Source organism: Drosophila sechellia, chromosome 2L (genome assembly GCF_004382195.2).
Source record: "Drosophila sechellia strain sech25 chromosome 2L, ASM438219v1, whole genome shotgun sequence".
Lineage (NCBI taxonomy): Eukaryota > Metazoa > Arthropoda > Insecta > Diptera > Drosophilidae > Drosophila > Drosophila sechellia.
The window spans coordinates 20,627,273-20,892,959 of record NC_045949.1 but is presented as its reverse complement, the minus strand read 5'-3'; the positions used below and the strand labels follow the sequence as shown (position 1 = coordinate 20,892,959).

General features: G+C 40.5%; 43 protein-coding genes, 1 long non-coding RNA gene, 2 other non-coding genes and 1 pseudogene across 97 annotated transcripts; 24 read left to right on the top strand and 23 right to left on the bottom strand.

The window, feature by feature from the left end:
- Positions 1-3,737: 3,737 nt before the first annotated feature.
- On the bottom strand, positions 3,738-13,264 carry LOC6618271 (activating transcription factor of chaperone). Of its 3 annotated transcripts, none has more exons than XM_032716473.1 (5): positions 12,817-13,264; positions 11,921-12,211; positions 11,755-11,865; positions 4,847-5,139; positions 3,738-4,781 (listed from the first exon to the last, which is right to left on the bottom strand). In XM_032716473.1, the coding sequence occupies exons 2-5, from the start codon at positions 12,087-12,089 to the stop codon at positions 4,209-4,211; spliced, it is 1,146 nt and encodes a 381-aa protein (XP_032572364.1). In that variant the 5' UTR covers positions 12,090-12,211; positions 12,817-13,264; the 3' UTR covers positions 3,738-4,208. The 3 variants fall into 3 exon arrangements, with proteins under 3 accessions (XP_032572364.1, XP_032572371.1, XP_032572379.1); XM_032716480.1 differs by having other exon boundaries at positions 4,850-5,139; XM_032716488.1 differs by lacking the exons at positions 11,755-11,865; positions 11,921-12,211; positions 12,817-13,264 and adding an exon at positions 8,801-9,049.
- Positions 13,265-13,871: 607 nt separating this feature from the next.
- On the top strand, positions 13,872-37,520 carry LOC6618269. Of its 2 annotated transcripts, XM_002042506.2 has the most exons (11): positions 13,872-15,460; positions 18,897-19,003; positions 21,896-21,969; positions 26,359-26,475; positions 33,905-34,034; positions 34,098-34,184; positions 34,242-35,597; positions 35,657-36,257; positions 36,321-36,444; positions 37,025-37,154; positions 37,214-37,520. In XM_002042506.2, exons 1-11 carry the CDS (start codon positions 14,970-14,972, stop codon positions 37,345-37,347), a joined length of 3,351 nt encoding a protein of 1,116 aa, XP_002042542.1. In that variant the 5' UTR covers positions 13,872-14,969; the 3' UTR covers positions 37,348-37,520. The 2 variants fall into 2 exon arrangements, with proteins under 2 accessions (XP_002042542.1, XP_032572304.1); XM_032716413.1 differs by lacking the exon at positions 26,359-26,475.
- On the bottom strand, positions 26,474-31,941 carry LOC6618270 (gustatory and pheromone receptor 39a). Of its 2 annotated transcripts, none has more exons than XM_002042507.2 (4): positions 31,002-31,941; positions 26,818-26,880; positions 26,630-26,719; positions 26,474-26,570 (listed from the first exon to the last, which is right to left on the bottom strand). In XM_002042507.2, the coding sequence occupies exons 1-4, from the start codon at positions 31,905-31,907 to the stop codon at positions 26,484-26,486; spliced, it is 1,146 nt and encodes a 381-aa protein (XP_002042543.1). In that variant the 5' UTR covers positions 31,908-31,941; the 3' UTR covers positions 26,474-26,483. The 2 variants fall into 2 exon arrangements, with proteins under 2 accessions (XP_002042543.1, XP_032572388.1); XM_032716497.1 differs by lacking the exon at positions 31,002-31,941 and adding an exon at positions 26,976-27,857.
- Positions 28,646-29,569, bottom strand: LOC116800203 (gustatory and pheromone receptor 39a). Its single transcript, XM_032713928.1, has one exon. It carries the CDS (start codon positions 29,567-29,569, stop codon positions 28,646-28,648), a length of 924 nt encoding a protein of 307 aa, XP_032569819.1.
- LOC116800612 (gustatory and pheromone receptor 39a-like) lies at positions 31,975-33,079 on the bottom strand. The gene is given in 2 exon segments (XM_032716504.1): positions 31,975-33,013; positions 33,015-33,079. Coding segments are annotated over 2 exon segments (870 nt in total). The 3' UTR covers positions 31,975-32,208.
- A 1,533-nt stretch (positions 37,521-39,053) lies between the features above and the next one.
- Positions 39,054-40,766, top strand: LOC6618264 (annotated as a pseudogene).
- A 210-nt stretch (positions 40,767-40,976) lies between these two features.
- LOC6618268 (protein FAM102A) lies at positions 40,977-58,560 on the bottom strand. Of its 9 annotated transcripts, none has more exons than XM_032716419.1 (11): positions 58,342-58,560; positions 57,731-57,867; positions 50,077-50,479; positions 49,708-50,019; positions 49,419-49,648; positions 48,278-48,555; positions 48,128-48,210; positions 44,989-46,221; positions 42,978-43,541; positions 42,137-42,342; positions 40,977-42,078 (listed from the first exon to the last, which is right to left on the bottom strand). In XM_032716419.1, exons 3-11 carry the CDS (start codon positions 50,250-50,252, stop codon positions 41,960-41,962), a joined length of 3,201 nt encoding a protein of 1,066 aa, XP_032572310.1. In that variant the 5' UTR covers positions 50,253-50,479; positions 57,731-57,867; positions 58,342-58,560; the 3' UTR covers positions 40,977-41,959. The 9 variants fall into 9 exon arrangements, with proteins under 9 accessions (XP_032572310.1, XP_032572327.1, XP_032572331.1 ...); XM_032716436.1 differs by having other exon boundaries at positions 44,989-46,212; XM_032716440.1 differs by having other exon boundaries at positions 44,989-46,188.
- A 642-nt stretch (positions 58,561-59,202) lies between these two features.
- LOC6618267 (ATP synthase mitochondrial F1 complex assembly factor 2) lies at positions 59,203-60,762 on the bottom strand. The gene is made up of 4 exons (XM_002042504.2): positions 60,479-60,762; positions 60,089-60,396; positions 59,851-60,031; positions 59,203-59,790 (listed from the first exon to the last, which is right to left on the bottom strand). The coding sequence occupies exons 1-4, from the start codon at positions 60,576-60,578 to the stop codon at positions 59,540-59,542; spliced, it is 840 nt and encodes a 279-aa protein (XP_002042540.1). The 5' UTR covers positions 60,579-60,762; the 3' UTR covers positions 59,203-59,539.
- Positions 60,763-66,848: 6,086 nt separating this feature from the next.
- LOC6618266 (nuclear hormone receptor FTZ-F1 beta) lies at positions 66,849-93,882 on the bottom strand. 2 transcript variants are annotated; one of them, XM_032715377.1, is made up of 9 exons: positions 93,779-93,882; positions 92,605-92,880; positions 73,418-73,543; positions 71,263-73,021; positions 70,756-71,046; positions 70,545-70,694; positions 69,406-69,508; positions 69,197-69,351; positions 66,849-68,712 (listed from the first exon to the last, which is right to left on the bottom strand). In XM_032715377.1, the coding sequence occupies exons 4-9, from the start codon at positions 72,904-72,906 to the stop codon at positions 68,629-68,631; spliced, it is 2,427 nt and encodes an 808-aa protein (XP_032571268.1). In that variant the 5' UTR covers positions 72,907-73,021; positions 73,418-73,543; positions 92,605-92,880; positions 93,779-93,882; the 3' UTR covers positions 66,849-68,628. The 2 variants fall into 2 exon arrangements, with proteins under 2 accessions (XP_032571268.1, XP_002042539.1); XM_002042503.2 differs by lacking the exon at positions 73,418-73,543.
- LOC116800436 lies at positions 79,192-80,527 on the top strand. Its single transcript, XR_004361383.1, has 3 exons — positions 79,192-79,376; positions 79,575-79,735; positions 79,856-80,527. It is a non-coding gene; the product is annotated as an uncharacterized LOC116800436 (long non-coding RNA).
- Positions 93,883-97,608: 3,726 nt separating the features above from the next.
- Positions 97,609-98,872, top strand: LOC116802107 (extensin). Its single transcript, XM_032725274.1, has 2 exons — positions 97,609-97,718; positions 97,836-98,872. The coding sequence occupies exons 1-2, from the start codon at positions 97,716-97,718 to the stop codon at positions 98,715-98,717; spliced, it is 885 nt and encodes a 294-aa protein (XP_032581165.1). The 5' UTR covers positions 97,609-97,715; the 3' UTR covers positions 98,718-98,872.
- Positions 98,873-100,045: 1,173 nt separating this feature from the next.
- On the bottom strand, positions 100,046-110,498 carry LOC6618263 (ankyrin repeat domain-containing protein 11). Its single transcript, XM_032725220.1, has 8 exons — positions 110,021-110,498; positions 109,151-109,332; positions 108,641-109,090; positions 105,364-108,576; positions 103,273-104,980; positions 101,584-103,159; positions 101,427-101,530; positions 100,046-101,021 (listed from the first exon to the last, which is right to left on the bottom strand). The coding sequence occupies exons 1-8, from the start codon at positions 110,253-110,255 to the stop codon at positions 100,531-100,533; spliced, it is 7,959 nt and encodes a 2,652-aa protein (XP_032581111.1). The 5' UTR covers positions 110,256-110,498; the 3' UTR covers positions 100,046-100,530.
- Positions 110,499-111,126: 628 nt separating this feature from the next.
- On the top strand, positions 111,127-123,359 carry LOC6618261 (WD repeat domain phosphoinositide-interacting protein 2). The gene is made up of 4 exons (XM_002042499.2): positions 111,127-111,420; positions 121,234-121,964; positions 122,260-122,805; positions 122,862-123,359. Exons 1-4 carry the CDS (start codon positions 111,383-111,385, stop codon positions 122,960-122,962), a joined length of 1,416 nt encoding a protein of 471 aa, XP_002042535.1. The 5' UTR covers positions 111,127-111,382; the 3' UTR covers positions 122,963-123,359.
- LOC116801012 lies at positions 111,427-115,659 on the top strand. Its single transcript, XM_032718154.1, has one exon. It carries the CDS (start codon positions 113,228-113,230, stop codon positions 115,340-115,342), a length of 2,115 nt encoding a protein of 704 aa, XP_032574045.1. The 5' UTR covers positions 111,427-113,227; the 3' UTR covers positions 115,343-115,659.
- On the top strand, positions 116,794-116,933 carry LOC6618262. Its single transcript, XR_048708.2, has one exon. It is a non-coding gene; the product is annotated as a U4 spliceosomal RNA (small nuclear RNA).
- Positions 123,360-123,493: 134 nt separating the features above from the next.
- LOC6618260 (glutamate receptor ionotropic, kainate 2) lies at positions 123,494-129,472 on the bottom strand. Of its 3 annotated transcripts, none has more exons than XM_032718139.1 (12): positions 129,251-129,472; positions 129,032-129,178; positions 128,813-128,875; positions 128,551-128,754; positions 128,286-128,497; positions 127,886-128,227; positions 126,650-127,081; positions 126,070-126,428; positions 125,585-126,015; positions 125,006-125,274; positions 124,545-124,901; positions 123,494-123,977 (listed from the first exon to the last, which is right to left on the bottom strand). In XM_032718139.1, the coding sequence occupies exons 1-12, from the start codon at positions 129,330-129,332 to the stop codon at positions 123,792-123,794; spliced, it is 3,084 nt and encodes a 1,027-aa protein (XP_032574030.1). In that variant the 5' UTR covers positions 129,333-129,472; the 3' UTR covers positions 123,494-123,791. The 3 variants fall into 3 exon arrangements, with proteins under 3 accessions (XP_032574030.1, XP_032574037.1, XP_002042534.1); XM_032718146.1 differs by having other exon boundaries at positions 123,873-123,955; XM_002042498.2 differs by lacking the exon at positions 123,494-123,977 and having other exon boundaries at positions 124,268-124,901.
- Positions 129,473-134,731: 5,259 nt separating this feature from the next.
- LOC6621701 (transforming growth factor beta-1-induced transcript 1 protein) lies at positions 134,732-136,027 on the top strand. Of its 2 annotated transcripts, none has more exons than XM_032727552.1 (2): positions 134,732-135,069; positions 135,309-136,027. In XM_032727552.1, exon 2 carries the CDS (start codon positions 135,329-135,331, stop codon positions 135,863-135,865), a length of 537 nt encoding a protein of 178 aa, XP_032583443.1. In that variant the 5' UTR covers positions 134,732-135,069; positions 135,309-135,328; the 3' UTR covers positions 135,866-136,027. The 2 variants fall into 2 exon arrangements, with proteins under 2 accessions (XP_032583443.1, XP_032583442.1); XM_032727551.1 differs by having other exon boundaries at positions 135,306-136,027.
- A 1,693-nt stretch (positions 136,028-137,720) lies between these two features.
- On the top strand, positions 137,721-138,865 carry LOC116801202 (transforming growth factor beta-1-induced transcript 1 protein-like). Of its 2 annotated transcripts, none has more exons than XM_032719321.1 (2): positions 137,721-137,907; positions 138,144-138,865. In XM_032719321.1, the coding sequence occupies exon 2, from the start codon at positions 138,167-138,169 to the stop codon at positions 138,701-138,703; it is 537 nt and encodes a 178-aa protein (XP_032575212.1). In that variant the 5' UTR covers positions 137,721-137,907; positions 138,144-138,166; the 3' UTR covers positions 138,704-138,865. The 2 variants fall into 2 exon arrangements, with proteins under 2 accessions (XP_032575212.1, XP_032575218.1); XM_032719327.1 differs by having other exon boundaries at positions 137,827-137,907; positions 138,147-138,865.
- A 176-nt stretch (positions 138,866-139,041) lies between these two features.
- On the top strand, positions 139,042-155,181 carry LOC6618258. Of its 2 annotated transcripts, XM_002042496.2 has the most exons (8): positions 139,042-139,420; positions 142,584-142,700; positions 142,763-142,837; positions 149,056-149,828; positions 151,397-151,562; positions 151,647-153,358; positions 153,414-153,554; positions 153,613-155,181. In XM_002042496.2, exons 3-8 carry the CDS (start codon positions 142,771-142,773, stop codon positions 154,459-154,461), a joined length of 3,708 nt encoding a protein of 1,235 aa, XP_002042532.1. In that variant the 5' UTR covers positions 139,042-139,420; positions 142,584-142,700; positions 142,763-142,770; the 3' UTR covers positions 154,462-155,181. The 2 variants fall into 2 exon arrangements, with proteins under 2 accessions (XP_002042532.1, XP_032575201.1); XM_032719310.1 differs by lacking the exon at positions 139,042-139,420 and adding an exon at positions 140,724-140,738 and having other exon boundaries at positions 142,584-142,837.
- LOC6618257 (protein MCM10 homolog) lies at positions 154,898-157,675 on the bottom strand. The gene is made up of 2 exons (XM_002042495.2): positions 156,407-157,675; positions 154,898-156,346 (listed from the first exon to the last, which is right to left on the bottom strand). Exons 1-2 carry the CDS (start codon positions 157,569-157,571, stop codon positions 155,190-155,192), a joined length of 2,322 nt encoding a protein of 773 aa, XP_002042531.1. The 5' UTR covers positions 157,572-157,675; the 3' UTR covers positions 154,898-155,189.
- A 300-nt stretch (positions 157,676-157,975) lies between these two features.
- On the top strand, positions 157,976-163,367 carry LOC6618256 (GMP synthase [glutamine-hydrolyzing]). Its single transcript, XM_032715829.1, has 10 exons — positions 157,976-158,323; positions 160,054-160,161; positions 160,223-160,527; positions 160,783-161,083; positions 161,149-161,245; positions 161,336-161,705; positions 161,779-161,971; positions 162,031-162,432; positions 162,488-162,679; positions 162,737-163,367. The coding sequence occupies exons 2-10, from the start codon at positions 160,072-160,074 to the stop codon at positions 162,836-162,838; spliced, it is 2,052 nt and encodes a 683-aa protein (XP_032571720.1). The 5' UTR covers positions 157,976-158,323; positions 160,054-160,071; the 3' UTR covers positions 162,839-163,367.
- On the top strand, positions 160,556-160,692 carry LOC116800239. The gene has a single exon (XR_004361215.1).
- Positions 163,368-163,469: 102 nt separating the features above from the next.
- LOC6618255 lies at positions 163,470-164,576 on the bottom strand. Its single transcript, XM_002042493.2, has 2 exons — positions 163,890-164,576; positions 163,470-163,831 (listed from the first exon to the last, which is right to left on the bottom strand). The coding sequence occupies exons 1-2, from the start codon at positions 164,442-164,444 to the stop codon at positions 163,595-163,597; spliced, it is 792 nt and encodes a 263-aa protein (XP_002042529.2). The 5' UTR covers positions 164,445-164,576; the 3' UTR covers positions 163,470-163,594.
- A 281-nt stretch (positions 164,577-164,857) lies between these two features.
- On the bottom strand, positions 164,858-169,154 carry LOC6618254 (probable aconitate hydratase, mitochondrial). The gene is made up of 4 exons (XM_002042492.2): positions 169,002-169,154; positions 165,927-167,564; positions 165,357-165,860; positions 164,858-165,295 (listed from the first exon to the last, which is right to left on the bottom strand). Exons 1-4 carry the CDS (start codon positions 169,032-169,034, stop codon positions 165,107-165,109), a joined length of 2,364 nt encoding a protein of 787 aa, XP_002042528.1. The 5' UTR covers positions 169,035-169,154; the 3' UTR covers positions 164,858-165,106.
- A 545-nt stretch (positions 169,155-169,699) lies between these two features.
- Positions 169,700-171,504, top strand: LOC6618253 (phospholipase D3). The gene is made up of 2 exons (XM_002042491.2): positions 169,700-171,037; positions 171,094-171,504. The coding sequence occupies exons 1-2, from the start codon at positions 169,826-169,828 to the stop codon at positions 171,361-171,363; spliced, it is 1,482 nt and encodes a 493-aa protein (XP_002042527.1). The 5' UTR covers positions 169,700-169,825; the 3' UTR covers positions 171,364-171,504.
- LOC6618252 (NADH dehydrogenase [ubiquinone] 1 alpha subcomplex assembly factor 2) lies at positions 171,477-172,026 on the top strand. The gene has a single exon (XM_002042490.2). It carries the CDS (start codon positions 171,502-171,504, stop codon positions 171,952-171,954), a length of 453 nt encoding a protein of 150 aa, XP_002042526.1. The 5' UTR covers positions 171,477-171,501; the 3' UTR covers positions 171,955-172,026.
- On the bottom strand, positions 171,922-174,436 carry LOC6618251 (nucleolar complex protein 2 homolog). Its single transcript, XM_002042489.2, has 2 exons — positions 173,356-174,436; positions 171,922-173,285 (listed from the first exon to the last, which is right to left on the bottom strand). The coding sequence occupies exons 1-2, from the start codon at positions 174,373-174,375 to the stop codon at positions 172,011-172,013; spliced, it is 2,295 nt and encodes a 764-aa protein (XP_002042525.1). The 5' UTR covers positions 174,376-174,436; the 3' UTR covers positions 171,922-172,010.
- A 402-nt stretch (positions 174,437-174,838) lies between these two features.
- Positions 174,839-177,281, top strand: LOC6618250 (exonuclease mut-7 homolog). Its single transcript, XM_002042488.2, has 3 exons — positions 174,839-175,690; positions 175,746-176,725; positions 176,784-177,281. The coding sequence occupies exons 1-3, from the start codon at positions 174,921-174,923 to the stop codon at positions 176,909-176,911; spliced, it is 1,878 nt and encodes a 625-aa protein (XP_002042524.1). The 5' UTR covers positions 174,839-174,920; the 3' UTR covers positions 176,912-177,281.
- Positions 177,128-179,077, bottom strand: LOC6618249 (phospholipase D3). The gene is made up of 3 exons (XM_002042487.2): positions 178,993-179,077; positions 178,723-178,929; positions 177,128-178,661 (listed from the first exon to the last, which is right to left on the bottom strand). The coding sequence occupies exons 2-3, from the start codon at positions 178,909-178,911 to the stop codon at positions 177,366-177,368; spliced, it is 1,485 nt and encodes a 494-aa protein (XP_002042523.1). The 5' UTR covers positions 178,912-178,929; positions 178,993-179,077; the 3' UTR covers positions 177,128-177,365.
- A 168-nt stretch (positions 179,078-179,245) lies between these two features.
- Positions 179,246-180,447, top strand: LOC6618248 (ubiquinone biosynthesis O-methyltransferase, mitochondrial). Its single transcript, XM_002042486.2, has 4 exons — positions 179,246-179,354; positions 179,409-179,585; positions 179,645-180,177; positions 180,260-180,447. The coding sequence occupies exons 1-4, from the start codon at positions 179,263-179,265 to the stop codon at positions 180,388-180,390; spliced, it is 933 nt and encodes a 310-aa protein (XP_002042522.2). The 5' UTR covers positions 179,246-179,262; the 3' UTR covers positions 180,391-180,447.
- LOC6618247 (M-phase phosphoprotein 6) lies at positions 180,382-181,064 on the bottom strand. Its single transcript, XM_002042485.2, has one exon. It carries the CDS (start codon positions 180,934-180,936, stop codon positions 180,448-180,450), a length of 489 nt encoding a protein of 162 aa, XP_002042521.1. The 5' UTR covers positions 180,937-181,064; the 3' UTR covers positions 180,382-180,447.
- A 640-nt stretch (positions 181,065-181,704) lies between these two features.
- Positions 181,705-183,637, top strand: LOC6618246 (transcription factor E2F2). The gene is made up of 5 exons (XM_002042484.2): positions 181,705-182,193; positions 182,256-182,365; positions 182,560-182,818; positions 182,939-183,278; positions 183,346-183,637. The coding sequence occupies exons 1-5, from the start codon at positions 181,897-181,899 to the stop codon at positions 183,447-183,449; spliced, it is 1,110 nt and encodes a 369-aa protein (XP_002042520.1). The 5' UTR covers positions 181,705-181,896; the 3' UTR covers positions 183,450-183,637.
- A 7,952-nt stretch (positions 183,638-191,589) lies between these two features.
- On the top strand, positions 191,590-195,013 carry LOC6618245 (protein deadlock). Of its 2 annotated transcripts, XM_032718679.1 has the most exons (3): positions 191,590-191,799; positions 191,864-193,051; positions 193,106-195,013. In XM_032718679.1, the coding sequence occupies exons 1-3, from the start codon at positions 191,638-191,640 to the stop codon at positions 194,846-194,848; spliced, it is 3,093 nt and encodes a 1,030-aa protein (XP_032574570.1). In that variant the 5' UTR covers positions 191,590-191,637; the 3' UTR covers positions 194,849-195,013. The 2 variants fall into 2 exon arrangements, with proteins under 2 accessions (XP_032574570.1, XP_032574567.1); XM_032718676.1 differs by having other exon boundaries at positions 191,864-195,013.
- Positions 195,005-196,973, bottom strand: LOC6618243 (probable ATP-dependent RNA helicase DDX47). Of its 2 annotated transcripts, XM_032718688.1 has the most exons (4): positions 196,941-196,973; positions 196,687-196,880; positions 196,368-196,626; positions 195,005-196,178 (listed from the first exon to the last, which is right to left on the bottom strand). In XM_032718688.1, the coding sequence occupies exon 4, from the start codon at positions 196,135-196,137 to the stop codon at positions 195,088-195,090; it is 1,050 nt and encodes a 349-aa protein (XP_032574579.1). In that variant the 5' UTR covers positions 196,138-196,178; positions 196,368-196,626; positions 196,687-196,880; positions 196,941-196,973; the 3' UTR covers positions 195,005-195,087. The 2 variants fall into 2 exon arrangements, with proteins under 2 accessions (XP_032574579.1, XP_002042518.1); XM_002042482.2 differs by having other exon boundaries at positions 196,687-196,970.
- An 807-nt stretch (positions 196,974-197,780) lies between these two features.
- Positions 197,781-205,848, top strand: LOC6618242 (intersectin-2). Of its 4 annotated transcripts, none has more exons than XM_032727410.1 (12): positions 197,781-197,876; positions 198,103-198,490; positions 198,563-198,946; positions 199,116-199,555; positions 199,634-199,907; positions 199,968-200,115; positions 200,182-200,448; positions 200,521-201,411; positions 201,774-202,022; positions 202,105-202,378; positions 202,446-202,619; positions 205,479-205,848. In XM_032727410.1, exons 2-12 carry the CDS (start codon positions 198,327-198,329, stop codon positions 205,805-205,807), a joined length of 3,594 nt encoding a protein of 1,197 aa, XP_032583301.1. In that variant the 5' UTR covers positions 197,781-197,876; positions 198,103-198,326; the 3' UTR covers positions 205,808-205,848. The 4 variants fall into 4 exon arrangements, with proteins under 4 accessions (XP_032583301.1, XP_032583299.1, XP_032583300.1 ...); XM_032727408.1 differs by lacking the exon at positions 205,479-205,848 and adding an exon at positions 203,027-204,842 and having other exon boundaries at positions 197,782-197,876; XM_002042481.2 differs by lacking the exon at positions 205,479-205,848 and having other exon boundaries at positions 197,783-197,876; positions 202,446-202,958.
- A 1,033-nt stretch (positions 205,849-206,881) lies between these two features.
- On the bottom strand, positions 206,882-226,066 carry LOC6618240 (sodium/hydrogen exchanger 3). 26 transcript variants are annotated; one of them, XR_004363657.1, is made up of 22 exons: positions 225,647-226,066; positions 224,221-224,443; positions 222,561-222,824; positions 220,566-220,765; positions 220,342-220,462; positions 220,107-220,245; positions 219,825-220,042; positions 219,470-219,762; positions 219,283-219,408; positions 218,747-218,934; positions 218,155-218,293; positions 217,620-217,634; positions 216,341-216,397; positions 216,160-216,246; positions 216,012-216,093; positions 215,088-215,210; positions 214,159-214,374; positions 212,561-212,773; positions 211,537-211,879; positions 210,229-210,498; positions 209,044-209,268; positions 208,382-208,470 (listed from the first exon to the last, which is right to left on the bottom strand). XR_004363657.1 is itself a non-coding variant. In XM_032727385.1 (21 exons), exons 1-21 carry the CDS (start codon positions 226,049-226,051, stop codon positions 207,978-207,980), a joined length of 4,215 nt encoding a protein of 1,404 aa, XP_032583276.1. In that variant the 5' UTR covers positions 226,052-226,066; the 3' UTR covers positions 206,882-207,977. The 26 variants fall into 26 exon arrangements, 23 of the variants coding, with proteins under 23 accessions (XP_032583276.1, XP_032583282.1, XP_032583279.1 ...); XM_032727385.1 differs by lacking the exon at positions 209,044-209,268 and having other exon boundaries at positions 206,882-208,470; XM_032727391.1 differs by lacking the exon at positions 209,044-209,268 and having other exon boundaries at positions 206,882-208,470; positions 214,159-214,338.
- A 9,237-nt stretch (positions 226,067-235,303) lies between these two features.
- Positions 235,304-235,493, bottom strand: LOC116803567. Its single transcript, XM_032727411.1, has one exon. It carries the CDS (start codon positions 235,457-235,459, stop codon positions 235,331-235,333), a length of 129 nt encoding a protein of 42 aa, XP_032583302.1. The 5' UTR covers positions 235,460-235,493; the 3' UTR covers positions 235,304-235,330.
- A 425-nt stretch (positions 235,494-235,918) lies between these two features.
- On the bottom strand, positions 235,919-237,392 carry LOC6618239 (malectin-A). Its single transcript, XM_002042478.2, has one exon. The coding sequence runs from the start codon at positions 237,217-237,219 to the stop codon at positions 236,173-236,175; it is 1,047 nt and encodes a 348-aa protein (XP_002042514.2). The 5' UTR covers positions 237,220-237,392; the 3' UTR covers positions 235,919-236,172.
- Positions 237,393-237,631: 239 nt separating this feature from the next.
- On the top strand, positions 237,632-245,115 carry LOC6618237 (WD repeat-containing protein 75). Its single transcript, XM_002042476.2, has 8 exons — positions 237,632-237,700; positions 237,762-237,907; positions 237,971-238,354; positions 238,490-239,144; positions 239,209-239,387; positions 239,451-240,625; positions 240,689-241,053; positions 244,664-245,115. Exons 2-8 carry the CDS (start codon positions 237,816-237,818, stop codon positions 245,021-245,023), a joined length of 3,210 nt encoding a protein of 1,069 aa, XP_002042512.1. The 5' UTR covers positions 237,632-237,700; positions 237,762-237,815; the 3' UTR covers positions 245,024-245,115.
- Positions 241,166-243,231, bottom strand: LOC6618238. Its single transcript, XM_002042477.2, has 2 exons — positions 242,860-243,231; positions 241,166-241,517 (listed from the first exon to the last, which is right to left on the bottom strand). Exons 1-2 carry the CDS (start codon positions 242,947-242,949, stop codon positions 241,374-241,376), a joined length of 234 nt encoding a protein of 77 aa, XP_002042513.1. The 5' UTR covers positions 242,950-243,231; the 3' UTR covers positions 241,166-241,373.
- A 74-nt stretch (positions 245,116-245,189) lies between the features above and the next one.
- LOC6618236 lies at positions 245,190-248,992 on the bottom strand. Of its 2 annotated transcripts, none has more exons than XM_032717631.1 (3): positions 248,722-248,992; positions 245,424-245,652; positions 245,190-245,358 (listed from the first exon to the last, which is right to left on the bottom strand). In XM_032717631.1, coding segments are annotated over exons 1-3 (324 nt in total). In that variant the 5' UTR covers positions 248,724-248,992; the 3' UTR covers positions 245,190-245,265. The 2 variants fall into 2 exon arrangements, with proteins under 2 accessions (XP_032573522.1, XP_002042511.2); XM_002042475.2 differs by lacking the exon at positions 248,722-248,992 and adding an exon at positions 245,746-245,910.
- An 87-nt stretch (positions 248,993-249,079) lies between these two features.
- On the bottom strand, positions 249,080-250,469 carry LOC6618235. Its single transcript, XM_002042474.2, has one exon. It carries the CDS (start codon positions 250,460-250,462, stop codon positions 249,200-249,202), a length of 1,263 nt encoding a protein of 420 aa, XP_002042510.1. The 5' UTR covers positions 250,463-250,469; the 3' UTR covers positions 249,080-249,199.
- Positions 250,470-251,265: 796 nt separating this feature from the next.
- Positions 251,266-253,197, top strand: LOC6618234 (sodium channel protein Nach). The gene is made up of 7 exons (XM_002042473.2): positions 251,266-251,461; positions 251,523-251,649; positions 251,713-251,997; positions 252,060-252,147; positions 252,285-252,370; positions 252,434-252,915; positions 252,973-253,197. Exons 1-7 carry the CDS (start codon positions 251,299-251,301, stop codon positions 253,122-253,124), a joined length of 1,383 nt encoding a protein of 460 aa, XP_002042509.1. The 5' UTR covers positions 251,266-251,298; the 3' UTR covers positions 253,125-253,197.
- A 275-nt stretch (positions 253,198-253,472) lies between these two features.
- LOC6618233 lies at positions 253,473-255,413 on the top strand. Of its 2 annotated transcripts, XM_002042472.2 has the most exons (3): positions 253,473-253,775; positions 254,215-254,353; positions 254,416-255,413. In XM_002042472.2, the coding sequence occupies exons 1-3, from the start codon at positions 253,626-253,628 to the stop codon at positions 255,294-255,296; spliced, it is 1,170 nt and encodes a 389-aa protein (XP_002042508.1). In that variant the 5' UTR covers positions 253,473-253,625; the 3' UTR covers positions 255,297-255,413. The 2 variants fall into 2 exon arrangements, with proteins under 2 accessions (XP_002042508.1, XP_032583577.1); XM_032727686.1 differs by lacking the exon at positions 253,473-253,775 and having other exon boundaries at positions 254,285-254,357.
- A 269-nt stretch (positions 255,414-255,682) lies between these two features.
- On the top strand, positions 255,683-257,319 carry LOC6618232. Its single transcript, XM_002042471.2, has 3 exons — positions 255,683-256,067; positions 256,122-256,396; positions 256,451-257,319. The coding sequence occupies exons 1-3, from the start codon at positions 255,716-255,718 to the stop codon at positions 257,102-257,104; spliced, it is 1,281 nt and encodes a 426-aa protein (XP_002042507.1). The 5' UTR covers positions 255,683-255,715; the 3' UTR covers positions 257,105-257,319.
- A 106-nt stretch (positions 257,320-257,425) lies between these two features.
- Positions 257,426-259,013, top strand: LOC6618231. The gene is given in 4 exon segments (XM_032723618.1): positions 257,426-257,821; positions 257,882-258,150; positions 258,210-258,594; positions 258,597-259,013. Coding segments are annotated over 4 exon segments (1,200 nt in total). The 5' UTR covers positions 257,426-257,505; the 3' UTR covers positions 258,827-259,013.
- LOC6618230 lies at positions 258,910-264,509 on the bottom strand. Of its 2 annotated transcripts, none has more exons than XM_032723589.1 (9): positions 264,188-264,509; positions 262,468-262,613; positions 262,215-262,409; positions 261,831-261,922; positions 261,608-261,745; positions 260,860-261,014; positions 260,017-260,683; positions 259,829-259,927; positions 258,910-259,773 (listed from the first exon to the last, which is right to left on the bottom strand). In XM_032723589.1, exons 1-9 carry the CDS (start codon positions 264,199-264,201, stop codon positions 259,222-259,224), a joined length of 2,058 nt encoding a protein of 685 aa, XP_032579480.1. In that variant the 5' UTR covers positions 264,202-264,509; the 3' UTR covers positions 258,910-259,221. The 2 variants fall into 2 exon arrangements, with proteins under 2 accessions (XP_032579480.1, XP_032579486.1); XM_032723595.1 differs by lacking the exon at positions 264,188-264,509 and adding an exon at positions 263,891-263,964.
- Between the last annotated feature and the right edge of the window lie 1,178 nt (positions 264,510-265,687).

Sequence of the window (265,687 nt, the reverse complement as noted above, 5' to 3'; positions counted from 1 at the left end):
GTTCGTGCAACCTCTTTCTGTTGGAAACGGTCCCTCTCAACTACGTTTTGTGGTTCGGCTCATCTGCATGGCAAATTGAAAATTGCGCTCATTTATTTCATTATAGCAAACGTTTTTGTCTTGTCCCATTCAAATAGCCGTGAAATTGCATTTGATTTTGTCTGTGATAAGTTGAAAGAAGCCAGAAAAGCCATAAAAATCGTTGCATTATTGATATCGAATTTCTGTTTAAAGCTATTTGGCTGAACAGAGTTTCAGTTTCATGCTATACATTCATTCTTTAATTATTTGTTTTTGAAACTTGGATTTCAAGAGTTTACAGATATTTTAAATAAACATTATACTACATTTGTTAAAATTTATTTATTCCTATAAAGTAAATATATTTTGAATCAGGATAAAAAGCCATAAAAAAAAGAACATTTCAGACATATGTACATATTTCCATAGAATTGCCAAAAAATGTTGGCCTTGCCCAAAGTAACAATGTTACAATAACAATGTATGTAAAAGCAACCACTGACTCAGTATCTAATAGTAATCTAATACACTCGACTATAGCGTTCTCTCTTGTTTGTGCGGATATATTAGCTGTGCCTTGGGGCCAATCCTAAACACCTACCGGTTTCTGCAAATGGAAATGAACAATTTAATGTAATAGGAAGTATTTTACAACGCAATTGAATATTTCTACATCTTAACCTTACATTGCCACCCTTCTGCTTTCCCATTTCATTTAGTTTAGTTTACACTGCATTAGTAAAACAATTGGATTTAAATGACCCGCATTTTGATCGCAGAGCAACCCGCTCAACTTCAGTTTCATATTTTATTTTACTTTATTTTTATGGTCGTAAGCTAAAAGCTGAAAATGAAACTTGGAAATGCGTGAAAACTGGGTAAGCTAAATGTGTGTGCGGGTTGCGATAAGAAGGTACAGTAATTTTTTCCCACTCAATGCGATTAGATAAGGCCATAGAAAATTTAGGAGAAGGAAAATCAGCAAATGGATGGGCGTCATAAAATTAGCTTGTAATGAAACTTGTTACTGCTGGAGGCATACATAGACTAGAAAAAGAGTACAGTAAATCAAAAATGATTTTGAGCGCTTAACAACAATACGTACGGTATACGTAATATTTTGTCCAAAAGTGATGATATTATAATTCATATTTTGAAAACATAGAAAGACATTCCGGACAATTCCGAGACCTGGCCATCTCTAGAAGATCTAGCAGATTTCTAGAAAGTCTAGGTGGGTAGAATCCCATAAAGGACCTCGTAAATATAAAGCTTAAACAAGGCGATGTGTGATATTATAATACATAGAATTCCACAAGCGGATTTGTTGCTTTAAAAGACTTAGGTTCGGAAGAAACACTTCTTAAATTTCGGTCCATCTGCTCGCTCTGTAATTATGTTGCTCCACGCTGAGATAAGCCACATTGCTTACATGTGCATTTTGCGGTAATTATATAAAAGATTGCTCTCAGTATTTCTCTTATAGTTTTCCTCTGATCCCCTTAGCTTTGGCGGTAATTGAATTCATTCTAATGGACACCACCTAATGCGGTTATCTCGCTTGGATAATACTTCATATAAATATTAAAATGTGTTCCTCACATAATCTCATTAACATTCGACACGGGAGGAGAAGACTCACCCACCCCCCACCCCCCATCGAAAACCCCACCCCCCATCGAAAACCCCCCCCCCCCCCCCCCTCATTATAATTTTGTTAAATGTTATGTAAAGTGAGCGCCATGTCTCCATCCCAAATCAGCACTTTCTCTACGGCGCCTCATTGTCGGCTCTTCGGTCCTTGGAGGGTTGTCCACTGGCTTTCGTTTAGAATGACGTTTTGACTTTTAATTGTGTTTTAAAGTGTTGCGACCGCCCTTTGAGCCAGGCGGTTGAATTTCGCCTGCACTTGGGTCACTTTCAGGCCATTGGTTTTTGATTTAGCTCGGCTGTTGGGTCATTTGATGCCTAATTAAATTTAACGATGACGTTGACTTCTTCCTCTACTAGCCTCTCGACTTCTATATTGATTTGTGGCGGCGGGCGGTGTTATTTTACATTATCGATGTCAATTCGATTTCGAAATAGTGCAAATAGAAGGAAGTGTTCTAAAATTGGAAACGAATGCAGAAAAGAAATTCTCGCCAGAACTAAATTTTATTTATGTAGGTAGGTCACAATTAGCATTAAATTACTTAATACTTGATACTTAATACCATGAAACCTCCAAAACTCCACCACAAACATACAATTAAGTTTTTTTATTCAAGCGTATTTACTTTCCTTTTCGAGAAAAAGTACTGCGATATTGTTAGGGAATTCAAAATTAAAAAAGGAAAATAATTGTATATTTCGGATAACCATAACTCAAGAAATTATCCCATTCATATGTTAAATTGCTGACATCTCTACTAATGCATTTTGTTTACCAACCGACCTTTTATCATATAAGTTCGAAAAATAAATCGTTTAAGGTTAAAAATTATTACCAATATCAAGGATAATTGGTAGGCGATTTCTAGAGCAGCACTGGCAGCAGCATAACTCATCCAACCACCATCTCAACCCTAATGCTTAAATTCTCGTTGCTCTGGCACTTAAGGGGAGTGTGTTAAAAGGATTCTGCAGCAGGACGGCAGCTAATAACAGGATTAACACAAAGCAGGAAAATTGAATTTTATGCCAATATACTTAACCATGCGCTTAAAGAGTCATTCGGCTCGTAGATTGAAGAATCGAACGAAACTCGATGGCATGACAGGAGGAGGGGGATGACTTTGGCGACGAGCAAACACAAAGTCCCAAACGTAATTTTCACGAATTCATTGAACTGCGTGAGTGTGAAAAATAACAATTTAGATAAATATTGCGCCGGCGACCTCTATCGGCGTCGTGGCTGCCTTGTCATACACGGCGGGAGTCAGCATCGGCGACAACACAGCTTAGACCTCACCGGCTTAGGCGACGCCGTTGAAGGCGAGCTCTAACGGAGAGCACATCGACCGTTGACACAGAAATCATATTAATATAAATTAACGATGTGGAAAATTTAGTTTAGTAGTGAAAACCAAAGAAAAAGCGGCAGTCAGCGACGCCAAGTCAGTTGTACGGCTCACGTCGCCGGCTCATCAGTCAAAATGTCCAGGCAAGAAAATCCCAAAGCGACCCATGACGATTCCCATATCCCAACCCCAATCCCAATCTCAGCAGTGAGGGATTGTTTTGGTATCTTACTTTTCTTTTTCTAGCCCCTGGTGTAACAATTTTATCCGTATTAATCTCTATCTGCATATATTTCCAGTTCTTCAATTAATTGGTCTTCATAATTTTAATGCACTTTATAAAGTACGTGGGACGCGGAATTGGTGATAACATTCGCATCATATTCATCGACATAATCATAATCCGATTACAACTACGGCATTCAGGAGATGCATACGGCGGGGTACCAACATATTGAAGTACCCATACAAGCTAACCAGAAGAAGAGAAGAGACTCTGTCCTTCGAGCGGATTGGATTTTACAATCTTAGATTGAAAATTAATTAGTGAAAGTTTCTGCTAGGGGGTGGTTGCCTTTGGTTACTAATTAAAAATAATACAAATAATAAGTTTATCAACACTTTTTTCATGCTACTACTGAATGTTGATTTATAAATTTTTCAAGGATAACTTACCGTTAATTTTATATGAATAAAATGTCATGACTCTTAATATATCTTTTAAAAACCCTTTTGATTTATTACTGATCAATGTTGAATAAGAATAAAAATAATTGAAAAGTTAAAATAAATTTACATCTTTAGGGATGCTACCAGATTAAAAATATGTTTTTTTAAAATAGCACAGCAGCCGCAACACTGTCCGATTTGCAGAAAAATAAATCAAGGAGCTTTTCAATTAAAGTGTTTTACAATGGACCGTGCTGCTTTGGATATAGGATCGCCTTTAGTCACCACTGGCAACAAATATTTCCGAATTCAGAGACTCGTCATTAGTGCCAAAAATGTAGGACAAAGGACAGGCTGCGTACTCTGGTGATTTGTAGATTTTGGGCAACCCGGAGATTGTTATTGATAGTATTACATTGAAACATTATGATGATGATTAGTGTATGGAAGAGGCTTAGGTTTGATTATAACAATAACTTTGCAAACGACCATAAAATTGATTTCAAAGAACAGAGCCTAGCGCTTGCGTTCTTGGTAGAACTCTCGGATTAGCTGGCGCAGATAACGCATTTCGTTGCGACGCTCCTGCAGAGTGCGACGAAGCTGCTCGTTTTCTTTAGACAGCACATGCTCCTCGCCCAGCACATTCTCCATTTCAAGTTTCTTTTTCTGGCGATATCGTGTGGCAGCGTTCTTGTTTTGCTCCTTTTTCCTGATCTTTCGATCCTCTACACCTCGCCCGTAAGTGCGAGTGCGCTTTTTTGGCTGGGACGCAGACTGCTCGATAGGTGTGTGAGCTGGCGAGGAGGAGCTGCTGATAAGCTGTGGAACCCAGTCCTCGTCGGCGTCGGCGATGCTGCTGCACACACCGCTTTCTGTGCTTCTGCTGTCTAAAGATGAAGACGCCTGAGACTCGCAGTCCTCGTTGAACTGCTGCCAGTTCGTGGAGAACTCGAGCTCCTTAGCACGCATATTGACGATATCATCGACCAGTTGGTTCTCGCGGGCAATTTCGCTGCCGCCTACCCAGTTGTTAAAGTTAAAGGTCGTGGCAGAAACTGCGTTTGTAACATCAGGAGTATAGCATTGCTGCAATATTTGAAGGTTTATTAAGAACACATATAAGTACAATGCACACTCATATTATGACTTACCACCTTTTGCTCGGCCTTTACGAGCACGGGTTTTGGCAGTGCATCGACCGTCTGTTTGTAACTTTCGAATTGAGGGGGAGACTGCGGCGGCGTTAATTGCTGTAGAACAAGTGATGGACCATCATTGAGCTGGTAATCGGCGGCAGAAAGAAGCGAAGCAGCGTCTGAAGATGCAGCGAATTGTACTTTGTTTTCGGGTACTGTGACCTGAGTTATAACATTGATGTTGGGCTGATAACTGTTACTCTCATAATCGATGCAGTTCAACGTTGCCTTTTGGTCCAAAAGACATTCTAATGGAAGAAAAAAATTTAAATTTTAACACTGAAATTCAAATATATATGTAAATTCATTTTGAATATATATAAAGGGGCAAAATGTCACCATGACAATTAAAAATGGTGAATTCATTTTTAGTTTGTCGCTTGTTTTGCCTGTTTGTATTGTCACGCCAAGTCACGAAAGTAATTCTAGACCATAGATATTCAGTTGATAACTCGTCGGGAATTAGGGTTTCCTTTTTCACTTTTTAATGAAATAAAAATCAAAAACTATCTTCATCCAATTTAAAAAAAATTATATTTATTGACTTATTTAAAAAATACAATGAGCTTCGAATATGCTACTGATATTTACTGAGTTATTTTAAGCATCTATTATACTATTTAACTTAAGGGAGCTTTCCAGTGTAACAGCCCGAAAAATCGCTGTTTTTCGCAATTTTTTTTTTTTAAGAAAAAATAATCTAATCAGTCTGGTTTTTTTTTTGTATATTAATTGGGTATTGAAGAATAAAAAACAATTTTTTAAAGATCGATTTATTTATTAATTAATATCTATAAAAATGATGAAACAATTGTTGCAGAAAATGCACTAGGATGTGGTGTCCACGTTGGGGGTCACAATTTTGATGTGAAACAAAAAACACAAAAAGATTATTGATCGGTATATAATTGGCTTTCATGCTATGGAGGCTATTTTTTTTTGTTTCAATTTTTTTGCTAAAATGGTGCCGGTTTGAAGAAAAAGTATCGATTATATCCTTTTTATTTTAGGAGGTTTTTTTACAAAAAAATAGGAAGATGTCAAAAAAAAAAGCTTCCATAGCACAATAAACAATGACGTTAAGAATATTGTGTAAAAAATTCAACTCAATAGCTTTAAAACTCTGCCGTCCAAGTCCGACACCGTTTTGAAAAATGCTATTTCGAGAAAAACGATTATTGATCGGTATATAATTGGCTTTCATGCTATGGAGGCTATTTTTTTTGTTTCAATTTTTTTTGCTAAAATGGTGCCGGTTTGAAGAAAAAGTATCGATTATATCCTTTTTTTTTTAGGAGTTTTTTTTACAAAAAAATAGGAAGATGTCAAAAAAAAAAGCTTCCATAGCACAATAAACAATGACGTTAAGAATATTGTGTAAAAAATTCAACTCAATAGCTTTAAAACTCTGCCATCCAAGTCCGACACCGTTTTGAAAAATGCTATTTCGAGAAAAACGCGTTCAAAGTTTCAAGTGAGGAAATTGTAGGTAAATCGTTTACTTACGGTCAATCAGCGATGCCGAAATAATAACCGAAATAATCTGAATTTCGGCATGAAAATGTCAGGGAATATTCGGAAGAGTGTATACTATTCGATAAAACAAAAAATAAAAACGATTTTTTGAAAATTTCACACTGGAAAGCTCCCTTAAATTAACTTCAAGTATAGGGTATAAATTTCATTGTTAACAATGAAATCTTTGTTTCATCAAATAGGCCAAATATCGATAGATATTGCGGAATAAAATTAGAAAAAAAAATTAAAAATGGTTCAACAGCAAGGGCGTGACCGGTTTGGCGGCTGTAGGGCGTTAGAGTGGGCGGGTCAAAAGTTTTTTTTGGCAAATCGATAGAAGTTTACAAGACTTATAAATATGTGAAAAATATCAAGACAGTTTTCAAAAGTGTGGTCGTGGCAACATGGGTCAACAAACTTGAACTGCGTCTATGTCTCTAGAATCTGTATTCTGAATCTCAACCTAGCTTTTATAGTTCCTGAGATCTCGACGTTCATACGGACAGATCTAGAATATACATATATACTTTATATGGTCGGTAACGCATCCTTCTGCCAGTTACATACTTTTCAACGAATCTAGTATACCCTTTTACTCTACGATTATTTATTTTATAAAAACGAGTATAAATATTTATATATATGCAAGTATTTTATGTGTGTAATTTATAAAGACGTAGACGTCGCTATTACTTTTCCATCAACAGATATACTATATTAAAAATATATATTCATACAGAATTTCTCAAAAAAATGTTTCGCAACTTCATAAGCAACCTAATACTACTGTGTTTTATAAAAGTGAATTTTGTTTGTCTACATTTTTGCACTCTCAATTGATACATATGTATTTCCATTAAAACGAAGGACAACGAATACTCGTATCTCGTTCAGAACTTTAGTAAACATTTACATATTGATTGTGGCATATTTTTCTCGGTATACGATTGGTTTGCTGTTGTTTTCAATTTGCTTTTATTAAAGAACGACGGAGATATTTTATACTGAACAAAGTTCGACGACATCAGTTTAATTATTTGTTACAAATGCAATCACAATTCAAATAAAAAAAGTAATTCCTCGCAGAAAAATCACATGGGAGTGCAACCTTCTAAAAGCATAGTTGCAACACCTGCTTGGCTTCTAAAAGCTGACCCAGCGACACCTTGGGCTTGAGTTTGCCTAAGCATTCGTCTCCCCCAAGATCAGTTCTACATTAGCATAACAAGTTTCGTACCGATCGATATATACATACATATATGTTCAATCTCCTCGCAAGCACCTGCGTTTGAATTCGTTAAATTCAGAGCAACTGTAACTACGGTTTTTAATTTACATAAAAATGCGACTAAACCGTAGATGTTACCATGCCTAGCACTGGATAATGCTATATAAAACACAATATTGTGTTGTGCAATAACAACAAGGAAGTGTAAACATTTCATTTGATAGCTTTAATGAATTTTAAGAAAGAAAGGAGCAGATTAACTTTCCTATTTTGATTCTTCTCTCTCTTTTATGAGTCAAAACATCTACCTAACATCTTTATAATATAAAAAAGTACATACTTCTTATCAGTATTTAAATATTTAAATATTAGAAATTCTATTATGATATACACTTTAAACTGCAAGTTAATAAATGATTAGCTTTAAATTTTACATGATTATATATAAAAGGGACGAAAAAATCTTTTGAGAGCATTTTCATTATATATTATCTATAATTAGATTTTAACTTTTGCCTCCATGTGAAATAAATTAATTATTTAGTTTTCCTTCATTTCCAACAACAAAAAAAATGAAAAAGCTCTATATGCATATATGAAGAAAACAATGTACCATTTGCATTATCAAATAAAACGACAGAGACAACTATATTAACAAAATCATGCGGGAAATAAATATGATTATACATACATATTTATATTAAATGAGAGCATGATTAGCGAAAACCTTGAAGCAAGACTGACTTTATAGGCAAATAAGTGTGCACTCGCCTATAAACACATTGTAAGAGATGAAACCAAGAAAGTTTATGTAAAAAGTTTATTGTATATCAATTTTTTTACAAGTTGTAATGTCATACGGGCTTAAAACTTGTATATCCTAAACTTTATGAATGTGTTCCATAATCTGATATACTGCTCCAGCTACAGCCAATGGCTACCAAAACATCAATAACAACTTGCTACCCAATTCCAGTCACTGTATGCAAACGAATTTTTTAAATATTGAATTTGGACTTAATAATAAGAAAGGAATTTCGAAGAAGTATAAAGTCCACAGGATCGATACAAAACAAACGTAACAAGCTGGCAGACTTGATTAGCGTACTCAAAGTTAATTTTTTGTCTTGCAATTACGTATAACATAGCACCCTTTTACTTACCATATGCTTGCATAAATATATATGTGCTCATTTTTGCGGCAGCAGTGAATCGTTTTGTCGAATATAAAGTGTTGTCCCACAAGTTTTTATTAAAAAAAAAATGTAAGCAATAAATGAGAATAAATGAGTAGACTGACCTAAACCTAACAATAATCGAGTTCTAAACAAAATGTTACAATAGCTATTTAAAAGGAGAATTCCTTATATTATGAAGATAGAAAAATATTAATATTAAATATTAATCAAATTTCCAAATGAAAGTAAGGAATCACAGAATCAAATTAGAAAGTACAAATAAAAAGCTGGAAGACGGGTATAAGTTCAGCAAATTTTCTTATTAAATAAAAAACAAAAACGGTACACAAAACAAAGCGCGTGGTAAAACGTATGTGAAAAGTATTAAAAGTTTTAAATTGCATGAAGGGATTTGAGTTATTGCTTTTTATTGTGCATCTGTTCTTCGGTTGCTGGATTTCTGTCCGTAGGATACAGCTGCTGCCGCAAAATGGTCGGCGTAGTTGAAAATCTGAAGTTCCTGCTTAGCGTCGTTTAACCAACTTTTGCGAGTTTATCACAATTTCACGGTTCCACATGTAACGGTATCCACAGTGTGGTATCATGCTAACAAAGTCCTTGGTGCCCGCACTCGAACTTTCAGGTGATCGCGATTGTCCCGTGGGTCGGCAGATTTTCCGAGGTCCGGCTACATATAGTTTCCAATCGATAATCGCCTTTAGTGGAATCTAGCCGTTTTGTCTTCCCCTGTGGCTTAAGTTAGAAGTGCGAATGGCTCTCGCTGGCAACTCACTTCACAAATTTGGAAAGCGCTATCCGCTTTAATGCGTAATGCAAAGATTCTGCACTTTATTTTTAACGACACACCAGATTTCCTTATATAAGTTATTTAACACATTTTTTATAATGTTTTTATTTTTGATTGGCTTTTTAGCGTTTATAAAACGCAAAGACCTGTGGTTACTGCCTCTCTTCTTATTTGTTATTGTATCGTTTTATTTTAACCCGTTTTCTTTGTGTTAGCGAGTCAATACGTGTCCAAGACGTGAAATGCGGGGCGGCAATCAAAGTTAAGGCCGAGATTCAATCCGAGTGCTCGCGTCTGAGTAGCGATTTGTACTGAGTACCGACTACAAGCCGCGCATGGTTTTTGCTCGGCTAACTAGCGGGCAAGAGCGAGTGAACGCCATTGGCAGCGGAGCTCAGAGAGCGCCCTGCATTAAGATCAATCTGTTCGTTTATTTCGAGCCCGAGATGCTATCAGCTGAGACAAGTGGACAGTCACAATCTGAGCCAACGGACTCTGCACAGTGGTGCAAATTTAGGTTATTTGTTTTATTGATCTGTAGCTGAACAAAAATTAAAATAGCTGTCCTGTTTCACACAGGAAATTTCAGATAACTTAAATTTGTAATTAATATTAAAATTTAACCACAGCCTTGCTCAGCACCTTCAGTTCTTCAAAAATTGAATTTCTAAATTATATAGGTTTTCTATACAGTATTATCAACACCTTCAATAATCAAGTCTCTGCGTAGGTTGCTCTTAATTTTAGGAGAAATAAAGATTATGTTACTGAAAAAAAATTTTTTAAAATTAAAACTCCGCTTTCCATAAAACAAACTATGTAATATACTGAAATCAAATAGTATTAGCAGAATCGTGCGTATATGTATATATGTACACTATACATGCTTGAGATGTTAATAGGAGTAATCTCCCAACATATTGATATAACCAACATGTCTTCTCATGTCACAGGGTTAACCACAATACTTATTTCATCTCCTTTTATATAAAATGTATTTATAAAATCTACCCAAGTGAGCCTTAGTGACAGTTTCAAAACGGGAGGCACGTCTTCCGTAAAAATTTACATTTCAAACAAAGAAGCTTCCTGATCTCCTTAAAAATACCAAAATTATGATGGTCATGATGTCAAATGGTTCATTGATCGCAGATACTTAATATATTTCACTAAAAAAACATACACTATAAGATTAAGGGAAGAGAATGGATCGAGTTGCTACCTTAAAAAGCACACAACCCAGCTGTTATCTATTGAATTCTTAATGTATTAACCGAACGTCAGCAAAGAGTCCAGAGAGATTACTACAGAGAGAAGCGGAGAAGAGAGAAAAGTCCCGCCGTTCACTCGCTTAACGCGTGATCAAGTACGAAAAAAACCGATCACAACCGATTTCATTGCTCTCGCTCGATCTGAGTCTTTGTTGTTGCCTGGAAATTAGCCATTACAGCGCTTGCTTGGGGCCAACGTTGATAAACAATAATAAAATGCACGGTGAAAACAATAATACAAAAACAAGCTTATGCTCAATCTAAAGAGTACCAGTAAAATACGCTAACGAAAACAAAGCAAACTTAAAACCGGTTCCTCAACTTTACCTGTTGGAATTTTAGGTTCAAAACCATTTGATGTGCGAGACCCTAATGACTCAAACAATGAAATTCACTTGATCTATACTAATGATTAAGAAGAGCTGTAGGAACATTTTTTTTCGTCTCATATTTTGCAATTTAAAAACAAGAAAAAAAGTATGTACAACAAAAAAAAATGTAATTTAAGCAAATGTTGAGTTTTAATATGTATATAAATATCGTTTTTTCGGGAATTTCGCAGACGTTAAAAGCTCCTGCGAATATCTAAATATTTTATTTTTAGTGATAGGTGTATTTATTTAAGATATTTGTATTAAATTGAAAACTCAATTTATTAAAAACTTCTAATATAACGAATGATACGGACAATTTAAGCTGCTCAAATATTTTTGGAATATCAATAATAAGAACTCTAAGAGGTATTTCTTATGGGCGAAGGTGGAATAACTTCCCGCAAATCGATTTATCTGCATTTTGCGCACAGTTAGTCACAAGAACACGTTTCATACCAAAAAGTAAGCACACTAAAATATACCTACCTTCATCTTTCAGGTCAAAGATCTCCACAACCATCTCTTCATCGCTAAGTAACTCGAGAGAGGCTGCTTCATTCAGGGTCATAGCCTCATCATCGCCAATAAGAATAATGCCTTAAATTAAAATCCTTAAAAATCCCTTCAAAAAAAGCTTCTAGGCACCACAAACCATTTGCAAAGTTATCGTCATACAGCCACTCCGTATCGCTTGAGTCAGTAAGCGGAAACAGATCGGAGCCCAAAACCGATGTTGGGGATTGTGGCTCCATCTTGAGGTCCCAGTACAGCTCCTTGGGCAACTGCAAGCTCTCCATGGTTTGGTGAAATGATGCGTCCATATTCAGAGTTCAAATCAGGGGTCAAAGATATATTTTGTTTTGAAAGTATGAAATCCGGTCCGAAGAATGAGAATGTTTGTTTTCGCGCTGTGTTTTGTTGTTGTGAAGATGCCATGATGGCGCTGAGAATTAAAGAAACGAATTAATTATTATTAATTGGTTCACTGCACAGCCTACAGCTATTCATTGACTTATCCCGAGTCATGGTGATAACGAATAGTCGCTACTCTTTTTAAAAACAATTTTTGAGCATTTTACTGTACCTGTTATTTTCCAATTACACTCAATTCGTTGAAAAAGAAATGCCTTTTCAACATACAACCGTACAACCACCAAAAAAGTTGAGATAATGTTTAACATTTTAAGTAAATCTAGAATGCAAAGATGGAGCTGCAATCGTGCAGCCGATTTAGACAGCTCTGTCATGAGCTGTGTTCGCTTGGGGTAGTCCTTACTGTGGTGAGTCATCTCATTTTCGCACGTGCAGGCGACTTGCAACGCGCTTTACTCAACTTCAGTCGGAGATTGCGTCAGCCAATTTCTTTACCTTTAGCAGGTGGCATGCCCCACTGAGTTTTGATTTGCCACGTTAGCACGGTCAATAGAGAATGCATACAAGGCAGTGCCACCAACACACGTGCAGCAACAATGAATGTGCAACGCAAAGTGCGGTAGTGTGCGTGCGAAATTGCGAAACTATCGAGAGTTTAGCTTGGTGCATACTCACTTTTGATTTTTATACGTTTCCATTTTGTTGTGTTTGGGCACCTCGGTGCTGGTTGTTTTTGCTTGCGCGCAAACTATAGAGCCATCTTTACGTTAATATAAATGCCGAAAACGTGGAAGAAAATAAAAATTTGACCTTTTTGCGTTTCATTTGGAACGATAATGAGTGTTGGAATCAGTGTTACCAGATCGGGAAATGCCTTCCGCTACTTTCTACTAAATAATCCACCACTTTTTCACTCGCATTCAAAGTACACAAAATCATTCGTAAAATATTATTAAATGTCTACATAAAAATTTAGAACTGAAAAGCATTTGTTTAAGGCCTTCTAACAGTACAAATGAAAAAATTCCCTGAGTGTATATTATTTAATTTAGGCTCGAGAAAAGTATTTAAGCAGAAGAACATGGGAGTAAAAAACCCTTTAGTCTGCTGATCGAGAATTAGGCAGACAGCATTACTTTGTAACAAGGTGTATAGTTGAATACTTACTATTCAATTTAATGCGTAACTAATGTATATCGATAGTTTTTTTTGCTGCGTGTTCACTAATTTTATTCTGGGTATTTCTCCAACTAATTACTTAAGCACAACAATGTTTAAAAAACACATTACAAATACTCAATAATATATATATATTCCAGTTTTCCTTATTAGTCTGAACGCATTAACTTTTTATTGATGCGGTTTCAAGGGGCTGTCGGAATAAGGTATAATAGCATTCGCATAAAACAAGGGTCACCCCATTGGAAATAATCACGGGAAATAGCCGTCCTAAATGCATTGTTTTGCTATTTCGGAGCAGAAAACATATGACCTGGTACTTCGTCTTCACACACTTAACGTTTGGGGTGATCATGCTCATTATTGCGCTTTTCGGCTCACAGCTTACAGCCATTTTTAGGAAGATGGTGCTGTTTATCAGAGTCGCCAAATGCTTGACAACCCTGATTTGATGGCGAGGGCTCGCTACCCGCAATAAGTTAATGTGTGCTAAATTGTAATTAAACTACGTAGCAGCTTTGTATTGCGCGTGTGTGCGTGGTATTGGTAGTCCGTCGTGCCTGCTAACTGCTCGTGTTTCTGCTTTAGGGGGCAGCTGCAGTTGTACCACAATCGCAGTGCGCGTGTGTATGAGTGTATATATGAGTGGGAACGGAAAAAGGAAAAATCCAAAGACAGCGCTGAGCCAGAGGTCAAAAGTGCAAACACAGAACTGCTTGTGGAGTGCATACAATGGATGGCAAGGCCGAATGCCAGGAGTCAAATCGACTAAGCTCCATATAGTTATAGTGGAAAGGGGGAGAACATTTCTGCCTGGTATCTGCGCATATAGAAGAACATGTCTATACATATATATGTACGTTTTCCTTGCTGATAAGCAGCTCGAGTGAGGTAGAGAGAGAGATTGCGCGTCAGCTGTTCATTGTTTTGGATGTGTGCGGCGCAGGTTATGTGCGTTTCGCAGCTTCGTTCTCCGATCAGTTACGTTTGTGGAATGAAACCGCTCGTTCTGCCCGCTTCGTTTGCCCTCCATCATATCCGCGTGTGTTTGCGAGTAGTTTGAGGGCTTCACTATCAAGATGATAAAAGCGTCCACTGACGTCTCGTTCTGACGTCCGTATCCCCAGCCAACCCCGCGCGCGATTGTGTGTGTGCGAATATTGTTATTATTGTGCTGTGTGACGCATATAACGGCAAAATCGGGGCGTGTTTGCCATTAGAGAATCTTCAATCGGACAGGTGTCGATGACGGAAAGCTGAAGGTGTCGGGCATTGTAAACAAATCAAAATCTTAAAACCGTGCTATGTCTCTTTCAAATAATCGCTTATGTTACTAATTTAGATAATAGAATGACAAGGACACACAGGACAAGATCTATAGAGAATTAATAAATGTGCTAATCGCGAGGCAAGATAAAACATATTTTTTTGATCAAGTTTCTGCGAACGTTTACATATTTTGGAACGATGGAAAAACCCCATCCAAATTAAAAAAAAAGTCAGCGCCAGCTATTAAAAACCATTGCTACGCAAGACACATTAAAAAACCATTAAATGTGCCCTCGCCATATCGACATAATCATCAACCGCCAAACTTTTTAGGTCAACAGTAAACTATTTGCATAGGCATCCCCTGGCACCTGTTGAAAATGATGCTGAATAAACACAAGGGATTCCAACGTACAAGCCAAATGTTTCCCCACCAGCTGCCGCAGCTGCATCAGCAGCCTTATCTGCAACAGTCTCTGTCCCAGAACTTCCAGCAATTGCAGTACGCAACGGGAGCAGGTGCTTCGGCGTCAGGGTCCGCAGAGGCTACTGCAGACCTGCTCAAAGCGGAGCGGGAGTCCATCCACTCCGGTCAGTTTATGGTCTCGCACTTCGAGGCAGAGGAGGCGCAGGACGACCTCGAGGATGACGGCGAGGTGAAGATGCTGGACCCTGAGGACCCCGGTCTGGGCAAGCCGGGCGAGCCAACCAACACATGTCGTGACGTGCAGCTGTACGTACCCCAGACAGTGGCCCACTTCAGCGCCATGGACCAGGAGGGCGACGAGAGCAGCATGAGCATGGTGACCTCCCACCTGGAGATAGAGACCTCGCTCACCAAACTCTTCAAGTGCATGAATCTGGCCTATAGGTGAGTTGACCACGAGACCACAACCAAACACCGGGGCACCAAAAAACTATGAAATGTAGTTTCCCGCTTGTTCACGCGTTTCGAGCGTGATAACGCTCAACTGGCCAACGAAAATCCAGCAACCGAAAAAGCTTGGACCGCTTCGGTCCCATAATCGCGGCACATGTTGAGACGTGACGTCGCTGCTCGGGTTACTTTGGCCCCACATTGCCTCAATCGCTCCTCAACCTCTGCAACCGCGTATACCCCTCTTTCTGGGTGGTACTTCTCCCATTTCTGCAAACGACAGCGCAATCATAATGAAAATATTAAAGTAATGCCAAAGCGATATCAGAATGATTTTAAAGCACTTAATTTTGCAAAATAATATGCAAATTTCTTACAACATATTATTATCTGAGAGGACCTTATCAACTAAACATCTGAATTGTGAAGCTATTATTTTTTTGTTGCTTGCTTATTGTAAATATCTAGGAATTCCGATTTCTTGCATTTACACTACCATGTGATTTTATTGTTGTTTTAAGTGATGTGGTGGTGCCACTTACCAGGAGAGTGTGCGATCTCCTGGTGCGCTTTAGCGATTTCAATCCGATTGAAAAACGTGTTGATATTTTTTCGCATTTTAATTAGTCTTGTAAATTTCTATCGATTCGAAAAAAAATTGTTTTCCACGACCACTCTAACGCCCTAAAACCGCCCAAAACTGCCACGCCCACATTTTTGAATAATTTTTAGATTTTTTTTATAATTTTATTATCGCTTAAATTTCTATCGATTTTTTCCACGCCCACTGCCCACCGCCCACATTTTTGAACACTTTTTAAATTTTTTCTTATTTAATTCCCCAATATCTACCGATATCCCAGAAAAAATTATGAAATTTCGCGTTCGCATTTACACTGAGTTACATCGGGGAAACCGACTATAGCATTCTCTCTTGTTTATTTTACTTGTTGCTGATTTTTTTTTGAAGCGACTCTACCTATTTCTTATAAAATTTAAAGTTTTGTTTCTCTTAAAATTCCATGATTATTAATGCAGCATATACAAGTTATAAAGAAAGAAAAATAGTAATTTTTCCAAATTCGGGACAATTAATCTATACAAAACTAAAATATAAGAAAATGTATTTTTGCGACTTTTTGAAAAACCCGCAAGTTTAGGGAGAAAACCGTAACATTTATACTGCTTTAGCCTACCCTTTGAACACGTGAAGCTTGAGACTTTGTTGTATGTTGTTGGAAAGGCATTTCTATCTTAGCTATCTTTGCTTTGTGCTTTTCTGATAAGACTCGATCAAACATAAACACTTTGATGAGGAAAAAACAAGTGACGAACAAGATCTCTGATTTGCACTTTTGTTACGAAAAATATTTTCCACTTCACTTCATAAAAACCTAAAAGCAACATTTTCCATTAGCCGTACTACATTCCTTTAAAATTATGTATCAGCAGGTAGATGAAAGCTTGTATTTCCTATAAAGTATATATGTATATTCTTGATGAGGGTTACCAGTGGAAAACTTTGACGACTTTTTTCATTTTAGTTGTCTTGACAATTTCTACTGATATGCCAAAGACATTTTGTCTTCTATATACACAAGAAATAAAACAAGACAGAGTCGAGTTCTACAGCTCAAAGAAGCTGGGTTCGAAAAATCAAATTTTTGAAATTTAAAAACTGGAATCGTTTGCCCACCAATTATTTTTTTGTCCAGTTTTTGAGATATGAATTTTCGAAAAAGTTAGAAAATTTTCGAAAATCAAAAATTTCACTTTTTTCAATTTTTTTTTTTAAATCGCAATAACATCGTTTGCCCACCCTTTAAAATTTGGAAAAAATTTATACTTTATAAAATATAAAACTTTCAAGTTTACCTCGGTATACTCAGTAAATAAAACGTTTGACCATCTATTAAAACGAAATATTATCAACAAAAAACGTTTGCCCAACCATTAGTATTAGTTTTTATCGTTTGCCCACCCTTAAAAAAAACTTTAAGCAAAATTCTTTTTTGTTTGCACACACTTAAAAAATAAACAATTCCGTTTGCCCACCTCTTTAAAATAAAAATTTTCAATTAAAAACGTTTACCCACCCTTTAAAAATAAATTATTTTGTTTGCCCATCCTTTAAAATTAGATTTTAAAGTTTGCCCACCCTTTAAAATTAGTTTTTAATTGAAAATATTTATTTTAAAGAGGTAGGCTAACAAAAAAAACTTTGTTTAAACGATGGGCAAAGGAAATTATTTATTTTTAAGACTGCGCGAAAGAAAAAAACTAATTTTGAAGGATGGACAAAAGTTAAAATCTAATCTTGGGCAAATGTGGACAAACGAGGGCAAACAATTATTGCGATTTAAAAAAAAATTTGAAAAAAGTAAAATTTTTGATTTTAGAAAATTTTGGAACTTTTTCGAAAATTCATATCTTAAAAAATGGACGTGGGCAAAAAATGGGCAAGCGACTCCAGCTTTTAAATTTCAAAAATTCGATTTTTCCGAACCCAGCTTTTTTGAGCTAAAAATTTAAACCATTACAGGCTGGTGGAAATTACATGACCCACAGAAAAACATATTGTTATAAATACGCATTGGATGATTTTTCTTTTGTTTCATTTCATTTGATAGTTTTTTATCTCGTCAAGACGTTTGATCAGATAGTCGAAAGAAACTTTTTTTGTACACAGCCATCTAGTTTCAATGGCATAGCAGCTATGGTGGGACAAAATGTAAATATTTAAAGGTTTTTAAAATTTTTGTTTAATAATATCACTTTAACTGGAACTTTTAACTGTTATAATTTCACAAATTTTTCCCGTGTAGTATAGGACTTTCGTTACCATAGTAGTCGCCCCTACGTGGACTGCCGTCCACGTTATTTACCTTATATATATCTTTATGGGGACAAACACATTTTTAAAGATCTGATTTAAATACATATAATACCATATGAAAGGGTTTTAAAAATTAATATTTATATTAAAATATTTATCGAAAATGTTCGATACAAATTTCACAGTTTTTATGTATTTCATATTATATTGCTCCATTTAAACCAAAATTGTTAAAAAATAATTTTGAAAAAACCACAATCGGAATAAATTATGTCTATAATTCCTTAAAATAGCTTGATAACAATTTAACTAGAAACTAGGAATTTCTTCCTAAATTAATATGCTATTATTTATTTAATAGGTGTTTTTGTTAAAACCGATACAAATGTATACACAGAAGCGTGTATATTTTAAAAAGATTGCAAACGGCTTAGGGCTGAGGTTCAGCCTATTTTTATAACGCAATCTCCGCATTGATTTGTTTTGTAACTGATAGTATAGATAGAAAATTTTCCATGTTATAAAGTATTTTATTTAATTTTTAATTTATATATATTTAACTTTATTGAACACAAATTAACTTTTAATTTACAGTCAAAAACTTACCTCGCCCAAATGGAATCATTTCAAAGGAGTGCGACTTCGGTGGAAGGACAAAATTCGCCTAAACAATGTCATCTGGCGTTGCTGGCACATGCAGTGTAAGTAATATAACAAGCCCTTTTAATAGTATGATCGAACTGCAAGCAACATCATACCCAAATAAATGATTTAATTAAGAGAACATTTGGCGAGGGTTTCCCAAATACCTAATAAAAATGTGGGAGTAGTTGTCGTTGCCTTGTGATAAGGAGATGATAAGGCTCCCAACTATTTGTTTGTTACGGCACATGAGATTGTATCTCACAGAATTTTTCAGATGTTATTATCATTGTGTGGGCACGGCATTGGTAAAATATTCCAAACAAGTAAACTAATGTTATGAGCATCTTCTTGAAAAGCGCTACACGTGCAAAAGCCTCATGAACAAAAAAAATCTGAGTGAATCAGAGAGCCAGAGGCCTCCATAAGCTTTAAAAGCACAAGTTACCTTCTCATCCGCTCTCGCTTTTGAAGCTGCTGGTCGGCCAATAGTTGTCAGCTTGTTTGGGGCAGATTCTAGGCATGATCCCCGTTTAGCTGGCTGGACGGGATACTGGATGAATTAGCGTTGCCAGGCGGGCATCGCCGACTCCTCAGTCGCCTTCGCCACTTCGGGTTCTTATCATGGTCTGGTCGGCTGTGCCGCTGGCCCTTATCATAGTCTGGACCCTAGCCGATTGTCATTTCATTTCTGTTCTCTGCTAACTTTTGTTTTTGATGGGGTGTAATTAAAAGCTAAACATATGATTTCGGCGCTGCTAGACTTCACTGACCACCGGCTCTATCGTCTAGACAGCCTCGGAGTTTCCCGCGCACTTCAGCCGCAGTTTCAAGTATTGATTGATTAGCACTTTTAAAAAGCAGAAGTAAATGACATAAAGCATAAGTCAGGCAAACAGCGAATCGGGTTGATTATGCATTTAGCTTGACAGCTAGTGGACCGACAGTCTGCTGATACTATTTCCAAAATTTTCCGTTACATCATCTCTGCGAGTGGGAGGCCGGCAGCCCTGTGTTACAAAGCCATCGTGAGGGCAGTGATTATCTCTTCGGCCTTCTAGATGTCGGCGACAACGGATCGGCGACAAAGGCAAATGGAATTTTTTTTGCTTATTTATAGGTAGACACTACAACCGTCTCATCAGCAAATATCATTTTGTCTTTTAATTAGTACTATAATTTTTGTTATTATCTAAGTTCATATATACCATTCGTAAATACCTCATATGTGAAGGTCCTGGAAAGATAATGGAAGCAAATAATCTGTTGCGATTCCATATTTATAATTTTACTTGTGCGTTCTTTTGTTGCGTTAATCGTGACTAAACAATGTTTTAAATGAATACACACGAATTTCGGTAGAGATCTATTAATTCACAAAATTAGTCTTCCGGATTTTCGATGTGGCAAACGAAATCTAGGTATTTCCGAATAAAATTCTGTAGTCTAAAGGTCTTGTCTTAAGGAGGATAACCAGTTTGAAAAGCCGGAAATCCAGTGTTTTTATGAGGTCTTTTTAGAAAAAAAGAATATTAGAAGAATATTTCGAATTCGTTTCAAAAAATAGCATAGTTTTTAGTTTTTTTTCGCCTTTCTAAAGTACTTTGTGAAATTTCACCCAAAAGGTTCAAATTCTTAATCCTTTAAAAAAAAACAAAAGGGGATGCTATAGTCGAGATCCCCGACTATCAGATACCCGTTACTCAGCTAGTGTGAATGCAAAAGCGAAAATTCTTCATAAAATAAGAAAAAAATTTAAAAATTGTTCCAAAGTGTGGACGTGACCGGTTCGGCGGTTAGAGTTTTTTGCAAATCGATAAAAATTTACAGGACTACAAAAATTATGTAAAAATATCGAAAAATGGTTCATAAATATGTGCGTGGCGGTTTTGTGCGGTTGTTGGGCGTTAGAGTGGGTGCGGACAAAATTATTTTGCAAATGGATATAAGATTTACAAGACTTATAAAAATGTGAAAAAATATTAAATATCGTTAAAGTGGGCTTTAGAGGGGCCGTGGCAACATGGGTCGTAGGGAATACCAGATTCGTTGAAAAGTATGTAACAGGCAGAAGGAAGCGTTACCGACCATATAAAGTATATATATTCTTGATCAGGATCAATAGCCGAATCCATCTAGCCATGTCCGTCTGTCCGTATGAACTTCGAGACCTCAAAAACTATAAAAGCTAGAAGGTTGAGATTCAGCATACAGATTCTAGAGACATAAACGCAACGATACTTTTTCATAATTTTATTAGTCGCTTAAATTTACATTAGTTTGCCAAAACACTTTTTGCCACGCCCACTTTAACGCCCTTAGTCCACCAAACCACATTTTATTCCCCAATATCTATCGATATCCCAGAAATATGATATTTCGCGTTCGCATTCACACTAGCTGAGTAACGGGTATCTGATAGTCTGTGGACTCGACTATAGCATTCCTTCTTGTTTTGTTTTTTAATTCAAAATACGCTAACAAAGTGAAATAGACAAGTTTTATAAAAATAAAAGAAATCTGTTGTTAAATCTGAAAATATCAGAACAGTCACTGACATTTTTATTCTTTATTTATTTCAAAAATTTTGTTTTCAGCCTTATTACTATTTAGACTCAGTTTTTTAAAATCAATTTTTTTATTTCATCTTATTCAACACGTTAGCGTTTACAAATTCTGAATGTTTCTTCTGCTGATACAAAGGCTCTAGGGTATTTGTTGTGTCCATATGCCTAAAGACTTAAAGTAAAAATTAAGAGCAGCTTGCTTTTTTAGGCACTTGTTAGCTACGTCAGAGCTTTCCAGATAGGTGTTAGGAAGAACCACTGGTAATAAGGACACGTGTTTCTGACACATTTTGTCATCTCTGGGGAACTCACTATCTCTATCTTATCACGCCGTTTTTATGTTTTCCATACTAAACCGTGTTTGTGTGTTTTCCATTTTTGCAGTCATACAAAAGCGCAGAACCCCGGTGTGTCAATTTGCGTCGCCGCTGGACGTTGATATACATAGTAATCCTCAAGTAAGTACCTGTAGATTTGGGTATAGCCAACTGGCATCCTTTTATATAATTTGGCCACGAACATAGTGTCGTAATAAGTTCTGGGAAATTATTTGACGTTCACAGTATTTTCTGCGATTCCATTAAAACTTTTTATTTTATAATAATTTAATAATAATAGTATTAAGAACTCAACATTGCTCTTATCACAAAATTTAAGTTTTATTATAGTGTGAAAAGACGAAATCTTTTCTTTAAGAATATTTGTACACAGTTGTACATCGAATTTGTAGAACGACAATTGATAAATGTTTAAAATCTTGTTTAAATAAATGTGTAGGGGTTAACGCGAGCGTAGCAAAATTCTTAAGAAAATAGCAAAGCCTTGGCGTCATTAGAAACTTCATAATTTCAACGTTTTATTATTTAAAATAGTTATCGAATCAAAGCATTTATATGTACAGCCGGACGGACATTACCATATCGACCTGGCTGGTGATCTTGATCAAGAATACAAAAACTTTATACGTTCGGAAACGTTTCTTTCTTGGGAACAGGATGAACTAGAAGGTTTATTTTGTAACGCCTTAAACTTACACTCCCAAACTTAGCATTTTTGTTTATTTTGTTGTATTGCCAATTTCTACCGTTGAAACGATGTGCACCAGCAATTGAACAAATTACTTCATTTTTTAGACTTTCTTTACCTGACTAACAGGTATCTGTGTGTAGTAGCTTGTGAAGACTTCTGCTTGATGATACTTTTGTTGATGATACATGTTAGGTAATACTGTATTTATACCCTTTATTAAAACAATTAAAAGGTATACCAGATTGGCTGATAAATATAATAGAGGTAGATGAATGCTTCCAGTCCTATAAAGTATATTTGTATATTCTTATGTATATTCAGGATAACTACCCAAGTCATTTTGCCCATGTTCGTTGGTCCGTCCGTCTGCTGACAGTATAAACAGAAAAATAAAAGCTAACAAGTTTATATAAGGTATGCAGTGGTAACGCTATCACTGTCCAAAGTCCTAAAAAAAATTTAACAAATATCTGCTAGTTCTTATGCTATCTCCAAAACCTCGACGTTCATACGGACAAGCGGATATCGACTTGGCTAGTGATCCTGATCAAGACGAAGCACGTGCACTTTATACAAATCTATCGGTGGTCTAGTTAATCTAATAGACATTTTATAGTATAATAATAATAAACTTCATTTTTAATACTCTTAGAAGGAAAAGTCATTTTATGATTTAAATGTGTATAATAATGGAACTTAATCTTTAACAGATAAAAGCCAGACATTTGTAACACATTCTTCAATGAACACAATGAACACAATGTAAACTTACAAGATTAATAAAATGAGAAAAAATTTAAAAATTGTTCAAAAGTGTGGTCGTGACCGACTTAGCAGATTTAAGGCGTTAGAGTGGGTGTGGCAAAACGTTTCTTTGAAAATCGATAGCAAATCGAAGACTAATAAAAAAGTGAAAAAATATCAACGGTTTGTGCGGTTTGTGTGCGTTAGAGTGAGCGTGGCAACATGGGTCAACAAACTTGCGCTGCGTCTTTGTGTCTTGAATCTGTATGGTGAATCTCAACCTAGCTTTTATAGTTCCTGAGATCTCGAAGTTCATACGGACAGGCGGACATGGCTACACGGCTATTGATCCTGATCAAGAATATATAGTCGGAAACGCTTCCTTCTGCCTGTTACATACTTTTCAACGAATCTAGTATACCCTTGTAAAATTCTGTTGGTTTCCAAGTCAAGTGGCAACATGTATATATATATATATGAATGTACATGTATATATTTAATATTGTCAGCACCAGCCATTTCTTACGTCGTTTTACTACTTTACTACTACTACTTTAAATGCCTTTGATCAGTTCATTTCGGACCATCGATGCGCATCATAAACGTGGAATTCCTTGTGAAATGTGGCGCACGCCTGGATTGATATCGACAAAACACTACTTTTCGCGGCTACTACATTCCGCGGCTACTATATTCTGCGGCTACACAGCACCACCTCTCCAAAAAGCACTGACCGGTAGGTGTCTCACGCTGCTGGAAAAACGGCATCACTCGATTGCGGCGTGATCGTCGACGCCATTAAATACCAGGGTTTGATAGAGCTTGGACCCCATGAATTGCCGTGGGTCTACCGACTACTTTCCGGCGTATTCTCTCTTGCGACAAGTGATAAGAGCAGTGGGACTTTTTGCAGTGTTATTTTTAGCCGTCATGAACTTTTTGGAGGGGGGCATTTTTATTTGTAAACTGAGATTGAGCATAAGGACCAGAATGTATAAACATTTTTGTTGTTATCGTTTGCCTATTTTCCCTTAAATTTTCATAATGATACTTGATTTTTATTTCAATAATTGTTTGTATTACCAACCATAACAAGAGAAAACACTAGAACCAACTTTCGCGACTATCAGATACCCGTTTCTCAGAAAGTTGGAGTGCGAGTGAGAAATTTCGAAATTCTCTTAGATAATCGATAGAATTTGGCCAGGCAAATAAAAGGATGAAAAAAATCGAAACATGTTTTAAAAGAGTAGACGTAGCAGTGTTGGTCGCTTAGTGGGGTATTCAGAAACAAGGAACAAGAAGAATGATAATATGAAAAATATTGAGAAATGTGAACTGTTTGTGTTCGCTCCATTTTTCAAAAGTATATGTTTTGGGTGGTTAGTGGGTGATACAGTGGTCATGGCAACATGTGCGACTTATGAGATACTAGAATCTTCATGTCTAATCCCAACTTTTATAGTTTCCGAGATCTCGGCGTTCATACGGGCAGACGGACGGACATGCAAACATAGCCAGATCGACCCTGATATTGATCCTGATTAATAATATATATACTTTATAGGTCCGGAAACGCTTCGCTCCAGCAATTGCATACTGGCATGAGAAACTATTGTGGTATCAGCATGTTTTAATCCCAACGTTCTATAGTTTCAGATATTTTGACAGTCACACTTACAGTTAGACGGACGGATACAGACACTTGTCCAGACCGACCCTGCTAGTGATCAAAAATAATATGCTTATGGGGTCGAAACTCTTTCTTATACCTGCAAGTATCGGGTAGGAAAACTTCTTAATGAGGTAACGGAGATTAAAGAAAATTTGAATTTTTCATCTCGGACCATTTCTGGTATTAAATAGTAACATTAATAAAAAGGCATAACAAAAAAAATAAGCAAGTATAATTGTACGTTTTTGCTAGATATATTAGATATTTTGCAGTAAAGGCTCCGAATCGACACTAGTTATATTATTTTCAGTTTTTACACAACGTAAACATTTTACTTTAAAATTTAATACTAATACATAATATTTTAAATAACAGATTATGGACTTGAAGACCCCAAAGTCTCATTTAAGTAAGCTTGTTTGATTTTAGAATACCTTGACAACAGGAATATTTTTTTAGATATTGTTTTTATTTCAACAAAAACGTTTTATACGAATTGCATTTTTTATATTGTAGTAGACATTTCTAAAATTAAAACTTATCTTAAGCAATAGACTGGCTAGTTTTAGTAAATTTCTGCATTTTTAAGTAAATGTAAGAATTGTAATTAGTATTTTTTATTCTAGCTGAAAAAATAAATACATATGATTTCATAATTTAAAGGGCTACAAGGAAAGAATTTTGGTAGTTATTTAAAAAAACTCGGAAATGTACGTAAGAACTTAATTTGCTTAGTTATAATTTTTTGAAAAATTCTCTTACACGACATACATACATATATAGAAATTAAACGCGGAAAAGCAATCTTTTTTGCCCCTGTTCTGTTCTGTTTTGTTATAAAGATATAAATAATCGTAATATCAATAAAATAAATGACGAGCTTATAAAATAAAAACGAGAACGATGATCGTAACAGATTTTCTATTCTTTATACATAGTCGCACACACGCTCCTCGTCATTGCGTGGATTACTGTTCACAGCAACAATAAAAGTTCGTGTGTGGACTTTTCTAAAGATATTGATTTTTATAATTTTGGTTATTATAAAGGTCTGAAAATGTAACTGTTTAAGATGTTAGGTAGCGTGAATCTCTTATTGGGGTTATTCGGCAAATTTGTTGCTTGTTAGTTAGTTCTTGGGTTTTGCGAAAAAGTTTTTTACAAAACGTGCGTGGGTATAATATTTAAGGATGTATAATTAAGTTTTTTAAATGTTCACGATTACATTATAGATCTGAGCGTGTGCCTAGCAATTTAAATGGGTTTTACAAAGTTTCTCATATATTGTGCAATTCGCTAATTAAGTTAAGATACCTCTGAAAATATATTGGGTAATTAATTTGAATTTGCCGTGTTTCTTTTCTCATCGCGCTTTTTCTTTCTGTTATGAACCACGCAGACTGTTGTTCTTGAAGGCAAATACTGGAAACGGCACTCAGCTGTTATAAAAGCCGAATACAGGAAATGGCGCAGGAACTATAGGTCGAAGGCTACGGGCTGTTTAACATATGATTCGGTAAGTGATCAAAATTTATTAATAGACTTTGTGGAATTTTCCATCTCCTTGAATTGGACCAAAATAACCATATACGTGAAGATTGCAGTAAATAGCTATATCAATATGGAAACTTGACTATCAACGTTTGCTTTAGATGTACAAAATGTATTACCTTAAACAAAGTGCTTTTATCCAACGCGAAAAATCCATAAGCGGTTAAAATGGGCTGCTGTCGAAGGTTCTTGAGTAAGAATTTTTCAATCTGGAAAAAGAATAATTTAGTTTTTACCTAACAGTGATTATTATTATATTCGCAAACATTGTACCACTTAAAGCAAATTTAAAACAGAATCCACTTACCATTCTATCCAACCCAGTTCCGGTTCGAGGTACTTTTGTCAGGATCTTTGCTGTTTTATTTGCCTACAAAAAATGGTGTAAGGCAGATGTGAATGTTTTCATTAAATAATTGATCTTTAAAATTTAATTTTTGACCTTGTTTCCCACAAATAACTCACTTCCTCTGAAATGCCATCAGTTCGTAACATGAAAACCAACATAATCATCCACGGAGTATCCCAAGTGGAGGAGGTCAAAAGCATGATCAAGCATTCGTCAGGGCGAAATTTTCCCTCTAAAACGGTACTGATTAAGAAGAACGGCCCCGAAGGTGCCATCAGGAGCACCAGGGCTACAATGGGCAGCATAAGTAAGCCGAAGCACTCGTTTAGTTCGCCGCCGCCCACTTGCAGGATCTGCTGCCTGCCTCGAAGACCAGAGGCCTGACAAAGCTGTTGGTTGTGGTGAATCAAGCCCGCGGTCATTACTTGCTTAAGACTAACAAAGAACATCAGCAGAAGGCATAGAACCAAAAAGGCGTAGATATAAACCAACATACAAAGGGCCAGTGGAAGTGTGACCAGTCCAGCGCGAGCGTAGCCGTGGAGATAGTTGCCGAAGCAGAGGATCGTGAGCATGCCGTAAAGTATTATGTTGTGCAGAAACTGTTGGTCTGTGCAACTGCTAACACAGCGTCTGTTAAGACGCAATATATGTTGAACCAAATCCCTGTACCTATGCCGCCTTACATACAAGATCACATAAACCAAGAAAAGCACCAAACAAGTGCTGCGAAATATGACGGCATCATAAAAATTTCCCGTCTGGTTGTAAATGGCTAAGTGGAATCGATTCGGCTGTAGAAGGGCAAAGATAAAGCTAGCCGTTGTAGAAACTAAAATACAGCCAGCATAAACGAAGGCATAGCGCTCGCTTCCGGACGTGGCCATTAGTTGACAGTGGTCGGAATCGAAATGCCAGCACACCATGCCCATGACGTGAAGAAGACGGAGATAGATACGTAGGTCCCGGCAGACTTTTGACATTATGCAGTTGATGGGTCACTGCGAACTAACAAATTTACTGAATATGTATCCAATTTCATTATTGATTTACACGATATGACACTGTCAGTATGTTCACGGTAATTGATTAGTTTTTCTGTGTAGCCGGGGAATTAATTTAATTGCTCCCCCACCTTTTGGAGGTCCTGCTTTTAATACACGTACAAAAGTATTGTTGCCCTTTTGCTTTAATCCTTAAAACTTGTTGAGTGATAGATATTTTGTTGAAAAATATGTAGCCAGCGTTTCCTACCGTATGTACATATGAATATTCTTGATCAGGATCACTAGCCGAGTCGATCTGGACATGTCCGCCAGTATAAACGTCGAGATTTCACAAGCGGTCCAAAAGCATACTTCAAATGTTTTTAGATCTTATTTAGTTTTCTTCTTAGACTTGTAAATTTGTATTCATATGTCTAAAAGTTCTCGCCAAAACCAGTAACTCACAGACTTTTGAAAACTTGTTTGATTTGTTTTTGATTTTATTTGTTTTCCTTCGATATGACAAAAATTTGTTGAAATTTCTCTGCGTCTCTGGGATCTGCATGCTTAGCCTCAACTTTCTAGGTTTTATAAGATTTCAACGATACATACAGACGGACATGGCCAGATCGACGCGGCTACGGATCCTGATCAAGAATATGTATATACATTATATGCTTCCTTCTAACTGGTACATACTTTTCAACGAATGTAGTATACCCTTTTACTCTACAAGTAACATGTATAAAAACTAATGTTAGTTTAGAAACAAACCACTATGCTACTTACTTTAAAGGGTATTACACACATTTACCAACCTCCTTCTGTACATCATTCCTGCCCATTGAAAAAACCAGCAAAACTATCCATGGCAGGCTCCAAAGTATGGCAGTTAACGACATTAAGGTAAACTGCCAATTCTGACGAAATCGTCCTTCAAATATGGTAGATACCAAATAGAACGGCCCAAAAGGGGTGATTAGCAGAATTAATCCGGTTACGAGTAATAGTAACAAACCGAAACAATGATTGATCTCGATATAGCTTAGCCATATTACTTGGTTGTATTTGCAAAAGTTGTAATATAATTCGCGACTCTCCTTGCATGATTTAAAATTTATAAGAACTACTTGGTTATAGTACTTTAAAATCGAAAGTAATATTTGTTGAATGCAGGCAAACAGGACCAGCACCTGTCCGAGGAAGAGGTACGAAAACCCGTACTGAAGCAGATAAATGGTAATTGTGGTCAAGCGAACACCTGCTGTCCAGTAGCCATAAGCATAGTTCAGCATACAAATGATTAGTAAGGATAAATGTGTATAATAATAAAAAGCAAATGTTTCTTCTTTTCTGTGACTCCCAGAGATGTGGTTAAAACGTAGAATGGACTGTAAGAGGGTGACGAATCGAAAACGTTGTATATAGAGCTGTATGTAAATCAGCATTGTTACCACGGAACAGGACCTGATGTTGATTAGGGCATAGCAGTTGCCCGTGCTGTTGTGTTTTCCCATTATAAAGTGACTGGGATAGTAAGTGCTGTAGATGATCAAGCTGCACGTAATTCCCACTACACCTATCAAATACAGAGAGGCACTGCGCTCCTCAGAAGCGTTTTCCCGTACTAAGCACTTATTAAAGTCGATAGTGAACCGCAGGACTCCAAGCCATCTTAAGGTTCGCAACTGAACCCTCAACTCTTCAAACGCGTTGCGCGTCATTTGGTCTGCGTCAATCAACTAATCACTAAATTCTAAAGCAGATTCATTTATTGTGCTTTCACAAAAATATGTCAATAGAAGCACTTTAGGGACATGGTCTAGTAGACCGTTGCTTACCCACAGTCGAGTTCTTGCATAGGATAAAAAGCCCCTAATGGATTAAGTTTGGGTACTTAAATATGCAGTAAGCGTATCAATATTAGTTTTTCTCTTTCATGTACTCGAACGAATTGTTAAATTAATATGATAATTTTTTACAAAAACACTTAAAGCAAAATTAGCATTTGATTTTGAAACAATTTGGGTCAATTTAAGAAAATTGTATATACGAATATATATTATATAGTATAGTATATAGTATATATATTAAGTATTAATTTTTAATCAAACAGTTATCACTTTGATAGATAGATGATAGGTTGATTTTCTTTCCAATCATATAACCGTTACTAAGTTAAAGAAGTGTGAGGCATAAAACTAGAAAAGAGGGTGTTTCCTATATCGGTAACGATTGGATACCCACAAATTTCGAAATTATTTTCGCACATCGATAGAATATTGCAATCGTTGGCCGTAACAGTTTTAGGTGGGTTATGTTAGGCTGGCCATTGTAAACTGAACTTTATATGTTTTATGGTTCCTATGTTGTAGTTCTCTATGTTCATACGGACGGAAAGTCGGACATGGCCAGAGTCAGTGATGAGTGGGTCAGTTATTAAATTATCCAGTTACTAAAGTGGACAGCTCTCTATATATCATGGTTGTATGTAAGTAGGAGGTTGGCCGCTATACGGCTAGAGTGGCCAAACGTCTTGATCTGGAGAAAACTGGTGAGAAACACATGGCTGTCGTACACTGCATAAATTCGGGCATAATCGGTGACGTGGCGATTCCCCAGATCTTTTCTATTATGATACAGAAGAAGAGATGTTAGAGATGATAGTCTGGAACGGCGCAAAAAGAAGTACATATGGATTAGACCCACCGTCAGGTAGGCTGTGCCATAATTGGCCACAGAATGCGTATTTCCCATTTGGTCGTAAATGGCAAGCTTGTATTCTCCAGGCTTCATGAAGGCATGGGCGGGTGCTGCTACTGACAGAACAATTATTTCATCTGTTTTAGTTGTATGCCAAACATTGCCGCTTACACGCTTATGTCGAATGCATAATAAACCAAGGAACCTAAACGTGAAAATAAACACTCACAACTCGGCGCCGAGTGGCATGATGAAAAGTTACAGCGCGACTAACAGCCCGCTACACATCTACTTCGACCTTATTAACTAATTAATATTAATAGAGGTATACTAAGATAGCATCTAAGCATGTGTAGTTCTGAGTCAATATTAAAAAATTAAAATTCTTAGATATTAAATCATTGCCCAAATATTTACACCAGCTATAATAAGATCGAATTAATTTAAACTTACCTGAATTGTAACACGGTTACTCATGAAGCTAGCGGCGCACGTCATAAAAGTTGGCGAAAGCCACACTACGTTTGTTATCAATTTTACAATGATTGATTTGTTAGTCTGAATAACCATAGTCAAATAAATTACTCCAGTTACATCAAGCGAGGCAAACATCCAAGACAGCCAGGCTATAAACCCGTAGACAAGACTGATCTCATCATTGCAGAGCAGCATCAGGCGATCGTGCATCTCCAGGCATACACGTAAACGCAGACGATTAGGGCTAGTCATTTTGAGGTCTGCCGATTTATCTATTATCGCGTTAATCTGCGACTGATTCCAGCCAAGCACCAGGCGTACAATATGCACCATGCAAAAATATGTGCCCATTGTAAAGCTAGTAACCAGATATCGTAAAGGAAATCCCAAAGAGGTAATGACAAAGAGTCGAGAAGCATCCGTCAGCCATTCGAATATACACGTCTTAATAAAGTTAGCCATGTAGAGAACATTGGTTGCAATAATTACCCAAAGCAGACGTTTGGGGAGGAGCAGCCGAAAATTTGCCAATTGATTCCTTCGATAAAACTCTATTTGCCTGACAATTCGCAGGTGTGGGGCTTGCAGCCAGATAAGCCACGCATTCTGGACAACCAGAATACCAAGGGCAATTACCATTACAAGACGGTCGAAGTGGTTTCCAGTCGTGGTAAGCTCGCTTTTGAAGCACCTACGCCAATATATGACCATGACGGACATACCACCAACTAAGTAGGCTTGCAAGGCAAAGTGAACTACGTAACAGAGAACGCTGCGCCGCAGCCGGAACTTATTTTTAGTGGGACTATAATCAATGCAGAATATCCCTAGATATCGGCAAAGGCGGTAATAAGCACAGAGTTCACACGGTTGGAAGTTCATTTTGAATGTTGATAAACTGAGTTGAACTGCTATTTTTGTGGTTGACTTCCAAAAACCAATTCTTGTGCAAACACCTCGTACCTAAAGTATTTGGGCATCTAAGTACAAACGAATTGTGCGATGGCCTGTTGATAATGATTAATTTCCATAAACTGCGTAACATAAATACTTTAAGGGAGATAGAACTTCTAAACTTTTTAATACCAAAACCGATCACATGAACATAATTTATTGCTAACGAAAGTGTAATACCAATTTCGATAAAGGAAAAATATATAAGTATCACTTCGTCGTTACACATTCACATGTTTTTATTAAAAGGACGGTCAAGCGTTAACATAGGTAGGATGAGATAGAAGAGCATCGGTGCCAACCAACAGAAAATGAGAACTAGGTCATTGCTTGAATGAAACCACTCGAGGTTGCTGATGTAAAATATTAATATACACTGCATGACTTGGTAAATAAAGAGAAATAGTACAACTCCACCATAAACGGCTATCAGTTCTCTTTGACCCAACAGTAGGATTTCATCGTGGGTTCTCAAACAGCCGGCTACTCCAGCCATTGAGATGGTGGGTGTGGACACAAAGTGTTCCAGTTGCTTAACCTGGACTTGAAGCAGATTTTTCAAGACCAACACCATGCCGGTATAACAGGTGAATTGAAAGTTGGCCAAAACGCACCTAGATACAAATCCTATCAAAGTCAGGACACGGCTGATCTGCATAGTTGTCAACCAATTTATGCCAAAATGCGTCACCATTGCCCCATAGATAAGGCACACTAATAGTCAGATACGGTATAACCAACTGAACTGTGGAACTGCATAAGGCTTAAAGTGCAAAAGTTCTACCACCTGCGAAAGTCGTTGAAGCAGGTTCGCTTGTGATTTCTGCTGCGAGCGGAGCCAAAGATTGGCTAGCAATTGAGTGACCGAGGTGGTTAGTATCACTGCATTGTCAAAGATGTTGCCAGTCTGGGATTTTGTATCCATGTAGTAAAGTGATTCGGCCAGAGCGGCCATAAAAACCCCAACGATCAGAATTTGAGTCGCAGTTGAAGACCAAGTACTATGGAGCCAGTAAATATGCAGCGATTCTGAAGTTTGTAAGGCCCAAGTAGCGCTGATAGTGCAGGAAAAACAGAAGCTTTCGATTTCTTGTGCCCATTCGTGCTCTTTGTCATGTTTCACTGAACTAACTAACGAATCATAAAATTATCGAACCGAGTGTATTTCAATTACGTTAATTGCCAGGTTGTTTGAATCTTTTCGTAGATAATGATGATTGCTTTTTTGCTACAGTTTGTATAATGGGTCCTTTACGTAGGAAAGACTACAATTACAATCAAAAGACTTTACTTCTTCCTTTTTTGAATATCTCTGTCTCCCTCGCACTCTAGTTAAGTAAGGAATATAGATTTTCCAATAAAAATTTCATGTTCTTAAGCTATATACATAAATGTCCAACCAATATTTATTATACCCGTTACCCGTTACAAAAGGGTATACTAGATTCGTTGAAACAGCCAGAACGAAGCTTTTCATATATAGTATATATATGTATATAAGTATATAGTATATATACTTATATACATACTATATATGTATATAGTATATATACATATATATATTCTTGATCAGTATCAATAGCCGAGCCGATCTAGCCATGTCCGTCTCTCCGTCTATATGAACGTTGAGATCTTAGAAACTATAAAACTCCAACGCCCACAAACCGCACAAAACTGCCACGCCATCACTTTTGAATTATTTTTAAATTTGTTCTCATTTTTTTTTTCCAATATCTATCAATATGACAGAAAAATGATGAAAAAGTCGGGGAACTCGACTAAAACTTTCTCTCTTCTTTTATTTTCTTCTATTCCACAGTGTACTATATACGAAATTAAGAATATTTAGTCGAATTCTCACATCGACGGCTGCCTATCCTAAAAAAGTTAAGTTACGAAGTTCACTTAAATTATTCTACTTACAGAAAAGCGAATTGGACTTTTTGGAATGGTCGCCTTTGAACGATAGGAATTTAATGCCAGACGATTGGACCACAGACACCTTATTCTCGGCTATAAACGTTCCATTCCCATTTCCAGATTCGAGGGAAATTGGTGCGTATTATTAAAAAAAAACTACTGTTACATCGCCAAAGCTTAATGCTAATTATTTCATAGCACGCGGCGCGGGCATCGCGGACTTTATACAGCCCAGTCTTGGTCCCTTGCAACCGAATTTAGATGACATCGACATTAGCTTTTCAGGTATGAAGAGTCGTTAATTTTTCTAAATAGATGAAACACTCCAACATTGTTTTACAGACTTGATTCCAACCACACGCTTGCCTCCAGTTCCAGAAGAGGGGACCGACGCTGAAATGCTCAAGAACGACGAATATTGCCTGTCAGCGATTGTCGGGGCTCCTCATACGCTGTATTGCAATGATAGCATAATGGATGTGGTAAACAGCAGTAACAATGGCGCTCTAAATGTGGATGCTAGCATGCTTGAGCTTAACACGCCCATAAATAACGTGTCGTACAGTGAGGTGGAGCAACGATTTTCTGTTGCACGACAGGTGCAGCAATCCAACAATGATTCTCAGCTTCTCGGGGACCCGGGATCAATGTCAGGACGGATACACGGAGGGAAGCATTTTGGAACTGCTAGTGCAAACGAGAACAGCAGCAATAGGTGTGTTATAAACGGTCGCGTGGCCAAGAGCACTCAGCGGCCATTCCGACGCGAGCCCCACAATTACGACAAGGCCCAGCCCACAATGCACCAGACGAACCTGTATCAGCAAATGCTGGCCGAACAACAGAAGAACCAGCAGCAGCAACACGTGTTAGTGTCTTCTTTTCAGGCTTCCCAACAACAGCAGCTGCCTCAACAGCAACCCTTTTCGGCCCAGGCAACAAACGCCTTTAATAATCAGAGTTTTATTAGCAATTACGCAGATAACTATCAGCATCAGCAGCAACTCAACGTCAAGGCAGAGCCTCTTCATGCCGATGTGCTGTCATTACTAAACGACAATGCATACAATTCTATTGGCTTCAAGCCCTATCCGCAATTTAAGAAGTCCGCCTCGACGGGAACTTTTCTTAATGTCCCCAGACAGACGCAGCAGCAGCCAAGTTATCTGCAGCAAGAGCCCCCGCAAATGCAACAGTCCCTTCCCGTAGGCATGGCAAATCAACAACTGTTGCAGCTTACGCGTCAGCAGCAGGTTAGCAATACACAGCAACAGCAGCACCAAACCACAGTGGCTTGCTTGTTGCAGCAGCAGCAGCACCAGCAGCAAAACCATCAGCAACAGCAACTACAAACTGCTGTCAGCTCAGCCACATGGGTTTCGCCCAATACCATTTTACCTAAAGAAATCTATCGCTCCAACAGCTTACCACTGAATGTTTCCCTTAATAAACTACCCGATGGTCGCCAGCTGCATCATGAGCAGCCCTTCGCAGTGCCCAAGTATCACTCCAAGGGCAAGTCAAGGGTGCGGAGTAATTCGATGCACCAGCAACACACTTCAGTGGTGTCTGCTGCTGGAGCTGGAAGTTCTTCATTAAGCGCACATAGTTGCAGCAACCTGCTGGTCACTCAGCAAATGCAGCAGGCAACCAGCGATCCCATGCTAAACAGCACCCTGGCTCAACTGCTCACTTCGAGTAAGTTTTTTTGTTTTGTATTCTCCGAACAAATGGTGCTAAGATATTTACAATTTTAGATTCACGCCTACAAACAGCAGTGGCGAACAGTTCGTCATCAAATTCATCTTCCGTCAGTGCCATAGCCACCACTAACAGCAACAATGCTCCTCCGGTTCATTACGCTAACGTCACATCGCCGTTGTCGGTTCCGGTGCCAACACATCAACACTCACCAAAAAAGTCCGCCTCCTTGCCTATGGCTATCAACTCTGCATTGCACAGTCCCCCTATAGGAAGTAAAATACACGGTTTTGGGCTGGCCACAGCTAACATGGGCAGTAATAGCTTGAGTTTGTCACCGGAATCGCCGTTCCACGAGTCACAGGATTCTCCATTGTCTCCTACAACCAGCCTTAAATTTCAGCCGCGAGACACGCAGCGTCGTGCTGGCCATATCCACGCCGAGCAGAAGCGGCGTTATAACATAAAGAATGGATTTGACACTCTGCACGCGCTCATACCACAGCTTCAGCAAAATCCCAACGCCAAGTTAAGTAAGGCGGCCATGCTACAAAAGGGAGCAGACCACGTAAAGCAACTGCGACAGGAGCGCAATGTTTTAAAGGATAAAATTGAAGCTTTGCGCTTGGAGCGAGACGAGCTAAACAATTCGCTGACGTGAGCTTGTCCCAAGACAACCATACCCTCTAACAAATAAAGATATATTTTTTTCTTAATTAGGCACCTTCACTCAATTTTGCCAGCTAATGGAGCGCCTGTAACGAGGCAGGGTACAGAACATGTTCGGCAGCTCTACGACATTTATGTACGATACAATACAATGAACGACTGGAAGTTTTGGATTGTAAGTAGAACAAGATAAAACGTTATAGTCCCCTATAGACCATAGTCGCAACATAGCGGCGGTTACGTTTATTCCTAACGACTTTTTCACATTATTTACCGTGGTTAATACCAAATATCTTATTTTATTACATTTTAATCTAATGGTGTGCCTTTGACTATTTTTAAGGCTTTGATAAATGTTGTCTGTAGAAAAAATCATTTGGGCGAATAAAATTAATTCATTTTGTATACGCTATAGTGAGCGTTCCAAATTTTTGGTATATCAATAATAATTAACAAGACAAATATTAATTCAAAACATTGTTGGAGTTACAAATTTAGGCGTTGTTTTCCCGTTAAAGTGACGAAGAAAATAACAACTTACGATCGCACACTAAATTAGAAAATTCTAATAACAAATTTTGTGGCGAAGAATAATATGTGTTTAATAGCTTGGGGATCCAATGATGTTATTGTCTTAACAACTAGAAAATGTATTTTGTATTTTTTGGACTCTTTAAAACTAAATAAAATATTAATATAATATCATTTTTAAAGTTTAATTACGGTCTTATCAATCATTCATTGTTGTTTTTTAGTTGGGTCTCATTCTGGAACCTTTGCTTGCCTCTTACACGTCAACAGTCTCAAGTGCTAGTCTTGATGAGCTACGCCGGACCGCTTTCCTCTGGGTTGATCAGCACTGTTCCCTTATTGATCTTCGTCCAGGTATCAATTAATGTTTTACTCAAACTTTGGTATATTAATAATTTGTATCATACTTTTAGCTGTTACAAATAAATTAAAGTATCTATCTATGCATACGGATATTGTATCGGAGCCACCAAGTACATTGCAAGAGGAGGTGGCCAAAGCCCTCCAGAATTCAAGTGGCCAGCATCCAAATCTACACGGCCCCTAACGATTGATGCTGATGTCCGTGATATGAATTTATTTAATTCAATCTTTATTTTAACAAATAATTTCTGCAAACTGCTCAGCACTAATTGTACAAAATGCCTAATAAGCATATTTTTATACAAGAAATGGGCAGCCGACAACCAATAAATATAATAAACTAACGATTTTACAAAATTTTTCGTTGGTGCATTTCTTCAAATGGGCATTGCTTGAAAATTGTAAATAACTTCCTATTTTGAAAGTTGTGAAACTTTTTTCATGACGGCGACCAAACACAAATAGCTGTCACGTTCACAACTTGACTGTAAGAGAAATTGAAAATTTTTCCTCTGATGATCGAGAAACTCATCTTAGTGCACTTTCTTCTGGACCTTTTAATTTGTTTAGAGCCTTGATTTGGCCATTACGAATGAACAACAGCCACTGCAGATCAGGGAGGTCGTGTGATTTCAAAAGCTTTGCTTGCTTATTATCAAAAAATAGAAACGTCTAGATATCTGGAATTAGGTACAAGAGCTAGAAGAATTAGGCAAGCAGATCTTAGCGAAGCTTAGGCTGTACAAGTTTGATTGCCGCGCTGATAAATCGCAAAATCTGTCACGCTAAGAATTTTAAAAAAATATTTAGCTTTTATCAACTGTTTTATACCAAACCCGGTCGCTGGGAAAATGCGGATTGGTACATCAGAAACGACGCCCTTGCCATATGCAATCCACATTGCCTCTGTCAGAGAACAGATCAACCACTCCTATACAACGAACGCTTCACATATAACCAACGTCGTGATCTCAGGTACTATAAAGCTAGAAGGTTGAGATTCAGCTTACAGATTCTAGAGACAAAGACGCAGTGCAAGTTTGTTGACCCATGTTGCCACGCCCACAAGCCGCAGAAAACTGCCACGCCCACACTTTTATAAAATGTGTTGACATTTTTTCACACTGTCGTGTAAATTTCTATCGATTTGCCAAAATTCTATTTACCACGGCCACTAAACCGCCCAAAGCAGCTACGCCTACATTTTGAATTTGTTTATTTTCTTTTTGTGTTGTAAATTTCCATCGATTTGCCCACTCGAACTCGCACAAAACACATAAAACTGCCGGCCCACACTTTTCAAAAATGTCTTGACCTTTTTTTGTTTTATTTTTAGTCTTGCTAGTTTATATCGCAGTGCCAAGAAATTCCCCCATTTAATTCCTTCTAATGCCAACAAACCGCTTACAACTGTCACGCCCAAGAGTCATTTTCTCCACTTGTCAAACAAATTTTAAAAATTCATGTTCGCACTCTCACTAGTTAGTTATAGTAATATAGTAATAGTAATAGTTATATGATAGGCGGGAGACTCGACTACAGCGAGTTCCCCCTTGTTTTATATTATAATTTGCAATGCACTCTCATTAACTGAGATTTTATAGTTAAGAATTTCAACTTTAACTTTCTCTCTGTTTGAACTTATGAATAAGAGAAATAATTCGAGCCATAAATTAGTTGTACATCTAACGTACTCTATTGGTAGAAAATACAGGGTTCACAATTTGTGTATTCTTCGGTTTTTTATAAGAGAGCAAATTGTAATATGAGAGCAAAATCTTGAATAATGCAATTGTATTAGTCGAACAGATAGCGACGAACAATCAATTAAGCTGATGCATACATAAAGTCACTCTGGAAAATAGATAGATGCATTTGTGGTCAGACAATCTTTACGATAACATGGCTATCGCTGTATTTGTATTTTTTTGTGCCGCTCTGGCTGTTGGATCTGTTGTTCTGCTCCCCTTGATCGTCAGCGGTGGATGGCTGCTTGCATTACTAGCCGTTTGGTTGTGGCAACGGAGACATTTCCGCATCTGGCGATGTTTAGGCGTCCCCTACCTTCCGGCAGCTCCATTCGTGGGAAATGTGTGGAACCTTTTGTGTGGAGACTGCTGCTTCGGTGATCAATTTCGAGAGCTATATGAGAGTAAAGAAGCTGCCGGCCGCGCCTTTGTAGGAATCCACGTGCTGCACAACCATGCACTACTTCTCCGAGATCCGGCTCTGATAAAGCGCATTTTGGTCGAAGACTTCGCTCAATTCTCGAGCCGCTTTGAGACCACAGATGCGATACGAGATACAATGGGCTCCCAAAACCTATTCTTTACCAAATATGAGACTTGGCGGGAGACGCATAAGATCTTTGCGCCCTTCTTTGCTGTAGGAAAGGTGCGTCAAATGTATGGACTTCTGGAAAAAATTGGACAGAATCTCGAGGCTCATATGGAGAAAATACTAAATGGCGCAGACAGCGTTGAACTGGAGGTTAAACAATTGTGTGCTCTCTTCACAACGGACATTATTGCAACATTGGCTTTTGGCATTGAGGCGAAAAGTTTGCAGAATCCAGAGGCAGAGTTTCGTAGAATGTGTGTTAAAGTGAACGACCCAAGGCCAAAGCGCTTGTTACACCTATTTACAATGTTCTTTTTTCCGCGACTGTCGCAAAGGCTCGCACTCATCTTTATTCAGAAGAGTACGAACTTTTCATGCGCAAGTCTATGAATTACGTCCTTGCTCAACGCGCAGAAATGAAGAGAAACGCCACGATTTGATTGATATATTTTTGCAGTTGCAGCGTACAGAAACTGCGGAAAACATAATCCATCGACCAGACTTCTTCGTAGCACAGGCTGCTTTTTTGATTTTGGCTGGCTTTGATACCTCGTCTTCCACAATAACTTTTGCCCTGTACGAACTGGCAAAAAATCCGACTATTCAACATCGATTGCGGGCGGAGCTCCGGGCTGCACTTCAGTCTAACCATGACCACCAACTTAGCTATGACACCGTAACCGGATTGGTATACCTACGGCAGGTGGTGGAAGAAGTTTTAAGACTATATCCGCCTACGGCTTTCCTAGACCGATGCTGCAATGATCTTTCATCGTGGAACTGTGGATCGTCTTCCGTCTTCAAATTGCGTGCAGGTACCCGGTCTACATATCAGTATTGGGAATTCATCGAAATGCACAGGTAAAAGGTTATCAGACACGTGTTTGGCAGTTTATTTTATAATTTTCAGAATCTTTGACTGGCCAAACCCCGAAATCTTTGACCCAGGTCGTTTCTCACCCGAACAACGTCAACAGCATCATCCCATGACCTATTTGCCCTTCGGTGCAGGACCAAGAGGCTGCATTGGGACACTACTTGGCCAATTGGAGATAAGAGTTGGACTGTTGCACACTCTTAAACACTTTCAGGTGGAACTCTGCGAAAGGACTTTGCCGGAAATGAGGTTCGATCCCAAAGCCTTTGTTCTTACTGCTCATAATGGGACCTTTCTTCGTTTTGTTAGGAATTCTCTTTGAATTAAATGTTTCTTATACTTTAATCTGTATTGATGTTTATTAGTAATTAAATTTTTAAATTTTATATTGGTTTTTTTTTTCAGTGAACAAAAGCAATTTGAGCAATTTTTGCTGGCAATTTCATTAAATGTTTCTTAAAAAATTTGAAAATTTTTACCATTTTTAAAGTGTTTTGAAAGAGTTTCACATATTTAAAAATTTGAAATTGATCGCCTACACTAGCATGTCTGTTTTAATAATCAATAGCGTTTGCCCAACTCTAAACATTTGACAGTTATAAATCATGTATGTGTCCATTTTTATTTTCCTGTTTTGTGGCATATACAATTTAAATACACTTATATGGAGCTATTTAAGTTCTCCCCTTACAAATTGTTAAAAAATAACTACATCATTTTACACAAAAATTTTTAACATAAACATTAGGTGATAACTTATTGTATTTTTTGTGTTCCCATCTAACAGCTTTTTCTATAGATTTAAAAGTATTGTTTAAAAGAAACATTTTTACATTAAAACTTCCGGAAGCTTTAAAAAATAATTAAGACAACTAAAATACCAGTTAGACATCTACAACAATTTTGACTTTAAATATTGATTAATGATTGTGTATATGTTCAAAAGAAAAATGAATATAATGGGCTGAATTGGTAAAACTAATTAGGCTTATTTAGTTTTTGATTGCGCTATAATATTTCGATGACTATTACAATTCGGTGTTTTAATTTTGAAGCTTTTTGTTTAGCATGACATTTGCGTTATTTATTCTATTAACTTTTTAATATATTTATAAATGCTGGAAAAATTGATGAAAGCAAAACAAAAAATTATATATTCGAAAATAAAATTTAAACCTTTTCTCATTTATCGTATCCATTGCGATTAATTTATAATGCAAATATAATGTGCAGCATTATGAATTTCATTTTTGGTTTTCCTAATTGTTAACGGTTGTTTACCTAATTCACAACACTTGCAAATACAACTAGACAAGTTATGCCTGTTAACAAATCTATAATATACATGCGTATTTTTCTATAAACATATATATGTGTAATTAACTAATTACATTCATAGCAGTGTAGTTCCGACAAACATTTTATATACTCTTATATAGCTTATTTGCATTCTCACATTTGTTTGCGAGTAAACATGTTTGTATTACCTAAACTATTTCGTTTAGTTCAATACTCCATTTTAATTGATCAATAAGTCTTCTAATTAATTTTAAAAAGGAGTTGTGAGTCTCGGATACTACTATCTTCTATCCTGCATTACCACCTGCTTTAGGGCGCCTGCTCGTACGCTTGATTTAACCTCGTGTCCGCCCAGGGAGGCGGTTCCATCGCGAGCGATGTACAGTTGAAGGCCTGAGGCTAAGAAAAATAATATTGTAATTATATACCCATTAATAAAAAGCATCAAGGTACGTACTTTCTGCGGATTCCTCCAGCTGATCAAGTTTAGTATCCTTTAAAATCTCATCAATTAATGAGTCTGGATTGACCCGTGTCTCTTCCACTCGGTCGGAAACACGTGGCCCGTCATCGAGCGCGCCCTTTTTGCGCTTCTCACCGCTGCTTTTCGTCCGATCTAGAGATCCCGTATCACTAATAACTAACGAACCGGAGCTGGGATTCCTGAAGGAACAAAATGAGAATAATCAATTTCGTTGATAGAAATTAGTATATATATGAAATTATTTAAATAATAATGAAATTAATTTTAATTGTAAATAAGAAATTATTAATATTTGCGCGATTAACAACGCAACAAAAGCACAGGCAATATTTTGGCAAAGAATACAACGTTTGCACACTTTTTCGTTGTACCATGCCAATTAAACACGGACCTCTTAATAATTGCATGATTATGCTTATGCAGGGCTTGTGCAAAATCTTTAAATGGTATTAAATTGATAAGATCTATAACAGATTGATTAATTTTTATAAAAACCATAAACATTTTTATTTGCCTGACAAATTTTTCTAAAAAGAAGATAAAAACAATCTATTTCCGTAACAATTTCCGTAACAAGCAGTTATTCTGAACATCTTGATATTTATTTTTTTGGAGTGGTTTACAAATGAAAAATAGCTTTTATGGTACTAGAAATACAGCTCAAACTACCTGCTCTCCGACAAAATAGTTCAAAATTTTAAAACGAAAAATATTTTTGCAGAACACAGAAGCTGTCTAAAGCATGACATTACAACTTAAAAGCGCAAAGTACGAGGGTGAACATATAAAAATTAGAAACATAAAATGAACCCACATCATTGTGATGCTTGGGCGGCGAATGATTTGGGTGGTGGCTAGAGGTGATAGTGTTGCTCCCGAAACGGACATAGTAGTTGCCGACGCCAATGCAGAAGCCTCTGCTGCAGCTGCCGACGTGGAAAGAAGAAGTGAGGCAGCCGACGGATTAGAACGAATACTACAAGCGTCTGTCGGACTGGCGGCCATTGAGCTAATGGCATCGCCTGACATGACGTTGCCCAACCGGGGGTTGCTTCCATGACCGTTGGGCGATCCCACTGTCATCTGCTGTTGATGGTTTGCCGAGTCTACTGTATCCTGTCCATTGCCTGCGTTACACTGGAAGGTAATGACTGCCCCACTGCTGCTGCTGTTGCTGCCATTTGAAGAAGAGGCCGAATGGTTTGAGTGTATACTGGCCAAAGTTCCACAAGGTGATAAATTGGATCCAATAAAAGTGTTAGTTCCTGCAGCACAAGGTTGCTGCTGTCTATTGGTGCTGACAGCACCCATGTTGCTGTTCTGGCCTGCAGTAGTGATATTGCCATCAAAGAGTCGACGAGGAACTCCACTGAAGTTTCTGAATGAACGCGTCCATAAATGCGAATATTTGTTTTAGACATAGAACATTACGGCCATATTATAAAAGCACGTGTAACTAATTAAAGCGGTTAACAATTAACAAAACAATAGAGTAAAAATATAAATGAAATCAAACAAACAAATAATATTTTACTCATAGTGTAACTCCTCTTAAATGAAGCGAATAAGCTTAGCGAATGCGTTTTCCGTAACATAAGAGATTTGCAGGGGCAATTGGGTTATCATGTATGTATTTACTATGTATATACATATATATAATGAATATAATATATATAACTAGAGTCCAGTTTTTCCAATAAATACCCATTACTAAGCAAGTAGGAAGGCGACTGTTTCCTGCAGTGGCCCTCTGACTTCAGTAATGTAATAAATTGATAGAAATTAGCAGAACAAGTATTAATAATAAAGAAATTGTGGATGTGATTTTCTTTCGAAACTTAGGAGGTTGAGTCCGGTTTTTTAAACCCCTTACTAGGTAGGTAATAATAATTAATTAGTTATAATAATTAATAATAGTAATAAAAAATATTTTTCAAGCGTTTTTTCCTGTATAAAGAATATATATTCATGATCGGGAAATGCATCTGAACATGTTTGTTTGTACGTTCTTCTGTCTTCTGAACGTAGCACATGTTTTCAACGCCCATATTATTTTAAAGCAAAACCGCGACCATAATATCAGTGTCAGTGTCTAATTTTACCTAATTTTTAATGCATCTACATTACCAAGTTTTCTAATTGCTACATAATTCTTGTTGTGTTTACTTATATATTAATCCTCCGGTTTTAGTTTTGAAAGAATGTTTCTATTGTTTCCAAATATCTTCCTAAGCGACTATGAATTTCGTTTGTAAATTATGGCTTGCTCGAGCGAAATATGTTGCAGAAATAATGTTTGGTGGTGATAAAAACTGAATTAATTCATTTTTGAGACCTGTGATTGTTTATAATAGCTTAATTATTATGTAATACATAATTAGAACGCCTTGATACGATGATTAATATGGTGATTAAAGTGAAACAGTCAGTGACAAATGAAATACTGTACAACCTTCTTTGCAATAGAACTGTTTTAAAAAACGTACAACTATTTTTAAATGTAAAAAACAATTTAACAAAAGCCCAAAATAATTAGTGCAAATTTAAACAAAACAGAAGTAAAACAATCATCTATCGAAAAAAAACCAGTGAGTAAGCGAAAATGATATCGGCATTTTGGGGTAGTGGACCAATACCAGGAGACCAATGGCAATTCCTAGACTAGGTCCCGAAAACGAAGTCTTAGACTAAACATTTATAAAACAGTTTAACAGTAACGGATAAATTTTAAAAAGTAACGAGTAATGCTCTTGTTTATAGACTAAATTATAGTAGTTTTTAATAGAATTTACTGCATGAAGTTTTGATATTTTAACGCGACGCACCTCATTAGCTCATAGGCAGCACTTGTGGAATGTGGTCGCACGGCGAAGAAATCCTGAGTAGCCAGAGGCGTCGAAGAGCTGCCTTGTTGTATGTTGCGCCGATAAGCTCTCTGAAAGGGGGTACGCGACATAAAGGACACTGAGCTGTTAAACGGCTCCGACGGAGAGTCCACGGCATCGTAGGTAAGGAGACGATTGACATAGCTGCTGCCCAGCACCGTCTTCTCCGCGGACTGGACTAGTCGCGAAAAATTAGGCTTCCGCTCGGTGGTTGGAGTGAGGAACGGGTCAGGCTCAATGCGGTCGCTTACAATGTCCTGTATGGTACCCATTGATCGCATCTTTTGAATGGGATAGTGCATCGATTGTGGACTGTCATTGCCGTCCTGCCCGATGAACTTGGCGTTACCGACTTTTATGTGATGATGATTCTGATGACTCAAATGCTTTACGTACATCTTCGTCGCCGACCCGTTTGATGTGCTGGAGTTCTTCCGTAATTGATGGTGCTGTTGAAAGCGCATTCGCTCCTGAAGCGACTGTTCGTGCATACGCTGAAACTCTTCGCGCACAGACTGCTCTGCATAATGGTCAAAACAGAGGTTGTTTAGCGACTTCATCTTTGGGATCTGCGCATGCTCAGCCAGTTGCTTTAGACGGCGCGGTGAATTTCGGTCCAGTTCTATAGAAGCCTTGTGAAACTCCATCTCCAGAATAGAGAGATTCTCCATCGACTTAATCTTGGCTACACGGGGAGTATGAAAGTTTTCCTCTAGGCCAGAATCATTGTCGCCCGATTCGTTGTTAAGAGACTCATCAGTGTCGCTCGACTCTTCGCTGTCATAATATTGGGTGTTGTGGGATGGAGATCCGGCACTGCGATATGTAGAGCTGGGAGTACCACTACAGCCAGCTCCCATCGGTTGAAAGAGAGGAGCTGCAAGTTCTGCCATTGGAGTACGGAAGTCCTCAAAGGCCAACTTTTGAGAGTTGGTCATGGTGGCGTTTGGAGTCTGGTAGAGCTGTTCATCGCTAGCGTATTCAACAGTGGTGCTGAGACTGAGATGAGTATGAACACGGTGGCTTTTGGCTACTACCACTGGCAAGCTGTTACATTGTTGAAGCTCATCTCCCTTTTGACCGTTCTGTCGGCTACGTGGTATATTCAATTTCATGGCATTAATTGCTCTCTGATTGAGTCTATTAAATAGAGAAACGGATTTTCTAAAGCGACTATATTGTTTGTTATATATTTCGAACGCAGGCAGTCGGTTATGGAAATTGTATTTAAAGATGTAATTTTTGGTTGGTTAGTTGGCCATTTACCCCAGTTTATATATAAAACATAATGTTAATTAAAAAAGAAAGATAGAAATTATTAAGAAATCAGAATTAGTATATATAACGTAAGTATAAAATATAAGTAAAATTAAACGGAACAAAAATAAAAAGTTCTGTAAGACCATGTGATGAAATAAACAAAAACCAATATGTTAGGTGTTAAGTATTAATGAAACCTGCTTAGGCTTGATCAAGCAACAGGTTTTGAATAATACTAAAAACTGTACTACATTTAGAAGCTGTAGGAATTAAAATAAATAAATACGCTTAAATAAGCGTACTACATTTTTTTTCAAATTTCTTGGTCTTGAAAAGGACAATAGTCCAAGCAAGAATTGAACTTAACAAACAAAAAACTTACTGCCAAAACGGACCCGAAAACGAAAAGGATTTTACCACCCGTCCATACAAAGGTTACATTTAAAATGTGCCTTCTGTAAATAAATTAACCCTAATGTCTTTGCCTTAGCAGAGTCTAGTCAACAAACAGCTGGGGCATGTGCCTGCATGCCAGAAAATAATAACATAATAACAAAAGTGAAATTGTCCAATTTCTGCACTTCTTTTTTGTATTAATATAGATTAGATAATTACGAAAACTATTATACCGAAAAAAGTTGATTTTAATAATAACCAAATTGTGTTTGATTAAATGCTTACAATTTGATTAAACTAGATTCTTTTTTTACCGTAGTTACTATAAGATACATTCAAACACTGAGTCTGTTGCATAACCCTTAAAAAAAGGGTTTCCCTTTAGGCCTGAATAAAAGTAGCTAATAGTATGTTCTTAGCTAAAGTATCTTAAATGACATAGAACTTAATATAGTTAATAGATATTTATCTCTGTGAAATCTAAGCAAAATATATTAGCCAGTAAAATATAATGTATAGATATATACATAGACGAAAAATAAAATAGTTTAGGAATATAGCATTTTCATTTTCACGCTCCAACGTGGAGTTATGCCATCCAGGTGTGGGGAACTGCCGCCAAATACCAGCTTAATTGGCTCCGTGTGGTCCAGTCGAGAGCTGCACGTCACGCATCTGGGCTCCCCTGGTACGTGACGAACATAGTCATCGAAAGAGGTCTGAAAGTTAGCCTTCTTGGGGATCAGATTAATTTCCACAGCAGCCGTTATGCCGACAGGCTTATGGCCCACCCGAACCAACTAGCAACTATCCTAGCTGATCCCATCTCCCTCCGAAGACTGAAGAGGGTACACCCCAGCGATCTCCTTACCCGGAGGATAACATAAAATATTACATTTTCTTTTGTACTTTATAATTAAGATACCACTTGGTCTCATTTATCTTTATCACACATTAGGTTAAGTTCAGAGGAATTACTGAACGATTCCTTTTGAAACCTTAATAAATAGAATAGATCAATAAAAAAAAAAAGCATTTTCAAATACAATAAACACAGGAATGGAGACTTATCTATAAGAAACTCTATACTTAAGTATTTTTCTATTTAGTAAATCAATTATATTTTTAGTACAGAATGCAATGTTCAAACTATTCCAGTAAGGACTGACTTGCCTCATATGATATTAATTTATTTCAGTGTTCTTGCGTTAGGTAGAGGTTTTAGACACAATTAAAATATGCTTTTATATAAAGCCTTAGCATATATAGTACTTGCTGAGTTTTAAGCATTGTTTTATAAGAAATGATATAAAGATATCGATTTTTTGAATCTATGGTAAAATATGTCAGTAATAACACAAGAAAAATGTTTAAAGCTTTTTACAGAATATAAGCGCGTTTTAAAATTGTCTTGTCGACTTACCTAGCATGTCCCGAATCACCCTCAGAACTTTGCCTTGAGTGTTGACTGTGCGAAAAACTACTGTAACCCGAACCTTTTGACATCTATTTCGGAAAACATTAACAGAACATTACGTATTTGTCAAGTCAAGTGATTCAGCCCTATACTCACTTGACTAGTATTACTGGAATTTCTTGAATGACCCATTTCTATGAGGGTGGCGTTGCCGGCGCCAGAGAATCCGATAGCCCCTACTGTTGTCCCGTAATTGTTGCTGCCAATGATTCCCAGTTGCGGTAGCGGCTGGGTCACAGGACTAATAGGATTAGCTATGATGACTGAGGCATGCTGCTGGAGATTATCCGTAGTCAACGTTATCCCCGATTCCGAGGACTCCGACAAGCCGGAGTCTGTCACAATAGTTGCTATCAAAGCCTGGTTGTCGATATCTGTAGGTATTGCAGAAGAAAAATTCCGGTTAAACTGTTTCTCTGTTCCGATTAAACACTTTAAAATTTTAGCGATAGCGTATATGCTTATTTGTGGGTGAACAAAACTTTCGTTTTTACAGCCTAGTGCCTCTTATAGCTGTGCATCTAATGACAAACTGCACCAGGAAACAACACGAAGGCGACTACAATATATATACGATATAATGAAAATTTCAACCAAAATCAAATGAGATTGCTTTTAGTCAAGTTCACGAAATAGCAGATAGCCGCTATTCAGCTACATTCAGTTGAATGAGAAATTTTATCACTTTCTGCAATATCGGGAGATTTTTGGAAACATTAAAATGGAAAAAAAATGTACAACCAATTTTCAAAGTGTGGAAGTGACTGTTTTGAGCGGGTGTTAGAGTGGGAGTAGCAAAATTTCGAAATAAAATTACAAAGCGCAAGTCTCTGAAATCTGCATGCTTAATCTTTTTATAGTTCATAAGAACCAGTTATACTGATATAGGTATTAGAATATATACTATATTTGATATATACTTTACAGGGACGGAAACGTAACTCTTTCAAGACTAAATAAATTAAATATTTTATGTCTTTTACAGAGATAAAAACGTTATGTGCGACGTGTGACTAATACACACTGCTCATCGAATCTAGTAGTACAATACATGGAAAATGATGTAAATGGGCTGTATTGTTATTACTTTTAGAGGAAAATGGTATACTAGATGCTTTATGATGCGTATATAAATTATGCTATGCTATAAATTAGCATCACTATTTAAAAGATTGTCATCCAGATGTTAACTATGTTCTACGATAAACCAAAAGCCTGATTTATAACTAATACTTACCCTCCTCCTTTGTGGTGGAAACGGGTCGCGTTCCGGGTAACGACTGATTACCGGGGATGCCGCCCAAAGTGACTCCACTACCGCCCAAGGAAACGGATGCGCCACCGCTTCCGCTTCCTATACTGGGCAATGCGGTAGCCGTCGGAATTTGCAGACCTACTCCAGTGGCTGCATTTGAAAAGTCATCCATTGAAGGCTTGCTCTGCTTGCTCTTTAGATTTGGCGTGGGTCTGTAGAGGTATATGCTTTATTATAACAAATTTTGAAGGTTTGAAAAGGGATTCCTTACGCTTTGAACAGAATGTCACCGCTAAGCATATGCATCTTAATGCTCACTCGCAACATCGAATTGTCTAGGCGGTGTCTTGAGTCATAGCCCTCCAGGAGAAACCGACGGGAGGTGAGGCCGGCGCCAGCGAATTCGGCCAGATTGAGGTCGATAAAACCAAGCTTATAGTAACTTCGTCCTCCCTTCATTTCTTTGCGTATTGATATACGCAGGTGGCAAGGATCTAAAACGCCGGTTGAGGCATTAGCGCTCATCTTGCACGGAAACTCAAAGCTGCGGTTCCATTCTACTCGATGGTTGCGCACTTCCTCGCTGGGCAAAAGCATTTAATATAACTGAACCATTTCTATGAATCTAATGATATCTCACCGACTACTGTACTCCTGAAAAGAACCTCCATCCAGCAACCGTATCTTTGCGAACAGCACCTCATTGACCAGGGCCACCTCTACTAAATCCTGCAATTGCACTTCAACATTGAACTTGTACTTTTTCTTTTTCATCATAAAGGCCATGCCAGGGGCGCTAGGCCCAAGAAGTGTCATTAATTTCTGTCCAACAACGTAAGTTCTTTCGCCTTCCTACCACAAAATGAATGTAGAGCTCTCAGCGGTTGTGCAAAACCGCCTCAACTTAGCCTTTGAATCAGTTGATTGACGGTTTTAGAATTTTTAGTTTATCCGTTTTTTTTGAGCTGGTTCCTTAGCTATTGCTTTCATTGTCGACTTTGTCTCCGAGCAGTAAATTGTGTTTGGGGCCTGTTTTGTCAACTCTTTAAGTAAATAAAAACAAAGATTAGAAAGTTTATTAGCCACAAATACGTTTTTGACCTTAAATTGAAAAATTAGTCAATTTACTAACACTTGAATGGCAAATGTCGGCTATAACCGACCCCAAGATAAGCATTCTTGTTAAATTTTTATCTGACAAATATACATACGCTCCTAACCTAATTGTATAGTCATATATATAGGCGATGGACAAAAATATTTACATAAAATGCATTTCGAAACAACGCATTTTAAAATTCGATTTATTATTTCTCAAAAATTTACGGAAACATCTTAGCCTACACTCATTTCTATATATTTATAGCCTTTACTCCACGCGTACAAACTTTTTAAAAATGTTTTGATATTTTTTCATATTTTATAAGACTTGTAAATTTCTATCGATTTGGAAAAAAAAAGTGTTTTGCCCCCACCAACTGCCACTCCCACTCTTATGAAAAATGTTTGTAACTTTTTCCATATTTTTATTAGTCTCGATTTAATAAAAAAAAGTCACGGGTCATTATATTCCCCAATTTCTAACAATTTGGTAAAAAACTAGCTGAGTAACGGGTATCTGACAGTCGGGGAACTCGACTATAGCATTCTCTCTTGTTTTATCAACATTTCTCAACAGTAATAAAATTATTCTTAAATATTTTTCCAATAACATTTGGAAATTTTATGCTGTATTCAGTATTTTTTTTAGCTCTTTGTCAGCAATTTTTTTGTGTCAACATCAGTTATGACAGTTTTATGGCCATTTATCGTAGAGCTCGATTCGAGAGAAGGTAAACGCGATATAGAAAAGAGCACAGTAACGAAGAAATAAATATAATATAAAAGAGTTTATAATAAATATAAATATTAGTAATATTGTTTTTTGTATATAGTAATTATGTATTAAAAAATTTGAATTCATTGCTTTAAGAGCGGCAGAGAGAAAGATTACGGATAATAAGATAAAGTATATTATAGTCGGAACATAATACTTAGTAAGAGTCATGCAATGATTTAAGATTAGGGGTATGTAGTTTCTAGTGAATCTACTTGGAACCGAGAAGTTTTGCCGACCAACATGGGGGATTTGTGAAGATTCCAGAGATAAGGTAAACAGTTTCAGCAGAGGCTTGCACAAGCCTTCCGCAATGAATCTGAGCACAAAGTCGGGATTCCGTCGGGACCTGGCGATAGACACGCTAAAGATCGTAAAGCAGTGACCTTTCGTTTAGAGTGGGACCAACTATTAGATTCGACTTTGATACCTCGTAAGATTATGGCTGTTCGGGATGAGGTAACGTAGAATATGTTGTTTGAAGAAACTTGGCTATTGCCTGATCCGATGTTACCGTAGTGTTTTCAAAAAATAGCAAAGAAGGGTAAGAAATTGGTTTTCGCTTAGTTTTAACGAAATTATAAAGCTGTTTCGGATCCTGTGCGAACTTGAACTTACAACGGTTCAAATAGCTCTTGTAACACTGAGAATTAAGCACGGTAAAAGTTAAACGAGCACTTTATTATTTAGAAAGGAAATACTGAGACCCGCTATTTTGAAATTTTGTAGTCAGTCTGGATTTTACATTTCTTAGGTGTGTAAACTCTTTGCAAAGAGTTTTTGCGGTTATTTTTTAGCTCCGATAGGTGGCGTAGAAGCGGGCGAACATGATTTTATCGACTCGGTTTTGATACTAATCAAAGTAAGTACTGATTAGGACTGAAGTCCCTCTGCTAGGGTACAGTATAGTGGTGATGATGGGTCAGTTAAGTTCGGTTTTGGGCATTGCAATATTAAAAACAAATCTGCATTAATTAGGCGTGTCTAGAATTTTAAGAGAGAGGTAGACAAACATGGCTTGATCGATTCCTTAAGGTTTCTGGATTTAAGATGAATTGAAGTTTGTAATGTATTGATCTTGGCGTGCCGAGGAATATATAAATATCAATAGTCAACTATGTAAAAATCCCTATCGAGTCAAAAAGTACTAGCTGTAAACGTTTACTTCTGTTATTATACCCTTTACTCGTAGAGTAAACGGGTATACTAGATTCGTCGAAAAGTATGTAACAGGAAGAAGGATGAGTTTCCGACTATATGAAGAATATAAATTCTTGATCAAGATCAATAGCGGAGTCGAACTGAACATGTACCCCTGTCCGTATCCGAATCCGTCCGTATAGATGAAGAGCATTATGATATTTTTTCATTTTTTTATTAGTCTTGTAAGATTCTATCGATGTGCAAAAAAAAATTTGCCACCAAATTGCCGAAAATGCCCACAGACCGCCCAAAACTGCCACGCCCACTCTATTAAAATGTATTTAATTTTTTCTCATTTTTTTCCCCAATATCTATCGATATTCCAGAAAAATGATGAGCTTCCCATATTCACTAGCTGAGTAAAGGGTATTTGATAGGATATTTGGTAGTCGGGGAACTAGACTATATCAGTTTCTCTTATTTGTGTATAAGATAATGTTGAAGATTGACTAATTCTCTATCCACAACAAATAGTCCCAATGTACTTCTTGGTCTTGGTCCCGTATACAAGAATCGTTGAAGAGAATTATCTAGCTAAAGGTAACAGTAAACCTAGTTTAGATCGCATCTTGAAGGTACTTTTCTATTTTAAACTTTACTTTTCGAAAAAAAATTTACTACACCTAATGTATAACTATTTAAAATCCGGTGTGCTAAGCACGGAAAGTTAAGATAATAAAATTCCCTTTGTAAATGTCACAAGCCAGAAAAATTTGAAAAAATTAATATTTAAAAAATAGTGTTATCGATATCTGTTGCACTTAAAACACTTAGTCAGCTCTTCCAAGAAGGTGTTTATATGATCCTGTGTACCCACTAAAGATAAGATAAGGCAACCAATTAGCGCAAACAGCTTGAAATCAAACAATGATAATAAAAAATTAATAATAACAACCAGACTAACCGCTTCTATTGTATAGAGAACCCCGCTTTCAGTCGAATGTCAAAACATATTATTGATAAAGAGGAAAACGACACAAATTATTTACACATTTCGAGTAAGCCAGAGGCTCAGACTGATCTGACAAACTTTATCGGCGTTGGCTTTTATAAATGGACAATCGTAGTTCACATATGCCAAACTGGAAACAATTAAGAGAGTAGATATGTGATTGCCGCGCTTACGCTGTGCTAAAAAAAATGTCTCCTCTCATGGGGACCAACATAATAGATTTTTAACGGTGCCAATATATTGCCCTTTAATAAAAAGCAAGAGACTAATGCTATAGTCGAGTTCCTCGACTATCAGGTACCCGTTATTCAGCTAGTGTGAATGCGAACGAGTAATTTCATCATTTTTCTGGGACATAGATAGAAATTGGGGAATAAAATGAGAAAAAAATTTTTAAATTGTTCCAAAGTGTGGTCGTGACCGGTTTGGCGCTTTGAGCGTTTTAGTGGCCGTGGCAACATAGGTTGCCCCGTGTGTGTTGCGTCTATGTCTCTAGAATCTGTATGCTGAATCTCAATCTCTAGATTTTATAGTTACTGAGATATCCACGTTCATACGGACAGACGGATATAGACAGATCGACTTGGTTATTGATCCTGATCAAGAATATATACACTTTATACGATCGGAAACGCTTCCTTCTGCCTGTTACATACTTTTCAACGAATATAGTATACCTTTTTACTCTACGAGTATCGGATAAAAATATCAAGACAGTCATGGCCATATCGACTCGACTATTGATCTTGATTAAAAATATATAGGGTCGGAAATGTTTTATTTATTAAATAGAATAAACAAGAACGAATGATATAGTCGAGTTCTCCGACCCATTACTCAGCTAGTGCAAGTGCGAATGCGAAATTTCATAATTTTCATAATATCGATAGAGATTGTTAAATAAAATTACAAAAAAATTTACAAATTGTTCAAAAATGTGGTCGTGGCAGTTTTGGGTGGTTTTCGGACGGCAAAATATTAATATGAATATTGTTGAAGATTATTAAAAAATTATATATTATACATAATAGTATATATGTATGTACATATCTTAATATAGATATTTTTAACATATTCAAAAACCTTTGCTAAAGCATTGCGAAAATAAGAATATTCCTCTTTATTAACACCTTAACCCGTCCCAAAGACACTAGTGATTCCTGTAAGCGAGCTGTCTGCAGGTAAATGAATGCATGTTACAAGCTTCTGTCCTCCAACACGATGATCCACCATTATCTGGTTGAACCCACTTTGGCGCGTAGACGTGTCACGACGGCCAAACAAACTAAACTAAAATGCTGTTGAAACATCACAGAGTTATAGAAAATCAATAAACTTGTGTTTTCGAGATAGCCGTTGTTTTAATGTGTGATTTGGGGTGTAATCTCCTCTGTGTCCTCTGAGACAGTGACTTGTTTTGCCTTAGGCAGCGCAAAGCCAGACATTAAATCAAGCATTCATACGGAAGTCGAAAACACTTTTCCACATGATAGAAAAAGAGGATGCAAATGGCTTTGAAGCGATCATAATTTGCGACGACTACCAAATCTGCTTTTGGTAACGACTGTAAAGGGACGAAAGGAATGCATATAATATGAATATTGGGAGTATGTAGGTATTTTGAGTAGGCTGAATATCAATTGAAAAGTAATAAGCAAAATAGTATTAAAAACAGATCGAACGCTCAAATTTCTCGACTATAAGATACCCGTTAATTAGCTAGTGGAAGAGAAGGGAAAAATACCTACATTTATTTGGCAGATCCACCGAAGCTGGGACGTAATATACAAAAAAAAAACATTTTCAAAAGTGTAAAGTAATTTAGTGCGGTTTGTGGGCGTCAGAAAAGGAGTGAACAAAATATTGTTGGTATACTGATAGAAATTGGTAAAAATTTAAACATTTTTCTAGTGTGTGCGTTGCAGTTTTTGGCGGTTTAAGGGCGTTAGGGTAGGCGCCGAAATATCTTAAACAAACTTTCACAACATAATTGGTATCGAATAATATATCGAATATCATTTGCGTGTAGGTTAACGAATAGCTAAAGGATTGGCTGTAAGTTTCCGTGAGGCTTTTTTGTGGAAATTAACGTTATGGCAACAGAAGGAAGTTCGAGTCCGTTTATGTTTTTATAAAGATAGCCTAATAATAGGACTAGAAAAATTTTGAACATTGACATTTAAAACTTTTTGCTTGCTAGGTTTTAAAAAGATCTTTCGACATCAATATACACGTCTACTGAGGAAGAATATATTTATAGGGTCGGAAAGGCCTTTATGGAAGAGTGGAAGAAAGTGTCGTGCAAGCCAAGAAATTTTATCTAAGTTCGATTATGTCATTTGCAACTTTGAAAAAAAAGTTGTGAACTTGAATTTCACAAACACAAATAGATAAGAATTTACCAAACCGACATTTAACTCGGTAATCGTTGTCGGACTGGTTCGACAAGTTCTGAAGTGTAACTCTGTCTATATTTTTAGGGTATGGTGAGGAACCCTACCAAGCCATACAATTTCAATTACCCAAAGTGTTTAATATCTGCCTTTTATTAAAAAGTTAACAACAAAGGAGGCTTAGAGGCTTTTTGACAGGAAAAAGCTTATATATACTTGCAATTACTGAATAACACAAGAACGAATGATATAGTCGAGTTCTCCGATTATCAGATACCCATTACTCAGCTAGTGCAAGTGCGAACGCGAAATTTCATAATTTTTTGTTTAAAAATGTGTCAGTTTTGGGCGGTTTTAGGACGTTAGAGTGGGAGTCGCCAAAAATTTGTTGGCAAATAAATAGAAAGAAATAGAAAAATTATTAAAAGTATTACACAAATTTACAGAAAAAATAAGCGTTGCAGTTAAGAACGGTTTTAGGGCGTGCCAAAAATTTTTTTTTTTGCAAAACGATAGAAATTTACAAGACCAATAAAAATATAAAAAAATATCAATTCATTTTCTAAAAGTGTGGGCGCGGCAGGTTTGTGCCGTTTGTGCTTCTTTGTTTCTACAATCTTTATGCTGAATCTCGACCTTCTATGCTATTTGTCCTGAGCAAGAATATATATACTTTATATAGTTTTAAGTATATTTATAATGTATTGACAGCCTCTATTCTGCTCTGTTTTTTTTTAGTTATATTAGTTTTTAGTTATATTTCAAAGGGCACATGCATTCCATTTTTTGTAGTTAGTAAAGCACAGAAAGCCGAAACTGTAGAACTTTCCCTGTTTCTCGTTATGGACCCACATGGATGTGAAAAAATTTGAATCTAATTGAGTACATCCTCATTACAGAAGCAGACGAAGTCAGATCTGAACGAGCAATTCAGGGTTGCCCTATCCCGTTTAACCTCATTGGTGCTGATTTGATTTGATTATTGCAAGCATTTATCACACCTCACACTTCATTGCGAAACTGAAATTCCAAAGCCCGGCAATTTATATGCCAAACCAACGGTGGGTGACCAAATATTGAAGCAAAGTTTAAACCGTGACCTTTCGTTCATTCTATATCAGACGTCCACTATTATGATTATATTTTTTAATTGCCACGAAAATAAATTAAGAACCTTTTTTGGGGGGCGAGGTCTAAAAACATTTTTAAGCTCTGCCGTCACTGCAATCTGCATGCCCAATCTGCAAACTCAAACTTTTTTTATCCCTTTAGTTTCCAAGATTTTGAAATTCATACGGATAGAAAAAAAAGCCGCAATATCATTCGAGTAAATTACAAAGTATAATTTACTTATAAGGGGCGCTTTTTAAAAAATAAATCATAAATTGTATTAATTCACTAAAATTTATATAAAAAATTAAGCCAGCAAATATAGAAACAAATCAGTATAAAACACAATTAGCCTAGACCAACATAAAATTAAAGTAAAGAATAGTAGCTTCAACAAGCCGGAGCTTATATACCCTTTCAGTATTTTGATATTAAAGATAGAACAGCTTCATCCAGATTTCAATTTAAAACCAAAATTATATACTGTCAAAAACTGGTGTATACCGAAAAAAAAGATATATTAAATAGTTCTGATCAGGAATATGTATACTTTATATGGTCGCAAATGACCGCCTAAAATCAATATACTCTCTGCTAGGGAATAAAAACAAAGAACAAAAGAAGTCAGTGCGTATACGTGTACGTGTGAACACACATACATATGTATACCAAATTCAATCGAAATTCGGTTTAATGGAGGGAACACTGTAAGCCTTGTAAATAAATAAAAATACAATACAATTATCCCAATCGGACTTACCTCTTAGTTGAATTCCGCACAGTGAGCTTAAATGTGGGCGTCAACGCTAACGTTGCAAACAGCTGATTATACGGCGGAGACACATCCGAAATAATATTTGAAACACGCCATTTACACTTACCGCACAAAATACGGAGCTTCGATGTGAAAAACAGAAACAACACATTAAAATCGAACAAGGTGGTAGCACAAACACAACAGCAGCAGAACACCAATACAACTGCTCCCGAAGGGCGTCGAACGTGATGCTGCAGTTGTTTGTGCTTTGAAAAAATCTACATTTGTTGTCGTCCTCGGTGCTGGGATTTCACAATTATTAAAATGCAACTTAGCAACTAGGGACCAACAAGATTATTTTATTCACACGCACGCTTTTGTTGATGTAGTCAATGGTTTATTCACACCGAGGTTTATGGATTATTCACCGAGAAAAGCGAAAAGGGAGGGTTCAAATGATGAATATCCCCAGCACAACGATACAGATTTGTTTTCAGGTCTACAAATCGCATTTTGCGAATCTCGTTCGTTTGAAACAAAGCGACTAGGAAATTGTATGCCTCACTGCTTTGGCAACACTTTTTTTTACATTTTTCTAGTGAAAAGGCACTCACAAACGCACACCAGCACAAACATTGGCACCACCACGCACTCGAACGACGCTGCTTACCAAACGCACCAACAATAATATCAACTGCCTTTGCTTGCGTTTGTTTTCGTGCAAACATAACTTTCCTCGGATTTACTAGCGAAAAATGTAGTTTTGCACTTCATTAATTTTCAACAGAATACCACCGATGATGCGCCACCCACGTCCGAACCAGTGTGACCACAGTGTACAGTAGGACTGCACCGTAACTATTTTAAAATACCAAGCTAGTATTTATCAGAATATACCACAACTACTAAAAAAAATTGCTTAATTATTTTTATTATTTGAGACTTCTTTGAAGCGCTTATTACACTGTAGCACTTAATTTTTTCTTAGCTAAAGCTAAATAAATGCCCATGTATTGCAAAGGGGTTTCGAAAATGGGCTAGAACCCCGGTGTCAAGAAGCAAACAAACTAAACCTTAAATTAAAATTAAATAAATTAAATATTTCTAAAATTTAGTAATCTCATTCAAATTTTCAACGAAAATGTTACATATATCTTATACATTTGTACATGTTTAGTTCCCAAAGACTTAATTTATTTCCTTGTGAACTTTCTGACGCTACATTTTTCACTACCTCCACGTATTTCACTACAAGAGTCCTTGTGGCTTACTAATTAGAATCAGAACTAAAATTCAGTTGTGTTGTAAGAGACGTCATAAGAATATATTACTTTTGTAAAGTATTATAATATAATATTTCACTGGATTTTGATTTAAAAAAATGAACATTTAAAAACTTAATTTGTTAACAAATACCTAGTTGAATACCCCAACTACTTTTGCGAATAGACTGCTACCCCAGATAGATAAGAGTGTTAGAGGCGTGAATATCAACTTTATAAATTATACAGTTCAGAGATCCCGAATATCATTTGTCAGACGTCCGATAATTTATACACACATGGACATAATAGGTACATATACAGCGTTCTTGGACATGATAGATGGATCCAACCACGTTGCTTATTTTTTTGTTTTGTTATACTATGAAACCGGTAAGAGCTAAAAAAAAAGGGGGATGACCTGCCCTTGATAAGTTTGAAGCTAGGCGCGATTTATATACATCAATTATTATGTCCTATGTATTAGGAGACCCACGTGCTGTCATAATCCCGTGGTAGTCAACTAATATGTTGCACAAGTATTTTTCTTTTAAAGAATTATCTTTTGCTTAACAAGGTTTTCCGAACAGTTAAGATGTATGAAGAGCACGGCAGCCGCCAGACGTGCTTGCAACTCCTGTTGGTTTAAGTCATGTGCCCACTCCACGCGACCCCAAAACTTAAGCTGGTATTCTTCCTCTAGACGCGCCAGGGCAACAGCCTTCTCCACGGTAAGCATCTGCTCGATGACGGCGCAGGCAAGGACAATCGACTTCAAAGTGTCCACAGCGAAAATGAAGCCTGGAGGAAGAGATATTTAATAGACGTTGAACTCCAGGCTCTAGTCATGGTTTGCGTTACCATGCAGCGTTTCCAAACTGTAGGACTGAAAATGCTTTGCGATATTCATTTTATCTCGCTCGCTGACCTGAGGCGGCGTTATGTTCATGGTCTTCTGCAGGTTTGTGTCGTAGCGCTGGTTGAACCAGGCGATTACCGGGTCCCATTCGTTCACCTGTAGGTCCTGCAGGTCCTTTTCGTCCTGCAAAAGATATACATCTGTGGAATGTGCACTCCAACTCTCATTTGATTCACTCACGTCGTACTGGAAGAGCACCGTGTCTGTGCCGATGAAGTTGAGCAGGTAGTTGACCATGTCCAACTTGGAGAGGTGATTGGGATTGTCAATGGCCGTGAAGCAGAGCGCAGATAAGTGCATGCGGGAACGCTCGATGTTTTCCTTCTGGGCGTCGAACTCAGTGGCTACAGCAATAGCCAGGGGTTCGCTGCGGACGATGAAGGGTGTGCCCTTGGGCGTTTTCAGTTTCCGGTGATCCAACACCACTTCATAGCCGCTGTCGCCGCTCAGTACGGAAGTCTTCTTGTAGAACCGCTTGGGTGGAGAGGCTGCAGCAGAAAAACCGCCCGTCGATCGCCGGCATGTTATGAAATGGCTACGCACGTTTTTATTTTGGCTACCGCGGCTTACCATAGTGGCGCACAGTGAAACTGCTAGCGGCTCCCTTACACTGGCTAAAGTTGGTCAACCGGAGAGCTCGGATAGCGCTAACTATATGCTTTCCGTTCATTTTTAGAGTTTGTCTGCCTGATTCTTTATCAGCTATTTAACAGCAGAGTTATGTTTTCAGTGTGGCTGTAGTACTTTTTCCACAAATCTCAATAAATCAGTCGTAGGTACTGTTTACGTTTCTGTGCCATTTATAGCTTCTAGTCGAGTTAGCTTTTTACACTTGGGTCTCTTTTAGCGATTACAGATGTTACTACACACAGTAATTACACATGGGGTATTTTTAAATAACTTGAATGCATCGTCATATTTTTTGTTCTTATTGTTGTTCTTAGTAATTTCTGACTATTGTATATGACCCTTGTATATGTTTAGCCCCATCATATTTTTGGCACGTCGATAAAATGTGCAAGACAAATGATAAAATCAAAACATTTTTCAAAACTGTAGCCGTGAACGTAGTGGGCGTAAGAATGGTTGCTTAAGCTTTTTCTAACCATCTAAACAGATTCCTTCATAAGAAAATTATTTAAAGTTTTTATTTAAGCCCTTATTTTTGGGCAGATGTTCTTAAGTTGTGAAATAAAAATTTGCAAATGGATTAATTCGTATCATTATGAAATATAAGTATCAGGCTTCATTATTTTGCACTACTAATGTGGGATGTATAGATTATACATACTTCAACCCTTTGCCAGTAGATTCACAGATACATATGTAGATGCCGTCTAAAGCAGACCCAAATTAGAGTAATTTAAAGTATTACCAGTGTTGCAGTTGGAGTCGATGTCTTTATAGATACATATCACGAGATGTCTATGTTTTTGGTTGGAGCACCTTTGAAAACCTGGTGGGTGAATCGCCGTTTGAGTTATTCCCGATTTGCCAAGAGATTACTCTTGAATGGCCTGGTAAAATGCTTCAATTGTACTGACGAGCTTGGCAGCTGCAACTGAGGCAACTAAAATGTATTTATTTTGACCATTTTGAGCGGCACTGCCAAAAGAAAAAGGAGAGTTCGTAACGTTCGGTTGTAACTAAAAATCTCTATCCACCATTAAATTATAAGCTCATGGCCTTTATATTACCAATACAATAAAAGAAAATAATTTGTAACCGATATCATATGTACATAGCGTGCCTACATCAACATCGAGGAAAACGAGGACAATAATAGCACCATAAAAACTAAAAACAGTTTAGGTCTTGACTGTCAGATTTTTTTTTTTCAATGGCACGGGTCCCACGCCCAACCGACTGACGATAGACGCGATATAGAAAAGAGAACAGAAAAGAGGAAATGATAAAAATAACTGTAATAAATATTAGTGTTAGTAGGATCGAAGACACTAGAATATTTTCTAGTATATTCTAGTGTCTTTGGTAGGATCTTATTATGTATAAAAAAAGTTACAATTAATTGCTTCAAGAGCGGCAGAGAGTCAATATTACAGATAATAGGACAAAGTATATTATAGTAAGAACATAATACTCTGTAATGGTCATGCAAATCATAGTTAGATCTACAATGATTTAAGATAAGGGGTATATAGTTTCTAGTGAATCTACTCGGAACAGAGTAGTTAAGCCGACGAACCAAGTCGGGACTCTCAACTTCACCATGAATAAGCTTACAAATAAAGACTGTTCCAAGCATCGTTATCCGGTTAGCTGGGGAAGGTAAATTAATTAAAAGTAGTCTACTGGAATAAGGAGGTAATATACATCCCTATTTAGGCGCTGCAAGGCAAAGAGTAAAAAGTTTTTTGGACCGATTCAATGCGGTCCGAGTGGACTACGTATTGTGGACTCCAAACAGGTGATTCAAACTCAAGAATCGGACGGACTAGCGAAATAAATAAGGTTTTAGTCAAGTAAGGATCATAAAATTCCTTAGACCACCTTTTTATAAAACCAAGCACACCCCTGGCCTTATTGACAATAGTCGAAAGTCAGAAAGTCAGAAAGTTTACGGCCCAGAAGAATCCCAAGATCATCAACCCGTGTTATTCTGTCCAAAGGGCACCCACGTAGAGTGTAAGTCGTGCGTCATAACTGTACAATTGCACCCTTTTAAGTTTAATACGTTATAACGGCACCATATTTTAAATCTGTCTAGATCGGATTGTAAGTCCAAATAACGCGAAAGGTCCTTGTGCTGGAGGCATAACTTAACATCGTCTGCGTGCATAAGTACACGCGAATGTTTTATTACTAAGGGGAGGTCATTAATAAATAAGGTAAAAAGAAGCGGGCAAAGCTGGATCCCTTTTGTGACACCGGATGTGACTCGGAGAATATAAGACAGAGAATTTTTATAGAGGACCTGTTGCGTCCTGCCATTCAGATAGCTTAAAATCAAATTTAGAAGATCAACAGGGAAACCTAATAGATCAAGTTTGCTTACTAAGGTAATGATTAACAGAGTCAAATGCTTTACTAAGGTCAGTGTACATATGTAGATGACAGCTGTTTGAAGATTATTTTTGAAACCCTGTATTACAAAAAAAGTTAGCTCCAAGAGGTTAGTGGTTGTTGATCTACGTTTCATAAAACTGTGCTGACACGGTGAATTGATTGATCTACAAAGGTTCAAAAAGTTTTGGGATAGCCGACAATTTAGAGATTCCTCTGTATTTGCTTGCATCCAGTTTGCTGCCTTTTTTATGAAGAGGAATCACAAAGGACTCCTTCCATATATGAGGGAACTGTAAAGATTCCAGAGATAAGGTAAACAGTTTCAGTAGAGGCTTGCACAAGGCTTCCGCACTGAATCTGAGCACACAGCCAGGGATTCCGTCGGGACCTGGCGAATAGACAAGTTTTATACGCTGAAGATCGACATAAATACCGCTTAAGAGTATGGCTGTTCGGAATGAGGTACCGTAGAATATGTTATTTGAAAAAACTTGGCGAATAGATCGGCTATTGCCTGATCCGATCTTACCGTAGTGTTTTCAAAAAATAGCGAAGAAGTGTAAGAAATTGGTTTTCGCTTAGTGTTAACGAAATTATAAAGCTGTTTCGGATCCTGTGCGAACTTGAACTTACAACGGTTTAAATAATTCATGTAGCACTGAGCATTAAGCACGGTAAATTTTAACCGAGCGCTTAAATATTTAGAAAGGATGGACTGAGAACCGGTATTTTTAAATTTTGTATAAAGTCTGAACTTTAAATTTCTTAGGTGTGTCAACTCTTTATTAAACCAAGAAGGTTAAGATATTGACGGGTACATCGAAACACAAGAGTCAAAAAATGATATAATTGCGGTATAAAACATATTAATGGCATCCGTCATTATGTTGCAGGAGTAAAAATTAAAGACCGACTCGAGGGTAGATCCAACCGCAATTAAGACTCCACTTCCCCGTCTGGAGGGACGGTCATACCAAAGACACTAGAATAATTATTATTATTATACCCGTTACTCGTACAGTAAAAGGCTATACTAGATTCGTTGAAAAGTATGTGACAGGCAGAAGGAAGCGTTTCCGACCATATAAAGTGTACATATTCTTGATCAGGATCAATAGCCGAGTCGATCTGACACTATCCGTCTGTCTGTCCGTCCGTCTGTTTGTATGACTGTCGAGATCTCAGGAACTATAAAAGGTAGAAGTTCAGATTAAGCATATAGATTCTACAGAATCAGCGCAAAATTGTTGACCCATACTGCCACGCTCACCATTACGCTCACAATCCGCTCAAAATTGCCGCGACCACTCTTTCACAAAATATTTTGATATTTTTTCATATTCTTATTAGTCTTGTTAATTTCTATCGATTTCCCAAAAATATTTTTCCACGCCCACTCTAACGACCACAAACCTGCCAAAACTATCTCGCCCACACTTTTGCAAAATGTTGTGATATTTGTTCATACTTTTATTAGTCTGTAAAGTGCTATCTCTCTGCCAAAAAACTTTTTGCCACGCCCATAAGCCGCACGAGCGCCCACACCTTTGACAATTTTTTTAATTTTTTCTTATTTCTCCATTTTTTCTTCTTATATATCCATATCCCAGAAAAATTATGAAATTTTGCGGTCGCATTTCCACTAGCTGATGTCGACATAGCATTCTCTCTTGTTTTATATTAAAAAACGAAATAATGATTACTTTTCTGCTATTTTAAAATCATTTTTCATCTGTTCTATGGTTTTTTTTTTTAAAAGGGAACTAATTCTATTTATTAAGGTTTCAAAAGGAATCGTTCAGTAATTCCTCTGAACATAACCTAATGTGTGATAAAGATAAATGAGACCAAGTGGTATCTTAATTATAAAGTACAAAAGAAAGAAAAATCAAGTCTAGCTATCAATTACTTAAAATGTAATGTGTTATATTATCCTCCGGGTAAGGAGATCGCTGGGGTGTACCCTCTTTAGTCTTCGGAGGGAGATGGGATCAGCTAGGAAAGTTGCTAGTCGGTTCGGGTGGGCCATAAGCCTGTCGGCATAACGGCTGCTGTGGAAATTAATCTGATCCCCAAGAAGGGTAACTTTCAGATCTCTTTCGATGACCATGTTCGTCACGTACCAGGGGAGCCTAGATGCGTGACGTGCAGCTCTCGACTGGACAACACGGAGCCTATTAAGCTGGGATTTGGCGGCAGTTCCCCACACCTGGATGGCATAACTCCACGTTGGAGCGAGAATGGCTTTGATTAAAAGAGCCTTAGAGCTCATTTGAAGTTTGCTGGAGTGGAAGAGCCAGTCGAGCTTTTTTAGCTTCGCCATTGACTTAGATTTGACCGACGTGATGTGGGCCCTCCAGGTCAGTCTCCGATCTAGATGAACTCCTAGGTAGCAGTGCGATCTAGCATTGGTGATAGGGCTTCCATCGAAGGTAGTTCTATGGTAAAGTCTTTAGCTTTTGATCAAGTTAATACGTGCATTTTTGTACCCGTTACTCGTAGAGTAGAAGGGTATACCAGATTCGTTAAAAAGTATGTAAGAATGAAGAGTTTCCGACCATATGAAATATGTGTATTCTTGATTATAATTAATAAATGAGCCGATTTCGACCTGTCCGCCTGTTTGACTGTCCGTATAAACGCCCGTATATAAGTTAAGAGGTTGAGAGGGGTTGTTAAAGGTAAAAGGTTGAGTAAGGGTAAAATGTTACTACGATCAGGAAACGTTGTCCTTATCGCATTCTCAGAACCTTTTCCGATCTAGATGCAGACGATTGTTGCTGCTCCCTAACTCATTTAAAGTAGAGACGACTTCATCCACACCTGCACCAGAAGAGAGCAATATTTTATCGAATTGCAGATTCGCTAGTCATCAGGAAAGCACGGTTCGGAATGAATACTCGAGGAATTCTTATGAGGAAATTGCAAAATGTAATTTTGACGGTATTGATCAAAGCGCTTTGAAAACAAGGGGCTCAGAAGATATAGATTCTAAGTACTTTTGCATGTGAAAGTTCCAGCTGCTCCCATTCTTCGAACGGTGGTTCCATGGCCTTAAGTTTACATCACTGGCTATCATGTGAATCTTGTGCGTCGGCTTTCCCGGAATATATTTCTCAGTGTCCCGATCTATGCTGTGTTTACCCGCTCCAGAGCCAAACCGTTTATATGGCGGATTATCGACCGATTTTATGTTTTAACAACGAGGTTACTCAAGTTGCCCACTCTAAAGCCCACAAGCATCCCAAAACTTTTGAAAAATGTATTTATTTTTATTAGTCTTATAAATTTCTGTAGATTTGACAAACATTTTTTTGCCACGCCCACTTTAACGCCCTAACCTAACCGCACCAAACTGCCACGCCCACACACTTGCAAAATGTTTAGATTTTTATTCGTTTTATTATTTTTCTTGCCAATTTTAATCAGTATACCAGAATACTGTGGCCACGTCCTTCTTTGCCCTACAAAACGCCCAAAACGCCACGCCCACACTTTTAGACAATTTTTAAATTTTTTTAATTTTATTCCCCAAAATCCCAAAATAAATTTGAAATTTTGGGATCGCATCTAGTGTGAATGCGATTAATAACGGTTCGACTATAGCTTTCTCTCTTGTTTTTAATTAATATTCCGCCATTTTTTATCAATTTATAATTGAGATATTACGTTCTCAAAAGTCTGGTTAGACCGAATAGGAAGAAACATTAAAAATTATCTCCGGCCGACCTCCCGTTAGTCATTTCTACGAAAACGAGAATTGAGGCTTAAAAGCTATCTGAAAAATTCTTCTTTTAAAGACGGGCATATCCAGATCGAGTCCGCTGTTAGAAACATTTCCTTTTATCTGTTTTTAAAGAATCTGGTATACCCTTAAGTTTAGTGATTAACGGGCATAAATAATGAAACAATATTGATTTTTCGCATTTTTATTACAAAATATTGCATGGACAATTTAATTCAATTGTATATCAATTATTGTTGAATTTTACTTATTAAATTTATTAAAAAGGAAAATGGAGTTTTAAATTTAATAAATGATGAATTTGTACGTAGCTAGAGCAAACATCACACTAAAGGAAAACTGTTTCACATTAAATATTGCGCTATTGGTTTATTCATTTACTTTAACTATTTAAGCAATGCACCAGAGGAAAAATTGAGTCACTTTGTGTATTCATACAGAATTACAAATTATAAATAGTTTCCGTGTGCTTTGCTTAGTAAAAAAAATATTTTTGATTTCAGTGGTCTTAATCAGTTAACTATGGTAAATGTATCGAAATTTATTTTAGCGCTTTATTTATAAATTAACATTTAACTAATTTCATTTATACTTATGGTTTACATTAACGGACAGAAGCGGTGTACGGTAGAAGAACACGATCAATATGAACTGAGATCCTCATGTTTCATAGATACAAATGATAAAGGAAAGTAAAGAATCAAATTTTTAATACAAAATCGGATGGAGAATTCTATTATATAGAAAGTTTAACAGAAAATGATTTTTAAACTGAAAGTGTTAGCAAAGCATATCCATAAACGATGTGTTGAAAATATGTTCCGACAACATATTTTTATTCATTAATTTGTCTTTTAATCTTTCTTTGAATACGAGTTTAGTATTTTGGAATTTTTTATTGCGTGTAATTTTTCTGGTGGGACAGGCATTTTTATAGTACGTACTCACATATAGACATATGCATACACATGCAAAGGACATATCAAACTAACTAGGCTATAAGCAAAAAGTATTCATGTTATAATGTTTTGTGTATTCAGGTGTTTTAAATCCTGTTGCAGGATTTTCTTCAGCTATTTAAGTCAGTGTTACATAATAATCATAAAATTCGTAATAATAAGGAAGAAATTAATACAAATTTAAAACTCCAATATAAAATTATACATTTAATTGATGTATGTAGTTGTGGTTTTTTATGCAACAAACAGCATAACTGGAATAGTCTTAGCCAACCAGTGATGGCGATTTCGAGTGGTCTTTTGCTTTATAATAGTTTGCAGACATATCTCGCTGAATATTCATGTATGTAGACATGTGTGAAATTGCACTAAAACTAAACGCTACAACATTTAAACATTGGATACATTCATTCGTCTTCTAGTAATGAATATATAGATATATTATCAAAAATTTTAGTAGCTCTTCCTCAACCCAATTCAGCTTTTTATTTAAAATACATTAAATATTTTCTTATATAAGAAAATATTATAATGGTGCTACCTGTTGTAACTAAATTTTCTTCTCTGCCTTTGTGATTTTTATTTTTCCCCTTCTATAATAGTAAAAGTAATTTTTAAATAAATTTGTTTAGTCTTTTCATTTTCCATGTGTGCTTTAGTTAACACTATACATACGTCAAATATGTATAAATAGCAAAATCAATATATACTTTTTTTACTGAAACTTTAGCCGACAACAACAGCGATCTGTGGCTCTGCACATGGCTCATATCAAAATATATATTGGTGTAAAAATTTGGCAATCTTGCTCTTGGATTTAATCTCGACCAGTGGGCCTGATGTGACTGCTATCGTGGCTTTGGTTTTTAGGCACATGATTTCAGAACTTACAATAAGGATCTTATCTCTAGAATATATATATATCTAATACTAAATATGTAAAACTTGTTTTGCCAATGGTAAAAGATTTCCGTCTTAGTTATCAATTGTCAATGCTCTCCGCGCAAAAGCTCCATTAGCAAATTGAAATCAGCTCCATCGCGAGTCTTGATCGTCAACATCTCCTTGCCAAGCTGTTGAAAATCATATTATAAGTCATCTGGTAATAATATTTGCATATTACTATGGACGGCAGTCCACATAGTGACGAATCGACTACTATATAATACATATAAAAAATATTTAAAAGTTCTAGTTAAAAAAGAGCTTTGATTGACCCCTCATTTGTTGAAATCCGATTCTCCGTTCAATATATATGTTTTTTAAACAAGATTTTGGGAAATTTTTTAAAATGAGCATTTTTGTCGTTTTATATTTCTGTCTATTTGTCTATGTGAAATCCTGATAACTGACATTATCTACAACTTATTCGGAACGCTTTAATAGAAAATAAGAGGGTAGGTACGAGTACATATTTTGATAGAGCGAGAATGAGTACATTATAGATACTGTATTTTCTTAGTTGAATAGAAAATCGGTCTAAAAACTTTTGTATGTTGATCTCGTAACAGGCATTGGGTTTGGATATGTACATCTCGATCCACACTCAATACTCACCTGGCACGTTCGCTGCAAATCAGGGATGCGTAGCAAAAGCTCCCCAAACTTTGACGGCGTGTCGGGATAATGTGCCAGTGTGTAAGCTTGCAAGCTCTGTAATGCTTTTTCCTGACACTCGCGCACCTTTACCGCCTCCTGTAACTCTGTCGTATCTAAGATGGCAAATATTTTTGGTTAACTAAACTAGTAATATATTTATATTTTACCTGACTGCAACAGCACAATAACTTTCATGGCAACATATTCGTAGCGATCAACGCGCAATCGCCTTAGGTGATCTGTTAGGTTGAGCATCCGTTCAATGCAAGTCTGAATCAAATACAGTGGGGTTAGGGCTTAAAGATACATTTCTAAACCGGTTACTCGTAGACTAAAAGGTTATACCAGATTCGTTGAAATGTATGTAACAGGTTGAAGGAAGCGTTTCCGACCATATAAAGTATATATATTCTTGATCAGGACCAATAGCCGAGTCAATCAGGCCATGCCCGTCTGCCCGTCTTAGGAAGTATAGAAGCTAAAAGGTTGAAATTAAGCATACAGATTCTAGAGACATTCCATAAACCAGAGTCTAGTTTTCGGGCCCATGTTGCCACGCCCACTCCAACGCCCACAAACCGCATAAATTTGTTTTAATTTTATTATTTCTTATCCCAATTTCTACCGATATTTCTAAAAATATTAATATTTTTCGTTTACACTTCCAGCTGAGTAACGGCTATCTGATAGTCAGGGAACTCGACTGTAGCATTCTCTATTGTTTAAACTTGATTCGTATAAGAAGAATTCGTATAAGAAGACATTTCAAATCCATTGAAAAAATATAACATATAAGAGAAAGGACTTCTAACCCTTTAACGTACAAATATATATAAATCAAGCCGAGTCGATCTGGCCATGTCCGCGATTTGCGTTTTGTGGGTACTAGAGTGGTAGTGGCCAAACTTTGACTTATCGAAAAAAAAATGCATGAAATATAGAAAGATGAAAAAATGAATCACCAAATTTTTCAGAAGTGTGAAAGTAAACGTTTTGGGCGGTAATCTTCTGAAGCAAATATGTGTTGTGTTTGCGTTACTAAATTCTGCATGCTTAATCTTAATCATGGGGTCGCGAGCGCTGCCTGATACCTGTTAAATATTTTTCAACCAATCTATTAAATCGTTTTACTGCGCATGTAATATAAATAAGTATATGTATAAAAAGTTATAAAAATTAATTTATTTTTTATCTAGTTGAGTAAAAATGTTATATCAATTAAATAGGTATATCCGACCTAAATTTTATCTGACAGTTTTTGTCAACGCATAAACAAGTTATGTATTCAAAGTTCGCATAAACTTACCTGCAAGCCATTTGATTTGGCCTGCGATAGGGTTATCTTCCTGCCTTGTGACATTTTAATCTCTCCAGGAGTATCAATTGATCTAAAACAGCAGGAGAAGAGCAACAGCTCGCACCACGAGTTAATGAGCAAGCAGATTTGGTCATCGATCTGGAATGTTAGGCATGGTGGTTAACAAAACTTGATGGATCTGAAATTAAGTCATACGAACCGAAATGTTCTTAAAAAGCGGCAAGCTCTTGCACCATTTGACGATCTTATAAAGACGGTGATCAGCCACGTTGCAGAGATGAGCGATTAGATCAGGATTGGCATTCTCGCCATTGGACGAGAGACCAGCACTAGCCAGTAGTGGATTGGTAAGTTGTGCATGGGCGCCTGAGGATGTGGCTGACGATGACGACGAAGAAGACCTGCCAGAGTCGAATGCGGACAATGGTTGGTTGATGCGGGCCAGCTCTGCATCGGTATACTGCCACAGATGCTCTACATCCATGATTTCCTGAATGGGTCGAGAAAAAATTGAAAATATGGACTAATAGAATTTGGTGCACGAATAAATTTCTTGTTAAAATATTTCCTTATTCACAATAATTGTTTCTGTTATTGTGTTAGCTTTAAAAAATGTCAACTTGTAGAGCACCCCATATATAATAAGTTTAATAATTAAATAAAAAACAATGTATTTTGTATTTGCACCGGTGCAAGTTTGTATTACCTGCAGTAGTGGTGGTACGCTTCCCGTTCGGAGGCTTTGCTTGCCCGTCTCCCCCATCTCTTCCGACTTGACCGATGTTTCTCCCAAATTAGGGCTGGCTGGAAGAGAGGAAGAGCAGGGAATGGGTACACCACCAAAGCCATTTAGTTGATGTAGTCGCTGGTGCGGTTGCTGCTGACTTGCCACTGCTGCTGCGGCGGCAGCTGCTGCCGCTTGATCAGGACTAAGCAGCGGACTGAGCATTGAGTTGGGCAGCGTGTAGGAGCACTGGTATGTGGAGCGGCCGCCACGGGTTCGATCCTCCCGAATCGCTTCTAGTTTCATTCCCTTCTGCAGACACTTCTCGAAGCGGCAGGCGGGACATTTCTTGCGCGTGGAGATGCTGACCTGACATGGTCCACCACGGACGCACACGTAGTTCTTGCGGTTTTGCACGGTGCGCTTGAAGAAGCCCTTGCAAGACTCGCAGGAGAAAATCCCGTAATGAAATCCGCTGATCTTGTCACCGCAGATGGGGCAGGGCGAGTTGATCAACTGCTGACGTGATATGCCCGCCGGAGATGCGGGGTGCGAAGATCCTAAGCCCACTGTATCCAGATTGCTAGAGTCCATACTCAGGTTCTGCGCCTCCTGCACACTGGACGACGCAGTGGATGCGGCTTCCACCTTCATCTGGCGGTAAAGACCATGGTGGTTCCCATAGAGCGTGCCGGCGGGTGGGGCATGACGCGCTTGAATGGGCGAGTGCGTGGGACTGAATTCGGAGCTATAGCTGTAGCAGCTACTGTGCGAGGCGTCGCTGTTGTTGCGGCTCAGAGACGGAGTGTAGGGGGCGTGGCGCGACGTCAGAGGCGACTGCGAGGGGGAGCTGTGCGTGTAGACGGAATGTATGGCGGAGTCGGGACTGGGATTCGTGGGCAGTGGTAGGTGGCCTCCACTGCTGGACTTGCTACGTGCAGCCAGTAGTGGCGAATTGTCTCCCAGAGGCGGTTCGAACTTGAGATTGATCGGATCACTTTGAGTCGGGGCCAATTTTAATTTTGTGGCAGCGTGATGTTGTGTGTTGGACTGGGGGTAACACTTTCCTTGAATCTGCATCTCGCCTGCAATGTTCTCTAGCTCGGTTTTTATCGGTTGTAGTGCGCAGTAGGGTTGTGGGGGTGCAACAGCAGGGACCGCCTCACTCTTAATTGTGGGCTCCATTTCCATCAGCTCTTCGCCCCCGTTGACCTCAGTATCGCTCAGCTCGCCCTCCCAGGACATTGGACGAGGACCATTTTTGTCCGCCGCCGTCCTTCGCCGAACCTTCAAGTTCCCAATACTCGCCAGCTCCTCCTCCGAGTCGGACTCCCTATGATTTGATTGTCCACTGAGTGGAATGCGCAAGCTACCGTGAACGTAGTTAGCAATAACCGGCACCATGTTTCCGTTGGGTGACGGTAGTTCGTCTAGTTCGCACTTGATGTTTGTCACGGACACGTTGTGCCGGGAGCCAGTGGCTCCGGCTCCTCCGGCGGAGCTTCCCAAAGTGGTCGTCGTAGTCGCGACTGTGGTGTTGCACATGTTGACCGGTATTTGATAGCCGCTGCTTCCTCCAATAGGACCACTTTGCTGCTCCGCTTTGATGCTGGACATGTTTGGCATCTTGTTTAATTACCGATTTCTTATATTTTATTTATTTATCAAAGACTATTTCTCAGTTGTGCAATTTGTAAAAGTTTGAGAGGTGTCGTTGATGCAGTTCCATTGTGTCGTAAAACTTGAAAAATCAAACGAATTGTAAAAGGTATATTAACTTTCAATCATCGATAAGTAGTTGTAGGGGAAAGAGATAAATTAAAAGCTAAAATGGGTGGCTATTTATAATTTAGTGTGCCATTTTTAATAAAGCATATTAAAAAAATATAATTCAAAAGACCTTAATACCCATTGTTTGGCGAAAAAAGCTTACAGTAAACATTATTAGGCCTCTCAAGATCATTAAAATAGCTATAGGTAGAATGTTATAGTCTAGTTTTTCGATTAAGTTAGTCAGGATTAATGTGTTAATTAGGGCCTAATACTTGGTTGGATAACCTTTGTTACCCAGCACAGCCTTACACCCAAGCGGCATGGAGTCCACCAGGTCCTAGCAACTTTTGGGAGGAATTTTTACCATGCATCCTTCACAACTTCCCAAAGCTGAGCCTTAGACGTTTGGGAGTTTATCGTCACATATTGTTTAATGCCCCCCTACAGGTTTTCCATAGGGTTTAAATCGGAAGATTGTGCTGATTGTAATCTGGGATCGAAAAAGACAGAAGAGATTGACAAAAAAAAAATAGAAAATTATGAATTGTTCATTAAAAGAAAACTGCCGGAGTGTAACAGACAACTAGACCGATTTATTTCCAAACATACTAAGTGGATGGCGTCTAAGATAATAATTCTTGTTATGGAAGACGCCGAAACTTATCTTACCAAAATGCAGGAGGAAGATTAAAAAGGAAACTGGCATCCAATCTGGCAAGTGAAATTGATCACAGCACAAATCTTTTGATTCATGCATCAACTGTTTTTGCTAGAAAAGAATGCGGGAGGGACGTTGCCTTTGTTATTAAAGAAACATTACAAACACCAGAATTTCCAAGCGGATCGATGCAAATTCAATGGCAAAAACCAACTCCTCTTTCACCAGATGAAGCTTTAGCTTATCTCCTGGAAAACACGTTGACAAAACATCAATATATAAGCACCAGGCTTTTAAATAAAAGCCATAACAACGACATATATCCGCCCTGTAGTGAAGTGATCGAAGCAAAATTACAGTGCCGACCATAGGGTGTAGAAGTAATAGAAAATACTGCTCAAGTGCTATTGCAAAATCTCTTGGATCATACAGCGCTAAGATTAATTAAGTTGCAATCTGATGTTTTCAAGCAATTTCCAGATATCTTTAAAATCAAATTCATTTGCAGATACGAATTTGATGGGACAACTGGTCATAGTGCTTAAAAGCAGAAATTTGAATCTGAAGCACTTGGCACACCAATTTCTGATCAATCTTTATTTGTAACTTCTGTCATACCCATACAAATTATAGAATCGTTTAATCGGCATATCTGAATTAATAGAGCACCGCTATTCCGTCTATTCGATTTTGCAGGCCTCTAAAAATTGAGTTGATAAAGGATGATGCACAAAAATCAGTTAGATAATCAAATTAATATTCTTACGCCATTCACTTATATGTACATAAATGTGATGAAACTCGTGACATAGAAGTTACCTATGAAATGCATATGACACTTATAGATGAAAAGTCCTAAACGTTTGCACCAAAAGTAAAAGTTTTACAATTTGGGGTAAGTCCACTACATGCTTGGATCCGAGATAAAAAAGTGGCATATAAAAGGAGATTTCAAGGTTAAAATGAGTATCCGAAAAAAAAAATATCCATGAGGAACTGTGGAGAGAAATTGGCCTTCGAGTAAGCATGCCGCAGCAGAATGGCAGCGGCAATAGCAATGATGGTAATACGACAAGAAGAGCTTTCGCAAGTACCAAATTCTCGTCGATAACCAACTTCAACGAAAATCTTTTGAAAAAGTTCTACATTATTTTAATAGCAATATGGTACAACTATTTTATTTATTCCGACAAATTCCTTTCTTTTTGCGATATAACTTTTCAATTATATATGCAAACATATCCATGGTATCCTATGTCACCAACGATCCATAAAGTACTGGTCCAGGTTTGATTTTGTTGTAACGAACTATGCATCGATCTTTTATATTTGTGGTTTTACGTATAACACCACGGTTTCCGGGCTTTCATTCATATTTAATGGCATTGGATACCACTTTGGTGTTCATTCAAGGTTTTTTGAATATCTTTAAATGTTTTTCATTCCTTTTTTAGCTTAAGAAAATACATTTTTTTTCTCCTGGGAGCATTGTTGTCCTCTACCCTATAAAATTAAATTTTTTTTTAAATCATTGCCCTTTTAAATATACGAATTAACTTAACCAAAATCACTTTTTAGAAAATATTGATAATTTCGGGACTTTACGTTTACGGTTCTAATGAACAGTCCAAATATTGTGAATTTGCTCAAGAATGTAAAGAAAGAAGGTAACATGCCTGTTACTCGTAGAGTATGTAACAGAGAATGTAACAGGCAGAAGGAAGCGTTTCCGACTATGTAAAGTATATATATTCTTGATCAGGATCAATAGCAGAGTCGATCTAGCCATGTCCGTCTGTACGTATTAACGTCAAAATCTCAGGAACTATAAAAGCTAGATGGTTGAGGATACATACATATTCTAGAGACACAGACGCAGCGCAAGTTCGTTGACTCATTTTGACACGCCAACTCTAACGCCCACAAACCGCCCAACACTGCCTCGCACACAAAGTAGAAAAAAAATGTATTATTATATTTGTCGCATTACGAATGTATTTTGACCACTGTACGTGTCTGTCATATTATTAGCATGGTTTGACCACTGTGCTTGCAAGACGCAGCTGCGCAATGAGTTTGGTATATCGTGAGGACATTCATAGAATTTGACTACAACGTAGAATATGACTGGCGCCAAAGTACCGTTACGAGTGAGGCGACGGCGTTGTCGCGCTGTCGCCAAGTGTAGTCCAGCTAGCGTGTGTAAAGGATAGATCGATGCGTAGAAAATACGATCAGTTGCATACAGTTACAAGTTGATTTGTCAACATGGAAGATCAGGCGCAAGAAAATGCCAACGCTGCGACATCAGAAGTGGGATCTGCTTGCCTACAAATATCACCGATGCATACCTGGCAGCTTTACAAGTGCAAAACAACAACCTAGTGGAGATCATCAAAAATATGCAGACACCAAAGGCATCGGCAACTGATGAAAAGGGAAAACATATAACTCTCCCAAAGTTTCATCCTGAGGGAGCTGGTGCAGATGCCTCAGCTTGGTGTACAACAGTGGATCTCATTTTGCTGATAAAATACCCGAAGGTAGCAGCCTGATGATAACTTTAAGTAAGGCGCTAGAGGGAAGTGCATCACAATGGCTGTCCCAAATATGCTTTGCTGGCACCACATGGCCACAATTTAAAGAACTCTTCGTTCAACGCTTCGTTGGCATCGAAACGTCTGCTGCCACACTGATGAAAATTTTGAGCGGGCGACCAAAGTCTGGAGAAAGTTACACCGAATATGGAAGCCGAATCGTCACCTTACTTATGTCCACATTTAAATCTATTGATCTGGAGGAAATTGCGGTCGTGCTCGGCAGAGGTCACAAAATCAAGGAAGAAGTCACAACGGAAGTTCAACGCAAGGATCAAAAGACCGATTAACAGTCAAATGTTTCAAATGCGACGAGCTTGGGCACTTCGCATCCGCCTGTCCAAAAGGACGATCACGGGAAACGATCAAGTAACCGAGAAACGTGTTGACATCTGTACTGTAGCTCCATCATCAGGAATAGTAAGAAGTTCAACCGGTGAGTCCGTTCCATACTATTTTTGATTCTATATTGAAAGAGGGATTACCGGATGTGTTCATGGAAGGATGAATTAGTGGTGTTGTGCTTATGAGTGGTATAGGTAACTGCTTCGTTACATGCACGATGCAAATTCTAGCTACGTAAAGATTTGTAATTTTAATTTTATAAATAAAAAAGATTCAATATAAGAAAAAAGATTCAATGTAGGCGACCATGTCTTGCTCAAGAGTGAAGAGCGGCATCAAACAAAGCTAAACTCAAGGTTTGGGGGCCATATGTAATGGCGGAAAAGCTTGATGGCGACCGATATGTGTTGAGATCTTTGACAAGCAAGAGAACGTATAGTAGGCCCACGAATAGTTATGGTCGATGCCTGTTGAGGTAGACGCAGACCAATGCGAGAGATCGCCGACTGAGGCACTCGTAGAGACCATAGACTCTGAGTTAATTATTCACAAGGCTACAACTATGAGGGTCCGGAGGGACCATGACGCATGAGGATGCGTGAGATCGTTGCAAGGAGTGCAGCAAGAGCCTGACAGTGTGACAAATTAGAGACAAAACAGAGAGAATGGTAAGGTAAAGAATGAAAAAAAGAAAGAAGTGTGGCAAGAGATACGATTACTGTTTGATCAAACGAAATGAAGTCATAAAATGTAAATTGCTAAGAAAAGTTTGAGCAAGGCAAGGGATGCCGATATGTTATTTGATAAAAATGTTTCGGATATTGATGAAATATTACGTTGAGTTAAAGATTGAAATAATGAAGTGAAGTTGAGAAATATAAGGAAAGCAACGAGAGGGCGACGTGAATTAGTCTGGTTTGAACGATCGAAGGGACAACACGCAGGAGACTTGCTGTGCTAATCAATATGGAGCGATCCTGTTACATAAAATTGACAATAAACCTCATGTTGTTGAGTATTACAGGACGTAAATTTGTAGTATATACTGACTGTAATTATTTAAAGGCCAGCCGCACAAAACTAGGTTTAACACCGAGGGTGCATAGATGGTGGGCGTTTTTACAGGCATTTGATTTCGAAGTAGAGTATAGAAAAGGCGAGCGAATGGCGCATGTGGATTTTCTCTCTCGAAATCCAGTGCTTGAACGACAGAAAGGTATGAATAAGATTTCAGAGTTACGAATCAATTTGACCGAGGTATCTGATAACTGGTTGGTTTCAAAACAACAGCGAGATACTAAGATACAAGATATAATTGTAAAGTTAAAGAATAATGAGTTACGTTATTATGCATCTTGGATGGGAAAAGACGCTGGACAAAGTCTATTGTTATTATCGGTTCGAAAATATGTCTAAATGTGTGCGTGGATTCGTAGAAGATTGCATTACATGTAAAGTTTCTAAGCCACTAGCTAAACAGGCTAAAAAGTGCAGGCTGGGCTGCATCCTATTCCTAAAATAGAAGCCGAGTCTAGTCAGAGATCATGGCAGGATGCGTTGGCTGAAGAGCAGCTAGCAATGAATGGCACGATTAATCGTGTGACTAAGTTTAGCCCTTTGGAATTATTGATTGGTAAAGAAGCTCGACCTTTTGGCTTGTTGCCGCTAAACGAAAATAACGATGATGAGGTAGAAATAGAAAATTTGAAAAAGGAGGCTAAAAAGAACATGAAAGCTCAAGCAGAATACGATAAAGATGAGTTATGTAAAGACAGGGGCAGCACGATAGGAGTTGTGTCTGTTGCCCAATAGAGAAACTGAAGACCGCACCATAGCAGAAGAGACTTGTTATGGCGGGGGTCGTTTTTGTAAAAGGAACTACACAAAATATAAGTTCAGTTTGTGTAAACGGAACTACACAAAATATAAGTTCAGTTTGTGTAAAAGGAACTACACAAAATATAAGTTCAGTATGTGTAAAAGGAACTACACAAAATATAAGTTAATTATGTGTAAAAGGAACTACAATAAAGATAAGTTTATTATGTGTAAAAGGAACTACACAAAAGATAAGTTAATTATTTGTAAAAGGAACTACAAAATTTGGTTTATTTAAAAGATTAAGAGAAAAATGTGTTAAAGGAATTACACGAATGGTATGATTTATTAAATTTAAATTATGTTACGATAATTTTAAATTTTTAATCTTATTTGAATCAGAAATAGATTGAATGGAAATAATTCTATGAAATATCCAGAGAGTCTTTGAATCCTGAAGTATTATCACTTATGTGGTAGATTTATGACAACACACGAGGACGTGTATTATGTCAGGAAGGCCGTGTCGCATTACGAATGTATTTTGACCACTGTACGTGTCTGTCATATTATTAGCATGGTTTGACCACTGTGCTTGCAAGACGCAGCTGCGCAATGAGTTTGGTATATCGTGAGGACATTCATAGAATTTGACTACAACGTAGAATATGACTGGCGCCAAAGTACCGTTACGAGTGAGGCGACGGCGTTGTCGCGCTGTCGCCAAGTGTAGTCCAGCTAGCGTGTGTAAAGGATAGATCGATGCGTAGAAAATACGATCAGTTGCATACAGACGATCGCGCACGCCGGTTGGAATTCGCTTCACTCAAAAAGTTGATTTGTCAACATGGAAGATCAGGCGCAAGAAAATGCCAACGCTGCGACATATTTATTTAATTCTATCGGTATACCAAAAACCCTTTGGCCACGTTTCTTCTCAAACCTACAAAACGGTCACGGCCACACTTTTAAATAATTTTTAAATTTTGTCCCATTTCACTCCATAATTTCTATCGATACCAGAAACATTTTGAAATTTCGCGTTCGCATTCCCAGTAGCTGATTAACGAATTAACCATTCTCTCTTGTTTAATAATAAATAGTCTAGGTTGTTAGTATTTCGGCTACTTCTCAAAACCTAAAGCGCCTAGCAACAAAAAGAAAGGCCGATAATGGAATGTTGAGAGCCCCGACAACAATAAGGTTAATGCCACCTACTGCCACCCTTTCTAGCGATCTTTGCCGACCATATAATGACACTTCGGTAAGTTGGGTTCACTCACGAGCCGCCCTAAAAGAACCGCTCATAAACGTATGAGCATGTGGGGTTTTTGGTTCATTTAGTTCTTATCAGCCCTACTAGTTCCCTTTTGCTCGCTTGCAGCTCTCCATCTCTCTTCTTCCTTGTCTATCTGTCTCGCTCTGCGCATATACAGCAGCTTAAGAAATATATACAAATCTTCGACAATGGCCAACAACGAAAAATGTCATCGACCCGCGTCGATGGAGCGGCGAAGCAATGGAGCAATCGGCCAAGCGAAAGAGTCACATGGTAGATGGGATAAAATTATAATAAATTTAAGGTACAATAACCCACCGACAAGCAGTAGTGACCCCGGATTTTTGTGATAAATGTAGTATTTACAATTATATTATATAAAATAAAACCTGAGGTTACTTTGATTAGAGAGAATACTGCAAATAGGATAGCGAGTAAGATAGGCATGCATAAGTGCCTTATAACTTCTTAATTACAATGGCTTGATAGCTTTGGTCACTGATCAAAAATATACACAACGTAGCTTTTACATAGTACATAGCTTTCAACGAATGGAATGAAGCTGCACAGAAAAAACTAAATTGTACTTGATTAAAGTAAGTGCGTACTAATTCAACAAGATCTGAGCTTAAGGTGACTATTAAGTCTCATAAATTTTGTACTCAAACAAACCATCACATCAGAGATGTTAAAGTGCACTGAATGCTTGGTAACTTAATAAACGGTGTAGTGTGTTCCAGGAACCAATTCTAATAAATCAAAATACTAAAATATATTCTTTCCCCTCGCTAAAATTGTTTAGCGAAGACAAAAACCCACGCACTGCACAAAGACAAAATCGAGATAGCGACAGAGAGGGACATTAAAAAAAAGACCGCTGGGGAAGAGAGAGTGAACGAGTAAAAAGCGACGCGCAGAATAAGCAAAGGACGACCTTCAAATAATGTTGAATTTTGTACGCAAACGACCTTGCACAAACCAACAACAACCATAGCGACGACGGCGGCGGCGAAGCAAACCACGAAGAAGAAGACGCAGCACCGAAGTCAGCTCCACACACACCCGCGAGAGACACACATACACAAAGTAAAACGTACACATGCGCTGCCGGCACACAAAAGATGGGGCAGACAGAGAAGAGAGATGGCGAGAGAGCGCTTAGCGCTCGCTATCTTTTTTTGGGGTTTAAGAAAGAACAGAAATACTCTTGATGATGTATGTATACATGTGCGAAATTGGCAGAAAATAAAATAAGCAAAATTGTCTTTCCATATACATGCATATGTTTGTATATGCATACAAATATGATTAAAGAAAGAGGAATAAGATTGACTCTCAGCTAAAGTTGCGTGGGAGCGCCGCAAAGGAGCTTCGCCAGGGGACGGGAAAGGTGCAGGCAAAGGGTGAGCGGTCAGCACTCGCTTTATGCTGATTTTCGTACTCTGTCTTTCAGGAACTACTCGTGCATATGTATGTACACACATTCGTCAATACTCATGATGATGGCCCGACAAATGCAGCCAACCATGGTTTCGATAATGGCTTCTCTTTTCGGCCTCTCGGTTTCCGGTTTTTACCCTTGTCCCTCTCGTAGTTGTATCCCGAGGATAGAACTGTACCCATACAGATGGGGCCTCGTTGTTGTTGCTCACGAATTAAGAGCACCATCGGGCGGAAGTGTTGTTACACTTGGAGCTTGTTGTTCATGCAGCGGTACCGATTGATGGAACCCAAATATAATTGAGCGATTCCTGGTGTAGCATTGGGTCTTGCACAGGAGAAAATGACTTTAAAAGCCATGCGACCGCATGTACATAAGTGCATGCACGTATTGGAAGAAAAGATGCATTTTTATTGACCAATATTGCACGCCCATCTACATATAACACTAAGACCAAATTCCAAAAAAAGCCGCGGAGCCATAAAAATTGACGAAAGATCTATGATTCACTACATCAATCGTAGTATCTTGCTGAGCTATGTACATAAAGCTTAGTAACCAGTACGGCATTCCAGAACTCAGGAATTCGAGCTCAGTAAAACCCGCCCACAACGTTCGTTGTTTGTTGTTTATTGATTTTTTTTTCAGGGTCTGACTTTGACAGCACGTCGAAAGCAACTTCAACTCCGCGGATAACTCCTCATAGCGTTGTGCTAAAAGGGGTTGACCTTGGGTTTTTTTTTTTTTTTTGTATTCTTTTTGTGTTTGCGGAAATGTGTTCCCTCAAAATTAAAATGGCGTACTCATCGGACCTCTTCTGAGTTTGTGTTTTGTGTGGGGGGAAGTTCATGTCAATAATATCCATGACATTGACATGCTTTGTGGAGCACAAGCTTCGGGGGTAGGACTTCTCGTTTATTTTCTCCCTTACAACTTCGGTCCTCTTCAGTGGGGGTGGTTAATGTCCTTGTGGGCGTCGGATTTTGCCCACTAAATGGGAAGTTGGTTTTAATTATGCGTAACATAAAAGCGGTAAGCACGGCGACTGGGGTTGGTGGGTTGTTGTAATGGAGGACAACGACACCCTACATAAATAGGGAGAGCATCGGAAGTGGCCAGATTCTGTCGATGGCTTATAACCTAATTTATTGCTTAACTTTAAGTTAGCTTGTGGGGAAAAGCAAGTTTACTAATTCGTGCCAACCGATTCGATGTAAAAAAGTTCAGTTCGTTATTTAAGGAGGTCGAAAAGAAATACGCCTTTGAAAATCGAATGATACCGTATTATTAGTATAATCATATTAGATATATTAAAAATCAATTATCTAAGTAAAATCAATTATCACAAAGCTGCCGAAAATATCTGGTGCAGCTGCAGTAAGAATTACCTCCTAGGATATATGTGCTGCTCGGACACACTGAGCTGTCACAGATACAGATACGGTTACACGCACCTTTCGCCAATTGACAAAATAGAGCCAGGCTTAGTCTATGATTATGGCTTAGAAACAAACCAATATCTGGTTTGCTTAAGACCAGGTATATGTATTTATATGGGCACAACAATGGCAATGAGGCAACATTTTGCGAGTTTAACGGGCTTTTGATTAATCACCGCGACTGGGTTTGTAAAGGGGCCAAGACAAGGCGAACGCCGGCAAGTCATTAGCATAATGTGCATCAGAAGTTGGCTTGCGGAAAATGGCAAAAAAAATTGCAAAATTGTGCTGTAAGAGCCAACAGGTTAGACATGACACAGAAGTACGCTGTAGGGCAACTGAACGCCTTACATTTTCAATGCACAATTAAATAGGGTAGCGTATAAATACAGTGTTGCTTCAATTTCAGTTGCAAGGATGCATATTCACGTTTTACACAAATAATTCAACTCTCTGAGCCAAGTATGACTGAAACCAAAACCTTTTTATCTGCTAGTAAGGGGTACAGCGTTATAAGTTCTCAAAGTAAAAATACATTCGCAAACAACTAAAGTAACTTGGTTTTCAACAGGTGCGTTTCTCATCAGAGATCAATATGGCCACTGTTGCCTTGTAATAGCTAAAATTTTAAAAATGGCGTACAAAGTATATAAAAAACCGGTACCAATGCAACAATACCACTGAAACCAATTTTTTAGAAAAGTGAAAAGTAAGTATTAAAGAAGAAATAACGTAGTGTTCCTTTCAATGGACTTTGAAGTGTTGACTTTTAACTAATCGACATTGGAGAAGAATAAGTACATAAAATTTATATTTTCACGATATCCAACGAAGAAGTCATCGGTTTGTTAGTGAAAAATCTTCCCTATGATTGGCTTAAATAATTACAATGGCAGTTAATTATATTCCCAGTGTACTTTGCAAGTAGTTCAAAAACGCAGTGAGCAAAGCGATCAAGTTTGGGCGCCTAGTACAGGAAACCAGAAGATAACTTTGTCAACGATGCGCCGTGAATAGCAACCAGCGCCTGACCAACCTAACGACCTAGACGTATTCACACATAGTGTCTGGAAGCCCGCACCTCCAGCATGACTCCACCTCATTGCGGAGGTGTCCTGAGGGATTCGGATAGCCGTAAAGGCAGGTATCTGTCGTCCGCGTAGCAATTACAGTTTACCGTTCGACAAGCAGGAAGCGTTATGCATTCACATTTGTATTATTTTTTGATTTATCATTAGTGTTTATTTGCATTGTTAGGAGTGGTGCACATTTTCCCCGCTTTCCGCATGCAGAGGATTTTTGCACATCCATTTTCCGTCATCTGCGGCTTTATCAGTACTGAGACCTTCACTGAATCGCCATAATAGAGCTCCGCACACTATCAGTATCAATAAAAGATAACTGAAACTGGAGTGAGAAATCGTATTTCTCACGAAAGTTTATTTATAGAACTTGCCTTAGTATTTTTGTTAACTTGTTTGCAGCTGTCGACGCTGTTTCGACAAAATTAAGCTCGTTGCGAATAGTGTGAATAGATACGGGCATTTTATCAAAAGTAGGCCGGCAAATCAGATTACGCTTACGGACCGATATCATCCAGCAGAGCTCTTAGTCGGCGCTAATCCCCTTCCTGGGTTAATTAGTTTTTTAAACATAAGCCCGACTCGATCAGAAGTGACCGCTGCATACCGCTGACTTACGTTGCTACAACGTAAAATTAAAATGTGGTATCTGTAAGCGTATTTAAATAATATATTAAATTATGAATTTGTTTCAAAATATATGGGCTTCGCCGCCATGGCGCATGCTGCCACAATTATTGGCAGAAGTTTTTTATTTGCGTTTATTTATTTAAGATCTGTCCGAGTGGACCATAACTAAATGGTTTGGCGGGTGACATTGACATAAGGAGATACTACATGTATTTGGGGGCGGTATTTTAATTTATTGGTTATTGTTGTGGTATATAAAGGGGGAGTTTCCTCATTAGACGTCTGCTGGTTTGGTTGTTGTCTATTAGGTTTATTGGCGAGGTGATTGGGGTGGTTCTCGATCCTTTTCAAGTATCTCTCGCTGAGCCTGGAGACTTCGTCAGCGACTGATGGGCTTCCAAGTTCTTTGAGTATTGCTGTTTTCGTGGTGGGGATGCGCGTTTGAGTCAATTCTCAAGCACCTGTTCAGGAACCGCTGTATTCTGAGGAGGTTTGACTGGCTAGTGGTAGAAGTGACGGATCAATTTTTTCTACATATGCGCAAATATCCTAATGCCTTATGTGTGCGGTGAAGCAAACATATTTCTTCAGACAATTGATTATTATATGATTATTATATTGATTATATTTCAAAATTTTTATTTAGACGGCATTTAAACTTATCCTAGCCAGTTGTCCTACAAAGCATTCAATATTTCAGCGAAACATTGAACAGGCTTTGAAAAGCTTGAAGGCCCGAGTCTGCTGATGCATCGTCTACCGCCAGGTAAAGAAAACATTTCTTGCGTGCTTGCTCGTGGAACAGCAGCGACACTCCCTAAAGACCGCCCACCGGCACCGTGACGCACAGAATACGTGTCGCACGTTGACTTCTTTTACTTTTCTAAGCCCCAACACCAGCTACCAACTACTTTGGGCTTGTCTTGAGTTTGCCTCTCTCCTCATTTTAGTAGTTGGCCTGCTGAGCCCTCGGAACTCGTTTCACCAGATGTTGTTGCTGCTGGGTGGGCATTGCAGTTGCCACTGGCTGAGAATCTGAATACGACTTTGCTGGAGCGGCTGCGTGCGTTTAATTAATATCGAAAGCCAGATCGACGAAGCATACTTATGTACATACATATGTATTTACGTACGCAAGGCCAGCCAAAATAAAAAATAACACAGATACTGCTGAATACAGAATTCCGCAACACTGGCATGTTGTTGTGGGACAAGGTGGTTGCGATTCGTCGTTGGTGCTGAGCTACACTCCACTCTGCAGGCGTGTTGGAACTCAACCGCCGAGTAACCAACTAGTTTGCGCCTATTGAGCTTAAGCCAAGTTTCCAGGCTGTTTTTGGCAGTATGCAATTTATGGTGTTTCTATGCAGTAAACGACAAACCGTAACGACTTCTTGTCACTTAACCATTATAGTGGGATCAAAGATAGCGTCATTCAAATTATAATAACAATAACATTAACATTACTATAAAACAGTAAAAAATTACTCACAACCATCGTTTCAGTTACAATAATGTAATAATAATTAGAGATGACAAAATTAATATATGTACACATTTATCTCGCAGTTTTCTGGGACTTTTTTGCACGTTAAAAGATAATACACAACGTGGAGTTGAAGAAAATAAATCTCTATTCGATATGATTTTAAAAATTTAATGTATGTATATCATGTATATATATATATGTATATCATTAATTTAAATGCACAGTGAGAGACAACGAATCCCGAATATTTTTGATTCACTTCATATTATTGCAATTTAAGCTTAAGGACTAACATTGTATGGCTACAAAACTACATGATTGGAATAAGGGAGCTCCTCTCGGCCGTTGAAGTCTCTATCACTGCATTCCAAACTTGTGATCAAAATTTTAAGTTTGCCCAATTCTCAAGATGCAAGGTTTGAAGATTGACACAAATCGTTTACAATAATTCTTCCATCCATTAATAATTTATTGGTATCGAAAAGTCCCGTTAAACCATTCGCATTGGCCCTGTGCTCTGGCTCCCCTCCTCGCTTTTTCTCCCATTGCCTCTGCCCTTTATCTCTCACTCTCTCGGTCGGCTAGACTCAGTTTGTCAACAGCAGCATGCGCGTACCTCCCCATCTTCTGCTCCTTCTTTAGCTGCAGTGGTATGTGTGTGTGTGCATGCGCTTCTAACCCCTCTTACAGTTCTTCTTTCTTCCCTATTACATTTTCGGGCAAGGTCATCGCGAGATAAAGTCAACGGCCGCCAATGACCCTTCTCTCTCTGTCTTCTATCTCTCCGCTGACAAGGCTACGAATCAAAGAAGTTGGAAGGGGGCGGAGGAAGGTGGGTAAGCAAAGGCAGTCAGCATGACGTGTTTTTACTGTTCTTAGTGGCTCCGGCTCTCTCGAATTTCAACTTCGTGCCTTCCGCTTCTTCCTCACATTTGCTTTTATTTGAGTTTGAGTTCTTACGTCTTGGCAACAAGTCGTCGTGCTACTTCTTCTCTTGCTAAGGTTTGAACGTGTTTGGTCTTTCCTTTGTTTGCTTCATTTGACTCTTATTGCCCCATCTTCTCTTCTTCATTATGTGCCTCGTCTCTTCTTCTTGATGTCTTGTTTTCCCCGCATACAATGATCTCTTTCTGCCTGTTTTCGAGCTTCTTTGTTATTTTTGTTAGATGTTCTTTATCGCGAAGTTTAGTTAGTTCCGAATTCAGTTAAATTATAATGTGGAACCGCTGGGATATCGATCTTGTAGAAACAACAAATTGGTTCCTCGAAGACCATAAAGGCATACCAAACTTACAGGAGTCGTCAAAAGTTTTTCGAAAAATATAATTAGAGTATATTTAACATCCCGTAAAACAGCTTACACGTCTTTAAACAAATATTCCCTAGAACTATATGTACATCTGTATGTACATATGTACATACGCATGTGTTTACCTAATGGCATGAAATCATTGACTATTAACACATTTAAAGGTGATTTAAAAGGGTTTGGAATTTCGATAGGTTTAATAATATAATTAACTTTAATTTAAGAGGGCCTATTGGAACCTGCGTTTTAAACACCAAACGTGTAACTTTTATACGGGCCGGCGAACGGACATAGGCACATCGTCTCTGCTATTCGGAAAAACTGTCTTCCTTTTTTCAACGAATCTCTAGTTTACCTATTTTCCATTAAAATTATTTCCCATTTACGACCCTGCGACACGGATTACTTACGAAATACGTACAATGATGAAATTTTAATTTACATACATATGTATGTATTTTATGTTGCTGTGTTCATGTTCATGACTCCGACCAAGCTGTATTTTGAACAGCACTTTTTATATTGAAAACATTTAAGCACTTATTGATAATATTGTCCAATAAAATAAACACCAGTTTATGAACAGCAAAGAACGTTCATATACCTGTTAATCTGCAATCGACAACGGTAGTTTTTTAAGGCTTCGGCTATCGCACACTTTCGAATGTATAATTTCCGTGATAATTTCTTCTGTAAACATTCTAGCACTCATACGGACAGACAGGACCGGATCAAATCGGATAGTGATTTTGATCAAGAAATTTTTGATTATGATTAGAAATTTTTAAAAATAAAAAGAAACAAAACCTTTAAAACAAAGTGTGTGGTGTGACAGTTTTTACCATTATTCGCCCCAATGCTTTCAAACTAACTCGTACTCGCTTCAAGACTCTTCATGCGGAATATTAGCTTCCCCCAAAAAAACGTATGGCTTTAATATCACTCGATACTCTGAATGCGGGACTTGAAAAATGCCCAGTACCTTTAAAAATAACTAAAAAGAAAGGTACAAAGAGATGAAACACGTTTTTGCGAGGAACCATTGATGGTAAGGCAGAAGTAAGTGGATCAAATCAAAAACCACAACAGAGAGGACTGAAGAAAATGCAAAGCAAACGAGGGCCAACTAAAGATACTGTGAAAATTGCTGGAAAAGATTTATATTCTACAAGTCCAATAATTAATTTGTTACTTATAATTAATATTTGGCCAAGATATTGCATACAAGAAACTTTCTGTATAACCAATTAGTGTAGATACACTTAATCGCATAGTCAAAATCCCAAATTGTAGGTAGCCCAGGCGTCTTCAGCTGATGGACGGCGGTAATATTTAAGTGGTTAGTCATCAGACAGAAGTATTTAGAGAAGCAAAATAACGCAGAAAAAGGAATGGAGAAGATCCCCAGATAGGTTCAATGTTTCCTTAGACCCGGATGAGACTGCCTCTAAGTCGCATTCGAATAGATTTTTAACAAATTTTAGTGTCTGGTTTTTTGCGTACTCGCGGAAGAAACTTTCAAGCTGTCTTGCCAGTCAAGAAGCCTAGCTTGAAGCTGAAAATCGAGTTTGAGTGAAATCCAAGATAAGGGGCTTTCAAAGACGCTTGTCTGTAGCCATACGCCAATCAATTTTTATCGTTCTGCCTTAATTTAATGGGATTTTTATCGATTTCTCGTTTTCAAACCAAAGTCGAGTCGAGACTGATACCAACAGAAAAGTCAGGCAGCTTCTTTTTATTCATTAAGTTATTCTCTATTCTTTGCATAAATAAACTCTGCTAATGGTCATAAATTTCGGCTGACCAGGCCTTTATGATGTTGAACCCCTTTTGCGATGCTCCCAAGGATATATTAGGTGACCTTCAGTGGTATAAATGAATAAAAATGATTTTTTTTTATATTTTGTAGACTCTACGCCCAGCAATTGAATTGACCGACGATTCAAAGGTGTTGATCATTTAAATTACATAGTCTTCAGCGACTATAGGAAAGTCAAAAATTGAGTGCCAATCTTTATTACTCGTAGAGGAAAAGGGTATTCAAGGTTCTTTGAAAAGTATGTAACAGGCATAACAATGCGTTTTCGACCATATAAAGTATATACATAAATATTTTCTTGATCAGGGTCAATCCGAATCGAACTGGCCATGTCCGTCTGTCCGAATGAACGCCTTAATCTCAGAACCTAAAAAAAAAAAAAAATAGAATGTTGAGATTAAACTTGCAGCTTTCAGAGACATAGACGCAGCGCAAGTTGATTTTCAAATATTTTCACGCTCACTCTAACGCCCACAAACCGCTAAAAATTGACACGACCACACTTAGAAAACGTTTTGAATTTTCTTCTTTCAATTGTTTGAGTTGTCCATTTCTATCGGTATTCCAATAAACTAGAGCCAAGCTTCTTCTTACACCTACACAACGGTCACTCAATTTGTTATTTTAACCCAGAAAAATTAGGAGTACCAGGTATCTGATCATAGTCAGGGAACTCGATTATAGCATTTCCTTTGTTTTTTGTAAATGTTTAATTACATTTTTTTTTTAATATCATGAAATCTCATGTCTATACATTTTTGAATAATAGAATTAAGAGGAGACGTTTGAGAGTCAAGAGCAAAGGTGGAATTTCCATTTCTTTCGCAATCCTTTTAGCTGAGTATATATATATGAGGTATATGATATTCGATTCGATGATGGGTCTTTTTGTTAAGTTAATTTATTTCAGAATCGAAATTGTTGTTTGTGCCATTCGTGCTTGGTAAAGGCAAATTTAAAATTCGAAAATTACGAAAAAATTCGGACAAATAATACAATTTTCCTGATATTCTTATCCAAGGCTAAACAAATTCTATATAATACAGCGTAATATGATTGATAAGCAATTTAAAACTTATCAACGAGGTAACATTCCTTTTCGGTTGGCTACAAAAGTTCAACAGCAGTCCGAAAATGCTGCCAATAGTTGCACAATCTTCAACAACAGTGGGTTGCTGCAAATGCAACCGCAGCAGCAGCAACATTTAGGCAACATGTTTCTCGGCTTTTTTCTAAGCCCCGCTTCACCTTCCACCGTCTGCTGAAAAGTGGCGAGTAAAGACAAGAAATCGGCCAAAGTGATCATGTTTATATAGACACGTATGTATAGACAAACCAAAAACGACAAAGGCTGCATACACACGACGGCTTGCGAACCAATGGCTGCACAGTTGTAGCAATCGGAAAAGTTGCCAGTTGCAAAAATCAAACAAAATGGCACAATTGAAACGAGAGGGCAACAGCAACGACAGGCAACTGCAGCAAATGGCTAAAAGCAGCAAGTAAAAACAAATGCATCCAGCCACCCCCGTCTCACTGCCCGCAGTTAATTATGGAGCTTATTATCAAGATACTTCAATAAGGCCACTTTCGGGAGGTCCATTAGGTTTTGATAGTAATACTAGTATGTTTTTATTACCCATTCATATTTCACTCGAGACATCACAAAGATAGAAACCTTTAAATGCACTTTCACACTTAAACCTTGGACTACTTCTATAGCTTACTGTAAGGATAAGAAAGACTTTTATCTTAGCTCTCAGAGCACATGGGGATACATACATACATAAGTAAGCATGTCTGATGTTAAAGTTTAACAAAAAAAAAGTGCCGCTAATAATTATTAAAATTGTAAATTGTAATATTCTCTCCGGTTTAGAAAGAGTGGAATGCATATATTTTTATAATCTTTTTTCCTCGGAGTTCTTGGCGAGGTTACAACAAGGGAAACCTGCTGCCATGTTTTTGTACCTTTCAGTTGTATTTTTTACCGTAGACAATGGAACAAAGCAAACCAGTTCTCGCTACTTTCGCAGTTTGCTTGCTAGAATAAGAGAACAATTATGGTGAGGAGGTCAATGCTGCAATTGTTAACTGCTAATTAGCAGCCAGAGTCAAAGCCTGGGAGATAGACAGCATGTATCAATTTATGTATTGCAAGTGGGTGGTGCGCTGTCGAGGGAGAGGCCCGGATGGCCGGAGTGGGTATCGAGGCGGTTGGAACACCCGAACTCATATTCGAAAACCGGTTAACAGCTGGCAGCCAACTGACGAAAGAATGGCTTTGACGATATTCTTAAAAACAAGTCAAAGACTTTACGAGTCTCAGATATTAAGGCGTATGGGTTGGGTTAATATGAATATGTGCATGCACGAAAACAGTCGCCAGAAGTACTTTTTTTTTTTTTTGCAGAATTGGAGACCAGGCTTACCACTCAAGCCTGATAATTTATTGCCTTCTTCCACTCATTGCGTTTGTACGCATGGGCAAATCGCTAAATCAGTTGCCAGCCCTTGTAACCGCATCTCGGCGGCAGAATCGTCCGCCTTCAGCCAGAGTTATGACCCCGAAAGCTGTAAATTAACCTTTGAGGCCGCGAACATTTAAAAGGAGTTCAAAAACATAAACCAGCGTCCGTAGTGGATAATCCGGAGCCAATCAACTTCCAAACTCGCGGTCAACCTTCGGACAGACTGAATCCCAGCTTACAAAATAAAAAGAGTTGAACGGTAAGAAGGCACGGTAAGAACGGCTGATAGACACAAAAACCGCAAGCGACGCAGTCAAAATAATAATGAGCCCGACATTTAAAATGGTTTATGAGACAGCCCCTTCTGCGGCTCCTCGAAAGCAGAAGACTTGGCCCAGCCGCAGCCTCATCAGCAGCGTTGTCAGCCGTAGAATTGGCGATTCTTCGATTTTTCTGGGTCAATCACCACGCGAAAGCAGAAAGAGCTGAAGACTGGGCCCAAGAAATGTGTAGAAGAGCTAGAGTTCAAAACGTGTCTTGGCCGTACTATTCAGACATGCATTGCCTACCAACCCTCCGATTCTCCCAGATCGAGACCGTCTCTGTTCTCCACTTCTTCGAGTCGTTGTCGAAACAATTTCCGGCGGCTGCACCGAGAAAAATATAACAATAAGTCCGTTGATCCGAAATACAAGCGAGTCTATACAGAGTCAATTCGGGAAGCTTAAAGTTTTCTAGAACCGAACATAGCACATGTTTAATTAAATCCTTTATGGCATCCTTTTTGCGCTTTCAGAGCTAGTAGACCTAAATGTCAAAATAATGAGCCGGCCAAGTTCAGGGCATAAAGCCTCTGCCACATGAAAGTAGTTCAAGTGCTCAACGACCCCGTTACATTTCACTGCTTATGAATTGGAAGTGGCCCGGATTGCCAACTTTGACTCTGTATTAGCGGGTTAGGAATATTAAGCGCTTAAATTGGGCGCCTTGATATACATAATTCTTGGATCTTTGAATTTAAAGCACAAAGGAATATTAAAGCACTTAAAAAAATGTTAATTTTCACAGCCCTTATATTGCCCAGTTTTCACAAGTTTTCTTTTGAAATCACATCAAATTATATCATGAGCAATTATGGGAACATTTTGTTTTTAAGAAAAGGAGATTATCTTACCATTTAAAAATAAGTAAAAGTATTCCAATTGTCCCTTTCTCAGTCTATCAAGATTGTTGTGTATTTCCGTTGCTGTGTTGATAAGATTTGTCACCCAAAAGCCAGTTGGGATTTCACGTTGTACTCGTTTTGTTCGACTCACATTCTAGTCACATTTTCATAAAGAATTTGTTTAATTTGTTTGCGTATAACATTTCTTGTGCAATATGTGCCCGACTGGAAGCCACTCAATGCCAATCGAGGAAAAAATTGCACGACAAATATCGGATTTTTCACCTGTGAATTAATAACGGTAAATTACTCATCCAGCGGTGCGGCGGGAGCACTTGTATGGGTTAACAAGCGAGCAAGCAAGGCAGCGAATTGACAATAAAATAAACAAAATGCAGCCGCGAAAAATCGACGAAACTTGTTGAAGCTGAAAACGCGGAAACTGTTGCAAGCGAATCGAAACCAGAAAAACTTTTCTGCACACTCTGCCCAATCAGAACCAACACTCGCTCTCCTCTCCCACACACACAACCCCAGCACTCTACACGCACAGGTTCTGCTCTTGCACTTGCCCCTTTCTACTGCTTTCTTTGAGTCTTGGGTTTTATTTTATACGACTGCGGCGCTCTTGTTTCGTTTTCCTCACCTTTCGTAGAGTTTATTGACATTTTCAGTGTTCGCTTTGTGCGCTGCTTTCTTCGTGCGCAATCTCTTTTTTTCTCTCGCCAGTCTGTTCGCTCTTTCTCTCTTTCCCTTTCTTCTCCCCGCTCACAACACTTGCTTTTTTGTTTACAATGGAACGCTCGCACACACACACTGGTATTAGGGCCTCTCACGCGCACACAGTATAACCTTCAATTTTAACCTTAACCTTTGCCGGAATTAGCATTTGCTTTGGTTCTCTGCTGCAGCTTTAAATCCCAATCAATGCCTTTGCACTGCTGGTGTCGTTAAAAATCCACATTCACCTCGACGCCTTTTTCACACACCCATACACGCAGCCACGAACGACCTTTGCGGTGTGAGCGAGACAACCCGCCACAAAAAACTCCACTGCTGCTCTCGTTCACCCGTGCTGACGGCGAAATGGTTTTCAAATTAAGTACATACATATGTTCTAATCACTTATTCACGGATTTAACTACACTTGCCACTGTCGGCGCTACCACTCTTTTTCACTCACAGCATGAACGGTGTTTTCCGCTCGAATCCGATTCCACAACCTCTCGAGCGATCACACGACGCAACACAGTCCCGCTCGCGATGAAATAGCAAAATGTTTGTTTTGTTAGTGGCGCTCTCGGTCTGTTAGCGAGCGTTGCCACCTTTCGGCGAGCTGTTGGTGGACACTGCCACTTTACGAGCAAAGGTCTGATAGCGGGACGAAATACGTCAAGGCAGCGACGGTGGGTTACTAGGAAATTTGGAACGGTGGTCTTAAGACGTACTGGTCTTTTATATTTTATTTGTTTTTAAATTGTCGCCTTTTTACTAATAAACTAATTTAACCATCCTGATAATCCGAAGTGAGGTCAAATAAGAAGTTTGACAACAAATGTTCATCAAGGGAAAATACGCCGACACTATTCGAGTTTTTTGTATTCGTTAACCGGGAAAGAAAACTTTAAATTCGTTCGCACTTTATCGATAGTTTATTGCTATTGTGAGTCCACTTTGTAAGTTAATTTATTACAGACTGATAAACGATTGACTTTTGTTAGTGGTTTAAATCTATAATAGTAGTTAGTTCATTGTATTTGAAATTACTCGACAATTTATAATTTAGATGGCTTCCAGGAAATAACTAACTACCATATTCTTCAAAAAGTGTTTTTAAATTTTTCTATAAATAAATAAGAACTGTATTAATTATGTAAATAATGTTAATCAGAATACAGTATAAACACACATTAATAAGACGCAAATTAGGAAATACCTTTGTCTCAGATTGATTTTCCAAACGGGACACGTTTGGTAATATCAAATCCTTATATTCTAGACGAAACACGCTAGTCAACACATAAAGCTAAGTGTTTTTATAACCGTTACTCGTACAGTAAACGGTTTTACTAGATTCGTTGAAAAGTCTGTAATAGAGAGAAGGAAGCGTTTCCGACCATATTAGGTATATATATTCTTGATCAGGATCAATACCTGAGTCGAACTGGACTTGTCCGTCTGTCCATATGAGCGTCGAAATCTCAGGATACAGATTCTAGAGACATAGACGCAGCGCATGTTTCCACGCCCACGCCACAAACCGCCCGAGACTGTTTTGATATTTTTACCAATTATTATTAGTCTTGTAAGTTTCTATCGATGGATAAATTGATAATAATTAGCGAGTAACTCGACTGGACCATCTTTCCAGATTTGCTAGATAATGTATGTATGTATGTACTGTCAAGGAAAAGTCGATACTTGGTCCCTGCAGGGACCAGATCCAGGGATCTCGGCGCTTATACGGACAGACGGATATAGCCAAATCGACTCGGCTAAAAAATAATATATTTATTATATTATATGAATTATATTTATTATATGAATTGTAACGTTAAGATCTGCGAGTAACAGGTATAATAAACGATTTCTTAAATATCGTCAGACATGTGTGTATATTTTCAACATATATTTCGAAACATTTTAAATTAGTTTGTAATGTTATTTTATCAAGGCTTGTCTGTAGTGTACACTGCGACACATTCCATTATTACTGATGTCTAGATATTCATACATATGTATACGGAGTGGTTGCACAATCAGAGGCAATAAGATATTGAAGCAATTTCAAGTGACATAATGCTATTTAGAATGTATGGTTTCAACGCTTAATAAAATAATATAATATAATCGTTAAAATACAATGGATTTGACCACGTCGTTTTCATGGCTGTGTATCACCACCAATAAAGACATTAATAGACGACCCTAAAAGCTTCCATTTAAGCTTAGCTTTAGTTTTCGGTAGATACAACTAATTAGTGTCTGAGATATCGAGCTTTGGTCGGCCACTGCATTTACATTATTTATTGCGCAATATTTAAATTGATAAATTGCGCATATATGCTAATCCTAAGTCTGCAATCCATATGTTATATTGTATTTTCACGCATTTTCAGATAAACAAAACATTCTCGGGTCGGATCGACTGCGATCCAAATTGGCATATGTTTGCCATGCATAATATGTATATTTTCCATTTATATTTCTTTGAATGTGGTTGGTTAGCTAATTGGTTAATTAAGTATCGACGAAAATACATTTTTGTGCAAGCCAATCTAAGCCATGTTTCTCACATCTCACATCGAATCGTGGTTGCTGTGTGAATTTATTTAACTTGGAATTATTAAAACGGATTACGCCTGTTTTATTAACCATCTGCGGCTCCTCCTTTTTCAGCAAAAAAAAAAAATATGACACTGGTGGTTTAAAGTAGGCTATGCAAATTCGCGATGCCTCATGAATGGGTTTCGCTTAAGTGACAGATGCTTTCAGATGCAGCATTTGTTCATTGGAAATTAAACCATATACGGGTCTGCGATTAGTAATATATCAATAAGCAAAGCGTCGGGTGAGGGTCGAACGCAAGCGAAAAATGTTTACAAAAGTTTTTAAATATTTTTGGAACGTTGTCTTTGCGTACGTGTTTCAAAACGTTACGTACGTTTAAGTATATGGGCATCTTTCTGAGCACAGTTATCAATAAAAATGTAGGAATCGCATTTTCGTAACTTTATGGGACAATAGCTGTTAAACGCTCTAGAGGCTGTATACAAGACCAATCACAGTGCCGAAAAGTGTTGTCTCACGCTTGGGCAAAAAGTGGAAATGCGATTCAGATAATGCCCATTCAGATTCAGCTCCAGCTTGGGTGGTTTACACTCGACCCATAAGTGGGGTAAGCCCCATTCAATATTCAAAATAATTACCCCACACATACGTATGTATATAGGTGTGTGTCCGTATTTACAAGTTTTCTGAGGCTAACGGCGAGCTGGTAATCCTTGAGCGCTTGGTCGAGCATGTAGTTTGGTCATTAGCACCGGCTAATAGTTAAACAAACTGATTTCCGCTAACTGCACCGGCGAACGCATATCAGTTGACCTTTGACATTAGCCGGCGGAGGCCCTTTAATCGCTGCGTGGCCAGCTGCCTCGCATGCAAATGAGTGTTGGCGTGTCCCGTGGCCGCTCGTCGGCGGAGTCTCGCGGCCAAGCTGCCCTATTGACATTGCCAAACCCGTCCAAATCCCCCGATATCAACGTCGTCTGCTGGCGAACTGTCACGGTCTTAACCCCGCGCTGGGCACTCAAAAATTGCATCGAAGACTGCCCGGCAGTTGGTCTACTCGTAGTTGGTCTATGCTTGTATTGGGGGATTGGGTTATTTTTAGTGATATTTCAGTTTACTATAGTAGCTTGAACAGTTTTCCAATATATCGAAAACTCTCCTTGTTTTTCTATATATCTGGGTGTGGTTTCTTTGTTAGAGCTGTCAGTTGTATAGGGTGTAGTGTGTGTATATATTAGTGTAGCTCCATATGAATGCTTGGTCCAAATAATTAAGAAATTACAGATCTCAACTTTCGCTTTAAGTAGAACTGAATGTAGTTTAATTAAATAACGACTTAATGATGTATTAAACAAGGCGACACTGGCTTACTTACAAATGAGGGGGAAATATCTCTACTTTTGTTCTTGAATATTATAATTTAATTTGGAGTTTTTTTCTGAAATTGTCCCTTAACCATATTCAAAACTGGAAAATTAACGTCCGTTAATGGTTGTATACGTAAAATCGGAGGGAAAATTAAAATAAAGAAATATATCTTCGTTTCGTTTTGATCGCCCAACACCCGCCTCTGGGTTAATGATCACTGCTCTGCTCTCTTCATAACTGTCTACCTTTTCTTCGACTAGAAGAAGCGTCAGGCGAACACTGAAGACGCGAAGACCGGTATCCAGCAATATTTAGGGACCAGGCCAAGTTAAGCATGGCTTTTGCTATAAAAGTGCGGGCCCATCTGCAGTTGGACATCATTCAGCTTGAGCGTCTTGCGTCAAGAGCTTGCCAAAGCAAATCCAACGAACTTTAAAAGCCCAACCAACAAATCAACAACAATGGTGAGTAAACTGACAACTGGTCACAGTTGGCCTTGCTCAACCGCTTGCCTTGGTCAGCAGTAAAGATGTCGCGGATCCCGATCGCTCACTTGACCCTTAAATTTCCGCTTATTTTAGAAACTATTCGTCTTCGCTGTGTGCGCCATCGCCTTGGCCTACGCCGATGTTTCCCACCTTAACCTGGGCAGTGGTTACAGCTACAACAAGCCCACGCCGACCTTCAACATCCCCTCGGCTCCAGCTCCGGCTTATCTGCCACCCGTTCAGGAGGTGATCTCCGCGCCGGCTCCAGCTCCTGTGTACTCTGCTCCTGCTTACTCCGCTCCAGCCCCAGCCCCAGTCTACTCCGCTCCGGTACCCGCGCCTGTTTCGGAGTATCTGCCTCCTGTTCAAGACATTCCAGCTCCAGCCCCCGTTTATTCTGCTCCGGCTGTAGCTCCAGTTTACTCTGCTCCTGCGCCAGCTCCTGAGTACTTGCCTCCCGTCCAGGACATTCCAGCACCGGCTCCAGCTCCCGTTTACTCCGCTCCTGCGCCAGCTCCTGTTTACTCTGCTCCTGCTCCAGCTCCAGCTCCAGTTTACTCGGCTCCCGCACCAGCACCCGTTTCGGAGTATCTGCCTCCTGTTCAGGACATCCCTGCTCCCGCCCCAGTTTATTATGCTCCTGCACCAGCTCCGGTCTACTCTGCTCCTGCGCCCGCTCCAGTTTACTCTGCTCCTGCGCCAGCTCCTGAGTATTTACCTCCCGTCCAGGACATTCCGGCTCCTGCGCCCGCTCCAGTTTACTCAGCTCCTGCTCCAGCTCCAGTTTACTCTGCTCCTGCTCCAGCTCCAGCTCCAGTTTACTCGGCTCCTGCTCCAGCTCCAGCTCCAGTTTACTCGGCTCCTGCTCCCGCATCAGCTTACTCTGCTCCTGCTCCAGCTCCAGTTTACTCAGCCCCAGCTCCCGTGGAGTCGGGCTACCAGTACAACGTGCCTGCCAAGCGTTTCCGCTTCTAAATGGACATAAGATGGATCCTAAAGAACGCCACAGACATTGGAGTGGTGACAGCTTGTTAAATTAACAAGTACCGTCGCCCATTGTTGTTGAATATTTGTTGTTACGCAAAGTTCCCGTTGAGATTTTAGCTAATAAAAAAATTATAAAACATAAATGTAAGTTCTCTGCAAATTGAAATGGTTTGATTGGACGTAGGGGTCCAGTGTTTAGTGGTTTCGCTGCCCCTTTCATATACGAGTATTTAAATTTAGCGCCATAAAGCATTCAGAGAAGCGATCTGCTGGTTTACGGTAGCGTTGACCGAGCGGTTTGAACAACAGGGCGGTTATAGAAAGATGACCCGAGGTGTAGGCCATAACTGCGTTGGCAAGTTTTCGCTAAGAGCTGTCGTTAACGCTACTCAACGAATAAATTGAGAGAAATCTGAAAAAAGTGGCACAGTTTCAGTTAAAATAAAAATCTTTTTGAAGCGAATACGATTTTCTACTTATATAAATGGCTTAGGAAGAAAGTCGATTTAAATGGTAGTCTTATTATAAAAAATTAACACTTTTGAGTTAAGCCCGTTGTATGAAGACTAAAATATCATATTTAATACTTTGTAGTTATGTTATTTCGATATTCAAATTTCGATTGTTCCGTTATGCAAAATTCAAATGTTTCCCCTTATTAATATTGATATGCAGTCATACAAATGGTTAGTTTTTGTGAATTGGTGAAAGTGGCTCTCTCGAAATTCACGCAGTTTACAAAACATTTTTTGACCAGAAGAAATTAAAAATGTTCGAGATGCTTTCCCGCTTAATCTGGCGGTTTTTTTCGCAGGGAAATATAACTCCTCTAATTTATGTCGAGCTATTTAAGCCAGATAAAGATCCTTAAGGACAAAATGGACAGTATTGCCCCAAATTTTTAATAAGAATGCAAACAGGCCACAGCTCCAATTGTGTATATTTTAACTTGCACACCTTCACCGCTCTCTCTCTCCAGGATCACTTAATTTTACTTTCACGCAGTCTTGCTTTGCTATATTAAATTTTTTTTGGCATATCGAATGGGAAAGCGCCATTTTAACCAATGATAACCTTCGTTGGGCGCTGTTAAAAATGTATTCTTTTTTAATTAATTTCATTAAAAGGCAAAAGAAAACATAGATTTTCGTATACTTTCCAATAATAATAAATAGTTTTATTGTGAACATTACGTTTTCTCCCTTTTTTGATTTTAGTACCATCTTAACGTTATAATAGATACGCAAGTCAATCTTTTTAAGTATGCACTGCATAACTGGTTTACTTACATCATTTTGTAATTAACTCAATCTATATATTTTTTGACTATATATTTATGATCATAAGTTTATCTTATATTCGTATAATAATAATGGTATGTATAATTAATAACTTACTTTTATTGCGTTAGGGCTAAAATCATATAGAGCTAAATTAAAATACTAGAAGTAGTTGATGCTTGATTTAGCTAAACTGTAACAGCACATAAAGGGAACTAAGTTAAATACAACATAGAAAGCCGATGGGAGTGACGTTAGCAATCAAACATACAAAGTTACAGTGCTGTATCGATTTATAAAAAACAACTGATCGCCAAAAGCGGATTTAAAAGAATCTTTGGAAATCTTTTTAAAGAATTCGGATCAGTTTGGTTCGTTTATGTTTTATTCAAGTTTAAACACAAATCTTATATTGGTAAAGTATTGCCAAGATTAATTTCTAGCCTTAAAGTAAAATTGTTTTTTAACTATACAAGCCGATCGATATATACAAATTTCAATAATGCGCCTGCCGGCGTTTGTTATGTGTCATAATCATCCTGTTGCGAGCTAAAGTAGCTTACCAACCCACTGAACTCTCCCACGACTGCTGTTCCCGTTGCGGATGGCGGAGCTCTCGTGTCATGAGCTGATCCTGAGTCTTCCTCGGCTATGGGTGCCGGTGACCTGGCAGGTTCTGCCGGACCCGATACCTCGGCCACTACAGCGTTCGGTGACTTCCTGATGGGATACGCCTCTAGAGTAGTTAGCTTTTTGCTGGTTATCACAGAAGCCATTGGTGGCTTGTGGCTGCTGGTTTCGCTGGTTATTGTGGGTGGCGGGGCTGCAGCGGGTGGTGGACCTGAAGACTGTGTCGGAGTAGGTTGAGGAGTTTTTCCATGCGTCAGAGTGGAAACCGAGTGATTCGTTGGCGTCAGGGTGTGCGGGGCACTTACGATCACCGAACTTGTCGCTGCGTGGGCAGATGGTGTGGACAGCGGCGGGGGATAATAGCCATATGGGGAATATCCACCTGTAACATATAAAGTTAAATAATCATCAAATCACATTAAACATAACCCTATTAAATAATAAAATATAAAACGGTTACTCAAAATCATCTTAAAATGTATTGCTGGTAAAATCAAATGTAATTTAATTTTCAAATATAATACCATCTATTGAATACATTTGGATTAGCTTGTTTTGTTTATTCAATTAGCCTTTTCCTTCGGTGATTATTAGGAACAATATTTAACAAACACCATTTTGAAAAATATGTTTATTTGACATGGCATTCGAAGATACATAGATCTAATTTAATTCTTAAGCACAGGAGAAGAATGTGGTGCAGTGTTCTTTAAAAACATTTAATACCATTTTCTAAAACTTCTCTTAAATAAACATTCAAAAGAAAAACCAAATTATATTTGCTTACGTGGTCCGGTAACGTAGTCCACAGCTCCAGGGCGCATACCTCCAGTTCCTGGAGCTCCACCAAGACGAGGCGAATAGTTTGGATTGCCGTAAATGGGCGGCGCTCTATAAGAAACACGGGTGTTGAATGGGAACTGTTGAGTACATTAGTAGTTTACCTGTAGGGATTCAAGTGGGGAGATGCATGTCGCGCTGGAGGCGGGCCGGAATTAAAGATTCCTCCCATTGGGGACCCAGAGGGGCCACCGTGGTGCTCGGCTCCGTGAAGGTAACCCGGCCTGGAATTCGACGTAGTACTGGGCGTGGAAGTTGGTGGTCCAGATCCGCGAAGTGGCGGCGGTGGTCCGTAGGTGGGTCGTAGGGATGCGTGAGGCGGAGGCAATCCAGCTGGCATTTGCGGTCGCAAAAGGTGTCTGGGAGGTCCTGACGTCGAAGAAGGAGAACGGGAGCCTGGGACAGCGGGAATGGGTTGCTGGTTAGCTACTTGGCCATAGAATCGGGCCAGTTCCGCACTGCTTGGATATACACCACCGGGCGGTCCATGACTTCGTCCATGGGCCGGAGGAAGGTGCGACGGCATCCGGGTAATCACAGAGGCTTGGGAAGCAGGAGCGCTAGGGGCAGCATCATCGTGCGGCTTAAAGAGCGGTTGAGCCTTCTCCTTATCCGAGGGGGCCGATCCCGGTGTAGTTGAGGTAGCAGCTGTAACAGCGGCCGCCGTTTGTTGCTTCTGCAACTGATCCCTTAGAGGTGTAACCTTTTTTCGTCGACCCCTTGGTTTCGGATCAGGCGCTGGGTTACCCGAAGCTGTCTCGAATGGACGCGCTGTAGCAGAAGCGACCGCCGATTGCATAAGATGGGCAGCCGCCGCCGCAGCCGAAGGCATAGACATGACCAGAGGCAGGTGTTGTGTAGAATTAGGACCGGATCCGTAATTACCACATCCGAGCGGCTGACCAAGAGGAGCGGATAAGGCATTTTGCAGGAGATGCATGGCCTGTGGTGGGGGGACAGTCTGCGAAAGGTGTCTTTGAAGCATGGGATGCATACCGTGAGCTGCGTGAGGAGGAACCAGAGATGCGGGAGAATGAGACGGGCCGGCGGAGATTGGGAACTGGTGGCGCAGTAGCGGCGGATGCATGGTGGGCATGGGAAGGCGCTTTCGGTGTGGTTCCTGCAAGCCAGATGTACTGGGCGCGGAATTTTGAGCTGGACTCTCAGGTATCACCCTGCTAGTTTGCTTTGTCTTGGAAGGCGTAGTGCGCAGAACCTCCTCTGCTCCAGGAAGCTCACGAGCTGCCACTGCCGCGCTGAACTGTTCTTCCTCCTCCACCATTCGAGCAATCGCGTCCTCCATGTCCTCGGGCAAGTCGTCGGGCAGCTCAGCGTCGTCAAGCTCCGACTCGTCCACATCATCTAGATCTCCAATGGTCTCTCCTTTGCGTTGCAGGTAATCGATGTCCAACACCTTGGCCTGCCGAATCACTGAGAGCGGCACCGTGGAAAGCGAATCACTGCCTGCTGCCTTGCCAGGTGTGCGCTTCTCCGATGCAGTGACACCAGATTTTAGGGGCGTGAGACGTGGTGTAGCAGCAATCTTCGCACCCTCTGCATTTTTCTCTGCGAGCATACGCTTTATCTCCTCCTGCCGCTGGATGAATTTTTGACGCTCCTCAGGTGGCGTATCCGGCCGATGCACGCCAGGTTTAATGCCGCCGTCAGAGCTGTCGTCGTCTACGTAAAGAGTTGAAAAATTAAATCAAATGGCAAATGTTTTTATAATTACTTCTATTGTGTAAAAATATTTATCAAAATGATAGCTAGAAACTATTTAAATTATTGCTTACCGTCCTCAATGTAGGCGTATCGGCGACCACGGGTGCGAGTGCGATCGTCGGAAGCGGCGCCGTCCTCTTCTTCAGAGGACATCGGTTTTTTCTTTTTGGCCTTGCCTTTTCCTTTACCCTTGCCTGGTAGGGTTGAAGATGCGGATGGCTTAAGAGGCTGAGAGCGAGGTTGTTTGCCTGAACCTTTGCCCGACAAAGGTGCACCCGCTTCATCTTCATCGTCATCGTCATCATCCTCTCCCAAATCGCTCTCGCTTATGTCGTCGTCAGAGTATTCCAAGCGCTTGACCTTTTTCCCAGCCTGGGTGGCTAGCTTCTTTAGCTTGGGTGACTTTCTGGCGATGCCACCCGACGAATTCGACTTCTTCGCGGCCACCGTCTTCTTTTTTTTAGAAGAAGGATTCCAGGCACCATCCTCGCTCTCAGAAGTGGTGTCGTCACACAAATCGGCGCTGTCCACGTTATCGGACAACTCATTATCATCGTCATCTTCCGTTTCCGTTTCTGTATAGTCAGAATCGTCTTTCTTTTTTTTTGACTTTGTAATCCGTCGCTTCTGATCTTCGTCTTCGCTTTCGTCGCTCTCTTCAACAACAAACTTTCTATCCTTGCGCCTTTCACGTGCCGCTCTCCTGGCGGCCTTTCTTTGCTTTTTCCCTCGACCGGGACGCCTGTATACCTCCAAGCTTGAGTCTGAGTCTCCGGATGCGGACTGTGAGGTATCTTCATCCGAGTAACTGGACGTTTTAAAATCCTCATCGCTGCCATTATCTTCCTCGCTGCTAACGTCCAGGGTGGTCAGTTTTCGAGCCTTCTTTTTGGCAGGAGGTTGCTTAAACTTGTTGCTACGTTTGAGGGGTACTTCGTCTTCTGACGATGACGGACTACTGCCGCTAGATTTTGATTTATGTTTCTCCTTCTCACCGTCTTCCTTATTCTCCACTTCACCCTCCGTAGGCAGATCATCGCGTCGTGCCTTTTCCTTATCCGCCTCAATAATGGTGGATATGTCTTTGCCTCGGCCCAGATTTCCTGCTCCGGCAACCTCATCCATCTCCTTTTTTAAAGCAGAATTGATGAGGTCGTCATACTCGTTAAGCCGATAGCTCACGTTGATCTGTCGCCGCTTACGCAACTTGTATATGGGTTCATCGTCCGAGTCAGAAAAGCTAGTGCTATTGTCGCTACTTGACTCAGATCCAGATCCGGATCTAGAGCCACTGCGTAACGATTTACCATGGCTGGAGTCAGATTCGTTTCCACGACGGCGCCTGGTGCCTCGCTTGGCAGCTCTCCTATTAATGCGTCCATCTCCTCGACGCCGCTTTACCTTTTCAACCTTGCCGACCGACATATCATCCCTATCGTCTTCGTCCTCTTCCTTTTCGCTCTTGAAGTTTTCGTCCTTCGCCGCCAGCGTGGCCGCCTCTAGCTCCTGACGCTCTCGCTCGGCTTGCTCTTCAGCCAAGATCCGTTCCTGTTGCTTTTGAGCTACCAATGTGTCGTATTGCTCCAGCTGTCTCTCCAGGGCAGCTATGAGCTGCTCCTGCTGACAAGGAGGACAGTGCCAATCGCCCTCAGGAATGTAGAAGAGCACTGGTGAGAGGCAGGAGCAGTGGTACCCTTTGTTACAGGTAGGCGTGTCGCAGAGCAAAATCCACTCCGGATGGTCAGACTTGCCGCACTTCTGACAAGCTTCCTCCGCATCCTCATATAAAATAAATAAGCATGAATGTTACTGCATTGTGATTTTAGTGACCACTTAAGATAGAGCGCAGATTCTGGATAAGCATTAAAAGGCTAGTCGGAAGATCGATTTCAGCGTAGCGCACGAAATGGTATGGTTTATGTTATTAAAATTATAAATTCGTAAAAAAAAATAGAATACCTACTATTAATACAAAAAATCTAAAAAAAAAAAAAAACAAGGGACAACAACAATGCAAGGAATATATCAAGAAATATTTTCTTCTATTTTGAATAAGACATTCAGCACGTGGAAGCTAACAAAATCAATTGTGTATGATTTCTAATTTTTAACATTTAATAATTTTTTTTAACATTAATAACATTAACATTTTTAATATTTACCTCCTCTAGGTCATCGGCATTCTCCTTCCGTACGGTGCGCGCTCTTTTCATTGGTACCACTTGAGACTCATCTTCAAGCTCCGATTCTGGCGAAAATTCGTGATCGGACCGGAAGAGTGGCGAACCGGGATCCGTTTCATAGTGCGGTGGCTCCTCCTCTTCCTCCTCGCTTTCCGGCTGTTCTTCTGAATCAGAAGACCAGCCATCCTTGCCAGGACACTTTTTTTTCTTCTTATTACGGGCCTCTTCCTCCGCCTCGCTGGCCTCGGATTCTGATTCTTCTCCTGATGGCTCTAGCACAGTAGGATCTGCTTCCTTCTCGGCTTTTTTCTTTTTCTTAAGCTCCTGTTTCATGGAACGTAGAGCAACCTCCTCTTGCTTTCGTCTTTCAGCTTCCTCTTTGATCTTCTGCTGGGCAATGCGCCTAGATTGGCGCACAGGCGTCTCCGAGTCGTTGCTCTCAATGATATTTGTAGTATCCACCTCACGCTTCTTTCTCGGCCCACGTCCACGACCCACCTTTGGCTTTGGCTCCTCGTTGGGCTTTTCTTTGATGGGTTTCTCCTCTGGTTTTTTCCTATTTTCTGGTATTTCTGGGGCTGGATCGTCTTTAGCTTCAGATTTTATTTTGCCTGCAATTTTCTCATCATCTTCGGATTCCTGCTTAAGCTCAGCATTGACCTCTGGCTGCATTTTATCCCTGGCCCCACCTCGAGTCCTTTTTGGCTGAGGAAGCTCGGAGTGAATGACAGCAGCTCCACCTCTGCGACCAGAACGACGGGCACATCCCTCCGGTACAGGCGATTGGTCTTTAACTGAAGGTAATGAATCTTTGACAGACATAGCAAGTGGATCCTCGACTTCCTCCTGTATGTCCTGCTCGTTATTGCGCTTCAACTTCTCGCTTACGGCTGACGGAGCCACTTCAGTAGGGGAGGATTCCTTGGAAAACGCTTCATTCGCATCCTCACTGCTACGACGCTTGCGATGACGCTCGTCTGCTTGACAAATTACGTTAGAAGCTGGAATTGCAGGCACGAGTGTCTCACTGTTTGTTCGTTTTCTTGGTATGGGCTCTTCTTCACTGTCCTCCTGTCGTAGTTGAGTTAGGAGATTTTTCTTTAGGGGCTTGGTTATCGGTGTTTTTTTTTGCGAACTTAAGGAGCTGATGGGCGGGGTAGCTTCTCTAGTTTGCTGGATCCGTTGCTTTGGCTTTTCCATTACTTTTCCAGTTGTCTTTTCAGGCAAATCTATGTCTATACTTTTCTTTAACTTTCTTTCAATAATTTCCTCCAGAGTGGGCTTTGTTTTAGTGTGAGGAGCTATACACTTGCGGCGAATACGCGCATCGTCTTCTCCGCTGGACGAAGTAGTTTCTTCTAACTGCGTTTTTTGAGACTCCACTTTTCGTCTGGACTCCGCGTTAGCGGTCTTCGGTCTCATTTTAATGCGCTTACCGCCCACATCCAAATCGTCCAGGGTAGGATCGTCATCTTGCTGTTCCTCTTCTTGCACTTCGCTTTCGGAGGTGGAATTTCGTAGAGCGGACTGAGAGTCATTAAGACGCCGCTTGCGATTTAATAACGTAGACGGTTTAGATATTTCCTCACCAGCACCACTCGTCCTTGATTTACCGTCAACCTCTCTGGACTTTCCATTGTCTTCGAAATGTAAGCTTTGGGATGTACTTGCACCTATGGCTTGCATTTTTTCCGAAATCCTATGTTCTGCAGATGGCGAAATATTAATTTCAAGACATGTTGTATTCGTTTCGCTTCTTGAAATATCTTTAGGTGAATCATCTTGAATCAATGTTTCATTAACCCCTTCTGCCATATCAATTTTATTCATAATAATACATTTATCATTGCTTTTTCCTGCATAAGGGTCAATCAAACATTTTGATTTTGCTGTTTCATCTTCCCCATCCGTTGAAGAAGATTTAGCGCTCGTTGCCGTTTCCTGTTCTGATTTCATTTGAGAATCATTAGGTACAGGGCTTTGTGCTTCACACGATAGTTTCTCATTAGATGCAGTATCCAAGCCTCTTTTCGAAATTTGCTGATGATTTCTTAACAGTTTATCCTCAGCTGTAACGCTTTCCAGGACGCATTCTTCTGTTACTGGTTCCTTTGTTTTTTTTAGTTCAGCTGGAATTAAATGCTGATCCTGAGTCTGAATGGAGGAGTTATCGCTTTCATTTGTATTATTTTGTAAGACTGAAACTTCATTTGTCCTATTCTTCACTCCTTCTTCTATTGCCTCACTTTCGGTACGACCTTTAGAGATTTCCTCATTCTTTTCGATCACGCTTATGGTACTATCCTGTATATTCCTTTTAGCCACTAGTTCGGATTCCTTTTTTTTTATTTGATCGTCTGAGATTATATTCACTTTAGCTTCTTGGCATATGTTAGTCTCTTCTAATGTAGCTGCACCCGCAGATGCTGTGTCTTCACTATCTCCCAGAGTTTTTGTGAGTTCGCTACCATTTCTAGGCGGTGTGTTTTCTATGCACTTTTCGCTTTCACCATTTGTTTTCTCCTCGCTCAAGCTGTCAAAAATGCTGCGTTTTACCTCCGGTTTTGATGTTTGCTTCATGGGACTTAGCTTAAGACATCCGGGCTCACCAAAAAAGAACGTGGCCTTTGGTTCCGATGTGTGCGTTGACGTTTCCTCCACGGAAGCTTCGTTTTTACCGTTCCCCACGAGACAGTCGGTCCCCCACCCTTGACCAATCACATGGAGCATTGGATCTGCAATGGCTTCCCCGATCTCCAAGTCATCCCCATAATCAAGGTTGCCAATGAAATTATAAGGGATGGCTTCACAGTCAAGTCCTGATCCTTGGCCTTGCACCACTATCGTTGGATCCTCTATAGGCTCTCCAGTATCTTCCTCATCGTCATCCTCCTCGATATCCGCCGCCGCACTATCGACATCTTCCTCTTCCTCACCCTCATCCAATTCAGAATCCTCCTCGTCCTCTTCTTCCTCATCCTCTTCTCCGGACTCTTCTTCAATTTCATCGTTAGTACTTTCGTAGCGACTTGGCTTTTTGATTCGCTTTGTATCAAGCAGTGTGGGACGGTGCTTCTTCTGCTGTTCCTCCTGGGAGGCTGTGGGGCTGCTGTCTACGTCTTCGATAGAACGTTTTTTGGTTGGGGCCGGCGATGCGCTACTCGAAAGTTTGGCCTGGCTAATAAGCAGTGGCTGAAAGACCGAGAAGGAAATCTTATCTAAAAATGCAAAGCTCCTTGCTTAAATCTGTACACACCTTAACTTTTTTAGACTTTTGATCCTCTTGATCGGGAGAGCGTAGTTTAATCTTTAGATTGGGTACAGTTTTTACGGGCTCATCTCCCACTTCCTCTTCATCCTCTTCTTCTTTCTGTTCGGGGGGCGGTGGTTTGGGAGGGCAACTGTTGCTGCTGCTGGTGTCCTCATCGGCCTCACCAATGTCCTTCGAAGGAAGTACCACCTCATTTCCGCGCAGCCTTGAAATGAGATTTACAAACTCGTCCCGGTTCGTGGCAACCACCTGCCAAATTTCCTCGTCTAGATGCTCCTGGTAGATCCGAAGATTACAGTGGGCATCCTGAGTCAGCCAGTAGGCATGTCCCAACCGGTCCCTTCCAATTGGCTCCGAGCGTAAGGTATCGGCATTCAATGTGAGTATGTGGGCCCGAAACTTGGCATTGCGTTCGAACTGACTTTCGAGAAGTTCCTGTACGGGAAAGATGCTCTTTAGCACGGTTTACCGTGTGGTATGAAATTCGCCACTCACTCGAAATATTCGCAGTTTAACCTTCAGGCTGGAATTCTTATATCCAAAACGTTCGATTTCCCAGGCATCTTGCACAGAGTAACCGAAGCAGAATTTGCTGAGGGCTGACTCCCAACTCTTTTCGTGAACCGTCTTACGGGTTTTACGGAGCAGCTTTATGTGCAAGTCCCTTAGCTCAGGAACTGCAAAGATGAGTTAAAATTAAATATTAATAAATGTTCTGCGAAAAGGCACAAAGTGATAGCGGAATAGAAATTAATTGTGGGTGAATTATGAGGGCCAATAAAATAAATGCAATCGCGTTTGCTGTAGTGCACAATTTTTTTGTCTGCTGTTGCATACGCGAAAACATACAAAACGTCGTAACGTCGCATGTACGTCGCATAACTTTTTTAAACAAATATATTTTCAGGTTCCTTTCCACTCGGGACCTTAAATATTGCCAAATGCAGGTGTATATTTAAAAAATAACACAACTTTTATTGTTCTCCTCTCCTCAGCCAGTGCGAAAAACGAAATAAAATTCCTATCTCTGAAAAAAGAAATAAAAGTAAGTCTTCGACCAAAGCAAATGTGGGAAATATTTACGTCTCTCCCAGATTTGTTTTGTATATTGCGCTTGTGTTGAGATGAAAACAAATCGTTCTCTCTTCCATTGAGCAATGGAATCTTTCTCTCTCACGAGCCAAGCACGCTCTCCGGAGCGGAGCATTGGCAAACCTCTCAAGCAGACAGACCTATTCGAAAACACTACATCCGTAGTTTCCACCGCCTCTTGCCCCGCGATAATTGAACCTGACATAACTTACTTAATTTGGCAAAAACTGCCTAAACCCTGCTCTCTTGCTACCGCCACCCACACCATCTCACCTTCGTTGTTGTTTGTCAACCACTCCTGGAGATGCTTGAAATTGGGCAGGCTAAGGCCCAGGTCCTTGGCGAATTTCTGCAGGAAGGCACAAATGACCGCAAAGTCCGGATCATTGGCACATGTGTGCAGCGTGGAGGTCAGGGCGTCGTCGTCCTTGCACTCCTCCGATATGGAGTCCGTCGGAAGCGAGATCGGATTGGTGGGCGCCGCAGCCGCAGCTGAGGACGCCGCCATTTTTCATGAGTCCCCGAGAACGAGCGAAAATTTTCGGGTGCTGTATACTACTCTGGCAAAACCTCAAAACAGGCACTGCAAACACGAGTCATTTGTCCAAGAATCAAGCTCTTTGGTTGCGCGGCACTGCGAGACTTCGAGGGTGCATATTTCTAGCCGCGAGACAGCTCTTGTACGGGGTAAACTCCTATTTTAAAGCAAGCGAAAAGGCTTTATTTTCTGTTATGGGTTTCAGTGTGGCCGCGCAGTCACTTTTCGACAATACTGCATATTGCTCCCATGTAATTGAAGCGAGTTGGCAGTCGTCGCACTGGGGAACTAGTTTCTAGTATACTTTGCGTATGTATTTATTACATCGACGATCAATATAAGTTTATAGGAACAAAAGGTGTATAGTTTTAGCGTATATCGAGTGCGAATCAATTAACCTAAATGTTTGGTTAAAGCAGGGAAGTCCACTATGGGAAATGCATTTTTGGTAAGACAAAAGATCCTTATCAGAAGCTGAACACGTCCACTGCTTGGTTCCGATTTGATAAAAAATTTGACGCAACACTAAGAATATTGTAAAAACTTATTGGAAAAAAACTATTTACATCTTACATCTTATTTTTAAAGGAAATGAAAAACATATACACACTAGACATATATATGTATACACTAAACACTTCTAATTGTGTAAAATATTGGTCAATTGATTTTTTTCCATTACAGATATTGCGGAGATTGTCCATTTCAATTTTCAAAAACACATTTTCCGTTACACAAATGTTTTAACGGTATATTTGGTATTTGGTGAACACGGCTGGTTCAGTTCCCGGACCCAGTTCCAATGAGCAAGTGATTTATGCATGTGTGTGTGTTTGTGTAGGGGGAATTTGTTGATAGATAGAACGACAAAAACAGTCGCAGCAAAAAAACAAAGACGACGCAAACCAATCGAATTTAGTTTTCAGTATCAAGTAAAATCATTTCGCTGTGCTCATCTGCCATCGTCGATCAATATCTTGTGTACTCAAACGACGAGACTCTGCAAGTGGATACAGCCGTATAAAAAGCATCTAAAGGCCAGTGAAAGTGTAACGATATAAAAGATACAATCACCAAAGCACAAAGCTTTAGCAGCAATGACCACATATCAAATGAACTTCAACCAGGACTTTACGTAAGTAGCGACATCTGCGCTAAAATCCTTAAATCCAGGAAGGTCACCAAATCGAAAAGTGGCAAAAAATTGAGTGGCAAAAATCGACAAATGACACGGGTAAACAAGGCAAAAACAGCTGCTGTGGGGATGGTGGGCGGGGATCGTTAGTGTGTCTGTGGGTAAGCGTGAAGTGGCGTCATTTTTCGTGTCGTGTGTGTGTGTAGTTTATTAGAACATGCAAACAAGCAGTTCCAATTACAATGACATGCATTCATCTAATATTTAGGAATGCCTTTCCCGTTACGGGAGGGGGCTGGGAACCGAACTTGGTACACCAGCCGTAGCCGATGGCTACTGTGCGGGACACCAACACTCGCACAATTGGCGCACAATCAATTGTTTATGCGCAACAGCTGATGTCGCGAACTGAGGAACAAATGAAAGTGCACAGCAATAAGGATGAAATTAAATGACAAGAAACAAAGGGGTCACTCTGGCGGGAGCGCACTGTAACTAGCAACGCAGCCTTTACTCTCGATCCTAATTAACCAGTTTCGCTATTGCACGGTACGTTGATGTCATTCAAGAACAGTGTGAGGGAAAAAGTGCGAGCAAGCCTTATAAAGAAACGCAAACATAAACGCAACGCAACGCAAACATTTGTGGTGAAAATCTAATGAAAATAATACAATCTGAAAAATTCGTCATAGCTCGAAAGACAGACAAAGAAAGGCAAAAGAGAGATTTCTAATCAGCAACAAATCAAGCACGGGTGAATGTACGCGAAAACGCAAATCAAACAATTTGCGTGGGGCTTTTCCTATGCTATTTTGTAGTTTTTTTAAACAAAAAAAGTCTAAGTCAAAGCCTAAAGTCCATCAGTAAAGGACAAATTAAAATTGTAATCAGCAATATTCCGAAATTTTTTATTTTCCTTTGTAATTACTACCTGTAACTGTAAATTGCTGTTAGCTGGCTAGAAACTTCCATTGTACGTACAGATTTTAGGTAATATATATGCGAATTTTGTTCAAAATAATTAAAGCCTTCGTCATAGGACGAAGATCAGGCATTTAAAGATATATTGTTTAAGACTGGGTCTTTGTTTGTGGTGAGATAAGGTTTGATTTTGTGTGTGTAATCGAGGTTCTTGAGTTTGTCGTTATTTATTTGATAACCAGCGCAATTGCTCATCAGCTTTAATTTTAATGCAAACGACCGTAAGTGCACTTTTGCCTGATCAGTAAATTTATTTTCGATGCCCCGTGTAGGAGAATGACAACGTTTATTTTTCTTAAACACTGCGTTTGTTTACTAACAACGCGAACACAAAAACAACTCAGCGAGTAACAACAAGCAAGAGACCTGAATGCGGTATCGCATAACAAGGGGCCTAGTAACCTTGGGCCCATTTTAGCATCGTTACGCCTTTGGCGGGAACTAGTTTGTGTTCCAAGAGAACTAATAGTCAGAAATAGCAACAACACGTGTTGCGCTCACTGATCACATTGCTGTGGTAGTCTTATCGCATGGAGCGTGCGCTCCAAGCCAACTATGTGCCAAAAATCAATCGCAATAATTGGCAGAGCTCAGCTTGCGAAGACACAAAACCGGTTTTAAATGTGGCGCTAAAAATTCGGGCCACCAGCAATTTCAAACTAGGACTGCGAACATCTGGCAGCCTCGCCATGTTTGCGAGTATGGGCACACTGGAAAATGCGGCACTGCTGACATTGAAAAGGCGAGAATTAAACGATAATTGATTGCAGTTTGAAATAGGAGCGAGAGAGTGCATGGGTAAAAATCAATACAGGGAGAAGCACCGATGGAGCAGCGCGCCAACTTCCTGGCTCTGACCCTCCTGGACGCCCTGGAGGACGAGAACGAGGCGGATATAATGTCGATGCTGGAGAGGAACAGCATAAATGCTGGCATCGTGCCCTGCGATCGAGGACTGGCTCCCTTGCACTACGTGTGCGGCATGCGAAACGGGGGACTGGCCCAGCGAATCCTGGAGCGGTTTCTCGAGTGTCCCGACCTCGACGTGAATGCCCTGTGCGACGGCCAAACCACGGCGCTGCACATCGCTAGCATTTATGGGCGGACAGAACTGGTTAGGATGCTGCTGGAGCGCGGAGCTCGCGCAGACCTGGCTGATGAGGATAATAAGCTGCCAGTTCACTACGCCATTGAGGAGTGCCACTTCGAAGTGCTGCAGCTGCTCCGGGATCACATCTTCCTCGAGAGGCAGAACCATAAGAAGCAGCAACAGCGAGTCCAGGTGGTCAACGCTCTAACACCCAATCAGCCGAGGTACAATCACGATGTAACTTCCCCGTACTACATTAATATCACTCACAGACGGCATCGACCGCAGCCGAAGTTTCCGGAGCCAACGGAGGTGGAGTGCACCGACATTCCGGTCCTGCCGGATGGGGAGTCTGTGAACCTGTTTGCCCTCACTGAAGCTCATCTTACCCAACTCATCCATAGCCAACGGCAGCACCAGCCGGAGGATCCTTATCAGCCAAAGCGGCGAACTCTTATTGAAAGCTGGCGCGAGAAAGTGGAACGCTCGCGCGCCCGCCAGTCCCTGTTCCACCAGTATGATGAGCATGTGGAAGCGCTGGTGGATGATGCTATTAGTCAGGAGGATTTCAACTATAAGGAGCACCTGCAGAAGAAGCTCAGAGTCGAGAACAATCCGAAAAATCTGACAGAGGATGCTCCAACCTCGGGTCGTCAGGTGTTCGAGATGCTAGTGGAGCGGGTCTCTCAGGCTGTCGTTGTGGACCCGGAACCCGAGCACAGTTTTTTTACAGCTCAGGGCGACGAGGAGGACTTGACGGAGAGCTCAGCACGCCAGGATGAGTACTTTCTGCAAATCAAGGAGGCCTACGTTCACACCGACGACGAGAACGGATTAGTTTTCTACGAGGCGAAATACCTACAGAACAGGGACAGGCGGGAACCAGTCGTGCAAACTCCCAAAGAGAGGAAGCACGATTTGGAAAGCTCCGTGAGCACTAATTATACCCTGCCATTAGACTACGAAACGGACGCCCTGCGCCGGGAGTTGACACAGCTAGGTGCTCCGGTGGGTCCCATTACCAAAACAACTAAGCGGCTGTACATCAAGCAGCTAATCAAATACAGGCGCAATACGGAGGCGCTGCTGGCCGCCCAAAAGCACGCCCAGGAGGCGCAGATCCGATACTCGGTAGAGCTTCATCGCACCCTGCGGTCGCCAGAGGACTTTGCGAGGATCAATGATTACTTGCCGCATGAAGCAACCTCTGCAGCGCATTTCGCAAAGTGTGGGGTGACAAAAAAGAACATGCGAGAGGGGCACCTTAAACAGAGCTTCATCTACATGTTGATCGATCCACGCATTTCTCGGAATTTGCCTGGGGAGAGCGCTTTTCTCGAAAAGTTCGGGGTTTGGCAGCGTTTTCTGGACTCAATTTTTTACATAGGCAAGGGCAAATCTTCGCGACCGTACGCTCACCTTTACGATGCCATGCGGCAGCACACACGCCTTCACCAGAAGCGCGAAAAGGATAAGACAAATAGGGAACGCGGAGGCGGATTCCGCACCCTACAGCCAGATGTTTTCCGCTCCCCGCCACCGGGTGATGGTAAGATGGGAAGCCGTAAGCTGGAGCGCATCCTAGACATTTGGCAACATGGCAGTGGAGTCGTTTGTCTGCATGTCTTTCACAACATCTTGCCAATTGATGCATACACACGCGAAGCGTCCATAATAGACGCTCTGGGCTTGAATCACCTTACCAATATAAAGCGCGGCGACTACTATGGGCCAGCTCAGTCTTGGACCATGAAACAGAAAAAACAGCTGGGAATAGCGCTGCTTTTCAAGGCCATGCACATCTATCTGGCGGAGGGAGAATCCCAGTTGTCGCCAAGCGACCTCCTCTGAGAACGGGAATAAAATGTGGTGTCGAAAAAATATTTACAATTAGTACAAAGTGGAACGGCGCATCTCGAATATTCAAAGATTGATCTCAAGATTAATTACATTTAGAAAATGGACAGAATAAAAAAATTGGGAAAAAAATAATATGTTTGAATTCAAGCCAACAGTTTACAAATTTAATTCCATCTGGTCCATTAGCGGTAGCATTTTAAATGATTTACAAACTATTATTATATTAATTTTTAGTCAAATAGTTATGCAATTTGGAAAGGTATATTGTACACAGATTAATCCCAAATAATAAAATACATTCATTCAAAGACACGTTTTATTTATGTACTTACGAATTTCTAAAACATTTTTGTATTCATTTACTTAACATAAAGCCGATAGGGTCAAAAATTAGTTTTTTAATTAGTTTCCCGGAGGACTAATTAACAACAAACATTAGTATTGTCTCCTTAGTTTCACCAAATTATAAATCAACACTGAAATGTATTAATATTTCGAGTTGAATAAGATTAAAAATTGTCTTGAAAGAAGGCGTAAAGCGTAAATCGCTTCAATAATAGCGTCCAAGACAACATTGGGTCTATAAAGTTACACACATATTATGGACAGGTACAAAGAAAGTAGGTGAACATGCTTGCTTCAAAACTACTAATGAATTAAATCAATATGGTAATATTATAAGATATTATATATACTTTATCTGTTCGCAGACGCTTATATCCACTTGTTGCATACTCTTGTAGTAGTATACCACTCTACGAGTAACTTGTATAACTAGAACGCGAAATCAAATGGGTTTGCAATGTTTTTCCCTCTCCCTGAGGCGGAATATGTATGTGGAGCGAAATTTTTTGACCAAATATAATTGGGGAACGTCTCAAGAATACGCTAAAAGATTAAATTCTTATTTTATGTTCCTAATGTTAATCAGGAACTAAAACTATATTGAAGTCATTAAAAGCTTTATTTAAATTATATTCCATTATTTCATAATTTTTTAAAGTTTAAATAGAACATACCCTTCTAATTAACATAACACAAATTAGTGTTATTTAGGTCTATTCTCCACACGAAAATATTATATTTTGTATATATTTTTAAAAATATTTTAAACAATAAATTGTTTTTTCTAAAACAATCAATTTCGGTACAAGCAACAATTAAAATCAAAGTCTTCTCCGACCAAAAGTACTTCGTGTACTTTGTTTGGGCAACGGCTACTGCGGGAAACCCACCCTCTAAGAGCCTCCCCAAGATGCCTGCATCGGCGCAGCCTTATCAAATGTATCGAAAGTAACAGAACTATGGAGCCCGAGCCCAAAAGCATGCTGCATCGTTTGGCAGAGTGCTAATTCGTTGCTTTTGCCTGCGTGTGCGCATATAATTCCCAACTGCTTCTGGCAGCGCTGGCATGGTATAGAGTCAAATGGCAGGGCTTAGTTATCTTTGCGCAGTGGCAATACCGTAACCAATGAAGTCCTCCTGAGGTGCGGTTATTGCTAGTTGAAAACTTTAACCAATACCCCGCCATGGGGACGTGAAATACCGTCCACTACGGCAATTTTTGGAAGCCCGAGAGGGCTAATTAAATAATTAATATGTCGGTTGTCTTTGAATATATTATTTAAATTTCGTTAGCATTTTAGTCGTAAAATGGGTGGAAATTAGCATGAACCTTATGTTTATACTTCTGTTCTGTCTTGAGAGAGTCTTATTCGGATGCAAAAAAATGGTGTGCAAAGAAGCATTTGTAAAGGTTAAAAAGCAAATACAAAAACCCTTACAAAGAGAAATAGGGTAAACCAAATCGTTATAAATGTACAGTTAATAGAACTGTCAGCAGAACAGAAGCAGTCAGTGTTCATAAAAGTGGCAGTACTTGGGACCTGCGAGTTTAAGATAAAAAATTTATATGACATACAGTTTTAATGGTCATTTTTTTTTATAATATCATTAGATATTTAATTTTAAACAATTCAACAAATGTTTTATTTCTTCAATAGTTTTGAAAATATAGATTAAAACAACATAAATGGCAGAAATTCTGGTGTTCACTGAAATAACAGTGCTTGACTTATAACGAACTTAGTTTTTCTTTTTAATGTGTTAATTAGGGCCTAACACTTGGTTGGATAGCCTTTGTTATCCAACGTAGCCCTACACCCACGCGGCATGGAGTCCACCAGGTCCTGGCAACGTTTGGGGGAATTTTTGACCATGCATCCTGTACAACTTGCCAAATCTGAGCCTTAGACGTTTTTTTTTTTTTTTTTTTTTTTTTTCGCACGAGTCGCACGGCCACACCTCCCGCCCAACCGACCGAGGGGCGCTGTCGTACGGCTCGATTCGCGAGAAGATATAGACGCGATATAAAAAATAGAATAGGAACGAGGAAATGAATATAATGTGGAATAACTATGTTAAATATTAGTGTTAGTAGGATCTAATTATGTAATAGAAAAGATAAAATCGATTGCTTTAATAGCGGCAGAGAGTCAAGATTACAGATAATAGGATAAAGTCTATTATAGTCAGAACATAAAACTCTGTAAGGGTCATGCAACTCATAATTAGATCTACAATGATTTAAGATAAGGGGTATATAGTTTCTAGTGACTCTACTTGGAACCGAGAAGTTAAGCCGACTAATCAAGTCGGGACTCTCAACATCCCCACGAATAAGCTTACAAATAAAGACTGTTCCAAGCATAGTTCTACGGTTAGCTAGGGATGGTAAATTAATTAAAAGTAGTCTACTGGAATAAGGAGGTAATAGGTAATATGTGGTTTGCATCCCAATTTAGGCGCCGCAAGGCAAAAAGTAAGAAGTTTTTTTGGACCGATTCAATGCGGTCCGAGAAGACTGCGTATTGTGGACTCCAAACAGGTGATCCGTACTCGAGAATCGGACGGACTAACGAAATAAATAAGGTTTTAGTCAAGTAAGGGTCTTCAAATTTCTTAGACCACCTTTTTATAAAACCAAGCACACCCCTGGCCTTATTGACAATAGACGAAATATGGTCAGAAAATTTTAGTTTTGGGTCCAGAAGAACACCAAGATCATCAACTCGTGTTATTCTGTCCAGAGAGCACCCACTTAGAGTGTAAGTCGTGCGTATTGGGTTGGCACGACAAAAGGTCATAACTTTACAGTTGGAGCCATTTAAGTCTAATATGTTATCACGGCACCATATTTGAAATCGGTCTAGATCGGATTGTAAGTCCAAATGGCAAGGAGTGTCCTTGTACTGGAGGCATAATTTAACATCGTCTGCGTACATAAGTACACGCGAATGTTTTATTATTAAGGGGAGGTCGTTAATGAATAAGGTAAAAAGAAGCGGACCAAGATGGCTCCCTTGTGGAACACCGGATGTGACTCGCAGAATAGAAGATAAGGAATTTTTAAAGAGAACTTGTTGTGTCCTGCCATTCAGATAGCTTGAAATCCAATTTAGAAGATCAACAGGGAAACCTATAAGATCAAGTTTTTTTATTAGAAGGTAATGATTAACAGAGTCAAATATTTTACTAAAATCAGTGTAGATGACATATGTTTGAAGATTATTTTTGAAACCCTCTATTACGAAAGAAGTTAGCTCCAAGAGGTTAGTGGTTGTAGATCTGCGTTTCATAAAACCGTGTTAACACGGTGATATGATTGATCTACAAAGGTGCTGCAAATGCAATTACAGGAATCGTCCAAAAGTAACTCCTCCGACGCGAGGGTAGATCTAACCGCAATTAAGACTCCACCTCCCCGTCTGGAGGGACGGTCAAACCTATATATAGTGTACATACCTGGGAAGACTTCGGAGTTAAGTATCTCCGGCTTTAACCAAGACTCTGTGAGCACTATAATATGGGATGCAAATGAAAGACTATCACAATACAATTTGATTAATTTGCTACGCAAGCCTCTAACATTTTGATAGGAGATAGTAAGTTTTGTAGTTAGTTTTTTGAAGAGGAAGAAGATGAAGAGGCGGATGGTGCAGTGGTCTGGCCAAGTGAGGGAAGTTTAATTCCCACGGGCACCTTTTTCTTATTTTTGATCTTAGCTTCAAACTCTTTTACCACCATACTATCCGGCCAAAAATCACCCGAACATATGGTCGAAAAGAGCTCGTTTGGGACAGTTATCTTGAAAGATGATATGTCCCTAGCATAAGAGAAGTTAAATTTTTCCACATTTATATTATCGGCTTTTGTTTTGTCTTGTATATAAGACGATACATCCGACGATGTTTGATCAGGGGAAAGCCGAGAAACAAAAATTTGTTTCGTTAGTGGAACCACCGCGAGGGGTTTTGGTGCTGCAGATTGTATTTCTGAAGCGCCAACTTGTGCCGGTAGTCCGGACTCAATGTTCCGTTGTGGTGGTAAACTAATCGAGACAGGTGGAATCACTGGTTGAGAAACCAGTGCAGACAATTCGGAATTTTTAGCAATCACAGGGTGGGGTCCATCCACAGCTGATTGATCGGATTGCTCCGAATCTTTTTTAGCTGCCGATCTTAGCAGCATATGTGGATTTGGTGCGATTGACAGCTGATCAGTTGTGGAGTCCTGTTGGTAATTTGCCCGTGGTTGCGGGGCCTTAGGCAGCCTACTACCAGCGGCTTTTTTGCGCTTTGGAGATTCATCTAATAGCTTAAGGCCATTAAACTGTGAATTAAGCGCGGAAAGAATATCATCGGCTCGACGAAAACTATCTCTAGCTACGCCAAAACTGTTGATCAGTTCTTTCAAGCCACCTTTAGTTTGGCGCATAAACGATTTCAACTCGTTCGCAACCACAAGGCAAGCATCACAACAGTAATTTAGATTTTTACCCTTTGCTAGGTCATCACTTGTACGGCCATTAAAACCAGCGCACTTAGTATGCACCATTCTATCACATAGCCAACAAGTCATTTTTGGCTGTTCAGGTTTTATAACCTGGCAACAATTTTTATAAAAGCAGACAACATTTACGGTTTCCATGTTTAACTGAAATCAGACCACTGTGCGTGCACGAAAACACAAGACCAAAACTTTCAAGCGAGCTGTTAAAAGAACCGCACGAGAGCAGTCTGCACGCTGAGAAATTTAGATTTTGTGTGGGAGATCGAAAAGTGCAGTTTATGTGCATGCAAAAAAACAACACCAAACACCACTGCGAACAACGCACAAAAAGGGAGAGTAAACAAAACAAAGAGACGAAAAATGCAAACTACTTTGTATATTTGTTTTAACTACTGCACAAATCACAAAAGAATCACTCGCGAAGCGAACGGATCTTTAATAATTATGTTTAGATATATAATTATTAAAGAAAATTATTTAAAAACCACGGCTGGTTTGACAAATACAAAAAAAAACCGGGGAGCAAAAAAAAACACGACCGTTCGCTTTGAAAGCTAATAGACGATAATGACGTTAGAGAGTTCTTCGACACATATTGTTATTTTACATATTTAGGGGCATATTCTATTCAGCATATGACAGTAAAACATCAAAAAATTTATCTACATATGCGTTTTGGTGTATAATACCATATATCATGCGTTACGGTCATATGCCACGTGTTATTCGCTGATTCCCAAGTTCAGCTCAGCCTTTATGTCCCTAAACGGGATTTTTTTTTCGTATCTACACATTCCATTTTACAAAAATAAGTGGAATAAAAAGTCGATTCCGAAAAGGGGCATGGAAAAATACCTTTGTATTTCTTAGTTTCCCTCGCACTGCTATTTAGTATTTATTAAAAACAACTGATAGTCGAGAGTTTTCATCCTAGGAAAAACATGAAAAATGAAATGCTATGCAATTTCTCAAATGCAGTACTTCATTTGCCGTATTAGTAACTTTTATTGGTGTTCTGTGTATTCCAACAGTTCCCTGTCCGTGCTGAGTCCCACAGGTCTACGCCTTTTCTCGATTTCTAGCCAGGACAGGGTGGAGGAGATATTCGCCAAGGACAACACGGAGCAAATACGAATCGTGGAGCGCCTGTTCAACAGCTCACTAGTAGTGCTGGTCACCGCCCAGAAGCCCAACTGCCTGAAGATGCTTCACTTTAAGAAGAAGCAGGACATCTGCAACTGCTTTTACCCGTCGGAGATCCTCTGCGTTCGCATGAATCGCCAACGCCTGATCGTCTGTCTGGCGGAGAGCATACACATCCACGACATCCGCGACATGAAGATCCTGCACTCCATCGAAAACATCGCGCCCAACGAGCAGGGTCTGTGCGCCCTCTCCCTCAACTCGCACCTGGCCTTCCCCGTCTGCCAAACGAGCGGCGAGCTGCGCATCTTTAACGCCAGCAAGCTGCGCACGGGTATGACCATCAGGGCGCATGACACGTCCCTCTCAGCTCTTGCTTTCTCGCCCAGCGGAGCTCTGCTGGCCACCGCCTCCGAGCGCGGGACCGTCATCCGGGTTTTTTGTGTGAAGAATGGCCAGCGGTTGCAGGAATTCCGGAGAGGCGTCAGCTGTGTCCGCATTGCCTCACTGGTCTTCTCTGCCAGTGGAGACTTCCTATGCGCCTCCTCCAACACGGAGACCGTCCACGTTTTCAAGATTGACACGCAGGCAGTGGAGACGGTTGAGCTGAAAGCGATAGGTGAGTATATTGACCAAGAATTACCTTTGTTGCTCTAATGTTTTGATTGTCGATAATTTTGCGACAGTAAAATGCAACTTTGTAAAGTAAAGACAACTCTCTCATTAACCGAATCACCGAAAACATAACAACATTATTCATTGAAGACCACTTAACAATGTTATATTTTTCAACAACCAACAAATCTGAAAGTTGTTCAAGATGAGTTATTGTTTCTTATACATCTGCGGGTAGCAAAGCAATATTATTTATTATAATTATTTTCATATAATACAATGTTGCGTTTTTATTGTAGCTGATGTAGCTGCCAAGTCTGAAAATTCTGCCAAGGAAGCTGCGGCATCCCCAGCAGCAGAGGAGAGCAGTAGACCTGTCGCTACCTGGGGCGGAATGTTTTCCAAGGCTGTGTCATCGTTGCTGCTGCCCACGCAAGTCAGCGAAGTATTGGCTCAGGACCGATCCTTCGCTACGGTTCAGCTGGCGCAGGGCGGCCTAAAGCACATCTGTGCCCTGACCCGTGTTCAGAAGGAGCCACGTCTGCTGATTGCGTGCGAGGACGGATTCCTGTACGTGCACGAGTTTCCTGCAGATCGGGGTGGTTCCTGCAAGCTGCTGTCTGTCCACGACTTGCGCGGAGCCCTGGAGGATGTAATAGAGCTTGAGCTGAGCGAAAGCGTTCAAGGGTCGCAGACAAAGCCTTCGAATCCTTTAACTGTGACGCAGCCCTCGCTAACGATGCTAAAGAGCTGTGCGGCTAGTGTGCTCATCGAGAATCCGGATCCGATGCAAGACAACAGCTATGCAAGCATCCTGAAAGGTGACCAGGCAGATGCAATGTCTGGTGAGCAAAAATGTATATTTTTTTAATAAGTTTTTCTAACTAGGCCTCATTCGTAGATTCTGCCAAGTTTCGCAAGCTTTGCGATGCCATCGACACTCCAACAAAGCTCTATGATGAGCGACAATTTCCTCCAGTGGCAATTACCGCTAAGGATTGACCACGTAACCGTAACATCAAGGATATGGTCAGAGTTAATAGACAGCAGAATTATTAGCAACATTAGTTAATTCACCTTTACCAAGTCGCCCCATACAATCGTTATATCTACCGAAATTTCCTATATGAAGCGAAAATACTCGTTTGAAAAGTATTTTATTTTATATAAAATATATAAAGCATCTCTTAAAATGTGCACGATGTACATATGTATGTATATAAAAGAATAACACAAAAATTTAGATATTCTTATTGTGTTAATTTATTTTTGCCCTAATGTTCAACATTATTAAACCTTAGGCACTAAATCAAACTATGTATTCTTTAGAAACGTAGGTATAAGTGTATAGAATTACATAATAAAATTGTGCGGCAGAAGCTCAAAAAGAAAAAAAAAACAAATGATGTACCTTAAAACATATTAAACTAGCTTTGCAATAAATTAACAGAGGTGTGCAAAAATATTATATTATAATTATTAATTAATAAGCAAATAATATTTTACATAATTATATTGGTAAAAAAGTTAAAAATTAAATATATTTTAAACAGGACAACAATAACTTCGAAATTATCAGTATAATGGAATTATTCATGTACGTAAATAAAATAAACAAAAAAAAAAAAATGAAAACCAAAAAATATTTTAAAAGTTAAAAAAAACCTAAAGGCAAAATAAAAATATTTAAAATCAAACAAATAATAAAAGCTTCACCGTTTTGTAATGTTTTTAAACACATTTGATTTTTTTAGGTATATAGGAAAGCACTTATCGGTATACATATTTGTGTTTATTAAACAAACTTCTAGAACTTATACGAATCTAGCGATCAACCATAGAATTGGGACATGAAGAGCTTTGGAAATAGTATAATTTTGAACTGCGTTTTTATATAGGGCTTATCCTTGATCAGGCCCACTAGCCAAGTTAATCTAGCCATGTCCGGCTGTCTGTCCGTCCGTATGGATGAGGATATTTCGGGAACTAAAAGAGCTGAAAAGCAAAGATTAGAAGCCTACATTTTACTGAAGCTGAAGAAGTGAAAGCTTGTTTTAAATAATGGTGTCGCCCACAAACAGAAAATTCTGTCGAATTTTGATATATGCTTTGATATTGAAATTGTAGCGTGCGGTGCCGAATCCCGAAAAATAAATAGTTTAGCAAAAAGAGTGATTATGACACTAGTTTCATTAAAAATATATATTGCTTCTATGCGTATTCGGGGCAAATAATTTGTTTCATTTATGTTATACTTTGTGATCGCATTTCAGGCAGAGTAATTTAAAGCATAACATGGTGAATAGCTTCCGCTTTTAATTGGTACCGTTTATTTTGTCAATATTCGGTGGCGACACAAAAGAATTTCTTAATTGAGCGAATTTAAATTTATACATCAAGTATCTAAGAATTTCAACAAAAGTACGCTCTGAAACAATTCTTAATCCGAGGGTAAAATTCTTTTACAAAATTATTACTCAGGAGGCGAGGGATTCCCATCATGCTCCTGATCGGGTTGATGATGGTGATGATGATGGCGATGATGATGATGATGGTGGTGCCGATGTGGTAGATGTGTTTCTACCTCTGGTATCAATTCGAGATCTCCATCAGAAGTTGGAACAGCATCGATTTGTGTTGACTTGTCCAGTTTCCAGCCTATCTCTGGAGGTGGAGTGACTGTCGTCTGTGACTTTAGTGAGAACATGGACCCGATTTTCTTTAGTTTGCTGTGGACTGAAGCTTCTACGTCCTGATATCCTGAGCTTTTAAGACTTTTCATTGACAATCCCTGCGACTTGAAAGAATGCTTGGAGCGGCTCGACGAGGAACTGGACGAAGTTGAGCTTCCAGACCCAGAACTTGTATGTACAGGTTTAGTGGTTATCCATATTCTAGCCGCAAACAAAGCCTCTGATTTAAAAGCCTCCTTAAGCGAGATCTACAAATAAGTAAAAGAGTTCTATTGAATTTGTCCCAAAGTAAAATTAATCATTTCAGCATAGTAGAATAAAAAACCGGTACAAAAATTTTAATATCAATTACCTTTTCTTCAATTGCTACCGATTTCACGTTCCAGAGAAACTCCGTACATCCTAGAACCATTGCTGCAAACAAGCCGAGACCCAGCACCAGAAAGACTCCACCCACGTTTTCCAATCCAAGCTCGGGCGTGTCTCCTCCATCTTCGTCGCTCTTTTCGCAGTTCCCGCCGCCGTGCATCTCCTTCCACCACTTTCGCTTTAGTTCCGCCAGCTGACCAAGCTCGCCCAACTTCAGCACTGCCGCACTGATCTGTTTGCGATACGGAGAATCTGAAAGAAACTATTAGATCTTGGGCAACATTTGGAATAAAAGATTAGAGGATTGGAACAGCAGCTCAGTACAATCACGGAGCGAACTTGCAATCTTTAGGGACCCATCTATGCCTAAAAAGGGCAAGGTGCCATCAGGCTTCCGGACTTGTGTAACTTGGCAAGCAGAGGAGCTGCTTTGGGGGCTTTCAGGTTAAAGGTTAAAATGTCTAAAATGTCCTATCCAAGATCCCAAGTAATTTAATGAGAAATTTACATAGATGGAAAATTAATTTATCTTAAAAGTATATTAGCATATTAGACCACTTACTAAAGGGCATTGCTATGCCATAGCTCTTGTAGTCTAGCCAGCCACCGATCTGCACCAGGTCGCACTTTCGCTCCACATTGTACTCCAATGTGGTAGACTCCATTAAAAAGGCGTATAGATTCTTGCCTTTTTGTACCCTCTCGACGCCCTCGTCGTTGGTTTTTGTGAAAACTGAAGGACTGGCGCTTTCCATGGCGGTCCACATCTTCTGGTAAGTGCTAAAGTTTGAGTCCCGAAAGAATCCCATTGTGGAACCACCAGCCATAGCCCCGTATTTAATTTTACTTTGTGCAGCCAGATCCTCGGCACTGTTTATGGAGTTCGCCTGCCGAGAATTGGTTAGAAAGGCAGCCAGATTAGCAGTGTAGGAATTCAGCATCATTAGTGCGAAGAACCACCACATTCCTGTGACCAACCTTGTTGAGGCAGCCCTGGAAAATAATTGATCTGTAACACAAAATAATTTCCATATAATACCTTCTTACTTCGGCAGTATGTCACAGCCTTGCCCCATCAATGAGCCTATCGAGAGCCATGTAGTGTTCATAATCGACCATATGTTCTCCACTTCTTCGGGTTCCTTGCAAGGATGAGGGTTTTCCCAGTCGTCGGGCGCCATGCGAGCCAATGCAAACAAAAGAAGGGAGATGAAGAGATATGCGGAGCCCATGTAGATCCACACATCCAAGGAGAATGGAGATAAAAACGAAAACAAGTCAGTGGGTGGTGTGGGAGGCTTCGAAAACAGTATGCTGATTCCTAGGGTCATGAATGGAGGTGTAAAGTCAACTGCCTGACGTCGGGATGATGTCATTGTCAAATCGCAGATTCCAAGGTCAGCATTCTAAAAGGAAAACAAGAGATATCACTATATCCTGGCAAAAAACAAAATCAAAACGTAAAAATGTTGTGCGGACAGCGTTTTGCAGTCTGTGGTCATTACAGTGAACGTGGACAAAGCCAATGATAAAAAAAAATCAAAATGCGAACGCTAGATCGACTCGGCTTGTGTTACTGAGCTATATATTAATATAATCCCTGTTACTTCACTATTATTTAACATACCCCATCAATCAGTTGCCTCACTATGCCATCCCAGGTCTGGGTCACCTTGTTTAGAGCGCCGTACTTGCCGTCGGGGGACATTCGGAATTCGAACTTAAAGTTCAGCATTTTGGCAATTTCGTTGATTAGGTCTATAGAGTATCCCTCGTAACGGGAATTTCCCGTCAGGACTTCACCTTCCTGGGGCTCTCGAAGCGTAAGGAATGGGGCTCCCAGGCGTGAGGATACAATAAATGTTTTGTTCGACAGCTTCTGTCCAACTCTCTTCTCGCTCTCTTCGTCGTCATTAAGCACATCCAATCCGTTCACTGGATCCCAAGTGGCTAAGTCCAAAAAGCCATCAGAGTTTAACTCCATAAAACGCAGGGTGAAAAAGCTTCTTTGTCCATTCTCATTAAAGTCAATTCGTCCCGTCGAAGTCTCCTCGGACCGCTATGAAAATCTCTTGATAATAAGTTATGATATAAAGCTTCACAAGCTAAGAAAACAAGAGAGAAAGCTAAAGTCGAGTTGCCCGACTATCAGATACCCGTTACTCAGTTAGTTGAAGCTAGTGGAGTAGAACGAAGAATTCCAACGTCATGGCAAATCGATAAAAATTGGGAAAAAGTAATAAAATTATATGAAAACAATTTTTCAAAAGTAAGGGGGTGCCAGTTTTTGGGTGATAGAATACCAAAATGTGTTTGGTATTCTGATAGAATTTGGCAAGAAAAATAATAAAACGAAAAAATTAAAACATTTCTCATAAGTGTGGGCGTGGCAGTTTTGTGCGGTTTCTGAGCGTTAGTGTGGACGTGGGCATATCAGTAAATAAACTTTCTCTGTGTATACGGCTCTAAAACATGCATACTTTATCTCAACTAGCTTTATAGTTCCTGAGATCACGACGTTCATACTGACAGACGGACATGTCTAGATCGACTAGGCTATTAACCCTGATAAAGAATATATATCTTTACAGCGTCGGAAACTCTCCCTTAACCTGTAACATACTTTTCATCGAATCTAGAATATCCTTTCATCGTACAAGTAACGGTTAATAATGCTTCCAAAGCGTTGACCTATGTATCTTAGCTATGTATTTTGCGCTTTAGAGACATGTGAGAGCTTATATAGCTCTACCTCCTTAAACACGGTACCGTGGTACCAGGTCGCCAGAATATTTGGATCGTTTGAATAATTTTGGTTTGTTTTTTGTCTTTAAGAAAAATATAAATTTTCAAAAGATCTTACCGCCTTTATGAACTCAATAATGCGTTTACCAAATGGCCACGGTTTTTTTCGCCTACATTCTAGATCGGGAGCGGTGAGCTCCTCGAAGATTCCGAGTTCGGTAAGTCCTTTAGAAAAGAGCCAAACGGCGTCATTGAGCAGAATCATTTGGGACTTCACTCTATTTGGGTCGACTTTAAAGTAGCGTCCCTCCCGTTTTTCGCGTTCTTCCCAGTCGTGCACTACATTTTTCACGTGAAAGTCGGATGGATCCATTAGTCGAACCGTAGTTATGTTGGCCTCGACCCCGGAAAGTTCACCGAAATCGATGGAATGGGTGTCTAGGAGCGGTATAAAAACGCTCTTAAGGTATAAAACGGCGTTAAGTATTAACACTTTTGCTCATTTGTAAAATACGAACCTGATACTCGCCCAACATTTTCAGCTCATTGGCCTGTTGCAATATTTTTAATAGATTGTCGGGGGCACAATGTAGGATGAGGCAGTTATCGGTGGAGAGTTTGATTTCCTTTAAAAAAGGCCGGTGGTCGTCATCCGGCCCCAGTTGTTTTACTGTGGTTGGATTGCTGCTGGGCTCACCGACTTGCAAAATATCCTGAAGTTGTTGAAGCTCTAAGTGGTCAGAAAAATTAGAATCTCTTCCACGATCCTCGTTTAGAAGTTACCCTTGTCAGTCTCATAGACAACTGTAAAGCTACGCCAGGCAAAGCTCTGCACAATCTCCGCCAACCCCTGGGACAACAAGAGGTTATCGGGATGAACATTGAGGGTCATTGTAGAGTGTTCTCGATCAGGGATGGATTCATTGGGTATCCAGTCATATACTATGTGCGGAATATCGAGTGTGTCGCATATTGAGGCAATTATGTCTGCATTAGGGAAGGCGCATTACATCAACTTTAATATTTTGAATTTCTTAATACTCACCTGAACTGCTGCCTGTGCTGGGTCCAAAAATGGCGATTACTCCTTGCGAAATTAAATTGCACACTAAAAATGTGTGATGTGTGTGATGTATTAATAGAATCAACAGTTTGTCATTTTTATAAAAGAGCACAAACTCGTTGCCGTTTTTTGAAAATCGCAAGCAGCTAGATCTAATTAAACGGCAATGATGAGTACCCTCTAACTGCCCTCAAGACTTACCCATTTTTTCCATGATGAAACTGTCATCGGTGTTAGCATACACCACAATTGGAACCAACTCTACGTTCCGCTCCAATATGTTTGCACGGTCCACCGCTGTTCGGAATGCGATTTCCGACTCATCTTTGTCTGATGTGAAGATGCTACCTGCAGAAGAGGCAAACTGTACCGATCCGGGTCCCATGAGGTCGAGACTGTGACCTAGTTGGAAACACTTACCCACCATAAACTGACTTCTGTCAATGCCTGCGAGGACTGGCAGCGCGATCAGAAGAAAGTGAGTGAGGAATAGGAAAAACATTATGCGCGCTATAGCTTCAAGATATCCATGGAATTAAACTGGCCAAAAGGTTGCTGTGCTGATGATGTAAAGCCGAAAAAGACAAATTTGTGCCCACTATCAACTGTGATGCTCGAGGCCTGCAATGCAAATGCAATGAGTAATAGCCGACATAGAAACCAGAACGGAAGCAGAACTGTGCTAAATTTAAAGGCGTGCGAGATTCAGAGATCCCAAGAGAGTGCCCCATGCAGTTTGTTTTGCTCTGTGCATTCTAAACAACATCAATCGTGTTGAGAGGAACCGAGAAAAGTGTTTTATACGCACTTAAAGCGGTGCCCACGTCTTGCCACAATGCACACTTATACCTGTTACTCGTAGACTGAAAGGGTATACTAGATTCGTTGAAAAGTACGTAATAGGTAAAAGTACGCGTTTCCGGCTCTACACATTCTTGATCGGGAGCACACCTAGACAAAGCGCATATACAAATGCTATATGCTATTTGCTATAGCTACTTTAACGCTTGCAAGCATACAAGCCTAAACTTCCACGCCCAAAATTTGGAAATATATTTTCACTTTTTTTCTATCTTATGCCAACATCTTTAAAATTCTCCCTCGCTCGATATCTGACAGTCGAGGAACCTGCCGTTTTCTCCTGAATATGTAACCGAAGATATGGAGTAACACATTGCGAACCCTCTTTTTATATGTATGTTATATGTAGTATATTTATACCTCGGTAAATAACTGTGTATAAATAATTTCAATGATCAATGAACTCAAATCCCATTTGGCCAATTGACTTTTAATGGTGCTGCGGTCCTGGCCCAAATCAAAGTTCAATGCGCCCTGTGTCTCGTACATGTATCCTGTGTCCTGTATGTTCCCCGGATGCATAATTAAATCGTCGCTTAATTGATTGCGACTCCGTTTCTGTCATTTGACCTGCTCCTCCTCTTGTTATTCGGCCAAACAGTAAAAAAACACTTACTTATTTCCGGTTTAAGCTTTATACATACATGCATATATACTTTTATACATTTTCGATTTTGATTTATATTCAAACAAAAATACATTAGCTATGAGGTAATAGGAACTCAAAGGTGTGAGCTTTAAGACGAACTATACGTCCTATAACCAATACTATATAGTTGTCTCACTTAAATATGTATGTACACATGTACATACGTATGTTTTTTTTAATTCATTTATTACACATTTAACAATGAACATAATTAATTTGGAGGGAAAATCCAGAACCTTCTGCGGTATGGCTGTATGTTTGTAGGTGTATATGTATGTAAGTATCGCTGCAGCGAACAGAAAACTTTTTAAGTCTATTTTTGGTAAAAAAAATATATTTGTGTTTTAATTGAAGGCAATTTTTGTAAATATTCCTACGTTTCTGCGTGTGCCCTAATTTTGTAAATCAATTAAAGTTCTTGGTCATCTGCGGTTAGCACCGACATATGCCCTCTGCACGTATCAAATGTACATATGTACAGATATGTACATAAATATGCAAGAGACGTCTCTGTTTCGAATCCTTCTTGGGAAAACCAAAATAAGATGCAAAACAAACAGGAATGACATACATACATACAACAAGTATTGTAACATATAATTTTCGCCTACATGAGTATCAACACACCCAACCATTGCACTATGGCCCAGAATTCGTTTTTTTTTGGCATAAAGTCTAACTTTTTATGTCAATATATTGTCCTTTAGCAATTATTTTCTAAAAGAAAATTGATCATATAAATAAAAAACAAAAATAAAATTGACCGAAAGCTTCGCTAAAGCTTTTTATGAGCAATTTGGGGTGCAGTGTTAAACAGCTGATTGAGAGAAGGCAATTCCCGCCAAATTATTTGCTTATTTTTACACGATTGTTAATACGCATCCATAAATTATAGTAAAATATGGAAAATAAAAGCCAAGGTTTGCTGTTTTAACGTATATAGTTAATATATGTGTATTTTAACAGAAAATCTAACGTGTACCCTCTTTTTCGTGGAGTATAACTCATTTTCTGACAAATGTTAAAAACGTCAGTTTGTACCTTTAACTATTGTCTTTGACGGTAAAGTAATATGTTTTGCCCATTTTAGCTCGTTTTCTAAAAATTAGATTTTATGTAGGCAAGTTCGAGTTCAGACATAACGACCTCCTGGACATTTGGAGGCGTAAAAATCGGTCAATAAGGTATGTTTTAGATTACGTAGTTCCCGATGCCTAAGGGGGTAAGCCTAGAGGCATTCATGAAATCAGATCCACACATTTAACACACACACACAAACACTAAATAAAAAGAAAAAACGAAATAAGTAAAGTCTCTGTGTTGGGGTGGCCAGGTATACCCTTTTATCGTTAAGATTTGCCTTAGACCAACACCACCCACATTAACATTATTATTACTGCGAGATAAATGGTAATAAATCGAACGCAAGCCCTTCCCAACATGTTGTAGCCGACCGTTAAATAACAAGCTTTTAACAGCACTTTAAATAATAAATTTTTTAATTTCACAAACAAAATTTAAGAGCTTTAAAAAATTTTCTTTCCGTTAAGATTGCACTACATTTTTATCGATACAGTCTTATCGATACTTCGATATGAAGTGGTGGCCGTCCCTTGGCGTAGTCCCGAATCGGTTACGCCTATGGATGATCGAGCCAAGCATGGGATTAATACAAAACAATTAAAAACAGCTACAGCAGTTTTATTCTGTAATAAATTCTGTATTAAATTTCTGTAATATAACACCATATAACGTTTTTTGGTAGCAGAACGTACCTAACCATCTTTAGATGTACAAACTCCCAAAATTCTTCCTTTGCCAAAGATTCCTTGGGAGATTATCGTCCACTATAATTACTGTCTCCGACAAATACTTTGACCGGTGATGATTAGCGTCTTAGAGTGGGCGTGGCAACATAGGTCAACAAGTTTGAGCTGCGTCTATGTCTATAGAATCTGTACGCTGAATCTCAATCTCTTAGCTTTTATAGTTCCTGAGATATCGATGTTCATACTGACTGACGGACATGGCCAGATCGACTAGGTTATATGGTCGGAAACGCCTTCTTCTGCCTGGTACATACTTATCAACTAATCTAGTACACCCCTTTACTCTACGAGTAACGGGTATAACAAGGGAGATACTCGATTTCCTCTGCTATCTGCTTCCCGCTTAAGGATGTGCGGCTTGTAGGTGCTAGAGTGGGCGCAACAAAATTGCTTTTGAACACTTTAGTCGTCCCTAGAATATTATTGCTCCCGAGATCTCAACGTTCAAACGGACCTAAAGACAGTCGTGTCCACATCGATTCGCCTTGTGATATATACAAATAATGGGTAACTAAGTTAACCCGAGGGTACCTAGCTTTACGAAAGCTAGGCTTTAATAGCTAGCATCTTATAAGTTAATCCAGTTTATTTGTTTCATAATTTGTTTGTGCTTTATTTAATAACACAATTCAATGAACTGACAAAATTGTGCAGCTAATTTACAAGCTAAAACCGGAGTTGCCTGAGTTACCCATTACCCACATACTGTTTGTCTCCACAAAAGTAACCAATTCTATTCATTAAATCTTCTCTATAAATCTTCGGTATTTTGAACTAGTAGCCATTTTTGTGGATTTTTTCGTCTCGTTCCTCTTTTAGCCTAATCCAATCTTGCGACTAATTAAATGTACTCACACGAAAAAAAACACCCGAGTGCAGTTGAGAAACCCAAATAAATTATTGTGGGTCATGCAACTGCGTTAGGAATTACGGGTTGGCTTGAAGGACATATTTATGTGGCCCCCAAAGGAGCAACTCTTTGAACTTGTCCCACAAATGCGCCAAAATATAATGTGGCGCCACTCTGAGCAATTAGAAAGTGCGTGGATGCAATTATAGGTTTAGCTTGGGAAATTCATAGTACTCAATATAAATAATTACGAGAAGCTTAACCTATATTCGGGGCTGGGAATTCGGATCTGTATTTGGATGAGGATGTGGATGGTATACGAGCACTCTTTGACATATGCAGACAGGCGCCTGACACAAATTTCCATCCGACTTACACAACTAGCTCGCCCAGAAAGTGCAAAGACGGCGTCCGACTGGTGCTGCAATTTCAAATTCCATGCACCGCATCGAAGCGCAAAACAATTTGTGACATGTCTCCTCCGACGAGGACTTCCACTCGCATTTCTCCGGGCGCCATCAGGAACTCCACACCCCCGTTGCGTAGCGGCCGCACACATTGCTATGCTCAAAAGAGTGGCCTTCAGTAGGGAACAAAAGATGTTGCACGGGCACACGAAGAAAAGTCAAATAACTTATACAGTAGTTCAAGGTATGTGTTATACAAAGTATGTATATTCTTGATCAGGATCAATACCCAAGTCGATCAAGCCATGTCCGTCTTTCCGTATGAACGTCGAGATCTCCGGAACCATTAAAGGTAGACGCAGCGCAAGTTTGTTGACCCATGTTGCCACGCCCACTCTAACGACCACAAATCGCACAAAACTGCCACGCCCACACTTTTAAAAAATGGTTGGAAATTTTAAAATAATTTTACTAATCGCTTAAATTTCTATCGATTTGCCAAAAACTTTTTGTCATGCCCACTCTAACGCCCTAAAGCCGCTAAATCGTTAACGTCCACACTTTTGAACTATTTTTAAGTTTTTTCTCATTTTATTCCCCAATATCTATCGATATCCCTGAAAAATGTTGAAATTTGGCGGTCGCATTTTGACTATCTGAGTAAAGGGTATTTGATAGTCGGGGAACTCGAATATAGCATTCTATCTTGTCTTTTTTAATAATTAGATGTTTTAGTGATATTTCTTTCAGCGAATTTATTTTTTCGAAGTGCATGATCCATGATGCAAGAGGACACGACCACCCTTCTGCCGAGTCGTGTGGGTGGTTGAGTCCTTTAAAGGAGCAGACACCACCCAAGCCCTTCTTAATTGCAGGCTATGCGGAAGTTTCGAAGGATTTTTGCTTTAATTACATTTTTATAATAAATTCGTATAACACACATTTTAATGGTGGCAAACATTCTAGCAGCGCCTTCAAGAAAATGCCGGCCCTTTGCTTGGAGAAATCACCCTTGGAAGTGGAAGACCTCCCTTATTATTATCCTTATAGCAATTAATAAATGGTTTTTGGTGTGACTAAGTCTTATATCCTAATATGATTATAATGAGCAACCCCAAAAAGTCTGTTTATAACTTTCGTTAAGTAGATTAAATTATATTAAAGAAATCACAAGCATAGTGCCATCTATTTAGGCAATTTACCTTTTGATGAAAATTTAAACCGTAGCCACAGTAACATAGGAATTAAAGTAGCCTCGAATCGAAAATCCAATTCTTTTCAGTTCAGTAGGCGATGATTATACATTTTATAGATGTCAAATCATAGACCCAGCGTTCCCATCGAATATCTCATTCAGTTTTTGAGTCTTGCTAAATTCATACGTTTTCATTCGTTTCGTTTTCTATAGTTATTTGAATAAAAATATCAAAATTTTTCAAAAAAAAAAAACAGTATTAAAATTTTGTCTGAGTCCGTATTGCTTCTTTTTGTTCTCTCATTTTGTGTGAACCATCTAGAAGGAAGTAAAGTAAAAACGGTGGCCCTGTGAAAATTGTTTTGATATATGAGAACAGTACGATAACGAATTCAGAAAAAAACATTGCGAAAAGAAAGAGGAAGTAGTGAAACAGGCGCCAAATCCAGTAAGAAATACACCCAACACCCAAGAATTATAATTTCTCATTTATATTTGCGTTGCCCTGCATTTATCTTTCCATATCCAGCTTTCGTTGTTTCTTCCAATAGAATAATCGATAGCAACCCTGTTTTGCACATTTTGCATCTTAACGTCAATTTACAATATAAACGAGCAATGCAATCAAAAAAGAGTAATTGAACAATACTTTGTTAATGCGTATTAAAAAACATTTTTTATTAGCAGTTACCAATCGAGAAGCCAAAATGACTGAGAACATTGTTTGTCACAAGTGCCAGGAGGCCATCACGAAGCGAATGATCACCGCCCTGGGCAAGACGTGGCATCCGGAGCACTTCCTGTGCCGTCACTGCGATGAGCAGATCCTGGACGCCACCTTCAATGTTCAGAGCGGAGAGCCGGTGTGCAACAAGTGCTTCGTGGAGCGGTACACCTACACCTGTGCCGGCTGCAAGAAGCCGATTCTTGAAAAAACCATCTGCGCCATGGGGGAGAGCTGGCACGAGGATTGCTTTTGTTGCGGCGGTGCCTGCAAGAAGCCGCTGGCCAATCAAACCTTCTATGAGCGCGACGGCAAGCCCTATTGCAAACAGGATTACGAGGACCTCTTCGCTGCCAGGTGCGCCAAGTGTGAGAAGCCTATAACGGACTCGGCGGTGCTCGCCATGAATGTGAAGTGGCATCGCGATTGCTTCCGGTGCAACAAGTGCGAGAATCCTATAACCTCGCAGACCTTTACCATAGACGGGGACAAGCCCGTGTGCCCCGCCTGCAATTGCTAATATCGTCCTGGACCCTTGCTCTTTCTCCAAATTGATTAGTTGATTTCTTACACTAATGCTGAAATAGTTCCCGATGCTTATGAAGCCTAGAGGCATTCATGAAATCAGACCCACACATTTAACACACACACAAACACTAAATAAAAAGAAAAAAATAAATAAGTAAAGTCTCTGTATTGGGGTGGCTAGGTATACCCTTTTATCGTTAAGATTTGCCTTAGACCAACACCACCCACAATAACATTATTATAACTGCGAGATAAATGGTGATAAATCGAACGCAAGCCCTTCCCATCATGTTGTAACCGACCGTTAAATAACAAGCTTTTAACAGCACTTTAAATAATACATTTTTTAATTTCACAAACAAAATTTAAGAGCTTTAAAAAATTTTCTTTCCGTTAAGATTGCACTACATTTTAATCGATACAGTGTTATCGATACTTCGATATGAAGTGGTGGCCGTCCCTTGGCGTAGTCCCGAATCGGTTACGCCTATGGATGATCGAGCCAAGCATGGTATTAATACAAAACAATTAAAAACAGCTACAGCAGTTTTATTCTGTAATAAATTCTGTATTAAATTTCTGTAATATAACACCATATAACGTTTTTTGGTAGCAGAACGTACCTAACCATCTTTAGATGTACAAACTCCCAAAATTCTTTCTTTGCCAAAGATTCCTTGGGAGATTATCGTCCACTATAATTACTGTCTCCGACAAATACTTTGACCGGTGATGATTAGCGTCTTAGAGTGGGTGTGGCAACATAGGTCAACAAGTTTGAGCTGCGTCTATGTCTATAGAATCTCTTAGCTTTTATAGTTCCTGAGATATCGACGTTCATACTGACAGACGGACATGGCTATTGATCCTGATCAAGAATAGTCGGAAACGCTTCCTTCTGCATCTTACATACTTTTCAACCAATCTAGTATACCCTCTTACTCTACGAGTAGCGGGTATAAAAATGGCTGAACCGTTGTGGTAATTACAAGTATCGGGTAACTAAGTTATCCTCAGGGTACCTAACTTTACAAGAGCTAGGCTATAATAGCTAGCCTCTTATAAGTTAATAGTCGAGTTCCCCGACTATCGGATACCCTTTACTCAGCTAGTGTGAATGCGAAGGCGAAATTTAATAATTTTTTCTGGGATATCGATAGATATTTGGGAATAAAATGGGGAAAAAATTAAAAATTGGCTTAAAATGTGGGCCTGACAGTTTTGGGCGGCTTGTAGGTGAAAGGAGGGACGTGACCAAAGTGTTTTTGGTATACAGACACAAACAATAAAACGAAGAAAAATCTAATCATTTTTCAAAAGTAAGTGTCAGTTTTCGGCTTTTTTGGGCAAATCGATGGAAATTTAGAAGAAAAATAAATTATGAAGAAATGTCAAGAAAAATGTTGAAAAATTTTGGTCGGTTTTAGGGCGTTAGCGTGGCCTGGCAACTAGTTTTTTTTTCAAATCGATAGAAATTTACAAGACTAATATAAATATAAAAAAAAAATTTCAACACATTTTTCAAAAGTGTGGGCGTAGCAGTTTTGTCCGGTTTGTGGGCGTTAGAGTTCGCGTGGCAACATGGGCGTCTATGTCTCTAGAATCTGTATGCTCAATCTCAACCTTCTAGCTTTTATAGTTCCCGAGATCTCGACGTTCATACGGACAAACGGCAGACGGACAGACGGACATGGCTAGATCGACTCGGCAATTGATCCTGATCAAGAATATATATACTTTATATAGTCGAAATGGCTTCCTTCCAAAAGTGTGGGCGTGGCAGTTGTGTGCGGTTTGCGGCCGCCGAATATCTCATTCAGTGATTTCTAAAATAAAAACAGTATTCAAATTTTGTCCGAATCCTGTTATTGCTTCTTTTTGTTCTCCCATTTTGTGTGAAACATCTAAAAGAAAGTAAAGTAACAACGGTGGCCCTGTGACAATTGTTTTGATTTATGAGAACAGTACGATAACGAGTTCAGAAAAAAACATTGCGAAAAGAAAGAGGAAGTAGTGAAACAGGCGCCAAACCCAGTAAGAAATAGACCCAACACCCAAGAATTATAATTTCTCATTTATATTTGCGTTGCCCTGCATTTATCTTTCCATATCCAGCTTTCGTTGTTTCTTCCAATAGAATAATCGATAGCAACCCTGGTTTGCACATTTTGCATCTTAACGTCAATTTACAATATAAACGAGCAATGCAATCAAAAAAGAGTAATTGAACAATACTTTGTTAATGCGTATTAAAAAACATTTTTTATTAGCAGTTACCAATCGAGAATCCAAAATGACTGAGAACATTGTTTGTCACAAGTGCCAGGAGGCCATCACGAAGCGAATGATCACCGCCCTGGGCAAGACGTGGCATCCGGAGCACTTCCTGTGCCGTCACTGCGATGAGCAGATCCTGGACGCCACCTTCAATGTTCAGAGCGGAGAGCCGGTGTGCAACAAGTGCTTCGTGGAGCGGTACACCTACACCTGTGCCGGCTGCAAGAAGCCGATTCTTGAAAAAACCATCTGCGCCATGGGGGAGAGCTGGCACGAGGATTGCTTTTGTTGCGGCGGTGCCTGCAAGAAGCCGCTGGCCAATCAAACCTTCTATGAGCGCGACGGCAAGCCCTATTGCAAACAGGATTACGAGGACCTCTTCGCTGCCAGGTGCGCCAAGTGTGAGAAGCCTATAACGGACTCGGCGGTGCTCGCCATGAATGTGAAGTGGCATCGCGATTGCTTCCGGTGCAACAAGTGCGAGAATCCTATAACCTCGCAGACCTTTACCATAGACGGGGACAAGCCCGTGTGCCCCGCCTGCAATTGCTAATATCGTCCTGGACCCTTGCTCTTTCTCCAAATTGATTAGTTGATTTCTTACACTAATGTTGAAATAGTTCCCGATGCTTATGAAGCCTAGAGACATTCATGAAATCAGACCCACACATTTAACACACACACAAACACTAAATAAAAAGAAAAAAATAAATAAGTAAAGTCTCTGTATTGGGGTGGCCAGGTATACCCTTTTTTCGTTAAGATTTGCCTTAGACAACACCACCCACAATAACATTCTGATTACTGCGAGATTAACTCGAACGCAAGCCCTTTCCCAATTTGGAGTAAATATTTTCCCAAAACCCAGTGAAAAGAAGCTGTAGAGGAAAGTGGGCTTGATATGAGATCATGTTTCCAAGGGTAAATAAACTACCCAGCCTTGGAACATGCACATCTGATTATCTCATAAACGGGGGGAGGGGTATCCCAGCAGTGCAGCGGAAAATGGAAAACTCTGCGAGGGTGTGCTGACGTGCCGTCATCGTAGAAAATTCATACATTCGGGTAAACTACACGAAGCGGCTTCGTTAGTCAGGTTTTCCGACGATTTCGTGGCTTCTGCGGCTTTGGAGTTGCCGGCTGCCGGTTTCAGTTTCATTTTTCAATCGGAGTTCGTGCAAAGCTGTTCGGTTGGTCTTTAAGCGCAGCGATTTTCCACAAACCGAAAAGTGTTTCCGCGGAAAAGCTGCCCGAAAACGGAAAAAGAGAGGTGGCTAATTAATAATAATAATAACACTGTTGAAACTGTCCCATAAATAATTGCCGTTTGAGGCAAACAATTAAGGAGTCTGTAAAAAGCTGCAGCAGCTGCAAGCCTCCATAAATCGTGTCTATCAAAATCAAGATCGTGTTTACGTATGTTGCGAACTTTGAAATTTATTCGCGATTTATGGCCAGATTTTCCAGATTCGTATTTTCCAAATGTAGCCAATATACCCACGTCTAGTGGCACTGACAACTCAATACAGAATATCGTGTAGATTGGCACCGGATAATTGTGATTTAGCCGTGCGTGTTGAAGTGGAATTAGTTTACTCAATTTGCAACTTCAAGTAATTGCAGTTTATTGAGGAAAATATTTTAATATATTGAAGCTGAAGGCGGGATAATAGATTAGCTATAAAATGCCGGTGTTCGCACAATTATTTATGTATGTAAAGACACATCTTTGATAGTAAAACTGTGGGTGGTCAGAGCGTTTATTCTAATTAATAATTATTTAATTGAATACAAAAGACATATAATCATGTATTTCTCCATTTTAAATGTCTTTTGAGGTCTTTCGTGCTGGCGTTTGCTCAGGTGCTTATAAAAATGTTAATTTCACCTTAGACAAATTATAAAAATGTGAGATTAATTGAAAAATGTTTTATTTTGATTACCTAGGTGACAGAAAATTAATTGGTAGCATATGCAAATGTCAGTCGCGATGTGAATTTGCATACTACGAATGTGTATACAAGCGATCAGGTCTAAAAACTCAATCAAAGAGATCAATTGGGGTCTGTAATACTTGCTATTGCTGACTGTCTTGGATCAAAAAGAACATCACGCATACGCCACCTTCAAAGCGGCTGTCATTCCGGAACCCTTTTTCGTGGAAATGGAATCCAAGCCACAGCTCTAAGCTTCCAGGCCAAATTTATTGACGCTACTCTGGCATTCTTTTCCAATTCGTCGATGTCTGTGAACGAAAAAATAACAGAGGCAACTAACAAGCCGATGGCACTGGAAAAAGTCCAATTAAAAAGTCAATTATACAATTTTCTACAAAATGTTTCATTTTGCTTATTATCATTATACCAATACTATTATATAAAATACCGTTTAAAGTTAGGGGCAATATTGAAAAAGTAAAAAAAAAGTAAAAAATTTGTTTAAAATTAAGCTCCCAGTGAAAGAGTGATATTTTCTGCGCATTCTTAGAATCTTTTTTGTCGCAGTGCAGTTAAAAAACAGTAGGGGCAGTCACTGACACTGAAGAACCTCCACAGTCGTACTTTGACTCTTGCGGTCGTCGGATGTTTGTAAGTTTACCGGCTTCGCCAGTTTAATATGGAAATTGCCATTTTTGGCGTTTCGAGCAGCAGGACGGCTGTAGACGCACCTTAAAAGTCCGCCCGGATCGGCCGGGTCGCGCAAACCTTTAATGGGGAAACGCCATGGCCCGAGCCCTTTGAAAGCCCCTCCAATTGGCAACCGGTTGGCTTCCAGTGAATGTCTCTGCCTTTCTGTGTGTGTCTGCTGCAAAAGCCTCTTTGTGTCAGTCGTGTGTCATTAGCATCCGCCAACTGAGCTCCCAGTGTGTCAAAAGATTTGAACTTTAAAGTGCTCAGGTGCTGAAGAGGTCCACAGACGAAAAGTAGACAGCAGACACTTGGACTGCCAGTCAGTCAGTCAGTTAGTCGGTCTCTCGGTCTTTGAATACACTGCGAATGAAATTGTGATAATCGCACATTTGGTCATGCCATCGGAAAACTATCTTCAGGAAATGAGCTTTATTCCAAGCAAATGTGTTTGCAATGATTAAGAGAAAAACGGATAGAAGAGTGTAGTACTAAATACCAAAATACGGAAATTATTACAGCAAAACCCACTTACCTATAAATCGAAATGTTCAATGAGTTTCAGGGCAGAGCTTCAGTTTCCAAGCAGCTTCACATAGTTTTTCCCATTCGGCTTTTCGGCCAGTGTTTGTGAATTGCTTATCACGTTGTTTGACTTTGAGCTGGTTTGAATTATGCGTGCTATCTTCCATTGCCATTCCCCTGGCCAGCGGGTAGTTCACGCCGCAATTGTCTCTTTCGGGTTCTTTTTATCACACCTGCCGTGCGCCGCTGGATACCACACACATGCCATACATCCAACCATCCGCACTGGAGCGATGTGGAGTGGAGTACCTAGAGTACTCTATGGGGTATGGAGTAGGTAGAGTACTCGCACGTCCAAAACCTTTTTTTTTTGCCTTTTCTTGGCACGTCCTCGTTGAGCGTTGCTCAGTACTTGCTTAGAATTCATTAGACTTTAACGTAACTAGCTCTATTGTTTTTAAATAATTAAAAATTCTTCAGCGTTTTGTGCAGTTGGTTAGGACGTTCAGAAATCTTAATAAATTAGCATTATCACTGTATACAAAATTGTGGTATTTTTAAACACGAAACTGTCTCAAAAACAATTCAACTTTTTGACCTAAGGCAGCCAGAGCAAACTGTGAAGTAAACCCACATTGTTTGTCCAAATAATTCAATTAAACTATTCCATTTAAAAACCGATTGAGCCAACTGAAAGCAATTCGACATGAAGTGAATCGGCATAAAGAACAATTAATAACAATAAGAACAAAAAAAAGCACGCACCCGAGGCGCTCGACTTTAAATGTGTAGAATTGGAAAAATATAAAACAAAAAACAGAAAGCAAAGCCAATAAGCCTCTCACCTGGCGCTGGCCAAAAATAGCAACCGAAGACCATTTAATAACAATATCAATATGCGAAGCTATTTCGAAGCTCTTTTTTAATTGCAATAATCAGAATTCGTAGAATAGTGGTGAATTAATCGAGTGATAAATTAGATTGCTTAAATGACAAACGGGAGTGTGGGCGCCGCTATCAATAAAAATAATTAGCAGTCATACCCTTTCAGAGGGTATGAGGGTATTACGAAAATTCATTTTGAAATAAAAAAAATACATTTTCCAAATTGTTATTTTGGGTAGGGTACACAAACCTCGGTTACGTTCTGCACCAAAAACGAAAAACTATTAATGTTCGTGGTCTAAATATCTGCCATACTCATTGTTCTTTTTTCATATTTCCTGCTCTGGTTTTCGCACATTAATTGATAAATGCTACTTATCAATTTGTGATCAAAAGTAATTAAGATTGTGACGGAATCAAACGTGGCTGATTGGATACAGCATTGGAAAAGAAGACCATCCCAGAAAAAAACACGGAAACCCATTAAAAACGGCGTTCACTATGTGTAAATATGTAATGTGCGTCTAAAAGTGAGCGAAAATTGCCTACTGATAACTGACTTTTTGAAAGAAAAGTAACTACGATGGAGTCTACTACTATTGTTTTTGTGACGCTGCTCACAATTATAACCCAGCGTAACAACTGTGCGGGTAAGTGACCTACAAACAATTTAAGGATGGCAAAAAGGTTAAACTTTATCACTTAATGTGGTAGATTGGGCTATTTATCAATCCATTTCAATTTGAATTTAGGCAGCTTGGGCAGCAGAATAGTCCAAATCATGTGAATGCTTCTAAAATAATGGAAAACAATTAACACCTTTTATGACTGACTGCTGTGCCAAGTCTCGGCCAAAATGGATTTTTCAACTTGAAACTAGTTAACTGTTTTGTGTATTAATTGGGTATCGAAGTCGGTCAATATACATATATCAGCTTATCTGCAGTAGAGCCCGTTAACCCCTTTTGCTACCCTTTTCTACTGGCAAATAGGAATCTCGCAAAAGGCAATTACCCTAATTTCCATAGAGTGCCAGTAAACGAGTCTCCCAGATCACCTTAACACCAATATGCAGCCGAAGATATATAATAAAGTGCAATCTCCTTTTATGACTTTTTGAGGTTATTGTGCTCAAGGACGCACTGCTTAGCTCCTAATTATAGGCCCATTGCGTACAACTCGACCAGCAAGGCTCTTATTTTTATTCGCCTGCCACAGGTGTGAACTGCCGTCTTGACAAGTTGGTAAGCGATATGTGGGCCTGGCCTTTCGCTTTTGACTTTGCAACCAACTGACTGACGCTGATGGACTACCGACCAACTCCCTGGGGCCTCTCCATCAATGCCTCAAACTGGGAAAAAAACTTTACTCATTGAAAACTTAGTAAAGTAGTAGTAGATTTAAATTTCCGCAGAGTAAACTCAGTTCGTCCTTTGTCGAATATTAACTTTAAATATTACTTACTTTCTATGTTCACGAACGTTTTATAAATACCATATACTATTATCACATCATCTTATGATATATTTTTTTACAACTTTTTACTTTATTACTTTCGATTTGGATTCGACGCTTGAACGCGAAATTAAAAACAGAAATATATTGGTACAGTATGGTCATTTCGCTTGTAGAATAATTGTATTTATTAGCCTCGTGGTTGAACAAATATATTGCAATATATTAACCCCAATTGTATTTTTGTTAGTGCATGACGTGCCAGACAAGCACACGCCCAAAAAAATAATTCATCACGCTGCGAAGTCACATATCAAATTTTTTGGGGGATGACTACCACTGCGTTCCATTCCAAGACAGCTGGCACTGAAAATTCCCCTTTGGGCCCAGCCAAGTTGAATGCACCGCATAGGAATCGCCGGTCAATCAGTCACTCGGGTTAAAGGTGTCGAAGTGCCCGCCAGCTGCCTTCTGCCCCTTCCCCTCCAGAAATTCACGAACTTATGTGCAATCAATTAAGTATAGGTAATAGGTGTGTGCCTCCGTTCGTCTTATGTTTTTCTATATGTTCCTTGCACTCGCGCGCTGTTTCATTACTTCAATTAAAGTGCTTCGCCAAATGACTGGCTTCAGGTCTTTGCAAAAAGTGACCCCAAGCTATTTACAGAGTTAAGTAAATTATACAGTACGGTCATCTACTTAGCTATTAAAGTAAGCGTATGGCTTAAAGCCGCAAGCAGTATTACAACTGATATTTGTTTCTGAAACTAATTTGTAAATGAAACCAAAGTCATTATTGTAAACTTCCTTAAACCAGGGTCCATTCTCTTCATGAAAACGTCTCATTTTATGGCAAATCCCTTAGCCTGTCCCAAAACGTTTGCATTGTATTTCATATTTTGCTCACATATTGGCTGGATTCATGAGCTGGCTTCACCCATTTACCAGCCACTCAAGGTTGGCTCGCTGTCTTCTACCCCGGTAAGTATTTTGCATAGCAAAATAATAGGAAAACGAAAATCCATTCGCAGCTATGAAGTCAGTGTCGGCCACTGTCTGTCCCACAGTCGCACCCTTGCTCAGATCCCAGAAATAGCGTGATTCAGCTACAGATATGGCGCCTATACTCGAAATTCACTCGCTTTGAGCTCCTTCAAGTGGGAGTCTGAAATGTGCATTATTTGTTGAACTTATTTTCTTAAGCGTTCGCATTTTTGTCCGCAGATACAGCGCTTGCCAGGTGAACAAAGTGACAGCTTTTAAGGAAATGAAAAGTTTCAATGGTTTCATTATGGCAATAAATTTGAATTCTTTGAGTTCTGTGAACATTTTTAGAACTTAAGCTGACTATGTGCTATGTGTTGCCCAGTTTAATTAGTCGTAATAAGCATACATTTAGAAGGCCCTTGACTGTGACAAATGTTTTCCATTCGCTGACAGCCAGCAATTAGGCAGTCCACTCATCGATCACCGTCCAGAGTCAGTTATTTCTGGAAGTGGCCTTAGTTGTCTGAACGGGAGTGTCGCCCCTCACTCATTGCCAAAGGCAAGGCGTCTTTGAAATTCGCCTGGTGACTTCTAGTCTGCGATTATTCTGTAATTTCCTTTACTTTTGCTATATTTCTTATCCGCAGTGAGTGTGCACTTCTCTGTGCCAGACTGAAAAAAGGAAATCTTTAATGAAAATTGCCTTTAAATCAATAACGACAATCATATAGGAAAGGAGATAAACCGCTTTGAAACTTTGAAACTTGAAACTACTTTAAAAAGTAATAAAAAAATATTTTTAAGATGATAGAATTTGTTTCTGTTGCACATTTCGTTCATTGTAAATTAAACTAAAACATGAAAAATATTTGAGTGTATTCTTTGACAATTTTAAAATATTTCAGGCTTCATTAATAACTAAGCTAAATAATATATATAAGAATATGTGGTCTAGAGTACAAGCCACTGCTATTTAAGCTCAATTTGTTTTACACTTAATTTGCTTCGGCTTTAGCAAAGAGAAAATTTCAGGGACAGCCGGGACAGGAAATAGAAAAACATTCAAGACACTTTGTCTGCACACATTTCGATCGGGTGAAAGTAGAAAGACAGGAGTGGTGTGGAATGGATTTAATAATGCGAATCTGAACCATAACCAGAGATTGGCCACTGCCAGCAGTTGCAGCAGGAAAGAGCCACGGCAACAGACAACTGCAGTCAGTGCCAAGGAAAACAGAAAACCACGTCTGGCGTACGCGACGTATGAGTAATATAAATTACAATGCAACAGGGAAAGGCGATGCGAAAAACTCAAAACCCAGGACAAAGACAAAGTTTTCATTACGCAGCAGTAGACAAAAATAATGTGTGTCGGATGCTGGAAAACACCATATTATCCGCTCACCCAAATGAGTCATCTTCATCACGAAGAACCGTACAAAAAACAAGGACAATAAACTCCGGAAGGTTAATTGGTAGTTGGAACTGGTCAAACAAACGGGCAAACAACTGACGACCCAATTCAATGCGTTATCAATTAATTCGGGCAGATTAATTAGTTTATGCGAAACTATATGGCATTTCATCCAGGTGCCGCACCCCACTCGGAGTCTCCATTTCACCTGGTCAGTGGCCACGAATATCAGGTACACAGGCGCAGCTAATGGCCGCGTCGGGATCATAGTCGCCGCCCATCAATTGTTGACAGTGCTGTCATTAGCGATTCTTGTACACTGTGAGAACTTATTTAAACTTAGTTATTATACATAGATTTAAAAGAGAAACCCCACATAAAAATAAATGGCAACTACAACACATTTGACTTAAGAATGTGCTCTATAGTTTGTACTATCTAATGATTTATATTTATTACATTGGAACAAATATATTAGATCGCTATATATGTAACTGTAATTGGTATTTGTTAAAAAAGTGAAAACTATTCACCTTTCTATATTCATTTTATTTTACAATACGCTCCACCTACTTAGTAATTTTCTGTTGGGTAAACACTTCCAACGAGTCCAGTCACCCTAAAAATTCTCTATGGACTATCCAGTTACTCCCTAATTTAAAGGCCACGTTTTATCCACTTTTTTATGCGCCATTCACTGGCCTTTTAATTTACCACCTAGTAGATAACTTAATAGTCTTAGTCCTTTCCTGTTCCATGCCTTTTTCTCCTGCCCTTTTAACTTTTTTTTTTCATACGGCTTCTGACTTTAGGTCGCGTTTTGCGGGTGATGGTGGGTGTTTTTTAATCACCAGCTTAACCCCGCTTACCTGTCACAGGTTTAATGGTCCTAGAGCTCTGATCTCCGGGGATTAGAAGGGGTCAAGTTGAGCTGCAGTTGAGAACTGATTGAAGCAATTTGGCGATATAAGATTGTTTAAAGGTGATTCGGTCTGGTTAACCTTATTTCACTCAATAGTTTCATATAAATTTTTAATTTAACACGAAAGGAAACATGTTTACTGACGAAATCCAATCTTTTCGTCTGCTATTGATAGATCATTATTAATATATTTATTTTTCAGATTGGTTGTAAAAAATTATATCTTGTTGGTCGATATTTTAAATAAAAATTTTTATAGCTTGCTAGTACTAACATTTAAAGCGATTCAACAAGCACTAATGTGAACAGTTTGTTTTTGTGGAGGAAAGCATTTGGTACTTAATCTTGGACGGAACCCTTGATTCCCAAGCTGAAATGGCGCCATCATTTGGCCAGAATCAGGGAATAAGGGATGGCATAATCCGCGCATTTTTCATTAGATACGCTGACAGCGTTAATATATTTTTGTGGGTTGGTCCTTGCCTCAAAAGACCCACGTTGGGCGCCAAGGACACGCATTTAAAATGTCATTATAAATGCCCGCACGTTGGAGTAGCACGTATCCAACTCAAACCCCCTCGTTTACGTATTTTATCAGCATTTTTCGCATGCCTGAGCGTAAACAATTGTAGTTTTATTATTTATAATGTGTACAATGACATAGGTCCTTTAAACCAAGGAGCGTTTTCTCACCACCGTTTGGATTTTCATTGTGGGAATAACTAGATCCGACCCCCAATTTTTGTTTGGTTACCTCTCAAAGGCTAGACCGTAATTATGACAGGCATTTAGTGGAGGTACCATCGCTTGCTTTGTGGGCATCCAATTAGCAGCTTTTTTATTCAGTTATTCCAGCTGTTTACATTTACCTCCAGAATGTGGTGCGAGACTCGATTTGGTGCGGAGTAATCACTTTAGCTTAGTGTAGGACCCTTCTTAGTATATTTGGGAAACTTCCTGGAACGGAAAATGAATGCTTGTTCCGTATAATAGTCATTACATTTTTATGTGCCAGAGTTTGAAAAAGAACAAATCCCCGAACATAAAAAATATATATGTACATATGTATACTGTATATAAAAGTCGAAAAATAATATTTCCCCATTACGAAATGTAAACCAACTCTAAAAGCAATTTAGTCGGTCAACTTCACAAATTGCCCCGCAAATAAACCAGTTAAAGTTCAATGCATTTAATTGCTATTTATTTAACAAGATACGCCAACCGATTTACACCATAACATTACACGAGTTTTTCGTTTCGGTTTCCCCCAATGTTTACTACAAAAATTGTGGCATAAAATTTGGGGCATGAAGTTCTCGGGCAAAGGGCGAGGAAAATTTGTATCCAATTATGCCTGGGGTTGTATTTTTTCCGGCTAACAAAAACGTTATCGTTATCACAAAATCAATACGCAACCCGATGACGCCGACACTTCAATTGGGATGACAACAAAGAAATGGTAAGGGCGGTGTTGCCTTCGTCATTTTGATAACCCACATGCTAATAACTAATATCTGCATTATATTTATTTATCGGTTGTATTGGACTTTGACTCGTATGCAAACACACGGACACAACAATCGTTGGTCATTAGGATGGAGCTCTTATCAAATTACGCATACGCCTAGTTCAATTTGGTCGACAGGGGGAGTTGGGAATTATTGCCAGATCTATTAGGGTCAACCCAAGCTTATTAAACGAAATCATTTGATTGGATTTAATAACGACTGCCAGCGTGTGTCCCTCCGTTGATGAAAAAGATGTACAAATAAAGCCAGAATCTGAAACCAACCCTCGGAAATATATTTCATTGAGTGTGGCACAGTGGTTAAAATCTGTTTTTAGTCGGAATAAATAAGATTTCCTTTAAGTAATATATTTGAATTTCCACCTAAATTTCCTAGCTTTGCTAGTCAATGAATTGAATATTAAGCCACAAATGGAATTGGAAACCCACTTAAACTGAGTTGGCCAATTGTGGTCAACCACTTGTGGCAGCACACCAAACAATGACCACCACCCTATTTAAAATCCCTTATGACGCCACCGTAATATCTTGATTTTTCCACCCTCTTGCTCCTTTTCAGCCGTCGATGTTTACTTTCCCAGCACGTCGGTGAAATTCAATCTGCCCATCAATGAGGAATCGGAGAGCATATTCTCCAAGATCCCGCTAGCTCAGTTCCAAGTGCTGCGGATGGAGAACAACCGGTTGGCCAGTGATTACTTGTATAGCCTGGAGCAGAATCCACTGCTCCGAATAAACAGTTCCTCCGGCGAGATATATATGCGCACCGACTACCGCTCACCAAACTCAAGTGCCACGTTCTTGGTGACCGCATTTCCCAGGGATCAACCGGATCAAGAGCTGCTGAATGTTTCGCATCTTTCCTTTGAGGTGACACCTCAGCCCCTGGAGGAGTACTGTTCGGAACTGGAGCACATTTGCTTCTGGAGCAGTGCTCAGTACACTATAGCCGAGTCGCAAGGCCAATATCGGCGCAAGGATTTCTTTGAACCCGTACTTATCGGCGCCCTTAATTCCCGGGCTGCGAAGTACCTGTGTCCTCACGTATCCCTGGAATACTCCCTCAACGCTGGTAGTTCCCATTTCGTTTTGAAACAAAATCGACTCTACACCCGACAACCCTTGGATCACGATGAGCTCAATGGCCTGAATGCCAAGACAGGGCAGCTGCAGGCCAGGATTACCTGCACGATTAAATTGTCCAGCAGGGATCAGAGAAAATTCTCGCGCATCTTGGATATCAAGTTACTGGATCGCAATGACAATGGACCCAAGTTGCAGGAGAGTAGCTCTAAGTTTGATTTCTATCTGGAGCAGCCCTACTTTCAAGCGGTGAGTTTTAAAGTTGCAGAGGTTAGCGGACTTAAGAGGAGGGGGACTACGAAAGGAGAGGAGGATATCAGGGGTAGGGGCATATAAAGCAGACCCACGCCAGGCAGACTGTTCGTCTGCCGGCTGTCTGGCCGGTAACTGGGTGCGGGCTTATAGAATTCGCCCATGATGAACGCCTCCTAGACACGCAATCAACTCGGATGCACTCTGAAAAACACTTTGCGTACCTAAGAGAATTTTTGAGGTTCTTCGATTGCCTTAATAAAGGTTTGTCAATACACGTAATTTCATTTCTTGTAACAAACGTTCAGACACATGTGTAGATTATTACAATTCTTCAAACATTTTTAAAGTTTCCGCAACATTTTTTTTTCATATTGTATTTTTTTTGGTGTATAGACCCAAGCCCCCTTACCCTGCCATTATATCGCCATTACTACGACCGGATCCAAATGTCCTTTTTGGGGTAGATGGACAAAGTTGGCCACTTCCGCGATTTCTTCCTCTAACGTCCCCTCTTATCCAAATCACATGTTGCCATTGAAACGCGTAACGCTTATAAGCTTTTATGATTGGAGCATGACACACAAAAAAGAAAGGCGAAGGCAACGGAATGGAAACGGGAACAACAAGTGACTTCAACGCGTATTGACGTCGCGGTCGGGTCCCTTAAAGTTGCCACAAAAGGAAATAATGTTGTCGTGTTGAAAACAAGCCAAGCCTATCCCTAAGGATCCGCGAACTATGTCAGTTCAGGTGCAGATAGTGCGATCTGCTCACTCCAACTAGAGTAATTGGTTCTGTACTAAAGTCCTGCCATTACAAATTACTCCAGGTGGCTCTGCATTAAAATAATGTACATACAATAATGTACATTTTATTTTATTTCAAGGAAATTGCTGCCGACATGTCCCATAATAAAGTGAACAACGTTTGGTGTGATGAGGTGTGGCTGAGGTGCAACTGGACACATGGGTGGGACAAAATGAAAACCAGTTAAATTAAGAATATGCATATACCGAGTACAGATATACAAAATATCTGAACTTCAGTAAGCTAGACAATAAATATATTTGGGGTATGTTTCGTAAAATCAACAGAGAACGCTTTTGTCAACTTCCTCGACTTTCCGATACTCGCCACTCGCCACTAAATTTGTTTGGACTATCGATGACGGTCATGAAAACAAGCAATATTAAAAAAACAAAAACTTTTTTCAAAATTCTTGGCATGACATCAACTCAACCGTTTAGGGAGGTTTGCCGGCGTGGCAATCTTCTTAACCAGATGTCCTTGCCACTGGGATGCATTAAATGGGTTTTTAGCCTAGGAATGGGGTGAGTCAAGCACTTCGCAGGGAAATGTCAGGTCCCAGAGGATCTAAAACCCCAGCCTGACCTTGTGCACGAATTAAAATGCTAATCACCAAGAGGGCATCCTTGGAGGGCAGTGCAGCAATTTGCCAGGGGGTGCCAAGTGGAATTTAATTATCGTTGGTCAGTAAATGCTAATGAAACTAGTTGCTAATATGATGCCCCTCGTTTTTTTTTTTTTTTTGTATCCCATAGGACGAGGAGGCGGGAAAGAAAGTAATCTACGTGGACAAGGATACATTGGAGGCAAATGCTCACCTTGTCTACGCCGTCCACAATGACTCCCATGGTCTGTTTCGGCCCGACTGCCACGCCTACGAGGCGGATCACACGGGCAGACCACATACCATCGTCAGTTGTCGTGAGTATGGGTATTAAGTTATCGCAATCCCAATCTGTAATGGTTGTAAAAACTGCATTATTGACATTCCTTCTCTTGCAATAGAACTGCGATTCTCCCGAAACGGTGTCTTCCGGGAAACCCCCTATTGTGTGTCCTTGGAGGCTCGGGATCTGACCATTGAAAGCCGTGTCGATGCCATGTCAGCGACAGCCAATGTTTGCTATCATATTAATTTGAGTAATCTTCACGAATCTGAGCAAGAGTTACCGCAAGCTCTCCCCCTACGGGCACGTCAACATCGAATATTCGAGAGCGAAGAATTCAATGGAGATTCTGCGGGCCGATCTCTAATCCCTCCGACCGTAGATTACGAGAAGGATGTTTCCGTATACAGAGCGGCTGCTTCTAATTTTCGAGTTGTCCAGCCTGACAGTTTTCTGGACTTGATGCGGTTACGATCCATTCGATTTGATATTGTGGAGGATAAGCTTGGAGCTTTTGGTATTACCCCAACATCGGGTATTGTCTTTGTGAAGAACCCACAGGCTTTGGAGGAGGCGCCGGAAACCATATACTTCCTGAATGTCACCTGGATCGATCAGCAAAGACTGTCGCACGTGAGAGTGATCAATGTGCACTTGGTTCAAGGTAGACCCGAGAATACTAGTTGCGAACTGAAGGTCAAGTCCCGATCACAGACCTGTGCCCAGATTAAATACCAATCGCAATGCGTTCGATATTGCGGCTTGGCCACAGGTGGTGGATCTTGCCAGTGGAGGGGGTCCAACTCAGCCATGTTCGGCACTAGATATGGTTCCTGTGTGCCCGAATCTCGTTACTGTCCAGATCATGTTTGTGATCCCCTAGAGGAACTGAATCCCATGGCCTGTCCGCAGGATTGCACGCCAGCTGGAAGAATTGTGGGTCCCCATTCGAGTAATGAGAATAAGAGGGGGATCTACAGTGCCTCGGGTACCTGCATTTGCGAGGATAATGGCAAGTGCTCGTGCGCTCCGTTAGATGAGGAACCCAAGATGAAGAAACTGCGAAAACGAAAGAACGAAACAGAAGCGGAACCTCTGCTGGGCGTACGAAGAGGCACTCCTCCGAATCATCCACTTCAGGATCGCATGCTCCTGGGTGTCCTAAATGTGGCCGGTTTCGAATGCGATCGCTCCTGCATGTTCTTCGTGATCACGTGCCCACTACTGATCGTTCTCCTGCTTCTCTGTTTGCTGATTGCGCAGAGGAAGATGCTCCAACGGCGCTTGGGCAAGCAATCAATGACCACGTCGTCGAAACAAGCTCTTCCGGAATCAGGAGGCGGAGATTTTGCCTTGATGCCGCTGCAGAGTGGCTTCAGGTTCGAAAGTGGCGATGCCAAGTGGGAGTTTCCCAGGGAAAAACTGCAACTAGACACGGTTTTGGGGGAGGGTGAATTTGGACAGGTACTAAAGGGCTTTGCCACCGAGATCGCTGGCTTGCCGGGAATAACCACGGTGGCCGTAAAGATGCTCAAGAAGGGCGCCAATTCAGTGGAATACATGGCCCTGCTTTCGGAGTTTCAGCTCCTCCAGGAGGTCTCTCACCCGAATGTGATCAAGCTGCTAGGCGCCTGCACCTCCTCCGAAGCGCCTCTCCTGATCATCGAGTATGCCCGGTATGGTTCTCTGAGGAGCTATCTTCGACTCAGCCGGAAGATCGAGTGTGCCGGCGTAGATTTCGCAGATGGACTGGAGCCTGTTAATGTTAAGATGGTACTTACCTTTGCTTGGCAGATTTGCAAGGGTATGGCTTACCTTTCTGAGTTAAAGGTGGGTAAAAGAAATTATTTTTGTAACCATAATATTGACGCCCTTTATCCTCCAGTTGGTTCATCGTGATTTGGCTGCTAGAAATGTGCTCCTTGCGGATGGCAAGATATGCAAAATATCAGATTTCGGACTGACTCGAGATGTTTACGAGGACGATGCCTATTTAAAGAGATCCCGAGATCGTGTGCCCGTCAAGGTAAGACTGCTAAATTAACCCTCTTTAAAATTAATATTAACGGAAATCGCTTTTAAAGTGGATGGCTCCGGAATCTTTAGCGGATCACGTGTATACCAGCAAATCGGATGTGTGGTCCTTTGGCGTACTCTGCTGGGAACTAATCACTCTGGGAGCCTCTCCGTACCCTGGCATTGCTCCTCAGAACCTGTGGTCCTTGCTGAAGACGGGCTACCGGATGGACAGACCAGAAAATTGTTCGGAGGCTGTCTACTCTATAGTTCGAACCTGCTGGGCAGATGAGCCAAATGGAAGACCCTCCTTCAAGTTTCTAGCTTCGGAGTTTGAGAAGCTATTGGGTAACAATGCTAAGTACATAGATCTTGAAACGAATGCCGTTTCGAATCCCCTTTATTGTGAGGATGATTCCGCCTTGATAACCACGGAATTGGCCGAACCAAAATCGTTGCAGCATCTTTGGTCACCTCCAAAAATAGCCTACGACATCCATGACCAGGGCACCAGCTACGATCAGTCAGAGGAGGAGATGCCAGTGACTTCGACAGCTCCGCCGGGTTACGACTTACCACGACCTTTGCTTGATGCTACCGCCAAAGGGCAGGTATTGCGATACGAAAACGATTTGCGATTCCCCTTAAATATTCGGAAATCCAGTTGTACTCCAAGCTACAGCAACATGACCAGTGGACCTCCAGCGAACACCTCACTGCCACATTATTCTGTCCCCGTGAAGAGGGGTAGATCCTACCTGGATATGACCAACAAGAGTCTCATCCCTGACAATCTGGACAGCAGGGAGTTTGAAAAGCATGTGTCCAAGACCATCTCATTCCGTTTCTCTAGTTTGCTAAATCTGAGTGAAACGACGGAGGTGATTTCAGGACAGCAAGCTGAGGATGCAGTCTAGAGATAGTTTTTCCCAGAGTTCTAATTTCACGCCTGTTTTTCAGTTCAAACTGTTTGTTGATTAGTCTTAATTTTACATATAATCAAGTAGCTTTACGTTGACGCCAAATATGGATTTTTAGATAAACGATTTCGATTTCGAATACTCTCAAGCATTTATACACTATTTTAATTAGCCAAAGACAGACTTAGTTTATTTATTATTGCTTCTAAACTTTTGCTTCAAAAAGCTATATTTTTAAAAGATAAAGAAAGAAAGATAGCATTTTTAAAGGAATATTTGTGCTTCAAAGGGCTTAAGATTCTTTCTTCCCGCCAAGGTGTTTTCTGTTTTTGTATATTTATTTAAATTAAAACTTTTGCGAAAACTTAATTTAAGATTGTAAAATTTTGCTAAAGTAAGCTTGTTTTATAATGTCCAAATAATGTAATAGCAGTCATAATATAAGTTTCAATTTATTCACGCAATAAGCTAAACAATCATAGATAACCTGCATTATTATATCTGGTACATCTTAAACAATCTTGCAGGCAGTCTAGATATTTAGGTATTCGAACCAATGTACTTATTTAACGAGGACTAATCTTTTTTATGAGCCAAAAAGCGACTAACAAGAGGACTGTAAATACTTGCATCTACTGCATATGTTTAAATTAACTTTTAAAAATAAATTGAAATAATATAAAACAAAATAAACCAAATATAACAGATAGCGAAAAATTCCGGCATCACTCTTCATCGGGTACCAGCAAGTTGAGATTAGCACTGCCGGCTAGGCTGCCCACAAATGTTTCCTCGTCTCCTCTCACTGATAGAGTTTCCCTACCAGTCAGCATATTTTTCTCCCGTATCATGGCCGTCCTTTGCCATCGCGACCCCTTGCAATTCTTACAGCTCTGTTTGGGCAACTTGAATACGGTGGTTGTTCGATTTCCGCAGTCTTTGCACTGAAAGAATCGCTTTTCAGCATCGACCACCTTTAAGGGGTGCTTCTGCTCCTTGCAGCGATCGGAGGCGGAGAAGGCTGTGTACTTGCACACCTGGCAGATGACGGCCTTGCATGGCATCTTGTAAGTGGCCAGCATCTTCTCTTCCATCGCTTCCTTGCGTTCAAGCTTGTTAAAGTACTCTTCCTGCGCTTCGCGCTCTCGCATCTCTACGAGATTCGTATGCGATGAGGTGGCTGCCATTATTTTCTCGATTCTTGATTTGCGCATTAACTCTCGATCGTCCTCTTCAATTTTTTGTCGCTTGGCGCTGCTAGAGAACTTCTCGTTAAGTTCATCGATGGCTCTTCTCTTTCCACTTTCACTACCTCGTGTGGAGTTGGGGTTGATCTTCTCCAGTGGCTTCTTCTTCAGCAGGGCGGCTGCTTTCAGCTTGGCATTTTGTGCCTGGCGAGATCCTACATTGATCTCAAAGGAAAAGTTCTCGCTACCGGAAAGCTTGGGCGTTAAACTGGCATCGAAAGAGAATCCGCGATTTTTGAATTTATCTGGAACAGGTGTAGTGGGCATGCTGACAGCGAGCGTGCCTGCTTCAGATTCTTTCTTGTTATCACTTCCCTCCGCCTGCTTTTTCTTTTCAAAGCGCTCATTTTCCTCTTTAAGCAGACGCAACCGCTCTAGATCTTGGACTCTCTGTTTCCTAGACGCCTCCACACCACCAGCCAAACGGGAAACAGGACCCCCACGTTCTGCATATGGAATTTTAGTAGGTTCGGCTGTTTTGGGCTTTGAGGTGTGGTTAGCGGTATGGGCGAAAGGGGAAACATCATAGCCAGCCAGCATACTCAGACGATCACGTTCCTTGGTGATTAACTTGGCACTTTTTCTTGCGGGAACTGCAGTAAATGTTTGGCCGCCGTAAAATATCTCGTTCTTGCCTAAACATAAAGAAAAAACAAAGTTATCTTGAGTTTCCTTCAAACTCAAAGTTTACTTACCCAAAACCTTGTTTCTTAGCTCATTGATACCACGACCTGCGGTCGCGGATTGCAGTTCAGAACGTCGGGACATCTTGCCATATTCCTGCTTCACATGAAAAATGCAATAATCACAGTCGGTTAGGTTAACCACCGAAGTGCACTTGTCCCCATTTTTTTTGGTGGCCCGACATGTGCCCAAATCCTTGGACTGACCCAGGATCATGACTTTTTGGGAGCTATCGATGGATAGGCAGGCCACATCTGAACTTCCCGCTCTCCTCTCGAAAATAGTTGGATTCAAGACAGCCAAGCACAGACCCTCAGCTGTTTTCCACAGGGATTTGTGGGCCTCTTTAAAAAGGAAAAGAGAGATCGTTTTAACCTCTCCCCGTAGATCGGATAGTTTCCATGTGGAGTAGGGATCACCCTTCTTGGTGTTCTTTACTGGATTTTTGGAAACCAGCGCGCCAGCAATGACCCAATCTTTGGCCAAATCGCCTCGCTCGATGTGATACGCAACGCCTGAGAAAGGCACAGGTTTCCTGCCCGTCATGCGCTCCTGCAGCAGTGAGCTGGAGACTAGCGGATTGATTATGCGCAGTCCAAAGACTGGATCCGTAAAAACGGCAGATACGGGAGAACTTGACTGGGATTTGGATGCCACGGCGGCAGCGACTGGCGGAGGGCGTTGAAACGTGCTGCTCACCGCCGATTGACGTTTAATGGGATTATGCGGATTTTTCAGGGGTTGCGGGGTGGATGTAACGACGTAGGTAGCCTTCTTAAGCTCTTCATCCACTTCCCTCGCCACCTTGGACTCGTAGGCGTCCTCCTGCTGGTGCTTCAGTCTCTTGTTTATATCATTGCCGTACTCATTGTACTTGCGTTCCAGGAAGTTCTTTACCTCCTCGTCGTCGGACGAGTCCAGCTCTGGTTCCTTACTGATAGCAGCATTCTCCTGCTTATCGGGTTTCACGATCTTTTCGAAGGTGAAGGCAAAACTGCTGTCTTCTCGTAGTTTTGGCACCGAGTTCCCCAAAATGGGTGCGGCGGGTTTTGTTTTTACTGACTCTGCAGATTTTGAATTTTCGTTTTCTGCTGCACCCAGTAGTTTTTCCAGCGCCAGTATTTCCTCCTCATCGTCGATACTAATATCTGTTCCAGATTTCTGTGCAGGACCCATTTCATTTGGATAGATTTGGATTTTTGCGTGATCTCGTATGTTTTTTTCTTAGTTTTCTAAATGGGCGCAATAACAAATCACTTTTGGCGGGCTTAGTGTGACCGTTTAATTTATATGGTTCTACTGAAAGTGCTCGTTTGTCAACACTGTCTACACACAGATTATAAATTTAATTATAATTAATTTATTTAATAAAATACTTAAATATTCCTAATAAGGAACAATTGGGTGTCTTAGTAAGTAATGTAATATTATTAAGGAATTTGCATTGTTTTCGAAATATGGATACAAATACATTGTTTGGAAAATATTACAATTTATTTATTTGCTAAATATTAATACCAAAAACGCTCAGAACCGGTATTTTTCTTCTGCACGTGCTGGATTTTTCCCAAATCCTAATTATGGTCATCCGCTCGTCAATAAGTCATCTTTCCGCTTTAATTCGCGAAAAAACTGCAGAAAAGCCAAAAGGAAAGTACCTAGAAACGGCCGTATAACGCAGCCGTGAAAATCGAAGGGATTTCATCGTCAGCGGTGTCGAGCAGGCGTGGATACGCGGAAAAGAAGCTGAGCAGCCGAAGAAATTTGGCTGAGTGTTTGCGTGAGGGTGGAAAACGGGGGACCGCAAACAACGGATCGCGAATTTCGTCTTAAGACAAAGTTTTTCGCTGCCTGTCACGGTATTCCACGGCCTTGCCCACGGACTTCCCGGTTCTGGAAAACCGCAGCCAGGCTAAAACGACGAGAAGGTAAGAGTCGCAATATGGCGAAAAAGATCCCCGATCCCAGCCAAATCGCCATGCGGCGCTGCTCAACCCACAATACCGCACCCCGCCCGTTGAATTCGTAAATTGGCTTCAACAGCATTTGCCTTTGCTTTTGTTACGATTTTTTGCTCTCCCCATTTGCGATTTTTTAAATGTTTTGCAAATATATTCCGTGGCCATTTTGTGGTTATAAGCGCCGCTTGTTGGCGGGTCCACGTGTGTAAGTGTGCGTGCCTGCTGCATTTGTATTAAATTACAACCACGCGGCCGCCCTCTTTGGATTTTGTTGCTGTGGTTTGTGCCGTTTCTGATAACCTCTTGCGTGTTGTTATCAAAAATGAGAGAGAGCCAAAGGAGGAGCACGGCTTACATCACAGACATCGCATTGCTTCAGTGACCTAATGCACTCCTAACCTTCGGAGAGGTTTTTCATATTGCTGCTGTTGCTGCGTTTCTACATACTTCACGAGAAAATAAATGGAAATCAAGAAAACTTGCTACCGTTGATTTGTCTCCTGAATTGTTGTTGTTTATTTTTGTTTGTCATTTTCCTTGTGCACTTTTCAGCTCTGTTTTCGTTTACCTGCCATTTCTCTCCGCCCATCTTTCGCTCTCTCTCGCTTCCGCTGCCACTCTCTTCTTAGTATTTTCGCCTGTCATCTGGCGGTCAGTAGCCGGCGCCCTCTCCCCTGCCCACATCACTTTACGTTCCGTTTCCTCCTTGTCGTCATACATCGAAATTCGTATTTTAAAATATATGTATGTATGAACTAATTCGCCGATTACTTCGGCAATTGGAAAAGCATCCTGGTCCTGCTGTTTTTGTTGATTCTTTCATGGGAAAAATGCGTATATAAAATTAAATGTAAATTAGAAAAATAAATATGAATAGTTCAAATATAACTTTTAGGATTAAGTTCGTAAATGGTTGAATTTAGAATTTAAATAAGCAATGAAACACACTTCTATTTTAGTATGTAGAAGTATATAGCATTGACAGATACTCCTGGCACAAAAATTCGTTTTTCATGTTGTTAATCCAAATTCAGTCTGTTTATCAAAATTATACAAAAATTATATCTATATAATATTATTTAAAAAACCAGACTATGATCATTTGGAGCACTTTTTTCTATGGTATCTATGATTTTATGCTGACTGTAAATACACTGTCTTTAATTTCTAACCACGGTTAAATAAACACGTATTATTTAGATAGAGAGTCATAGGCTTATTCACATACGCAAATGTTATATATCTGGACAAAATAATAATACCCACAGAAAGCAATCGTCGCCATGCACAGCGAATCATTTTTGGTAGTCGTCTCTCGGTCTTGTTTTTCTTCGCTTGTAAATTTCCTTCCACATTGCACAAATCATCTTTCTGTGACAAGAAAATCTTTGCCAATGTTTATTGTCTACCGTAGAGCGTCCTGGCCAGCTGCATGTTGAATGTTTCTGCGAGTGCTCAACAAGATATTGCCGGTATGTGAGCCCTCTGTACCTGCCCGAATCTCAATCTCCGCAATTGCCCCAATCCGAAACCTATTTTCCCCACCTCCTAGCCAGTTTTAGCCTTGTTTCTGTAGCGTCGATTGCAGCCACAATTGGAGTATAAATAAGCAGCAGAAGCGCGCTTACCAGCCATTCGAGATTCGGTGTTTGTTTCTGCGATTGCTTGACTGATACTCAAATTTTTGCTCTTTGCAGTGCTGCAACGATAAAGAAATGAACTCAAACATATTTCTGGGCACAGCTGAGAATGGCCTGCGGCACGATAAGATTGTTATACTTGATGCGGGAGCACAGTACGGCAAGGTGAGCTTAAAACCAAGAGTAATTTAAATCTCTTACTAAAATGGTCCTGGTTTCTCCGCAGGTTATCGACCGTAAGGTACGCGAACTATTCGTTGAGTCGGATATCCTTCCTCTGGACACGCCAGCTGCCACGATACGCGACAATGGCTATCGGGGCATTATCATCTCCGGCGGACCCAACTCAGTCTACGCTGAGGATGCGCCCAGCTATGATCCCGATCTATTCAAGCTAAAGATACCTATGTTGGGCATCTGCTACGGCATGCAGCTAATCAACAAAGAGTTCGGGGGCACAGTGCTCAAGAAGGATGTTCGAGAGGATGGCCAACAAAATATCCAGATCGAGACCTCGTGCCCGCTCTTTAGGTGAGCCAGGAAATATTGATTCCTAAAACAAGCAGCAACAAGAAAGTGTTTAGGCTTAAATGCGTTTACCTAAGCGCTGATACAATGCTGCTAGATCAATTTTAAAGCCAAGAACAATTTAGTTTAGAGCAGTTTATAAACTAATCTACACATGGCTTTACATATTATTATCTATCATTACCATTAATTATTCGAATAGAGTAATAATTAAATATTAACATTAATTAAATAACATAACATTTTCGTTTCCCACAGTCGCCTCAGTCGCACACAGTCCGTGCTGTTAACCCACGGCGATAGCGTTGAGAGAGTGGGCGAGAATCTGAAGATTGGTGGCTGGTCCACAAACCGCATTGTGACAGCCATTTACAATGAGGTACTCCGCATCTACGGCGTACAGTTCCATCCTGAGGTGGACCTCACTATCAATGGCAAACAGATGCTATCGAACTTCCTGTACGAAATCTGCGAACTGACACCTAACTTTACCATGGGTAGTAGAAAGGAGGAGTGCATACGCTATATTCGCGAGAAAGTGGGCAACAATAAGGTGTTGGTGAGTTTGGGAAATTAAATTTTGAATCAAGACATGAATATCTTAATGCAATCAACATTTTCCAGCTGCTGGTCAGCGGCGGCGTGGATTCGAGTGTCTGTGCAGCTTTGCTCCGCCGTGCTTTGTACCCTGATCAGATAATTGCAGTGCATGTAGATAATGGTATGACAGCAGACAAGATTAGCGAAATTTATTCATTTCTTTTTTTTTTACGACGATATTATTACCTAATATATTATACTTTACTCCTAGGTTTCATGCGCAAGAAGGAAAGTGAAAAGGTGGAGCGTTCACTGCGCGATATTGGCATTGATTTAATAGTCCGAAAAGAAGGCTATACGTTCCTTAAAGGCACCACGCAGGTCAAGAGGCCCGGACAGTACTCCGTGGTGGAAACTCCTATGTTATGTCAGACCTACAATCCTGAGGAAAAACGCAAGATAATTGGTGATATATTCGTCAAGGTGACCAATGATGTAGTAGCCGAATTGAAACTAAAGCCCGAAGAAGTTATGTTGGCCCAGGGAACCCTCCGACCAGATCTGATCGAGTCCGCCTCTAGCATGGTGAGCACGAATGCAGAAACAATCAAAACGCACCACAATGACACGGATCTTATCAGGTAAAAAGCAAATGTCGAAATTCCTAGCCAAGTTTTACTGATTAGATTATTTTTTTGTAATTCATTTCTTCAGAGAGCTTCGTAACGCAGGACGTGTGGTTGAGCCTCTTTGCGACTTCCATAAGGATGAAGTGCGCGACCTTGGCAATGATCTTGGCCTGCCTCAAGAGCTTGTGGAGAGGCAACCCTTTCCGGGTCCTGGCCTGGCGATCCGCGTCCTCTGCGCCGAAGAGGCATACATGGAGAAGGACTACTCGGAGACTCAGGCATGTTAACAATAAATTGCAGTCAAAGTTATTTTAATAAATATACTATTTAATTGTAGGTTATTATCCGCGTGATTGTAGACTACAAGAATAAACTGCAGAAGAACCATGCTCTGATCAACCGCGTAACGGGGGCCACGAACGAAGCGGAACAGAAAGACCTTATGCGTATCTCAGCGAACTCGCAGATCCAGGCAACTTTGCTGCCCATACGCTCAGTGGGCGTGCAAGGTGATAAGCGGTCATATAGCTACGTAGTAGGCTTATCCACGAGCCAGGAGCCCAACTGGCAGGACCTTCTCTTCCTCGCCAAAATCATACCGCGCATACTGCACAACGTGAACAGGGTGTGCTATATCTTCGGCGAACCCGTACAGTATCTGGTGACGGACATTACGCACACCACACTGAATACTGTAGTTCTTTCGCAACTGAGGCAAGCGGATGCTATTGCCAATGAAGTAAGTGGATTTGCAACAACAATAAATAAAATGTATTATATCATAACCGTTTTAGATCATAATGCAAGCTGGACTATACCGGAAAATCTCGCAGATGCCTGTTGTTCTTATACCCGTGCACTTTGACCGCGATCCCATTAACCGCACACCCTCCTGCAGAAGGTCGGTAGTGCTGCGTCCGTTCATTACGAACGACTTTATGACTGGTGTGCCGGCTGAGCCCGGATCCGTGCAAATGCCTTTGCAAGTGAGTCAGTGTTCAATCTTTCTGAAAAATGTATGTTAAATCTTTTCCTGCTCACAGGTCTTAAATCAAATTGTACGCGATATATCCAAGCTGGATGGAATCTCGAGGGTGCTGTACGACTTGACAGCTAAGCCGCCGGGCACCACTGAGTGGGAATGATGCGTTCAAACAAAAATTTTTAACAGCCATTTCATAGAAATAGATGAGAGAAAAAAAATCAACCAACCAATAAGCGGCGGGCGCTCGATTATAGGACAATGGCCAATCAATGGACGGTCATGTGGGATAAAGATTCAGCGGCGGACGGATCGACCCTTGCCTTCGAGCACTTCGCAGCTGCTCCTGCCTTTTAGAGAGACACGTTAAACGAGCAATTCATGAGGCGCAAATACAGAACTGCAACTGCCGCTTCGAAATTTAAAAACAATTCAGGTTCATTATATCGATGTTGCACGTATGTGTAGTTACTGTGGAATTAAGCGAATCGAGATCTAAAACAGATGGTAAACTATTTGCCAATAACACTTATGTACATTTTCATGTTTTGTTCCTTTTGAGAAAAGGAATGTGCCCACAAACCACGTAACAAACAAAAACAATTAATTTACGCATTTTTAGTTATATACATAAAAAATATATATTATATACATAATAAATAAATGCAAAATCGCAAGTTCTGAAAATTGTATATTTGCTAGAAAGAAGTGTTTTCGTGGCAAAAGGCATAAACGATTCTAAGAATACAAAACAAAAATATTGTAAGCTAAAATTATGAATTGTTATATAAAACGTCTATATTTAAAAAATGGCAAAACCAGAAAAATAAATCGATTATGATACAAGAAATGTAATAAAGCAAAAATCGATTTAAATGTGTTTGCATTGCATTTTTTATTTTGGATATCTAACCAAGGCCTATGGTCCAGACTTTGTTTTTGTTAAGTAATAAGGACCGCCACTGGTAATTTTTTGCATTTTTTGAAAAGCGTCGCGGGAGAGAACCAACTTGCTATTTTGGAGATTTCTTAACTTATCAAGCGACGCCATCTTTTCTCTAATGGGTGTACGTTTACTTGGCTTTTCCTGAATGTGTCGCAGGTTTCTAGACGGATTCTTTTCGAGAGTAGGTATCGAGCGCTTAAGATGCATTGGCTGAGTAAAAAAAATAGAATAAAAACTAAAGTGATTTGTGCGTTAACTATAAACATACAATTTCTCGAGGGGGTTTTCCCCCTTCTCGGTCAAACATGTGATTTAGAAACAGCAGTTTATCTGAATAAAATAGTTTTGGCTGCGGCGATTCACCCGAAAACTTTGCACCCTGCTCTTGTATGCGCTCCATCTCAACTTTATAGCGAAGCTTGTGAATCATATGTTTCCAAAACCCAGATGGCGAGTCTGCTTTCATTTCATCGGCGATCGCATCCCAGATTCGGTCTTTGAGCTCGAAATTGAAGAAATCTTTGTTGCGCTGATTCCACAAGCATTTGTGATCTTCATACAAGGCGATTAACTTTAATTTAGCCTTGGCTGTCTTCATGAACTCCGGGCTAGGTGAGAAGGTGATGGGGGTCTTTCGCAAAGAAGTGGCGTCAGTATAGGTGTAGGAGCCTGTGCTGGAGTCAAAGGACGTTGTACTCTGTACCTGACGCTTCAGTTTTGCAGCCAGTAGGGCTCGCCTTCTTCCCAACGATGGCTTGTCGGAGAGTGAAAAGAAATCCGTGCTGGAAGCAACGGAGGTTTTACTTTGAGCTCTGCGTTTCATAGTCCTAGAATTGGATTTACTAATAATTTATATTTATATATTGACAATTCGAAATATTTTCCAAAAGGTAAGGCTGAATAATAAGTAATCTGCCCCAGTAGATTCTATTATTGATATTATGCTTTATTCTCCACTATATAATATTAAAATCAACTTATTGTTGTGTCTTACGTCTTATAATTGATAAAATTACGTTAATAATTAAGAAAATGTAGAGGGCACGGGAGGTATTGAGGGCACTTATTGTCCGCTTTTTTTGTTGAACTCTTGTTTATTAAATGAAAGAGAATCGGTTTAATACATATTACTTGAGTTTTATTCGCACTTAAAGTTTCATCGTAGGGCAATCTGTAGAGCATTTGGACAAATTCGAAAAGAACAAAAATTGAATAAAAAGGCATGCATAGCAAGAATTACAAATAAAATTGTGTATAATTATATATATAAAACTTTTACAATTTCTCGCTATCGTTCGGTTACATAATTCACGTTTAAAGCTGCACACTCGATATACTCAAAATATAATATAAACAATTAGAAAAAAATTGAATAACAATACCATAACTCGATTGCTTCCGTTGTGAATTTGAGTGTGTTCACCTACAGGGAGAAGGTTGGGATGAGGCTTCTGGACTGGGTGTCTTAAGTAGGTCCAGGACCATTTACTGGGCCAGTTCCTTCATGCGGTTAAGAGCGCTGCCGGCCTTGAACCAGCCGATCTGCAGGTCGTTCAGGGTGTGGTTAAGCTTGATCCTGTCGACCTTGTCGCCGTTCTTGATTTCGGCATCTACGGGCTTTCCAGGCGCCAGGGAGTTTAGGTTGAGCAGGGAGATTTTGCTCGTGGGCTGGATCTGTTGGATTACAAAGATATGGTTAAAATGACCGTAGGCACAGAAGTCAAGAGTCGCAAACCTTATCGTAATCAGCGGGATTGGCGAAGGTGAGAGGCAGCAGACCCTGTTTCTTCAGGTTGGTCTCGTGAATACGGGCGAAGGACTTGACGATAATGGCACGACCACCAAGGTGACGGGGCTCCAAAGCGGCATGCTCGCGGGACGAACCCTCGCCGTAGTTCTCATCGCCGACAGCCACCCACTTGATGCCGTTGGCCTTGTAGTCGCGGGCAACATCGGGAACTCCGCCCCAGCTACCGTTGCGCTGGTTCTTAATGTTGTTCATCTCGTTGTTTTCGTAGTTGGTGGCGCCGATAAACATGTTGTTGGAGATGTTGTCCAAATGGCCACGGTACTTCAGCCAGGGTCCGGCAGCGGAGATGTGGTCAGTGGTGCACTTTCCCTTTACCTTGATCAGCACAGTCAGATCGGTCAGATCCTGGCCGTTCCACTTGTCAAAAGGCTCCAGCAGCTGCAGACGCGTCGATTTGGGATCGACAGCCACCTTGACATTTTCGCCGCTCTGTGGGATTTCCATATTGATTCTTGAAAACACTATAAATCAGTTTGGGAATTTAAGTGTACTTACGGGTGGGGGAGCAGTGTAGGTGTCCTGTCCGGGGTCGAAACCCTTGGCGGGCAGCTCGTCGCCGAAGGGAGCCTTGAGCTTGAACTTCTTGCCATCAGCACCAGTAAGCTCGTCGGTCAGCGGGTTGAAGTCCAGACGACCGGCGATGGACAGAGCGGTGACCAACTCGGGACTGGTGACAAAGCAATGGGTGGCCGGATTAGCATCGTTCCTGCCAGTAAAGTTTCGGTTGTAGGATGTGACAATGGTGTTCTTGTCGCCCTTCTTAACGTCCTTACGATCCCACTGTCCAATGCAGGGACCGCAAGCGTTGGCCAGAACAGTGCCGCCGAACTTGTCGAACACCTCTGAGATGCCGTCGCGCTCGATGGTGGCGCGGATCTGCTCTGATCCGGGAGTCACGTTGAAGGGAATCTTCGACTTGAGGCCATGGCTCATGGCATCCTTGGCGATGCTGGCGCAGCGGCCCATGTCCTCATACGAAGAGTTGGTGCAAGACCCAATAAGACCTACACGAATGTCCATAGGGTAGCCGTTCTTCTTCGAGTTCTCGCCCAGCTTGCTGATGGGATGGCCTAAATCGGGAGTGAATGGTCCGTTAACATGGGGCTCCAGGGTGTCCAGGTTGATTTCAATCAGCTCATCGTACTCGCAGTTTTTGTCAGCGGACAGAATCTTGGACTGGTACTTCTGGGCTTCGGAGGCAATGCCAGCACGGCCTGTCGATTTCAGGTAATCAGCCATGCGCTGGTTGAAGGGGAACAGAGAGGTGGTAGCTCCGATCTCAGCACCCATGTTGCAGATGGTGGCCATGCCTGTACAGGAGATGGAGTCAACACCCTTGCCGTGATACTCAATGATGGCACCGGTGCCTCCCTTGACGGTCAGGATATCAGCAACCTTCAGGATAACATCCTTGGGCGAGGTCCAGCCGCTAATCTTGCCAGTCAAATTGACACCAATCACCTTGGGGCACTTCAGCTCCCAGGGGATGTCGGCCATCACATCGACGGCATCAGCACCACCAACGCCAATGCACAGGCCACCCAAGCCACCACCGTTGGGGGTGTGTGAGTCAGTACCAATCATCAGCAGGCCGGGGAAAGCGTAGTTCTCCAGAATGATCTGATGGATGATGCCGCTGCCTGGCTTCCAGAAGCCCAATCCATACTTTGCACAGGTGCTGGCCAAGAAATCGTACACTTCCTTGTTCAGGTCCTTGGCACGGGCCAAATCCTTGGGTCCACCAATCTGCGCCTCGATTAAATGATCACAGTGAACAGTGGAGGGCACAGCCACCTTTTTCAGTCCGGAGGAGATAAACTGCAGCAGAGCCATCTGTGCAGTGGCATCTTGCATAGCCACGCGATCGGGGCGAAGGCGCAGGTACGAAGTACCGCGCACGATGTCCTGGTTTGCGGGATCGTCCAGATGCGAGTACAGCACCTTCTCGGAGAGAGTCAGTGGGCGATTCAAGCGACCGCGCACCACTTCCAGGCGCTTGTTCAGTTTCTCGTACGGCAGGTAGACGTCAGAGTCGAACTTGGACAGAGCAACTTTAGAGGCGGTGTAGCAGGAGGCGTGGAATTGACGCACCACTGTGGCTTCGGACGCAGCATGCTTGCCCAGTCGGCACACCTGGAAAGCAGATAAGAACTGTTAAATATGGTGAAGTGGTAAACTTGGCAATCAAGATCAAGTAATTAGCACAATGCCAATTTCTAGTTTATTTGCACTCCGTACTCTGTGAGATTTGATTGAGTAGATTGGTAGCGCAATAACACTTGATTATCATGTCAGGAGGCTTCGTCACTTTAATTTAATTGATTTCTCTATCAGAAAATATGAAAATATCAAATGGCAGTAATGTTTTGTAAAAAAATACAATTTTGATAATTGCCAAGAGTACAATCATTTGGGGACCATATCTGTGATTATTCTTCTTTATTGTATATTAAATTTGACATACATATGTATATAACAAACGTACAACATTATTAGCATATGTTTCACTTGTTTTAAGATCAATATATTGCTAAGTATTAAGCTGTTATTTTTTAATTGTCTTGGAGTTTTTGAATAGCTTGAAATTATCAATTGATCCATTCACCGCTTCAGAGTGAAATTTTTCAAAATATTTTTTTGAGATTAGTGAAATGATTGAAAGCTTAAAAATAACAATCGAAATATTTTAAGTGCAAGCCTAAATACTTAAAGGCTCTTCGAATTGCAAAATAAAAAAATAAAAAGTAGCTGGAAATATAGTTTGGTTTGTTTATGCCGAGATAAAGAAAAGATAACTTAGCCTTTCAAATTGTTACAATATACCACAGGCCCCTCCAATTCGAAGAACCACGTGACACATCTGTGTGTACATGCAAGCAAATCGCAACAATTGCAATGACAATTACGTCAAATAGGTCGTTAACTTATGGGCAGAGTACAGTGAAACCTTTCTCGAAGCGATCGTGGAAAAACCCCACTTGAAAGGCAAAACTCATCCAATGCGCGGGATACTCAAGTTAAACGGCGCAACTTTTTAAGCTATATTTAGTGCAGCATTATCAAAATGTAAGTAAACCTGTCACAGATAAGACGGTCCTCCGCCCCAAGATATATGCTCTAGAGGGTGTTCGCCTCCTGGTTAAATAACTGGGCCACGGCGATTATGTAAATGCAAATATGCCAACCATCGAACCCCCACGAATCGCTGTTAATTGTTGAGAGCTAACGATTTCGCATGGTTAACTGCTGCGTATTCAATATACATGTCTGGGATGCAGGGACTGTAGAATCACAAGCACTGCGAACTCGGTTACCTAACCACTTCGAATTTTATGATTTTAGGTTAGAAAACGCTGTGCGAAAAATTTGATATTTTTCGCTGCCAACATCCTGCTGGGTCTGTAAAAAATTGGCAATGATTTTTGGTAAACTTTCGCGCAGTGCTCTGTCCAGTTGTCTTTATCGCAGCTTTGAATTTCGTGGTTTCATTCACAGACTATACGTAAACGTATATATGTGCGTGGTTATATTTGGACCGACTGGAGGCACAGGCTCCGCACTAGAACCTACCTGTGCCTGGGCGCTCATCAATCTCGCAGCCATGGTCGCGTCCTGATTAAGCGATACTCGAAATAAACCCGACGAAATTGATATTGCAGCAAATGCTTTGAAGCCGTCAAAATTTTCAGCCCTCTCAGCCGGAAGATTTCAAGACAGACTAACTTCTTTACCACGGCGACCAGTGTTAGCTGGCGTCGCGCATACGCGTCAGCAATGTCCCGCCGGCTTGTTTCCCGCCAAATCTGGGTCGTTATATACGTAGGATCATATGATGTTTATCAGTTCAGAATTAAAGCGATAAACATTAATTAATATTAAGAGATTTAATGGACTTTATGGAGTTAACTTAAATTGGAGTAAATGCTGAAATAATGCACTGACGACAAACCTATTTTTCTAAGCAGGCATTGATTTGTTAGTTTTGAATTTTTAAGTTAACATTCAGACGATAATAATAAAATATAATTTTAAAAGGTGCACCAAAAAACCGTTATTTTGATGATTGTGAATTTAGATAGTCGCACGATGTCTCGCATCGAGTAAATGTTGTTTAAAAATAACACAAAAATAAAAAAACGCAACCAGATTTAAAAAAAATCACTGCGACAATAAGCAGAAATCATGGAATACATCCTTTGCCTGTACCCACCATTAATGTGCTCTAGCTTTTTTTAGCAGCCAGCGCAGACGACTACCGCTGTGCTGCCCAACACTGCCCATTTGTTTGCGTGGGCGGGTGTGATACTTTCCCACAACTGCGCGAATAATAAATAGGCTCGGCTGTGAACAATGTTTGACGATGGCCAGTCAGCATTAGTCCTGATCCCCTTGCCATGTCCGAGCGTCACTTAGTGCACGAGATACCCGGGGAGTACCAGCCAGTGCCCAGAGAACCGGAAGAGCCAACCCCTTTGACCACATCCTGTTGCCGGCGTCCTAATTGCGGCCTAGGGCTCCAGGATGAGCGAAAAATCTGTTCCTGCAACCACGGCTACATCATACCAGTCCTTTTACTCTTCGTTCTGGTGATGATTGTGCTTCTGTTGCCTTTGGAGACCTACCATCGAAATGAGAACGGAAACAGCCCCGTTCCGGTGGAGAAGCCGTTACCATGTCAACTCGAACTGGTGGAGAGCTTGCCCTTGGGGTTGAACTACAGCCAATGGCAAAGCCACCCCCAACTGAGGAGCACCTTTGAGGCCTGGCAGCACCTCCTAGGCAGGGCAAAGGCCTCGTTGAACATCGTTTCTCCGCACTGGACACTGCGCGGCTTGGACGTCAACGATAGCAGCACCGGGCCTGGAGATCAACTCTTTCAGCAGCTTCTGTCGAATGGAGATGCCGGCAGACCCAAGCTGCGCGTGCGGATTGTGGTTAATCGCAGCCAGGATAGCCTGTGGCATGCTGATGCCCGTATCTTGGCTAATTACGGAGCAGCCGACGTCGTGGGCATTAATTTGCTGCACTCAAAACTGTGGTTAGTGGACGGGGAGCACTTCTACTTGGGCACAGCTAGCATGGACTGGCGATCACTGACGCAACGGAAGGAACTAGGTGTGCTGGCCAGGAATTGTCCCCATCTTGCCCTAGATCTGGGAAAGATCTTCAAGGCGTATTGGTACCTGGGCAGCAATGAAGTGCCAAAGAGCTGGCCGTGGATATACCACACACACATCAATCAAAGAAGACCGCTTTTGCTAAACATCAACAAAAAACATAAAATGAGAGCTTATTTATCCACATCCCCACCAGAGTTGATCGCTACTGGAAGGACCCGAGAGCTAGATGCCATTTTAGAGGCTATCGACAAGGCCACAGACGTTATACACCTCTCCTTAATGGAGTACTCTCCTCGGCTAAGACGGAATAACAAATTGGAGTACTGGCCGGTCATAGACAATGCCCTGCGTAGGGCTGCCTTGGAACGCGGTGTGGCTATTAAGGTGCTTATTTCATGGTGGAAATATTCGGATCCCAGCGAGGATTACTTCTTGAGGTCCCTCCAAGCGCTCGACAAAATTACGGAAGAAGTGGATATACAAATGGTAATGAGTTTTTACAAAGTATTGGCAAATTTTTGACAATTGCTTTGCTCTTGCAGCGACGTTTTGTTGTACCCACCACAAATGAACTGGAGAGGATTTCCGGCGGGAGAGTTAACTGCAACTCGTACTTAGTCACCGATAGGGTTGCCTTTATTAGCACCTCCAGTTTGTCGGGAGAGCATTTTACTTACTCAGCTGGCATTGGATTACTACTCCAGGACATGGACTACAACAATAATAGTATCCGTACAGATTTAATGGCAATTTTTATGCGGGATTGGTTTAGTCCCTATGCTTTGCCACTGAAACCAATTTTACGAATTTGAATTACGCTTTTAAATCCGCCGGCACTTTGCAACACCGCCATCAGCTGTTCATGTCATAACAAATGCAAAATCTAACCTCAAATTCTAAAATAAATTTAAGTTCCTCGCTCTCGAGTTAAAATAAAGCAAACATTAACCATGGCTAACAAGCCGACGCGCGATGTGATCGGCATCATCTTCAAGAACTTTTGGAAATCCCTAAGACCGCGGCAGTTTCGTGGGGATTACATTGGGGAGGACTATTTTGGGAATAAGTACTACGAAATTCCTGCAAATCCTTCGATTGGGAAGAGGAAGCCTGCCCGGTGGTTCGAGCCAGCGGATAAAGAAGCCTTCGACCAGGAGCTGACTGCCGAATGGGAGGCGTGGCTACGAGGGCGCCGGGAGGAACCGCCCACCCGCGAAGAGCTGGTGAAAAATCTTCAGATAATGGACATGAAGAAACGCAACGCCGCCGAATTGGAAGCAACATACGCCAAGGGTAAGGACGACAAGGCACTGCCCAAGCAGGTGGACGGACCAATCATTGGAACCTTTCCCAAATACAAGGAGTATGAGTTTATTCCTGGCAAGGAGCCACCGGAGAAGTAACTCTATATTGGTTTTCCTTTTAATTTAATTTGTAAATATAGTTAAATTGATCTGTTTTACCATTCGTTCAAATCTAAGTCTTTAACAATATCCACGGCTCCACCCGCCTCATCGTAATCATCTTCCACTATTGCTGGCCGGTGGTTTTGTTTCTCGGGCTTCGCTTTCTTAACCTTTTTGGCTTTAGGCTGCTCAACTTCCACCTCCTCCTCCTTGTGTACATCTCCATCGTCATCATCATCTGATCCAAAGTGCAGGCCATCATTGCCTTCATCTTCCGAGTCCGAGGGGAAGAGTTCGACCTCGCCGTTTTCATTTCTCACTGGTACTCCGGTTTTGACCGGTAGTTTCTTTAGCTTGGGTACATCATAGTCCGCATTGATTTCATCCGTCTGCGCTGCCTGTCGTCGCTTCTTGGTCTCGTGTGTCTTTAGCCAGCTGGAATAGTAGACGTCCAGTGGAGTGCGCTTAAGACGGAGTTGCTGCTCCCAGGCGGCGACCGCCTGGGCATCCTTTATATCAAATGTGACGCTGCTCTTGCTACGTTGCTGCTCTATGAAGCGGCCACTCTCCTGAATCTTCTCAAGTAGCTGTTTAAGTTTTCGAGCATAATTGGCATTCCTGCATTCCTTAAGGTACGTTTTGATGGCCATGACAGTGGGCACCACCAAATCGCTAAAGGCCAGCGATGCGGACTCATGAGCGAGATATTCCAACAGAAGCGCACACACCTGCTCGATCACCTCATCGCGGAAGCCATTTTCCGCCAACTGCCCTTTGTTAAGCCTTAGGACGCAGGTAAACTGCACTGGCTTCATGGATACCGCCGAGTGCTTGCGGTTAAAGGTATTGCTCTTTAATACCTCCACAATGAGTGGAAGCATCGGCACATATGTGTTTGTCTCTTTGGCCAGTGAAATTAGGGTCTGCAGACAGTGGAATCGCAATGGGAAGTACTGAGCGGTGGGTATCAGTCGAATCACTCCGGTGGCAATGGTAACTAGGGGATAAATCAGAGGCTGCAACTGTGGTTTGTTTGCACTTGCTCCCAGGAGATCTGCCCACAAGCGCAGCGAGTTAATAAATTGCCAGTTGTAAACCGCTTGGAAACTGTCCTTTTTCTTAAGGATCACTGCATTTCGCAGGTGAATGGCCAACTGTCGGATGTTGAGGAAGGCATGTTGATAACTGACGTTTAAATCCAACGCGAACATCTCCACCAGCGAGCGGCGCATAAAGTTGATTCCTGGTAAAGTGTTCGGCGACACGAACTTGGAATTGCGAACATAGGCCAGGTACATGGCTTTTAGAACGTGATTCAGCATGGTCGCCTGCAAGATACATTGATGTTAGCCCTCCTGCTATAATATTCACAATAATTTTCCAGTTTAAAATATTTACCTGCTGTTTCCTGGTTATCTTCAGAATGCAAAGAAAGGCCAGAACCCTAACAGTTTCATCTCCAGTGGACCATAAGACAACCAGGCGCTTTAATATGTTCTTTCCAAGTGCCGAAAAAGGGACCACCATGCCAGCCATTTGATGCAGATGCTTCAGCAACACGCCCAAGATATTTGGACTAGACACCTGCTCCACCAGACGAATCAAATCGGTGAGGTAGTAGCGCAAACAGCCGCGCACCTTGACCCACTTCTTGTGCTTGTGCAGCGGTAGGCTGCTGTTGGGTCTAACGCCCAGCAACCGAATGATGGCTGGCTGCAGGTGGATTACGCAGAGCTGAATTACTCCATTAAACGCAGCTGCCCCCACTACTTTAAATGCGGCGGCATTAGGCTGGTTCTCTCCTCCGTCCGCTCCGTCGGCAGAGATACTGGCCAGGGCTGAATTGAAAGCCTGTATAACCTTGCGAACAATGTCAATGGATATGTTGGCCTGGCCCAATTGCTGTTCCCACTGATGCAACAGGTTGAGGGTGATCTTTTGGGTACCTCCAGCTGCCGCATCGTCCTCTTCGTCGATCTCAAAGTCACTCTCATCGCTAGCCACCTCTAAATCCTCGCTGGGTTTGTGGTACTTCTCTTCATCATCCTCGTCGTCTTCACTTTCCTTAGTTGCCGTATCCTCCTTGTCTTCCTCATCCCCCTCTTCATCATCATCTGTGTCCAGTAAATTAAAGTCCAGTAGCTTCTTATCATTCTTTTTTAAGAAATCGTAAAACTCTGGGTCTATATCTTTAAGTCCTTCAAGCTCCTCTTTGCGGGATTTCTTGAATCCCTGTTTTGTGGGCTTCCCATTCCTCACTGGTTCGCCGACTTTCTGCTTCGGGTTTCTTGGGAGAACTTTCGATTCAGAGGATGTTTGCGGTTTCCCCTTCCTGAGGGCATCCTTGGCGGCCTTCTTTTTGCTTAGGTCAGGCTTAGATTTGCCCAGGGTCTTAACTTTTTTCGTTGCCAGCTTCATTTTTCAACGTGCAAACTAAAACAAATATGCACGTGCGCTGTTCAACGGGGCTGCCACGCTGCTGAATTGTGGGCAGTGCTGCCATTGCGTTAGGAAAATACAGCTATATACTAGCTAAAGCAAAACTAAGCAAGTTTTAACAATTTAATTAAAATGCAACTATTATCTAGACATTATTTACAATTTATATACAACTCATTTTCCAGTTGGACTTCAAAGGCAATACAGTTGGAATAACTGAAATACAAATGATAGCTGTGTTTCCAAGCAAATCCAACAAATAAATTTTTCTACCTAAGTAAAAATTTTAAATAATTTGACACTGGCAAATTTCATTTATAATTAAATATAATATAAATATATATATATATATATATATTGTTTGTTGTATATATGTCGGTTTGTTGTTGTGGGCGGTCGCTGAAACATCGATGTTTTTGAAATCGATATTTCCATCGATGTTTCTTCACCTTTACCCTCAATTGCGTTTGTAATTTGCAATTGCACTTGCTTCGATTTGCAGTGACACGGGGAACCCGTGAGAAATGGCACTCAAGAGCCACATGTACAACGCAATACCCGCCGGCTTTGAGTCGGACGAGGAGAACATGGAGCACCTAATGAGGAACCTGAAGATCAAGCGCCTGGAGGACATCACTACAGGTGCTGGAATCGACGGTTGTAACTTTGACGCCACCCTGGACGCGAAGGCGGAGGAGTTTTTTAAGCTGTTCCGCGAGAAGTGGAACATGTATAGCAAGAAACAGTCGCCGCATCTGCGCCAGGAATTTGGAAGGGCTTTAATGGGCCATCAGGATCCCTTGCTCCTGGCCCTGAAGATCTTCGCCAACTGCCCCGACAGCAGCAACATCAAGACGAAGAGCTTGTCACATTTTGTGCTGGACACGGTTTGCAAGCTCCACCAGGATTTCCCGCATCTTGGCGAGGGCTGTGATCCCAACACCAGCATGATAGCCTTTAACTTTGTCAAGACCTCCGGCTTGCTGGCCCTCAACAATGCTGTGATCCATACCTACAGTCTACGCCAGATCCGCGACCTACTGCTTCCCAAGTTGCGCGAACTATTGGACAACGGGCTTTACAAAGAGGTCACCCAATGGTCCATCAGTCTGCAGCTGACGCACGAGTTCGACATGCTGGAACTGGCTTTCCCGCTGATTGCAATCGAGAAACTACCACTGGCCGAGGAGTATCTGGACCATGCCACACAGCAGAGGCTGCCCTTCGTCAAGTTCTTGGATTCGTTGCTGCACAAGGATAAGTCAGTCATAGAGCTCTGCGAGCATCTACTCGAGTAAGTATTTAAAAAACTGGTCTTGCAACTCAGCTAATTCTATCTTCACCTGCAGTCGTTACAAAAATCTCAAAATTTCCCATAACGTGCTCAGCTATCGGCCTATGGCCAAGATTGTGGCGCGACTGGCCAAGAAGTATGGTTTTGACGACGCCGTCACGCCCAACTATAAGTTCACGAAGACGTGCAGCTATTTGCATTACCTTTACCGCGAGTACGAGAAGACGCGCATAAACCTGGCCAGTTTCCGGGAGGTTGTGAGCGTCCATGCCTTTGACCACGCGCTGCGCACGGACTTCGTAAAGTATTTGGCCTCTGCTGGAGCTCATTCTGAAGCCATCTACTGGTATACCCAGTTCAATATTGACCCGAAAGATTGTCCGTTGGAGATCGAGACGCAGGTCTCTGAAAATGGCGCTGGAAAAGCGTCAGGCTGGGAATCCCCCGGCGAGGAACGCTGCCCTGCGAGTAAATGTGATATGTACCTGACCATGGACCTGCCCGACGAGTGCCTTATCATTGTGGACAAGGCTGATCAATTCGATCGCATGTTATACCATCTGCAGCAGGAGTGCGTCATATACCTGGATTCTGAATGGATGCAGAGCGTGTGTGGAGACAATCAGCTGTGCGTGCTACAGATCGCCACCGACCACAATGTCTACCTGATCGATTGCCTGGCGCGGGAGAGCTTACGCTCCGAACACTGGCGCTTGCTTGGGGCGAATATCTTTAACAACGTGAACATTCGTAAGGTGGGCTTTTCTATGGTCAGTGATCTCAGTGTATTGCAGCGGTCACTGCCCCTGCAACTGCGCCTTCAAATGCCTCACCACTACTTGGACCTTCGCAATCTCTGGTTGGAGTTAAAAAAGCAGCGCTTCGGCGTTGAACTTCCCTTCGGCAATGTAAACCGGGCAGGGGACGCCCTCACGGATCTCTCATTGGCATGCCTTGGCAAGAAACTGAACAAATCAAACCAGTGCTCAAACTGGGCCAATAGACCGCTGCGTCGAGAGCAGATTCTTTATGCCGGTGAGTCAGGGATTGGCTTTTCGATTGAATGTAGCAGGACTAATTTTCTACTTTATAGCCATCGATGCGCGATGTTTGCTGCTGATCTACAACACGCTCATTGCACGCGTGTCCTCCATACAAGCGGCTATAGAAAGGAGCATCGCCAGCAATAACTTTCTCAGGCGGGGTGCCAATGTTAAGTGATTGAGGAGCTGGCCCTTGTTATACCCATGCTCCTTTTGAGGGATAGCGATTCTCGCGAAGACGACAAAGGCGTTCGCCGAACTTTAATTAAGTGCAAATGTTATATGTAGTTGCAAAGAGTATTTAACATATATTTAGTGACTAGCCAGGCAGCTGGGTTAGTGCCTAGTTAGGCAGTTTGTACAGATGTTACAAATCAGAAGAAAACTATGTGACTGCGTGTAGCATATGAAAGAATGAATTTTATTACGTTACGATTTCATGCTCACTGTATCTCCATACTTTAAATACTTACATTATTCCAATTCATAAATACGCGTATTATTTGAATTCACGCATGATCAAAACTGAATAAAAACAATGAATAGGATTGAACAATTGTCGGGAGCTAAATACTTAAAACAACATTGGCATCGGAATAAAATAAATGGAATCATATTACAACATTGTGCGATTATACCAGCGGTGTGGCATACTTGCTATCCCAGTCCCGCTCGAAAACATTCCGCAGATCGCTTCTTAGCGTATTAGTGGTCTCGGTCTCGAGGGTTTCGCTTAGCACCAGTCCAATGCCAGCGGTGTCCGTGAAGTAGTCTCCACTCCAGTTGGAAGTTCCGATGTAAGCCACTCGATCTGTAACCATGTACTTGTTGTGGTTAACACGGCCAAAGGGAATCTTCTCCTGGCTCGCATCAGTCGGCACTATGAATCGACGAATTTGTATATCAATTTTGTCATCTTGGGATGCTAAGTCCTGCAGTGACCTGAGATACCGGTCCTCACTGCGATTCGAGTGCTTCCACCACGAAATAAGGAGCTTTACAGCCACGCCCCGTTCTACAGCCGCCTTTCGCAGAGCGTCGTCGATAAACGGCCAATAGTGGTGGTTCTTCTCGGATATGATCAGCGGATAATAGTCCATAACCGCAATATTTACGTAAGTTATGGCCGTGTTAATAGTGTTGAGGATGGCGTCCAGGTCGTCTGTTCGGCCTGAGGGTGAAAGGGGAGGCGGTGAGCTAGATAGGAAGCCCTCCATGCTAGTATTTTTGTTTACACTCAGCTGCATGGGCTGTTTCAAGTTGTAGCTGGTCGCGTAATTCCAGTTCCAGTTGGGAATGCGAGAACTATCACTGTTGCCTAGGTACCAGTACTCTCCAAAGATCTTGGCCACATCATGGGCCAGTTTTGGGCAGTTCTGGACTAGCACTCCCATCTCCTTGACTTGGGTCAGTGCCCGCCAGTCCATATTGGCACTGCCCAGATAAAAGTGCTGGTCGTCCACCACCCACAGCTTGGTGTGGAGCACTCCGCTGCCAAAGTACTTGGGAAACGAAATGCTAACAACTTCGGCAGCGCCAGCGCTAGCTAACAACTTTGTGTTTAAATTGGGTAAGACACTAGAGGGTTCGCTCTGGGCAATGCGAATTTTGATCCTGGGCGACCTGCTACCGCCGTTTCCGTTGGCTAAGAGTCTTGCGAAGACATCCTCGCCCGGCCGAGTGCTGTTGTCCGACACCCCGGGCGTATCCTCGGCCTTCAGCGTCCAATAGAAGGATGCTATGTCTAGTGAGGTCTTTGCGCTCTTCAATAACTCCAGCCAAGCTTCGTAGGTGCTTAAGAATCGTGGACTACCGTCAGGATATGTTAGGCCAATAGGTATGGATTCCACCAGTTGTATGTTGCAGTCGAACTTCTCCTGCAGTCCATGACCCCTGCCCCCCTTGTACTGATGCAGTCGTGGTCGCGGCTTCAGAAAGGGAATGGTTTCAATAAATGCATGTGGCCGAAATCTTATATGAAGTACATACTTGAAAGTAGGAGCTGCCGAGGAAAAGAAGCATGAACAAGGACACCGTCACCATTTGTCCCGCCTGCTGGCCAGCCGCCTGCCTCTGTCCCTCCCCGGCGTCCTGAACGGTAGCAGTGTTCTGGACGGTGGTGCTATTGGCGTTTTCCACATCTGGCTCCTGGTCCTCGAGCTTCTTGTATTCCGGCATGTCCAAAAATAGCTATATCTGGGATGAGCCACAAAGGCTTGCTTATCTTTATCGATATGGCAGGTGATTGATAGTGCTCACGGCTTTCTGATAGGCGCTGATCGGAACTGAAAAGAGTGATCCATTCCATTCCATTCCATAGTTCCTTCTCACAGCCATTACATTTCCCAACAGTGAAATAACGTGTGTGGAGAGGGGGTTGTCATTTTCTTAATATTTACACTTTTACATGAAAAAAGTATCTGAAAGTACAATAATGCCTCACAATAAGGGTATTTCAAAATGACAAATAATAGTTATCGTTTAATATTCAAGACTTGTCAAGCCCACTTAATGCTTCTGGCTACGCCCATGCTTTCGTCGGGCAGCAAAACAAAGTCAGCTGTTTTTATATCAACGTTTGTTTTTCTCGCAAAAATGCTGCGAAATGCATTAGCAAGCGGGTAAGTCCAAAAATAGACTGCAAAAATAGATTACATTACAGTTTTGCATTCCAGCAAGCTGAGACATTTGCTATCCTGTCCTATCGTGCGAAATTCGACAAGAAGCAGCAGTACAGCAAAGCCACTGGATGCCGGCACCCAAAAGGAAGTGGGGCACCATGAGAATTACGCCTCGGAGTGGTGGAATCAAAATGGAACCATGGGAGCTCTACATGCCCTAAATGAGATTAGGTAAGCTATACAGATATGATGTTCCAAAGGTTTATAGCTAAGTCCTTTCCACCTTTCAGGGTTCCCTTTATCAGAGATGGCATCGTTTCGCGTGGCAATGTGAAGCCAGGTTACGTAAATACCACCAAGGTGTTGTTGGGTCAAAGTATTCTGGAGGTCGGATGTGGCGGAGGATTGCTTACGGAACACTTGGCGCGCCTGGGTGCCAGGGTGACTGGCATAGATCTCGGCGAGAAGTTAATAGAGGTTGCTCGCGAGCATCTCAAATGCTCCAGTCCGGAGTTGGCCAGCAATGTGGTGTACAAAATGGAGCCCGTGGATCAGCATGCCAAGGCCAATTGCGAATGCTATGATGCGGTGATAGTGTCTGAAGTTCTGGAGCACGTTAACGATAAAGTGTCCCTGCTGGAGGCCAGTGTACGCAGCCTAAAGCCTGGAGGATCCATCTTCATCACCACTCTGAACAAAACCATACCTAGTTGGTTCGGCGGCGTGTTACTCAGCGAGTATGTTCTGAATCTGGTGCCCAGGGGAACGCACCACTGGGACAAAATGATTTCGCCCTTGGACGTTCAGCGCATATTGGATACGAGTAAGTTTATCTTAGGCTTTATATTCAGATTAGGCTATCCTTAAACCAGCCCCTATAAACTTTTTCTCTCGTTTATCTGCAGTGAACTGTCAGACGGTGTTGGTAAATGGAAGCACCTACGATTTTTGGAGCAACACCTGGCGATGGATCAACAACAACCAAATGTGCTACGCCTTGCAGGCGGTGAAACAAGCACAGCGCGGGTACAATTGAATTCGTATTTTTATTTAAATAAAAACTAAGTCACGAGTGTAATAACTAAGTAGTAAACTATTCGTCATCCGAGCGTGGTTTCTTAAAGTGGTGCCTCTTCATGGCATGCGGACTCTCACTATCTCCGCCGATTTGCTTCCTTTTGAAGTCCTTTTTGGTGTTAAACTTCTTGCTCATGCTGCCGGAGACTGTGGGAGCCTTGTTGGCATAATAAGCCTTTACCATGTCTTGGTCAGATACTTCCTTGGGCTGCTCCGGCCTTGTGCGGCCCTGCTTTTCCACCAGATCCTGCTCCATGAGAAGTTCTAGCTCCGGATTCATGCCGCGGAAACTGAGGCGTCCGTCTATCAGGCCGGCGCAAATCGAGTAGCTGGACTCAACCACGAAATTCGAGGTGGAATTGAGCATCTTCTGGTTGATCTCGTTGGAGTACAGTGCCCTGCTCTGCTCATCGGCTGCCTCCTTTTCCACTTTAACTTTTGTGCGCTGCATGAACTTCATGTCCAGGACACCACGCGAAAGTCTCGGCTTTGATTTGGCTGGCATTTTCTAAATTTATTTTTGAATCTAATAGCATAGAAATCCCTTTGAGTTTAAATATAAGGGCGAAAACATCAGACACGTTTAATTTTTTCAAAAACAGAATGACCGAGAAAAACAAATGGGGAAAACCAGTGCTGCAAAGCGTCCTTTAGCATAGCTAGAAAACGTGGCGCGCCCTCGTGTTTATGCGATGTATGGAGTAAATATTTAAATTACTGTTGAAAACTAAAACAATTTTACGTTATCAAGCTGATCTTTTTAACATTCGCTATACTTTACCAAAAACGATATTATAATAATAATGCTAATAAACTTCAAGCTGTGCTGATACGTGCTCTGAAAACGATCAAGACTATCACAGGCGCTCTTAAAGGGTTAATGCTTTTAATTTGAAACGTAATAAAAGACCCAATTTCATAAAAAATATGTCGCTGTCCTTGGAGAGATCATAAAATAAAAACAACAACCAATATAATCGGAAAATAAACCTTAAGGAATAGCTAAACATTATTGTGTACTTATTGTTATTGTTATTGTTACTTATTCGTGATGACAAAAATTACATTTGGAGACCAAGTAGAAAACATTGAATGATTTGTGTGTTGGACTGCAGACTAAAGTAAATACAGAATATGCATATGAATTGAAATTAGAGATCAGAAAATTTAAAATCCTTCCTTGTTTAAAATATAGTGTTGAAATGTGCGCAAGCATCGATTAATCGATTTACTATCGTCGTGGCAGCGTCGCTTTGCCACACTGCGCAGTGCGCACGAAGAATAGAGGGAGAATGAAAAAAATGACATAAATGGCGGAAAGCAAACCTAGCGCCAACATTCGTATTTTCGTTTAATTTTTGCTCCAAAGTGCAATTAATTCCGGCTTGTTGATCGCTGCATATTGAGTGCAGCCACGCAAAGAGTTACTAGGACTGGAGTATAGTCATCGAGTCGATTGCGGACCATGTACAAGCGCAAAACCGCGAGTATTGTTAAAAGAGACAGCAGCTCCGCAGCGGACACCTCCTCCTCGGCTATGATGATGAAGGTGGATTCGGCTGAGACTTCAGTCCGGTCGCAGAGCTACGAGTCCACACCCATTAGCATGGAAACATCACCGGATCCTCCAACGCCAATCAAGTCTCCGTCGAATTCACAATCGCAGCCTGGACAACAGCGCTCCGTGGGCTCACTGGTCCTGCTCACACAGAAGTTTGTGGATCTCGTGAAGGCCAACGAAGGCTCCATTGACCTGAAAGCGGTACTAACACGGCCAAGCATTAAGTACTCCACCTTTACATCTTCAAAATTTTCCCTCTGCAGGCAACCAAAATCTTGGACGTGCAGAAGCGCCGAATATACGATATTACCAATGTTTTGGAGGGCATTGGACTAATTGATAAGGGCAGACACTGCTCCCTAGTGCGCTGGCGGTAAGAGCTCCTTTACATTTTATGAAATCTAACTAAAAATGTTAGTGACAACAAAATTAAAGAAAAGGGGGTGGAAGTCGCCCTTCAGCACTTAAAAATACTGTACAAACAGGTGGAATTTACTTTGATTATCTTTAAAGTATGATTCCACATAAATATTTCTTGATAAATGATTGATAATGTGCATTTTCCAGCGGCGGGGGCTTTAACAATGCCAAGGACCAAGAGGACTACGACCTGGCACGCAGCCGGACTAATCATTTGAAAATGGTGGAGGATGACCTAGACAGGCAACTGGAGTATGCACAGCGCAATCTGCGCTACGTTATGCAGGATCCCTCAAATAGGTCGTATGCATATGTGACACGTGATGATCTGCTGGACATCTTTGGAGATGATTCCGTATTCACAATACCCAATTATGACGAGGAAGTGGATATCAAGCGTAATCATGTAGGCATCTACCAGTTGGAGGTCATTGAACTAGTTTTCGGGGTTTCACATTTCTTTAAACGAAGAAATATGTAAACTTATTGTATAATATGGAATTCAAGCGAAACAATATCTTTGCAGTACGAGCTGGCCGTGTCGCTGGACAATGGCAGCGCAATCGACATTCGCCTGGTGACAAACCAAGGTAAGAGTACTACAAATCCGCACGATGTGGACGGGTTCTTTGACTATCGCCGTCTGGACACGCCCTCACCCTCGACCTCGTCGCACTCCAGCGAGGATGGTAACGCTCCAGCATGCGCGGGGAACGTGATCACCGACGAGCACGGTTACTCGTGTAATCCCGGTATGAAGGATGAGATGAAACTCTTGGAGAACGAGCTGACGGCGAAGATAATCTTCCAAAATTATCTGTCCGGTCATTCGCTGCGCCGATTTTATCCCGATGATCCGAATCTAGGTTTGCCTTCTTTTCTTCTGCCAATTTAAAAGAGCCCCGTTTAACTTGATGCTGTCCGATGTTGCAGAAAACCCGCCGCTGGTGCAGCTGAATCCACCACAGGAAGACTTCAACTTTGCGTTAAAAAGCGACGAAGGCATCTGCGAGCTGTTTGATGTTCAGTGCTCCTAACTGTGGAATGGGATGTACACCTTAGGACTATAGCTACACTGCAACTGGCCGCGTGCATTGTGCAAATATTTATGATTAGTACAATTTTGACTTTGGATTTCCCTATATCGTCTAGAAATTTTTAATTAGTATAATACCTTCTAATTTCGCCACTCTAACAGCAAAACCAATAAATTCATAAATGCACACATTGTAGGTTGTGTATTTTTTTTTTTTTTTTTTTTGTGATTTAGATTACCGCAACATCCGTAAATGTCGTGGAATTATTGGGTCACCCTCGTGTACGTGGAAATCGATAAGGACATAAGGTTGGAAAGATTTATAGGTTTATTTTAATTTTGTGAAGAAAATCTATGATGTCTTGGTAAGCGTTTATGTTTTCGGTTTTAGAGAGATGGTAGATGTTTGGTATTTTTCCAGGGCTGGAAAGTGTTGTCTAGCAGTGTTGTACTTGGAACAGCTGATGACGTGGGATACGTTATCGAAAACGTTACATATGTTATTGTTTGTAACGTACATTTTATTCAAAGTATAATTGTCAAATGCGTTATCGCTGAGAAGTCTGTTAATTATTTTGGTATCTGTAGATTTACGTTTACAATTGGGATTTTTAAACCATGGGTTTTTAATGTGCCGCTGCTTGTTTGCAGCAAACTCTGCGTGTTCCTCTTCCCAGTGCTTTTGAATGATTCTGTGTATTTCAGCCGTGTCATCTTTAATGCTCCAACTTACTACGTTGAAAATTCCTTGCGTCGATGCATTTTTGCCAGCCAGGTCCACGAGATCATTTTCCGGAATGCCGGAGTGACTAGGTATGTGACGGATTTCAATGTGTGTCATGCGGGGATTGTTAACTACTTTCTTTTTAATGTTAAAGGTTATATAATTATCATGCATAGTTTTGTTTTGCAATGACCCTGTTCCTTCTGTCTGTTAAGATAGCCATTCTGGAAATGTCTAACATAGTCCACAGCTTTGACTATCACTAGCAGTTCGCCAGTTGAGAAGACAGTGATTTTTTGCATAGAAGCTTTCTATACGTTTTGAGCTAGAAGGAAGGCTACACTGGATTGATGTTCGGAAACTGAGCCATCGTGAAGACTATCTCGAACCCCCCGTTTCTCAGATTGGACACTTTATCCTTACTGATTTTTAGAATGCATTTTTGGTCTATAGCATTTTTATTTTTGGCAGTTTCTTTAAAGAAGTTTATGTCTACCTTAATTTTGCTACTACGGATTGATTCCTTTGATTTGTTTTAGTTGTACGAGCGTTGAGATCGTAATTGTCTAATAATATTTCTTTGGCTGGTTATGCGTGGGCAAAATATTAAACAACTCATTAAAGTAAGTTCCTTCGCCGTTTGGAAACGAATTCTGTATTCCGGTGGCATTTCTGTCGCTATGTTTAGTTTTTTGTTTAGTTTTGTTTGCAGTTTCCCTTAATTAAAACTCGTTTTCAGGGATTTGACCTGATAACCATATCGTATTAAGTAGATTAAATTGATCCGCTTTATTCGTCGATTCGAGATGTTGTCGATTCATTTTGCTGAGTCTGGCTTTCTGGTTGCTATATAGGTTAGAATGTCTATCCATTCAAATGGGGTTCGCGTATGTAGAGTAACGATACAGTTGGGTCCCTGATTGGGTCGGGTAATATTGATTTCGTGGATGTAGTGTTTTTCAACATTTCTAGGAATTGTTCATCTTCTTCTGGAGCCCATGTTTTGCCAGTTCGTTTAATCTTTTTGTATTTTTTTAAATTTTTGATGCTGTAGGGATAGAAGGGCTTTTTCATTTTATTTTGTTTCTTATGAAATTTTGAAGAGTCTTTTCAGCTGCTAATGTATAAGGACAACTTCATACGTTTTGTTACATTTAAATTTCTGCCTCGCTGCGTTTTGGAGTCGGAGAATCTTTTCTGCTTTTGAAAACTACAATTTTGTTGGTTCGTATTTGTATGATCCTGTGATTTTAATTGTGTCTGCCCTGGTTATGTAGTCCAATGATTGTTTAATGGAACTTGAAAAATTTACACTTTCGAAGGCAGAAGTCACTCTATTGTGGAGTGGTTTGTATGTTGTGACACGAAATGTTAAGGTTGCTTTTGTTTGAGAAGGTTAGATCTAGAACCGAATATTGGACTGGACTGAGAGAAAAGGTTGGAGATCCACCGTTAAGACATATAAAGCCTGCATCTAATGCCTAGTTGTGGATCCACATGATATTGGTTTTGAATTGAAGTCCCACCCATTATGCTAGGGCTGGATAAGTTAGCGGCATAATTAAAAAGGTCTCTGAGACCATGCTTGAAGTGTTCTACAGGGTGCGGCAGCATAATTTCCTTTTTCAGAAACGGGATTTCAAATAATCTAATAGAAAAAAATCAGAAGGGAACAGATCGGGAGAGCGTGCCGGCTATTCCAAATCGCCTCTAACTGAGATAGGGCGCTCTGGAAAGTGTTCCCTCAAAACAGCCATCGTTCTGAAAGTTCCTGCACTATCGCCATCTTATACGGATGAAATTGAAGATCATCATAAAGAATTATTCTCACAGAACGATCGGATAGTCCAAGGGAAGATGCATGTTTGCGCGCAAAACGCCGTGGATATCGCAATATTGACGCTCTCACTGCTTCAATGTTCTAAGGTGATCTAAAGGGTCGAGAGACTCCAGTTCTTCGTTTTGTCGCACTTGCAGTTTGCCTGAATGTAGTGACCCATGTAACAATTGGTTGGCAGTCTGGGACGGGAGCCAACGGGGCTAAATTAAAGCGATTCCGAAATGCACTCTGTGTTTTAATAATCGAACATCCGCAGTAGTAGTAGGCCTAACTATTCCACCGGAAGAGTGCATACATACACAAGAATATAAAGTGAACCGTAGGATAATATAATGTTGCCAGATCGTTGGTATGAAGCTTGCTAACAAAAGTTATTCGATATTCCATTTAATCGATATTAAACACTTCCTCTTAAACTAAATACCTTTATTATAATATAATCCGAGGAATTTAATTGATTCATAATGCTTTTGTTTTCCTAAGCCGTTTGTTTAGATATCAGCAACATTTCTATTAGTTGATACATATATTAATTCTATTTCTTTACTTTCGACTTTCTTTCTTATGAAGTGATACTTAATAACTATGTGTTTAGTGCGTTTGGGATGTACAACAATTCTGCTTCCCCTAGGTGGCTAATAATGTGGTTGCAGGCTCTCGTTCACCAACTCGCTTAACGTCCATTCCAAGAAAGTATTTTAGGGGCCGCTATCATGTGTCTTGAACTTGTCAGCAATCAATCATTTGATGTTATCAATGTCTTTTTCGGTAGGACAAATGATAATCGTCTAAGTCGTCTACGTAAACTGCAATGTACTTCTGCTCTGTGAGATGTAAGTGAGGACACGGCTCGCTTTTACATCTTTTGAAATCGAAACCTTTTAAAACCTCATCCAGTGGCTTATTCCAGGATCGTCCAGATTGGTTTAGTCCGTAGATTGCCTTTTGTTGCTTAAATACTTTCGTTGGGTGATCCTCGTCAACAAAGTTCTCCGGTTGCTTCATATAAACCGTTTCTTCCAAAGTAGTGTTTAAGTATGCATTAGAGATGTCCAATTGATGCATACTCCTTCTCGCGGCGATAGCAAATATCATTCGAATTGTTTCATAACGGATTACTGGAGAGAATGTTTCCTAGTAATTGACTCCAAACTGCTGCCCGCATCCTTTATCAACTAGTCTAGACTTGAATCGCTTGAATTTGCCGCCTTTATTTAGCTTTTTGCTTGGGAGGTAGGTCCACAAAGTCCCATGTTTCGTTCTTTCGTAAAGTGTTCATTTCCGTTTGCATAGAATCTTTCCAGTTACGAACATACTGACTGCTCAACGCTTCTGCAACGCATTTCGGTGTTTCAATGTCATGCGTACTATCGAGGTAACTTAGTTAATTGTACTGCTTTCGAGGGCTGCCGCGTTCGCCTATAAGTACAATTCTGGGTCTACCTGGTCCATGACGTGCAGAAATTTCCACCTGTTCCAATGGCTCTTCTTCATCGTTGGCGCTGACAAACTCTTCCCCTTCTTCGTCTAAGTCACTGTGCTTCGTGTTCTGATTTGATTTACTGGCTCCGGCTGTAAGATTTCTACAGGTGGCTTGAAACGAATAATGTTTGACAAAAAATCCCTCCAAGAAGTTTACGTCAGTAATTACCATTGCTGACCGTTTTTCGGCATCGTAGAGACGATACGCTTTTGTCTCAGGGGAATATCCAACGAACACACACTCTCTTCCTTTTGCCTGAAACTTACCCTTCCTCGGTTTATCCAGCTTGTCGGATCCAGTGCAGAAACACGTGATCCAAAGGTGCGAAGATGCTTCACAGATGGCCTTCGCCCTTTTCATAACTCAAAGGGAGTCCCTCCATTGAGAACTTTAGTTCGATGCGGTTCGCACAACTTCAGCCCACAGAAATGCCGGTACGTTTGCGTACATTAGGAAACTTTTTGCCATTTCTATTGTTTGACATTCAACATAACTTTTAAATAGCTTGAATTTTTCAAAAAACTTCACTCTTTGTGTGCATAAAGTAAACAAAGTTCTTTCTTGTGTAATCGTCGATAAAACTAACCACATACCGATTTCCGGCGATTGAATTGACATAGGCCCGCATACATACAGTATGTCAAGAAACTGAAATAAGTTGAATTTTTGACTTTAAAGCTAAAAATAAAGAGTTCTTTGCTTAATTAAACGCATTTTTTTTTTCGCACGGGTCCCACGGCCACACCTCCGCCCAACCGACCGAGGGGCGCTGCCGTGTATCGTACGGCTCGATTCGCGAGAAGATATAGACGCGATATAAAAAAGAGAACAGGAACGAGGAAATGAATATAATGTGAAATAACTATGTTAAATATTAGTGTTAGTAGGATCTAATTATGTAATAGAAAAGATAAAATCGATTGCTTTAATAGCGGCAGAGAGTCAAGATTACAGATAATAGAATAAAGTCTATTATAGTCAGAACATAACATACATTTATACAATATAATAAAACACTTGTGAGGAGTCTTAAAACTCCCCACAAATCTCGTGTAGGGGAGTGGCCTAGCAACAGCCGCGATGCAAGGCGGCCAGGGCAAAACGGAGACCGTGAATTAACGGTACCCCGTTAGGTCTTGGACTCGAGCGGGCCAAGGGCACAGGGGTCGAACGGTAATGGTGCGGATGTCGGACAGGCACAAAGAAGACGCACCGTGAACTAACGGTACCGCTCTAGACCTTGGACTCGAGTTGACCAAGGGCACAGAGGTCGACCGGTAACGGTGCGTGCACAAAGAGGACGCACCGTGAACTAAAGGTACAACTGTTGGATCTTGTACCCAAGCGGTCCGTACGCAAAAGGGGAAATAACGGGATCCCCGCGGTCTATAAAGGGACGGCGCAAGTGCAGCTCGAGGCAGTCAGTCTCAACACGCGAGGAGTACGAACGCGAGGATAGTCGAGGAGAGTACCGGCGCGAGTCGCGCGGTCGGCGCCCAGTCGGAACGGGGTCTGAAGGCGGAGGAGTAGGAGACAGTTAATGAGACAGTGAGATCGCGTGCGGAAGGAATCCGAGCGTCGGAGTGTTACCAGAAGGATCTCGGAAGTTTGAGCGCGCGGTCAAACGAGAAGAAAAGGAGCAGTGCAAGCATCGGGCGGCAAGAAGACCGAAGGACTCAGAAGGACGAATCACCACAAGCAAGTGGAGATCCTGGGAGTGGAGGAGAAGGATCTGACGTGTCGTAAGGATCATTGGAGTCAGTGGCTAGCAAAGGTGGTCCCAGGACAAGCGTTGCCTCGCCCAAGGACGATGCACCATGCACCATAACATCCTAAATCCATTCCGGCCGGCAGAAGGACCTTCAGAAGCTAAGGCAAGAACCCGACGTGTCCTTAAGGGTCAGTGGAGTCAGTGGTCGGTATAGGTGGTCCCAGGACGAGCGTTGCCTCGCCCCAGGACGATACACCCTAACCCCATAACATCCTAAACCCAGACCGACCGGCGGGTGGTCTTCTAGCGGAGACGATTGCGACGCAGCGGGTTCGAGAAGGACAGTGGAGTCAGTGGTCGGTACAGGTGGTTCCAGGACGAGCATAGCCTCGCCCCAGGACTATACACCGTGCCCCATAATATCCTAGTCCTGGCCGGGCCGACTCGTCGTCCACGGCAAGGAGCCAGCAGTACCACGGAGGCAAGGCGTTGCAAGAGAAGCGCCGCAGGAGTAGTAAGATCTCCGGAATATAATATAAGAAACAGCGGAATAAACGGCTATATTAAGAACCTATTGCGTTTCCTTGGTCGGGCAATCACACAAATCATAAATTTGGCGGGACGAACACACAAACTCTCTGAGCTAGCCGCTGCAACCAGTAGCGAGCGAAATAAAGAAAATCAGTTCGTTACACACTATTTATTTTATTTCAAATTTTTAAATTTGAATGGCAAAACCGATTATGGCATATTGTTGCTCATGTTGAATCTTGAGAGATATGCAATTCATTGTGTTCAAATGTATTTTCGTGTACATACATATATGGCTTTCTTGTATTGGGCGTCACACAATTTCATCACTTTTGTTGCATTTTACTGCTCCGTTATTTTAAAATTTCGTATGGTGACCGTGTTTTGCTGAATTGCTGCTAACATGACCGTGGTTTTATTTTCATTAATATTTGAACATTTAGTTTTGTCACAACACATATGTGAATTAGCACCCATGTCAAGGCACCATATATTTTTTCACTGCAATCACGAGTGCGATGTCCTGGTTTTTGGCAATTGTAGCATTTCCTTTTAAATTAATTTTTGTTGGCGATTGTCTGCTTACTGTTTTTGTACTTTGTGTGTGTGTACACAGCTTCTGTTTCTTCTAGATTCTCTTCTTTTCTGGAGCCTTCATCGAGTAACTGGATTTTGCCCATTTCAAATGGCGGCATCTCGTTGCGGGTTGACCTTCAACTCGTCTTCCAAATTTATTGCGAGCTCTGCCAGTTTATCAGTTATGTTTACAAACGAATCAACATACTAAGACGCAGTATCCCTAGAACGCATTGTTAATCTCACTAGTTTTTGATACAACTGAGTTTTTCTAATTGGTCCCGCCGGCATATGAATTCTGCGCAATTTTATCCATGCTTCTGCCGATGCTGTGCACGACTTTATATGTATCAACTTAATATTCAATATTAAACCAGCTAAAGCATTTTGATCAATTGTTTCCCACTGCCTGCGTTGCTTCCATTTGAAGCATTCCACAACTCCGATGTAATTAATAAACTCCGCATAGACACATATGTCAAAATTTACGTTAAAACACCCGCGCAATGTTGTATTGTAAACGTTTAATGAAGAAGTGAACTCAGTAAGAGTACGTGCATACATAAGAAAATGAAGCCAAGCATACGATAATACAATGTTGCCGGACCGTTGGTATGAACTTTACTAACAAAAGATATTCGATATTCAACTTAATCGATATTCAACATTTCTGACTTTTCAGAAGGAATTGGCGCGCTTGCGAATTCCAAGACTTTGTTCTATCTTTCTGTCGATTTTCTTCCGCTATTCCGCTATTTTCTTCCGCTATTCGAGCATTATTTGTTACTCCTCCTGGCCGGTTCACGATTCCCCGAGATACCAGCTATCTTTTGTCTGCTTTTTCCTTTATTACTCACTTTTGATGATGGTTGATATTGGAGCGCTTTCTCTTCTATGCTGCTTTAAAGCCAATTGCAGTAGTTAGCACTTCCTTAAGGCTAACGCCTCTTAGCAATTAGGCAAAAGCTGCCTTGCGGCACGAAAAATATCACTACATTTTTCACTATATTGAATTTAAATTTCGGTTTTAGGTTTGTCGCTTGGGAGCCCTAAGCTCCTACTCCTCTGTTTTGGTACAAATACGTTTTCATAAAATATTCCTTTTAAGATAATTTCTAACCGTAACTTTTATGGATGTGTATGGACACATGTGAGGGATATCAGAATAACTCAAGGATTCAAATTGTGTAGTCACAATATTTGGTTTTAAAGTTTGTAAGCCTTATGATAGGGCCGTCTGGTATTTAACTACCGCTTAGCGCGACGACACGGTCACACTGGTAGGAACTATTAAAGTTAATGCGCAAACACACATGGCGTGATCATGGAAAACTTGGCTAAAATAAGGATGAGCCAAAAACTGACCTGCTGGCAGCAAATTCTGACCACCTTGGGAACGAGTTCCATGTCAGAGCAGGAATGGAATACTTTTTTCAGGGGGTTCCTCGAAAGCTGGCAAAATCCCTACTGTATCCAAACCAGCTGCGTAAGAATTCCGTACATTTTATCGGAGAACTACTAGTTTATTATATGTTCTAATCAACCAACAGGATCCGAGTATTCCGCTGAGACAGGAGCTCTTGGTCAGACCGAGGAAAGCTGTGCAGGAAAATCCGCATGGGCCAGTGGCCACACCTCCAGAGTCCCCTGTTTTCCTGGAACCCATCAATTCAACCGCGCCGCGTGAACATCTGAGTCCCAGCAAGTCCCTTGATTTCTCAGTAAATTCAACAGGTTGTCATCCTGGTGATGGGGAAAGATCTCCAAGTGTTTCAAATAAAAATTGTACGCATAAAAATCCTGGTGACTCCAAATATACTAAAATCTGGAAGCAGAGCAATATTCATACGACTTCCAGTTCCTCCAAAGCTCAAATTTCCATGCGCAGAGATTCTAAACTCTCAAGTACGAAGAAGCGCCCAGTTACGTGTCCACTTGTAGACGATACAACGGATGATTCGCGCAAAAACCGAGAACCACATGCTAGTGCTTCCAAAAAAAATGTTTTCAAGTCCAGAGAGGCATCGCCCAATGCTCCAAACTTGACGAAAGATTCATGTGCTTTTCCAGATGTTCTTATGTTAAGTCCCAATTGTGCGTCTAAGATAACACAACGTGGAAATTCATTTGGTCAGACGCAAGATTACAAAACTTCTCCAGGGAAAATAATCAAACGTGTTCCCAGATATAAATCACAATTCTTAAAGCCAAAAACCGGGAAAGTACATAATTTAGGAGACAAATCTAAGAATAAACAGCAGTCGAAGACTCCACCGCCATTCCTGCTCGACAACGAGTACAAGGAATCAAGCGACGACTCGGATGACCAACTGCCGCTTTCAAAATTGTCGCTAAAGATGAAAAGAAATAAACTAAATCCCCTTTTTCTTTGTGGCAATAAAGATTGCAGTCCTGCTCCTGAGAAAGTGAAGCTAAAAGGAGGACGTCCCGCACAAAATAAGAAAGAGCAGCTGCCATGGGAGCCATCAATATTAACTAATTTGACCGATCAAGGCAAGCGATTAGCAGAGCCCCTTCGAAAATCTGTTAAGAAACCTACCAAACAGAAGAAACGAAGACTTAGAGCGCCTCCGCAGTCAAAGACTCAGGAGAAGCAATCAACTCACGAAATGATCAGTGAGCAGGCCAAAACCATCTCAAAAGCATCTGGACAGCAGACATCTAGAGTCCATAGGAGCTCGTCACCAAGCAATATAAGGAACAATAGCCTTAAATTAGTAAGCAGTATAATGGTTTTTACATCACCTAATAACTTCCTTTTGTTACCGCAGATAAGCGCCAAAATGTTGATGCCAGCCCATAAGTCGCATACTGCGATCAACTTGAAATGCTCAGAAATCGATGGACTCGCTGAGAAGGATTTGTGCCACAAGCTTGATGCTACAAACGCTTGTCCTAAAAATCGCTGCGATGACCTATACGAACACAATATCAATTTGTTTGGCGACGAGGATAACTTCCAGATCCCACAAGACTATGCAACAAACAATATGCATGTGGGTCAGCCTCTGGGTGACGCCTCCGAGATCGATCGCTGTCTGGAGAACTTAAACAATAAATCACCAAGCGAGATCGATACACAGCTTGTCAATACCAGCAAGTTCTTAGAGAAGGTGACGAGACCATCGACAGTGGAGGTAGACAAATCCGATTTAATGGACATCTTTATGGGAGGAAATGAAGAGTTGGACTATGAGTACGACGATGATGATGTGCTCTCGGTAGCTGCCTCCTGGAATGGACTCGACGATGAGAATGTGCCTGAGGTCGAACCGAGGAAGGTAGCGAAAACTGCAGAGCAGTTACCCAAAACCGAGCCTTCCACAGAAACACTTAAGCCAATCAAAAAAGAAAACGCACAAAAAAAGCAAAACATAAAATCGTTTCAAATTCCCAAACTGAATGCTAAAAATCTGAAGACACAGCCCTCCGTAATGCGTTCCCTGTACGAGAAGGAGGAGTTGAAAAAGATTAAGGTGTTGGCAAAGCCTGCGCCGCCTTCACAAGGGGATAAACCCTTAGCTGAATACAATCGTAACCAACGCGACGAAGCAAATGCTGCCCGACGGGCCAAAGAAAAATACCCAGTATTTGCTCCACCATATCGTATAGCACCAGAATCGGCAACTGCTCTGGTAAGCGCCAACAGCCAACAGGTTATACCGCAAGTACACATTCCCACCTCCCAAGAGGGTGTTAATTGGATCAAAGATGTGTTTGGGATAAGGTGCATGCACAGTGTGGACAACAAATGCATCTCTTTTAATTGTGATCATACGAGGAACAATTTGGGTGAAGTCCAGCAACGATTGATGAGGATGGACGACGACACCTTGGTGAGCCTCTACCGACAAACGAAACGAAGCTTTTTCCTGTTCCAGACCTACTACACCTCGTTCGTGGATATCTTCGAATTACGCCATCTCTGGCAGTATCTGCTAATCATGCTGGTCGACTGCCGCTTGTACAAAAGCATTTCAGCTCCCCTACTGGCACACGTCTATGAAGCTCTCAGTAAGTGCGGAATGCAGAAAGAGGCTGTGAAAAGGATAATGGAGCATGTGTGGTTGCCATGCAAAGCGCACAAATATCGGGATCTGATGCTAACGACGCTAAATATTCTGTCCAACGCTAACTGGGAGGACTATTTCGATAAGCTTACGCAGCTGGACACGTATTATAACTTTAAGATACCCCATAAGAACTTGATCACCATACTTAAATCTTCCGAAGACTGCTCAGATAAATTTGCAAAGGCTGTTAAGTTGATCACCCTCCATCCAACTTCTATTTGTACCAACGAAACTATTATGTCCATTTTAAGCAGCGCATCGAATGAAAGTGCGAGCGCAATCCAGGGGCCGCCAGGAGCGGGTTCCTGTCATTCCTCGTTCATTGCACCAGCTGCTGCCGTTCAGCCTCCACACTTCACAGTTCCTAATTTTGGACATTTGCCAACCCATAGCTTTAATTATTCCGATGAATATACGACCAATATACATCATTTTGATTAAGCAAATGAAAATGAATGAAAAATGACTGTCATACTTGACATCTATCATAATCTCTTCATTTACCTTGATAAACATAATTGAATAAATTAAATTATCAAATGATTATTACAAATATTTTGTATTACAGAAACTATCAATAAAGTAAAAGTTGCGTAATACTTTCTATTTAAAAGTTTTATTATATTATTCTTAGAGTAGCACTAATAAAAATCGAGACTTATCTTTAATACAGATCTGACCTATCTCTTCTGCTTGCCCTTGCTCCAATTCTTTTTGCCAAAGCTCTTCCTTCCACCAGCGCCAGGCTTGTGGCCACCGCCAGTGCCGCCCATTGGTTTTATGCGTTTGCGTGCGCCCGTGAAGTTCTCCGAATCATCGTTATTGTCCCCGCCCCTCTTATGACCCTTGCCACCCCTTGTATCTTCTAGATCCTTCAGCTCCAGTTTGGCGGTGCGCTGTGCCTCGGCCACTCGTTCTTGAAGGGCCATCACCTCATCCTCCTCACACTTATACAGTGTCAGTTGCTTCCCCAATAGATGTTCGATGCGCTGATACAACTCAATGTCATACTGGCTCACGAGGGTTATGGCTTTGCCGGAGCGACCTGCTCTTGCTGTTCTTCCCACGCGGTGAATGTAGTCTTTGCTGTGCGTTGGTATGTCGAAATTGACGACAACATCCACATGAGGAATGTCCAGGCCGCGGGACGCCACGTCCGTCGAAATGAGTATTGACCGGTTTTTGGTCTTGAATTTGTTTAAAGCAGCCAGCCGCTTGTTTTGCGACATTTGACCATGCAGCGGAATAGCAGCCAATCCCAACGCACGAAGCATCAATGCTGTCTTTACCGTGTTATTGCAGGTGCTGCAAAATATCATGAAACTGTTGCCTGCCAGCTCATTAAGGATATGAACCAAATACACATCCTTGTATTTGACAGGGATAAACAAATATGATTGCTGCAACTGCTCAACCGTCTGATACTTGTTAGACACCTCTATCTTTACAGGATCCTTGAGGGAGGCACGCTGCAGCTTTTTTACTTTCTTGGTCATGGTCGCACTGAACAGAAAGGTTCGTCGTTCACGCGGCAATACTTTCAGAATCTTGTCCAGCTCCACCTCAAAGTCCATGTTAAGAATGCGATCCGCCTCGTCCATGACCAAGTATTTAATAGCCTTAAGGTTAAAACCTTTCATGTTTTCTAGATGATCAACCAAGCGACCCGGTGTGGCAATTATAATATGCGGCTTCTTGGCCAGTTGAAGACCTTGGGCTACCATGTCCATGCCGCCGACTACCACGCAACACTTTATGCCAATCCCGCTACCTGAAAAAACAGAGCTAGATTTAGTTTGGCAGAAGGAAATTCAAGAATACGATAAATGAGAAGATTTTTTTTACTCAGAGGTAGTGACGAATAGGAAAATTATAATTTCATATTTTCGTGGATACACAAAATCAAAACAAGTTTAACATCACTGCGAATTAAAAGCACATAAATTATGCTAAAACTCACCAAGGGCTTCAAACTGCTCGCCAATTTGAAAGGCCAGTTCCCTCGTGGGGGTCAGCACGAGGGCAAAATACCGCTGCGGATTCTCGAGAAGAGCGTGTAAAATTGGTAAAGCGAAGGCGCCCGTCTTGCCGGAACCGGTCTCCGCCAGGCCAATTACATCCTTGCCCTGTAAGGCTACCGGAATGGCCTCACGTTGGATCTTCGAAGGCGCCTTCCACTTCAATTCGTCACATGCTTGACACAAAGCCTCATTGAGACCCTTAGAAGAAATATGTCCATTAGTTTGAATTTTAATTTTAATTAATAGCGGGGCTCATACGAGATCTTTCCATGTTAGCTTCTGTTCCTCGGCTGCGTCGTCCTCCGGCTCGGAGCCATTAGATAGCTTATCTTCGCCACTTTGTGCCGCCTCGTTGTCCTCTTCCACATGGTCGTTATCTCCATCTTCCAGCTCCTCTTCGCCACTTAAATCCTCATCGTCGTCACTCGTTTGCAGCTGCGTCTGTTCGTCCTCTGAAGTTTCCGACATTTTGTTACATGAGTTTCAGCAAAATTTCACGCTACGGATATTACCAATTACAGCACGTGGTCGAAAGGAAAGAGTTAGAGGTGGTAGAATAGAAATATCTATTTGCGATAGTATCGATATAGTTGCGTTTTTGAAACAGTGCAGATGATTACTTTCGATAGCTTAAGTGCGTTAATATCACATACACACTGCCGCTTAATACAATTTGTAACTCATTCATATAGAGCCATGACCTCAATTACAGGAATTAATTATACTGCAAATAGTTTGTTTTTCAGAAATATATTTATAATTGAATAAAATCGTCATGTGTGAGAAAATGGTTTAATATTGTGATTCTGTCACTTCAGTTATATTTGTGACAAAGCTTGAGGATACAAATTGGTATTCATCTTTTACCATCGCCCAATATTAAATTAATGAAACGCCAATTAGAGGGTTATCTGTCATGAATTTATCCTAAAGATAATTTTGTCAACGAATAAATGTTATGCTATTATATGTATATATATTTATATATTATTTTATATATTATTTCTAAATAATATTCCAAATAGTTTTTTGTTTTAATTTTGTAGAAACATTAAAGATTTAATAAAAGGAAATTTTACTTAATTTTTTCTTATTATTTTGGATTTTCAAATTTTCATCTCTAATGTTTGCGATCTATTGACGTTATGCTTGGGTATACATTATCGTACTGAGAGGTTCAATGAGGTTCACTTTAGTCAGGAATTGTTTCATTTATTTTTAAATCCGATAGCGGAAAAACAAAAACGTTGCAGAATTGTCACATCCAACTTAAGGTCGCCGTGCTTTTCAACACTTGCTCGCTATAATCACAGAAACAAGTGACGGTCACGCTCCTTCGATTATTACTCCGAACCTATCGGAGCCTATCGTTCGTCGATATCGGGTCCTATCATATAAAATATTGATTAAATTTACGCAAATACAAAATTTTCTTGTTCCGATGAAAAGTAAGCACCAAACTTACGGTTGAGAGGGATATTTAAGAGAATAACATGTGCGTTGGCGAAGACCATACCACATAATTATTTATCAGTTAATTCGTGGCGATGCGGTTGACAAGTGAAAACGCCTACTAAAGAGAAACTGAAACCTTCAGAAAGCGAGTAAAGGGGGCAATCTATATTTACAACCTGTCCATTAAGATCGGTTAATATTTTTGCAAATGCTTTACAGGTAAACCATAAAAATCCATTGTGAAAATTTATGGGGGTGGTGGATACTCAATAGGCGCTAGACGTAGTAAAGAGAGCGGCGAAAAGAGTTCGGAGCGAAAGAGTGTGTATTTGATGTGTACTCAAAAGTGGCCGAAGAGAGCGCACTAATACACACGCATACCGAGAAAGGACGATAAAGAGGTAGAGCTTTCCGTGGAAACTAGGATAAAGTGTTTGCCCAAAATGAACCCGGCGGTGGATGCGTGGGCGGTGACTCCGAGGGAGCGTTTGAAGTACCAGGAACAGTTTAAGGCACTCCAGCCGCAGGCAGGATTCGTTACCGGCGCCCAGGCCAAAGGATTCTTTCTGCAGTCCCAGCTGCCGCCCCTGATTCTGGGCCAAATATGGTATGTATATGACGTCCCCATGAATCATCCACCGATAAGAGTTTTAATTCTTACTCATTTTCTTATCTCCAGGGCTCTGGCGGACACTGATTCCGACGGCAAGATGAACATCAATGAGTTCAGCATAGCGTGCAAGCTTATCAACCTCAAGTTGCGCGGCATGGACGTTCCCAAAGTTCTTCCTCCCAGCCTGCTGTCGTCCCTTACCGGCGATGCCCAGAAAACCCCCTCGATGACGCCACGTGGCTCCACAAGCTCCTTGAGCCCTTTGGATCCACTCAAGGGAATAGTTCCGGTAGTAGCTCCAGTTGTTCCCGTTGTGGCTCCTCCGGTGGCTGTGGCTGCTGTCATCTCACCGCCCGCAGTCTCAGTGCCGGCTGGCCCCACACCCCCACCCAGTAATCCACCTAGTCGCCACACGTCTATCTCGGAGCGAGCGCCATCGATTGAGTCTGTGTAAGCATCACTTAGAATCGAATTTTTGATTTAATATTATTAATGCAGCAAAGAATAGATAATTTAATTAATTAAATTTCAAATGTTCTTAGTTATAGAAATATTAGCAAAAACATATGTATAGCATCGTATCTGTTCTTAACTCCTCAATCAACTTTTATCCTTTTAGTAACCAAGGAGAATGGGCCGTTCAAGCTGCCCAAAAGCGTAAATACACGCAGGTGTTCAATGCTAATGATCGCACCAGATCTGGTTACTTAACTGGATCCCAGGCACGCGGTGTTCTCGTACAGAGCAAGCTACCCCAGGTCACGCTGGCCCAAATCTGGACGCTGTCTGACATCGACGGCGATGGGCGGCTGAACTGCGACGAGTTTATTCTTGCCATGTTCCTATGCGAGAAGGCCATGGCTGGTGAGAAAATTCCGGTTACCTTGCCTCAAGAATGGGTACCGCCCAACTTGCGCAAAATAAAATCGCGACCGGGATCGGTCTCAGGGGTGGTATCCCGTCCTGGCTCACAGCCGGCCTCCCGACACGCATCTGTTTCATCCCAGGGCGCAGTGGCAGTCGTGGATGCTGACCCAACAGCCGGACTACCTGGACAATGTAAGTGCCTAATTAACTCCTTTGCCAAACATGTATATATAGTCTATATATTAACACTTGTGATTTCGCGTTCCCCAGCTTCCTTCGAAGACAAGCGCAAGGAGAATTATGTTAAGGGTCAAGCAGAGCTGGATCGTAGGCGCAAAATTATGGAGGACCAGCAGCGCAAGGAGCGGGAAGAAAGAGAGCGAAAGGAGCGTGAAGAGGCTGATAAGCGTGAAAGGGCTCGTTTGGAGGCCGAGCGTAAGCAGCAGGAGGAACTAGAGCGACAGCTCCAACGCCAGCGAGAGATTGAGATGGAGATGGAGGAGCAGCGCAAGCGGGAACTGGAGGCTAAGGAGGCGGCCAGAAAGTGAGGACTTTCATCTTGCTTTAAGCGGCAAAAAAATTTATAAAATTTCTATCGCATCAGGGAGCTGGAAAAGCAGCGCCAGCAGGAATGGGAGCAGGCTAGAATTGCCGAAATGAACGCACAGAAGGAGAGGGAACAAGAACGTGTTCTGAAGCAGAAGGCACATAACACCCAACTTAATGTGGAGCTGAGCACCCTGAATGAAAAAGTAATGTTCTTACAGTGCAACTAATCTGCATGGCCGGCCCATCTAACTAGCTCGACTTAATTACAGATCAAGGAACTTTCGCAGAGGATTTGCGACACTCGCGCCGGCGTGACAAACGTAAAGACCGTTATCGACGGAATGCGCACCCAGCGCGACACTTCCATGTCCGAAATGTCGCAGCTGAAAGCGCGCATCAAGGAGCAGAACGCTAAACTGCTTCAGCTCACTCAGGAGCGGGCCAAGTGGGATGCCAAGAGCAAGGCCAGCGGGGCTGCCTTGGGAGGGGAGAATGCTCAGCAGGAGCAACTGAATGCAGCATTCGCACACAAGCAGGTGAGCTTTGGCTAAACGTAAAGTTATAGTATTCACCGGATTCTCTATAATATTATTTTTCTTTTTCTACAGTTAATTATTAACCAAATAAAGGACAAAGTCGAGAATATCAGTAAAGAGATAGAGTCAAAGAAGGAGGACATCAACACTAATGATGTACAGATGTCTGAGCTCAAGGCCGAGCTCTCCGCTCTAATCACAAAGTGCGAGGATCTGTACAAGGAATACGATGTGCAGCGCACCTCGGTGCTGGAATTGAAGTACAATCGAAAGAACGAGACTAGTGTATCGTCGGCCTGGGACACAGGCTCTTCCAGTGCTTGGGAGCAGACGGGTACGACTGTCACCGATCCCTACGCAGTCGCGAGCAATGATATCTCCTCACTGGCCCCTGCAGCTGTGGACTTAGGTGGACCGGCCCCAGAAGGATTCGTAAAATATCAAGCAGTATACGAGTTCAACGCACGCAACGCCGAGGAGATTACTTTCGTGCCTGGTGACATTATCCTGGTGCCATTGGAGCAGAACGCCGAGCCGGGATGGTTGGCTGGCGAGATAAATGGCCACACCGGCTGGTTCCCTGAATCCTATGTGGAGAAACTAGAAGTCGGTGAAGTTGCTGCTGTCGCCGCTGTCGAAGCCCCGGTTGATGCTCAAGTAGCCACCATGGCTGACACCTACAATGACAATATCAATACCAGCTCGGTTCCGGCAGCTTCCGCAGATCTGACTGTCGCCGGCGATGTCGAGTATTATATAGCCGCATATCCTTATGAGTCTGCCGAGGAAGGCGATTTGAGCTTCAGTGCCGGTGAGATGGTCATGGTCATCAAGAAGGAGGGTGAGTGGTGGACAGGTACCATTGGTAGTCGAACGGGCATGTTTCCTTCGAACTATGTCCAGAAGGCTGATGTAGGCACAGCGAGCATAGCAGCTGCGGAACCGGTAGAATCTCTTGATCAGGTAAGTGGATAGATAGTCAATAATTAAGTTATGTCTGGGGCCATTTGCGTTTTAAATTGATTCGAACTAGAATCAACAATTCTAATAATATTATGTATAGAAAATCGTGTACAATTTCATAGTAAAAAAAGTGAGCGACATTATTTATATTTGGTCAAAGTAAAAAAGTGAACTTAGTTCCCAAATAAGAGATTTGAAACGCCAAATTTGAAGACAGGCCAAAACTTTATCTTACTTGTCAAGAGTTTACAATCCCAAAGTCCAAAGTCGTGTCTAACCGTTGCCCTCATGTCCATCTACTAATCCATTGCTTTTCATGTGCTGTGCTTTTTGCCACCGTTGTTACACTTGCACTGACCCAGGAGACGACGCTAAACGGCAACGCTGGCAACACCGCCGCTCCCGTGGAGGCACAGGAGCAGGTTTACCAGCCGCTGCCTGTTCAGGAGCCCAGCGAGCAGCCGATATCTAGCCCAGGCGTTGGCGCTGAGGAGGCGCACGAAGACCTCGACACTGAAGTTTCCCAGATAAACACACAGTCCAAAACACAAAGCAGCGAGCCTGCCGAGAGCTACAGCCGACCCATGTCACGCACCTCTTCCATGACACCAGTAAATAGTTGACACAGCCCGTTACCACTTAATTTATAGTTTCATTTGATTAACTAACATCTTTTTGTTCATAATTTTGCAGGGAATGCGTGCCAAGCGGTCTGAGATTGCTCAAGTAATCGCGCCCTATGAGGCAACCAGCACGGAACAGCTTTCGCTAACGAGAGGCCAGTTGATAATGATCCGTAAGAAGACGGACTCCGGCTGGTGGGAGGGTGAGCTGCAGGCAAAGGGTCGCCGGCGGCAGATCGGATGGTTCCCGGCCACTTACGTGAAGGTTCTCCAAGGCGGGCGCAACAGCGGGCGGAATACTCCAGTTTCCGGTAGTCGAATCGAGATGACTGAACAGATCTTGGGTTGGTTTTTGATTTTCGTATTATGATTTAAATAACTTATTTTATCTATATCGTTTTTCCCATGTAGACAAGGTCATTGCTCTCTATCCGTACAAAGCACAAAATGACGACGAGCTGTCGTTTGATAAGGACGATATCATTAGCGTTCTGGGTCGGGATGAACCGGAGTGGTGGCGTGGCGAGCTGAATGGCCTTTCCGGTCTCTTCCCTAGCAACTATGTGGGACCCTTCGTTACGTCCGGTAAGCCAGCGAAAGCTAATGGCACCACCAAGCAGTGAATCTCACCTGCCGATCCAGCTTAGCTCTCTAGTTACCACATTCCGTACACATATTATGTTATTTTTACTCTTATTTTCGAATTATCCATTATCAATGCCAATAAGTTCTCGCCTTTTGCTATTGAAAAACCCACTTTAGTGTTTATTTGTTGCAATATTTCCAAGATGTATCTAATTGTTAATTGTGATTATTTAGTTTTTAGATTTACTCTTAAGCTTATCCTTAGCGAGCTCTCTCTTTTCTTTTAGATAATTTCTATTGTTAATTCATTTATGTATTTATTTAGTCTGCATAATTATATTTTGTATTTCAATAATTGTACATAAATTAAAAGAATTAAATGCAATTTCGATCTTAATTGCCAACAGGAAACGTATAACGAGCCTTCGGGTTTGGCCTCTAAGCGCTATCAGGCACTTGCATGCAGAGAAGCCGATAGATGATCTACATGATCCTTTGGGAGTTGGGTTAGCTTAAGATCAGCATCAGCAGCAGCATCAATATCCTCAGTAATTACCTAGCGGGAATTCGTACAGTATTCTAGAAAGCTTAAAAGTTGGTTACATTCATTGTTCAACCTGAAAGTCTATTCATAATGTTTATCCTATTCGGTGTAAAATTCCCTCAACTTGATAGAATTAGTAGGCAGATATCATCTGAAATCATTTACAGAATCAAACACTTCTTTCACGTTCGTAACAAATCAAACGAAAGATATAACCGAATTGTAGTAAGCCACATTTTAAAGGGTTTATATAATAATCTGCATATGGAAACTACAATATACATAAGGATATCAAATGACATTTGAAATTTTGTTAGATGTAGATGTGTTTATCGATCAAATCCAGAATATTCAGCAGTTTTTTCCCCAAATGCTACCACAAATACGCAAATAGTATCTATAACGATGGTTTTCTGTGTTTTCCAATAATATCCGAATGTAATTGTATATACTAAAAGTATTAAAACCAAAAGTGGGAGTATACATTATTGTTAACTAAATATTAAGCATGATGACCATTTACTTCTATCTTTATAAAGACATCAAGTTTAATGGAAAAACGGGAAATATAATTGTAATGGCTAATTTCAGTATAAACTTTAAAATAACATAATTGATTTAATAACTAATTTAAGCGCTTATCTGAACTGCCATAACTGCATTAATTTTACGTGTATTGTCTCATTGATAATGTTACATTTGTTTGCAATGTAAAAACTAAGTATGTACAAAATCCACACATAGTTCTTTCCACCCGATTGGATTGAAAGTCGGATATTATAGAGGGCCACGTTATGCTGTTCGAATCATTCTATGCTAGTTGCATTTAGTCTATTTAACAAATCACACCACACATGTATCTATCTATCTCGTACATATGAAGAACACTGTCAAATGCCTTTCAAAATGATAACCAAACAGTCACCTTAAGCGGACTAACTTAATAGTAACTTGTTATTGCATACCACGACTACTTATGCGTCTACAACTATATTAAATGAAACCAAAGTAAAGAATCGTTATGAGACCCGCATGGCTGCGATCAGTTGATGCTGTAATCCCAACTGATCGGCTGGGTGGGTAGTTATAAAAGCATTAACACATATTTATGTAGCAAATGATGGGTTGTTTAATTCCACATATAAATGTACTAATAACTTTGAACGAACCACAAAAGAAGCATAGCATATACATAATATATACAGAAAATACTACAATTCCTTTTAGAAAACGCAAAGCAAAAATGTTAATTGAGATATTCGTCCCGCATATACACTCCTGCATACATATAATGCGTACTCATATAAGCGTACTTATTTAATCGTTACAAAAGTTTGTTATTGTAAACAATGCTTAAGCGTAATTACCGACGAGGCGCAATCCCGATCAAATGCAATAGCACACCTACACTAGGAATCACTTTAAACGCGAAATGAAGACCATCGATATATTTACCTATATACAAGCTGAAGTGTGGAGAACTTGCAGAACTTTTCTGCAGACACGCAATGCATTCGAGTAAATATAAAGTGAATTCTTCTAGAAAAACAAAACAAAAGCAAAAACTACTATAAAACATATTTAAATATATCAGAAGAGCAAAAATATTAAATTAAATTATGAAAATAACAAATTACACATATTTGGAGCAATAAATGTATAAAAGAAGTTCAAAAAAATTACGTTCCTATCTTTGTTACTCGTAGACCAAAGAGTTTACTAGATTCGGTAAAGAGTGTGTAGCAGGTAAAAGAGGGAGTTGTGTACATTTCGAATATTCCGGATCCCTAGCCCAGTAGATGTGGCCAGTCCGTCCATCCGCCCACCTGTCGAGATTCCGAGACCTAAAGGAACTAGAAGCAGATTCAGAATGCAGACTCAAGTGAAGCAGGATTGTTTTTAACCGTGATTACAGCCCACAAACGCCCATTACGGGGGGATGGCTAGCGCTCATATTCTTAAAGATTTTGCAAATCTGCGTGCCAAACATGTTTAATGGGTATTAAAAACCTTCAGTGTATGCCTTGAAGTTAGTAGAAGCAAAGACACTAGAATAACTAGAACTAACTATTCTAGTGTCTTTGGTAGAAGAGTCGTCTTTGTACTGCTTGCTGCAGCATTCTATTTCTGCTTGCTACCTCTCTTGCGCGTCCTAGCTGAGTAACGGGTATGTAATAGTCGTGGCATTCGACTATAGTATCCATTTGTTATGTCCGGTACATTGGTACACTCGGCTATTGCGAACTTTATGGCCTGCACACCCGACGAATGCATTCATAAGAGTATTCATAATATTCATGCCTCTACACCCGCAGAGATCAAGACAGATCCAGGTGCCGGTGATAGAAGATCCAAGGCAATCCAGCGGTTATGGCAACAGTGGCGCGGATGCGATACCGACCAGGCAGATCAGCACGAAGGTTCATCCAACAATAAGCTGCGAGGCACTATACAGGCCGTGCACATAACCAAGCGGCGGGATGGCCAACTAATGGGATGTGCCTATGTCCGGTTTGAGTGCAATGAGCTGTTGGCCAGGTCCATGTTTCAGGAAAATGGGAATCAATTGGTTGGCAAAGCAGTGGTGGTCGACTGGCAGCCAGAACTGCCGAAAAAACGATTTCGTCAATGGCGTTGCTGGTAAAACAAAACCCATACAGAACCGCCCATACAAATACAACATCCGTAGTTGCTAATTCCAAGTGTCGGTTAAGATTGTTTAGCTTTCCTCAATAATTTTATTTTTAGTAAAATTTTTCTTATAAATTATTTAAAATCAGTTTAACAATTTACAATTCTTTGTTTAGGTTTTGCACAGTGTGTTTTTATTAAATTTTTGTTAATCTTGCGCTATCAATATTTATTTTTAGTTTTGAAGTATGCACATCTTAGGGCTTACGGTATGAAAATTGCAAACACGTTCTCGATTTCGTCAGTAATTGAATTCAATATTAGTTTTCTTAAGCAAGTAATTTATGAGCGAGCGTCCACAATAAAAATTGTTTTCACCACAATCAATGTTGACTTTGGAAATTCAGGGGATCAATTTATTTTCATTTAGAAAACCTGCTCATATTATAACACAGCTCTGATCTTTTGGTTATTTCAAAATGACAATTATCAAGATCCAGCTCTTCTTGTAGCTGGTTATTGTCTTACTGATAGAAATAAAATGCAAAGAACTAAGGTAACCAATTTTATCTGATCTGGCAGAACGCATTCTTGTAGGGAGCCTATTGGGATTACCACATAATAAGTTTACAGGTATGTAGATGGATTAATTAAAGTTCTATGTTACTATGCGTGTTGCCCGTGAGTTTGAAAATATATGTATTTATTTTGTGTTAATCGTAGTAGGTAGGTATGTGTTCCATATCCACGCTTTATCATTAGCAGTCCACGCAAGTATATTTAGGTAGGTAGGTTCCAGAATACGTCCCACTCCGGTTATTGGCTACTGTGTTCTGAGTTGTCTCCGTGCCTCCCCTTGGGTCTGGTCTGGTAATTAGAGTTCCTTCTCCCTTCTAATGCATCTTCAAATCTACGTCAGCATAGTAAATCTACTTGTTTCAACTATTCCTAGTTTTTACTTGGGATTTGAGCACGTTCATAATGCTTGGTTAGCTCAATCCTAGTCATACACTCAAATTCCACACTGAAGATATTGCAAATCTCTCGCTCGTTCAAACATGATCCATTGGTTATCTATATCTTTATCTTTCTCGTTCGTAAATGTTTACAAAAATAATTTTAAGTTTCATAACTCTGTCCGTTTTACTGTCAAACACCAGTTACTTCATTTGTGTATATTTCATAGTTAGGGTAAGCTTAAGTTTTGCTCAACTGTATCTGCGAAGTAACCTTGTTTTGAAACTAGTTATAAGGGGGCTGGAGTAATACAACAAGATGTAAGATCTCATAGAGAAGGCTATAGAAAATCTGTTGTTTTATAACCTGCTTTAAAGCACTTTTCAGCACCGTTTCCAAATCATACAGTTCATACAGAGCTCATTGCCGTTCCCAAAACACTTTCGAAATACTCCTAAACTTTATTTATAATGATGAATGATGCAAGTTTACCGACAGTTCCAGCTGAGACAAACTTTACTGCATTATTTTTCGATCTGACTCTGCGGCTATACAGAAATTAATTGCTTTAAACTCTTTAATAACTAAGACTAAAATTGAACTAAACTAATCAAGCGCTTAAGTACTGCTTGCAACATATACTCGCAATGTGATTTCCAGTTAGCACATTTTGTCTAAATTACAAATAAAGAAATAAACGTTAGTTGTACGCTTAACATGAACTTTGGCTACGCTGTGTTAATTATTACACAATTCACAATTATCTTGCTTGCTATTTTGGAACACATCAGCTGAAATCACTAAATTATTTTTTGGATATATATGTTTGTGGTACATAATAACAATTGATCGGAACTAAACACAAAACTGGAAGTTAAAAATCTTAAAAAGCGACTTAAACGATCAAGAGAAATTAATTAAGTTATTCATATCTGGTGTTATATACAATTTTTGCTACTCCCTTATCTTAACATTTGTCCGATTCATGTGTTAATATAGTTATAAAGCTTTTTGGTCTAAACCTTATTTTGAAACTATTTTGCAACGTTTTTTCAACTTTTGGCTTACAAACTAGGTCATTTAAATGTGAAGTTAGCAGTTAGTTAGTAGAACATCTCATACGGGAATAGGCGCAGCCGCAAACTTTTTGAATTGTTTGATGGTGGTGCTGACACCGATGGCTCATCATCCTCCAGATCCTCTACGTCGCCATACGTGTTTGATACTCAAATGATGCTTTCGTCGTTGTTGCGGGTCAGCCGAATACTTGTCGTGGTGGTAGTGGCGGTGTTTGCTTCTGACCCGGATCCTGGACTAGATCCCGGTCTTCTGCCCGTGGCCGGTGTTGTAAAAGTGGTGACCACAATGTTCTCGTCATCGTAGGAATCGAAGTCCTCGTCCTCATCATCATCGTTCTCATCGGAGTCGGTTTCGGAGTCCTCGTAGTCCAACAGTGCCTTGGTCACCTGGTTCTTCCGGCCCGCCTGGGTCACGCCTGTACCGCCCACCGCCCCGGCGTTCATACGCCGGATCTGGGCACGAGGCGTGTTGGATGGGCGTGGCAGGAGCGGTTCCCTACCGCTCATTCGCATCAAAAGCTCGCTGTTCGCTCCGCCGGCTGTGGACAACGGTGCTCCGTCCCATTCATCGGAGTCCGCCGGCTCGCACAAGGACTTGGAGTGTCCATGCTGGTACGACGACTCCTCTGGTATTGTGTCTCTGTTGGTGGTGGTGTCGTGAGGAGTGTGCGGTGGTTGTAGGTGGTTGGTGGTTGGTTATCGATGGTGGGATGATGTGAAGAGAAGGAGTAGAAAGTTAATGTTAAAGTTGTGATCAATTTTGGCAAATGATTTCGTTTGGATATTCGTATGGTTTAATGTTAGCATGAGAGGCTACAGCTAAATTAGCTATTTATATTTATATAAAAAACTTTGTAAAAAAAGATAGCATTAAATATAATAAAATAAATTAAATATATTTTGGGCACTAAATCAAAGCAAATTAAAATGGAACAGGAAGATGGTAGGAGGGTTATAAGGAAGACATGTTTAAGGCACAGTATAACAGTTCTACTTTACATTCAAATTTTTGCACTACTGTTCTTAATAAATACAATACAATTTCTTTGAGTCCGCCGTTTGGATTTTTGTTGCAATTTAAGATTACGTAAAAAATTGGGATTAGCACACAGAAGAGTGTGGGTGTTAATTGGGCTCGATTGTTAGTTGTGCTGAGCCCAGGCACTGTGTTATATGTATAACACTTTGGAAGGATACTTTGTCTAATACTTACACATAGTTCGTGTGATTAAAGCCGTTTAAAGATACACTTTAGGCATAGAAATTGTGTCTAGGGAAAGTTATCACAGGTGCTCTCAATTGTATAACAGTTTGGTGTCAGTGTGTGCGTGTAGAAATATGGTGTGTGTTTGTGCATTTAGTGTACAGTTTAGCTAGTTAATTGCTCTGGCTCTGTGCTCGTTTCGGATTTGATTAATCAGATTCAATTGAGACGCCGCTAAAAAATATAATTTTTCATCAAATTGTTTACCAATGTAGTTGGTTTATAAACCGTTATTAGTTAGGATTTAGTTTGAATTTTGTTTCGGGTTTTTTTGGGTTCGAAATATTCACAAACAAAAAACACACCACAAAGGTATTACGTAATATCTTTCATTAATTGTTAACCTTTTTTTTAGAAATTGCTTTGCATAGTCTTGGGTATTGTGTTATATAATAAGATTGGAAAAGGCGGGGTGCTAATTAGGGACATATTGCATACATAACGGTTATATAAATAATACGAAAAAGCATATAAAAGACATAAAAACGGAGTGCAATCACAAAAATCAATGGAAAAAAAGAAATAATTAGGTCGTACTACAGTCGTATACTTGTTTTATTACTGTACTAGGACTGTTATACAAAAAATGGGGACTAGTCTATAAAACTGCAAACGTAATGTAACAACTCCAGTAACCCAGCATACTTCTTCCAATGCAAAATACGATTGCCTGCCACTGAGTCAAGCGGTCACACATCACCAATTAACAACATCCTAATTTCGGAGTAATTTATGTACAGTTGGGAAAAGGTCGAAAGTTGTTGGAGATCAGAAATCTGTTTTGAGTCAGTGCAAGAAATAAAGTTTGAAGCCAATGCAAGATTATTATCATCGAAATCGATTCAAGAACAGGAAATCAATTTCAGCTTAGATGAAAAGACATAGGGCTAGCAAAGTTTATCCTACGGGCTAAAGACTGTTACTCTACAATGATATGCACTGATCTGTGGCTCTATGTACAGTACTCATATATCGTGTATATATATAGTTAGTGTTTTTGGAATCGAGAGTTATCATATGCCAGCATACGCGGTATTTGGGAATTGTCTTTGTTTTTACAGAGTATCGAAATTCGTTAGTGGCCGGTTTGGTTGCTCAAGACATTGTGGTATCGTTTCAGTTTTAGATCTTTACTTCGCATGGTACGTATATGTGGCGCTGTCCTCCGATTTCGGGGAGGTTGGCGTTGAGTTTGTGGCGCTGGCTGATGTTGTATCTGTTGAATTGTTGGTGTTGTTGTTCTTGGTGGTTGATGTGCTTGTTGGTTTTACTGTAGTTGTTGTTGTTGTTGAAGTAGTAGGAGGTGGAGGAGAAGGGCTTGGAATCATGGCTGACCCTAGTAAGTTAGTTGCTCCCGGACTAAATTGCAAAATTCTACTGGGCCTTCGTCCAGTTGCAATGAGTCTGTAAAATAATCATCACAATAAAAGACACAGACGCGGCTCAACTACACAATATCCACATACACTGAATAGGGGTTTTTGAAGTATAGAACTGCAATGTGAGCAACGCTTTTTACTTTGCGACAAAGGGTGCAACATAAGACAGGAATTGGATAAGTTGGCGGGAAGAGTAAGCGGGAAGATTATGTAAGAAGCTGGGAAAATGCTCTTCAAATCATTTTCTAATGAAAAACTAAGAAAGGTTAGCCCGGCAGGCAGGTTTTGACGTGAAAGCTGTAGGTCTAGATCACTTGCCATCATTGGCTATGGATCAGTTTAGGATCATTATTTAAATTCAATGAAAATGACAGTTTAGGAATCGAATCAATGAAAATTTGTACTACTTTTAAACAAATAAGAGCGGGAAAGTACGAAAGCAAATAAAATATATATAGCTAAGCTACTGAATAAATTTTTAAATTTGAAGGTAAGTCAATGACAAATCATAGTGTTATACATATTAGTAAGCTATTAGTGTACAGGCGTAAAATGAAGAAAATACAACTGAAATGGGTCTTATACTAGCACTTTGAGAGAATTCACAGGATACCGCCTGCATCCGTCTCAGTATTTATATCAATTTATATTTGTTCGCGATTTGCCATTAGAATTTATATTTCTGAAATTCTAACAAAATGTGACATTTAAATTGATATTTTAGGATTTTTCCCAAGACAAATTTAATTCAGAGTTACGCTTTCAAAATATTACTCCTTTAAATTTCAGGATATTAATATAAGGCTAAATCAAAGACACTAGACACTGGAGCCACCTCTGGAGCCACGCCGAAAAAATCGTGTGCCCAAAAATCGTATGGCGATACGCATCTTGTTATTCTAGTGCCTTTGGCTAAGTATGTAAAGTATGGCTAAAGTATGTATATGACCCATTTCAGTCTGATTGAAAACACAAACAACGAGATAATTTTTGCACAAACCATGAAGATTAAGAGTAATGTGCGCAGACTTTTGGTGTCTGACGAAGTGGACATGGAACTTACCCGCTTAGCTCCAGCATGGAGCCCCTGCGAACGTTACGCCGGTGACTGGCCGTAACCGGAAATGGGCCGGAGTGACCGTCCGGACCTAGCTGATGCGCTCCGGCACCCAGCGAGCTGGAGGAGATCGACTGGGAGCGCTTGTCTAGCCGCGGATTGTGCATGGACGTCGATGGAGCGTTGGAAGGTTGGCTGGACATGGGCACCACCATCGTGTCGGAGCCACTGGCTGCCGAGTCCATGGCTCCTGTGCTGCCGATGCCAACGCTCCCGGCCTTCGAGCTGGAACTCTCACGGCGAAAGAGACCTATGACGGACTTGGGCTGTTTAGGCTTGTTTATACCACCTTTGTTGCGGGATCGTTGTACGCGTTTTCGGTGGTTTTTACAGGGAGTTCGTGTGATGTATCGTGTGGCACGTTGTGGGTGGGTGGTGGGTGTAGAAGTGGGCAACAGTTATCGGGGGAAACCAATGCGGGGAAAAGAGAGAAAGAAATAGGAATATTTTAGGAAACTCCCAACGAAATGAACAACAAATCAGTAAAGACACATAAAAACTGGGTGCAATTTTTCCATCGGATATAAGTAAGCATTTATATCGATATATCACTTGTGGTCAAAATACAAATATGTAAGCTATTTACATTTAGACAATCAAAAGCCATATTGATATTTTATTGGGCTTACACAGAAAACAAACTTTGCGAAACTTTGTTGTTTAAATATAATTTTGACGCGTCTGAATTTACAAGGTATTAAATACAGATTTAACTAATTTAAATTCGTCATTTAACATGGTACCTAAACATTTTCCAAAGCCAACTAGCTCCGCTTTTTTTCTGTGTTTTTCTGTGGTTTTTTCCAATTCACAAAGAGTAATAAACTGAGGACATAAATATTCAATACAGAAAGAAGAATCTTAGAAGAGCCCTCTCATAACTATTTCGAAGTTCTTGTGTGAATGTCAACTTTTCCCACCGAGTTATTGTCACAAAAAATAGTGGTTTATGTGGGTATGCATACATTACCTAGGAATGTTGCACTGGGGGAATTGTAGGCCAAGTACTCCTTGTTGGAGGCCCAAGCGGGAAACTCGTTCTGCTGCACTGCATCCGTGCATTCGTCGCCCTGCCTTTTCCACGGCAACTGGGATTCCGTGGCGGTGGGCGTGGCCACACGTCTTTCTCCGTCGGATTCGCGGGACAGATTTCGATCCTCCTCGGGAATGGGATGTTCGGCCACTAGATCAAACACAAATTTCGGGAAATATGAATGCATGGAAATGTTTGTATTTTAGGGAAAAATAAAACTATTGGCTTTGCATTGCATGCAGCATACAGTTTCAACTGCTGTTTTGGTTTTTAGCTGTCGATTGCTTTGTGGTTGGCCAATTCAGAGTATATTGTCAACATATTTTAAACTCAAGCGTAGCTAATGAGACAAGGAATACGTCAAAGGGCAAAAGACAAACAAGGTGCACTTAACTGAAGACAAATCAGGCTTCACAAAACGAAATTAAAATCATTACTTTTCCTTGGCGACAGATTGATTTACATAACATGGGTCGACCTAAGAAGGGCCACTGAAGCTGATGGTAAATATTTTGCGATTTCGTAGTGAGCTTTTAGAACAATTTATGTGTTGCCGAAAAGGTGATATTTCAATATAGAGTTGAATGCTCCGAGGACCATTTCTTGAAAAACATCCACCAGTATGTCATAAGTCGAAACACACAATAAATTCGATTTAAGGGGTCAAAATATAAAATACAAAACAGAAATTTGGTCATGCACAAAAATGCCATGCTCTGTTTCGACGCTTCTTCTGGTTCAGAAATTTGTAGTAACAAATTGTTTTAGGTAAGTCAAAGAAGCTAAATGCAGGTTATTTCGAGCTTTGCCAATAACAACTTCCAACTGCATTCAAGGACTAGAACTATCTACCAATCAATGGCAATGGTCGTCTACGAGTAAATTTACGTTAACGACGCACAAATAAAATGTAATGATTACTAATTGTATGGGCAGCTACGTTTAGGCAACACTAAGCACGTCTAATAAGTTGGGAATGGAAATCAAGGAATTAGAATTCATCGCGTTGGGAAAATAATTATAATAAATGATTAACTGAAATCGGAATAAGTGACAGAAAAGTCGACAGAATCGCGCAGAGCTGAATAAGTTAGATTGAACCAAGTTTAAGACACTTTTAAGAACACGCAATGCTGTGAAATGTATGGGTGAGTAGGTGAGATTTTCGTGGACTCTGGAGATAAGTTACATTTAAGTTTAGATTCAAAGTCATGTTAAGGCGACAGGCTTTGCTTGATAATGACCCCTTTTCAAAGTATCTCTTTACCGGGTAAAGCCCACAAATACTTATTAATGATTTGACTTTTAAAGGTAGTAAGCTATAAATGTTGGTAATAGGAAGCAATTTCTTTTGAAGCCTTAAAAATGTATTGAACGTCGGAAAAATATCAAAGATGTTAATACCATGAATCTAAGCACGCAAATGATCGAGAAGTGAGCTATATTATATATCATTCAAAACGATTGTTGCAGATGTCGTGGCTGTTTTGATCTGTTTGAGGGTGGAATGGTTGCTCTGAATATGATGTCTTTACCAATGCTCTGGTATGAACGATCCCGCCGCCACGGCAATATCAATTCGGCGGCCGTGGGCCCAATGGCCTGTTCCGGAGACTCTATATCTGTGTCCGGATTGTCGTCGGCCTTGGGCGCATAGTGCTGGACGACGATACGGGCCTTGGAGGCATCGAAACCCGGCAGGTTTTGGATGTGGGCTATCAGGGAATTGTTATTGGCACGATCCGAGTCAGCTAATCGTAATTTTTTGTAATCATTTTTTGTGTTTATATATTTTTTTTGCGCCCAGCAACATTTGTTTCGATTTGTGTGTTGGTTTTTTTGAAGTGATTGGTTTTCGAAATAATTGGAAAGGCATAAAACAAGAAAAATATGTAGAAAGTTCGTTGTTATAGCTTTTATTAGGTTCTCCTTAAGGGGTAAGATAAAAACAAATGCAAGAATACATTAAAAACTAAATCAATAAACAGAAAGTGGACAGGACTAGCAAAGCTCTTCCCAGAAAAATATTATTTGGCCTCAAATCTGTGTTATTCAATTCGTTTGATAATACCTTCTACAGAAACCGTGTTACGCTACTCAGCTAGTCGATTTATGTACACATACTCGTACAATCTTTAAAGATTTCGTTCTTTACAGGCAAAAATGATGGCATTTTTGTGTGAACAAAACAAACAAGGTGGGCGGCAAACAGGATATACGGATGTATGGAAATATTCAGACATTGCCATACGACTGCTGACAATGTAGAGAAAAGAGGTTCACACAGAGCAGGAGAAACAAGGATATACATATGAACATTTACAGAGAAGGGGGCAGATAACCATAACCATCTAGGGGCTGCCTATGCTCTATGTAGACAACCTCCTTACTCAAAAGTTAGTTGAAAGAAAAAAAAATGGGTTTACAAATAGAAATGGGTTACGGGCGTAATGAGAACACTTACGTGATGATTTGGCGGTGAAGGTCAGGCCATCATCCCAATCGTCGCTCGGGTTAACAACATTGATCTCGTTGGGATTCTGTTGGCACTCCTCGGCTGTTTCATTAAGCACATTGTTAATATAGTCTTTGTATGGTTCGGAATGAGTAAACAAACAATCGGGCAAGTCAGGATAATTTTGAGTGTGTGTTGCAGGTTGGGTTATTGATTTCGATTAGTGCACAAATTTCGAGTTTGGTTTTTGGCCAAATGTGTGAGGTTTTTTGGCATCAGTTGGAAGGAAGCGCGATGCAGGGAAGAAAGAGAAGGATTCGGATGAAATTAAATTAGTTACCAAATTAATACCAACTTTTTTAATTTTTTCCTTTTGAAATCGATTTTGATAGTAGGTTTAAAGGAGCTCATAAAATTATTAATTACTTGTACACGGAAAAGAAATAAGAAGACATGCAGGTAACGCAATGACATGGTTTTGCCAAATCACCTAACAAACTCCTCCTCATGAAGAACATAAATTAATTAAAAAAAAAAATGAAAACTTGCTTTTAGTGGGGTGCTTAACAAGAAAACTAAAAGTATCGTTAATTAGGTTAGTATGACGCATGAAACTTTACTGGGAACTTAAAATGTACTTCAATTTTCACTACAAACTAAGAATCGCACGAAACTAGACAGCGAAGTCGGATCATTGTACAATGAGAAACTTAATGAAAATAATAAGAACTTAATGATCGTTAGCTCTACGAACTGATTCGAGTTAAACTTTACGGACATTTTTTCATTTTTTGCTGTTCGATTGTATAAAAATTTGTTGCTGATTTTAGCGTCATTTACCTATTTCTAATCTACGATATTTGTTAAGTGAATTGTGAGTATGTCTTTTTCTGTAAGATTTTTTTCGTGAATGGTTTGAACTCGATTCCGTACCATTGGTGAGCTGCTTAGTGGTGCCGTTCTGTTGAAAGTCATGGAACGAGACATGATTCTGCTTAACGTTCTCCTTGGCCTCCTGTGGACAGGGACGGTATCCATTAAAATAGAATTCTTCGAGTACTAAATAAATGAAGTCGCTCACCTTGTTGCTGGCACCACGTTTGCTGCGTTTGTGATGTTTTCGATCATTAAACATCCGCCTGAAGTTCATTTGCATCTTGTAATTGACCTGCAAGAGAGCAACATTTGGGTTAGCCTTTTTTTCAACTGATATGCAAATGGCGGAAGCGAGTTTCTGGTGTTTTGGGTGGACAGGTACTCACCTGGGTGGACAAATCTCTGTCATCTACTGCGTGTCGGCTATAACTAAGACGACGGTGCTGTAAAAACATCGATGGGGCAAATTAATATCGAAATCATAAATTGGCAGTACAATGACGTAAGTAGACAGAAGTGGCCTTGCAGGTTACTTAGGTTGCCAGATAAGACAGTTACATTTTAATAAATTGAATATATGTTACGATTAATTGCATTTAACTAACGTGAACGTGAACTGAGTAACTTTTAACGGCTTTCAATAAACATTTTTACACCTTACGAATAGAGATTAATATCTATTAGGTGCTGGGCCTAAATTTTATTCCTTTCAAGTGCTTAGGATGTACGAGACGTTATGGTGAACTCAGCGAATGCTGACAAACAGAATAAATTAGTAATCTATGGAGCTTGAACAATGAGAACTCAGTAAAAGTAAAAGATATAAAAAAAAATTAAAGTAATCTTGGAAAATTTTAACAAATTTCTGCATAATGGTTAATAATTTCAATTATTATATGGCTAAGATTTCCATTATTATTTACCATTATGCAGAAATTTGTTACAATTTTTCATGATTACTTTCATGATGTAAGATTTCAATGATATATTCACGATTATAAACCAATTTGACTTATTTATTTAATAACCATAAATTAAGATTTGATCTCATAAATAAAATTAAAATTTGAGAATTTATTAATAAACATTCACATTCTGCATAGACACAAATATTAGTAATCTTGATAATTGAAAAATTTATTAATTAGATCTAAATAAAACCAAGCAAGTCCTTTGACATTATTGATAATAGTTGTCATAAAATGTTGGCCAAATAATTATTAGCACTAGAAACTGATTAGTTAACTTTTACAATTTGTCAAGTACAGCATACAATAAAAAAAAACTACATATATTTTATTGTATCGTTAATGTTTATCGTTTTTTATACAATATAAAAAAAATTGTTTTCCGAAGAACGGAAAGTTATTTAAATTGAATTATTATTATTAAATAATTAAATCCTAAAACTGTCCAATGTTTAAATAAATTTTTAAAACGCCGTAGCTCATTATTACTTTTACTTAAAGTTGCAAAGCATTTGAGGTCTTTCAGTTTCAATAGCTTAGCATAATTTAATATAAAATAACACCAATACAGACAAACAACGTGTAACATTTAAACGAACAAGTTTTATTAGTTAATTCGAAAGGAGTTTATGTAAATTAACCAGGAAACAGACCAAATTAATTTAAACAAAAAACCAATGAACCAATTTATTCGTACCATTTGTATTGAGGCCTTTATCGCAATATTGAAATTTTTATTTTTGATTGGTTAAGCACACGAAAATTTGAAGCAGTTTTGAATTATTTAAACACGTTGTCGAGTAGTTGATGTTGAGTATCGGAACAACGGGAAAGAAATTAAATAAACGATTAATCACAAGTATATCTATATAGAAATATGTCTATAGTTATCAAATATGTGTACGAGTATATGCAGCCAAAAATATTTATATTTAGAGCCAGAAGCGAAGAGTGTGAGAAACTAAATGCCCATAGTACAAAACGAAAAGAAATATCGATTGTGAAGTTACAGTATAACATTGCATAAACACTCTTTAGTGACTACTATAGAGCGAAGAGGTGGAGATATAGATCAGCAGATATAGAGTATCAATTTAAAGAAATAACTTTTGGGCTGTGATAATCTTGGGGGCTTAAAGGTAAATCTGATTGCTATAGATTATCCAACCAAGAGTTTATTGTTACAAAACGTGAATTGCAAATGAAGTGATAAATATACGCCCAACACATACCCTTCTATAAGGCTTCAGTTCTTCGGCCAAAAGATGATGGATCCTGGCATCGGTCAGATCCTTCTTGGATGGATTATAATCCAGCTCAGCCATGTCCAGATTACGGGAACAGGTATTGTCTAGATTTGTCAGACTGGGACTGAAGAATAGTTTACAAAAGTATCAGTACAAGTTTATCAAAGATCCGAGAGTGAGAGAGAGAGAGAGAGAGTAGATTTTAGATTTAAGTAAAAACTAAAGAAGTGGTTAAACGAATTTTAGATATACGAAGACATTGATGTACACTCAATGATTTAAAAAGAGGTGTTTCACAAAAATAAATTATATTACGAGTTTACCTAGAAACGACAAACTACTAAATATTTTTAAAGCTTCCCTATTTAAGAAGCTTCAAAACACTTGTGTGACACCACTGGTTGCTTTGTGTTCAGTTTGTTAGCTGTCAATTTGGTTAAACAAAAGTTTTGTGCAATTCATGCTCAAGTCGGAGTATATTAACTACATCAATTTCGAATTTATTCGAACTCATGCAATATACGATCGTTTTGGTGTGAGTACAGGCAAGAAATCATTCAATCCAAAATTCGTTTACCAGGTGGTGTATATGGTTGGCGGTGCCCACCTGCCGCCAATATAGTTATTGGTATAATTCCGGAAAAGGGCGCTCATCGACTCGGTTCCCGTCATCTGGCCAATAGTGGATGGATTTCGCCTCATAACTTCCATAGCATCGCGCATTGTCAGTTTGGAGTACGTCTCGATGATCTTCGGCTCAGCTCCCTATGTTAGATTGGAAATCAACAAAAATAAATCGGTACAAGATCGACTTGACTTTTATTCATGTTCTTATTACTAAATCTTATCATTCATGTTTCTTAAAGGGTTCATTCTGGAAGATATACTTGAGTTACGACGTTGCCTACGGCTCTTTTCATCTGCATTTGATGCACTCGGCCTTCTAATCTGGTTCAATGCTCGCTCATAGCTTTGCATGGGAATGTGGTCCAATAAATGCAATTCATTAATTTCCTAATGGCAGTTAGGGGGTATAGATTTAGATTTAGAGATTTCATATTCTGGAAGACCTAACCGTTCTAACCCCATCTAAAAACTTAGATGTAAAAATACCTTAAGATCTCTGATCAGCAGCGGGCGAATGAAGCGATTGTCGAAACGCTTAAACTTATCACGCACGTTGTAGTTGCCCGTCTTGCCCACTATATCCTCAATTCCAGCCATCAAGTGATCCATGAACTGTAATATATTAAACTTTGGTAACCAATCCATGTGCCTTAGTACTGTGTAAATAACTGACCCGTTCATGAATGCGCTCGTTCATGGTTGGCTTGCGCTTATTAGCGCGCTTCACATTAAGGATTTTCACCAGCGGCTTTATAGTGATTCCTTGCAGGAAGACAGTAAAGTAAATCACAGCTATTGTGGTGGTAACAAACATGTTCTTCTGCTTCACCACATTCTCGTCCACCAACAACACCAGGGCAAAGGCCACAGCACCACGCAATCCTCCGTAGGACATCACAAACTGATCCACCCGGGACAATTTGTGCAGACGGAAGCGATTGGCAAGGGCCGATAGCAAAATGACGCCTGATCGAAAATTAAATAGAATTCAATATAAACTTCGTTTTTGTACATTGTAAAATACGTACCAATGACACGAAACACTGAACAGAAGGCAATGGTCAGCACCACAAACCACGTATTCCATACGTGCATGTTGTTCACAGTGGCCACGCCTAGGAACATAAATATAATGGTCTCCGCCGAGCTGGACAACATCTTTAAGGCATATTTGACAGTCGTATGCGACTTTTGTGAAATATTCGATTCCACATAGTTTTTCATTGTGATACCACAGAAAGTGATGCTGTTGAATAAGTTGTGTTACCCAAATGGTAGAGGGTTGGTCAATTTTTTTTTACAAAACTCACGCTAAAATGCCGCTCATATGGAATATTTCCGCATTGAGATAGGCCAAGTACGCCATCACAAATATGAAAATGGGTTCTATGACACGCACGTGATCGGTGAATCGGGTCACCAAGCCAGTGAGAAAGCCCCAGATGATGCCTGAAACATTTAAATTGAAAAATATTAACAAAGACTCAAAATATTTAGGCAAAGTGTAATTAATTTTGCGAATCCGAGTCGAAGTCGTGCACTCACCTATGGCAGTGCCACCCAGTGCAACCACGAAGAAGGAACCCACACCGCTGGCGATGTCCTGGGCGATGATTTTGTCTAAGCCAATCTCATTGTAGGACTCCATCATGTGGTACATCACAACCTGGGGGACAGAAGGAAGACTCAAATTCACTTAACCATGTAGACTTGTTGACTTAATTGCCACCACCACCCGCTCACAATCGCAATCAATAAACCCATCTTACCGTGACGGCATCGTTCAGCAAGGACTCGCCAAAGACGACAATGTATAGGATCTCGTTCACGTGTATCTCCTCGAATACGGCCAATACGGCCACCGGATCCACGGCGGATATCAGTGAGGCAAAGAGAAACACGTCCATTAGACCCGGAGTCTCGCTTTCCCCGTAAATTCCCATCTTTCCGCAGGCGTACAAGGAGCCACCTTCGAGGGAGAAAAATAGTAGAGAGTATTATAAATAAAATCAGAGGAGGCAGCGGGAATGCCATCCATTTCCAGCCATCAATTTGCCGAAGTCGTTCTCAGACTTAATTAGATACTGGCCAATCGATGGCATTGACATTGCTGCAGCTTCTTGTTTTCGAAATGCATCTCCAAGTCACTTAAGTCAATTGATAAGCGTGTTCTTCCAAGAGTAATTGAATTTGCAACGACGCAAATTGAATGTTTGCAATAATATTGCTTCAATAGGCACCATTTGTGGCGCCAGTAAATGATGTAAGCTGCAAAAGCCTTCCAACGATTATATTTGTGTCTTGGAATATTTGTCGTCAATTATTTGCTTACATTTGCTTAAAATTCAAATTAGAAAAGAGTTTTTGGTAGATAGCCTCTAAATAAACAGAAATAATTACGATTTATTCTTCGGAACATCGTTATATATAAAGGGAAACCAATGACCTCCTGAGCAACTTTCTGTTTTATCTAAGGCTTACATAAAAGTTATTCGTTAAATGAACCTCAAATGAACAATTGAAGCGGAATTTACAATTTTCCAAATGAATCGCGAGAGATAAGTTAACAGCGCTGTTCACTCTGTGTTATACGAGTGTGTAGTATATAATCCAATTTGTTAAGCATAAGTAATTGGCAAGTCTGGATGTTTTGGGGGTAACTATGGCAACTCGAGCGTGTTTCCCGTGGCCCGTTTGCGGTTTTGGTCATTCATCTAACTGACGCCGGCCAACCCTTTCCACCCACCCGACGTGGTTGCCATATTCTCTTTGTTATGGCAGCATGAGCATCCACATCAATCGCATGTTTCGCTACAGACTGTGTAAATCTGGTGAAAGCGGGAATATAGCTAGGGCGGCGGCACGCCCATCGCATGTCGCCTAATTTATTGAGAAAACAATATACGGCCACTTAAACAAAAAAAAAACTTTGTTTTCCGGGGGCTACAAAAAGGCGGACTCTTTCAATTGTATTTTTCGGATGATTCAGCTTCTGTTTACTCGTCTGTATCAGGTGTCTAATTGTTGGCGTTGCTGACCTTTGTAATCGTCAACCATTTGGCAAGCACTTTTCACCAGGTGTGAATTGTTAGATTGGGGGTACTTCAAGTGATATTACATATTGTGCTTCTATTGTCAGTAGTTCGCTGTACGAATAACACATGTGAACAAGTGTGTCAATACTTGAAAGCACAAATGGTGACATTAAAAAAACTGGGAGCCTGAAAAAATTTTTATTCAAGCTTGCCAAAGATTTTTGGATGCAATTTCTTTAAAGTGAATGCTAAAATATTTTAAAAATCTGTGGCAAACAACCCTAAATAGAAGAAAATTTAATACATTTTTTCAGAATGTATAAACGTAATCTTGTTTTCTTCACTAGGAGAAATATTCTTCATTTAAGAAACCTTTTTTGACTTTAAAAAAATTACATAAAAAAAAAAGAATAGAATGGTTTAATTAAACCTCTCCTTTTTTTAATAGGCCAACCCCTCTTTATAAATACTGGTGACTATACTGGAGACTATGTATAACCCTTGTTGGCCGTTAATAAATTTAGTTCAGTTTACTCATGTTCCTGCTCCCTGACAAAGCAGACAAATTAGATGACCTCCTACAATCGACAATTCAAAACGACATCTCCATCGACCATTTTTTAGTTGACTGACTTATTCCACCACCTCTGTTTACTTGGTCATCAACTCAACGACAGCACAATTCACCCCAGGACTAGCACCGAATCCATCTCGGGTTACCGCACTCACCGATGGTAGCTATGTTGAAGATGGTTCCGACCACCGCCATCAGCAGGATGGTGCCCAGGTTGTCGAAGAACAATCTGTTGGGCATAAAGTAGCCTGCGTCCAGGATAATCGGTGGCAGCATGTAGAAGAAGAAGGTATTGGGAGTGAGCGGGGAGACGGCGACATCGGTGCAGAAATAGAGCACCACGCCTATGACCACGCCCACGACAATCAGCAGGCACGATTCCGGAAATATTAGGTGCAGTTTGGGCGTCATATGGAAACCTGAAAAATATTTCAAAATATATAAACAGTTTTGCTAGGTAAACACGATAATTTCTACAACGCAATAGCTAAAATGGCGTGGGTGGTGTAACAGAAAATAAACATAATCCATTAATTTACTAAACGCCTAGCATACAAATTACAATTTAACCTTTCGCGATAGAAATACTCACAAAGCTGCATGCATTTTCTGGGGTCCCTTTTAAAGGGTCCTTTCGAACCTTTTTAGTCAGTTTCAACCTCTTTTGTATTTCCCTCATCACCCCATGGGTTCAAGGGTACTGGTTTAATTATGCTTCGTAAACAAATCAACAATTTGTGGGTAAGTATTCGTGAAAATTTGAAAACACAATTTGGCTTTCGGTGTTTGGAATTTAAGTAACAAACTAATAGAGGACCTTAAGACGTAAGGCGGAAAAACTTCATACTTCCCGATACTACTGTATACTTAAAATCAATAATACTACGGGTGTTCATATTTTCAATTTGTTAAACTTTTGTCATGCCTTTAAAGGTTATCGGACCGCAAGAAAGTTTCGAAGAAATTCTAGTTCTTATCTGGCTGTAAACACTCCAGTCATTTCCTCGATGAGTGCGCCAAGCCTCTCATTTTACAAACGACCTTTCCTTTAGTTTGCTCTTGGCCAACTGGCATTTCCAGTGTTCTTCCGCCTTCATTTTCCTGAGCCCTTATCCAATTGCAGCAAATAAGTGCGAGCATTCGCCCACTTAAAAATAGAAAGGACATCGGAACCAAGGACCCGAAAAAGCACGGCGAGCGTCCTTGATGGAGGAAAATGGATTTTCTCTCGCCTGCAGTCAAGGTTATGGACAGGGCCACCGATAAACCTGTCTGGGGCAAAGTTAAATTGCCGACTCTGGGGCCAGTAGTAAATCAACCAAAACTGAAAGCCTTGGTAATGAAGTCTCGAGAGGCCTGAAAGCGGTCGAGAATCACGGTGAATGATTAATACATGGCCTTCGGACCAATTGTTGCTCGGGGGCAGGGTCAAGGTCCCGATTTTTGCGGCTTGTTGCACACATCCATCGAGGGGTTATGCAATGTCCTTCTGCCACGACTCGCATCCATCGGCCCACACGGTTACGTCGCCGACTTGACGCAAATCTGCATGATGGCGTAGTCGCAGGAATTACATAAACCATATTGATTTTGCCTGGCAACAGCTGAAGGAAAAACACACACCCACGCCCAGGAGCAGGCACCGAGCTTTCCTTTCACAGGAAACGGACTCGTGGCATGTCTGGCAAAACCGTATTTTCCGCTGATTATGCACTGCTAGGCCTGCTCCTTCGCTAATTAGCCGATTTTAGTGTGTCAAATAATTAAATCTTCAGCTGTAGGGCAATCATTTTGTAAGGCCAATAGTTTACTTACCGATTTTAGCTATACTGGCCGACAGGATCCAGATTCCAATGATGAACGGCGTCTTTACCCGGGCGAAGTCCACACTGGAGAGGGGATACCGCTCCATTTTGTGGCCCTCGTCGCCCTTCGCATCCTCGTCGCCGGATTTCAATGGCTCGGCACGTGGCACTCTCACCGATGGCGTTGGATCCAGCCCCACATCCACCGCATCCATGGGCGCCGACTGGCCCAGCTGGTTTTGGGCAGGAAGGAAGAGCGAAATATATCTGGCATTAGCGGTTTCTAATTGGCAAACACGGAGCGGAAAATTAATAAATGCGCGATGCAAGTAATCAATTTCCAATACCCACAAAGGCAAACATAAAATGTTTACATGGCTGTATAAGCTGCGGAATATATTATCCAGATATACTGGGTTGGGAATATCAGGGGTTCAGTTTACCGCTCGGCAACACGCCATTAAAAATTACAATGATTCTTATGGGTGACGCACTTAAACACGAATATGTCTGGCTTTGTTTTAATTTTACCGACGATTGAGTTGTCAGCGCTTTGAATTCAAAACACAAATTCGGTTGAAATGTTGATCTAGGTCAGTGAGGTAAATGCCAGAATGTTGGACATATGTTGGCCATTCAATGAATATTTAATTGAGAATTGGGTTAATCAGTTTTGCCGAGTCAGTAAACCCAGAAAGCAGTACAGGCATTTGTGCGATCAGACATTTAAAACTGACGTCAAATCATTGCTTATTAATTGCGGTCGCAGTTGGCCCCTTTGGTACAAGTTCAATGATATCTCTTTATAAAAGCTACTTGTGTCTGTCTCACAAATAAATTCTGATGGCTATATAAATCTATCTTTTATTTGAACTATGATAAGAAATCATGTGATTGCTTCTTAGATAACCATTTTCAGAGGTTGTCTGACAACTGACATGATATCAGGAAGTTGTCGCTTTTGATGTACCTTTCTACAGCTCATAAATAATAAAAAAAAGTTAAAATTATTACAGCAGTGTAGAGAATTCTCAGAGTGTTACAGAGGCTAATGGCCATTATCAGATACAACTGCAATTTTCCCAAATAAACTTGTCGATGTGGCATCACTGCAATGCAATTAAAAATATAGTTTACGACCTTTGAGGCACTGTAAATTAAGCTACACACGCTGATCAGCTTTTACATTCCAAAACATCGGTGTTCTGAAGTTTTAAAAACTCTAACTGCTCAACAAATTTTATTTTTTACGGCGAGTTATGGGAATTCGTTCGATTTAAAATTTCTTATTAAAATTGATCATAAACGTATGGTATACAATTCAATTCAATTGCCAACAATGTCTGCGCTTTTCCGTAATTGCATCTACCTAAAGGTAATGGCTGGCTTAATGGCCGTTCGGTGGGATTGTGGTTCTCGGATTTTGCCGTACTCACATTTAGCTGGGTGACCGCATCCACAATGTCCTGGCTGACCTTTCCCGGAGCCACTCCCACAGCACTCGTGTTGGGCCGCGCCTGGGCAATTCCAAGGATCAGGGCCAGGGCGCAGATGAGCAGCGTCCTTTTGCTGAACATCCCCCGCCAGTCGGAGGATGTGCAGGATGAGTTGCGTTTTGCGGGCGCTGTCTGCTCTATTCTCGTTTTGGTTTCATCTCTCGGTGGTGGAAGTGCTTCTGCATCGATTTGATTTTCACTAGTGGTTATTGCAGAAGCTTTGGTCTTGAAGAGGGATTCCGAGCTGGAGGATTTGATCCTCCAGCAAGCTCTTCGGGCCAAATTCATCTGTTGTTGCAGCGCCGGAGTGGCACTGTCGTAATCCTGCTCCGTGCGGATGCTCATTATGATCTGTTATTCACTTTTCTGATCCTGGCATGCTACAACGTACTTCTACTCAGGCAGGTTCCTTTCAGCTGCTATGTTTCTTCACCTGCCAAAAGAGAAAAAAGAAAGGAGTAAGTCAATTTTGTTAAGTTAATCTTGCCTTTTTTGTACTATCACTCTTCAAGTCGACCGACCTGCCACAATAACCAATTGAAACTGGTTAAAACCCACGGATTTCACTTGCCATGAAGCCTTCTGGCCGAAATCCATATATACCCCATTAAATCACGCATTTATATTTATCTTTGAAGCACCCGTCGGTATTGGTTAACTCTCTTTGATTTGTTGGCTCATTCTCTTCGGAGTTGCAAATAAAAATGTGCTAAAATCTAATCCCATTTTCAATTAGCTGTGTGGCACGTGATTTTCTATCAATCCAGACACAGGTGGGCGTGGATTTGATTAATCAACACTTTAAATCATTCACAATGAGCAAAATTGATGTAATGATTGCGATAAAGAATGCCAAAGGTGAGAATATGATTTACCAGTTAACAAGGATAAACAATGAGTGATAAGTAGTCGACCAGATATGTCTTTAAAACGCATAAAGATAAATTATATTAGTTGGTAAATGATTATATCTGTGCCTGCAACCTATACCTATTTCATTCATCAAAATTTTAAAAGCTCCTGGTTATTTCCGATGTTAATTGGAATAAATCCAGTTAAATTCGTTCAGGTGCTCTTCTTTGTGTACTTGTTTAAAGATTTAAAAACAAATTATCAGGCATTCATGCAGACAATATTTGCTTTTCGAACTGGATAGATCCAGTGCTCTTAGCGCCATGCGAAATTAGCGAGTTAATACCAATGGTAAATATGGCACTAAAGCGGGGTGAACAAATATACTCGTAAGTGGAACCGCCAGTTGGCCTGCGATAAGATCTGATTTGCATTATTGGCGAAATTTTAGTAGCAGCAGTAGCGAAAGCTTATCTGTCGAGTGCGGAATGACTAAAGACTCTCAATTGAGCAATTGGTGTGTACATCGAGTGTAATTTTCGAGATGCTGATAAATCTGAGGGCAATGTACGAGTCGGATTCTGTAATTGTCCCAACTTGAGCAATTGCATCCGTTTGTATTCGCTATCTGTTGGAATGAGTGTCGCCCATCTCATTATATAAAATTGGTGGTCAATTTAGGATGATGCCTCATGCATTTTTCAGTCTCCATATTCAATTGTTCTAAGCATTTGCCGTGAACTTCCTAGGCTTTCCACAAATTCTATTTGGAGTTTTAAGTTCAGTGGCAACTAAGCGATTTTCGAAAGGTTAATAATATTTAGTGGTTTACTTTGACAGAGTAGAGTAGAATTTAAAAAGAAAAAACAATTCTTTAGTTCATACGAGCGTCATAAAATTTTTTGACAATAGAGGAAACTTAAGTTTGACATGCGGAAAGTGAATGGATAGTTTGGAATGAAACTTCCTAAAAGTTTGGAAAATAACAAGTGGAATAAAACTTTCAAAATCACTATGGGGAATCTTTTTGCATATACGAGTGTATCCGACAACGTTGACCCAACATCCAAAGCTAAAAGTCCTTGAGCTTTTAAGAATTGCGCCACGATTTAATTGATTTCTTCGCACATCGCCAGCCACCAAAGCATCACCGAAATGTGTTAATATTTAATTTAAGTTTACTTTATACTTCTGGGCGAGGAGACTACCCCCACACTTAGAGGTTTAGACGTTAATCGGATTGCTGCCCCGCAAAACTCCTTCCGCTATCTACCCACTTCAAAAACTTATGTTTATTTTGGCCCATGAGGGCGACTAATCGATAGAAATGTAAATATCTGAGCAAAATTTTTAGACTTTTATGAATAGAGTTCGAGATTAGCCAGCGGTAATTAATTTACATTTTAAAGGCCGAACGTTATTCAAATAGAACTATACTATATTTGTGAAAATATCCAATACGCATATGCCTTATGTATATTTTGGCCAGCAGCCAATTGAGCGACTTTTTAGGAAAATATGGTGGCAAAGATATTTAAACAAATGAATAATTTTTTTTTGAAATGTACAGAATCTGGAAAATTTGAAACTGCAACAGAAATGTTCTCAATCTCGACTGCAATGAAAAACAAAAACCAGACGGAACGCTAAACTCCAGTTCCTCGACTATCAGGTACCCTTTACTAAGCTAGTGGGAGTGCGCGAAAGAAATCAGCGAAAGATAATACAACAAAATTTAAATTGCACGCGGTAGAGTGGGTAGGCGTCTCTAGTATCTGAATGCTTTATGTGGAATTGTCTAGCTTTTATAGCTCCCTAGATCCCAACGCTTATACGGACATGGCCAGATCTACTCAGCTGGTAATCCTGATGAAGAATATATATTTTTTATGGGGCCGAAACCGATTCCCCATTCCACGCACATAGTTTACAACGAATCTAGGATACCCTTTTACAGTAAGAGGAACAAAAGCGAATTGCGTTTGCGGTGACTGTACTAAATGCGCGCAGAAATGCATTATCGGTGACTACCGAAATACAATTTTTTATTGATTTCTCTTCGCTTATTTGCCTTCTAGTTAAGGATCGTTAAGCAAATGTTCTTTCAGCTGTCAGTGTTACGCTTCGGGGTAGACTAATCGATAGCAGGGCCACAAGGAAATGTGGGATATGCCGTCGCAGTTGCAGGGCGAAAGTATTTGTTCAAAACCAATTGATTTATGAAGAATGCATCGGCGAGTGCACACGGCAGAGATCAAAATGAACAAAAGCCCCTCGAACCGGTTAAAGGCGATTATACAGAATGCAAACTTAGGACCACTAACTTGGCCGAAAAATAAAGTACTGCGCTTGACAGGCACAAAAACTGTCGTTAAATCCATATAATAACATACACCCTGGTTTCTGGAAATTCCGGCGTTGCAAAGCTTAAACTTCACCGTTTACGAGCCTAAAAACCATGTGTGGGCCATGTGGATTTCATTGGAAAACTTCCGGAAAAATTGTTAAGAGGTAATGTGGTTACGATTCGATTTATTTCGATATAATGGAATAAATTCGAAGGCGGATGTCTACAGGTGGTAAACAAACTGGTGATGACATATTTTATCATTGTTATCAGTTAACAGCTTGGAGAGATAAGAACACATATTTGCATTGCTTATTTTCAACGTTTGGTTTTAATACCTATTGCCATTATGCAGTCAAGTGTCAGGGGAAGTGGACATTGTTTATTTGCTGGCACGACTGACTTTGTTTTCAGCATCTGTGACTTTGAAATGCATTTTAGATGTCGTATTTGCCCAGCTGTACCTTTGTGGTATAGTTAAGAATGCCTTCCTGGTCATTGAAAAAATTAAGAAAATTGACAAATGTCAGATATAGTAGTTATAATTAACTTGGTGATGCTTTCTTCGACTAGCCCTACTTACGAATTTGGTTCATAATCAAAGATTAAGCCCCAAACGTACAAATTGAACTTATTTAACATGGCACAAGCATTTATTTATCAATAAAAAAAATTGGCAAAAGTAAATGAGTAGAAGTAGGAACTTGTAAAATGTATCCAAGGTATATAAAACTGAAGAGAATACAAAAGTGAAAAGTCGTTTTGAAGTGCACAAATTGTCGATGAGAATGAGAAGCTCATTCATTACCCGAGCCCCAGAAAATGTTTCATTTTCAGCAATATGCTTTTAAGTGGTAAGCTATAAGAACAAACAGATCCCTTAAAAAGCCTTGTAATAAAAATATTTCAATTAACTAACAAACATATATTATATTATCTATCGAAGGCCGACTTTGATGTTTATCTTAGAGATACCAAAAAGAAAGCACTGCAAAATATGATAAATTCCCGTACTTTGGACGTGCCCAAAATTCCCCTATATAAACGCACATAAGTAAACAAACCACCATTAATACTACGTCCTATACTTAAGTTTAAGTTGTTTTTGACCAAAAATACCTGACCAGTAAGTGAAAGAGCCCAGCTTAAGTGACCTTAGTTATTATCTACCATGAAAGCCGTTTCATAATCACTCACCGCACTGATAAAATATTTCACGCAGTTCGACTGGACGTAATTAAAAGCTCAAAAGTCGATTTTCTACATTTTTCGTTTAATTCCTAAATGGAACGGACTACTTGAGATATTTCTTAACTGTTTATAGGCATAAAAAAGGAACAATTGTTCGATGGTGGCCAAGGTCTAATGATTTAGTTGAAGTCTCATCATAAATCGAATCTTGTTGTTGTACGAGGGCATGTCACATTTTATCAGTATGATCTAAATGAGCTTTGGAAATCATAGTACTTACTGTTGTTACCAATATGCACTGGTCAGCAGGCAACACGTTTCAAAATCAAATCGTTAATTGAAATGGATTGGGTTCTAAACGATATAAATGTCTGTTTACCTAGGAATCAATTTTACTAGGAATTCATAGTTCTTTCCTGTTGCTCAGAGTTATTATAATTGCTAACATTTTTACAAGGCTACTGACCAGCACCTTCACAAATAAGGATTTATATGTACGAAACACGTTAGATAACAAATTGTATACTGTTTACATTTATTTTCATAGATAATTCGGTGTGAGCTCATATCTTAATTTATTGGCTGATAATTGATAATGAAATCAACTTGATTGACGATTTAATTCTGACAAATTTTTTTGACATGCCTTTGTGGCAAAATATGTGTACATACATACATTTAGATAGATATATATATAGTATATGTATATGTACATATATCTACATATTGGAGGAATTTATGTCTGCGCTATATACAGCCAATGTGAGTTTTTGGTTATACATATGTGCATGTCTGATTAAACGAAACGTGTTTCTTGAATCATCGAGTAAATTTCGTCTCTTAGCATATTTAACACAAACAATAATTTTGGAAATAATCAAAATCGTGATTCGTCTTTTCCCATGTTAATAAAACTGGTAGACTAAAGTAATTCAGTTTATTTTGTTCCAAATATAGCAAATTTTTTGGTTTAAGCTATAAATAAAACAGTACAAGTGTTACTATGAATAAATAAGAATCCGGCATAATATGATCTACATAGTAATACAGGAATTTTTAAATCTGATGAGTCAGTGGAAAGAATCGGGTTTGCGCGAAGCAAGATTCAGGGGCACATACATATGTACATGCTCGTATGTACATACATGTGTACATATGTTGCCATGCTGCTGCATGTTATCAGACCGCACTATGGGAAGTTTGAACACTTTTCTTGCCAAAATAATAACTCCAGAACGGAGAGAGATTTTAAGATATTTTTTTACACAAACACATATTTTATATGATACCAAAAATTGTGGGCGTGACACCGCCTTTTATATTTTTGTAGTTTGTAACTCCAGAACGGATTAAGATATTTAATTTATTTAATACAAACCACACTGGATAAAGCTCATGTTGCAGAATGAAAAAACGCTTTTCTTTAAAAGATATTCAAATACTTGTTTCAAGGGAATATTTGTGCGTGCAACAGCTGATTTCTTGTGGCGCCATCTATATTTATTTCTGGTATGCAAAACTAAACATTGGTCACTTATGAATGCATACATTTTATATTATCTTAATTGATCGACTTTCATAATATAAGTTTTGGCCAAAAAAGGGGGTAAATTTCCCATATTGGACTGGCGACATGTAGGCCAAGCCAGCAACAATTACAAATGTTTTCTATGTAGGCAAAAGACAATTGGGATTTCGGAATGCGGAGCGGGAGCGAATAAGTGGAGCAAGACGAATGGAGAAGTGAAAACAAGGAGAACGACTGAGCCGGCAAAAGACCAAAATAAACTCAAGTGCACTCTCTGTAGACGTCAGAAAATAAATAATAGAGGAAAAACGGTCTTGGAAACGTGAAAAATATAGAAGATGGTCTATAAATATACGAGGAATACAGCGCAAACATCTGTATAACCTGCAAATATTTATCTTGCGTCCAAGTACGTAGTATCTGCATTAGGAAAATGTATCTTTAAGATATTTTTCTAGTAATGTTTAGGAAAATAAAATCCACATCAGGATTAATGTATACTATATTGACTAGCACTTGTTAATATATTTCAATGGTACAAATTTTTGGATTAAGATTGGTTTTCAGTGTAGATTTAACATCATTACGCACGTTTTTCTTCTTTCTTCGTATTCCTTTTCCGCAACAAATCAGCCGGCAGCTGTTATTTCCTTTCCACTGGTTTTCTCACGCTCTCCTCTTCCTCCTCTTTCTCACCCACTCTCGGGCCGCTTCCGATTTTGTTTTGATTCACACTGCAGACGTGTGCAATAAATAATGCTTTCTAATTCATGCCCGTCTAACTGCACAACAAGCATTAATATTTATTGACTGAAGAGGGCGTAGATACATACGTATGCACACTACGAGACTAAAAACACACAACCTCAAAAGTAAGGAAAAAACACGGCTTGCTTCGGTTCGATTTACATATTTAAATTGTTTCCCGAAACGTATCCGAATGTTCCCTAATAAAGTCTAGTGGAAAATCGAATTTTGCGACCGAGCCGGAAAAATGAAAACAGCTGCGCGCTCAACAGTCGAGTACTGAATGCGAGAATTGGTGGAAAATATATTCGAAAAATATCGGCCTGATAACAGAGGTGCTCCAGCTGTTAGCGTGGGTCTGTAAGCCGGATTAACAGCTGTTAGGCAAAACATAGGAAGAGTACATAAATGCAAATAAAACCAAAAAGTTCTGCCAACTAAAATATCTAGTAACTATCCCTTAGTCTTCAAGAGTCGAAAGAACAATGCGTTGCCCAAAACTGTATTTATTAACCTATATTACATATGTTATTACTTAAATAAATATATCCCGGAATGTTGTGGTTTGAGACCAATGAAATAAAAAGGTAAATGAAATGAACATAAGAGGGCTTAAAATGAAAATTCTTTTATCTTCGTGATAGAAAATATATTTTTCTATGCCCCTCAACCAGCGAACCCAATAAAACCATGGCAAATGTACATACATATGTACATATGCACATAGTATGCTTTTCTGTCTCAAAATAAAAACGCCTATCACAACCCCAGCTGAAATTCAAAAGGACATCGTTGGCAATTGCCTAGCGTTGTGACCACTGTTGTGCAGTTAATTGGAATGAATAATTGCTGCTAAAAGTGAAGTTGACCACAAAGGGCAGGAAAACCGACTTCTCTGCAATGGAAATTGATTTTTTTTGGCGGCACAACATGGCTGCGGGCCGGACCTGTGTGCAGGGATAACAACACGATTGTAATTCCTTGATATTTGCAAAGGGCATGGAGCAAGTAAGTGAGAGCAGCACTTTCGATGCGAGCATTTCAATAACGTGGCATTTCAATAATATCGATCCACAGTTGGCCGCTGATGGCGTGGGTGCAGCTCTATTATCTTGGTCTGAAAACACGAAACACAGACTGCGGCGTCCCATTATCCTTGTACTTGAACGACTGCAGCTAAGTGCACGTAATGAAATCCAAAGGCTGGGGTTCGGTTCATTTGGCGAAACTGCGACGTCTGCTGCCTTGATTGGATGTTTCTAACGACGATTTTATGGACCAAAAGAGAACATTGCTACACTGTGAAAACACTGGCACGATGGCAATTGTACAGAGAAACTTAGTTTACAAGTTAAGGGATTAATGGGAAAAGTTAAAACTTGATATTTGCTTTCGTAGAGGGCTTACCCTGTGATTTGTTTACAATCGAACAATTTTCTTTTTATTTCCTATATTAATGCTAGTGGTTTTGAGAGCTCAAAATCGTTAAATAATTTATTCCGATATATAATTTAATATTTAGCAGAATATTCTTTTACGGTGGTAAATATTCTTGATAATAACTTGTAACTGTGGTGGTTTCTGCAACTATATATAACCAAAGATACTAGAATTATTCTAGTGTCTTTGATATAACCCAACTGAAAAACTTTTGCCTTGAAAATATATATGTACATACATATGTACCTATGTACATATACCATATATGTGCGCAAAAGTTCCTTTTTTGGGTTACAAGCTTCTGACTGATTTAAAAATACCCTCAGCAAGGATAGAAAAAACACACTAAGTATCCACTTCGCTAGACAAGTGGACAATAGTTATGGATTTGGCGCAAAAAATAAGAGCCAAAACCCCAATAATGTGAACTAGATTAAAATTTATTTGTCTGGGGACAAATCACTTGTATAAAAATAAATTGAACAATATTTGATAGAATAAATCTTGGCTGATAGTTATAGCATATTTTTAATACACGCCTTACGTGAAAGTTGGCGTTTCTTAGGAATGCTTAATATTCAATGTACATTTGACTTTTTTTAAATGTTGCTAAAATTAAGATTAATTTGCACGTCAATTCTTTATCTAAAGATGTACTGCAATAAAAATGGGAGAGAAAAAGAAGTACATATCCAAAAAGCTGACAGTCCTTTCTTGTCTATTGATGTCTTTGTCCGCATGACGGAACAACAACAAGGACAATAACAAAGTGCTTGCGGTGCCTTCTGCATTATATAAAACTCCCACACTCTCGCTCGCTACAAAGACACCCACCGAAAATACAGGAATTGTTGCCTGCTTTTGAGAGCCGAATGCAGATGTTATTGTTTTTGTTATTGTTAAGAGTTGCAGCGGCAGCTGTGACGTAAAAATGGCGTCGGCATGGACAATTTGTTTTTGTTTAGCATAGGCACCGTTACATGCGCACAGGGGAGCACCAAAAACATATGTTTGCCGATTTTCTTGGAGGGCGCGTGGGAGAGAGTAACGGTAACTCGGAGAGAACGATACTTTTTTTCTGCACCTGATGACAGAATGTTTTTTTCGCAGGACTTGCTGCTTTTGGTAAAGTCAAATTGTGAGGCATAGAGAGCCGAAAAGTCGGTAAATGTAATACAAAACTCGCGTTCCGTTATTATGCAATTCGCATATCATTTGACAAAGCGCCACAATCGAACGCCAGCTAATTATTATGTAAGAGAGGAAGAAACTTACCGTTATTTGGCTAGACACGCCTAAATGGATTTGCAATCGTAATAATTCTTATCAAGGATTTTCACTAGCTTCTTGGGGTTTTTCCGTTCCGACATTTTAACTTTGAATTCAAGCATTAGGGGTTTCATTTTCCATTTAGCATTAAGCTGAAAGCACTAGCACACTCAGCCGGGAATCAACTTTATGTTAATTTTTCTTCTTTTTTGCATGGGAGAGAGGGAGGCGACGGTAGAGACAGCGGCGCTTACAGCGAACGCTTTAGCACGTTGGAATTTTGCATTAAATTCGCCGTTTTCATGTAAACGGCAAACAACTTGATGTGATTCTTGTGGAAACTGGTGTACTTGCTGCTGAAGAACCGCCGATGGCACATTTTCACTGCCGATTCGATGGACACGCGCTGATGACTGAATTTTCCTCGCGACGCTACTCAAGATTTTCCAGCCCCCGCAGGACATCCGCCAGGGATGGCAGTTGCTCCGATTGTTTTCCGATATACCGGCTATTGGTTCGCAAAATGAACCAGTCTTACACGGAACAAAATATTTTACAAACAGAATTTACATTGAGCTCCCAGAAGGCCATGTACTGAAAAATCAAGATTCATAGATTCAAGATCTTATGCGGCTTAGAGGCTATCAGACATCGAATAAATCGTAGCATAATCCAGGCCATCATTAAAACAATCAAAAGCTTTTTGTTCAATAACAAACAAGGTTAATTTTATTCAATGTCATTCAAAACTAACAGTTCCCAAGCCAAAACTGTCCCAAAAACCGATCTAACCTTTTGCGCGCATTGTCCTAGTCAAGCGGTCAAACGAAATCAAGTGACTCAACGATTAAGTACCCGAGCCTGGGACGGCAGTGGTCAACGAGAAGAACACAAAAGAATTGCTTATCAAATATGGAAATTGCAGGGCGTTAGAGAGCTTTGCATCCTGGGAATAAGGGAACCAAACTCTATGGAGTGCGTAATGTACGAACTAAACGATAAATATATAATTAAGTCTTTTATCAAAATCACAAAATCACAAAGCAGGAAACCAACGCAGGCCGAAAGCGTTGAGTGAGCAACGGATGGGGATCACAGCTTGCAGAGGCAGAACAGCAGTGGTATAAAGGCCCCGATGGCGATGAAAACTGGTAGCAAGATCGATGAGTCGTCCATGGAGTACGGATTCGGTTGGCGGGGGCCACTGTAAGACCGCTTTGTGTCAGATTGCTGCGACGGCTGATCGCTGCCCAGCTTGTCGACATTCTGCTCGGAAAGCTCCTCTTCAAACTCTTCGTCGTCCAGGTCCTCGTCATCCTCATCAATGTCGTCCCGCTGGTTGCGCACCACCCTCTCTGCCTGCTGACCTTTTTTCTGTTCCGCGTTCAGCTTACCCTCCGGCTTCATCCTCTCAGTCGCCTCGGTGCCATGCATCCGCGGCACCTGGGAGATATCTCCCTTGAGCAAGGCGAATGCATTGATTTTGGGATTATCCAATGCCCCCTTTATAAAGTCCAGCCGGAGGCGTCCATTTCGCACATCGGACACCTCGCCCTCATAGTTCAATCGTCCATTGTTGATCTTGAAGTACACGATCTCGTCGTGTGCCGAGCCCCTACCCACCTGGTTGTAGATGTCCAGCTGGCGGACAACCGTGTGTTTGCGGTTTAGGAGCACATCGAAAACCTTCTTCTGCGGCGCATCGAAGTATACCTCGCAGAACTTCATTATCAAGGCGTAATCTCCATCGCCATCGCTTGGTAAATCGTACCCAAATGTAGTGGTGTGATACCGCTCGGTCCTGTAGAGCACCTCGTCAGGTTCCTGTACCCTGCCTATCATCAGCAGGTGTTTGCCGTAGTCCGAAGCTATTCCAACTCCTTTGAGAGGATCCGCATCGTATTGGACCCCGTTCAGATCGGTGTGCTCATCCCCGCCAGCGTTGACCGCGTATATAACTTTCAGAGGTTGCGCGGCTGCGGACGTACCGATAAGGACGAGCACTAGGAGCAACGACATCCAGGTCCTTTGGTCTATTGCCCGCAAGTAGTTCCGGAAAATCCCCGTTTTGGATGCTACGTTGCACATGTCAGCAGTTTTTGTTGTTGTTCTTGTGCGCCGGAGTTCGCCTTGCTGCATTTCCCTTGCTTCGCGAATCCTCTTTTCTGGCCGCCTTATTTTCCGGTATTGAATCCTCGGCGAATTCCGTCGCCTAGCTGTTACTGACAGGTTTTCGGGGCCGGAATAAATCCATTTACAAATTTATTTCTATACAGCGCAGCCTTCTCGCATGTACCAGAGAACTAGAGAACCAGTTCGTTGGAACCAGTATTTTTGAAGCAGCGGTATTTTTCTAAATGATTTTTATGGGCATAAAACAAATCTTATTCGACGAATACGAAAGTTGTCACGCAATTCGAAAATATTGCGTGCGATCCTTTTATTTCTTGAATTGCTTTTTTTTCTATTTGTTTTAAATCTAAGTTTTAGTGTGAGCTCCCAAGAGTGACCAATAACGCTTTGTGGTATGTTTCAGTATATTGCCAGCAGTATATTTCCTTGGCGCCCAATGTGCGGGCACACTGAGCTACACGTGCATTGATGTGATTTAATTTTGCTGGTAAAATAACCCACGGAAAGTGGTTAAAAAAGCGTTAGTCTAGAGAAACTGCTGCCCACAGACATTGCCTAAGCACCAAGGATTACGAGAGCATCGAGTGCTCGACTGCAAGATCATGAATTTCGACGACGAGGACCGTTTGGAGCTGCAGCTTCTGACTGGCGGTAACATTGTGGAACATGCGCCTGTATTCTCGCCCGATGGAAGGTTATTATTCAAGCTAATACTATATAGTACTAAGTATATAACACTCTGATTCCTGTTCCACAGATTTATGTTCGTGCGGTGTCTGACAAAAGTGCAGGTCTATGCCACCAGTACGGGCGAACTTACCCGAGTCCTGGATGATGCCACGGCGCCGCTGATCAGTTTGGAATTGGATCTGAAGCAGCCAGATCTGCTGATAGGGTGTACGAGTACCGGAGAGCTGGTCCGTTGGAACTGGCGAGCTGGTGTGCTGAAAAAAACTGTGCCCTTGACGCTGGGTCCTGGAAATACTATTTTAACCTGCCACCTTATGGATCTCTACAAAGGTGGCGACACAGCCTGCGCCTTTGTCACCGCGAAGGGGAAGGCTGGTGAACAGGTCAAATGGTTTGTTGTTAACACGAGCACGGGTGAAAAGATCGATGTCAACTGCGGATTGAAGCTGAAGTAAGTTTCCACCTTTGGTTATCTTTTTCAAATGCTGTCTTTTCTTAAGGCATCCAATAGCATTGCTAATAATCTTGCTAAACTTGCTAAAATATTGGAAAATCGGACATGTCTTATATACTTCGTATTTCTCAGGCTTCGCGTTCCGATTGTAGACGTGGGAAAAGGACAGTTCAAGTACATTATTCTGGCTCAGGGCTTCTACATATATTTCGTCAACTATGAGACCTGGACATTTTGCCGTTACAAGAGCGCCAAGCAACATACTATTACCTGTGTGAAGATGAGTCCCTGCGAAATGGTGGCAGCAACCGCCGATTCCGAGGGGCAGATCTTTGTGTGGCGGGATTTCGAGAAGAAAGACTCGATGACCAACACGCTATTTCACTGGCATCACACGGAGGTAACCAGTCTAGCCTTTTCGCCATCTGGCGTGAGCATCTACAGCGGTGGTCATGAGTGCGTCCTGGTCAAGTGGACTGTGGCCTCGCCTGGCTATCGCACGTATCTGCCCAGAATTTCCAGTGTGATCCGTCATATTGTGGTCAGCAATGACAACGAGAATGTATTGGTTTGCACAGAGGACAATGCCATTCAGCTGATTAGTGGCAGTGATAGCATAATTAAATCCACTGTTCAGCATTTTACATACGAGACCAAGGATAAGACGGGACAAAGTAAGTTTCCTTTGGGACTACGTTTAAATCCGAGGACCAATACTCTGGTACTGAATGGTCGATCAGGACATTTACAGTTTTATTCGGCTTACACCAAGAGTTTGCTGTACAATGTGAGTGCTTATTAAGTTCCATGCGTTAGTTTAATAATTAAATATTATATATTTTTCTTCAAAGCTTCGCGTGGTGGATACTAATGTTCATAATGAGGAGGCAAATCACATTATCTACAATACGCGTATTACACGAGCAGCTTTTAATATCAATTGGATGGCTACCGGAGAGGTGTACAATGATCTCGTGAACTTGGCGGAAGTCCGCTTGAAATTCTGGAATTATAATGAAAGGCTACAGAGGTAACTAAAGCTGACAATTCATTTAGATCAATAACAAACAATAAATTTATATTTTTCTTGCAGTTACATTCTGAATACGGAAATTGAACTACCACATGAAAATGGTTTTAAGGCAATAATCTTTTCGAATCAGTTCCAAGTGGATAATTTGCGTTGTGCCACCGCTGGCGAAGACAACGTGGTTAAAGTATGGGGCATTACGGATTCAGAAAACATTTATAAGCGCGGAACGATGTGGAGTTGCCTGGCGCAGACTAGTTATCGAAACCTTCCGATTGGTTCCTTGTGTTTTTCCCAGGATGGTTCTCTGTTGGCCGTGGGTTATGGCAACACTTTGGTACTCTATGATGCAAGGAATCCACGGCTTCCCCTCCAAACCCTCAGTTGTCCTCCCGGCCTAGATGGTGTTATATCCAAAGCTCAACTGAGATTGGCCCAAACTCCACTTAATGGTGCGAGGAAAGAATTTACACAGCAAAGGCAGCAGTTGTGGACTCTGTTAAAGACTCTGCTAAATAGTAATGATGAAAATTTAATACAGCAGGCAAAGGATTTGATAGTAGGTCCTCCTGTCAAAGCCAAACTTGTGAGTCAACCAGACAATACCACCAAGGAGACGGTATTTAAGTACATAATGAAAATGCCGGAACTCGGCTTGCATCAAAAATTGCAACTGCTGCGTCGCTTTGGAGTTGAATGTTCTGTCCCATTGGTTCATCGGCAAAGGTTGTTGCAGCATCTCCAGCAAAGAGCTGTGATTCCACAAGCCACGAAGGTGAGGCTTCGGAAATTGGAGTTCCGACTGCATCGCCTGCACACGCGACATCGCTACAAAGCTAAGCAGCGACTAAGTCATGTGAACAATCGTCGGCAGAAATTCGAGAACCTGGTGCCACAAGATGTTATGAACCTGTTCAGTGTCCTAAAGCTGGATGAGAGTAGTAAGCCGAAAAAGGAAAAAACGGGCAAATTTAAGCTGAATGACAGCAGTAAAACCAACATTAAAGCCAAGAAAATCCCTGCTAGCGCGGCTCCCTTGCAGGGGCTGGCGCAGATTTCACATGTGCAATTCGGAGCCGGGGATCAGGCTCATCTGGTGGCGGTGTGCACTGAATCTAGGGTGCTCATATGGAATTTGCTAACGCTGCGATTGCAGGCGGGCTTAAAACTATCCGTTAGTCAGCTGGCCTTCGATCCGCTCACCAACTTAATGGCTGTAATTACTAAAAACGATGAGTGTAAGTTTAATATCTTAACTTCTTTTGGTTTTTAATTAATTTCAATTACTTTTAATCCTTCAGTGCATGTGTTTCAGCCAAATGTTCCGCTGCCCCTCTATCAGCGCAGTAATCTACCCAAAACACATGGTTTGGCCTGGTTGCCCAGGAGACAGCCCAGGCAGAGCTCTATTAATATCGACTGGCAGGCGCAATCAACGCTGCTAATGCTGACCCACTCGCAGGAGATCGCGTACCTGGCGCTACCGGGTCAGAGTCCATCGGATGATGCGCCTACACCGATCAGTTTTTCTCAGCCCGCCGCCAAAGACATTATTTTGAAGCACGCGACTTTCGGAATCCATGTGATCAAGCCGCAGCAGGCGTTTTCCTTGGAGAAAAACGGACCACTGATCGTGGGACGGGAAGAACACAGTGCCGTTAACGCGGTAAGTTTAAATTTTAAAATGCCTACAATGCCGTAGTTCAGTATACTTACATTTTTATCCTCATTGTTCGCTTCCTTCTCCCCAGTCAAATTTGCAATTTTACAAACATTAATAAGTTTTCTTAGTCGTTTTATTGATATCTTACTTAACTATGAAGTACAATTGGTTAGACTTATTATAAGTTCCAGAAATTGTATATTTTGTAGTATATATTTGATTTAGCTTTGGTCTGGTTAGAAATCCTTTAAAAAATGTTCTTTTAATTGATCTTCTGGTTCAGTCGTTTTGAGTATTGTGGACGATTGTCTGTGGGCCTTATACTATTTCTTCTTTCGCTTGAGGACATCGCCCAGTCGTGGCGCTGTAGGGACTCGCAAGTGGCGACAGCGACGCATCATCAGGACATCATGCTTAAAGTAGCGCAGGCAGTGCCATTGAGGCACTTTCGGCATCAATTGTTGGTGCTGGAAGAGTCGTTATATGGGGAAAATATAGTTAATCTAGGCAAATATTGTATTTTAAAGAACGGTATAATATTATGAAAACCAATAGCGGAAAGGGTTTTGTGTCATTTACATGTTGTTTTCCCCCACAATGACGTCAAATTGTTTCGCCACGAGTTTTCTTTTGTGTTTTGTTATCTGCGCCAAAACAGCGTTCTTTCTACTCACCTTAAATAATTTGCATTGAGATTTATAACGTAGTTTTCTCGAAGCGCGTTTTATTTTTGGAACCGCCTTTCAATTGTGGTATTGTGTAAATCGTGTGAGTTGAAGCAGCCTAGCAACTGAACAATATGCGATTTAAGCTCTTGCGGTTAGTTTTTGAAAAGATTTCCCGGAGGTGATCTTCACATTAGACGTTCTATTGCATGATACCCAGAATTCTGAGACAATGATTAGCCAAAAATATTGATTAGTATTCGAACACTCAGCTGAACTTGACTCCTCGAATTTGGGGTAGTCCTTCCAAAGATCATTGAAGTAATCAGTTGTTATTTTTATAATACATTAATTACTTTGTTTATTCCATCAAGGGTCAAGTCTTCATGGGAATTGATAAGGGATCGTTTTTATATGGAATATTATATAAACGGCTGTCTCGTTGAGTCTTAAAAAGAAAAAGTCTTCTCTCCTATATGTATGTAGCACTTAAGATTAATTACACACGTTACAAACGGACACGAAAATCCTGGTTGTTATCCTTTACAACCAGACACCCTAATGACTAATACGCTGGCAAGTTTTCCAGATGTCATACAAGAATATTTTTTTAGATAGATTGATGATAGCCCATGATATTAAATGCCATTATATTTATTGTCTTTTGTAGCAGAAAATATTCTGAAATCGGGTTTACGTCATGATAATTTCCCACGGTTGCAGTTTCGGGTTTTTAATCTTGTAATAATTTTAAAATGCAAGGGTTTAGCTTTGAAGTAGGTGTTTCACGGCTTGTATTTATTATATTGCACCAGTCATAAAACCGAATTGTGTGGCAGATGTTACGTAAATTATTTATGAGTTGCTGAACCCTGACTTGCTTTATAATATTTTCTTATTGTGGATATGTTCCCCACGCTGTTTTAGTTGAAAAGCAATCTTTTAATTAAGACTGCACTCTGCTCTTTGTTTTTCTCGCGGTTTTCGACGCCCACTTTTAATTAGCGAGTTTGCACCTTCTGCAAAGTGCAGCTGGCATCCATTTTATTTTGGAACGCGAGTAAAGTCATTGCCCCAAATTCGTGCCCCCTGCTGTACTACTCCGTTTTCGCCGTACCCCATCGGCCCCCTGTCGTCCGCTCACCTCATTCACAATTGGCACAGGTCCAGCTTTTGCCCAAGCGAAGAATGCAAGGCACAGTAGGGAAACGACAGCTACAAAGTTGGGCCACATTTTCCGATTTTCCCAATCCGTTTCCGGATGCGGGTGTTGAGGAGATGTGTTTTTAGAGTTCTACAATGCCTTTGCACTGCACACTGCACCGCCCGAGATGTTGTTCCTTTTTTTAGGCGCTCGTAAATCGTTTAATCTGGATTCTGGCACTTTGTCAGTTGCAGGCGAGGATGAACCTTTGTCCGCCTTTATTTCCGTAAACTTTAGCGGCACGCGCTTCCGGCTCTCTTCTTTCCGGCTAACGGTTGTTGCTGCGGAGCACAACGGCAAAGTGTTGAGCTGTCGCTGCGGCTCTCGGCAATTTATACTCGCAGCACGGCACTTCGGCTCCGGACATCCACTTCGGCACGGGCTTCGGCCTCGACCGCTCTCCGAGGGGCTGGTGAAAACGCACCGCCGCCCACTGCTGCACAGTGGGACGGAGAGCTGAAACCAAAGACATAAAACAGTGGATTAAAGATAAAACAGTAGATTAAAATGAATAGTTTTCCCACTTTAAGTAGAATAAGTTTTCCTTTTGAAATCTGGTATACATTTTTTTCGCATAGTTAAAAAAATCGAAATATATTATATACCTTACAAATGTTTTTAGAAATAAAAATTATAACTAACGTAGCTAAGTAAAACTAAAAAATTAAAACTGAATTTTTTCAGATTTTAGAAAAGTGTTTTAGAAAAGTTTCTGATTTGAAAGTGTGCTGAAATAATACAATGTTATAATTGTGCACTTACCAAATTAGAATTCAGGATTCGTGTATTCTATATATGTCTCGTACATTTATTTCTCAATAAGTGTTCCTAATTTCTGAGCCATTGTGCCATGAATTAAGCCCACCGCCTCTTCCCCTTCTCTTATACTTACCATTGAAGCTTGTTGCGAGAATTTTCCATTGCGTGCTTGTGACACTTTAGTTTTCCCCAATAGCACTCGATTGCGTTGTGCCAATAATTAAGATCGCTTTGTTCGGCGTTGTAAATTTTCACGTCTCTGTTACTACGAGCAATATTCTACTTGCCTTAATTACTTTCGTCAATTACCGTATTTCTTCGAGGATTTATACCAGTTTTAGTCGGTTCCTGAAGCTGAACTAAACTCAGGCTTATCGCTTTGAGTCATCGATGGTGTCTTCCTGGAAAAAACAATAATATTTTGCAACTTGCCACTTAACAAATTGACAGACATGTGTGCACTTGGATTGTTTTTGCCAATTTTGTTTGGTTTGCACTGAAATGGATCAACGAAATCCACAGGCGACAAGCGCTTGCGCGAAGGTTAATAGACACATATCACTCGGCACATTTTAAAGACGCTCAGCAATGACAAAACAGAAAGCCAAACAATAATCACGTGAACTTGAACCGCAATCTCGACACCCAAAAAAATCAAGTTTTACGTACAGACTTGATAGTGTTAGTTTTTCGGCTTATTAAAAGCTACGGACAGTCGTGATAGTACTCTACAAGAGGTAAACTAACATTGATTGAGTTCTCAACTACATGAGGTCAATAATTAATGCACAATCGTTAAAAGAGCACTGCATTAATATAATTTAACACTTTTTGAGCATGCTACCTAGTTTGATGTATAATCTTATCAAACTATATTTTTTCAAGCTACTTTTACACAAAAAAATCGTGCAGCACAGCCACTAGTAACACAGTTTTTGAACTTCAGCAAGGTCAATGTCAATTAATGTTATATTTTGTGTTACAGTTTGCCAATCTTTCCGCCCACACGATGCCTGCCATGAGCCTGATTTGTGGCGAATTCGTGAAATCGCTGCTTATTCCGGCGGACTCCACCTCGAGGCACTCATCATCTGCCGCGAGTGGTGCCGCCTTGACCAATGGGGTAATTGTCAATGGCAATGGAGTGGGGCACCGGGACAGTGATGGGGAGCACGAGGACGAGGAGCTGGGTGAGGAGGAAAGGAGCACGCTGGACACCCGGAAAACGCTACTGGAGCAAAATGAAAAGCTGGTGGACCTGCCGCTTGAGGGAGAAACTGACCCGCAGGGCCTTGATAATCGATTAAGGACCATCACGGCGCTAAGGACGAAACTGAGGATTTGAACGTAAACAAATCATTTAGTTGTTCCTAATCAATTATTAATTCTTCTATTTTTGTATAAGACAGCGAGATAATACAAGTTTTATTACAAAAATGTGTTTTTTACTTGGATTTTTTTGGAATGTAGTTGCTAATTCTGCTCCACATACCACCACATAATCACACCGATGATTTTTCCTAAACTAATGACTGACTTTTATTTTCATACTTTTATAACAGATATGCGGTATTGAATATTCATAATTTAAAGAAAACGCCGGCGTGGTATCAAACCAGCATGAGACAGCACATTGTAGATTTCCATGCGAGGAATTTTTTCAGCCTGGCGGTCATAAACCTAAAGGAAAATGAGGAGGATATTTTAAGGAGAATCAGAATAAGCTAATCACATTTGACACTCACCACCTCCTCGCCGGGTCCAAACCAACTGGATCTGGCCAGGGCATCCCTCACCCTTGGGGTATTGTAGAAGGGGTTCTGGAACTGCTGCGGAAGTGTCTTTTCCCAGGCGGCATTCTCCACCACGGCAATGTGCTGCAGATTCCTCTGGGGTCTGGCTTCGATCATTGCGGATAGGCCCACCATCGTCACAACGAAAGCTGACCAGATGAAGCGACCGGGCAGAAGGCACCTTGAATGGGAGGAGAAGATCACGCCTCGTTGAGTTCGGCTGACTGACGGATTGCACTTGCTCGGCTTAAGATACTATCATGATGATCATTACATAATTGTGGCGTGCATATAATACTACACGTTTCCGCCTGTCACGCACACACACGCATTGCCCCCATCCACAGTCCCGCATCCAGTCCACGCCTAAATGACCGCTTTTCACTCTCTGGAGCGGGACAACTTGTTAACCAAGTCAGCTGACGGGGCTTTACACATATCACAGTCATACGCCCGTACGACGAACCAATAATTTGTGTAGGCAATCAATTTGTGTGGCTCCGTATAGCGCTATTTTATACACTATGTACATTCGCATTATGCAAATGTATTGTTTTTGAATTTGGATTTAATATAACTTCTACTTATGTAGTATCAATGTGTGTGTATGGTATGTAGTATCTGTGTACGCAAAGTCTTTGATTAGATGAATTTTCTAAAAAGCCATTCATAATTTAATAGATTTTCTAATATTTCTCTGGCGGCCACGAGTACTGGCTCCACTGGGAGTTTCTATTTGTCTGCCGTGGCAAAACTCAGTTGTCATGTGTCTGCCATTTCCTAGATGTCGCGTGCTGCGGGGAGAAAAACTATGCCGCAGAAATACTTGCATTTTCCAGCGTCATGGCTGCAAAAAGATCCCTGATCTTTGCTTTTAATTGGATAACCGGCAGTGGCGACCGCCGCCGCTCGTTTCTGGCCGATTATGTAAGTTTGGACTTGATATTGCCACTTGCGGCACAAGCGCTTTCGCAGTTGGCTAAACTAAAATCCGGCTTACATGGCCGCCCTTCGGTCAAGCTGCCAACTCATGGCTTGTCGGTGGTTCATGGTACTTTGCAAGGCGAAGAGATCGCCAAAGCCTGGCTTGATAATGAGAATTTTATTAATTGTGGTTTATGGGTATACGATTTTATGATGCAACTCAAAGTTGGGTTGCCTTCCAAGCGTTCGAAAGAATTTTCAAAAAAATGCACAAAGGATTCAAGGATAATTTCTTCATTCGGGTAGGGAACAGAGAAAATGCTTGCCTTCCTTGGGTTAATTTTCAAATTCATTTGAGTTCTTAAGGAAAGTCTCATTAGGAATAGCCTTCTTTACGGAAATAACACCACCCTGTTCTTTTCGACCCAGCCATTTCAGTTCAGTGAGCCACCCTCATGGGGATCCCCCTATTTCAGCGCCCCTGCGAGCACACCCAAGTGATGTCCCCTGACTTGTTGGCTGCACTTCGGCTGCGGTTGCTATCCAAGCCGTTTTACCGGCCATCTTATGCAATTCTGGCGTTTTGCGAATGCGAAAAGAGCGCAGCCTTCCCAGTAGCAGTCCAAAATGTGTTGGCATTTTCAGGTTTTCGTGGTTATTTTGTATACCAAGCTGGGACCCCGGCTACTGACTTGTGATCTGCAACTACGAGGCTTGTTGTTGGGTCTGATTAGGTCAATGGAATCCAATTGGCGTCAGCGCTGCTTCGCTGCAGTTTTCGCTTTTCACAGCCATATGTATGTATACAATATATATAGATATAGATGTAGTGCGCACCTCCCTCCATTCCATTCCAGCATTCCCAATTTGGGTCATGTGGTTAATTGACAAAGATTGACGTATTGTGTATCATTGTTGTGCCACAACGTCCACAAATTTGTTTATACAATTTTGCATACGATGAGGAAATATGCTCCACGCATCTGGTAGAATTCTCTTGGAGCTTACTTATTCAGTGGGATCAAGAAACCGGGTCTCAGAAATAGGTTAAGTTAATGGGTGAAAGGTGACAGGAACCTTGATGCGAAACTGGTGGTGGGACCCAAGAAATGGGACACATGATCAAAGCCATGTTCCATGGACGCTCATCTCATTACAAGTTAGTCGGCAACTGAAGCAAGTAGTAGTTAATTTTTGAAAGTGTGAAATTTTTATGGTGCTTCAAGGTTGCCATCGCCGAGGATGGTGTTTCCCTAGTTTATGTCCACTTCGTTTTCCCATTATGTTTTTAATTAAACCTCTTGTACTACACGTCGTTCCTCGTAATATTTCGAAAAGGGTTTTGCCAATAAAGTCACTAGTTTAGAGTGCTTTACCAAGATAAAGACGTATTTAGACATCTTTATTGGTTAGTTTTGTAAAATTACTGCTTATGGACTGGTCAAAATCAGTCGAATATATGATAGTTAAATGATATTGGTATTCAATGAAGCCCAGTTACTAATTTCATAACAATCGATACTAAAAATACTGTGTCAGGTTTTGTGATCACGTATGCACAGCCAAAACGCAACTCCCCTCCCCCGCCCCACGACACATCCAAGCCTCCCAACTGCCACGCCCCCTTGCAACGTATGTGGTCAATATTGATATGCGCTCGTTGTGGATCATATTTATTAGCCAAATGGCGTAAGTGGGTTAGACATTTGGCATTTGTTTTGGGTCTTCGCGCGGGTTAATTGAAGGCACTACACAGCATGACAATCGTAACATTTTTTGGGCATTGCATTATTGTTATTATTATTTTAAGGTTTATTATTATGGCTGGTCTTCATGAATTCGGTTTGGTTTTTAGCAACGCTTTTTTCTTGGGCATTTTTGTGCATTTGTTAAAAAAACGTGACCGTTAAACTAAATTATGTGTTGAGTACTCCCGTCGTTGGGTATTTTTTACATTTTATGCTTGTCAGTCATTGAAGTAGTTGCTTTTGCTCTTGTGATAGGTCAAGTTGTTTATGTGTTTTTTTTTTTGCTTATAATTTCTGTTGGGCTGCGGACAGTTTGTGTCAGTTTTCTTGCCCCTTTGGGTGACAAGCACATCAAATTTTTAAATAATGATGCGGTAAAATTATGAAATATTTTTTAAGATCTCAAAATTATGTAAATAGCTTTTCCGTGTGATACAGTCCAATTGCAGGAAAGAATAATGCAAAAAATATTTGATGTAACTTTCGTTTATTTTTTATTACATTGATACACTATAAAGAACACATTTAATGGAATAGACCATATTTATCCAATCAAACAAGCACCGAGTTTAACTCACATTTTGTAAGTTTGTTAAAATTCAATTAATTAATTAAATAAATTTTGATTCGAAGGATTTAGAGCCCGTTGCGATATTCGAAGAGCCGAAAAGACACTTGTTGACTTGAACGCGGCCAATTGGCGACTGAATTTGAATTCGAGTTAACTAACAATCAGAGACTGGCCGAAGCCGCAGATCGTCTGGCAGGTTTTGGACACAACTTGAAAGTTTTTGAAACTGAAAATGAGAGGCCAAACGAAAACGAAACGGAAACTCAACGAAGCATGGGAAAAAGCTAAGTAAGCAGGGGTTGAGGGATTCGCTTTCAAATAGTGTAGGCCTATAATTAAAGTTTTGAAAATAAATAACTGTTTAGTTAAACATGAAAATTCACTTTCATTTTTATTTGTAAAAAGAACGTATGCATATTTTACTTATCTACAAAATCCTGAATCGTGTTCACCAAACGAGTCCTGTACAACTCAGCCATTCCATTCTAAACATTTATGACAAATTGATCTACAAAGTCTTCAATCATGTCGACCAGCCGACTTCTGTACAACTCATCCGTGTTGAAGGCCTCCAGGCAAATCTCAATGCGTTTATTACTGAAAAAGTCGTTAAAGCCATCCACTGAACTGGTCAGTTTCTGAGTGCACTGAGGTGGTAGAATAACCAGGTGACAGAACAAACAGCTTTCGATCAGGCCAACACTTCGAAACTTCTGCACGGATTCATAGAAACTCTGTTCTGGAATAAAACGCGCTAAGTCAGCACGCTTGAGAAACTCGGTCATGAATCGGTAGTATTCCGCCAGAAGCTCACTGAGATGGGCGTCCCTGAACTCTTTTGAAGTGGGAATGGTGAGAACGGTCAGGACATCGAGGACAGGTGGGGCATATCTGGCCAACTGGAAGTCCACAAGGCGGCACTGCAGTGGAACCTCCCCATATCTGCCATACTGGAACATTATATTATTGGCCCACAAATCGCCATGGAGTAAGGTATTCTGGTACACATCCGAGGTCTTGACAGCCTCAAAAATAAAGGACATCTTTTCTGTAAAGTTTTCCAATACGTAATCCAACTTGGACTGATATTTGGGTATCAGTTTGATGAACTCTTTGAGCACCAGACAAGCATTTTGAAAGTTAGCCATCCTCAGATGTTCCGGCGAAACATCACTGGGATAGGCATTCTCCACCACCGATTTGGGATGAGACTGCGCTATTTTTTGTCCCGTTCTCTGTTCCTGGATTATGGAACCCGCATGCATGGCGGCCAAGGTTTTTAGACAGCAATGGAGCTGCTCATAGGTCAGCAGACCATCCCGCCCAGCACCCATTCGATAGCCCTGATCTGCGAGGTTCTCAAAGATCAGCAGATTCTTGTCCGCGTAATAGCACTTCGGCGCCACTTCTGCACAGGCCTTGTGAAGATCGGGTAGAACGTTCTGGTAGACTGCGATTTCCTTTTGGAACACTCCAAAATCCTCTAGGTATTCCATTCGCGACTCATTACCAACGGGCGCCGACTTCGAGAAGAATGTGAGCTGCCGGACCTCCTCGGAATTGTGAAGCTTCAGGGAGACGTGCAGGTAGAGGTGGCTGCCCAAGTATCCGGCTGGAGCATCCGAGGTGGGCTTTAGAGTATAGTTGATTATATCGAATCCCGTATCCGAATTGGAAGCATCTTGATAAAAGTACCGCTTGCACAGGCCGCGAATCTCGGTTGGACTCAGTTCCAAAGCAGTCGCCATCTCGAAGTCACCTGTTGGACTTCCGAGGGTGGCATTAACCTTTTATATCCGCACTGTGCGGGTATAATCTTTACTGCTGTAAACCGTCCCAAGATAAAGTCAGCAAATATAGAAGTATGTGCAATCTAACCTCTTAAGCGTTAGCTGAAATTCAAGTGGGGGTGTTTGCTTTTGGCCTAGACTGGGGATCGAGGAATTAGGGGTCAGCTTCTGGTGGTGAGGCGAACAAGTGCTTAGCTGATGGAACCAAAAGGTATTTCGTGAAAATATGTAACTAAGTTGTTCTCTTAAGCAAGTTCAAGATTGCATTTCTCATTTTGGTGTGTAAAATTATTTAGAGATTTTGTTTATACTAAAGATAATAGGTTTGCCTGTGTGTGTTTGCAAATTTCAAGATATGTATATATCTTCATGTAATTAAGATTGTTAATTTTTTTTAAACCAATAACAACTTACATTTGAATGAACACTTTTTGTATAATTTCTTTTAAACTTGATTATTAAACTTGATAATTATTTATAAGCCAGCCGACGCCACTTCCCAGTTGTCGACAAATTGCTCGAATTTATGGGAGTTATAACTTATAGAGCTGATTTGGTAAGTTTATCAAATAAGCTGTGACTTGGGGCGTTATTTATGTGGGGCAAACAGTGTTTAATCCGCCTGGGCAAATGTTGATTTAATTCCTGGAGACTTGCGTGTTTGAAGTCTGGGAAAATCAACAGCTGAGGGAATCAAATGTACAATCGATTATGCTCATTAATGAGGGATAAAGTTTCAGAAATAGTTTCGAAATAAACACTAATCGTCCGAACTTCAAAGGGACACCATCGCCATGAGATTTAGCCGAATTATAGAGGAGTATCTTAAGAACTCCACTTTGCATGGAGCCCGGTTTATAGTAGACAAGGATGCCAGTTGGATAGAGAGGATCTTTTGGGTCATTTGTCTCGTTGCTTCTTGGTACGCCTCTTGGTTGCTTATTAAAGCCTCGTTGAGTAAGTGACCGGAGACACGGCCATATCTCGGATCTTCAACAAGTACTTGTTTTATCTTTAGGTGCCTTCGAGAACAATGCCATCAGTTTCGTTGTTGAGAGTTCGTTTCGCGATTGGAATACAAATTTCCCTGCCATAATAGTCTGCGAATCGAAGAATATGGATCGCATTCAAGAGGTGGCTGAGCAGTAAGTGTAACCTCGAAAAAAATTGCTATTACTATGATGAAGGTATAATAAAATATATTTCAGACTGTGGGGCGCTGATCACGACTTTACTTTGGAGGAGGTTCTCAGCGAGATTGCCTTCTTCCGCGGTGAATCCTACCACACAGTCCACGAATGCAGTGGCGAGGAGGTGACTGCCTCATGTTTCTACTCCAATTTCTCATATTACGCCGAATTAGTTAGGAGCAGTTGTGTAGACTCAATCAGCAATTGCGAGTGGAATAATAAACCATTTGAGTGCTGCAAGTACTTTCATCGCATGGAAACTGAGCTGGGAATTTGCTATGCCATTAATTCAATGCAAGCTGGGTTCGTCTGGAATAAATCAGTTGAATGTATTACAGCTTTGATTGACCGTTTTACACTTTTAGGAAACCCAAAATGCCCAAGCTAAATATGTATTCGAATCGTGATAGTGGACCGGGCGCCTTAAAAATGGAATTGCACACTGAGGCCACGGTAAAGTTGATTAGAAATAAACAGCTTTAGGCAGATATATTACTTATTGCACCTAAAGGTGTGCTTTAAAGACTTAAATTCTCACATTAGCTCACCTTATCAAAGTATGAATTCATCACTGGTTTCTCTTCTGAAAGGTCTTTATACTCGGCACCGAAGAAGTTCCCACCCTGGTCACTCCTAAAACGGATTTCCTAGTTGTCGGACCATATATCTCCTTTGTGTAGGTAGATGACGTACAAGTAGTTAACATAAGTATTCAGTGGGGCAGAGTTTTATTTTTTAGGCGCTACATCTCTAAGCGCGACATTGAGAACGATGAAGAGATCCGCCAGACCAGCGTGCATCAGAGGAATTGCCGTTTCGCCGACGAGAACATCCTGGATGTGCACAAGTTCTATAGCTACAGTGCCTGCACGGTCCAGTGTCGGAAGGATCGGCAGATGGAGTTGTGCAACTGCTCCAGTCACCTGTCCCCGAACTCTCCCGATTGGCAGCTGTGCAACATGCAGGGTCTGGAGTGCCTCAATCGCAACTACGAGGACCTCTCGGTGATAATCGCAAAATGGTCGAAGCTCCGTGGTCGAAAGGGTCTGGTCTGTGATTGCCTGCCCTCTTGTACGGAAGTGGATATCACTACGGTGTACGACAGCAAAGAAAATATGGCTGGCAGTCAGAACGCCATCTCCAGAATCGAAGTGGGCCTCATAGAATTGCCCACGGAACGGTATAAAAGAAATTTGGTGCGTGGCAACCTGGATTTAGTAGGCAAGTGAATTAATGTATGTATTATTGAATTATACACAAGCTAAACATCCTTTTTAGTGTCCATTGGCGGCACTACTGGCTTGTTTGTGGGCGCCAGTCTTCTCAGCTTTGTGGAGATATTCTACTACATCACTATACGTCCCTATACCACGTATATTAACGAGAAACGTCGACTAAAGCGATTGATTATACCCAAGAGATTTCAATGATCACACATTTGGTATTCACTTATTGTACCTTAATCTTTATTAATCTAATAAATGAGAAACTAATCTAAAACCACATTGGAGAAGATAAACGGTTCTCAAAGGCCTAAGATATTTGTTTATTTGCCTTTAAAGTACAGCAAACATATGTTTCGCTTTCAATTGTATGACTTTAATTGCAATGAACTATACATTTTCTCTAAATGATAATTTTGTATCGAAAAACACAGCCATAATCTTATCGCTCAGATAATACTTACACTACACTTCATTTCTACTACATTTGAGGCTGAACAGCTGATCAATCGAAATATGTTACCGTGAGAAAATAAAAACTGAGCGAAATTCTATTTCTGCTCAGTTGTGCACGGCCAGCTATACCTGGCTGAGTGGAAATCGTCGGAAAAGTCGCCTCAGCCCACTAGCTTTCTAGAACGAAGAGAGGTCGCTCTCTCGTTTAATCTAACGTATAGTAATACGCCCACATTACGTATACGCAACATAATGCTTTCTTACGGAGAGTGTCAAAAAATATTGGAAAATGCACAAGGAAGTGCCGTTAGAGTCAAGCTGTTGGACTACCATTTGGTCAGGGATCTCAGTGCGATCGGTTACCTGGGGGATTACTACGCACTGACGCTAAGATATTGCCATGTAAGTATGATCTTGACACTACAAAGTCAGTGTTTTATCTCTTGATTTGATATACAATGTTAGCCTCCATGGAGATACAAAATGGGAAAGTGTGTCGACCGTAAATGATAGTGAAAGATTAAAATTTCTAGTGGTGGTCGTTTTTGTTAATTATGTTTATTGGGTTAGTTATTGAAGAAAAGCCCTAAACGGATTTGTTCTAATAATTTTAACATTTTAGATAAGATAAGAATTAAATAAAATAAATTATAAGGAGTGAGAAGTGAACCAAAACCATGACTATCAGTTCGCAATCGGTGCCTTGCATATTACAGTATACTTGTTAATTATTTATTTGACATTCATAAAGCAATCACCAATGGTAAAATCTGAAGATAGCCGTAGAGTTTTCCATGTGGAAGGTAACTTACATCGATAATATACGTTTGCCTACTTTTAGGAGGAAGAAGAAATCATTAGGGAAATTGAATTCTTTGTAAAGGCTATGCCCCAGCAAAGTGCGGAATTGGCCAAAGAAAGTATTTTCCAAAAGGAGTCCTGGCTTTACGACACTCTCATAAAAAAACTGCAAGCTCTTTGTAAGTAAGGTCCATAACTTAAATTATCCATAAACTTAAATTATTGACGAACGCCTTCCTAGCCAACGTAAAGTGGAGTCCAGATTGCGTTTACAGCCGAAAAGACCTAATGGTACTGGAGAACATTAAGCTAAAGGGTTTCACAGCAGCTGGATCCGCAGAACTTAATGAAAACTTCATGAAACCATTAATTAAATCAGTTGCCGCATTTCATTCTGCCAGCTTGGTCTACGAACATCAGACAAAAACCAATATAGGTCAAACCTTCGGTGATAACTTGTTAGAGATCACCGTAGACTCTGAAATTGCCTGGTTCACTACAGGACTCTCGGCTGTTCTAGCTATCGTACGAAGTCTTGACAAGTATCAGGGAAATAGGGAGCAATCTTTCATCGATGACAAACTTATGGGCATAATGGGGAGAATCTACGAGCAAGCGGCACCTTCGAAAAAATACAGGAATGTCCTGTGCCATCGAGATCTTTGGGCTGGTAACATTTTCTTTCCCCCGGAAAAATCTGGGCCGGCTTTACTGATTGATTTTCAGACTTGCCGTTACGCTCCCCCAGCATCCGACCTCAATTTTTGCCTTTACATGAATTTAAGCTCAAGCAAGCGCACGCAAATGGAGAAGAAGGGCATTGACTTGTACCACACATATTTGCTGCAGAACCTCTTGGAATTGGGCCTTGAGGAACTGGCGATCTCCAAGTCTGAGCTGCTGGAATCCTACGAAGAGTTTCGGTTATTCGGAGTGGTCTACAGAGCGGTAGCTGCTACGGTCGTAAAGGTCCCCACCGACTTCGTAACCAACGATTTTAAGTATGTGGACCGCAGTAATGTTATCCTCTCTTACATGAAAACAAGCCCAGAATTCGCTGCCTATATGGATGAGTGCTGTGTGGATGTCATGGAAATGGCCTTGGCCAGGGCGAACATGTGAGGAAGTCTCGTTATACTTCTAATACTGCTGATAAGAAAGTTTCACTAGCTGTTCGCTAAGGTGATAACACGTTATTGTAAAAAATAGGACAAATAAAACCTGTCACCGAATCTTAAATGCTCTTTTTCTTTTATTTATGAGGCGTGCACACGCCAGGAAATCTTAAAATAGTTTTAGTATTAAAAAGAGTCAACAACACAAATGTACTTGTTTTAATCACATATATTGAATAATTCAATATGTTTTAATTGCAATATGAAATAATATGGTTTTCTCTCGTATGTTTTGTTTTCCAAGTCATATAAGCCCCATTATTGTAGAGTAAGTTGCTACTCTTAAGCTTGCAAAGCCAAATGAAAATGAAACCAGTACAACATTAACTCGGGAGCAGTTCAATCGTAATCGCTCAATTGTTAAAAATGAGTACGGAACCATATAGCCCCGTGTTCACGCGAGAAAACCGCACGGAATTGTTTACTTCAGAAGAGTGTAACAAGATTTTATCAAATTTATTGGCCGATAAGAACGAGCAGGGTGTCCTACTCAATTTTGATATAGTGCCCGCCACGGAACACACTGGTTTCTTGGGTGAATACTTTCACTTGTACCTCCAGTACCAGTTGGAGGATCAGAAAGATGTACAAACCTCTCGACTGTTTGTCAAGTCGGTGATATTCCACAATGCGAATATGGAATTCTATATGGAAAAATTGGGTCTCATTAAAAAGGAGATAAAGCTCTACGAATTGCTAAACGAGCTGAAGAAATTTTGTAAGTTTTCTTTTTTCCTATGCGGGCCAAGTCTTAACATATACCCTATGGCAGCTAAACATGTGTGGAGTGCCAAGTGCTATTTCACCCGGAAGGATCTGTTCGTAATGCAAAATGTAAAGGACATGGGATTTGTCGCACTGCCCCCGGGAACTCGATTCCTAAATGAGAATCAGATGGGACCCATTCTGAAATCCTTGGCTACCTTGCATGCCAGTAGTATTGCCTACGAAAAGCAGCGGGGAAAAACCATTGGCGTTGAGTTCAAAAAGTGGCTAAAGGAAGTGTCTGTTGATCCGGAAGTTGAATGGTATACCACGGGCCTAAGAGTATGTACCATCATCTTTTGTATAGTTTACGTTTCAACCTGTTGATCTACTCAGGCTGTCTTAGCAGTGGCTGCCACCCATCCTGATGTCCTGGATAGTCCCGAGGCGCAGGAGTATATAACACAGGAGCTGCCTAGATGTCTGGACAAGGTTTACTGCATGGTGAATCCATCGCCAGTTCATAGGAATGTCTTTGTTCATCGTGATGCATGGAATGCGAATGTGTTCTACCACAAGGAGAAGCCCCACGAAGAGAGATCCATCCTGGTGGACTTCCAACTGTGTCGATATAGCCCACCTGCCATGGATTTTCACTTGGTTACTTATCTTAATCTGGAACCCTCTAGTCGAAAGAAGATGATGGGCAGTCTAATCGAGACGTACTACGACGCATTGGCTGAGGAATTCAGAGAAATGGGTGTCGATCCTAATCAAGAGCAATTGAGTAAACAGGAGTTTGAGCAGTCTCTCCGGGACTTTTCTTTATTTGGAGCCACTTACAATTGCATAGCCGCTACCGTACTCCGCCTGCCCGATAATTATCTGAAAAACCTAAAGAATGAACACCCGGAGGACTTCCATCGCTTTTGCAATGTGGATCGGAATGCAGATGTTCTCCGTTTGATGAAAGATCATCCGGAGTTTGCAGATTATATGTACGAGTGTGTGGGGGACTTACTGGCACTGACATATTATAAACTAAACTGATTAAACGACACTGTCCCAGGTGCTATCATCTGCTGTCCCCCTGGTAACAATCGGGATCCTATAAGTTGCAGCTTATCAGTGCAGTGCTATCTGTTTACCCATCACTTTTGTAATCTTTTGCGATTATCTTATCGCTCACGTTCAAAGATGTTTGTTCTTAAGGCTATAAACTCATAAACGTAGACTTTTGTATAGTTTACAAAAGCGAAAAAATACTTGTACAATTGCTTTTGTAGGTCATTACCCTAGATGGAAATCTATCTAATTTATTTTCTTTTAAGATAACTAGTGCTATCTTATCCCCCACAATATTAAAGATATATCTTTAAGGAATGGTTGCTGAAGGTATTTTAGTTTGAATCTAGAAGCGTAGCGGATAACATAGACTTTTTACTCCAAATATGGATTTACTAAGTTCAGAGGAATGCCTTCTGATAGCTCAGAGAACTCTTTCAGTTGTCGAAGAACACAATGTGATACTTATAAACTCACAGGTGGATGCAGGCTCCAAGGATCTCATGGGATATATGGGAGAATACTACAAATTGCATTTGGAAGCGGAGGTTAAAGGTGACAAGAAAAAATATTTCTTTAACTATTTTATTAAAAGCCTGCCCCGCAAAAATGAGCCACAAAGAGAGGAATGCGAACGCAAGGGAGTTTTTCAAAAGGAGTCTGCTCTATATAGCCAGTTATTACCTAAGATTCAAAAATATGGTGAGTATATTAAAAATCAATATATGGATCTAGAAAGACGTATTTGCGTACATTTTTTAGCCACTAAGAAGCTTTATCCAAAATGTTACTACAGTCGGAATGATATCCTAGTGTTAGAAGATCTTACCCAGGACTACAGACATCTTAGAGCCAATGAATACTATACCTTAGATCATTATAAGCTCGTTTTGGAACACCTATCTGAATTACATGCAGCTAGTATCGCTTGGGAAGAAAAGGAAAATGTAAAGATTTACGAAAGTTACAAACATGTGCTTATTGAGTTACATCTGGATGCAAATAACTCGTGGTACATAACTGGACTTAAGGTTGGTAGATGGGTTACGAAATATGAAAACTGAATTGTTACACTTTCTAAATTCCATAGGCAATCCTTTTTTTAGCGGCACGTAATGCGCATTTTCAAACAATGAAAGCTCAGCTCTTTATTCAAGATAAACTCTACAATCTTCTAACCAAAGTTGAAGAACTGGTCGTTCACTCGAAGACTATAAGAAATGTACTCTGCCATCGGGACACTTGGGATCGTAATATTCTGTACCATTTCAACAACAAATCTTCAGTATTACCCAATGCCTGCTGCATTGTTGATTTTCAACTCACCCAGTACTGTTCTCCCACCTTAGATGTTTTATTCCTACTCTACATTGTAGCCCCCGCTGAAGTCAGAAGGGCGATTTATGATGAGTGTCTCGAGCACTATTATAAGAATTTACAGCATCACCTGGGTCGTCTGGGCTTGGACAAGAATCTCAAGAATCCCTTGTTATTTGGGCTCTCACCGAACCTCAGACCAAAATGTCACCCTGTATTTCAAATAGATTACGATCCGAAGAACCGGAGAAGTTTGACTATTACCTCAACTGCGATCGGAGTGAATTATTACTGGTAATCGAGATTCAACCTGGTTACGAGGAGACCATTATGACGCCTATCAGGGAACTGGTGGATTACCTCATGGAGAATGAGAATTTATATACTTAGATGGTAGATAACATTCTATGCAGATCATTGCTAATTCCAAAAAGCCACGAAACTCATACAATGTAAAATAATGTAAGGATTGATTATGCATTTTCGTTTTGAAAAATTTCATTTATTCTGAACTTAGTTGTACAGAGAATCGCCTAGCTAGATATTTGTAAATACATAAGTAAATTTCGACAATCAATTTAGCTAGCTAGAAAATTTCAGGCATATGTGGCTCGAAGCTGGATCGTCCTGGGGATCCGCATAGCAATCAAATAGTTTCCTAAGTGGATTTTTAGAGGCGCAAGCTAATCAGTCCAGCAATCTTCGTCATCCTCCTCGTCAAAGTCGCGTACATTGAAGTCCTCGTGGAACAGGTCTTCGCCTTCCTCCTCCGAGGACTCTGACTGTCATCTGTGCTCGTTGATGCGCTGTGGCAAGCCGACTACGCCCATTCCCTTGGGCGGTCTGGGTATCCGGATGCTGGTGGAGGGACCTGCTAAATTTGATGCCGATCCCGACGCGGACCCCACATTGCTCTTTCCCGAGACACTAGGTATCAGCTGGGCACTCATTATGGTGGTGTGCTCAAAACAATTGCAACAGTATTTATCGCATCTGATCACCAGAATGAGCCCTGCCATCAGCCAGATAAGCAATCCCGGCCAGGAATGGATAGCACAACCACTGAACAGGATCACGCCCATCAGCAGCGACATTCCACATATCACGGGACTCACGTTGATCACACTGCCCGTGTATTTGGGTATAAAACCCATCATGATGGTCACGATAAGAACGCCAATTCCTCCGGTCAACGCTGCTGGAGCCCAGTGCATCATGAGCCCGGCAATGCATAGGGCTATGCCCAATCCAATCACCACAATGGCGAAAATGGTCACGCGCCAGGAACTCACCGTTGGCACTCGCACACTGCGCTCCAAAGGTCCGGCGGTGGTTACCTGGAGTGTTAGAGGATGTTTAAATTTAGTGTCTATATTTATGGAGAGCTCTTACCTTAATCTTCTCACGATACTCATCCACAATGGCATCAATGTCGGTGGAGGTGTCCGAGTCACTCTTGTCAAATTTATCTGGGTACTCAAAGTCAGATGGCTTCAAAAAAAAATGGCAAAATGTCAGAATATGCATTTTTCATTTACAGTTACCCTTAATAAATTTAATTAATCACAGAAAGCACTTACCGGTGGCTCGCCATCGGAAAGAATGGTGGACTCCACATCCCTTGCCTCTCGTTGCGGACACGGCGAGGTGGGTTCGCCCAGGAGCAGCCACTCCTTTTCCAGCTCTTGTTTGTTCCGGGGCTTGGTCTTCGGCTTTTTTAGGTTACTGTGCTTGGGCAGACCGATCTTCCAGAGACTTCTCTTTAAGCGACTCGAACTGGAAGTTGCGGCACTGCTGTAGCTGCTGCTCTTGGCAATCGGTGCTGTGGATAGGCGACTGTACGACAGTGAAGACTCGCTGCTGGGCGCCATATACTTGGGTCTGTAAGGGATGTATAGGAGGTAAAGGGCCCGCAGGAATACCCCACCCATGTGGCCAGCGGCTAATGTGTAACTGAGATGCTGCAGTGGACAGGCGAAGGCCAACATGGCACACATGCTGCCGGCGATGAACACAGCCAGCACGGGGTTACCACTCTCCGAGCTCTCATAGCTGATCTGCTTGGACAGTATTCTCCACTCCGAGGTGGCCAGTCGCACAACAATACCATATAGTTCCGGAAAGAGCTCCAGAAATGCCGCCGAACTCGTCAAAAGCAACATGCAAGCCGAGGCAGGAACCAACTTATGGAAGCCGTTTTCATCTAGAATGTTGAACAAGGGCACGGCTACATAGTCCTCCTGAGATCTGAAAGCACACATATATATGTTTTTGAAAAGTTTTCATATGTCAAGCCACGCTATTGGTTTAAATAAACATTATCATAAAGGATATCTCTATTACAAGTCCAAAACACACTTGAACAGTAAGTGATAACAGTTGTACATGCTCTTTTTCCATTTTTATCGCATTGTCAGACTCACCTGTAATGCACCACCGTGGACAGACAAATGGCCGTCAGCAGCAGCGAAGTACTGACCAATCCCGTAATTAGGGTCGCCGTGAATCGTCCACTTCGAAGTTGTTGGGGCCAATCGCCGGGGAAGGAGTATGTGAGCAGGGCAGTGGCCAGGAAGACCTGAGGGTGGTGGTTTGAACCAGTTATCAGCCGGATAAATTTGCAAACAGCAACAAAGCTTATAACAGACTTTCCCCACCAATGTTGTTAGCTAGTGTATAAATTGACTTCTCTATGAAACAGAGTGATATATATTTTTCGATCATTTTTAATTCATTTAATTAAAGGCACCAATATTTTCGAAATTACTAGCCGGAGGAATTAAAAAAGAAATATATTATGTTGCATTTAAATCAAAGCTCTTTTATTACGATCTTAGAGTATTAGCAATTGCGGCAAACTAAGCGGCTAGAAATTTTCCATGTTTTTGCTGTCTGACTGGCGGCTTGCCGCGAATGAATACCAGTGAAAGGGGGCCAAAAAAACAAAAACGAAACGCAGCAGTATGTGTCATAATCAAAAGCCCGTATCCTGTGGATTCAGCTGCGGTCACGCAAATGTTCCCGGTCACGACAGCGAAAATCGATGGTACTCAGCACACAGGAATGGGAACCCGCCAAACAAAAAGAAAAACAAAGCTCAGACTGGCACAGTGCACTGACCCAATATCGAAGTTCCAGTTGGTATGGGGTCTAACGTCTACGGCCACTTACACTGCTAATGCCATCGGGCTGGAAGTAGCTATCCGCAGACCAGGCCAACATGTCGCCCCGCCACCAGCCGACGGCGCTTAAAATGGCGTTCAAGCCAAACATGCCAAGAGTCAGGATGAGGCTGAAAGCCCTCGAGTGCTGTGAATACGCAAATGCAAAGAGTGTCGCGATAAGGGAGTGGATTTGGATTTGGACTGGGTTTCGAATTCGGAGGAGTACCCACCTCCAGGCCCAGCATGAACATCCCAGTGACGAGGAAGACAACCGACACGCCAAGAACATCCGGCCACGGCTCATTCGCGGGTGCATTGCGGCCTGAAAGTAGGCAACATAATATTTGAACAGGTCGGTCAGCACAGTTCACGCCAAAATATTGAGCATGCATATGTTCCAAATTGATATGGTAATTAATATAAATATAAAATACTATATATTTAATATTACAACTAAGACTGCACCATACAGTACTTAATTATTTCGAATAGAGGTGTGGCTTTATTTATATGTATAAATATTTTGCTAATTAGCTCGTATTTCATGTTTAATGGCTTTGTTATTTCTTGATTGTATTGTGCTACTTTATTGACAAGCATCTGTCAGCACTCACCCAATATGAGAATCCTGGCCAGACCCCCGGTCATGGCGTCCAAGCAGGCACTGAGCGTCCTCGCCAGGGCAGCGCAGGCACACACGGTGGCCAGAGCATCTAGCCAGATGGCCAGAAACAAACAGCTAAAGTCAAATTTATTTGTGGCCCGCACATACGGCATTTGCAGGCTGCGGAGGCTAGTTTTGCATCGGGCTGGAACAAAATATTAACTTACTTTGGAATATTCACAAGTATTCCACCTGACTCCCACCTGCCATTGCACCATAAACGGTGGCCAAGACAACGCCAACTAGCAGGCTGGGAGCGGAAGCCTCGTTGTAGACAATCAGATAGGAGATTACCGACGCTCCGAGGGCCAAACGGGCGCCGCTCCCGCTGCAGAGCACGTCCAGCAGGCTGCAAGGATAATTCAAAGGACGCACGGGGCAAGTTAAATTAAATTGCCTGGGAGGAACTGGCGTAATGAATACAACATTGTGCAAATTGGACTGCTCATTTCCTTATACTTTTATGGTGGCTTAAGAATCGTAGCGACAAGATGTGTATAATTAAATATATATGCGGTCAGAATACCAAGTGGTTTTGGAAGTCTTTTAATGACATTTTTATTCAGAACATTATCTGAGCATTTATGAAGACTTAATTGCACGCTTACTTTGAATTGAAGGGATTAATCATGCACAAAACATTATTTTTAGATCAAAGTTTGCACAGCCCATAAAAATACCATTGGCTTCAATTTACTGGCAAAAATGAATATGGGTCGACCTAACTTTTCGACTGATATTACTTGCGAAGGGGCTTTTGCCTGCATGACGGATGGAACTAAGGACTCAGTCACCTTTGACAGGATATGACTTCTGTGGTTAGACACCCACAGAAACACGAACGAAAATCCACACAACTTTAAGTAACCACAACCACACTTACAAACACACAGACGGAGGGACAAATACAGTTTTTTTGCCTCGTAGTTTTTGGCGCCAATCTGACATTGGGAGGGATTACACCACAAAAAAATTCTTTCATAAGGAAATACTTTTTCAAAAGCATTGTTATCAATTTTAATGGGAAATTATAATAAAAATTAAAAAATAATACATTTTCCCAGTACAAATTTAAATAAACATTTCACGAAGCGATTTTCGATTATTTGTGGTTGCAGTGTAGGGGCAAACTGGGAAAGTGGTGAAAGGAGATCGCGCCTGTTTGCTCTGGTGGCTTTGCCTCCTCTCGGATGCCATGAGTCATAGCCTGTTTTTTGGGGATATCCCCTTACGCTATTGGTATTGAAGCTTCCATTTTCCTCCCTTTCCCTGGCCAATTTTCTGCTGCTTGTAATTATGCATATTTTAAGCAGCTCTATTATCCTGATTACATGGCCACCAGCTGGTGGGCTCTCAGGTTTCTAGCTTCGGCCTTGCTGAGCTGGGAGTGAAATAAAAGTGGGGGACACTTTTTCATGAATCTAATTTTCCACATTATCCGAACGAATCTTTGACCCAGCGGTACACCTTTTCTTTCGTATTGAACTTGTTGAGCTCCTAGCACTGATATTTGAATACATAACTAAATATACAAGATGTTTTTCCTTTGCCTTGTGTCTCTGTTTGTCTCCGTATCTTCATGGAATTAGAATTCCTGCACGGCTTGAATATATCAAGTATACGCACAGTGGTCGGGCAGTGAATGGGCCAAGGTAAATTGCAGCGAAACAGCCAGTCAGTGCGACGCCGCCAGAGAAAGAACAAAAGGAAAGCAAATACTAGTCGGAAGACAATAGAACAACAAAAACGAGGAGACCAAGAACGAGGAAGAATACCCACACAACACACATGGCAATCAAAAATCAATTTATTGATTAAATGACAAATATCAGCCATAACAACTGCCAGATATGGTCGAAATGTCTGTCGAGTATAGGCCAAATGTATATATGATATGAATGGATGAGGGCAAGAGAGTCCTACCTGCCACTCGACATTGTCGTTGTTGTAGCTAAGGTTACTGTGGTTTTCACTCAGCTGGCAATCGGCCAGGTTCAAAATGTGATTCGCTGCTCGTCTTGTGGCAGAACTTGGCCAACAGGGAGTGCCATTTCGTAGTGATATTTTTATTTGAATTTTTATTAGATACTCCAACACTTCAGCACTTGATCTTTGGCCCTTAATTAGCCAACATGCTTGAGAGGTAACTTCTGCTCTTGACACGTAACCTGGTAAATTATGGGGGAAGTGCACAGGTAACGCGTAACCGCTCGCTTTAATTGGCCGCAATCCACTGAATGTTCACTTGAAGCTTTTCCTCCGCCGCCCAAGCAGCTTTCGCCCGATTCCGACGCACAGCTGTCCACCGGATTCGGAATCGGATAAAGATTCGGATTCACTTCAAAACTGTCCTGCGCAGTGGACGTTGTTTATGTTTACAGTTGGTTGGACTGCCTTCTGCTCTTTGGTGGGAAAATGGGAAAGGGGAAAGTGGGTTGGGTGGTGTGGAAAATGCGGAGGGTCTCTGCATTTGGTACTCGAAAGAGCTGCACAAGTGCAATCGTTTTGCACAGCTAATGCACTTTATTTTTGAATTTACTGCAGCTCCGCCTATAAATATACTGATTTCCTTAATACGAAAGAAATGAATATACAAGGAACACTTAAACTAAAGCTAATAAATCGCATTCCTACTTCGTATTGATAAATATGGCGCCTACGCTAATATTAGAATATCTTTTGCAACTCGACGAAGCTAGAAAATCTAGTTATATTTCTTTGAATTCTACTGTCTAGACAACTTTTTATAATTATGTTTTCGACTTCTCCAATAAATTCAAAAAGACTGCATCACATTTAAATGTACAGTTTCGATAAAGCAAAGTATTCTCGGAATAACAATACTGCAAGTGATTTTAAAAGTCACACTCCTCGATTTAAATCTTTTTTCTTTCCGGCAACAAAAACTTAAAACCAACATACAGCATTTAAGGTCACATAATATAAATATCATCAAGATGTCTAGTTTAGATTAGGAATAAAAAACGAAATTAAGGAAGTACACCATAACCACATAAGTATGAAAAACAACAAAGTTTAACAAATGGTAGCCTCATTTTCAAATATTTAGCACGTTAAATATTCTTTTTGCACCTATACGGATTTCGCTCTTGCGGTCATAAGTAAAAGTGCATACAAATGTGTATGAACGGGTTACTTATAAAATGTAAAAACAAATCAATCAAGTATCTTAAGCTACCATTCTTGTATTTTATTTTCGGTACGAAGTAAAATTTTCCATCTTTAAATATCATCTAGCTTCTTTTTAACGAGTCGAATGGAACCTAAAAGAATATTATATTCAAAGTTGTGAGATCTGGCATTTATTTGAGAAGGCGACCTTGACTTGTGCAAATGACTCCCGCAAGTTGTGCTAAAATTTGAAACAAACAAATGCGAGAAGCGGCTAAAATAAACAGTTAA

Coding starts and splice junctions, on each gene's coding strand:
- LOC6618271 (XM_032716473.1), bottom strand. CDS start 12,089: ATGGACGCATCATTTCACCAAACCATGGAGAGCTTGCAGTTGCCCAAG. Junction 5,140..11,754: donor CTTTGACCTGAAAGATGAAG/GTAGGTATATTT, acceptor TTCTTCCATTAG/AATGTCTTTTGGACCAAAAG. Junction 4,782..4,846: donor TAAAGGCCGAGCAAAAGGTG/GTAAGTCATAAT, acceptor CAAATATTGCAG/CAATGCTATACTCCTGATGT.
- LOC6618269 (XM_002042506.2), top strand. CDS start 14,970: ATGATGCTGAATAAACACAAGGGATTCCAACGTACAAGCCAAATGTTT. Junction 19,004..21,895: donor GCGTTGCTGGCACATGCAGT/GTAAGTAATATA, acceptor CCATTTTTGCAG/TCATACAAAAGCGCAGAACC. Junction 36,445..37,024: donor ACGACTGGAAGTTTTGGATT/GTAAGTAGAACA, acceptor GTTGTTTTTTAG/TTGGGTCTCATTCTGGAACC.
- LOC116800203 (XM_032713928.1), bottom strand. CDS start 29,569: ATGACGCGCAACGCGTTTGAAGAGTTGAGGGTTCAGTTGCGAACCTTA.
- LOC6618270 (XM_002042507.2), bottom strand. CDS start 31,907: ATGAACTTCCAACCGTGTGAACTCTGTGCTTATTACCGCCTTTGCCGA. Junction 26,881..31,001: donor GTAACCGTGTTACAATTCAG/GTAAGTTTAAAT, acceptor CATTTTTTGTAG/GCAAATAAAACAGCAAAGAT. Junction 26,720..26,817: donor GAACTGGGTTGGATAGAATG/GTAAGTGGATTC, acceptor TTCTTTTTCCAG/ATTGAAAAATTCTTACTCAA.
- LOC6618268 (XM_032716419.1), bottom strand. CDS start 50,252: ATGACACTTCTTGGGCCTAGCGCCCCTGGCATGGCCTTTATGATGAAA. Junction 49,649..49,707: donor GGTGACATTCTGTTCAAAGC/GTAAGGAATCCC, acceptor ATACCTCTACAG/ACCCACGCCAAATCTAAAGA. Junction 46,222..48,127: donor GGTGATTCGGGACATGCTAG/GTAAGTCGACAA, acceptor CAAACAATATAG/TCGCTTTAGAAAATCCGTTT.
- LOC6618267 (XM_002042504.2), bottom strand. CDS start 60,578: ATGAACGGAAAGCATATAGTTAGCGCTATCCGAGCTCTCCGGTTGACC. Junction 60,397..60,478: donor TTTCACTGTGCGCCACTATG/GTAAGCCGCGGT, acceptor TTTCTGCTGCAG/CCTCTCCACCCAAGCGGTTC. Junction 60,032..60,088: donor CGGTGCTCTTCCAGTACGAC/GTGAGTGAATCA, acceptor TATCTTTTGCAG/GACGAAAAGGACCTGCAGGA.
- LOC6618266 (XM_032715377.1), bottom strand. CDS start 72,906: ATGCCAAACATGTCCAGCATCAAAGCGGAGCAGCAAAGTGGTCCTATT. Junction 69,352..69,405: donor TATTGTGCTGTTGCAGTCAG/GTAAAATATAAA, acceptor TTGCCATCTTAG/ATACGACAGAGTTACAGGAG. Junction 68,713..69,196: donor ATTTGCAGCGAACGTGCCAG/GTGAGTATTGAG, acceptor GATTTTCAACAG/CTTGGCAAGGAGATGTTGAC.
- LOC6618263 (XM_032725220.1), bottom strand. CDS start 110,255: ATGGCGGCGTCCTCAGCTGCGGCTGCGGCGCCCACCAATCCGATCTCG. Junction 109,333..110,020: donor GTTGACAAACAACAACGAAG/GTGAGATGGTGT, acceptor TCATCTTTGCAG/TTCCTGAGCTAAGGGACTTG. Junction 104,981..105,363: donor ATGCCGATGACCTAGAGGAG/GTAAATATTAAA, acceptor ATTTTATATGAG/GATGCGGAGGAAGCTTGTCA.
- LOC6618261 (XM_002042499.2), top strand. CDS start 111,383: ATGACCACATATCAAATGAACTTCAACCAGGACTTTAC. Junction 121,965..122,259: donor GGTTGAGCTGAAAGCGATAG/GTGAGTATATTG, acceptor TTTTTATTGTAG/CTGATGTAGCTGCCAAGTCT. Junction 122,806..122,861: donor CCAGGCAGATGCAATGTCTG/GTGAGCAAAAAT, acceptor CCTCATTCGTAG/ATTCTGCCAAGTTTCGCAAG.
- LOC116801012 (XM_032718154.1), top strand. CDS start 113,228: ATGGAGCAGCGCGCCAACTTCCTGGCTCTGACCCTCCTGGACGCCCTG.
- LOC6618260 (XM_032718139.1), bottom strand. CDS start 129,332: ATGTTTTTCCTATTCCTCACTCACTTTCTTCTGATCGCGCTGCCAGTC. Junction 128,228..128,285: donor AAATGTTGGGCGAGTATCAG/GTTCGTATTTTA, acceptor TTATACCTTAAG/AGCGTTTTTATACCGCTCCT. Junction 127,082..127,885: donor TTATTGAGTTCATAAAGGCG/GTAAGATCTTTT, acceptor AGATTTTCATAG/CGGTCCGAGGAGACTTCGAC.
- LOC6621701 (XM_032727552.1), top strand. CDS start 135,329: ATGACTGAGAACATTGTTTGTCACAAGTGCCAGGAGGCCATCACGAAG.
- LOC116801202 (XM_032719321.1), top strand. CDS start 138,167: ATGACTGAGAACATTGTTTGTCACAAGTGCCAGGAGGCCATCACGAAG.
- LOC6618258 (XM_002042496.2), top strand. CDS start 142,771: ATGGAGTCTACTACTATTGTTTTTGTGACGCTGCTCACAATTATAACC. Junction 142,838..149,055: donor CCAGCGTAACAACTGTGCGG/GTAAGTGACCTA, acceptor GCTCCTTTTCAG/CCGTCGATGTTTACTTTCCC. Junction 153,555..153,612: donor GAGATCGTGTGCCCGTCAAG/GTAAGACTGCTA, acceptor TCGCTTTTAAAG/TGGATGGCTCCGGAATCTTT.
- LOC6618257 (XM_002042495.2), bottom strand. CDS start 157,571: ATGGGTCCTGCACAGAAATCTGGAACAGATATTAGTATCGACGATGAG. Junction 156,347..156,406: donor GCTAAGAAACAAGGTTTTGG/GTAAGTAAACTT, acceptor CTTTATGTTTAG/GCAAGAACGAGATATTTTAC.
- LOC6618256 (XM_032715829.1), top strand. CDS start 160,072: ATGAACTCAAACATATTTCTGGGCACAGCTGAGAATGGCCTGCGGCAC. Junction 160,528..160,782: donor ACCTCGTGCCCGCTCTTTAG/GTGAGCCAGGAA, acceptor CGTTTCCCACAG/TCGCCTCAGTCGCACACAGT. Junction 162,433..162,487: donor CGGATGCTATTGCCAATGAA/GTAAGTGGATTT, acceptor TAACCGTTTTAG/ATCATAATGCAAGCTGGACT.
- LOC6618255 (XM_002042493.2), bottom strand. CDS start 164,444: ATGAAACGCAGAGCTCAAAGTAAAACCTCCGTTGCTTCCAGCACGGAT. Junction 163,832..163,889: donor GAAAACCCCCTCGAGAAATT/GTATGTTTATAG, acceptor TTTTTTACTCAG/CCAATGCATCTTAAGCGCTC.
- LOC6618254 (XM_002042492.2), bottom strand. CDS start 169,034: ATGGCTGCGAGATTGATGAGCGCCCAGGCACAG. Junction 165,861..165,926: donor CCTACACTGCTCCCCCACCC/GTAAGTACACTT, acceptor GAAATCCCACAG/AGCGGCGAAAATGTCAAGGT. Junction 165,296..165,356: donor ATCCCGCTGATTACGATAAG/GTTTGCGACTCT, acceptor GTAATCCAACAG/ATCCAGCCCACGAGCAAAAT.
- LOC6618253 (XM_002042491.2), top strand. CDS start 169,826: ATGTCCGAGCGTCACTTAGTGCACGAGATACCCGGGGAGTACCAGCCA. Junction 171,038..171,093: donor AAGAAGTGGATATACAAATG/GTAATGAGTTTT, acceptor TTGCTCTTGCAG/CGACGTTTTGTTGTACCCAC.
- LOC6618252 (XM_002042490.2), top strand. CDS start 171,502: ATGGCTAACAAGCCGACGCGCGATGTGATCGGCATCATCTTCAAGAAC.
- LOC6618251 (XM_002042489.2), bottom strand. CDS start 174,375: ATGAAGCTGGCAACGAAAAAAGTTAAGACCCTGGGCAAATCTAAGCCT. Junction 173,286..173,355: donor AGATAACCAGGAAACAGCAG/GTAAATATTTTA, acceptor TGTATCTTGCAG/GCGACCATGCTGAATCACGT.
- LOC6618250 (XM_002042488.2), top strand. CDS start 174,921: ATGGCACTCAAGAGCCACATGTACAACGCAATACCCGCCGGCTTTGAG. Junction 175,691..175,745: donor CTCTGCGAGCATCTACTCGA/GTAAGTATTTAA, acceptor CTTCACCTGCAG/TCGTTACAAAAATCTCAAAA. Junction 176,726..176,783: donor AGAGCAGATTCTTTATGCCG/GTGAGTCAGGGA, acceptor TCTACTTTATAG/CCATCGATGCGCGATGTTTG.
- LOC6618249 (XM_002042487.2), bottom strand. CDS start 178,911: ATGCCGGAATACAAGAAGCTCGAGGACCAGGAGCCAGATGTGGAAAAC. Junction 178,662..178,722: donor TCGGCAGCTCCTACTTTCAA/GTATGTACTTCA, acceptor CCCTTTCTGAAG/CCGCGACCACGACTGCATCA.
- LOC6618248 (XM_002042486.2), top strand. CDS start 179,263: ATGCTTTCGTCGGGCAGCAAAACAAAGTCAGCTGTTTTTATATCAACG. Junction 179,586..179,644: donor CATGCCCTAAATGAGATTAG/GTAAGCTATACA, acceptor TCCACCTTTCAG/GGTTCCCTTTATCAGAGATG. Junction 180,178..180,259: donor TCAGCGCATATTGGATACGA/GTAAGTTTATCT, acceptor GTTTATCTGCAG/TGAACTGTCAGACGGTGTTG.
- LOC6618247 (XM_002042485.2), bottom strand. CDS start 180,936: ATGCCAGCCAAATCAAAGCCGAGACTTTCGCGTGGTGTCCTGGACATG.
- LOC6618246 (XM_002042484.2), top strand. CDS start 181,897: ATGTACAAGCGCAAAACCGCGAGTATTGTTAAAAGAGACAGCAGCTCC. Junction 182,194..182,255: donor GCTCCATTGACCTGAAAGCG/GTACTAACACGG, acceptor TTCCCTCTGCAG/GCAACCAAAATCTTGGACGT. Junction 183,279..183,345: donor TCCCGATGATCCGAATCTAG/GTTTGCCTTCTT, acceptor CCGATGTTGCAG/AAAACCCGCCGCTGGTGCAG.
- LOC6618245 (XM_032718676.1), top strand. CDS start 191,638: ATGGAAAACTTGGCTAAAATAAGGATGAGCCAAAAACTGACCTGCTGG. Junction 191,800..191,863: donor ACTGTATCCAAACCAGCTGC/GTAAGAATTCCG, acceptor ATCAACCAACAG/GATCCGAGTATTCCGCTGAG.
- LOC6618243 (XM_002042482.2), bottom strand. CDS start 196,896: ATGTCGGAAACTTCAGAGGACGAACAGACGCAGCTGCAAACGAGTGAC. Junction 196,627..196,686: donor AGCTAACATGGAAAGATCTC/GTATGAGCCCCG, acceptor ATTTCTTCTAAG/GGTCTCAATGAGGCTTTGTG. Junction 196,179..196,367: donor CGAGCAGTTTGAAGCCCTTG/GTGAGTTTTAGC, acceptor CTGTTTTTTCAG/GTAGCGGGATTGGCATAAAG.
- LOC6618242 (XM_032727410.1), top strand. CDS start 198,327: ATGAACCCGGCGGTGGATGCGTGGGCGGTGACTCCGAGGGAGCGTTTG. Junction 199,908..199,967: donor GCTAAGGAGGCGGCCAGAAA/GTGAGGACTTTC, acceptor CTATCGCATCAG/GGAGCTGGAAAAGCAGCGCC. Junction 200,116..200,181: donor TGAGCACCCTGAATGAAAAA/GTAATGTTCTTA, acceptor ACTTAATTACAG/ATCAAGGAACTTTCGCAGAG.
- LOC6618240 (XM_032727385.1), bottom strand. CDS start 226,051: ATGAGCATCCGCACGGAGCAGGATTACGACAGTGCCACTCCGGCGCTG. Junction 216,247..216,340: donor ACAGAGATTTGTCCACCCAG/GTGAGTACCTGT, acceptor GCTCTCTTGCAG/GTCAATTACAAGATGCAAAT. Junction 210,499..211,536: donor TCCATGCTGGAGCTAAGCGG/GTAAGTTCCATG, acceptor ATTATTTTACAG/ACTCATTGCAACTGGACGAA.
- LOC116803567 (XM_032727411.1), bottom strand. CDS start 235,459: ATGTGCCATCGGCGGTTCTTCAGCAGCAAGTACACCAGTTTCCACAAG.
- LOC6618239 (XM_002042478.2), bottom strand. CDS start 237,219: ATGCAGCAAGGCGAACTCCGGCGCACAAGAACAACAACAAAAACTGCT.
- LOC6618237 (XM_002042476.2), top strand. CDS start 237,816: ATGAATTTCGACGACGAGGACCGTTTGGAGCTGCAGCTTCTGACTGGC. Junction 239,388..239,450: donor TATAATGAAAGGCTACAGAG/GTAACTAAAGCT, acceptor TTTTTCTTGCAG/TTACATTCTGAATACGGAAA. Junction 241,054..244,663: donor AACACAGTGCCGTTAACGCG/GTAAGTTTAAAT, acceptor TTTGTGTTACAG/TTTGCCAATCTTTCCGCCCA.
- LOC6618238 (XM_002042477.2), bottom strand. CDS start 242,949: ATGTGGCCCAACTTTGTAGCTGTCGTTTCCCTACTGTGCCTTGCATTC. Junction 241,518..242,859: donor CTGTGCCAATTGTGAATGAG/GTGAGCGGACGA, acceptor CGACTCTTCCAG/CACCAACAATTGATGCCGAA.
- LOC6618236 (XM_002042475.2), bottom strand. Junction 245,359..245,423: donor TTGGACCCGGCGAGGAGGTG/GTGAGTGTCAAA, acceptor ATTTTCCTTTAG/GTTTATGACCGCCAGGCTGA.
- LOC6618235 (XM_002042474.2), bottom strand. CDS start 250,462: ATGGCGACTGCTTTGGAACTGAGTCCAACCGAGATTCGCGGCCTGTGC.
- LOC6618234 (XM_002042473.2), top strand. CDS start 251,299: ATGAGATTTAGCCGAATTATAGAGGAGTATCTTAAGAACTCCACTTTG. Junction 251,462..251,522: donor GCTTATTAAAGCCTCGTTGA/GTAAGTGACCGG, acceptor TTTTATCTTTAG/GTGCCTTCGAGAACAATGCC. Junction 251,998..252,059: donor ATTAATTCAATGCAAGCTGG/GTTCGTCTGGAA, acceptor TTACACTTTTAG/GAAACCCAAAATGCCCAAGC.
- LOC6618233 (XM_002042472.2), top strand. CDS start 253,626: ATGCTTTCTTACGGAGAGTGTCAAAAAATATTGGAAAATGCACAAGGA. Junction 253,776..254,214: donor TGACGCTAAGATATTGCCAT/GTAAGTATGATC, acceptor GCCTACTTTTAG/GAGGAAGAAGAAATCATTAG. Junction 254,354..254,415: donor AAAAAAACTGCAAGCTCTTT/GTAAGTAAGGTC, acceptor ACGCCTTCCTAG/CCAACGTAAAGTGGAGTCCA.
- LOC6618232 (XM_002042471.2), top strand. CDS start 255,716: ATGAGTACGGAACCATATAGCCCCGTGTTCACGCGAGAAAACCGCACG. Junction 256,068..256,121: donor AAACGAGCTGAAGAAATTTT/GTAAGTTTTCTT, acceptor ACCCTATGGCAG/CTAAACATGTGTGGAGTGCC. Junction 256,397..256,450: donor GGTATACCACGGGCCTAAGA/GTATGTACCATC, acceptor TGATCTACTCAG/GCTGTCTTAGCAGTGGCTGC.
- LOC6618230 (XM_032723589.1), bottom strand. Junction 261,015..261,607: donor AGCCCGATGGCATTAGCAGT/GTAAGTGGCCGT, acceptor CACCACCCTCAG/GTCTTCCTGGCCACTGCCCT. Junction 260,684..260,859: donor TCCACGGTGGTGCATTACAG/GTGAGTCTGACA, acceptor GTGTGCTTTCAG/ATCTCAGGAGGACTATGTAG.